General features: G+C 42.6%; 5 protein-coding genes and 2 long non-coding RNA genes across 12 annotated transcripts; 3 read left to right on the top strand and 4 right to left on the bottom strand.

The window, feature by feature from the left end:
* Positions 1–45,656: 45,656 nt before the first annotated feature.
* On the bottom strand, positions 45,657–47,605 carry LOC118369286 (potassium voltage-gated channel subfamily S member 3-like). Its single transcript, XM_035753743.2, has one exon. The coding sequence runs from the start codon at positions 47,597–47,599 to the stop codon at positions 46,097–46,099; it is 1,503 nt and encodes a 500-aa protein (XP_035609636.1). The 5' UTR covers positions 47,600–47,605; the 3' UTR covers positions 45,657–46,096.
* Positions 47,606–49,424: 1,819 nt separating this feature from the next.
* Positions 49,425–61,055, bottom strand: LOC127915983 (uncharacterized). Its single transcript, XR_008093192.1, has 2 exons — positions 60,880–61,055; positions 49,425–50,101 (listed from the first exon to the last, which is right to left on the bottom strand). It is a non-coding gene; the product is annotated as an uncharacterized LOC127915983 (long non-coding RNA).
* Positions 55,100–56,254, top strand: LOC118368005 (uncharacterized). The gene is made up of 3 exons (XR_004822244.2): positions 55,100–55,238; positions 55,404–55,510; positions 55,796–56,254. It is a non-coding gene; the product is annotated as an uncharacterized LOC118368005 (long non-coding RNA).
* A 21,019-nt stretch (positions 61,056–82,074) lies between the features above and the next one.
* On the bottom strand, positions 82,075–96,460 carry LOC118368580 (matrilin-3-like). Its single transcript, XM_035752795.1, has 4 exons — positions 96,342–96,460; positions 91,622–91,774; positions 90,390–90,959; positions 82,075–82,325 (listed from the first exon to the last, which is right to left on the bottom strand). Exons 2-4 carry the CDS (start codon positions 91,713–91,715, stop codon positions 82,075–82,077), a joined length of 915 nt encoding a protein of 304 aa, XP_035608688.1. The 5' UTR covers positions 91,716–91,774; positions 96,342–96,460.
* On the top strand, positions 96,260–106,122 carry rtraf (RNA transcription, translation and transport factor). Of its 2 annotated transcripts, none has more exons than XM_035752797.2 (8): positions 96,260–96,549; positions 97,241–97,365; positions 98,502–98,601; positions 99,104–99,181; positions 99,898–99,986; positions 100,273–100,341; positions 102,291–102,339; positions 105,611–106,122. In XM_035752797.2, the coding sequence occupies exons 1-8, from the start codon at positions 96,489–96,491 to the stop codon at positions 105,763–105,765; spliced, it is 726 nt and encodes a 241-aa protein (XP_035608690.2). In that variant the 5' UTR covers positions 96,260–96,488; the 3' UTR covers positions 105,766–106,122. The 2 variants fall into 2 exon arrangements, with proteins under 2 accessions (XP_035608690.2, XP_052353053.1); XM_052497093.1 differs by having other exon boundaries at positions 98,502–98,602; positions 99,096–99,181.
* Positions 106,018–209,332, bottom strand: nid2a (nidogen 2a (osteonidogen)). Of its 3 annotated transcripts, XM_035752794.1 has the most exons (25): positions 208,974–209,332; positions 206,715–207,017; positions 199,915–200,153; positions 194,862–195,535; positions 182,835–182,984; positions 177,567–177,812; positions 175,600–175,800; positions 171,565–171,792; positions 161,908–162,042; positions 153,187–153,315; positions 150,819–150,947; positions 147,757–147,882; positions 147,293–147,553; positions 137,736–137,975; positions 134,524–134,763; positions 120,939–121,178; positions 120,332–120,568; positions 117,755–117,985; positions 117,304–117,473; positions 116,902–117,031; positions 115,190–115,361; positions 111,051–111,208; positions 108,915–109,038; positions 107,420–107,532; positions 106,018–106,508 (listed from the first exon to the last, which is right to left on the bottom strand). In XM_035752794.1, the coding sequence occupies exons 1-24, from the start codon at positions 209,175–209,177 to the stop codon at positions 107,421–107,423; spliced, it is 5,079 nt and encodes a 1,692-aa protein (XP_035608687.1). In that variant the 5' UTR covers positions 209,178–209,332; the 3' UTR covers positions 106,018–106,508; position 107,420. The 3 variants fall into 3 exon arrangements, with proteins under 3 accessions (XP_035608687.1, XP_052353052.1, XP_052353051.1); XM_052497092.1 differs by lacking the exon at positions 120,939–121,178; XM_052497091.1 differs by lacking the exon at positions 153,187–153,315.
* A 48,793-nt stretch (positions 209,333–258,125) lies between these two features.
* Positions 258,126–282,950, top strand: ptger2a (prostaglandin E receptor 2a (subtype EP2)). Of its 3 annotated transcripts, XM_035752793.2 has the most exons (3): positions 258,128–258,716; positions 259,041–259,228; positions 278,524–282,950. In XM_035752793.2, exons 1-3 carry the CDS (start codon positions 258,413–258,415, stop codon positions 278,704–278,706), a joined length of 675 nt encoding a protein of 224 aa, XP_035608686.1. In that variant the 5' UTR covers positions 258,128–258,412; the 3' UTR covers positions 278,707–282,950. The 3 variants fall into 3 exon arrangements, with proteins under 3 accessions (XP_035608684.1, XP_035608686.1, XP_035608683.1); XM_035752791.2 differs by lacking the exon at positions 278,524–282,950 and adding an exon at positions 260,732–260,996 and having other exon boundaries at positions 258,126–259,228; XM_035752790.2 differs by having other exon boundaries at positions 258,131–259,228.
* The last annotated feature ends 5,408 nt before the right edge of the window (positions 282,951–288,358 follow it).

Here is a 288,358-nt window from a genome sequence, read left to right as displayed (position 1 = left end):
AATTGTTTGTGAGAATGCAACAGGTGTGGTTCCCGTGGGGGAAAGATTCTGTGGGGGAAAGCTTCCTGTGGGGATTGCCATGGAAGCCAAGAAGGCGAGTGAGATTGTGTGTGTATGCACGCTTAAACACACATGCATGTGGGGGTCTGGGAGAGGAAGTGTGTCCATCTGATGAATGGGCATGTGCCTGAACTCAATTTTATACACTAATTGTAGTTTCACCCATTAATTTCTAATGACCGGTCATTTTTGAACGGGAACACCACAGGTGCACAAAAGTAATAAATAAAACACCCAGAATTTTATGACAATCCTCTAAATGTATTTTGTGTGTTCAGATGCCCTGTGTGGAAAAAGTCATGGAACCTTATGAAAATCAGAATAAATGAACTACAATTTTTCAGAGAGAGAACATGTCAATCGGTCCATTTCGACTGGAACACAAGAGGGGTAAACAACAATGAACAAAGTGCCAACAATGCCTAACATTAGGCTCTAACTAGAAAAGCAAACAGCGCTGGGAAACAAATAATAACGTCCGCTAGGGAGCCAGACAGCTAATGTTAGCTAGCTAACAGTACACTTTAGCTTAAGACATATATAGTGCCAACAATGCCACAGTGCTGGGAGCTAACCAACCAGGTCCAAAGTTAGCTAGCTAACATAGGCACTAACTAGAAAAGCAAATGGCTCTCGGAAACAAATAATAAGGGAGCCAGCCAGCTAATGCTAGATAACAGTACACTTTTGCTTGAAATGAAACCACTTTGTCAAAATTATAAAAGTGTAATATCTGAAAATGTAGCTAGCTAACACTAGACTATCTTACCTGTATACATCATCATGTATGATGGACGTGTCTCCCTGTCAGGAATGCCACACCACGGCTGCCCTTAGTTTGAAGATGTAATCCGGACAGGTGTTTCCTCCATCACTCGTGACTCACATCGCGTCTCACAAAGGCAAGGCAGCTGGAACCAAAAATGTCCAGTTTGGACCCCAGACCAAAGGACAAATTTCCACCGGTCTAATGCCCATTGCTTGTGTTCCTTGGCCCAGGCAAGTCTCTTCTTCTTATTGGTGTCCTTTAGTAACGGTTTCTTTGCAGCAATTCAACAATGAAGGCCAGATTCACACAGTCTCCTCTGAACAGTTGATGTTGAGATGTGTCTGTTACTTGAATGCGTGAAGTAGAGGTCGACCGATTAATTAGGGCCGATTTAAAGTTTTCATAACAATCGGAAATCTGTATTTGTGGACCTTTTTTTACACCTTTATTTTATCTTTATTTAACTAGGCAAGTCAGTTAAGAAAACATTCTTAATTTCAATGACGGCCTAGGAATGGTGGGTTAACTGCCTCATACAGGGGCAGAACACGTATTTTCACCTTGTCAGCTCGGGGGATTCAATCTTGCAACCTTACAGTTAACTAGTCCAACGCAATAACGAAAGACCTGCCTCTAGTTTCACTCCACAAGGAGACTGCCTGTTACGCGAATACAGTAAGCTAGCATTAAACTTATCTTATGAAAAAAACAATCAATCAATCATAATCACGAGTTAACTACCCATGGATGATCTGACTGAGCGGTGGTAGGCAGAAGCAGGCACGTAAAGATTAATTCAAACAGCACTTTCGTGCGTTTTGCCAGCAGCTCTTCGTTGTGCGTCAAGCATTTATGACTTCAAGCCTATCAACTCTCGAGAAGAGGCTGGTGTAACCGAAGTGAAATGGCTGGCTAGTTAGCGCGCACTAATAGAGTTTCAAACGTCACTCGCTCGCTTTGAGCCTTGGAATGGTTGTTTCACTTGCTCTGCATGGGTAACGCAGCTTCGAGGGTGGCTGTTGTCGTTGTGTTCCAGGTTCGAGCCCAGGGAGGATTGAGGAGAGGGACGGAAGCTATACTGTTACACTGGCAATACTGAAGTTCCTATAAGAACATCCAATAGTCAGAGGTTAATGAAATACAAATGGTATAGAGAGAAATAGTCATATAATTCCTATAATAACGACAACCTAAAACTTATTACCTGGGAATATTGAAGACTCATGTTAAAAGGAACCACCATCTTTCATATGTTCTCATGTTCTGAGCAAGGAACTTTAACTTAGCTTTTTTTACATGGCAAATATTGCACTTTTACTGTCTTCGCCAACACTGTTTTTGCATTATTTAAACCAAATTGAACATTATTATTATTATTTTTCATTATTTATTTGAGGCTAAATTGATTTTATTTATGTATTATATTAAGTTAAAATGAGTGTTCATTCAGTATTGTTGCAATTGTAATTATTACAAATAAAATAAAATAAATAAAATCGGTATCGGCTTTTATGTTCCTCCAATAATCGGTATCGGTATTGGCGTTGAAAAATCATCATCGGTCGACCTTTAGCGAAAAGCATTTATTTGGGCTGCAATTTCTGAAGCTGGTAACTCTAATGAACTTATCCTCTGCAGCAGAGGTATCTCTGGGTCTTCCTTTTTTGTGGCGGTCCTCATGAGAGCCAATTTCATCATTACATTTTACATTTAAGTCATTTAGCAGACGCTCTTATCCAGAGCGACTTACAAATTGGTGCATTCACCTTATGACATCCAGTAGAACAGTCACTTTACAATAGTGCATCTAAATCTTAAAGGGGGGTGAGAGGGATTACTTATCCTATCCTAGGTATTCCTTAAAGAGGTGGGGTTTCAGGTGTCTCCGGAAGGTGGTGATTGACTCCGCTGTCCTGGCGTCGTGAGGGAGTTTGTTCCACCATTGGGGGGCCAGAGCAGCGAACAGTTTTGACTGGGCTGAGCGGGAACTGTACTTCCTCAGCGGTAGGGAGGCGAGCAGGCCAGATGTGGATGAACGCAGTGCCCTTGTTTGGGTGTAGGGCCTGATCAGAGCCTGGAGGTACTGAGGTGCCATTCCCCTCACAGCTCCGTAGGCAAGCACCATAGTCTTGTAGCGGATGCGAGCTTCAACTGGAAGCCAGTGGAGAGAGCGGAGGAGCGGGGTGATGTGAGAGAACTTGGGAAGGTTGAACACCAGACGGGCATTCTGGATGAGTTGTAGGGGTTTAATGGCACAGGCAGGGAGCCCAGCCAACAGCGAGTTGCAGTAATCCAGACGGGAGATGACAAGTGCCTGGATTAGGACCTGCGCCGCTTCCTGTGTGAGGCAGGGTCGTACTCTGCGGATGTTGTAGAGTATGAACCTACAGGAACGGGCCACCGCCTTGATGTTAGTTGAGAACGACAGGGTGTTGTCCAGGATCACGCCAAGGTTCTTAGCGCTCTGGGAGGAGGACACAATGGAGTTGTCAACCGTGATGGCGAGATCATGGAACGGGCAGTCCTTCCCGGGAGGAAGAGCAGCTCCGTCTTGCCGAGGTTCAGCTTGAGGTGGTGATCCGTCATCCACACTGATATGTCTGCCAGACATGCAGAGATGCGATTCGCCACCTGGTCATCAGAAGGGGGAAAGGAGAAGATTAATTGTGTGTCGTCTGCATAGCAATGATAGGAGAGACCATGTGAGGTTATGACAGAGCCAAGTGACTTGGTGTATAGCGAGAATAGGAGAGGGCCTAGAACAGAGCCCTGGGGGACACCAGTGGTGAGAGCGCGTGGTGAGGAGACAGATTCTCGCCACGCCACCTGGTAGGAGCGACCTGTCAGGTAGGACGCAATCCAAGCGTGGGCCGCGCCGGAGATGCCCAACTCGGAGAGGGTGGAGAGGAGGATCTGATGGTTCACAGTATCGAAGGCAGCCGATAGGTCTAGAAGGATGAGAGCAGAGGAGAGAGAGTTAGCTTTAGCGGTGCGGAGCGCCTCCGTGATACAGAGAAGAGCAGTCTCAGTTGAATGATTAGTCTTGAAACCTGACTGATTTGGATCAAGAAGGTCATTCAGAGAGAGATAGCGGGAGAGCTGGCCAAGGACGGCACGTTCAAGAGTTTTGGAGAGAAAAGAAAGAAGGGATACTGGTCTGTAGTTGTTGACATCGGAGGGATTGAGTGTAGGTTTTTTCAGAAGGGGTGCAACTCTCGCTCTCTTGAAGACGGAAGGGACGTAGCCAGCGGTCAGGGATGAGTTGATGAGCGAGGTGAGGTAAGGGAGAAGGTCTCCGGAAATGGTCTGGAGAAGAGAGGGGGATAGGGTCAAGCGACTGCACTTGAAGAAACTTGCACTTGAAGAAACTTTCAAAGTTCTTTACATTTTCCATATTGACTGACCTTCATGTCTTAAAGTAAGGATGGACTGTCATTTCTCTTTGCTTATTTGAGCTGTTCTTGTCATAATACGGACTTGGTCTTTTACCAAATAGGTCTATCTTCGGTATACCACCCCTACCTTGTCACAACACAACTGATTGGCTCAAAACACTGTGAAGGAAAGAAATTCCACAAATTAACTTTTAATAAGGTACACCTGTTAATTGAAATGCATTCCAGGTGACTACCTCATGAAGCTGTTTGAGAGAATGCCAAACATGTGCAAAGCTGTCATCAAGGCAACTTGTATGCGTGGGCTCCATGGAGGCCTGGAGATGCTAAACTTGTTTATGTCAATAGGCAATTACCGTGAGACTGGCAGCCTTCTGCAAGACAATAACCGTCTGTCAAAATGACATGACCTCCACAGCCCGAGTCACACCTTTTAAATAATTTCCTATTGTGGCTGCACATAGGGACCAATTCAGACTCAGGATAGAGGGGAGCTCAATCCTCAGGGCAGACAAGTACTCTACCACCTGTACAACAAAAAAAGCCAGGCAATGTTTTAGTACATAACTAGTTCATGTTGGTACATGACTTCTGGACAAGAATTGTTTAGAATCTGATGTGGCTAAAGATGATCCACCTATGGATGATTTTTCTGTCCCTGCAAGTCAGCAGGTAAACAAAGCGAAACATGAAAACTAAATTACGTAGCTTGTTCTGTACCAAACTAAGTGGTGGGGCTGCCGTTAGGCTGAAACACAGACTCCAGATGCTGACCTAGAGCATTGAAATTGGACTTAATAAAATTGTTCCCTGAAAGGGGCAATCTGCAGTTCAAACAATAGCAAAGCAACCACCCCACCACTGATTTGGTAACTAGTTGAAGGATAGTGTACCGGCTTTCTTCCTGGGAAGGAGAGTCGGACCAAAACGCAGCGTGGTTAGAGTTCATGTTTTTTTAATAAGAAAACAAACCATGAACAGAATACAAAACAATAAACGTGGCAAAACCGACACAACTGGTGCAGAAAACACAAAGACAGGAAACAACCACCCACAAAACCCAACATAAAACAGGCTACCTAAATATGGTTCCCAATCAGAGACAATGACTAACACCTGCCTCTGATTGAGAACCATATCAGGCCAAACATAGAAATAGACAAACTAGACACACAACATAGAATGCCCACCCAGCTCACGTCCTGACCAACACTAAAACAAGGAAAATACACAAAAAACACACAATTATGGTCAGAAAGTGACAGATAGGGCTGGAGAAATGAAACCACTCTCAAATTAATAAACAGGGCTAAAGATGCAAGGACTGACCATCCATGAGATCAAAATTATAGTTTTAACCATGTTTTGAGGTTATACTGTGTTTATTTACAATTGCATTGTTTACAAACAAAGGAGTAAAACAAGCTTATATTCTGGGTTCCCTTTGAGGTAACCAATTTACATAAGCTCATGAGGCTATATGTCATATTCTTCAAGAATCAATGGGTACATATTGTCACGCCCTGGTCGAAGTAATGTATGTTTGTCTTCATTTATTTGGTCAGGCCAGGGTGTGACATGGGTTATTGTGGTGCGTTTTTGTCATGGGGTTTTTGTGGGGTGTCTAGCATAGTCTATGGCTGCCTGAGGCGGTTCTCAATCAGAGTCAGGTGATTATCGTTGACTCTGATTGGGAACCATATTTAGGCAGCCATATTCTTTGAGTATATATAAGCGATTTAAGCAGTGATATACATTTGAATTTGCTATAAATAAGACTGTCTGGACATTATGTGGTTATTTAGTAAAAGCAATAGCACAATAGTGTTTTAGGAAAGCTGGGTTTTATGCACATGTTTATTTATTGAGTGTCACGTCCTGACCATAGAAAGCCTTTATTTTCTATGGTAGAGTAGGTCAGGGCGTGACTAGGGGTTTAGTCTAGTTTATATTTTCTATGTGGGGTTCAAGTTTATTTTTTCTATGTTGGTGTTTTAGTATGAGTCCCAATTAGCATTTTTCCCACCTGTGTGTTCTGGGGTATTGCACGTAGCATCTCTGTAGTCACGATTCGTTGTTAGTTTATTTGTTTTTGTCTTTGCTAAGTTCCACTTGATTCATTGAAATGATGTGGAAATCAACATACCTTGGTCCGATATCCATTCTAACGAACGTGACATTAACTAGAATGGTCAATTTTCATCTGAAGGAGTGAACGGGACCTACAGCAGTCTTTGAATTAATGGAATCAGAAGCTATTGTAGCCTGATCTAACTGTCTTCTATTCCAAATTTATTTCCTCACTAGAAGACAAGTCTCAGTAAATGTATTGTTCTTTCAGAATTATCCATCTCTAACTCTATTGCGATTGTATCTGAAGAGATGAATAACATTATTTGTGATTATAGAGTCCCAATAGGGAGGATGACCCTTTGCGTCCAAGGGACCATTTTCCATCTTCTTCTGGTTGGATAGTTTAATTTCATTTGTTTGAATGGATTCAGTTTTTCACGGGGTGTGCTTTTATTACAGGAGGAGGAGATGGTTATTGGGAGGACAGCAGGAAATGAAGTAGAGTGAAGACTTATATCAATATGCACAGGACAGAGCAACTCTATCAGATAGATGACAGAGGGACCTTGACTCATTCCCCATCCTATTATAACCACTCTATAGATTTAACTGCCCTGTTAAAAAGCACCCATCACCAGAGTTTTTCTGAAAACAACCCCCAATCTCAATCGTCCAGTAGATACATTCCTTGACAATATACAATTCAATGGTCATAACAGAGTATGAGTTTAAACAGGCCAAATTCATACTTATCAGTCAGTAGTATTTGTGCCAGGTTGTCCTTGAGACGAACTGACTGACTCTCAGTGATCGGTATCTGTTTGCCAATTCAATTGAACAGTGACAACCGTTTTGGTCCTCAATTAAAGAAGCTGTACAGGACTATGCCTCGGAGGGTGCTCTCTTGCCAAAAGGGGTCCCCTGAATGGACCGCAATTATCTTGTTGTACAGAAATGGGCAAAGCACTGTTTTGGTCTCATTTAAGACTTAAGCTCCTGATATTTTATGGGTGATGAGATCTATCCGCCCACAAGACTTGGCGGGCCGCAGAGTCTCCTCTGTGAACAGCTCTTCGGTGTGCACATCACTGACAACCTGAAATGAGCCATCCACTCAAACTGTGGTGAAGAAAGCACAACAGTGCCTCTTCATCATCAGGAGGCAGATGCAGCATTGAAAGCAACCTGTCGGTTTGTATCAGCGCCTGGTATGGCAATTTAACCGTCTGCAACCGCAGGGCTATCCAGAGGGTGGGGCGGTCAGCCCAACGCATCACCGGGACCTCAGTCACCTGATCCACGGCTTGTTCACCCCACTACCATCTAAAAGGCATAAACAGTACAGGTGCATCAAAGCTGGGACAGAGAGACTGAAAAACAGCTTCTACAGTGCCTTCAGAAAGTATTCATACCCCTTGACTTATTCCACATTTTGTTGTGTGAATACTTTCTGAAGACACTGTAGAAGCTGTTTTTCAGTCTCTCTGTCCCAGCTTTGATGCACCTGTACTGTTTATGCCTTTTAGATGGTAGTGGGGTGAACAAGCCGTGGATCAGGTGACTGAGGTCCCGGTGATGCGTTGGGCTGACCGCCCCTCTCCAGGCCATCAGACTGTTAAATAGTCACCCAAGCCGGCCACTTCCATACTCTGCCCTGAACTAGCTCATTTATTACTAGCCGGCTACCTCAAAGTACTCTACCCTGCACCTTAGAGCAGATGTCGCCAACAGATATGGCAGCTGTGCTTCTAGCTCCTAAGCAACTTTGCAGTGTTTGTTTTTTTGTGTGTTATTTCTTACAATATTAACCCAGACTTTTTTGTGTTATTACATACTGCCGTCAAAATAAAGTTGCACACCCATTAAATTGCTGGGAGTTTATATATGGAGTGTGCGACTTTATTTTGATAGTTTATTCGCCGTTAGTCAGCACCTCCACACAAACACATTTTTCTGGGTGTGCCCCTGCTCATGTTTTTTTATTACATACAGATGGAAATAACTTTTGGATATCAGAGCGGCGTAAACTCACCAGCATTTACGACCAGGAATACAACTTTCCCGTATTGGATCGATCTTTCGTAAACCCCTGAGGACAATTGAACTTATTCCAGAGGCTCCGCCAAAACACCGCCAGTGGAGAAGAGGTATTCAGAGTGGACTTCTAGTCCGACTCAGGAGGCGTGCACACCATCCACCGCTTCCGAGTATATTACTCACTAATGTTCAGTCTCTGGATAATAAAGTAGATGAGCTCAGGGCGAGAATCTACTTCCAGAGAGACATCAGGGTCTGTAACATACTCTGTTTCAAGGAAACAAGGCTCTCACGGGATACAATGTCCCCATCCATACAGCTAGCTGGGTTCTCAGTACATTGCGCAGACCGGAATAAAGCACTCTCAGGCAAGAAGAAATGTGGGGTGTAATAAAGAACTCTCCGGTAAGAAGAAAGGCTTGTTTCATGATTAACATACAGAAACTCAAGTCCTTTTGTTCATCCAACCTAGAAAACCTAGAAATGCTGACCGTATTACCTCCGAAGAGAATTCTCTTCAGTTATAGTCACAGCCGTGTGTATTCCCCCTCATGCTGATACAACAACGGCCCTCAAAAAAAACTACACTGGACTTTATGCAAACTGGAAACTACATATCCTGAGGCCGCATTTATTGTACAGTGGTTCTTCCTTTAAACATTTTGCACTTATGCCGCGACCCTTAGTGGTAGATGGTTGCATTCTGTCATTGCACCACACTTTCACAAGGGGGGCTTAGAACGCTGATCTATCGGTAATCTAAACTGTGGCACGGATTTGACAATCTTTTCGTAGATTTATGGAGGTGTTTCCAATCTGAGAGTCTCTTCTCTGGCACTAGAGTCCTGCATCAGGCAACAACAAAAACAAATGTTGATGGTCCTGGAGTTAAGAGAGAACTTGGGTAAATACAATGGGAAAATTACACTTGACATGTGAACTGACGATTTTTGAAAAATAGGAACGTGGGCTTTTGGTTTCTCTCCCTCTAAAAACAGAAATGAATCATTCTAAATAATAAACTGGCTTTATTTATCACAGTGTGAAAGTGAAATATTTGCAAAAATATTCATCCCCATTGGCGTTTTTCCTATTTTTTTGCATTACAACCTGTAATTTAAACAGATTATTATTTAGATTTTATGTGCTGGACATTCACAAATAGTCCAAATTGGTGAAGTGAAACTTGTTTAAAATATATATATATATATTCTAAATGGAAAAGTGGTGCGTGCATATGTATTCACCCCCTTTGCTATGAAGCCTCTAAATAAGATCTGGTGCAACCAATTGCCTTCAGAAGTCACATAATTATTTAAATAAAGTCCACCTGTGCGCAAGCTAAGTGTCACATGATCTGTCACATGATCTCAGTACATATACACCTGTTCTGAAAAGCCCCAGAGTCTGCAAAACCACTAAGCAGGGGGCACCACCAATCAAGCGGCACCATGAAGACCAAGGAGATCTCCAAACAGGTCAGGGACAAAGTTGTGGAGAAGTACAGATCAGGGTTGGGTTATACAGAAATATCCGAAACGTTGAACATCCCACGGTGTCACGGCATCCGCGGAAGTCGTCCCTTCTCCTTGTTTGGGTGGTGTTCGGCGATCGACGTCACTGGCTTTCTAGTTACCATCGATCCATGTTTCAGTTTAGTTTTGTCTGTATTACACACCTGGTCTCAATTACATATCACATTCCTTACTTAACCCTCTGGCATACATTCCTGTTCTGTCTGTGATTGTTTATGTCGTTAGTGCTTGTGTTATGTGCTAGTGTTTTTTGTATGTTCCTATTTGGAATTTTGCTTGATATTTTGAGTAAACTTCATTATGTTACTCAATACCTGTGTCAAAGGGACGTCAGGAGGCAAAGGCGAGTGCCGACCGCCACCGCAGTGAGGCCCCGGTGTATGCACCGGTCTGGCTCTCGACCCAAAACCTGCCCCTTCACCTGCCCTGCCGGAAGCTGGGTCCGTGGTTTGTGGGGCCATTTAAATTCCTGAAGTGACTGAACGAGGTTTGTTATAGGTTACAACTCCCCCCTGATTATCACATTGTGGCGGGTCCAGTCCACCAGTCCAGTAGTCTGAGGTGCGGGAGGTTCCTCCGCCCCCTCTAGACATTGAGGGGGTCCCGGTGTATACCGCACGAGCCATCATGGACTCAAGGCGTCGGGCTAGGGGCCTTCAGTACCTAGTGGAGTGGGAGGGGTACGGCCCGGAGGAGAGGTACCGGTAGAGGACATCCTAGATCCTTCATTGCTACAGGTGTTTCACCGGATCGCCCTGCGTCCTGTCCTCCGGGTCGTCCCCGAGGCCGGTGTCGGCGCGCTGCTGGAACCGCGCGTCAAGGGGGGTTACTGTCACGACTTCCGCCGAAGTCGGCCCTTCTCCTTGTTTAGGTGGTGTTCGGCGGTCGACGTCACCGGCTTTCTAGTCACCATCGATCCATGTTTCAGTTTAGATTAGATTAGTTTTACCTGTATTACACAAACACCTGGTTTCAATTACATATCACGTTCCTTGTTTAACCCTCTGGCATACATTCCTGTTCTGTCCGTGATTGTTTATGTCGTTAGTGGTTGTGTTATGTGCTAGTGTTTTTTGTATGTTCCTATTGGGAATTTTGCTTGATTTTGAGTAAACTCCGTTATGTTACTCAATACCTGTGTCCTCGCTACAACTCTGCACCCAATCGTTGACATACAGAGCACCATTAAATCCATTATACAAAAATGTAAAGAATATGGCACCACAACAAACCTGTGGGAGACTCCCCAAACAGATGGAAGAAGTTACTTTGACCAGATGAGAATACAATTGAGCTTTTTGGCCATTAAGATAAACACTATGTCTGGCACAATTCCAACACCTCTAATCTCCCCGAGAACACCATCCAAGAACACCATGTTTTTGGTCAGAATTGGGAAACTGGTCAGATTTGAAGGAATGGTGGATGGCGCTAATTACAGAGAAATTCTTGAGGGAAACCTGTTTCAGTCTTCCAGAAATTTGAGACTGGGACTGAGGTTCCCCTTCCAGCAGGACAATGATCCTAAGCATACTGCTAAAGCAACACTTGAGTGGTTGAGGGGAAACATTTAAATGTCTTCGAATGGCCTAGTCAAAGCCCAGACCTCAATCCAATTGAGAATCTGTGGTATGACATAAAGATTGCTGTACACCAGCGGAACCCATCCAACTTGAAGGAGGTGGAGCAGTTTTGCCTTGAAGAATGGGCAAAAATCCAAGTGGCTAGATGTGCCAAGCTTATAGAGAGACATGTTCTAATTGCTGCAAAAGGTGGCTCTTCAAAACATTGAATAGTTATGCATGCTCAAGTTCTGTTTTTTTGTCTTATTTCTTGTTTGTTTCACACAAAAAAATAGATTGCATCTTCAAAGTGGTAGACATGTTGTGTAAATTAAAATGATGCTACAGGCCCCCAAAAAATGTCTTAATTCCTAGTTGTAAGGCAAAAAGCTAGGAAAAATGCCAAGGGGGATGAATACTTTCGCACACCACTGTAAATCCTTCTTTGCTGATGTGAAGAAGATATCATCATTTTTTTAACAAGCCATAGAAAGTTGGTTGCAATTTCAGTTTAATCCACCAGAAAAGATAATACAACAAATATTGTGGTTAAACTCAAATATACTACGTTATCATTTGGAACCTTTATCAAGTGGAAGGGGGGTAAGGAACTTGTCTGTCGGCCCTGCATTAAAGACCAAAATTTGTTAAAGAAAATTGTGATAAATAAAAATATATACCAGTTTCATTTAAGGACCAAAAAATGTACAGCTGTACCATATATATTGCAAAATAGTTGGGGAGAGATTTTACTCTTTGTCTAAAAAAATGACATTGCAACCAAAGAGAACAGAAGAAATTCATATTGTTTACATCAAGCCAGCTTCTTTCTATGGTGCTACCTGTTCCAGGGTTAGGACTGTAACCATCAGAGGACTTTAAAATGATTGTGAACTCTGCAAACAACATTTCCACTCCGAGAATGGTAAATGACTGTATACATTAATTCCATACATTGAAATACAAAAAGCCTTCCACCCGTGATGGGCTATTAGTAGGACAATAGATTCTTGCCAAGTATGAGGGTAGGAAAGGAGGGTAGGGGGAGCATTGTAATTATACAAAAGCTCCTTAGATATTCTCTGTAAGGTTTTACACTTCTAAATCAATATCACAGACCAGAGTTTCCATAACAAAAAATGCCCCTTAGTTATTCATTTAGAATCCTCCAATCCTCTAAATTTAACTAGATCTACAGGGACATTTTATAGAATTCAATAATATATTTGTACCACTGTAGATGCTGTGTTTTCATATACAGTAGTGATGGACAGCTGGAGGCATTTTGTTTTTCTCAAGCGTAGCAGGCTGTGAAATATGCAAACAATGTTTCTATGATGGGCTATTAGCAGGACAATAGACTCTTTAACCTTTACAAAAGGATAGTCTAATAGCTTCGGCTAATGTAGGTGTGAAAAATAATCCCCCCAATTTGCAATGTATTAAGTACTCTAAAGTTTTACATTTCTAACTCCAAACCTCATGCAACGGCAAATTGTCGGCTCAAGCATATACTGTATAGTATTCGTTCATCAACATCTTTATGCTTTCGTTAATTAAATAATAATAAAAATACTACTTCAAAATGCAGATTTCAACTATCAGCAGGACAATAGGGAATAAATGTCATTGAATGACAGAGCATGGGGACTGGTCTTTATTATTCAATCAGATTTTTATGTGGAAATGTAAGCATTATTTTGCTCTTCACTCAGTCACTTAGTAGCCTAGGCCTACTCCCGAACAGTCACAGTGCCATATTTTCCTAACTGAAATCCTTAATTAAATCAATTTAGCTGTGATTGTAAAATTAATCAAGGCTCCCTTTGTTATTTAGTTTTATAACTAAAATGCTTGACTGTATTTAAAGACATGGATGACTTGTATGCTGTGTGATGACATGCACAAATTAATGAGCGATTGACTGATGTACTGTATATTTAAGTAGACCTTTATGCCAATAAGTAAGTTATGCTAAAACAGCTACAGTAACATGCATTTTTGTTTTCTTGGAATTGAAAAAACATAATATTCATCAAATTGAGATACATTTCTAAAAATCAAAATCAATCCCAAATAGTTTTATTCAAGGCTCCCTTTGACTCTTTAGGCCTACAGCTCCATGGCATTTCAATAACTTAGCTTCTCAAAGATACCCTCTGTTGGGCAAACTAGCACAAACTACCATTAATGGCAAAAATGGCTGACACTTAAATAACTTTGCAGCAGCCCACAAGCTGTGCTGCAGTACGAGGCAAATTTTAAAGGAAGAACCACTGTAGCTGGGGATTTTAACAAAGACACTTTTAGGAAAACACTACCGAAGTTCTACCAACACATTGACCGTAGTACTCACGCTGGAAAAACATTTGACCACTGCTACTCAACTTTTCAAAATGCCTACAAGGCCTTCCCCAGCCCTACCTTTCGGAAAATCTGATCCCGACTCCATTTTGCTCCTCCCTACCTATAGGCAGAAACTTTAAAAGCAAGTACCCATGCTAAGGTCTATTCAACACTGATCTGACCAATCGGAATCAATGCTTCAAGACTGTATTGATCACGCTGACTGGGATATGTTCCGGGTAGCCTCTGAGAATAATATTGATGAATACACGGATACAGTGACTAAGTTCATCAGAAAGTGTATAGGAGGTGTTGTACACACTGTGACTATTAAAACCTACTCAACCAGAAACTGTGGATAGATGGCAGCATTCGTGCAAAGCGTGAAAGCGTGAACTGAAAGCGTGAAACACTGCATTTTAACCATGGCAAACTGACTGGGATTATGGCATAAAACAGTGTAGTTATTCCATCCATAAGGCAATCAAACAGTCAACACATCAGTACAGAGACAGTGGATCACAATTCAACGGCTCAGATACGAGACGTATGTATCATGGAATACAAACGGAAAACCAGCCATGTCGCGGACACGGACGGCTTGCTTCCAGACAAGCTTCTTAGCCCGCTTTGAGGATAAAACAGTGCCACCGACGCGGCCTGCTACTACCAAGGACTGTGGGCTTTCCTTCTCTGTGGCCGACGTGAGTAAGACATTTAAGCGTGTTAACCCTCAAGGCTGCCGGCCTAGACGGCATCCCTAGCTGCGTCCTCAGAGCATGCGCTGACCAGCTGGCTGGAGTGTTTTACGTACATATTCATATTCCCTATCCCTGTCTGCTGTCCCCACTTGCTTCAAGATGTCCACCATTGTTCCTGTACCCAAGAAAGCAAAGGTAACTGAACTAAATTACTATCTCCCCGTAGCCCTCATTTCTGTCATCATGAAGTGCTTTGAGAGGCTAGTTAAGGATCATATTACCTGACACCCTAGACCCACTTAAATTTGCACTGCACACTGCCCTATCCAATTCGGACAAGAGGAATACCTATGTAAGAATGCTGGGGTTTTTTCGGCCTTCAACACCATAGTACCATCCAAGCTCATCATCCAAGCGTATCCTTAACCTCTGGGCCCTGGATCTGAACCCAGGCCTGTGCAACTGGGTCCAGGATGACAGGACAGGCCACCCCCTAGGTGGTGAAAGTAGGAAACAACACCTCCACTTCGCTGATCCTCAACACAGAGGCCCGACAAGGGTGCGTGCTCAGCACCCTCCTGCACTCCCTATTCACCCATGCCTGCGTGACACCTGCGCACAACACTGCGCACACCTCCAACTGAATCATCAAGTACGCAGACGACACAACAGCAGTAGGTCCGATTACCAACAATGACGAGAAGTCCTACAGGGAGGAGGTGAGGACCGTGGGAGAGTGGTGCCAGGAAAATAGCCTGTCACTTGAGGTCAACAAAACAAAGGTGAAGAAGGCGCAACAGCGCCTCTTATTTTATCTTGGCCCCCAAAACCCTCAAACTTTTACAGATGCACCCTGTCGGGCTGTATCACCGCCTGGTATGGCAACTGCACCACCCGCAATGCAGGGCTCTCCAGAGGGTGGTGCAGTCTGCCCGATGCATCACTGGGGGCAAACTACCTGCCCTCCAGGACACCAACAGCACTCGATGTCACAGGAAGGCCAAAAAGATCATCAAGGACATCAACCATCCGAGCCACAGCCTGTTCACCCTGCTATCATCCAGAAGGTGAGGTCAGTACAGGTGTATCAAAGCTGGGACCGAGAGACTGAAAAACAGCTTCTATCTCGAGGCCATCAGACTATTAAATAGCCATCAATAGCCGTCTTCCACCCGATAACTCAACCCTGCTGCTGGCCACGTTAATAATGTTAGACTAATCACTTTAATAATGTTTCAATAATGTTTACATAATGCTTTACTTGTCTCATATGAGTAAAGCGGCAAGTAGCCTAGTGGTTAGAGCGTCCAACGCTAGTAACCGAAAGGTTGCAAGATAGAATCCCCTAGCTGACAAGGTGAAAATGTGTCTTTGAACAAGGCAGTTAACCCACTGTTCCTAGGCTGTCATTGAAATAATAATTTGTTCTTAACTGACTTACCTAAAAGAAAATATATATAAACTGTATTTTAGTCACGGCCATTCCAACATTGCTCAATGTAATATTTATATATTTCTTATTCTTTTAATTCTAGATTTGTGTGTATTGTTAGATACTACGGCACTGTTGGCGCTAGGAACACAAGCATTTCGCTACACCCGCAATAACATCTGCTCAATATCTGTATGTGACCAATAAAATGTGATTTGATTTAATTTGATACATACTGCTGCACTATGTACATAGTCATCGAACATTGGTCACTTTAATAGTGTTTACATATTGTTTTACCCACTTTATATGTATATACTGTATTGTAGTCGAGGCTCATCCCTTATAACTACTGCTGTATATTCATATTCATCATTATATACATATACATTTATAATCTGACATTGCTAGTTCTGATATTTCTTTATTTACATTTTTGTAATTTGTGTGTTTTATTTAGTATTGTAAGGTATACTGCACACTGAGCTAGAATGTTCTTGGATTTTGAGGTCAGTGGACTTAGTAACCAGGTCATAATTAAGTGCCCGAAAAAGCCGGTGTTTGGAGGTTATATTAGCACTGGGTGTTGTTAAGCCCGAGACGAAGTTGAGTTCTCATCCCTTGCTTGCTAGCTAGCCAACTACGGCTAACACACATCAAACAGTGCAGCCAAAATAACATCAAAGAAGCTGCATTTGCATTTGTTTAAGCTGTTTTCTAGTGACATTTATTTGGATACATCCATAACAATGATGCGTGATTTCGCCTGGCATAGAAAATGTGCTCTCTCATCATTACACTTTTCAGAGGATCTAGCCAACCAACTTGCACAACTAACACAAACACTTCAAACTGAAGCTGGAAATACAACAAACTAGCTGCATTCTTTTTCGTTTTACCTATTTTTCTATTGACATTTTTTTGTATATATCCATAAAAATGATGCCGATTCATGATTTTGACTGGCTGAGAAAAGCGGTCTGTCTCATCCTGACACATTAATCCTCAATGAGACAGTGGCGATCAAATTTCAATATTGCTTGTTTACAACTGAGATCAAGTTTATAAATTGCCTGGTTGGGCTGATGAGACAGTGGATTGCGCAGTGAGATGGAACAGTGAATAGGCATTTTAATATCATTGCCTTAGCCGGTGGGAACTTGTGCAATAGACACCGTCTGGAGTGCGGTTTTAACCAAACAGCATCCAGGATTAGATCCGCCCGTTGTATAATGCACTTCATTCTCTCATCTGTGAACCTATTAGTCTCAGGTTTGTTTTATCATATACATGCCAGAGGAAGTTTTCAATCAATAAGGAATATCATATTTGCAGTAGCCACCCATCTATCACATTTAGTGTCCATTTGTCAAGTGATAGGTCTTGATTTTACATAACATATTACATACTATATTCATAGTCACCCTTATGTCAAGGAGCATGACATTAAGTTATTGGAATATTCATAAAGCTGTTATGACATGGGATGACAAATATTTTGTGAAGACCTTATTATGAATCAAACTTTAGAGCATAACACGGTGCCTGACCAGTACGACGCCCGCCACGGTAAGCGCGGGGAGTTGGCTCAGGTCTCCAACCTGACTCTGCCACACTCCCCGTGTGCCACCCCCCCAAAAAATAAAATTGTGGGGGGCTGCCTCTCGGGCTTCCTTGCCAGCCGTGTTCCCTCATAACGCTGCCTCTCAGCTTTAGCTGCTTCCAGTTCCTCCCGTGGACGGCGATACTCCCCAGCCTGCCTCCAGGGTCCTTTGTCGTCCAGGATTTCCTCCCATGTCCAGGAGTCCATTACACGCTTCTCCTCCTTACCACGCTGCTTGGTCCGTTGGTGGTGGGAAGTTCTGTCACGGCTGTGGAAGGATGCACAGCGTGGTGAGCATACATTTTCCTTTTTATTTGAAAAAAGACACAGAACAAAACAATACACACTACAAAACAACCCGTGAAGCTAAAGGCTATGTGCCCTAAACAAAGACAACTTCCCACAAAGAAAGGAGGGAAAACGGGCTACCAATCAGAGACAACGATAGACAGCTGTCCCTGATTGAGAACCATACCCGGCATAAACATAGAAATACAAAAATCATAGATAACAAAACATAGAATGCCCACCCCAAATCACACCCTGACCAAAGCAAATAGAGACATAAAAATGTTCTCTAAGGTCAGGGCGTGACAATGCTGCGTGACAAAAAAGGGATAATCAGAAAAGGCCTTATATTATTAGCACCCCTGTAGCCTGTCATCCTTTTCTGATGTTTAAAAACCTAGTCATGTCCATGACTCCCTGATCTTTCACTGGGATTTCAGAGTGGGTCATAGCGGGCCCACAGAGCTCGTAAAACTCATCTCAATTGCAAACTATCTCTAACTGAGCTTTGCTCCATTAGTCAGCTCTCATGCTATATTAATCATTACTGCCTCCCTGGCATTTGTTCACTTTGACTGTGGCTGAAGGATAACTCCAACTACGATTCAGAAAAAAAATCAACATAGTTTGCCTTCCTACATCAGCAAAAGCGATTCCCATTTTCCTTTTGTAGTCAGATTAATAGAATTCTTTGGAGAGGACAAAATGATTTGCACTGAAAAGGGACAAATTAAGAGAGAAAATTAGCTTGCTTTCAAATAAATCCAAGATAGTATATTCAAATGTCAATCCAAACAAATGCATACTTGTCATTTCACAGCAGCGAAAGGGTCTGTGCCTCGTAACCACATTTAGCTGTTACTATAGAATCCTTGCTATTATCAAAGTAATGTGCTAACGCAATCATGATTTTGAATTTGGGGGAATTCAAATAACTTAATTCTCATTGCCAAGCCACATTTGGAGTCTAACCAAGACAACAAACTCATAAAAATCAACACTACGCCAACACTAGAATTACTATATCATAACAACACTATTGTCATGATTCACAAGTTAACTCAATTGGTTAGCGTATATCAAATGGGTGTCAGGTTGAGAATACTGGAACGTCCTTTGGAACAGACCAGTGCAGTCAATGGTTCTGTCAATGTCCTCCATTGTTAAAAACATGGCAGCCTCTGCGTCAGGAGTCATAAATTATCCAGTTAGTGTTCTTGCAGGCGTTGGGGGTTGCATGGGATCTTTCATCCTTTTTATATGTAGTAAAATGTTAGACTGGTCCACTCACAGAGAAAAGCCTTGTTATGGAATACCATCCATGACTATGGTTACCTCTTCGACCTCTTGGACAATAAGGTGACTTCTAAAATAGGAGTGTCTTATTGTTGAAAGTGGTTAAAGGGTAGGTAGCATAAATGTAACAACATGCAACATATGGATTTGTGTTAGAATACACATTAAAAGTCCCATTTTCTATTTTTCAAATAATTACATAAAACTGATCAGAATACCGAAGTCATGCCAACATTTACGGGATGTGACGTAATAGGACCCGGCAAGCCAGCCTATTCCCTGTAATGTAAACTCAGAAACAGAAACAACAGAAATAACTTCAAATATAACTTTAATTAAACCTGTCACGACTTCTGCCGCTTGTTCGGGCGGTGCTCGGCGTTCGACGTCACCGGTCTTCTAGCCATCATTGATCCTTTTTTCATTTTTCATTGGTTTTGTCTTGTCTTCCCACACACCTGTTTTCAATCCCATTCATTACCTGTTGTGTATTTAACCTTCTGTTTTCCCTCATGTCTTTGTCAGAGATTGTTTATTGTCAGTGTAGTATAGGTGCGCGTCGGGTCTTCGTACCCATATTTTGTTTATGTTCTTTTCCAGTTTAGTGTTATGGAGCATGTTACTAGGACATTATTAAAAGACTCAATTTTACACTCCGTTTGACTCTCCTGCGCCTGACTTCCCTGCCACCTATACACATATGCCTGACAAAACCAAAGTGTTGGCACTCATGACTACTGGTTTCAATTACATTTCTTGCCAACTTACAAGCAAATACTTTATGAATTTATTGTTACAGATCAGCAAGGTTGCTGGCCAACGTGACTGCTAACGTTATCCCTACCTGTCTGCTAACTTCACGTTAGTACTGCATGAGTCAGTCAGTTGCTATCAACACCTAGCTTACAGCTATATTAAAGTATAACAACGTTTTGGAAATGCATAAGGCCATCTAACCAGTTATCAAATAACCAGTATATGCAGTTATCTTAGCCAGAAAGCCAGCCAGCTAAAGTTATTTTAGCCTGATAGCTAGCCTAACCAGCTAACTAGCCAACCACTACAGTCAACATAGCTTAGTAGTAAGCCAGAGAACAAGCACAGGCAGGAACCCACAGAACACAACAACAAAAAAGCAAGCAGATATAACGTACATGGAGCAGAGACATACCGATAGTTACCAAAGTCAAAGAAGTGCCAAGGAGAGGGAGTGTCAGCTGATCCAATAGCGATATAGTTAGGTAAATCCACATTGAATGTACACCGTTTATCTCCATCACAGCTGACACTCACGATGATGACGAAGTCATACCTCAGTAGGTCAGTAGGAAATAGAGGTTGCAGACTTCACATTCATGCTAGGCACAGCAACTGATTTCAGTCAGAGTCTCATTCCAAATGCTGCCTTCCACTGATTATACTAAGCCATCAAATCCTCCAGGGTGACATGCGCACAGTTCCCATACTCCAAATCCGCTCACTTCAACTGGACAAACTGGTCCCACTTCAAAGCTAGTTTCTCTTTTTTGGGCCACAAATGAGTCAATGCCCTTCCTTGTGGATATTACTCCACTATGTGGGTATTACTGCACAAGCTACGAATGACGGAAAACTACTGCAACACTCGCTCACTCGACTACCAATACCAAATGCACAGAAGATGAGGAGATTAAGTTTTTCGCATTAATTTATATGGTTTCTTTGTGGATGTACATAGTAGCTCACCAGTGCCAACACGTGGTTTGGAATGCAATAACATGCTAGCATGGCTAGTAGCTAACGTTAGCCACCTGGAACTAGCTAGGTAGCACTGGTTTTCCATATTATGTTGATAAATAGTGCATTGTGGGTAGTTCCAAAGATATCCGGAAATAAGTTAATAAATATGTAAAAATGCTCAAACACAACTATGTTTGTAGTTACAGGTAACCAGATCGTGTCTACAACTAAATTACTAAGTCTGTGACCACACTGTGTTACTTTGGTGAGTAAAAACTCATGCTTCCTACACTTTAAATAGTATATCTATTCAATCTATTCACATCAAAACCACTACTGCATTAAAATGAGGAAAGGTGGATTGGATCCAAAACAATATATTGATATCTCATGTGTAATTCGAACATGCAGCACATAGCTCATTGAAGACAAATTATTTGAATGTGCTTGCACCTGCCTAAACTACAAATATTATTCTGTGAAAAACTACGATTTTAATTCAGCTGGACAATGCACATTTTAATTTATTTTTTACAACATTTAGCCAGGAATGACAAAAGGATTCTTTGTAAACATTATTAGCCGACTTAGCAGTGTACGCTGCAGCATTTCATTTCAGCTCCCCAGCAGTCAGCAGTCTCTCTCCCTAACAGTGTAGATTAGAGGAATCAATAGCATGGCTGATTGGATATGTATTCACCACGGTGGGGAATAGAAAGGATTCCATGGCAGCATTTTAAATGGCACCCTTCGTAGTGCACTACTGTTAGCACAGTTGTGAAGAAGGCGCGGCAGTGCCTCTTTTCTCTCAGGAGTCTGAAACGATTTGTCAGGGCCCCTCAGATCCTTAGGAACTTTTACAGCTGCTCCATTGAGAGCATCCTGATTGGTTGTATCACCGTCTTTTATGGCAATGGCACCGCCCTCAACCGGAAGGCCCTACAAAGGGTGGCGTGGACGGTGCAACACATCACTGGAAGTGAGCTCCCAGCCATCCAGAATGTACAAGCCAGGCGGTGTCTGAGAGAGGCTCGAAAAATTGTCAAAGACTCCAGCCACCTGAGAGAGATATGAGATATGGACTGTTTTCCATGCTCCCGTTTGGCTCAGTCCAACAGACTCCTAAACAGCTTCTATCCCCTGGCCATAAGACTGTTAAATTGCTAACAACTACTGCTCCCCTACGCTGCTGCTAAATTGATTATTGATTAGATGTATTACTACCACCACGCTGCTGTTTGTGTTTGCATTTGTAGTTGTAATGGATCCCCCAGCAGCTACTCTTTTTTTAAATATTTTTTTTATTTATTTTACCTTTATTTAACCAGGCAAGTCAGTTAAGAACACATTCTTATTTTCAATGACGGCCTGGGAACAGTGGGTTAACTGCCTGTTCAGGGGCAGAACGACAGATTTGTACCTTGTCAGCTCGGGGGTTTGAACTCGCAACCTTCCGGTTACTAGTCCAACGCTCTAACCACTAGGCCACGCTGACACCCACCGGGATCCAGCAAAAATTAAGGCAGTAATATACATTAAAATATATATCTTTTTTTACATTAAAATACGTTTTACTATACATTAAGTCTGTGCCCTCCGGCCACTAATCTACTACACACACAATCCAGGTATATGTGTGTGTATAGTTTACCATTAGTACCTATCTATTTTATCTTGCTACTGGTCACTTTTACTCCTGTTCACATGTAAATATTTGTATCTATATATTTATCTTGCTACTGGTCAATATTACTCCTGTTTACCTGTATATCTGCCTATCACGCTTACATGCTGACCACACCGCTCGCGTCGCAAAATACATTTACACGTACATGTTATTCAAACATTGCACCCACATTGCTCGCATGCGTCAATTAGCGTCTGCATAGCCAGGCGCTAAAATATAACTTAATTGTAAATGTGGTATTGGCACTATAGCATCCTCTTTTATTTCTTGTTTTCTTTTTTTATATATTTTTTATTATTAGTAATATTATTTTTGACATTGATTACAACACCGTTGGGTAGAGCTTGCAAGTTAAGTATTTCACTATACTTGTGCTGTTGACCAGAGTCCTATAGGCCCTGGCGTGCACTATATAGAGAATAGGGTGTAATTTGTGAAGCAACCTACAGGTAGTTGACTGAGACTGCCACCTGGTACATTAGAAAGAAAGGAAAGACACTACAATGTTTCCATGACAAGGGAGCCAATGCCGTCAAGCCAACTTCAATGTTTCCCTGAATGGATGTTTCAGATAACTTCCACTCCTGAAGAGAGTAGTGGGAAAGATCATTTCTTCCTTTGCTATTGAGACCAACATGATAGTATAAACCCTTAATGACTTTATTGCAGTCCAAGTAGAATAAATAATTTGAATTGACAATCTGGAAAACAATGCCTAAAGCATATATTGTAATCAGCCAAAGTATTCCGGCAATAATGTATATTGATTACTCAATATGAGGTAGTTTAATAACGTGACTTAAGTTCTCTGCAAGAGCTACATTTAAAATGTAAAATCAGATACATCTGTCTATGTGACATGATTGTATGCAAGACTGCTCATTTGCAACATGTCATGTCACATACTTTATCTTAATTAATATGTCAATTCCTAGACATAGATTAATTAAACTTTTGCACAGCTGCCAAAGTTGCACTTCTCCAAGTAGAAGTATACAGAAAACTTTAAAGTCTATTTGGACAGTCCCCTATGGATGATCCATAGATGCTCAAACAATCAACTGCAAGAAGAAAAAAATTTACTCAAAGGTCACGTTCCAATATCCATACTAGCACACCACTTAGAATGCATGCCCAATACATTCCTTCAATACTATAAGTAATGTATACGCTAGTTGGTAAATCTGTCCTGGAGAAAGTGAGATATTTCCTCAGTCAGAGGTTGTCGGATAAATGTTCCCATTTTAATATCAAATAGCAAGCCTCTTAATCAGCTTCTCAATGTGTCAGCATATGATAGTGGTGGCCCTTGAGGAACGCTGACAGGGCAGCCACTTGGCAGGAGGGGGACTGAACCATGGCAATGGCCTTAGTGGAGAGCCATCAGCCCAGGTGGACGAGGATTATTTATCGCCCACACCTTGGGTCCTGTTTGGGAAGGGCAGAGAGGTTGGACAGAGAGGTTGTCAAAAATGTATCGCTCACCATACCTAGTGACATTTATAATAAAACACATTATTATTTTGTCTAAGAGATGATGGGTTTAAACAATTTGATGTAAAGTGCATTCAGAAAGTATTCACACCCCTTGACTTCTTCCACATGTTGTTGTGTTACATCCTGAATTTTAAATAGATTAAATTGAGATATTTTTATTATTATTACTGGCCTAAACACAATGACCCATAAAGTCAAATTGGAATTGTGATTTTAGAAATTTTTAGAAATTATTTTTTAAATGAAAAGCTGAAATGTTTTGTGTCAATGTATTAAACCCTTTTGCTGTTACAATTATCTGTACGGTCCCTTGGTCGAGTGGTTCATTTCAAACAAAGATTCAACCACAAACCCCAGTGAGGTTTTCAAATGCCTCACAAAAAAGGATAGCTATTGGTAGATGGGTAAAAGTGTAAAAAGCAGACATTTAATATCCCTTTCAGCATGGTGAAGTTATTAATTACACTTTCGATAGTGTATCAATACACCCAGTCACTACAAAAATACAGCCATCCGTCCTAATTCAGTTGCCTGAGAGGAAGGAAAATGTGATAGGAGAAAACTGAGGATGGATCATCAACAGTTACTCCACAATACTAACCTAATTGACAGAGTGAAAAGAAGGAAGACTGTACATAATAAAAAATAGTCCATTACATGTAACCTGTTCGTAGTAAGGCAGTAAAGTAAAACTGAAAAAGATGTGGCAAAGCAATTCAATATTTGTCCTGAATACAAAGTGTTCTGTTTGGGGCAAATCCGATAGAACACATTACTGAGTACCAATCTCCATATTTTCGAGCGTAATGGTGGCTGACTTGTTATCATGTTATTCTTGTAATCATTAAGGACTGGGGAGATTTTCATGACAAAAAAATAACCTGAATGGAGCTAAGCACTGGCTAAATCATAGAGGAAAACCCGTCTGCTTTCCACCAGACACTGGTGGTGTCAGAGTCGTGTGTATAGGTGGCAGGGAAGTCAGGCGCAGGAGAATCAAATGGAGTCTTTTAATGAATGTCCACGTAACATGCTCCATAACACTAATAATAATAGAATATTAACAAACATGGGTACGAGGACCCGTCGCGCACCTATACAGTAAACACAACACTGACAATAAACAATCTCTGACAAAGACATGAGGGGAAACAGAGGGTTAAATACACCACAGGTAATGAATGGGATTGAAAACAGGTGTATGGGAAGACAAGACAAAACCAATGGAAAATGAAAAATGGATCAATGATGGCTAGAAGACCGGTGATTTCGACCGCCGAGCACCGCCCGAACAAGGAAAGGCAACGACTTCGGTAGAAGTTGGATGAATTCACCTTTCAGCAGGACAATAGCCTAAAACACAAAGCAAAATCTACACTGGAGTTGCTTACCAAGAAGACAGTGTATTTTACTGGGTGACCGAGTTACAGTTTTGACTTAAATCTACAAAACATCTATGGCAAGACCTGAAAATGGTTGTCTAGCAATGATCAACAACAATTTCATAGAGTTTCAAGAATTTTGAAAAGAATAATGAGCAAAATGTTGCACAATCCACTTAGACTCACAGCTGTAATCGCTGCAAAAGGTGCTTCTACAGTGGTATTGACTCAAGGGTGTGCATACTTACAGTAACAGTCAAAAGTTTGGACATGCCTACTCATTCAAGGGTTTTATTTTTACTATTTTCTACATTGTAGAATAATAGTAAAGACATTGAAACTATGAAATAACACATATGGAATCATGTAGTAACCAAAAAAGTGTTAAACAAATCAAAATATATTCTTCAAAGTAGCCACGCTTTCCCCCGATGACAGCTTTGCACACTCTTGGCATTCTACGAAGGGTTCATGACTCTGTTCAGGACAGTCTTTGACCCCCCACCAGAGGGAGATGAGCGACTAGCAGGGTGCCCAGACCACTGCTGAGTATGCCCTCACCTTCCGGACCGTGGCAGCCTCCAGTGGACGGTCAAAGTGGACTCTGGTGCCGTGGGGAATTTCATCGACCAGGCCCTTGTCTCCTCCCTCAACATCACTGCGTATCCACTCTCCTCTCCTTGTTCGGTCCAAGCCCTGGATAAACGACCATTGGCACTATTACACATTTCACAGCACCAGCACCTCACCGTAGGACCTTAGCACCAGGAAAGCCTTCCCTTCCTCCTCACCTGTGCACAAAGTCATCCTCGGCCTCCCGTGGTCTCAACTCCATAACCCCACCATCTCCTGTTCTAAGATGAGAATCACCGCCTGTGAACCAGGAAGTCGGGGGACCTGCTATCCCACACCCTATGGTTCCACGTTGGTGGAGGGTCCTGTGAGTATCCTTCAGCCAGTCAATCAGTCCTCCCGTATCGTTGGCCCTGTGTTGTGGGATGTAGATGTGGACATGCGCCAAGCTCTGTAAAAGGAACTCGCTCCTGCCACCTGCCCTCCAGGGTGCATCTACGCTGGACACCAAGGTATTCACCATCCAATCCCTTTCTGATAAATACTGGTGACCAACTTTGGCATAGGACGTTGCCCACTGTCAACTCATGTTCAGATCAATACATGTACATGCTCAATACAAAACTCCCCAGCACGCTTCAGCAGGGAAACTACTTCCCCTTTGAGTGCCTTAAGCGGCTTTGGTCACATCTGCCCATAGGCTTTGTAGTGGATCTCCACCTTTCTGATGGCTTTACCACTTTTCTGGTTGACAGATTCTCTGAATCCTGACATTTTATCCCTCTCTCTGGTCTACTTACCGTTCTCCAGGTTGATGAGGCACAGTTCCAGCAGGACTTCTGGCACTATGGCCTTCCGGTGTGCATTGTTTCCGGCCATGGCCCCTAATTGACGTGACGTGTGTGTGTAGAAAGCCTTCATGGAGAAGCTGGGGGTCACGGTCAGCCTCACTTCCGGTTACCAGCCTCAGTCTAACGGGCAGTTGGAGAGGATGAACCAGGAGCTGGGGAGATTCATGATTGCTTTCTTGGGCAGAATACGCCCAGAATTCATTGAGATACTCCAGGCTGACTCCCTACCAGTGTGTTCTGGGTTTATCAGCCAGCCCTGGTGCCGTAGACTCCGAGCCAGATCCGAAAGCTCCTGCAGTCGACGAGTGGTTCAGGGACGCAGAGGAGGTATGGCACAATGCCCATGTGGACTCCAACGCGCCGTCCGTCATCAGAAGGAGCAGGCGGATCGCCACCGCAGTGACGCTCCCGTGTTCCATCCTGGTGATAGCGTCTTGCTCTCTACCAGGAACCTCCCGCTCCACCTTCCCTGTAAGAAGCTGAGTCCCCGGTTTGTGGGGCTGTTTAAGGTCCTCCAGAGGGTTAACGAGGTAACTTTAGAGGCCCAATCAATGGCATTGAGGTGTATATAGTAAATTTTGTCTGTTGGTAGTCTACAGAGAGGCCAGTGTCAGTAGGCTTCTGTCAAGGGGAAATGTTACTGTCTCATCAATTACGCTGTAATGACCTCAGGACTGCACTGAAATCTCAGAATATTTTATCACCATTTCAGTATTCTTATCTTCCCATCAGACAATGCAATTTGCAAGATCTGAGTGCGCCATACACACATGTCAGCACAGTAAGGACAATTAGGTGAATAAAGTCAAAAGGACAGCAGATAACTGATCATGCAAAAAATATATTTGCAACATCTTGGTTTTCTGATGTAGTGCATCTCTTTCCAAATGATTGTTGATATCAATGATGAAAGGGTCAATGCACAGAAAGGCACGTGACAATGTATCTAATTTCAATACCCAGCCCTTCTGTCAGTTAGTTTGCGCTGCTTCAGATCAGAAGTGAATAATAATCCACTCAAATATAGTCTGGTCGGGTTTTTAATTATGGCGTCTCCACATGCTCCTTCTTGGGATAGGAGAAATGCACTTCTACCCACTAAATAAAGGTTTAATAAAGGCATCACGCTCAGATACACACACTTGGATTTTAGAATTACTTTGCTCATCGCAGTTTGCCCTGGAAGATTGGAGACGATTCAGCAATAGTTATCTCGCCTGATCTCAATATAGGACAAACACTATCAGAAGCAATTACAGTTTTCATTGCGCTGATGGCTCATTTCAAACAGTGGCGGATAACTAACAGAAACTGAGGCAGTCCTCCGAATATGTAGCAGACGTAATATGACCTATCCCAAATATTATCCAAGGGCACATCATTTTAATAAATCATAATTTAGATTTAAAGCCGTAAGAGAAATTAGGTGATATTATACAACTTTTTATGGCTGCAGGGGCAGTATTGAGTAGCTTGGATGAAAAGGTGCCCATTGTAAACGGCCACCTCCTCAATCTCAGTTGCTAAAATATGCATAGTATTATTAGTATTGGATAGAAAACACTCTGTGAAGTTTCTAAAACTGTTTGAATTATGTCTGTGAGTAAAACAGAACTGCAGGCAAAACCTGAGAAATTCCACTTCCTGTTTGTATTTTTTCTGGGTGTGGCAGATTTTCAACCAAGGTCTCATTGAAATTACAGGGAGATATGGATGAGTTTTCACTTCCTACGCCTTCCACTAGATGTCAACAGTCAATATAACTTTGTCTGATGATTGGGGGTCGAATGAGACAGGAAATAGTCACCACTGCCACGAGTTGACCATGCTTTCACCATGCGCGTTCACAGGGGAAGGACCTGCCATCATCTGAAGTCATTCTAATTCTCCTGTTGGAATGTTATTCAAGATATATGTAAACAACATTCTAAAGATTGATTCAGTACATCGTTTGACATGTTTCTACTGACTGTTACAGAACTTTTGGACATTTCGTCACGTTATAGTGGACGCACCTTGTGACTTTGGAATTGTCTACCAAACGCGCTAACCAAAGTAGCTATTTGGTTTTATCAGACCAGAGAATCTTGTTTCTCATGGTCAGATTCCTTTAGGTAACTTTTGGCAAACTCCAAGCAGGCTGTCATGTGCCTTTAGTTAGGAGTGGCTTCAGTCTGGCCACTCTACCATAAAATTATTGGTGAAGTGCTGCAGAGATGTTTGTCCTTCTGGAAGGTTCTCCCATCTCCACAGAGGAACTCTGGATCTCTGTCAGAGTGACCATCGGGTTCTTGGTCACCTTTTCCCCCTATTGCTCAGTTTGGCCGGGCAAGTCTTGGCCATTCATAACTTATTGCATTTAAGAATGATGGAATCCACTGTGTTGTTGGGGACCTTCAATGATGAAGAAATATTTTGGTACCCTTCCCCAGAACTGTGCCTCGACACAATCCTGTCTCGGAGCTCTTACGGACAATTTGTTCAACCTGATTGCTAGGTTTATGCTCTGACATGCACTGTCAACTGTTTGACCTTATATAGACAGGTGTGTGCCTTTCCAAATCATATCCATTCAATTGAATTTACCACAGGTGGACTCCAATCAAGTTGTAGAAATGTCTCAAGGATGATCAATGGAAACAGGATATACCTGAGCTCAATTGTGAGTCTCATAGCAAAGGGTCTGAATACTTATGTAAATAAGGTCATTCCATTTTTTTATATATACATTTGAAAAAGAAAACAATATTTGCTTTGTCATTATGAGGTATTGTGTGTAGATTGATGAGGGCAAAAAATATTAAATTAATTTTAGAATAAGACTGTAAGGTAACAAAATGTGGAAAACGAATGCACTGTATATAAAGTCCGATCAGGTTACAATATTAAATTGTACCTCTATGGTTGTACCGTGCTTAACATGGCCCAGGTGGTGGGTTATAAATCAGCTGTTCCTGGATCAGTTAGTGAGAGTATCAGCAAATACCCCTGCTTTCATTCACTCCCCAATCATACTAATTTCCTAAAGAATATGACAAGGGGAATACCAATCAGCCTTGCTGGTTTGCCAAAATTTGATTGGATTAGACCACCTCCTGATCTCCAAACCTTATAATGAAAGTGTGTGTCTACTGTTCACAAGAGGCTCTCGTGGGAGCAGCAGTAATTTAATTTAGCTATAATGTGACATTTTCTATAAAACAAATGACCCAATAAGCTAGATTGGAGTGGACCTTGCATCACCAGCTACAAACTATTTTCAATTATTGATTAGAGGTTTGCAATGGTTTGTAAAAGAGAGGAATTTCTCTGTCAAATCCTAATTTTGTGCATGTTTATTATTAATATGGATGTGGTTGATGCTACTCAATCTCCTGCACAATTCTTATTTAAAACTAAGAGATACAATATCATCTCCACTGTCGGTAGTGATAAAATGATACTGCCATTTTTTTTTTGGTCTAGTACCAAAATCAATCAATACATGTTTTACAAATGTAACTAGATTCCACTTTCTATGACAATTATTTTATCACCTGTTGAAGTCCGAATCCATCAAAGTACAATTATCCAGTTGCAAATAGGATGTTATGATTACTCGCTACAAGGAAGTGTTAAGCAAAGTGGTCTTGAGCTGGGCTTTTTAATAAATGGCTAAATACTGTATTAATGGCACATTATCTAATTCTTTATATGCACAATATACAGTACATACACTATGAATACAAAAGTATATGGACACACCTTCAAATGTGTGGATTCGGCTATTTCAGCCACAATCGTTATTGACAGGTGTATAAAATTGAGCACACAGCCATGCAATCTCCATAGACAAACATTGGCACATAGAATGGCCATACTGAAGAGATCAGTTACTTTCAACGTGGCAACGTCATAGGATTCCACCTTTCCAACAAGTCAGTTCCTCAAATTTCTGCACTGCTAGAGCTGCCTAGGTCAACTGTAAGTGCTGTTATTGTTAAGTGGAAACGTCTAGGAACAACAACGGGTCATCCGCAAAATGGTAGGCCACACAAGCTCACAGAACAAGACTGCCAAGTGCTGAAGCATGTAGCGTGTAAAAATAGTCTGTTCTTGGTTGTAACACTCACCACCGAGTTCTAAAGTGCCTCTGGAAGCAACATCAGCACAATAACTATTCGTCATGATCTTCATGAAATGTGTTTCCATGGCCGAGCACAATGCCAAGTTTCGGCTGGAATGGTGTAAAGCCTGCCGACATTTGACTCTGGAACAATGAAAACGCATACTCTGGAGTGATGAATCACGCTTCAACCATCTGGCAGTCCAACGATGAGCTAACTGTAAAGTTTGGTGGATGAGTAACCAATGCCCAGAGTGTGCAAAGCTGTCATCAAGGCAAAGGGTAGCTACTTTGAATAATCTGAAATGTAAAATATATTTTTGGGTTACTACGTGATAGCATATGTGTATATTCTACAATGTAGAAAGTAGTAAAAACAAAGAAAAAGCCTTGAATGAGTAGGTGTGTCAAAACCTTTAACTGGTACTGTATATCCATGCTGCACACATGTGAGGTATGAGATCCATGTTCCACACAATTTATGTATTAAAAATAATTTGGTCCTGTCGAATTCTCAACCAGACATGCAATCTTTGAAAGCCAAGCTATAATTCATGACACTATTCAATTAGAAAAAAGTTCTCTCTTTGAGTACAGTTATAAGGATCCCTGAAATTGACCAGCCCTCATTTCTTGAATAATGGATAACCTTACATTTCAAATATTGATTCTAGGAGGGCACTGGCACTTTTGATGACAATGCTTTTAGGGCAATGTGGCATGATGCCCAGCTAAACCTCAGCCTCAATTCCCTCTCTGTCCAGACAAAATCCTCTGCACTTTGAAACATAAGGCCCTATTCTTGGCTGGCGTTAACTTCTTATGGCTGGGGGCAGTATTGAGTAGCTTGGATGAATAAGGTGCCCAGAGTAAACTGCCTGTTACTCAGTCACCAGAAGCTAAGAAATGCATATTATTAGTATATTTGGATAGAAAACACTCTGAAGTTTCTAAAACTGTTTGAATGATGTCTGTGATGTCATATGGCTGGCAAAAACCTGATAAAAAAACAGGAAATCTGAAGTTTGTAGGTTATCATTTCATTGCCTATCGAAGATACAGTGGAATATTGCTCAAATTGCACTTCCTAAGGCTTCCACTAGATGTCAAGAGTTGTAGAAGCTTGTTTTATGCTTCTACTGTGAAGTGGAGGCGAATGAGAGGGGAATGAGTCAGAGGTCTGTCAGAGAGCCACGAGCTGGCCACGCTCGTTCACCTTAGAGTTAGCTTGAGTTCCATTGCAATTCTACAGACAAAGGAATTCTCCGGTTGGAAAGTTATTGAAGATGTATGTTCAAAACATCCTAAAGATTGATTCAATACATCGTTTGACATGTTTCTACGGACTGTAATGGAACTTTTTGACTTTGTCTGCTCCTAGTGATCACACGTCATGAATTTGGAGTACTGTACTAAATGCGTGAACAAAAAGGAGGTATTTGGACATAAATGATTGACATTATCGAACAAATCAAACATTTATTGTGGAACTGGGATTCCTGGAAGTGCATTCTGATGAAGATCGTCAAAGGTAACTGAATATTTATAATGCTATTCATGACTTCTGTTGACCACACAACATGGCGGATATCTATTTGGGTTGTTTTGGTCTCTGAGCGCCGTACTCAGATTATAGCATGTTGTGCTTTCTCTGTAAAGTTATTTTGAAATCTGACAGATCAGTTGCATTAAGGAGAAGTGTATGTATAATTCTGTGCATAATAGTTGTATCTTTTATCAATGTTTATTATGAGTTTTTCTGTAAATTGATGTGGCTCTCTGCAAAATCACCAGATGTTTTGGAACTACTGAACGCCAATGTGAACTTTATCGAACAAAACATACATATATTGCGTAACATGATGTCCTATGAGTTTCATCTGATGAAGATCAAAGGTTAGTGATTAATTTATCTCTATTTCTGCTTTTGTGGTTCGTCTCTTTCGCTGGAAAAATGTCTGTGTTTTCTGTGACTTGGCTCTGACCTAACATAATCTGCAACAATTAGTCCACATATAAAATGGTAAACTGAATTATTTTCTCATCATCTCTGCTCCTTCCTCAGGCTTTTTTATTACTTCTTTGGACTTTATATGGCGGTTGGCAACCAACTTTACAGTGCATTACTACAACTGACTGGAGTGTGGACGTCAGGTAATCTTTCAATCACCCACGTGGGTATGGTCCTCAACACCAATGAAGAGATGGCACATGGTTATATGCTCCTGAAAACCAATGAGGAGATGGGAGAGGACGTACTTGAGCGTCACAAATAGAACCTATTTCTATTTTAGTGCCTGGCCACACATGCTCATTGTTGCACACAATGAATGAAAAACATTTGTGTACATTTATTTTGAAACACGAACAGTGTGGTCAGCATATTACAGTACATGCTGACCACACCGTCCGTGTAAATTTACACGTTATTCAATAATTTCATCCACATTGCTCGCGAGCGTCTGCGTAGCAAGGCGCTAAAACAGAACTTTGACGCAATGGAAGTCCCGCCTCTCCCATCTCCTCATTGGTTTTTAGGTGCATATACCCACGTGGGTGACTGAAAGCTGAACTGAGGTCCACACTCCAATCCAGTTGGTGGTGGTGATGTACCTTAATAAAGTTGCTTGCCAACCTCCATATGAAGTCCACAGAAGAAGAAGACTAAGACTGAGGAGGAGGAGAGATTACTTGAAACTAATTAGGTTTCCCCTTTGATCTGTGGATTCTTTTTCGAAGAAGAGAACACACGATTTTGTGTGATTCAGAATGGGTCAAAATTCTACAAAGATACAGAAAAAGGACCTTGTTCATTTCAGGTAAAACAACCCAATGTATCACACACAACCTGATCTCTTTCACCTGTCCTTGTGATTGTCTCAACCCCCCTCCAGGTGTCGCCCATCTTCCCCATTATCCCCTGTGTTCTATGTTTGTCTGTTGCCAGTTCGTCTTGCTTGTGAAGTCAACCAGCGTTTTGTCTCAGCTCCTGCTTTTCCCCAGTGTCTCTTTCTTGCCCTCCTGGTTTTGACCCTCGTCTGTCTCGTCTCTGAGCCCACCTACCTGACCACTCTGCCTGCCCCTGACCCTGCCTGCCGTCCTGTACCTTTGCCACACCTCTGGATGACCAACCTCTGCCTGACCTGAACCTGAGCTTGCCTGCCGTCCTGTACCTTTGCCCCAATATTCTGGATTACCCCTGCCTGCCATGACCTGTCGTTCGCCTGCCTCTGTTGCTGTAATAAACATTGTTACTTCGACACAGTCTGCATCTGGGTCTTACCTTCTAACCTGATAGTACGAACTGGCGTGAAGAGCCAGCTGTTTGTTAAGGCAGAGAAGTGCAAGTTCCTTCTCTCCATCATCCCCTTTCTGGGGTACATCATCTCCGCTGGGAGTATCCAGATGGATTCCGAGAAGGTGAGAGCGATGGTGGATTTGCCCCAGCCTTACTCCAGGGTGCAGCTGCAACTTTTCCTGGGGTTCCCCCCTGTCAGCACTCACCTCTCCCAAGGTTCCGTTCACGTAGTCTCCTTCTGCTGACCGGGCGTTCTGGGACCTCAAACACTACTTCACCACTGCTCCCATCCTGGTTCATCCTGACCCTTCCCATCAGTTTGTGGTGGAGGCCGAAGCGTCTGATATAGAAGTGGGGGCGGTCCTGTCCCAACATTCTGCCTTGGACCTGAAGCTACATCCTTGCGCCTTCTTCTCCCATTGCCTCAACGTCATGGAAAAAAACTACGATGTGGGAAATCGTGAGCTTCTCGAAGTGAAGATGGTGTTGGAGGAATGGAGGTACTGGCTGGAAGGGGCGGAACACCCATTCATCGTATGGACCAACCACAAAAATCTGGAGAATCGCCCCACAGCCAAACGCCTCAACTCCAGGCAAGCTAGATGGGCCCTGCTGTTCCACTTCTTCGTCTCATATCAGCCGGGATCCAAAAATGTCAAGCCAGATGCACTGTCTCGCCGTTATAGTCCCGCGGCTATTACCCCGGAGCACGACACCATCCGAGATCCTCAGTTCTCTCCTCGGTTCTTGAAGGCGTTCTGCACCCTCATTGGGTTGTCGGCCAGCCTGTCCTCCGGATTCCACCCACAGTCCAAAGGCTAGTCGGAGCGAGCCAACCAGGATCTGGAGACTACTCTGCGCTGTCACGGGCCTCCTTTTGAGTGTTCCCTGGGGTATTCGCCCCTGCTCTTCCCTGAGCAGGAAGAGGAGGTCGGCATACCTTCTGCACAGATGTTTGTCCACCGCTGTTGTCGTACCTAGAGGAGAGCCCGGACGGCCCTCCTCAAAAACACCTCCAGGTATCGACGACAAGCGGATCGCCACCGGACCCCTGCTGCCTGGTATCATCTCGGGCAGAAGGTATGGCTGTCCACCCAGAGTCTGCCCCTTCAGGTGGAATCCCATTTATCTGGCCCGTTTCCCCATCTCCAAAATCATTAGCCCCTCTGCTGTTCGTCTTCTGTTGCCCCGGACCCTTCGTATACATCCTACCTTTCATGTACCTCTCTGGGATAGGGGTTCCGCTAGTGGGACAACTCCCGGTGAAACTGCAGGGCGCACAATTCAAATACGTAATCATAAAAATGATGAATATTAAACATTTAGGTACATAGTGTCTTATAACGGTTGAAAGGTTAAAATCTTGTTAATCTAACTGCACTGTCCGATTTACAGTAGGCTTTATAGCGAAAGCATGCCATGCGATTGTTTGAGGATGGCGCCCCACATCAAAATATTTTTCCACGGGCACAGGTTTCATAAATTCACAAATAGCGATTTAATATTCACTTTTTGAAAATCTTCCTCTGATTTGTCATCCAAAGGGTCCCAGCTATAACATGTAGTGTTGTTTTGTTAGATAGAATCCTTCTTTGTAGCCCAAAAAGTCAGTTTAGTTGGCGCCATCGATTTGAGTAATCCTCTCGTACAACATGCCAAGAAAGGAATCTGAAAATCTACCCCTAAACTTTGTTTCAACAAGTCAAAATACGTTTATATTTCATCCGCAGAGACCCTGAAATGTAATCAAACTATAACATTTCATACAGAAAGAAGTAGGAAAACGATTTTAGCAGGTGCGTGTTGTTTTCATGGCGCGCACACACACATTTTCAAGCAGGTCTCTTTATACTAAAACAAATTCTTACTCCTTTTGGAAGAAACAAGCCTAAAACCTTGAACAAAGACTCCTGACACCCTGTGGAAGCCATAGGAATTGCATACTGGGAGTTAGATTTAATTATTTCCCTATACTTTCCATTGTAAGAGCATGGGCTCTCAATTTATTTTTATTCCGGTTGGTTTTTCTTTGTATTTTCTCCTACCATATCTATTGTGTTATAGTTTCCTACATTATTTTAACATTTCTAAAAAATTCAAAGTCTTTTCTTTCCAATGGTACCAATTATACACATATATCCTGGCTTCTGAGCCTGACAGTCAGGCGGAAATTGAGAAAAAATTACCCTACTCTGAAGAAGTTTTAAACCTGTCACGCCCTGGCCTTAGTATTCTGTGTTTTCGTTAGTATTTTGGTGAGGCCAGGGTGTGACATGGGGATTTATGTGGTTTGTTTTGTCTGGGGTTGTTTTTATGGGATTGTGGTTAGAGTAGTACTCTAGGTAGGTCTATGGTTGCCTAGAGTGGTTCTCAATCAGAGGCAGGTGTTTATCGTTGTCTCTGATTGGGAACCATATTTAGGCAGCCATATTCCTTAGGTCTCTTGTGGGTGATTGTTCCTGTCTTTGTTTGTGGCACAAGATAGGACTGTTTCGGTTTTTTCATGTTTCTTGTTTTGTAGATTGTTATCTTCTCATCTTTATTAAAGATGTACAAAACTAACCACACTGCATCTTGGTCCACTTCTCTTTCAGAAGAAGAAAACCGTTACAAAACCCATGTCTCACAGCCCTTTGTCTCCTGTCCATTTAATTTGGTTAAAAACTAAACATAAGAAAGATTCACCTTCAAATAATTTAAAATGTAATTGGTTGGATACACATATTTAGCAGATGTAGGGGAGTACACAGAAAACAGCCCTATTAGGTAAAAAAGACCAAGTCCATATTATGGCAAGAACAGCTCAAACAAGCAAAGAGAAATGACAGTCAGCCACAAAAAAAGGAAGACCCAGAGTTACCTCTGCTGCAGAGGATAAGTTCATTAGAGTTACCAGCCTCAGAAATCGCAGCCCAAATAAATGCTTCACAGCGTTCAAGTAACAGACACATCTCAACATCAACTGTTCAGATGAGACTGCGTGAATCAGGCCTTCATGGTCAAATTGCTGCAAAGAAATCACTACTAAAAGGACACCAATAAGATTTAACCGTCGTGTCTTTGTGAGACGCAGAGTAGGTGAACGGATTATCTCCACGTGTGTGGTTCCCACTGAGAAGCATGGAGGAGGTGGTGTGATGGTGCTTTGTTTGTGACACTGTCTGTGATTTATTTAGAATTCAAGGTACACTTAACCAGCATGGCTACCACCGCATTCTGCAGCGATACGCCATCCCATCTGGTTTGTGCTTAGTGGGACTATCATTTGTTTTTCAACAGGATAATGACCCAAAACACACCTCCACGCTGTGTAAGGACTATTTGACCAAGAAGAAGCGTGATAGAGTGAGGCATCAGATGACCTGGTCTCCACAATCACCCGACCTGAGATGGTTGGGATGAGTTGGACCGCAGAGTGAAGGAAAAGCAGCCAACAAGTGCTTAGCATGTGGGAACTCCTTCAAGACTGTTGGAAAAGCATTCCAGGTAAAGCTGGTTGAGAGAATGCCAAGAGTGTGCAAAGCTGTCGTCAAGGTGGCTACTTTGAAGAATCTCAAATATAAAGTGTATTTGGATTTGTTTAACACTTTTTTGGTTACTACATTATTCCATATGTGTTATTTCATAATGTTGATGTCTTCACTATTCTGCAATGTAGAAAAAATAGTAAAAATAAGGAAAAACCCTGGAATTAGTAGGTGTGTCCATACTTTTGACTGGTACTGTAAATTGACATGAAAATCTATTGCAAAACTTAAATGCCTGTCTAGCGATTATCAATAACCATCTTGACAGAGCTTGAAGAATTCTAAAAATATCTGTGAATACTTACAGTACCAGTCAAAAAAAACTTTTGCAAATGTATAATTTATTTAAGAATTCAATAAGAAAGCAGCCAACAGTTTACACAGACACAGTTTGTGCCATTTAATTGTTCAGCAGATTTACTATTTTCTTCTAGTATTATCCCCCGAGCTGTTGTCAATTCTATACCATTTCTCTCACCTTAGCATGTAACAACAGTGGACAACATGCTCTTTGTATAAAACTCAAAAACCATGTAATAATGTACATTTAATTTAGTTACATATCCAATATTTGTCAGTGTGTATAGACTTGAACCATGCCGTTACACGTGTAGACTGCCAGCCTGTTTGTATAATCGTATAGTTATTTAAGCACAAAACAATTACTTCCCAAACTTTCTTTCACTAGACATTATTTATTTTATTCTATAGCAACATTTCTCTCCACGGTGCTATTTTTGACAAATCTTTGAATCCTCATTCCAGTGATTTTGTATTTTGTGTGTATTCATCTGAAGTTTTTGTAACTGATGACAACAGAACTAGGGAGATGGATGGCTGATGGTAGCCTCCTGTCACAATGCAATTTCATGCCCATATAAAACATTTATTGGCATTTCTTATGTAGAGTTGCCAAATAATTCTGTAATGCTGGCTCTTTGTCTATTAATTGACAAATGGTATGATCAGATCAGATGCAGGGTGGTGATGTGATGCCCATGTAAATAAAGATGGATGCCAGACTGATGGCGATCCCTCAATGGTGCTGGATGGAAGAGAAGCAGCAGATTTTTGGACCGGGACCCATTCTTTCATATATTGTAATTTTGTTACTTCATTGAATTGATTAGATAACATTTTTTGTCTTTTGTACATTACTCGAAAATGGTATGTACCGCTTATACTCAATTTCAATCAATATTTATAGACTTGAATGACAGTTAGGCTTTTGCCATTTGAAAGAACTCTTCCATTGACACAAGTATTGGTAATTTAAAACTCATTCAGGCCTTTTTTATAGGGCCCTTTCATCACAGAGTTACAATTCAAGGGCAATGGGGGGCTGGCAAAAGTCTCCAAATTTTGTCACATAATCAGTCATTCAAAGGCATTCACATCATCCCACATATTTTTGGTTCGATCCAGTAACGTGTAATGTCAGATGCAGCAATGAGAAGATGCTCTTCACATTGCTTTTTGTTGCGATTAGAGAAAATAGAGATAGAGATCTACCTCAGAGTATGCCCCCTGGCTATGATCCCCCCCCATAGTAAACAAGCTAACTTTACATTTATGGTGTGAATTCCATGTCATATGAAATCCGAATCATATTCTCAGCTCATTTTATGGCCCATTTTCCCTCACAAGCTTTGTTGGCAGATAACATTATCCATCAAGGGATAAGTCAGAGGTGTCTGGATAGTTCTCAAGACCTTGAAGGTGTGAAATTGTTGAAGAAATATCTGTGGCTGTTGTCACTTGACACCTGAAAATGGACCTAAGAGTAACAGTAAAAACACAGACAAGAAAATAAGGAAATTTGTGCAGCTGTGCACCACAGGCACATGCACAGATAGGGCTGTACCTGTGCAGAGCACATGCCCTTTTGCCCCACCAGTCTCCAAAGTAGCCTTTTTTTCATTTTGAGCACCTGCCCCCTAAAGGGTCTGTGTATGGCCCTGGTACACCTGCATGTGTAATCGGTCAGGTAGCATTTGATTCAGTCTTCAATTTGATGATTTTAGTTCGTAATAGAGAAAATAACAGATGCCACCAATGTCATTGGATATACTGTATTTGCTGCTATGGGTCTTAGCGCACACACTTTGGAAACTCCTTCATGCCTCTGGATTGATCCTGTGATCCATCCTTTCAGGTGTCTAATCTATTGCAATAGTGGGATATCTCAAGCATGCTGCTTGTAAAAATCGGAGAAAGAGCTGCAATATGATAAAAAGGCATGTCAGCGAGTGGGATGGCAATAAATCAGTACAATTTATTGTTCATGTTAGACATTTGCCTACAAAAATGTTTTTCTCCAATTTTTTTAACCATGAACAAGAGAAAAGCAGATGCCATGTGATTTTTATTTATATGTAAATGGCTGTTTCAATTCAAAGTTATTTTAACTATACCACAATGGAGAGCATGTTGATGTAGCATGTGTTTTCTTCCAGCTGTGTCCACTCTTTAGCCCTGATTTACTAAACATGTGCACCTGTTATTTTGTGTAAGGGAGTACAGTGAATTGATTTTGATGCCAAATGTATCTACACTTGATTTATTTTTGCTATCTTTAGCATTCCATGCAAATGTCTTTGAGAGGCCGTTTTGTCAACTTGGCATCTGTCGTTTAGTCAAAGTCTGTTTCTCACGCTCGTCTCCACCAGAGGCAAATCGAAAGGACGTGTCAAATGCTGTGGGGCCTCAAATTCCCAAACATTAACAGTGGATACAAAATCAATATCTCTCTAGCTAGAGGGAATGCCTCAGAGGCAGAATTGTCTCTGTGGAGATTTCATTTGGCCTCCTATTAAGATGCTTTTAGAATCTGTCATTTAGTAGTGGATGACACACACATGATGCTTCTTTCAGCTGTATTTCTGGTTCCACTGTTTACTAAGTGGCCTAGGTATTTGCAAAAACATATATTTGCAGGGTAGTTATATTAGGCAGATAGTTACATACAGTGATTTTTTGTTATTTGTTGTTTTGGCTCTGCACTCCAACACCGTTTAGAAATTACAGCACTTTTTGTACAAAGTCACCCCATTTCAGGGGACCAAAAGTGTTGGAACCTTCATTCAGAAAGTTTTCATACCCCTTGACCTTTTCCAAATGTTGGTATGCTACAGCCTTAATATAAACTGGATTAAATAAACAATTTTCCTCATCAATCCTTCTGTGGCTCAGTTGGTAGAGCATGGCGCTTGTAACGCCAGGGTAGTGGGTTCGATTCCCGGGACCACCCATACGTAGAATGTATGCACACATGACTGTAAGTCGCTTTGGATAAAAGCGTCAGCTAAATGGCATATATTATTATTATTATATTATCTACATACAATACCCCATAGTGAAAACAGATTTTTTTTGTTGCAAATTTAGTAAAAATAAAAAACAGAAATGTATTACTTATTTACATAAGTATTCAGATCCTTTGCTATGAGCTGAGGTGCATCCTGGTCCCATTGATCATCCTTGAGATGTTTCTACAATTTGATTGGAGTACACCTCTGGTAAATTCAATTGATTTGACATGATTTGGAAAGGCACCCACCTGTCTACATAAGGTCTCACAGTTGACAGTGTATGTCAGAGCAAAAACCAAGCCATGAGGCTGAAGGAATTATCCGTAGAGCTCTGAGACAGGATTGTGTCAAGGCACAGATCTGGGGAAGGGTGCCAAAGAATATCTGCAGCCTTGAAGGTCCCCAAGAACACAGTGGCCTCCATCATTTATATAAAGGGAAGAAGTTTGGAACCACCAAGACTCTTCCTACAGCTGGCCGCCCTGCCAAACTGAGCAAATGGGAGTGAAGGGCCTTGGTCAGTGTGGTGAACAAGAACCCGATGGTCACTCTGACAGAGCTCCAGAGTTCCTCTGTTTAGATGGGAGAATCTTTCAGAAGGACAACCATCTCTGTAACACTCCACCAATCAGGCCTTTATGGTAGAGTGGCCAGACAGAAGTCACTCCTCAGTAAAAGGCACATGACAAACAGATTAGAGCTTGCCAAAAGGCACCTAAAGGACTTTGACCATGAGAAACAAGATTCAAGATTTAACTATTTGGCCTGAATGCCAAGCGTCACATCTGGAGGAGATCTGGCACCATCCCTACGGTGAAGCATGGTGGTGACAGTATCACGCTCTGGGGATGTCTTTCAACGGCAGGGACTGGGAGACTAGTCAAGATCGAGGGAAAGATGAACGGAGCAAAGTACAGAGAAGTCCTGAGCGCTTTGGAGCAGGTTCTCAGACTGGGGCGAGGGTTCACCTTCCAACAGGACAACGAACATAATAACACAGCCAAGACAACACTGGGGTGGATTCGGGACACATCTCTGAATATCCTTGAGTGGCCCAGCCAGAGGCAAGACATGAACCCGATCGAACATCTCTGGAGAGACCTGAATTTAACTGTGCAGGGACGCTCCCCATCTAACCTGAGTAGATTGATGAGAAAAAAATCAACTATTTAATGCATTTTAGAATAAGGCTGTAACGTAACAACATCTGGAAACAGTTAAGGGTTCTGAATACTTTCCAAATGCACTGTATGTGTATAAAGTCATCAAAAGTTTAGTATTTGGTCCCATGTTCCTAGCACGCAATGAATCATGAATCATGATGAGTGAGAAAAGTTACAGATGTACAAATGTCATACCCTTAAGGCATGCTAACCACTCACCATTACAATAACAAGGTGTTAGCATTTTTGGGGGGATATGATATTTGTTGGTCTTTAAATTTCTCAATCATCATTATTCATGAGTTGAAAGGTTGTGTAATTTCAAAACGGTTTGTCAGATATGAATGAAAATACCCTCAAATTAAAGCTGGCAGTTTGCACTTTAACCCCAGTCATTGTATAATTTAAAATCCAAAGTTATGGAGTAAAGAACTAAAACAAAAAAAATGTGTTACTGTCCCAATACTTTTGGAGCTCGCTGTATTACTTCCATGTGTTACACCTACAGCTAACTGCCAAAATAAAGGAAACACATGAGTAAATAATGGGTACAAAGAATGAAAAGCAGTTGCTTCCACACAGGTATGGTTCCTGAGTTAATTAAGCAATTAACATCCCATCATGCTTAGTGTCATGTATAAAAATGCCCAGTTGACCAATATATTGGCTACCATGGCTAGGAAGAAGAGATCTCGGTGACTTTGAAAGAGGGGACTCAAAGAAGAATAGGGGGTTTAAAGTGTGTGTTTGTCTCAGTCACCAGATCTCAACCCAATTGAACCCTAATGGGAGATTCTGGAGCAGTGCCTGAGACAGTGTTTTCCACCACCATCAATTAAACACCATATTATGGAAGAATGGTGTCTTATCCCTCCAGTAGAGTTCCAGACACTTTACACTGAAAAATGCTGGGTTAAAAACAACCCAGTGCCGGGTAAATAGTGGACAGAACACACACTGGGTTATTTTGACACGGCCAGTTGGGTCACTTAGTTGGGTTATTGAGATATGATCCACTGGGTCAGATCAGAAGACTGGTATTTGGTATTTTATTAGGATCCCCATTAGCTGTTGCAAAAGCAGCAACTCCTCTTCCTGGGGTCCACACAAAACATGAAACAGAATGACAATGAAACATATAATACAGAATGACATAATACAGAACGGCTCAAGGACAGGACAGAACTACATACATTTTAAACTGGAAGCGTGGCTTAGTAGGGGCGTGGGGGGCGACCCATGAGAGTAAATATAATTTTGGTTCATCTGTTCTGTTCTCCGGACCACCCCCAAGCCATTCTCACGTACTTTGTGACCTCTCAGATTTTTGGGGTGCATGATGCCCCTTTACTTAGGTGGTATGAGTCAGCTGTGGGCCAATAGTGACCACTGGTGGGTTTTTCTTTCAAGACATGTTGTTAGTCATTTATTGACATTTTTTCATTAGAGCCTGACATTTGTGCAATTGTTGATGTCATTAAATGTAACATTTACAATGCCTGAATGAGTGTAAAATATTATTCTGGGTTAGAAACAAAATCATTAGCCTGTATTAGGTAAGGGGGTATATGCAGTTCATGCTGTATTTTCAACTACACAAAATCTATTCAAAAGTGTACCGCATATAGTCAAAGTAAAGCTGTCATGAGGACAGTTATACATTTTATTGCTCTAATTATAATAATGTGGAAGGCAATAACGGTTGGTTGACACTCAATTATCAGGTCTACAATAAAAGGTCACGTAATTAATATCTCATAAAGGGTAATGACACACTGCAGTGCTAAGTAAACATTTGTTTAAATATCAGTATCGGGCTTGCTTAACAATCCCTATCAACTGCAGCTTGCTGCCAAAAAAGTCAGTTTCATTTCAATAGCTTAGCTTGTGGTAAATTCAGTCTATACTTCAAATGGTCTGCATGGCGGTGGATAATATATATATTTTTTAAACATGCTAAGAAAAAACATACACATTTTATGTGAGCCTATCACACAGTCACATCTTTGTTGCATTCATGAAATAGTTCCGGAATTTCATTTTAAGGCAAATAAAGTGAGAGTATAATGTAGGTAATACAGCCAAGGTACACTGATAGCCAGAGCTTTCGGACATTGACATTGTTGTATTTGTATATTTTTTGGAGCAGACCTGAAGACAAATGTCTGTCTCTGCAGATTAACTAATAATCTGCTATTCTAGGTGATATAAAAGCAATGTCAAAAGACATATAGACTTGGATGTACCTATGCCAAACCAAACTCAATTACAGTATTTTTTTTAAAATGGTTCTGCCACGTTTTAGAGTAATAGCAGAAAAAGAAACAATTGACTGACGACACTTGTAAATTACATTTATATTTGCAAAGGGTAGGTAGTTAGTTACCTGCTGCGACAGGTGCGATTTGAATTCAGTGGAGACACTTTGATCAATGATCACCTCCAAAATGAGAACAAATCAATTGGATTACCTGGGGTATTTGGGAAAGCACTTTTGGCCGGGGCATTACAATATAATTCTTGGATCGCAGCCCCAATGTTTGGCCTTTCCCTCTCAGATCGATCTGATGTACACGTCTTAATCTGAGCGAGACATCCCTCTGAGTGCATTCAGATGGAAGAGATGAGAAAGTCGGATTAAAAAAGAGAGATTGAGAGAGAGAGAGAGAGAGAGAGAGACAGGCAAAGCATATTTTGTGCACCTTTGAACAATGTCAAATGAATGAAATTCTGGTCAAGTAAAAATGTGTTCAGGACGATAAGCTTCACACAGGGCATAAAACAGTAATGTGTAACTAATATTCAATATATCTGTATGTTTGTGCTGTATGTGTGTCTGTCATATTTGCTAATAAGTGCCTTTCCTGGCATGACCAACTGATATGGGAAATATTTTATGACCTAAAATAGGTAAACAACTCATGGTCATGTGGCAGGTATTGCATAATTGACTGACAGCTGAAGCAGAGATTGATGCAATGAATTTTTAAAGACAAGCCACAGCTTGTCGGCAGGTAGACAAGTAGCCTAGTGGTTAGAGCGTTGGGTCAGTAACCGCAAGGTTGCTCGATCGAATCCCTGAACTGATAAGGTGAAAATCTGTTGCTCTGCCCCTGAACAAGGCAGTTAACCCACTGTTCCTAGGCTATTATTGTAAATAAGAATTTGTTCTTAACTGACTTGCCGAGTTAAGTAAAATGTCAAAGGTCATACATTATTACTGCAATAGACACCCTATACTGACTTCATCCTTAAAGCACACGTGCAGTTGTCTCTTTCAATTATTAGTATAGAAGAGAAGGAGAAATGCAGTAGCATGCCATTGAGTAGATGCTTGCCAGACATTGCTAAATGTAATGTTGTTTCAAACCATGGCTATTTCATTCCATATGATTGCCATGTAAAAATAAAAAGTATTGATTCAAAATAAATCTTGACAGATACGGCTGAAAATAGGTCCTCAAGTCACTAATGCAAAACAGGCCAAGTCTTAGGCCTAATGGATCGTAGTCTCTAAGGACAAGAACGTGGAGAGATACAGCACACTTATTTTCACCCTGGGAACCGGAGAGTGCTTTTGGCCATGTACAGCTATTTCAAAAGCCTCAGGTGAAAGCAGGGTGGTACTATTTCTCCTCCTCGCTCTCAACTGTGGCCACACTCCAAGAAAGTCAGCATCCACTGTTCCAGTCCCTTATATGGATCCCACAAGGTAAAGGAAACCGTGGGAGACCAAAGAACACCTGGAGAAGATCTGTAATGTAAAGATTGAAGAACTGAACTACCCATGGAACTTGAGAAACTGGCCCAAAAGTTAAGAAGATCATTTGTGGATGACCTATGCTCCTCAAGGAGTAAAAGGGTTTAAGTCTAGTAAGTTGAGCTCTCAAGTGCCCCTCAGGATACAAGTCGTCTCTCCATCCTGGATACTCGAGATGTCTGTGTCCTTAACACTGCCGATGCTGCTCCTGACAGAGATACTGGCGATGAATGAGTTCATCTTTTGGGTGTACAGGTCCCCGACATTAAAGTAAGGTATACTGGGGTCGGGGATCTCAATATCGTTATTATTGCATTGGTCCGCCTCATTATTGGTCTGATCAGCATCCATGGCCTTTTGCCTTTGGTAGTACATGGAGAACTTGTTGAAGATAATGGTGACAGGCAGGGCCACCACCAGCAGCCCACAGATGATGCACAGGGTTGCCACTAGCTTCCCTAACACCGTCACTGGGCAGGTGTCGCCGTAGCCCACCGTCGTCATGCTAATAGTGGCCCACCACCAGCCCACAGGGATGGTCGTTATGTCCGACTCCTCTGACTCCTTCTCCACAAAGTAGATGAGGGTGGAGAAGATGGAAATGCCCACATAGAGAAAAAGCATCAGGAGGCCCACCTCATGGTAGCTATGCCTTAGCGTGGCACCCAACGAGCGCAGCCCCGCTGAGTGGCGGGCCAGCTTGAGGATGCGGAACATGCGCATCAGCCGCAGGATCTGCACTACCTTCCCCACGTTTTCCAGCTCCTCGTTCTCCTCGTCCACCATCTCAAAGGCCAACGTGGCGTAGAAAGGCACGATGGACACAAAGTCGATGATGTTGAGCGCGTTACTCAGGAATTTCCGGGGGCACGGTGCCACGGAAAGCCGCACCAGGAACTCTACAGAGAAGCTGACAACGCACACAGCCTCGAAGATAGCCAGCACTGGGTCTTCAATCTCCTTGTCGTTGAGGTCCACCTGGTGGAACTCGGGAATGCTGTGGATGCACATGGCCACGATGGAGGTCAGCACCATGGCCAGTGAAGCCACAGCGATCACCTTGGCCAAACGTGAGTAGCCTGGGTTCTCCAGGCGCAGCCAGATGTTCTTGCGGACCTCTGAGCACCAGGTAGCCTCAAACTTCTCCAAGTCCTGGTCTATAGTTGAGAGATCCTCCATGGATGAGTCAATGCTCCTGAACTGCTGATGTTGCTCATCGCTCCTCTGGTCCCAGTCCTTATCCTCTGCAAACTCCCTCTGCTCTTGAAACTTGTTGCTGCAGCAGGAGTCCAGGTGGAGCTCCTTGATGCCCCAGTACTCAATCTCCTGGCTGAACGAGAAGACACACAGCTCCTCCATCAGGTGGATCTTGCCCGTGTGGTAGAAGTTAAGGACATAGCGGAAGAAATGCGGGTTGCGGTCAAAATAGTACTCCTTGTCGGTGGGGCTGAAGTCATCGCAAAGCTCCAGGATGGCCTCCTCGGAGACGCAGCCCAACAGGCACCCCAGGCGGGTCCTGGGGAAACGCTGCAGGATGCTGCGCTCCACGTGCTGCTTAAAGCCGCCCACGTTAAGGTTGAGGAAGCTTTCGTCTGTGCCACGCCTGTGAAGGATCTGGCCATACAGCATGGTGGATCTGTGGCATGGGTGGAGCCTTATGAGAAGGGGGAGGCGTTCACTACTCAATGCTTGCACAGGTCATTTCCAGACTGAAGATCCATCACCTACACAAGAAAACAATATACCAACATCAGTGACTTGCACAAACCACAGCATTGGTATACTATATCTGTTTCAAACTGAGAGAAAAAATGATTTGCACACAACTTGCAAACTCTGGCCTGAGTTTGAGACATTGGGTAAATGAATATTTCTTCCACAATATATTTTGGTTCTAAAAAGCTTTGAGCTTTCAGCAAACAAATAGTATATAATTTATTTATCACAAATAAATGTATCTTATAAAACATACCTTATCATAGTGCTTTGGCCTACATTACAGTGCTTTATATGAACAGTGATACCTTGATATTGTTCCACAGTATTGGGCTCATTGAGACTCAAGTTGAGATATTATGTATCGAGACTTCAATTATCGATGGCCATGCTACTACAATCCCTGTGCTTTATAAACCCATCCAATCCAACATAAAAATAAACATTATTTGATAAGTTATTGGTTTATTCATTTAGTACTTTTATTTAACCTAGATAACATTATTAAAAGTACTTCAGAACGTTCCTACATCAATGTAACAATGGATAATAAAATATATTTAGAAGAGTTGTGCCAAGCCAAAGAGCTGAAACTGAAGTTAATGCGACACAATACAAAACCACAATAGAAACCACAGCACAGTTCCCTATTTAAGAAGGTTAGACTCCCCACAAACAACAAAACTTCAACAACAAAATGACATACCTGTCTTTCGGGGATCCCCTTTATATTAAAGAACATTATTCCAGAGGCAAACAAATTTTTCTGAAAGGCTCGTCAACTCGCGCTCCTCCCACGTCCCATCACACTGATTCGGTCCGGATGCTACGGGCATTTTGAAGAGGAGCAGAGTGATCAATCGCCAAGGGAAGATCAATGCGTCACTCAGTGGTCCATTTACCAGTAGCGTGCGCGCTCACACCTCTCACTCCCCAAGCTGCGCACTATTCACTTCGTGCGCGAGGCGTCCACAGAGAGAGACGCACGCGGAAAATAAGCTGAGTAGACGGGAAAGTTTCTTCAAGGGAAATCGAAATGAGATCTCACATTTCAAGGCTATTCAGTGTAAATTAAGCTTGAAACACGCAACGTGCAAGAAATGCTGAATTGACAACTCCAAAAGCAAGATGAACAAAGCGTTTTGCATGATGGCTTACCAGTCTCAGCTAACATTGTTATTAGTTGACATTGACAAATGTTGAATGTTTGGACCTACTTAAATTAGACTACTACTTCACCACAAAAGCATGACCAATATCATAGTATAGGACAGTATTATGCTGTATAATATTACAATTGAATGATATACATAGGTGTAAAGTACTTAAGTATAAATACTTTATAGAACTACTTAAGTAGTTATTTTTTAGGTATCTACTTTACTTTACTATTTGTGACGGACCTGCTCAAGTTGGTCTTATGTAGCAAAATTTGAAATAGTGTTTCTTACATTAGATCAAATTAGTGACTCAGCACTACAAAATGGTTTGTCATACACTGCATTTGAGGAACAATGAGCAAGTAATTCTGCTTTGAAAGTTAATAAACTTGTCAACTCACTTTTGAGAAAATTGCCTTTGAATGTTTTGGTACCTACTGAAGAGCTCTCCTTTATCTACACCCATTCAGCATTGTTCACACTCTTGTAAGCCAGCCCCACCCATCTCTTTAAGGATACACATGTGAGGTCATGTGCTAAACAGTGAGTAGTGTGGTAAAATAAGGAAAAATTCCAGGTAAACAGAAATATTTTATAAATATTAGATGACACTTACCCAGACACACTTGTCTAAATTGATGGGTCATGTGAAAGAAATGCTATAACCCCCAGCCACATCTTGCAAAGTGCATGGGTCTCTACAGAAGGTGTAAACAGTACAGCCAAATGGTTACTTGCATAGTAGCAATATCATAAATAGATAGGGTCAACATAAATAAAATAATATACAGTATGTACAAGAACAATATCAGTATCAATGATAGATGAGGTAGTTATATATATATACATACAATCAGGGGTAAAATGGCTGAGCAGCAGGATAAAAAAATAAATAGTAGCAGCAACGTATGCTGTGTGTATTAGGTGATAATTATTTGAATAGAGGCACTGCAGATAGTGCTGATGACTGGTCTGTCCGAACCACGCATGAACAAGGGAATCTATATTCGGAGAGCCTGTTTCTGTCCTGCCCTTGATTTTGGTGCAGGGCATGTGATGTCCAGATCCTCTTCGTTGCAAATCTCCCTGATCTTCTCAGAAACATACATTTGTCTAGCTGTGTTCAGTCCAGGTGGTGCTTGTACAGGCAGACCATCTATGGGAGGAAGGATGTCAGCGTTGCGCAGCAGCTGAAACCTGGTCCCGACAGTCCGAACGCTCCTTGGCTACAACACCAGGCTACAGAGCATCAAAGCTGTAAAACAGGAAATAACACATCAAAATGAAGACATTACAACCTTGCATAACTTCAATTCACCTCCTAAGTTTAGATAAGAAGAATGACCTCATACAATGTAATGAAATTGATTTTCTCCTCGTATGACTGGTGGAGGAGTGTCAGGCGTGTTCTACTGATGCTGAAAGACAAATTCCAGATACAAATATTTTGGCATTATTTTACGATAGCTGTAATCACCGTCAGACACACCTGGCTAACTTGATGGATCATGTAATCATCTGGCGATGATTGGAGTATTTTGGAGCAAAGAACTGGTTGAGAGAATGCCAAGAGTGTGCAAAGCTGTCATCAAGGCAAAGGGTGGATACTTTTGAGAATATAAAATATATTTGGATTTGTTTAACACTTTTTTGATTACTCTATGATTCCATATGTGTTATTTCATGGTGTTGATGTCTTCACTATTATTCTACAATGTAGAAAATACAAAAACATTAAGAAAAACCCTTGAATGCGTAGGGGTGTCCAGACTTTTGACTGATAAAGTAGCACTGTGGAACAGGCCTATGTGCGTGCGCGCTCGCACCTCTCACTCCCCAAGCTGTGCACTAACCAAAATAATAAACAATCGCCATTGTTTCTTCCAGAATATAACTTAAAAATGTCTCATGAGCTTAGTTCAACTGTCAACATGCAACATTTCAGCATTTCAACATGTTTCCGATCAGTACTGTGTATGGTTAAAACTATCATTTTTATCTCATGGATGGTCAGCCCTTGCATCCATAGTTCTGTCATATATAAATTTGAGAGTGATTACATTTTTCTAACCCTCCATCCCTCTGCTGTGTTTACCAAAACAAGTGGCGGGAAGGGTGATGATTGTTTTCTGAAACGCAGACTGCCCCTTTAATAATATCATCTGCTGGTCCATGACCGGGATGACTGTGGTCCTTGATAAGACAAAGGGCTAGAGTGGATAAATGTCCTTGAGAAGCCAGCTACCATAAATAATCCTCTATCTCCATCTACAGGTTTAACAAGGGACATGCAATGGTATCTACCTTATACAGTTTTTTTTATGTTACCTTTATTTTACTAGGCAAGTCAGTTAAGAACAAATTCTTATTTTCAATGACAGCCTAGGAACAGTGTTCAGGGGCAGAACGACAGATTTGTACATTGTCAGCTCAGGGATTTGAACTTGCAACCTTTCGGTTACTAGTCCAACGAGCATCCAACACTCTAACCACTAGGCTACCCTGCCGCCCCAAGTTAATATAAGAATGGTATCCACAAGTAAAGGGTTGTTTCTACTAATGCATTATTACTGTAGACTTTTCCCATCCTCTCAACTGTAATAATAACACCCAATAATAATAATAATAATAATAATAATAATAATAATATAAAACTACAGCTATACCACACAATAACAACAATGTTTATAAGGAGAGAGTGTGTCCTTTATCTCAGCATGCAACTGTTTAAGCACTAAGACTGAGCATGCGGTGAATGGCTTCTCATTCAAAGTCCATTGAAATCTCAGTAGGTCAACTTAACATATTTGTTTAAATGTATGTTTTTCACTCATAAAAGTACTATTCTCTGTGTCAAAATGTTCAGTTTAAATGACTTGATATTGCATATATGTTTGTGCCTCATGGGGCAATAATGTTTGATTGTAGCTTTTTGTGTGGTCTCGGTTCTGTGGAATTTTATATATTTGTTCATACTGTTACCCATGTAAGTAATAAATCAAATTTGCCCACTCAATAATGTATTTCAGTCATTCAGATTTGATGCATTTCATGTTTTCCTCATTCACAATTTGGAGCCTTTTTAAGTTTGTAAAAATATCATCCCTGCAATTTAGCTATGGATCAACCAGGTGGAGAAAGAATAAGCTTATCTCTCACCATAAATACTCAAATGACTGAGATCTGCTTTTTTGGGACCTTGAAGAAAATGGACTCAACAATACAATTACAATACAATTATTTGACATCTACTTCATTGAATCCACACTTCAAATATATGTGTTCTTTATAGTAACTCCCAAAGCTGATATGTCATTTATTGTTCTGTGTGATACCAATAGGTGGCAGAATTTTTTTTACACAAGCCAAGGATCCCACTCCTGTTGCCAGCCTGACCTTAAATCATCCTGATTTTGAACTTGGCTGTATTCATAAGACAGACTGAAACAGGGTCTACTTGGACTTGTCCAATATGAAACAATTATTTTTCTGTTGCATTCTTGTTGCAGACATTAATTAACATGGCTCAAATAGAGTTAAAGATATTTTTGCAAACTAGGACCAGCTCATGCAGGGAGATTATGAAATTCCTTTAACATGGTTTAGATCAGTTATTAATTTCATCACAACAACATCCCTGATCAGCATTACTGCTCAACCGGAAGTTAAATGCGGACACATCACACAAATATTCTCGTCTTTAAATATTTAATATTAAGAGAAAATACTGCTTAATAAGAGCTAAGAACATATAATATGTACTCTGTCAACAAACAAAGTTCAAACCTTAGCGATACAGTGCTTTCAGAAAGTATTCACACCCGCTAACTTTTTCCAAATGTTGTTGTGTTACAGCTTGAATTTAAAATGGATTACATTTAGATGTTTTGACACTGGCCTAAACAAAACTGTCAAATTGTCAAAATGGAAATATGTTTTTCGAAAGTTTTACCAATTAATACAAAATGAAAAGCTGAAATGTCTTGAGTCAGTAGTTTTCAATTCCTTTGTTATGGCAAGCTTAAATAAGTTCAGGAATAAAAATGTGCTTAACAAGTCACATAATAAGTTGCAAGGTCTCCCTCCCTCTGTGTGTGATAATCGTGTTTAACATGATTTTTGTATTGACTACCTCTCTACCCCACACATAATAGTTATCTGTATCTGTATCTCAGTCAAGCAGTGAATTTCAAACACAGATTCAACCACAAATACCAGGGAGGATTTCCAATGGCTCGCAAAGAAGGGCATCTATTGGAAGATGGCAACAAACAAAAAAACGCAGACATTGAATATACCTTTCAGCATGCTGAAGTTATTAATTACACTTTGGATGTTATATCAATACGCTCAGTCACTACAAAGATATAGGCGTCCTTCCTAATTCAGTTGTGTCACGCCTGCTCCCGCTCTTCCCCCCTGGCGCTTGAGGGTGCCAGGCTGCCCTGCATTACGCACTCCTGCCACCATCATTTACGCACACCTGCCTTCCCTAGTCACGCGCTTCAGCGATATTGGACTCACCTGGACTCACTCAATCACCTGTTTATTACCTCCCCTATATTTGTCAGTTCCCCAGCTCTCTTCCCCGCTGCTGAATTGTTTGTCATATGTCTGCGTTACCCGTGTGCTGACGCTGTTCCTGTCTTGTCTGTCTGTTCTCAAATAAATGTCTGACTCCCCGTACCTGCTTGTCCTGCCCGGCGTCGGTCTTTAGTTGCCAGAGAAAGGAAACTGCTCAGGGATTTCAGCATGAGGCCATTGGTGTCTTTAAAACAGTTATAGAGTTTAATGGCTGTGATATGATACAACTGAGGATGGATCAACAACATTGTTGTTACTCCACAATATTACCCTAATTGACAGAAAATATTTCAAATCCTGCATCCTGTTTGCAACAAGGCACTAAAGAAATACTGCAAACATGTGGCAAAGCAATTAACTATTTGTCCTGAATATAGTGTTATGTTTGGGGCAAATCCAATACAACATATTAATGAGTACCACTCTTCATATTTTCAAGCAGAGTGATGGCTGCATCATGTTATGGGTATGCTTGTAATCATTGATCAATTCATCTTTCAGCACAACAACTTAACCTTTTCATTTGTGAGTTCCAAATATCTCTAACGGTCGCCCCAGCATGAGTTTTTTATGCACGCAACATGACAGTTCATCCACGCTGACCTCAAACTAAGGCATTTCTATCAAAACAAGTGCCTTATTACGTTATAATAGTTTATGTATGTCGTGTTATGTCGTTTCTACTGTAAGTCACTATGTATGGAGCTTAATATATTTATGCGTATTCCTTATAACTGCAGGCACGCTAGGTAAAGTTACTATTTTCATAACCTTTATGGTGTTATACTCAATCGTGCTTATGTAGCTAGCTACATTCTTCTATTAGCTCTGTAAAACAATGCTAATTGCGTCAGAGAAGTATTCATTTGTTTTGTCATTTGAAGCTACCCTGGCCTTATGACCATGGTTTGTTTTCATTTGGCCTGTTTAGCATAGCTCTGTTCTGCCCTGCCCCTTTGTGGAGCTCAACAGTTACTGTTTCTTGCTGTTTTATATAACTCATTTGTGATTTTGTCAATGCAATTTATCATTTTATTGGAAGTGTTACTATGTCACTTTGTAACATTGTTTAATCGCTACAGTATATCCTGATATTGTATTCTAATGACTAATAATTCCTATTTATTCTGTACTTTCAGAAACCAAACACACAAACAGCATTTGCCAATATCATAACTGGAGCTGGACATCTTTGGAGCTGAAGATCGAGGCCAGATTTTGTGTGCTAGCGTACTCTCCTTTACAGTTGTACTGGATGAAAACACAGCAAGAAAACACATAGGCCTATATGTAATAGTTGTCTATTTTATTTCAATCACGGTGGTGGTTGAACAAAAAAAACGTGTTTACTTGAGGGAAAAAAACTGCAAGAATATACTGGCAACTTATGAATATGCATAAACCTTATCTCATATTCCTGCAGTGATTGAACAACAACTGCATTTCCACCCCCCATCATGGCAGATCATCGGTCATGTCAGTCAGTCAATAACTGATGCAGATGTGCTCAAAGCTTGAACATCTGGTACTCCCCAAAGCATGGTGAAACACAGTGGTGTGTCTCAAGCTTAACACGTACTTTGTCAACCTCCTCTGCTTCCTTCTCCTGGTGCCAGACAGGCAGACTTTGCAGTGCCTCTATGTGTGACTACCTTGCGTAGCAGTTTGAGGGACTTCACAGGGAAAATGCTATGCAGTGAGGCATAAGGGATTGTCTGCAGCAGGACGGCCCCCAGTGGATTGGCGCCGAGGGATGTGGTGCTCCTCCAGCAGCTCTCTCATTAGGTATTAGGTTCACTGTACTTTTGGTAGGTAATTACTTTACCTATGGGGGAGTGGGGAGGATGAAGCAGTGGGAGAGATATTGTCACTATAATTGTATAATGAAACTGTATGTGTTTTGACCATGCTGGCTCCTCATCTCGGCAAGGGACATAACAAAGAACTTGACCCCAAACCTGTGCCTTTTGTAGGGAATATATTGATGGAACGCCAGCCTACCCTTCTATATCACCAGGGACTCATAAATGCATAGCTCCTGGTATGGCACAAGAACCGACCAAATGCTGATGTCAGGCTGGTAAGTACATTTCTTAATTTTGTGTAACGGGTCATTTAGTTTGGCAGTAGCATTGTTGACGAAATGCAGTCATCGCAGCAGAACTAAGGAGCGGTCTTGGGAAAAGAGGGCGGCAAAGAAAGGAGTTGCAAACATAGGATCTGTACTCCAGTATTCTCTTAGGGAGTTCTTCTTTACTATTCCCATGAGAAGGACTGTCACCAGGAAGATATACATTTCACTAATTGTGGTTGTCACCCATTTAGTGAGTTTCCCCCTCACTCCTGGCTCTTTCTTTTCCTTTAGCTCCAAGGCAAACCGATTAGTCATCTCTACTATGTCTCCCACCAGCTCCTCTGTCAGAAACAGCTTCAAGCACTCTGCCTCAGAGGGAAATGGCAAGGGGATTTGCATTCCAGACTGGGACTCAAAGCAAACAGCAGGGCCAGAAGGGGTGAAATTGCTGGCGGCCTTCCAGCTACCACAGACCTGCTGTACTTCATCCACTGTCGGTCTGCATCCATCACCACCAGCATCTTCAAAGAGACCTGGAACTCCGTCAGTGGACAAGGGGTCCTCAGGTTCAGGGTTCTCAATGGCTACAATGTTGGGGGCAGCTCCTCACTGTCACTGTGAAAATCTGATTCCTGACTTTCATACTCAGACTCATTGTCAGAATTTATTAAAATCTCCAGAATTTCTGCATTTGTGAGTTGTCTCCTTTTGAGAGATATTGCTAATGCTACAGCTCAGCTCACTAGCTACATACATAAACAACAACACTGAATTGCTCAGAGTGAGAGTGAGAGGTTACGTGATTGACTGCCAGCACATGCCACTTGTATCAATAAATCACTATCTGAAAATGTTTAGTGTGGTAATTATTTATCTTATTTATTATTGGTCTGTCAGACCAAAGATGTTATAACAAAATGGAGTGAGGGAGGGTTCACTCATTTTCGAGTAAACTTCCAGAAGAGAATGATGGGATGTGAACGATGGTAGACGACACACCCCCTTCAACATGCATACTATAAACAGACCAAACTCATCTTGTCTCCTCTTATTATCTTTGGTTGATGTGAAAAAATAAAACATGTCAGCACGCACGAACTACCCATCGTCGGATTACTTTAGATTTCTATAAAGTGTTTTACTCAATTATTTTGATGAATGGTGAGCTCACCCATAATGTGATTATTATAAAGAGTAATTGCTATTAGCTAATTGATATTGTAGTTTCTGTCAGCTGAGAGTTATAAAAATATTGTGCTTGTGTTATGTCGATCTCTCCTCAGTTAGCGGTAGGACAAATATAGCCTACATTTTCCGGTTTGGATGACTGTGTTATGCTGTAGCTACTTTTGTGAATGTCGAAACATTGCATCCAAAAATAAACTGGTCACATTCCGGACTTATTCCGGACTTGGCCAGATCAAATGCTGACTGTTGTGTCAATCGCAACTGGACCTTCTAAATAAGCGTTCTAATCCCACCGTAGAATGATCACACCCGTTTTATGGTATGTGAGAAAAGGTTAAAACACAATGCCAAATCTACAATGGATTTCTTTATCAAGAAGACAGTGAATAATTCTGATGTTCATATTTCCAGTTTTGATTGAAATCTACTTGAAAATCTATGGCAATACCTGAAAATGGCTGTCTAGCAATGATCAACAACAAAATTTGACAGAGCTTGAAGAATTTTGAAAACAATTATGGGCAAATGTTGCACAATCCAGGTGTGGAAAGCTATTAGAGACTTAACCAGGAAGAGTCACAGCTGTAATTGCTGCCAAATATGCTTTTACAAAGTATTGACTTAGTGTTGTGAATACTTATGTAAGTTAGACATTTCTGTATTTCATTTTCAATAAATGTGCAAAAAATCCTAAAAATGGGGAGTCATGTGGGACCGCTGAAAGATATGGCAGCACGAGAGCTCCTAATACCTGCATGTAAATACTGGAATTCAACAGCATACACTTTCATTTTTGTCTTAATATATTGACTTGAAGTACAGTTTAAAATAAAGATAATTTTCAGTTTGAAACATTACACTAAAGTGGCGTTATTGGAATGCAGACATACTCAAAAAACTTCTTCAAGCCTAACACGTGGTATTCCCAGAAGTCCACATTGACTAGCAAACAGACAGCAAGTCCTCCTGAATCCCCCCACCAAGATATGGATAAAAATGTAAACCAAGAGGGAAAAAAACAGTAAATCTGAAGGATCAAATGGGAAAGATGAACACGATTTTGTTGGATGTTGCATCTGATGTGTCCACGATAAAAATAACAACTATCGAGCTAAAGGTAAAAATTGATACGATATACAAGAGAGGATGGATGGGGCAGAGGGATGGATTTTGACAGTGGAGGAAGCCATCTCCCTTCTGTAGAAGGATAATGAGAATCACGAGAAAAAGCTAGACATTGTGGAATCGTGTTGAAAAATTTGAGAACAGAATTAGGAGAAATATGGTGAGATTATTGAATCTGAAATAGGGGAGTGAGGCTGGCGGTGGACTAATCTCATGTATGCAGAAAATCATCGCAGAAGGATTTGGATTTGACAACAGGCATGAATTCGAAATTGACCGAACCCATCACAGCTTAACAATGCCTGATGAGAATGGGCCCCCGAGAACGTTTCTCATCTGCATTCTACGATCTACAGCCCAGGACAAGGTACTTAAAGTGGCGAAAGAAAAGGGTGGCGTTCAGTGGGAAGGCCGCCGGCTGTCTTTTTTTCCCAGACCTGTCCAAGGAACTGGCAATGAAGAGGAAGAAGCTTGCAAGGTGAAGAAACAACTACACGAGAAGAACGTCAGGCACACACTGGCATTCCCAGCGACCCTGCTCTTTACTTGGAAGGGAAAGAAAATTATTTAAGGACAACGTGGAGGCAGAGAGATTCTTGCTAGAGCAAGGTGTTTAACCTAGATAAAGAAGGAGAGACAGAAGGTAAAATACAAGTTGAATTGGCCTGGGAGTCTTTAGGTGCCTTTTGGCAAACTCCAAGTGGGCTGTCATGAGCCTTTTTACTGATGAGTGGCTTCCGCCTAGCCACTCGTGTGTAGATTAATGAGGGGAAAAAATATTTATTTTAATCCATTTTAGAATAAGACTAATGTAACAAAATGTGGAAAGCATTGTGGAGTCTAAATACTTTCCAAATGCACTGTATCCATCTAATAGGGCTTTCTTTAATGTTGGTGTACCACAGGGCAGCACACTAGGCCCTCTACTCTTTTCTATATTTACCAATGACCTGCGACTGGCATGAAACAAACACTGTATGTCCATGTATGCTGATGATTCAACCATATACGTGTCAACAACCACAGCTAATGAAGGCACTGAAATCTTTCATAAGGAATTGCAGTCAGTTTTGGAATGGGTGGCCAACAATAAACTGGTACTCAACATCTCTAAAACTAAGAGCATTGTATGTGGTACAAATCATTCCCTACGCTCTGTACCTCAGTTGAATCTGGTAATGAATGGTGTGGCTGTTGAACAAGTTGAGGAGACCAAATTAATTGGTATTACCTTAGATTGTACAGTGTCATGGTCAAGACAAATAGATTCAATGGTTGAAAAGATGGGGAGAGGTCTGTCCATAATTAAGAGATGCTCTGCGTTTTTGACACCACACTCAAAAAAGCAAGTCCTGAAGGCTGAAGTGTTGTCTTATCTTAATTATTGTCCTGAAATGTGGTCAAGTGCTGCAAAGAAAGACCTAGTTAAGCTGCAGCTGGCCCAGAACAGAGCGGCACATCTTGCTCTTCATTGTAATTAGAGGACTAATATAAATACTATGCATGCCAGTCTCTCTTGGCTAAGAGATGAGGGAAGGCTGACTGCTTCATTCTTTTTATAAGAAATATTAATGTGTGGAAAACTCCCAATTGTTTGCATAGTCATCTTACACACATCTCTGACACACACACTTACCCCACCAGACATGCCACTAGTGGTATTTCCACAGTTGACAAATCCAAAACAAATTCAAGAAAGCGTACAGTACTATACGGAGCCATTATTGCATCGAATTTCCATCTCATATTGCTCAAACGAACATCAAACCTGGTTTAATAAAAATTATGAAGTAACACCTCAAGGCACAACGCCTCTCCCTATTTGACCTAGAAATGTGTACGTACATATTGAAATGAAGGCTATGTGTGCTGTTTTAAATGTATGTAGTTCTGTCCTTCAGCTGTTATTGTCTATTAATGTTCTGTATTATGCCATGTTTCATGCTTTGTGTGGACCCCAGGAAGAGTAACTGCTGCTATCGCAACAGCTAATGGGGATCCTAATAAAGTAAAATACAAATATTGCTATCAGGTTGTAAGTCCCAGCTGGTCTGCCTGGTATATTGTTTGCTGCCTCCACCCATTCGGGATGCACTGTTTCAGTCTCAATATTTTGAACAAAAACGGACGGCTCTAAGGCTGGGAATATCAATACAATCAAACTAGCAAAGGCACTGATCACAAGCTAGTCATAACGTGGCTAATAGGCACAAGTCGGGGCGGCAGGGTATCCTGGTGGTTAGAGCGTTGGACTAGTAACCAAAAGGTAGTTCATATCCCCGAGCTGACATTTAGAAGTAGCCTAGGCTGGCTACACTACATTTTGAGTGCACCATTCAGCAATGCTGCATTCAACCACACCGGTGATCCATGCAGTGCAAAAAAAATGAAAACAACCAACCTATAGCTATGTTTGTGTTATTAAATACTTTTTGATTAGGGACGCAGTATATTATGCACATGTGCAAAGGCTGGACAAATACTATTTCTCTTCTTTTATTTTAATATGTTAAAATGCTATATACAGCTTCCTATGTACATACGTGGACATTATAATATGGCCCATGCTCTGATTGAATTTAACACCCCTGGGCTACCGGATCTATTTATGTAGTTAGCTAATTATTTAAGCAAGCTAAAAACACAGAGCCTAACGTTGGATGTCACGTCATTGCAGGAGTATGTGACTGACCAACTTTTCCCCCTCATATAGTTTTTCAGTGGCTACAGCTAGAGATGCAGGTGTCATTTGTTTAGCTAGCAAGAAATGTGAATTGCTTTGCTCGCTAATTGTCAATCAAATCGATCAAATGAGCAGGCAGGCAAGTTCCCATTCAGTTGTCAAAATGTTGGATGGGACAAGCACGCATTGGAAGGCAAGCTGCAGAAGGACGAGCAGGCTAATATTATCCATCGTTCATTGTTTTTGATGCCTAACTAGCTGAAAAAGTTTTAGATGGTTTACCTAATATTCCCTCGTTAGATTTCAACTCATCTCGTTCTGGCTAGCATTAGTTGTTGCTCTTGGTGATGTGCATAGGCAACCGAGGGAGCGTGCCTACCTTTTCATGGTTGTTTGATCAATAAGAATGTGAAGTTCCCAAATGTAAAAGGATTCCTGTGGTATTTACATATTTGCAGAAATCCATTCAGGTGTATTTTGTGGCTTTTGGTGAATGTTCCAATGATCTAAAGTCGCGCAGTTGCTACTGTCTGTAGACCTATAGTCCAGTTTCAAGTGAATGATGGCAGGCCCGTGTGGAAAATGGCTTATTTGCATATAGGCCTACTTAGCTCTGATTGGCTATGGTGCACAGGTCTGAGTAGATTCCGGTTAACATATACCCAATATCATTCTTACATTTAATCCAAAGAAACTCAACATTGTAAAATCAAATGTATAAACCGCAGTCTTTATAACAACTAAAAACGTCCCAAGAAATTGCCTACCTAAAAATGTTTCATTTAATATTCATCTCCTTTCAAAAAAGGTTTATGTTAATAGTTTTAAAACTAAGCCAATCTAACCAAAGTACAAGCATGTGAAACCCATTCATGCGGAGCTGATTATTTACCCCAGATTATTGTTCTACCTTGTAAATAGGGTTTTTGTTGGCAAAGTAAATGTAGGAGTCCCCAGCCAGTCCGACCCTCTTCGCAAGCTACCGCTGTCATCTGACTGCGAGGTACCTTCAGAGTTTGCAGATGCTATGCAAAAGGGAGTAAACATAGCTTTGGTCAAATGCCATGTACCCTAACGACAATACTGTGTACTTTGTACAGGCTGAATCCTAATTCGATATCTACACTCTGTGGCCAGTTTAGTAGGTATGCCCCCTTTGCCTGCAGAACAGCCTGAATTCTTCAGGGCATGGAAACATTGCTCAATTGTGTCAGGTAAACACCATTACACCACCGACACCAGGCATGATGGGGCCATGGACACATGCTACTTACGCCAAATCCTGACTCTGCCGTCAGCATGACGCAACAGGAACTGGGATTCATCAGACCAGGCAATGTTTTTCCACTCCTCAATTGTCCAGTGTTGGTGATCGTGTGCCCACTGGAGCCGCTTCTTTTTGTTTTTAGCTGTGGTTGTCTGCTGCAATAGCCCATTTGTGTCAAGGACCGACGAGTTGTGCATTCCAAGATGACGTTCTGTACACCACTATTGTACTGCTTTGCTAATTGCCTGTTTGTGGCCCACCTGTTAGCTTGCACGATTCTTGCCATTCTCCTTCAACCCTTTCACATTGACAAGGAACATCTGAAAGCCATGCTGTGAGAGGCTTAAGTCTTGACCTTAGAATCGCCGGGCTCTCTCTCCTCTCCGAAATGGGGTGTAGAACTGTACCACGTTGACTTCATTTACCCATGACCCTCGGGTAGCCTCCCACTGCAAGCACGCTGCCATACTGGTTCTATTGCATACTGGCCATGTTCATCAGCATGTCCATGAACACTGGGCTTGGAGAGGGATAGGAGAAAGGGTGGCAAGGAAGGGATATTGGTCGTGGAGCAACGACCTTCATAAAGATTATCGTCATCATTGTCATTATCACTATATTACTCCAAACTTAAAAACATAAAAAATATTGCTCATACAGTTTAGACCTCTGGCATAATTTGACAATAAGTGATTACAGCAGACATTTGAAAGTCAAGGATTAAGCCATCTCAACGAGCCTTCCCTTTCTTCCACCCCATTCCCCCCCTTGCCCATTCACTCACATTCATCCTTGTCATAGTGCATGACCTAACACCGTCCGTTTTTGAAGGAGATGGCCAAGTAAGGGCAGTTTGGCTCCATGTAGCCCTCTGACCTTGCATACAGTGGATCCCTGCTATACTGATGGCTCCAATCATGTTACACAGACAGCTGACTGTCATCTTTATCTGCAACATAACTGACTTTCTCTAAGTCTCCTATCGCTAAGAGGTATCCACTCTTCAGAAGTGGGAATGTATTAAACACTCAGATCTTGCACATTTACTAACTGTACAAAAAAAGACCATTGATCATTATTTTGGGGGTGTTGCTATCTTCTACATTTATGAAAGGCTACCAGACTTACAATGAAGTTTCACTGATTGGCGTAGATATAGATTTCCCCATTGGCCATCCCAAAAAGGAGGATCTTGCTATCTGGCGACCAGGCCACGTGAACAAGCTGAATTTCCTTGAGCTCTTTCCCCCAGATTTGGTTACCTAAAAAGACAGAACACAGCCATTATAAAATACAATGCGCCATATTAGTCATCATCAGAATAATAAGAATAAATTGCTTTTGTAGAGCACATTTAATTTACAGACATAAATTATGACGCTCTTCACATTGAGGTCAACCATTAATTGAAAAAGCTTTAATACAAGGGCTAAAAACATTAGGCAAGGTGATTTTCTAGTGACCATTATACTATATAATGGGTGTAAGAAATCAATAGCAATACAATGACAACTTGTTCTGACTTTGCTCAAACTGAAATAAACCGATGGACCCAATGCATGAATTAGATGCTAAGGTCATGCTCCATTAAAAGCACTTATTAGCCCAAGACTAGGCTTAATATCTGTCTGGGAAACCGGCCCATAATGTTCAGAATAATATGTTAAAGCAATACAAATCTTTGTAAATCAATGTAAATAGTCCGGTGGCCATATGATTAATTGTTCAGCATTCTTATGTCTTGGGGGTAGAAGCTGTTAAGAAGCCTTTTGGTCCTAGACTTGATGCTATGGTACCGCTTGCCGTGCATTAGCAGAGAAAACAGTCTATGAGTTGTAGCTGGAGTCTCTGACAATTTTATGGGCTTTCCTCTGACACCACCTATTATATAGGTTCTGAATGGCAGAAAGCTTGGCCACGGTGATGTACTAGGCCATATGCACTACCCTATGTCGCACCTTATGGTCAGATGCTGAGCAGTTACCATACCAGGCGGTGATGCAACCGGTCAGGATGCTCTCCATGGTGCAGCTGTAGAACATTTTGAGGATCTAGGGACCCATGCCAAATCTTTTCATTCTCCTGAGGGGGAAACGTTTTGTCGTGCCCTCTTCACAACTGTCTTGGTGTGTCTGGACCATGAAAGTTCATTGGTGATGTTGACACCAAGGAACTTGAAGCTATCGACCCGCTCCACTACAGCCCCGTCGATGTTAATGGGGGCCTGTTCGGGCCACCTTTTCCTGTAGTCCACGATCAGCTCCTTTGTCTTGCTCACATTGAGGGAGAGGTTGTTGTCCTGGCACCACACTGCCTGTAGCCTGACCTCCTCCCTATAGGCTGTCTCAGCAAACGAAATGATGGTGTTTGGCCACGCAGTCGTGGGAAAACTGGGAGTACAGGAGGGGACTAATTACACACCCCCGAGGGACCTCAGTGTTGAGGATCAGCTTGACAGACGTGGTGTTGCCTACCCTTACCACCTGGGGGTGGCCTGTAAGGAAGTCCAGGATCCAGTTGCAGAGGGAGGTGTTTAGTCTCAGGGTCCTTAGCATGGTGATGAGCTCAGTGGGCACTATGGTGTTGAATGCTGATCTGTAGTCAATGAACAGCATTCTCACATAGGTGTTCCCTTTGTCCAGGTGGGAAATTGCAGTGTGGAGTGCGATTGCGTCATCTGTGGATCTGTTGGGACGGTATGTGAATTGGAGTGGGGCTAGGGTATGCGGGGGGGTGTTGTTGATGTGAGCCATGACCAGCCTTTCAATGCACTTCATGGCTACCCACGTGAGTTCTACGGGGCGGTAGTCATTTAGGCAGATTACCTTCGCTTCCTTGGGCACAGGGACTATGGTGGTCTGCTTGAAACATGTAGGTATTGCAGACTCGGTCAGGGAGAGATTGAAAATGTCAGTGAAGACGCTTGCCAGTTGGTCAGCGCATGCTTTGAGTACACGTCCTGGTAATCCATCTGTGAATGTTGACCTGTTTAAAGGTCTTGCTCATATCGGCAACCAAGAGTGTTATCACACAGTGATCCAGAACAGCTGTTGCTCTCGTGCATGCTTCAGTGTTGTTTGCCTCAAAGTGATCATAAAAGGCATTTAGCTCGTCTGGAAGGCTCATGTCACTGGGCAGCTCGCGTCTGGGTTTACCTTTATAGTCCGTAATAGTTTTCAAGCCCTGCCACATATGACGAGCATCAGAGCTGGTGTATTAGAATTCATTCTTAATCCTGTATTGACGTGTTGCTTGTTTGATGGTTCGTCTGAGGGCATAGCAGGATTTCTTATTAGCTCATTGAAAGAGGCAGCTCTAGCCTTTAGCTCGATGCGGATGTTGCCTGTAATTCATGGCTTCTGGTTGGGATATGTACGTACGGTCAATGTGGGGATGACATCGTCAATGCACTTATTTGTGAAGGTAACTGAGGTGGTAAATTCCTCAATGCCATTGGATGAATCCCGGAACATATTCCAGTCTGGGCTAGCACAACAGTCCTGTAGCGGAGCATCCGCATCATCTGACCACTTCCGTATTGAGCGTGTCACTGGTACTTCCTGCTTTAGTTTTTGCTTGTAAGCAGGAATCAGAAGGATAGAATTATGGTCAGTTTTGCCAAATGGACGGTGGGGGAGAGCTTTGTATTAATCTCTGTGTGAGTAAAGGAGTTTTTTGTGGAGTTTTTCCCCTCTGGTTGCACATGTGACATGCTGATTAAAAAAATTGTGAAACGGATATAAGTTTGCCTGCATTAAAGTCCCCAGCCACTAGGAGAGCCGCATCTGGATGAGCATTTTCTTGTTTGCTTATGGCCTTGTAGAGTTGGTTGAGTGCGGTCTTAGTGCTAGCATCGGTCTGTGCTGGTAAATAGACGGCTTCGAATAATATAGATGAGAACTCTCTTTGTAGATAGTGTGGTCTTCAGCTTCACATAAGGGGCGGCAGGTATCATGGGGCGGCAGGTAGCCTAGTGGTTAGAGTGTTGGGCCAGTAACTGAAAGGTTGCTAGATCGAATATCTGCGCTGACAAGGTAACAATCTGTTGTTCTACCCCTGAACAAGGCAGTTAACCCACTGATCCTGGTATCAGCACAAACATGGTATAAACAGTGTTGGGCACAGACAACAGCACAGGCTTTGAATGAAGAGATTGAGATGAAACTGTCCAGTTTGAGTGTTTTTTGCAGCTCGTTCCAGTCACTAGCTGCTGCGCACTGAATACAGAGCGACCCAGGGATGTGTGTGCTTTGGGGACCTTTAACAGAATGTGACTGGCAGAATGGGTGTTGTATGAGGAAGAGGGTTGCAATAGGTCTCTCAGATAGGGGGGATTGAGGCCAAAGAGGGTTTTATGAATAAGCATCAACCTGTGGATCTTGCAGAGATGGCCAGTTTACAGAGGAGTATAGAGTGCAGTGATGTGTCCTGTAAGGAGCATTGGTGGCAAATCTGATTGCCGAATAATAAAGAACATCTAGCCACTTGAAAGAGTACTCTTACCTGCCGATCTATAAATCACGATTGCGTAATCTAGCACAGGTAAAATGGTCATCTGAATCAAGGTTAGTTTGGCAGCTGTGGTGAAAGAGGAGAGATTACGATAGAAGAAACCAAGTCTAGATTTAACCTTAGCCTCAACTTGGATATGTGCTGAGAGACGGAGAGTGTACCGTCTAGCCATACTCTCAAGTACACTCTCTGACTCTCAGCACATATCCAAGTTGAGGCTAAGGTTAAATCTAGACTTGGTTTCCTCTATCGTAATCTCTTGTGTGAGGTGACTACCTCAAGATCTAAACCCTCAGAGGTGATAATCACACCGGTGGGGAGAGGGGCATTATTTTTACCGAAGCACATTACCTTTGTTTTGGAGGTGTTCAGAACAAGGTTAAAGGGCAGAGAAAGCTTGTTGGACACTAAGAGATTCATTGCTGTGATGGGAATAGGGAAATTGCAGTGACCATCCATATTAACATATAATCACAGTAATCTACTTTTATGCACTCTGGGCATGCTTTGTTGATACCTAATTTGCTAACCACCATCAGGTCCTAATTGCCTGGTACTCAAGCCTAGATAATGAGAGGGCTGGACATGCTGAGAGAAGTTTGGATTGGTCTGCCATATAGCGCGCTTCTGTCTATTTGAGCTGGTCAGTATGTGTAGGTAATCCTGTCTAACACTGCTTTTTTTTAAATATATGGCATAGTAAAACTGCATATGGGTTGCTCTCCACTTGCTGGAGGACCGAGTTTTGAAATCAGTGGAATTCGATTATGATAGCTAAGGAAACACCTGTCTCTGGATTACAGTACATCTTCAAACTAAGGGCAACTATGACATCCGTGACAGGAGATGCGTCTAGCTAGTTACATTTTCCGATATTACACGTTTCTAATTTTGACAGAAAGTGGTTTCATTTCAAGGTAAAGAATTTCAAGCTAACGTTAGCCGGATGGCTCGCTAGCTAACGTTATTTGTATGATTTTTTTATTTGTATCTCAGAGCCATTTGCTTGGGTAGTTATAGGCTAAGGTTAGCTAGGTAACATTGAACCTGATTGGTTAGATAACTTCAGACTCATATCGGGCAGTAACATCATGCGTTGGGATTAAGGTTCATTGTTTAGCTAGCTAGCTATCGGTCTTAACAAAAGCTCCACTGTGCAAGTCACCATTTCGGGGGCGTTCATAAATTCAGTCTGGCCATCTACTCCGATTTCAGAGCACAGAATAACTGACGAATTTACGAACAATCGACACCCGTTGAATATGGCAGGTGTCAGTAAACGTCTGCAAAAAAAGTGTAATTAAATTGCTGCCAGCAGCACAGTTATAGTCACCAGTGCTCTGGATAACATGAAGACAGCCTAACTAGCTCTACTAGAGCGAGTAAAATGGCCAGAGTTTGGGTGGGGGCTACAGCTTAAGAGTGTGTGAATAATGCTGAATGGGTCTAGGCAAAGGAGAGCTCTCCAGTAAGCACCAAAACATTCAAAGACCATTTTTTCAAAAGTGAGGTTCAAAAGCAGAATTACTTTTCCATTGTTCCTCAAATGCAACGTATGATATACCATTTTGTAGCTCTGTGTCTTTCTTTTATCCAATGTGAAAAACACAATTTCTAATTTTGCTACATAAGACTGAATCAAGGCGGTAGTTACTACTCTGACATAAATGCAAATACAATCAAAAATCAAATCAAACATAGAACAGTAGGCCCATGGTACTTTTAAAACTCCCCTCACTGTGATGATCAATTTGAAGAAAGAAGTTCAACAGCAAATTGAAACAGTTAAAATAAAGTGGGTGTTGTGGAAAGCCTAACACAACGAACTGGACAGCACTTCCAAAGCTGATATTTTATTAAAAACATCAAATGCATATTAGAGCCCAGCCCGAAAAAAAAACGTAATAATTTTTTGGATTGTGCTGTTATACAATGCATAGCCTACTGCATTTTACACATGGAAAAATAAAACTCATTTAAGATATTTTGAGTACATAATTGGTCTAGCTAGACTAAACTTGGGTTACCTTGTGCTACACATGCATGAGAGGGAACGTGTAGCCCTAGGAGATGCGGTGTAATGATTGTGCAGGGCGGCTTACAGTTAGCATACAAATAGTGAATTTGCATTTGATTATGAATAGCCTATTAATAGGGTATTTTTTATATTTCCATAATCAATTGGGTGACACAACCTTTAGCCATACAGAATATCTCACCACCATGTGTTTCTATCTCCTCCTCTTTCTCATTTATTCCTTTCTCGAGAGCACAGAGGGGCTGTCAACAGTTTAGAGAAATATGTTTCATTACGAAAACATGTTACTATCGATATTTCCAAACAAATGTCATTTTCTTTCCGAAATTAATTAATGGGAAGCTGCAGGAACAAGGTTTGAGAACTCATGGCATAGAGTTTGGGCAGAGACAGCATGTTCCTCAAACATTTGTTGACGTGTGGAGTAAAATAAGTGCTCTTACATTTGTTTTTCAGCTTCTCATATTAAGCACATGCTCCGCTATAAACCTGAATTAGCCTACAAAACGGACTGGTGGGAAAGTGCACGGCCTCCATTCGCTATTCGAAAGCATACATTTCTTCCCCCTGCTCCTGCCCATTTGATAATGTGCCATTCTGAATATAAGGTACTGTTCGGGGTGGCAGGTAGCCTAGTGGTGAGAGCGTTGGGCCAATAACCGAAAGGGTACTAAGATCAAATCCCTGAGCTGACAAGGTAAACTCTTTAACTCCATCTGCTCTAAAATTCGATTAATTTCGGCCAGTGAACCACCCTTACTTACATCATTCAAGAAGATCGAAAAGCATATTCCCATGAAACTGAATTGGATCAAATGGTTGGCATGCATGCAGCATGGATGTTTCACCTGTAAAACGTGAAGAATTATCATTCCCGGTTGACAATTTATATAAAATAGGCCTAATTTGGTGTTTTAGTATTTTTTTTAAATATAACCTTTTCCTTTAGTCACAGGCAATCATGCCATTTTGATTATGCATTCATTGTATGTATATTCTAAAATTATTTTAACCAATAGGCTTCGTGTCGGTGCCAACCTTCATCCAGAAATGATGACATAATAATAATAAAATAATTGTCCTCCGGTAGGCTACCTAAAAAAAGTTTTATAGCACTGGTTATAATAAATGTATAGCAATTGTCATGTGTGGTCAACTGATAATTCCGCCACCGTTTTGATTGGGACAACATCATTGTGCTGCTTTGAGACAAGCACGGGAAATCATCTTGATAAATCAATCAGTCTCATTTTTGTTTTCACTGAATCTCTGTTTGGATATTTGGTTACAATTAGGATGGGAAATGTTAGCTAAATTGAGGTGAGTGCTCATGATCATTAGTCTAACAATTGAAAGCAATGCAGATCTTCTCTACACACACACACTAGGCCTATAGCGTCCCTGATGTTTTCCGAAACTTTCCGAAACTTTTCTGATGCATTTTAGTCTCTTTTCCTACTGATGCGAATACACATTTGTACACTTTCCCCATAGGCTATTCAAGTCATTTGACATATTTGATCTATTGTTTAAAAAGGCTATCAGGCCTACAGCATTTCAATAACAATATAGCTGAAACCACTATTGGCTTCATTGACTTACTGAATTTATTCTCATAACTGTAGGCTAGGCTACTTGATGATAGATTATTTTAAATATTATTGTAAGAATAGGCCTACCTACACAATACCCTCATATGGGGTTACTGACCATAATATGGCTTTGTGGAGAGGTGAGGAAGGGGTGTTGCAGATAAATTGAAAAATAAATGCTAAATTATATAATTATCTCTATAAATAAATGAAACCATTGAAAATACTACACCAGCATAATTTTGCCACAGAGGATTAATAGCTTGTTTAATAAAAATTGCTGTACATTGTAGTTTTGTCACATTATGAGCACATAGACCTAATCTACAGTCTGGAATCCTGCAATTGGGCAGCCTGCGCAGCAAATATAAAACAGCTGACTGTTGAGGTGTGGCTGTCAAAGAACAGCAGGCAGCAGCTAGAAGGTATTTCGCAATATTTCAAAATAAATACAAAATACAAAAATATTTGTGCCACTAGAAAGTTGGACTATAATTTCCTTACCTAAAATCTGTGTATCCACTCTTTTCTTTGGCCTATGCTATTGGTTGCATTTAAGACATGTGGCATTAAAAAATATTATTGTAATGTCTCCAGTCATGTAAAATGATGTACCATTTCAGAATTTTTGATTTTAGAAAATAATTTTTTTCTTTCTCGGACCCACAAACCCCTCAGCCCCTGTTCTTCAAGACTGAGCACTGAATGTTAGGAAACGCTGGTGATGGCCCTGCGGTACAGGCTGGCGGCGGGGGTGTAATGGTGTGGGGAATTATTTCCGGGCACAATTTAGGCCCCTTGACACCAATTGAGCAACGTTTACATGCCCTGAAAAATCCCATGAGTAATTCAGGCTGTTCTGCATAGGGGGGTCTGACCCGGTACTGGATGGGTGTACCTAATTAACTGTGTATATAGCCTACAGTAAGTTCAATAACCCTGTCAACTTCACAAGCTGCTTGAATTATACAATAGCTCTAAAGTAGCCTATTATAGAGAAGACTGAGCAAGTTGGTTCCTGACACCATACCACCGTAGGTCTACTTTCTGATTAACACAGGTGGATTAATACTGCTGGCAGAATATGCTAAGCTCATTATGGGTTTAAATGGTTTTTAACACACAATTAGGTACTGTAGCTGTTTCAGAAACATTGAATCTGAATCACATGGGCTTGTAAACATTGCATAACACAGCTAAGCAAATCTGGATCTTATAGAGGTAACTTGTGCTGGAAAACCGGCTCATCTTTGTCTCCAGCTTCAGGACTTTGAGAAGACCCTCATCTCTTCCACAGGCTATGAAGTCTTTCTTCCAAGACATACACTTCAACCATGTGTTGTTTGGGATGGCAATCTGTGAGAGAAAGAGGGTTGTGCATTTAGCTAGAAAAATAACTTTGTGGTACTGGTGTAGGCTGAGAAAGGACACTGATTGTATCACTCGTGCCAACGGAACCTCTGAAAAATAAGACTGCTACCCAAGATGGGAACAACTTATTTCATGACCAGTTTAGGATGTCTCAACTAGCAAGCTATCTGTAAATGGCTGGCTCACACATGGTAGAGACTGTGTGCATGGTGGTCATGTGTAATGAATTTCCTCCTCTTCTTCCGAAGAGGAGAGGCGAAACGGATCAGAGGACCAATACGCGGCGTGGTAATTGTCCATGGTTCTTTTTAATGCGTTAAGGTACACATGAACAACTGACTACAAAAAACAAGAAATGTGAAAACTCAAAACAGTCCTATCTGGTGCAAAGACAGTGACAGGAACAATCACCCACAAACACACAGTGAAACCCAGGCTACCTAAGTATGATTCTCAATCAGAGACAACCAATGACACCTGCCTCTGATTGAGAACCATACTAGGCCGAAACATAGAAATTCCCAAAACCTAGAAAAACAAACATAGACTGCCCACCCAACTCACGCCCTGACCATACTAACTAAATACAAAACACAGGAAATAAAGGTCAGAACGTGACAGTACCCCCCCCCCCCCAAAGGTGCGGACTCCGGCCGCAAAACCTTGACCTATAGGGGAGGGTCTGGGTGGGCGTCTGTCCGCGGTGGCAGTTCTGGCGCGGGACGCGGACCCCACTTTACCATTGTCTTAGTCCGCCTTATTGTCCGCCTCCGTGGCTTTCTCACCATGGCAACCCCTCTCAATGACCCCACTGGACAGAGGGGCTCGGGACAGAGGGACAGGGGCTCTGGCGCCTCTGGGCTGAGGGGCTCTGTCGCCTCTGGGCTGAGGGGCTCTGTCGCCTCTGGGCTGAGGGGCTCTGTCGCCTCTGGGCTGAGGGGCTCTGTCGCCTCTGGGCTGAGGGGCTCTGTCGCCTCTGGGCTGAGGGGCTCTGTCGCCTCTGGGCTGAGGGGCTCCGTCAGCGGCGCCGGACAGGCGGGACGCTCCGGCAGCGGCGCCGGACAGGCGGGAGGCTCCGGCAGCGGCGCCGGACAGGCGGGACGCTCCGGCAGCGGCGCCGGACAGGCGGGACGCTCCGGCGCCGGACAGGCGGGGACGCTCCGGCGCCGGACAGGCGGGACGCTCCGGCGCCGGACAGGCGGGACGCTCCGGCGCCGGACAGGCGGGACGCTCCGGCAGCGGCTCCGGACAGGCGGGACGCTCCGGCAGCGGCGCCGGACAGCCGGGACGCTCCGGCAGCGGCGCCGGACAGGCGGGACGCTCCGGCAGCGGCGCCGGACAGGCAGGAGCACCTGCAGGGAGGAGACAGAGAGACAGCTTGGTGTGTGGGGCTGCCACAGGAACCACCAGGCTGGAGAGACCTTCAGGAGGCTTGGTGTTAGGAGGATCCTGAAAGACCGGGCTGTGGGGGAGCACTGGAGCTCTGGTGCGCAACCTTGGCACCACTTCCCCAGGCTGGACAACTACTCTAGCCCGGACCCTCCAGAGTGCAGGCACAGGTTGAACCGGGCTGTGGGTAAGCACGGGAGATCTAGTGCTTACTACACGCACCTCTCCCCTAGGCTCCACTCCCACAGTTGCCCGGCACGAGCGGAGCGCAGGCAGAGGACGCACTGCACCCTCCCAGCGCCCCCCGGAGACACAGCACGCAGAGCCGGCGCAGGATAACCTGGACCAAGACTGCGTACCGGCGACCAGACCCGCTGAGCAGGCACCATACGCCCTGGCTCAATGCCCACACTCGCATGGCACTTTCAGGGGGCTGCCCTATAGCGCACCGGGCTATGGACACGCACTGGCGACACCGTGCGCTTAACCGCATAACACGGTGCCTGACCAGTAATGCGCTGCTTATCATAAGCACGAGGAGTGAGCTCAGGTCTGCTACCTGGCTTAGTACCACACCTCGTGTGCCCCCCCCAAAAAAAAATTTGGGGCTGCCTCTCGTACCTGTCGCACTGTCGTGCTGGCTTCGCCAACCTCATTCTCCTGTAACCTTCCTTGCATTGCTCCATCGAATCCCAGGCGGGCTCCGGCACTCTCCCTGGGTCGACCGCCCACCTATCGATCTCCTCCCAAGTTGTGTAGTCCAGATTCTGCTCTGATGCTGGCCGCTGTTGTTGCTGCTGCTGCTGCTGTCGTCGCTGTCCTTTACCACGCCGCTTGGTCCGTGTTGGGTGGGTGATTCTGTAATGAATTTCCTCCCTTTCTTCCGAAGAGGAGAGGCGAAACGGATCAGAGGACCAATACGCGGCGTGGTAATTGTCCATGGTTCTTTTTAATGCGTTAAGGTACACATGAACAACTGACTACAAAAAAAACAAGAAATGTGAAAACTCAAAACAGTCCTATCTGGTGCAAAGACAGTGACAGGAACAATCACCCACAAACACACAGTGAAACCCAGGCTACCTAAGTATGATTCTCAATCAGAGACAACCAATGACACCTGCCTCTGATTGAGAACCATACTAGGCCGAAACATAGAAATTCCCAAAACCTAGAAAAACAAACATAGACTGCCCACCCAACTCACGCCCTGACCATACTAACTAAATACAAAACACAGGAAATAAAGGTCAGAACGTGACATCATGAAAACAATAATTACAGCCCATGCAACACCAAAGATTGGCAATGTCATATGACAATACATGTTGTTGCTCTCTGATTGGCAACAAAAAAATGCAAAGCTGTTTCACGCGTATCGTCACAAATATCTGATAGCTTAATGTCACGGAAATGGATAGATAAACATTGTTGCTGGCAATTCTAATTTACAATGGGTGGGTCTAATCCTGAATGCTGATTGGTTAAAACTGTACTCCAGCTGGTGTCTATTCCACAAGTTACCACCAGCTAAATCTATGACTTCAAAATGCCTATTTACTCTGTTCCATCTGATTGCGCATTCCACTGTCTCATCAGCCCAGCCAGGCAATTTATAAACTTGATCTCCACTATAAAAAGCATCTAGACATTATCTCAAATTTATTTTAGACTAACATTTCATTTTCAACAGTGGCGATTTGTATAAACCTTGCTCTCTGCAACATTGTTGCAAAATTCAAATTCTCCAGTTGTCACATAGTAATGAACGAGTCGGGATGAGACAGACAAGTAGGCAGCTTTTCTCAGCTAGTCGAAATCATGAATCAGCACAATTTTTATGGATGTATACAAAGAAATATCAATAGAAAACAGGTCAAAAGAAACAAAGTGCAGCTAGTTTGCAGTCTTTCCAGCTTCAGTTTAAATTGATTGTGTTAGCTGTGTTGTTGGCTAGCTCCTCAGAACAACAGTGTCCTGACGAGAGAACACATTTTCTCTGCCAGGTGAAATCATTAGGTCATTGTTATAGATGTATCCAAACAGTTTAAACAAATGCAAATGCAGTTACTTTGTTGTTTTTCTGGCTCTGCTGTTTGACGTGACTGTAAGTTAGCCGTAGTTGGCTAGCTAGCAAGCAAAGGATAAGCCAGTATGGGAATAGAATATTTATAATGAACGACAGGGTTGCGTCCATAGATACAGAACAAAAATATTTAACGATTTGGTAGCATCTCTGGCAACCCAACCGATAGAATGAACGACCAGCCAGCTTGGTAGCAACCCTAGATTTGTGTCAGGACTATATCTTGTGGAAGGATGAAATAGTATGAATAAATTAATGAAAATATGTAAATCATTATTTGAATATGTTGGTAACCCGTTGTATAAAAGTGATAAACTACCTAGCAGCTCGCTTGTTTATTGAAGTTAGCTTGAGATTCAGACTTTGCTGTCAAACAGTTTCCTTACTAGATACTGAATATAGCTAACACCACACAAGATACATTCATTGGTAGATATTAATTTATTTAATCTGAAAAGTATGATTTTCTCCATGAACTCGTTTAACAAGCTAGCTTTTTTTTGCATCACTTCCACTTTATCCCTGGTAACCACACACTAGAAAGTGCACCATCGAGGCTTCAGCTCTCAACATTGTGGTAACTGTAGTCCATAATGATTTCTGTGTTGTGTTGTAATCCTTGTTGGTTGCACTCCCTTCTGCTTCTCTTTAGAAACTTGGGAAGAGTGAGCAAATACATGTTTCTCTCTTTATTCCAAGATTATTATCTCAAAAGAGAGAATATCCCATTAATTTATGTAAACACTTCTGAAATGGGAAATGCCATTAGAATATCTATCTATCTATCTATCTATCTATCTATCTATCTATCTATCTATCTATCTATCTATCTATCTATCTATCTATCTATCTATCTATCTATCATGAGTATTAGAATATCTATGGCTCAGTCTGGGAAATGTAGCATGCTTGTCCACATTGGCAACATTATGCCATGTTTTTATCCTACAGTTATAGTCTGTTAACATTCCATTTCAAGTTCACAATCTTTTTTCAGCCTCTCCATTCTGAATACAAATTGTTTGGTAGCTGATAGACAGCCAGCAAAGGTATATTTCTTATGTTTGTTATATTGTGCTTGACTTATTTATATCCATGTAACACTTAAGTCTTTAAGACATTTTGAAATGTTTACTGTGCAAAACAAATTACAGTCAGAAACAATGTCAAAATATGTATTTAATGGATACATTTGTCGTGTCTTTGGCATCATTAAACTGAAGATTAATCTTTATGCGATAAAACTGATTCATCATGTAACTGTAATCAACTAGGAATTCGGGGCACCAAGGAAGATATTTAGATTACAAAGTTATATTTTTCCTAATATATTTTCAATTCTGATTAATGAATTCTTCTTTACCTCATGTGAGTCTCATTCCAAACGTCGTAAATTGTTGGTTATCTGTGCGAACCCAGTCTTCACTATGAGTCATCCATACATCAATTGTCTTAAATCATTTATTTATTAACTAACTAAACAATCACAGAAGTGCACACACAAACAGACAAAGTAAATATGGTTACAAGAAATGCTAGGGGAATGTGCCCTAGTGGGCTAAACTGGCATGGCGGCTTGTTATACAAAAGGGAAGTGGGGGTCGGCTGAGATAAGACAACACACAGTTGATAATTATAACAATTGAATTGTCTCTGTTGAAAAGTTTGTTTCTGTTGGAGAGTTTTTTCTGCCCTCTCTGTCGTGGTTAGAATGGGTAGTTCAGAGTGACATTCATTCATGGCATTATGGATAGATGTTTCAGCGGTTGTCGGTCTTCGCGTTCAATGATACCGAATTCCTAGCTGCAGACTAGTAATTAATATCAAAGACTTGTTCTTATTCTGTCTATCGATAGTCTAAGAGTTTAACCACGTGGTATGGTTAAAAGATTCAGCAGTCTGGTCTCAAAACTTGGCCCTCTCGTTATCGAGGTAAGCTGGTCTGCAACCTTTGTCCTCTCATAATTGAGAGCAACATGGTCTGTTGAGAAATTCTCAAAGTGGGGGTTTTATTCGGGAGAAGCAGAAAAGGGCCTGTCCCAGGATGCCCAACCATAACTGTGCTCATGGGCGGTCCTCTGATTTAGTTAAACTCCAAAGGGAATTGGAGTTTCCTTCATTAAACAGTCCACAATCACATTACACAATTTCTCAAACAGTATCATTCTCATGCATCTTATACAACAATTAGATGTAAGCCTCATATCTGAGGCTATTATATAAACAGCGTTATGGTAATGTGGCCGTATTGTCTCACATGAGTTTCACAAAATTGTACCAAACGGACCTGTTCGTAGCTGGTTTCTTCACCGATCTTTTATACCTTCTCCAGAACATAAATGTTGTTCGGACCTCAAGTTCTGTGAGGTGGAAGAAATTCCTTTGTTCTCTATGAAAATTCACTCTGTCTCTATACTGTGGCCATGAGGAGATAATTTACAACCTCTCTCTGACCACAGCAGCCTGGGTGTAGGAGACAGGGAGAGGGGGATGGAGCTTGCTGTACCCAAAGAGGGCAGCGTCATGACACATTTGTACAAACATCCAAAATATAACCCATTTGGAAAGTATTCAGACCCCTTGACTTTTTCCACATTTTGTTACATTACAGCCTTATTCTAAGATTTTGCTAAATTATAAAAAGTACTTTGTTGAAGCACCTTTGGCAGCGATTACAGCCTCGAGTCTTCTTAGGTATGACGCTACACCTGTATTTGGGGAGTTTCTCCCATTCTTCTATCCAGATTCTCGTCAGGTTGGATGGGGAGTGTTGCTGCGTAGCTATTTTCAGGTCTTGAGCACTCTGGAGCAGGTTTACATCAAGGATCTCTCTGTACTTTGCACCATTCATCTTTGCCTCAATCCCGACTAGTCTCCCAGTCCCTGCCTCTGAAAACATCCCCACAGCATGATGCTGACACCACCGTGCTTCCCAATAGCGATGGTTCCAGGTTTCCTCCAGACGTAATGCTTGGCATTCAGGCCAAAGTGTTCAATCTTGGTTTTATCAGACCAGAGAATCTTGTTTCTCATGGTCAGAGAGTCTTTACGTGCCTTTTGGCAAACTCCACGCGGGCTGTCATATGCCTTTTACTGATGAGTGGCTTCCGTCTGGCCACTCTACCATAAAAGCTTGGTTGGTGGTATGCTGCAGAGATGGTTGTGCTCCTGGAATGTTCTCCCATCGGGTCGGGTGCTTGGTCACCTACCTGACCAAGGCCCTTCTCCCCTGATTGCTCAGTTTGGCCGGGCGGCCAGGTCTATAAAGAGTCTTGATGGTTCCAAACTTCTTCCATTGAAAAATGATGGAGGCCACTGTGTTCTTGGGGACCTTCAATGCTGCAGACCCCACATAGCCTGGTTCCTCTCTAGGTTTCCTCCTAGGTTTTGGCCTTTCTAGGGAGTTTTTCCTAGCCACCGTGCTTCTACACCTGCATTGCTTGCTGTTTGGGGTTTTAGGCTGGGTTTCTGTACAGCACTTTGAGATATGAGCTGATGTACGAAGGGCTATATAAATAAATTTGATTTGCAGACATTTTTTGGTACCCTTCCACAGATCTGTGCCTCGACACAATCCTGTCTTGGAGCTCTAAGGGCAATTCCTTCAACTTCATGACTTGGTTTTTGCTTTGACATGCATTGTCAAATGTGGGACCTTATATACACAGGTGTGTGCCTTTCCAAATCATGTCCAATCATTTGAATTTACCACAAGTGGACTCCAATCAAGTTGTAGAAGCAGGATGCACCTGAGCTCAATTTCGAGTCTCATAGGAAAGGGTCTGAATACTTATGTAAATAAGCTATTTCTGTTTTTTATTTTTATTACGTTTGCAAAAACTTCTAAAAATCTGTTTTCACTTCATCATTTTGGGGTATGGGGTAGATTACTGAGGATTTTTTTTGTTTCATCCATTTCAGAATAAGGCTTTAACGTTACAAAATGTGGAAAATGTCAAGGGGTCTGAATACTTTCCGAAGGCACTGTATTTTGATATACACACACAAACTACACAAAAATGCACACTTCCTTTTACCTCATCAACACAAACCATAAGCCACATGAATATGACAAACTCATTTTCTTATTTAAATACAAGTTAAGGAATACTCAATAATTATGCATTAACATAAATTACATTTAATGTGTCTTTCATTTATCTTGCAAATGCCACAATAAGGAAACAAATCACTTGTCAGTGATATAGCCTATTGCTTCCTCTACACTTTCATTATAAGTGGAAGATAAAATACATATGGAATATTGTTAACTGGATAGATGCTACCATGGGGAGCAAATTATTGTGCAAAGAAATCTACTTCGGTCTTTGTTCTTAGCCTAAATGGGATGAAATGGGGGTTATCTGTTGTGAGAAAATGGAACACCAAGTCATTCAATGGTAAACAAAATGTCTTATATGTACAACACATCTACTGTATGACTGTATGACTTCCTTCAATCTATACCTCCAAAATGTACTGTTGTTAATAATGAAAGTTGCTAAAAACAGGAAAACTGTACAGAAATTTTAGATTGAGGTTAACTGGGTGAGCTCTGAATGGTCTCTTTGCAGCATCGTCTTTAGAATCAACACATTCGTCCAAACTGGGTCACTTTCCTCGATAGATCATCTAGTGGACATAACAGTCAAGGAAACATTTGTCTTCTTCAATACATATACACTATATACATATCAGCAATCTTAAACTGTCATAGTGCTTTGTCTCGGGAATCGGAAAAGGTAACATTTTAAAGTAGAGCAATATATGAAAACATTACTGGTGTAGCACACACCCCTGTAGCCCCCGTAAGGGCCCTATACTTTTAGAGGCCTCCTTATGAGGAGGTTGGGGTCCCCCCAGGTAGCATATGAACACATCATAAAACATGATTTTCTTTTATTACGTGGAATTATCTCTCAGCCATGGCAAAATGTGTAGAATAGCAGGAAAATAGCTCAGGGAGTCTTGAAAGTCAGTTTATTGTATTTATAAATATACATTTTACATTTACAGGAATTTTATAAGTGAAAAAAAAGAAGTTTTTGGAATAACTAATAATTAATTTCCATGTCGGCTCTATGTCTGGAAATGCCCTCGTCCGGATCTTAAGGATCCCAATATTACATTTACATTTAAGTCATTTAGCAGACGCTCTTATCCAGAGCGACTTACAAATTGGTGCATTCACCTTATGACATCCAGTGGAACAGCCACTTTACAATAGTGCATCTAAATCTTTTAAGGGGGGATTACTTTATCCTATCCTAGGTATTCCTTAAAGAGGTATCAAACTCAAACAAAAATGTGTTTAAAATTCAAAAAACTTCCAAAAATAAATATTAACTGAAAATTATCGTATGTTGTTCCTTGCATTAAATAATATTTCTCTCAAAACATTGCATCTAGAGATTTGGTTAACTGCATCAGATTTTTAAATCAGGAATGAGCAGGGTCAGTTATACCATAAGGACCCTTTATTCGTGTCCTCACTACATGTAGTGAAACAAGACAACTCATAATCTGTAAAGTTCTCCACTTTTGATAGATTTAAACAAACAATATTGGAATCACCACAGTCACAACCATAAATGGTCAACTCCATCTGCCTGATAGATTCAAATAGAATATTCATTTTGTTTCAAATATGTCATTTTTAATGAGGTTTTAGAGTCATAAAGCAACTGAGGAAACACTAAATTGCTACTGTGTATACCACTTGAATGATTTTTGTCAAATCTGTAAAATATCAACTCGGTCAGATTTTTGTCTAACATCAACTCTGTCAGAGTCCTGAAAGATCTGATAGAGTGGTTGTTTTTAATAGGGGATTTTCCAGTTAATCATTTTTCATATTTTACAAATGCCTGTTTTGAGTCTCAACGTCAACAGTGAAGAGGCGACTCCGGGATGCTGGCCTTCTAGGCAGAGTTCCTCTGTCCAGTGTCTGTGTTCTTTTGCCCATCTAAATATTACATTTTTATTGGCCAGTCTGCCTAGAAGGCCAGCATCCCAGAGTCACCTCTTCACTGTTGACATTGAGACTGGTGTTTTGCAGGTACTAATTAATGAAGCTGCCAGTTGAGGACCTGTGAGGCGTCTGTTTCTCAAACTAGACACTCTAATGTACTTGTCCTCTTGCTCAGTTGTGCACCGGGGCCTCCCACTCCTCCTTCTATTCTGGTTAGAGCGAGTGTGCTCTAACTATGTTCTGTGAAGGGAGTAGTACACAGCGTTGTACGAGATCTTCAGTTTCTTGGCATACCGGAGGCGATTCCGGGATGCTGGCCTTCTCGGCAGAGTTGCAAAGAAAAAGCTATATCTCTGACTGGCCAATCAAAATAAAAAGATTAGGATGGGCAAAAGAACACAGACACTGGACAGAGGATGATTGGTGTTATGGACAGACAAATCTTAGTTTGATGTGTTCGGATCACAAAGAAGAACATTCATGAGACGCAGAAAAAATGAAAAGATGCTGGAGGAGTGCTTGACGCCATCTTTCAAGCATAGTGGAGGCAATGTGATGGTCTGGGGTGCTTTGGTGGTGGTAAATTGAGAGATTTGTACAGGGTAAAAGGGATCTTGAAAAAGGAAGGCTGTCACTCCATTTTGCAACGCCATGCCATACCCCATGGACGGCGCTTAATTGGAGACAAACAGGACAATGACCCAAAGCACAGCTCCAAACTATGCAATAATTATAATTAATAATTATTATTATTATTTAGGGAAGAAGCAGTCAGCTGGTATTCTGTCTATAATGGAGTGGCCAGCACTGTCACCGGATCTCAACTCTATTGAGCTGTTGTGGGTGCAGCTTGACCGTATGGTACGTACAGAAGTGCCCAACAAGCACTCCAACTTGTGGGAGGTGCTTCAGGAAGCATGGGGTGAAATCCCTTCAGATTACCTCAACAAATTGACAACTGGAATGCCAAAGGTCTGCAATGCTGCAAATGGAGGATTCTTTGATGAAAGCAAAGTTTGAAGGGCACAATTATTATTTCAATTAAAAATTATTGTTTATAACCTTGTCAACATCTTGACTATTCATTTTGCAACTCATTTCAGTTATGTTTTTATGGAAAACAAGGACATTTCTAAGTGACTGCAAACTGTTTAACAGATGTGTATATACTTAAATTATGTTGTTAATATTGAGACAAATATTGAGATTTTCCCATCTTTCAAGAATCCCTGAGCTCGAAAACAGCAACATTTTCTCTCAGCCTCATGGAAAATGTGTACAATATCATGAGATTAGCTATAAAACTGCACATTTTTCTCTCTTTCCCATGGAAGAAAAATAAATCCACTCAGAACTGTGCTACACCACTGGCAGACATACTGTATGTACAACATTGCAGCTGGTTGTAGTGGCTTTGAGGTCTTGTAAAATTGCTACATAAATAAATACCACCCATTATAAAACAATGGTGAGGTAAAAGGATATATTTGCTGGTCAGCTCCTGTATGGTGAACTGCATCTTCATCTGGAAGGCAATCTGAGCCTCACACATGCATGCGTTTTCACTCAGCTTATTCCCACTCATCTCATTCGCATCCTCTGAAAGAGACATCAGTGGCAGAAGTGAATCATGAATCAATTGTACATTTCTATATAGATATGTACATTAAGTAACTCCAGTTCCCATTTTAAACAAGTTATAGCTAACAAGTTGATAGGCTACTCAGTATTACACAGTAAAGTGTAATAACGTGACACTGCATCCACACCTAGGAATCTATTAAAACCCTTTTCCATATTGGTTACAAGGAAACAAATTGTGGAGTTACAAATTGCTACCAAATATTATAATTGCCTTTTACTACGTGGATTTGGAGCAACTTAATGAAAAGTGTGACAACTAGTTGACTTAATGTAAAGTCAATACTACAAATACAGACATTGCATACAGTCAAGTGGTGTCAAGTGCTTTTTGAGGGGAAGTCAGTGGTAAATCAATTGGGTTTTGCAAAAGGTTAACAATCACTTTAAGGCTTTAACCAAGGCGGTGGGCCAGCCATTCATTCAAGCACTTGTTCATCATAACACAAACCCATTGTCACATATACTCCCTCTCCAGCCTCTAGGTCATCACGTTGCTGATTATCCCGCACACCTGCCACCATCGTCTCGCACACCTGTGCCTCATGACACTCACCTGGACTCCATCACCTCCTTGATTATCTTCCCTATATCTGTCACAACCCTTGGTTCTTTCCTTAGGTGTTATTGACTCTGTTTTCATGTCAGTGCGTTGTTTGTGTTTCATGGTCAATGTTTCTTTTATTTATTAAAACACTCCCTGAACTTTCTACACCCATCATTTAATAGTTCATATACTTCGATTTTCAAGGTCTCCCGAAGATTTGAAGCAAACCATAGGTGAAGGCATGGAATTTGAGATAACCAGGCATCGGTTCAACAAACGCATGAGGCCAAAAACAAGTCAGATGGCCGAGCTCCTTTGTGTCCTTTTTCTGTGTCTAAATCCTGTTCCGCTAGCAGCTAGCTCATGCTGTACCTCCCTATGCTCATCCATTTCCTTCTTCCTTACTTTGGCACAACTTGCCCTTTAAGGTGTGAGCTATGGAGTCGATGGTGCTAAAGTTGGCCAAGTGAAAGTAATGCTGGCTGTGGGGCACAGAGGCTATCTCCTGGAGCTCTATGTCCTCTGTTTTAACCTCACCGACTGTGTATATCTCCACACCTGTGGAAAGATAGGAAGACCGGACAAGGGTCACTTAGACAAACCCAAAACTGAGGTAGGGTAGATGCAGGGTTGGGGAGTAATGGATTACATGTAATGGATTACAAAAACAGGTAACTGTAATCCATTACGTTACCAGCAAAAAATATTGTAATCAGACAACAGATACTTTTGAAAAACGAGATGATTACTTCAAGGGTTACTTTTAAATTCTGAAAGGATGTTTGCGAAAAAATGATACGACTGCTGTCGACATCCAAAGATTACCCAACTTGAATAAACGCTTGGAGGTAAGGATGACAGTAGTGGTGTAGTCTATGGCGATAAGGATATCACTTATCATTGATATGTACATAGTGCATCGATGTGATTCACACTTCTGCTCTCTCATTTTGCTATTTTGCCTTACGGATTGTGATTGTTGTGGATGGCTGTTCACAAATATAAAATGTGTATTTGAACCCAATAATGGTTGAATTCAAGAAGTTTAAGCTGTCTATCAATCATTGTTTTTGAAACCAGTGGACACCCAATGAAAAATGCGTAGTGTGTATCCAAACCTGTGGGAAATAAGTGTGGCTTTTATTGCTCAATCTAATTCAGGCTGATAAAAAAAAAATCCATAGGCCTAATGGACACATGCTCAAATTTGCACACTTTTGATAGACTTAAATTGGCAATCTGTAGTTGTTACATCAATTTTTGGATGTATAAATTATATATATGGTTTTCATGGAGTGTGTCGGTTGATTTATACGTTATATTCTTCAAGAATCAATGGATATATATATATATATATATATATATATAGAAGAATATAACTTGTAAATGCCTTATGAGCTTTGTTCAACTTCAACCCAAAATATAAGTTAGTTTTTCTCCAATATTTGTAAACATTGTAAATATAAACAAACACTGTATAGCTTCATAACATGGTCAAAACAATAATTGTGATATCATGGATGGTCAGTCCTTGCATCCATAGCTCTGTCTATTAATCTGAGAGCGGGTTACATTTCTCCAGGCCCATCCCTCAGCTTTTTACCAAAACATAGGCGGGGCGACAGTTTTGTTATTGTTTCCATTTGTGGATTTGCCCTTTTAAACAGCTGTATATGATCAAGATATCAAAGAACACCAACAAAAAAAGAAAACAATAGGCCTACAGCAAATGCAGCACATGGCATTAATATTTCACATGTAAAAGCACTTTTCAGTAGTGCTCAAAGCATGCCATTCCATGAGCCCAATCAGTCGTCCATGACAACAAAATCACAAACAACAGAGTAGGGCTGTCTAATAAGTCCTTAGTTTTGAGGTCATGCTCACGTAAATAATAATAAAGCATAGAGTAGGAGTGAGCACTTGTTGGCTGCTTTTCCTTCACTCTGTGTCAGCCCAACCATCTGAAATTGGTTGAGGTCGGAGGATTGTGGAGGCCAGGTCATCTGATGCAGCACTCCGTCACTCTCCTTCTTGGTAAAATAGCCCTTACACAGCCTGAAGGTGTGTTGGGTCATTGTCCTGTTGAAAAAAAATGATAGTCCCACTAAGAGCAAACCAGACGGGATGGAGTATGGCTGCAGAATGCTGTGGTAGCCATGATGGTTAAGTGTGCCTTGAATTCTAAATAAATCACAGACAGTGTCACCATCAAAGCACCCCCACACCATAACACCTCCTCCTCCATGCTTTACAGTGGGAAATACACATGCGGAGATCATCCGCTCACCAACATCGCATCTCACAAAGACACGGCGGTTGGAACTAAAAATCTCAAATTTGGACTCCAGACTATTTTTCCACCGGGACATACTTCCACCAGTCAAATGTCCTTTGCCCATGTTTCTTGGCCAAATCATGTCTATTCTCATTATTGGTGTCCTTTAGTAGTGTTTTCTTAACAGCAATTCGACCATGAATTCCTGATTCACACAATCTCTGTATTAACTCTGTGAAGCATGTATTTGGGCTGCAATTTCTGAGGATGGTAACTCGAATGATCTTATCCTCTGCAGCAGAGGTTACTCTGGGACTTTCATTCCTGTGGCGGTACTCATGAGAGACAGTTTCATCATAACACTTATTTTTTTTGCGACTGCACTTGAAGAAACTTTCAAAGTTCTTGACATTTTACATATATTGGCTGACCTTCATGTAATGATGGACTGTCGTTTCTCTTTGCTTATTTGAGCTGTTCTCGCCATAATATGGACTTGGTCTGTTACCAAATAGGGCTGTCTTCTGTATACCCCCATAACTTGTCACAACACAACTGATTGGCTAAAACTCACGAAGGAAAGCAATTCTACAAAACTTTTAAGGCACACCTGTTAATTGAATTGCATTCCAGATGACTACCTCATGAAGCTGAATGAGAGAATGCCAAGAGTGTGCAAAGCTGTCATCAAGGTAAAGGGTGGCTTTTTGAAGAATCTCAAATTGAAAATATATTTTGATTTGGTTACTACAGGATTCCATATATGCTATTTCATAGTTTTTATGTCTTCACTATTATTCTACAATGTAGAAAATAGTACAAAATAAAGAAAAACCCTTGAATGAGTAAGTGTTCTAAAACATTTGACCGGTAGTGTATGGCCAGCTATGTAAACTTTAACATTGATTTATCCTGCAATATATGTTGTTCAATTGGTAACATACATTTCTTTATTCTTCAAATGCCTCTTAAGGGGAAAGTAACTGAATGTAATCAGATTACGTTACTGAGTTTGGGTCATCTAAAAGTTACGTTACTGATTACAATTTTGGACAGGTGACTGACTACTAACTGTAACGGATTGTGGACTACAGGAAAAAGAGAACCGAGCACTTCCACATTCTCATTGACGGGGCTGCAGTAGAGCAGCTTGAGAGATTCAAGTTCCTTGGCGTCCACATCACCAACAAACTAACATGGTCCAAGCACACCAAGACAGTCGTGAAGAGGGCACAACAAAACCTATTCCCCCTCTCAGGAGACTGAAAAGTTTTGGCATGGGTCTTCAGATCCTCAAAAGGTTCTACAGCTACACCATCGAGAGCATTCTGACTGGTTGCAAGACTGCCTGGTATGGCAACTGCTCGGCCTCCGACCGCAAGGCACTACAGAGGGTAGTGCCAACGGCCCAGTACATCACTGGGGCCAAGCTTCCTGCCATACAGGACCTATATACCAGGCGGTGTCAGAGGGTGTCAGAGGAAGGCCCTAAAAATGGTCATAGACTCCAGCCACCCTAGTCATATGCTGTTCTCTCTACTACCACACGGCAACCGGTACCAGAGCACAAAGTCAAGGTCCAAGAGACTTCTAAACAGCTTCTACCTCCAAGCCATGACTCCTGAACATCTAATCAAATGGCTACCCAGACTATTTGCACTGCTCCCCCCTCTTTTACACTGCTGCTACTCTCTGTTGTCATCATCTATACATAGTGACTTTAATAACTCCACCTACATATTACCTCAACTAACCGGTGCCCCCGGAACATTGACTCGGTACCGGGAACCCCACTGTATATAATCTCGCTATTGTTATTTTACTGCTGCTCTTTAATGACTTTTTCCTTTAATGGATTTTTCTTATCCATATTTTTCTAACTGTATTGTTGGTTAGGGCTCGTACTGTGGCTTGCGATAGTATTCACCACCTTGGCATTTTTCAGATTTTCTTGCCTTACAACCTGGAATTAAAATGGATTTTTGGGGGGTTGAGATTTACACAACATGACTACCACTTTGAAGACGCAAAATATTCTTTATTGTGAAACAAACAAGAAATAAGACAAATAAACAAAACTTGAGCGTGCATAATTATTCACCCCAACAAAGTCAATACTTTTTAGAGCCGCCTTTTGCAGCAATTACAGCTGAAAGTCTCTTGGGGTACCGTCCCAGTCTCAAATCTCTGGAAGACTGAAACAGGTTTCTCTCAAGAATTTCCCTGTATTTAGCGTCATCCATCATTCCTTCTGACCAGTTTCCCAGTCCCTGCCAAAGAAAAACATCCTCACAGCATAATGCTGCCACCACCATGCTTCACTGTGGGGATGGTGTTCTCTGGGTGATGAGAGGTGTTGGGTTTGCGCCAGACATAGCGTTGTTCCTTGATGGCCAAAAAGCTACATTTTAGTCTCATCTGACCAGAGTACCTTCTTCCATATGTTTGGTTTTCACCAAAAAGCATGTCGGAGACTCCCCAAACGTGTTTGCTTTTTTTTCTTCAAGCAATGGCTTTTATCTGGCCACTCTTCCATAAAGCACAGCTCTGTGGAGTGTACGGCTTAAAGTGGTTCTATGGACAGATACTCCAATCTCAGCTGTGGAGCTTTTGAGCTCCTTCAGGGTTATCTTTGGTCTCTTCGTTGCCTTTCTGATTAATTCCCTCCTTGCCTGGTCCGTGAGTTTTGGTGGGCGGCCCTCTCTTGGCAGGTTTGTTGTTGTGCCATATTCTTTCCATTTTTAACAATGGATTTAACGGTGCTGCATGGGATGTTCAAAGTTTCTGATATTTTTTTTAATAACCCAACCCTGATCTGTACTTCTCCACAACATTGTCCCTGACCTGGTTGGAGAGCTCCTTGGTCTTCATGGTGCTGCTTGCTTGGTGGTGGCCCTTGATTAGTGGTGTTGCAGACTGGGGCCTTTCAGAACAGGTGTATATATACTGAGATCATGTGACAGATCATGTGACACTTAGATTGCACACAGGTGGACTTTATTATGTGACTTCTGAAGGTAATTGGTTGCACCAGATGTTATTTAAGGGCTTCATCGCAAAGGGGGTGAATACATATGCATGCACCACTTTACAGTTTCCTTTCTTTTTTTTAAAATTTAGAAGTAGTTTTTAACTTCACCAATTTGGACTATTTTGTGTATGTCCATTACATGAAATCCAAATAAAAATAAATTTAAATTACAGGTTGTAATGCAACAAAATAGGAAACACGCCAAGGGGGATTAATACAAGGCACTGTAAGTAAGCATTTTACCGTAAGGTGCATGTGACTAATACAATTTGATTTGATTTGATTGCATTTAGAAAGTAACCTACGTCTAAGGATTACAGAGCTATGGAATGAGGAAACATGCATTCATATAAAACACTTGAGTGGGGGGGGGACAACTGGCTTTACATTTGGAGGGGAAGATATTTGGAGTCATTTTAGAGTTTTACAACTTCTGAAATGTTACACTCAAAATGGTGTTAGGATCTCCTGAGCGGTCTAAGGCAGTGCAGTGCAGTGCTTGAGGCGTAACTACAGATCCGAGTTTGATCCCGGATCTGTAGGTTTCGAGTTGTGGTTGTTCTTGACACATATGTGGTTGCAGTCATGTCCCAAAGCACAGGCATTCACACCTGTAAACAAACATCCTCACAGCTGATTGGCTTAGTCTGACAACATCATCATCGTGAACAGGAATAATCCGTTTTGGACTCATGTAAATTACCAATTACTTTCTAATTGGTCAGTTGAGGGTTATCATACGGAATCTAATCAAAGACTGCTGTTACACATTAAATGTTGACATAATTATTATTCTATGATTTGCGTACCTAACACATGAATCAATGTTTTTTGGGTACAGGTGCACAACACCAGTTCTCATCTGCTGGTTTGCATTCTTGATTTTTAACCAACAACTAGTTTCGACCTGAGAAACCAGATATGTGTACTTCCTGGGTGATCAATAACAATAGTTGATCAAGTAGGTGTCAAGGAAGACACACAAATCAGCTGGACTTTGGTCCTTAAGGGATTGTACACCCATGTTATAGGAGGACACAACATGACTTAGCCTGTCGATCTCCAAAAGTCCTTCAAGTTGGAGGAGTTGAAAGCATGAAGGTTAGTCAATACGGAACATTTCAAGAATTTTGAAAGTTTCTTCTAGTGCAGTCGCAAAAACCATCAAGCACTATGATGAAACTGGTTCTCATGAGGACTGCCACAGGAAAGGAAGACCCAGAGTTAGTTAGAGTTCATTAGAGTTACCAGCCTCAGAAATTGCAGCCCAAATAAATGCTTCACAGAGTTCAAGTAACAGACACATCTCAACATCGACTGTTCAGAGGAGACTGCGTGAATCAGCTTTCATGGTCAAATTGCTGAAAAGAAATCCCTACTAAAGGACACCAATAAAAAGAAGATACTTGCTTGGGCCAATAAATCTGTCCTTTGGTCTGATGAGTCCAAATTGGAGATTTTTGGTTCCAAACACAGTGTCTTTGTGAGACACAGAGTAGGTGAACCGATGATCTATTCATGTGTGGTTCCCACCGTGAAGCATGGAGGAGGATGGTTTTTGTGACTGCACTTGAAGAAACTTTCAAAGTTCTTGAAATGTTCCATATTGACTGATCGTCATGTCTTAAAATAATGGACTGTCATTTCTCTTGCCTTATTTGAGCTGTTCTTACCATAATATGGACTTGGTCTTTTACCAAATAGGGCTATCTTCTGTATACCACCCCTACCATGTCATAACACAACTGATTGGCTTAAACGCATTAAGAAAGAAATTCCACAACTGAACTTTTAACAAGGCACACCTGATAATTGAAATGCATTCTGTGTGACTACCTCATGAAGCTTGTTGAGAGAATGCCAAGAATGTGCAAAGCTGTCCTACAAAATACATATATTTAGATTTGTTTTCCACTTTTTTTGGTTACTACATGATTCCATATGTGTTACTTCATAATTTTGATGTCTTCACTATAGAAAATAGTAAAAAAAACTCTGGAATGAGTAGGTATGGCCAAACTTTTGACTGGTACTGTATGTATAGTGTAATTGTTGTTTATTGATGTTTTCATGCAGGGTTCATCTGCAAAAGAAACCATGGTCTCAGCATGACTCCCTGCTTAAATACAGATGAAAAATAAATAAAAAATTGCCTCACTCTCTTACCACACAGGGTTTCCCTGAACTTGGACGTGAGCTTCTCAATGACGCCGTAGGTCTCCACGTAGAACACGTGTTCATCCAGGGGCAGACTGGCCATGAGACGCAGGGACTTCATGTCCGCCCTGTCCACCCCCACTGCGTAGATCTCGATGCCTGCCACCCTCGCTGCCGCGGCCACCTCCTCCACCGTGTCCTGGGGACGTCCATCGGTTACGATGATGGCCACCTTGGCAATGTTCTTGTTAGCTAGCCGGGAGCCTGACTCCTCAGTGAAGGTCTCCTCCATGGCCGTCTTGATAGCCAGGCCAGTCATTGTACCAGCAGCTAGAGATTTGATGCGGGCCAGCGCTGCCTTCAGGCCTGCCTTGTCGAAGTGCGTCTTGAGAAGGAACTCGATCTTCACTGTGCTAGCGTAGTTCACGACGGCCACCCGCGTGGCATCCGAGCCAACATCGAGGGTGTCGACCATGTCAGCCAGGAAGATTTTGACCTTCTCAAATTCTGTGGGGCGCACACTACGTGAACTGTCGATAATGAACACCAGGTCGAGGGGCCGGCTTTTGCAGTGGGTTCCTGCGGAGGGAAAATTGTGACATTGGTTTTTACCACCCAGTGTGGAATGGTTCTCTCTACACACTTTCATATCTACTGTATATCAAACACATTCAGGCTTCACATTCAGGTCTGGAGTTACTGAGGGTTTTAGCAAGTCAGCTTGATATGTTTTACTGGTGAGTTTACTAGGTGCTACTATTTCAAATAGATTGCATGGGAGCGTTAGTTTTAAGCGGGCAACCATTTATGCTTCAGCACACATGGCAATAATACTACAAACAGCAGTAAAAATAACAGTTTTAAGAAGTCTGAAGAAAAAGTGGATGAAAGCTTAGTGAGAAAGCTTAGTGAGAGAAGATTCTGAACATTTCCGAAGAAAGTAAACATGGACACCAAACCAATTTCAATGTAATATAGTAAACCAAATAGAAGGTTCATGTTTACTTCTCCCAGGATTCACCTGCAGAGGAGGAAAAAACTACCGGATAGTGACTTATATGACAGCATCTGCTCAATCCCAGGACAAAGAGATTGTAAAAGGAAGAAAATAAAGGAAGAAAACCACATAAAAACACCAACAGAAGAGGGGGGTTCCGATTCAAATTTATACCCAGAAACCAATCAGTCCATGAGGGATTCAATCAAAAGGAGGTTTTTGTTTTTTGCCTAAAGTATTCTACCTGTGTCAGCACTGATGATGGGAGTGGTGGTGCCGCTTGGGGTACTGACCGGCTGTTCAAGTGGAGGGGGTGGTGCTGTGGGCCGGAGGTACATGACTGGCCATTTCCCGGGTGGCTGGTGATAGCTATTAAACCTGTAATTATTGTCATGTACTTTGGGCCACCATGATGGAGGAAGAGGGAGAAGTAGTAGAGCAATGGTTATTTTGTTTGCCTCAAGTGCAATAAGAGGCCTATGACTTACATGGGGATGGTGTGAAGTACATTAGCCTGCTGTTATTAGCTTTAAGCATCAGCGAGAGTCTGTCTGCTAGCAATTGAGACTATTATCCATCAGCATTTGTTTATGCTTATTGCAGCTACTAAGCTACCAACATACAGTCGGTTGTTTCTCAATTTCACACAACGTAAAGTGTTCTGAACTCCTGGAAAAGTGCTTCATAAATCCATTATTGTATGGAAATAAGTCATAACGTTTAATATAGCCTAGCCCAAAGGTTTGAGTACACATTGACACCAGTCCTTCCTTTGGTGTGCTATTTGGTTAACATTTTCCAGCTAACGAATTTCAAAATGTATGCAATTGTATGGCAAGATAAGAAAGTTTATTTACAGTAAAAAATGAATATCTGCCTTTATTCTGTAATAACCGAGGATTGGCCAATACCCGCTTAAATTTCAGAACTTTTATAATACGCCAATGCCAAATTATCTCAAATGTAAAGTCATGAAGAGCAATAAAACTTAAAGGAAAATAAATGTGCGTACTATTACAAAATAGCCTACATTGTACGAAAATGAACCAACCTCCCAAATCAATCGTTTTTTGATTCTTAGACAACTGAGCTGGTTGCTGAACATTTCCAATTTGTTGCTGTCCTTGTGGAGCACTCTGAAACGGTTGTTGCTGTTGAATGCTCCGCTGAAATGTTTGCGGTGGCATGATAGGGCTGTCTGCGTGATGCTGCCGAGGATGGTATCCTCCATGAAGTCGGTATGTTCCTTGGACCTCCATAGCGAGCAACGACATGCAACAGACGAGTCCTCCGATTAACATCCTGTGGCAGTTGGTTCTCTTAGGTAAGCTACTTCTCAAGAAGCAATTCAGAATACTAAACCATGAATACAAACATTTGCTCTCTGGGGGCATATTTAGCCATCACCAGGCTAAATGCGTGGGAGAAGGTCGTCCAATCCAGAGGTGAGAAGAAAGCATTACACACGTTTTGGGTTGGTTTGTGCGACCCGAACAGTGGCTATGTGATGTCGTTCTGGAGGAGAAAAGGGACGTAATTTTGTTTTAATTGTTCACGCAAAGTGCGACCTCTAGCGTTACATAAAAGCACATGCAAGCTTATTGGTGTGATCAGTTTTATTCTCAATTCAATCTAATACACATCTAACACAACTACAATTGATGAGGCCTATATCATTAATATTTATATCATTAATATTTGCTTAGTTTAGATTACTAGTTTGTTGGAGTTTCAGTATACAGGTTCATAAAAGAGTTGTCATTAGAAACTCAATTACTTTGTTACAAAAAAGCATCCAATGTTAATGTTAATGCTAATAGATACCATTTTTTTTGCATATTGTTTTATGCAAAGTTCCATGCTTCCAATCTCTATTACTGGTGACCGATTTTCTGTTTGTAGTGTTTTCAGATTATGTTTCTGCTGGCATTCTTGTCATTGATAATTGATCCCTCAGGTCAAAGGTGAAGCCCACAAAGATCTGGAGAAGGCTGGCCAGGATCCAGGAGATGCAGAGAGTGAAGGCCATGCCAAAGAGAGGGAGACTGACCTGGCAGGTGGTCTACGTTGGCTGCCCCAAGAAAAACGGATACAGCAAAAGCAGGCCAGCAGGGGAAGCATTTCCAGGAAGCAGAAGTAGCCTCTGGCCACGGGCAAACAAAATGGCCACCAGAAGGGTGATGACAATCCCCAAGACTTTAAATGAGATAAGAACAATGGTGAAACCGTCAGTCCACCCCAGGTGGTCTGTGATTTTTACTCTCTGGATTCACTCAACCGGTTTGCACTTTTGGGACAATTCATTTGGTTCCATTGTGACAGACAAGCTCAATCATTGCAGTATTTGAGCCGATGCAGGTCTGATCTGTGTTCATAAAGGTGTCTGTCAGATGCATCATAAGGCATGGCAATACAATGTGGAACAACTGGTTCCTACAGTGATGAGGTGTATCAGTGAAACACTTTGTACCTTGACTCTCCCTTCAGTGGGTAGAACAAGGAAGGAGGTTTGGCAAAGCCTATTGTCCTGTTTCAGCATGTATTTGCATATTTCCCATAGGGAATGCCTACTCTCTGAAGTTAACTTGGATGATTATCCTTCTAAACGACATAAATTAAGTTGCTGCCGTGTGTGTGTGTGTGTGTGTGGCTGGATCCAGCCCGTGACTTATTTCTATCTGACATGCCTATCAAATATGATACAATATTGTGTAAAACATTGAATTGGTAGATGCATGGACATTTTTACTTTATGTCCCCTTTCCCCCCTATTTTAGACATGCGGCGTGACATGCAGAACGTCAGGCTCACCCCAGCAGAAGCAGTGCTTGATCAACGCCACCCTCAGCAAGGAGATGTGCTGGAAGTGATGTACTCTCTCTTACACTCTGGGGTAAGACATCATTTAACCATCTCAGATATAAATTCCCACTGTGATAAAATGACATTTGAATTGTCTTGTACTACTGAATGAAACTGTGAGGAGATGCACTCAGACCAGCCTTTGTGATCAAACTTATGTAAACTACATTACTTTAGTTGGCTGCTTTGAGCAAATTTGGACTCTTCAGATCAAAGGACAACTTTCACCAGTCTAATGTCTATTGTTCGTGTTTCTTGGCCCAAGCAAGTCTCTTCTTATTATTGGTGTCCTTTAGTAGTGGTTTCTTTGCAGCAATTCGACCATGAAGGTTTGATTCGCGCAGTCTCCTCTGAACAGTTGATGTTGAGAAGTGTCTGTTACATGAACTTTGAAGCATTTATTTGGGCAGCAATTTCTGAGGCTAGTAACTCTAATGAACTTATCCTCTGCAGCAGAGGTAACTCTGGGTCTTCCTTTCCTGTGGCAGTCCTCATGAGAGCCAGTTTAATCATAGCGCTTGATGGTTTTTGCGACTGAACTTGAAGAAACTTTCAAAGTTCTTGACATTTTCCATATTGACTGACAGTTGTGTCTTAAAGTAATGATGGACTGTCGTTTCTCTTTGCTTATTTGAGCTTTTACCAAGTAGGGCTGTCTTCTGTATACCCCCATACCTTGTCACAACACAACTTATTGGCTGAAACGCAAAGAAGGAAAGAAATTCCACAAATTAACTCTTAAGAAGGCACACCTGTTAATTGAAATGCATTCCAGGTGATTACCTCATGAAGCTAGTTGAGAGAATGACACGAGTGTGCAAAGCTGTCATCAAGGCAAAGGGTGGCTAATTTGAAGAATCTCAAATTTACAATTTGATTTTTAAACACTTTTTTTGGTTCCTATATGATTCCATATGTGTTATTTCATAGTTTTTATGTCTTTAATATTATTGTACAATGTAGAAAAAAAGTTACAAATAAAGAAAACCCTTGAATGAGTAGGTGTTCTAAAACTTTTGACCGGTAGCATATTTCTGGACAATTTGCTTCCCTGAAAACAGGTACTGATAGGAGGAGCAATATGAGCCTGTCAGAGGTCATCACTCAAGATCAGGATAGTGATGGAGGCTTTGGTGGTCCACACAACCAAGAAGCAGGTGTCCCTTCCAGTGATATGGAGCTGACCTTGGACCTGGTGCCAGTAAGGATGGTCTTCAAGGAGGCGGTAAGACCCTCCCTACTTGATATAGAAATCCTTCGACTTCACTGCCTCTTCAATGGTAAGGTCCCTTGCACCATAGGTATACTTGACCTCCACCACAACTGTTTTTTATTTCACCTTTATTTAACCAGGTAGTTGTTCTTATAAAAGTGTTGCAATTGTGGTGGGAACCACGAAGCCACATCTTTCGAATGCCCAAAGTCAGCGCTATCCAGAGCATATCATATGCAGCAGCTGTTAATAAAAGGGTTGAGGGTTTGAATGGTGCACTTGAAGAGTCCATAGTGGTGGATAGATATTCACTGCAGGCTGCAGGGGTTGCCTTTCACCAGCTGGATCCTGACATTTTAAAGGTTAAGAAGGTGACCTTTATAGCTGTGGTGATAAATTACACTGCCAAGGTGGAGAGAAACTTTCTCTCAGGAAGATAGAAATCATTGTGGAAGTGGCAGAGCGGTTCCTGGGGCTGAAAGATTTCTCTGCGAAGGAGTTATATGGAATATTATCACAAGCCGTAGCACCCTCTCAGGCCCTAGAACCTGAGAAGGCACATATGGAGAATTGAAAGAAGAAAGAAGTGGGAGTTTAATTTTGTTTTGTCAATGTAATATTTTTTTAAATTTAGGTGTTAGTTTCCCTATCATGTATGGGGGCTCCCAAGTGGCGCAGCGGTCCAAGGCACTGCATCTCAGTGTCACTACAGACCCTGGTTCAATTCCATGCTTTATCACAACAGCCTGATTGGGAGTCCCATTGGGCAGCGCACAATCTAGCGTCGTCGTGGTGAAGGGTTTGGGCGGGGTAGGCCGTTATTTGTAAATAAGAATTTGTTCTTAATTGACTTGCCAGGTTAAATAAAATGTATGGATTTTCTTTTTACCTTATTTTGGTTTCAACCCGTCCAGTTGGTGGCGGCAATGCACCTTGTTGGGTTGTAAGTCCGCCATAAAACCCACAGAAGAACTCTGTGCGTCTCTGCTAGGAGTTCCACTGTTTGTGACCTATAAAGGTAGAACCACTTGACAAAATGTTTCGAAGAAAACTGACAGCGTTGGATTACCATAACCCCGCTGGATTTGACTGCAACGGTAGCTATAACAAAACCACGATAAACAAGCTATCTGCAAGTGAATGACGTGCAATTTCAGAGCCACCCATGGCCATGCTCAGAATACGTAGCATCTAGCTAGCTAACGTTAGTTGTTACCGTACCGTCTTTTGATGTTACTCTAGTCTAAAACATTTCGATACAGCCATGTCTGTAATATGTATGCATGTTTTGTTTATCTAAGCTGTGTTTAATAATATAACATTATTAACCTGTGAGTCTTGTTAGGTGGTCCAGGTTTTGTGCATTTGCAAAGCTAACTAGCTTTTTGGGAGCTAGCTAAGCCAGATAGTTGGCTAACTAGCATAGCTCGTTTACTAACAGCAGTGCCAGCGAGGCAGTGGAGATGGAGAACGCAACTAGGTAATGTTAGATAATTAGCTAACTTTAGCTAGGCTATTGGTGGCATCTGAAAGTGATACTCTCTATATTCCTTGTTGGTATATTACAAGTGAATTGTCATAGACATTTTACAGAATTTTCTTATGCGAATTTCTGCCGGTTCAAAAATAAATGTGAGTGCTTTATCTTTGTCCTATTACATAACGCATATTATTCCCACTGGCTCCCCAGTTATAACACAGCCTATAATTTAACACAGGAAATCTATTATTACCACTATTTGTGCATCTAGTTATTGTGTTACTGTCTTCATGTTCTGCTTTGCACAGACGAGACAGAGTTCAGGAATTTCATTGTGTGGCTGGAAGACCAGAAAATCAGACACTACAAAATTGAAGACCGGGGCAACCTGAGAAATATCCCCAGCTCGGAATGGCCCAAGTCCTTTGAGCAGGTGAGCAGCAAGACTTGCTGCAGGGTCAGTCAAAGGTCTGTTCATATTACATCTGAGAAATTACAACCTGGATTGTGTTCAGTAGGGCGCACTGTAACACAGTTGCGATGGAAAACGAAAATCTTGTTTTTTTAAATTATTGTTCACGTAGCATCTCCATGTTTCATAATGGTCTCCTTACTGAACTGGGTCTTTTTCCACTTTATCAGCGTATCTAGGAGGATCTGTTCTCAACCTCTTCCCTAACTGTTTACATCACAGGCAAAACAATAGAGCCAGTCCAAGGCCAAATGGTGTCAAGTGTTGCAGATGGAAATCCCATGAATAGAGTAGACATGAATGTTTGTTCTACATGACATATTTCTATCTGAACATTCCAAAACGTCCTGCTGAACACGCCCCAGGATTAGTCTGTAGACCTAATCATCCTAGAATGCTGAAAGCAATCCGATTTACCGGCCTAATCACTGGTCTCCATAGCTGTGACGCTCTCTTTTTCATTGGAGAACCTCCATTGGGGTTGTGAAGTTACCACCCTGTTTTCTGTCCAGGAAGCACCCTCTCCATGATTCCTCTTGCTACCAACTGCCATTTTTAAGAAAGTGGCGAGGGGAGAACTGGATGAGTGAAGACTCTTGAGACATAGCACATGTCAGCGCTTACATCAGAAACCTTTGTCTCCAGGCTTGAATAGTTCCCCAGTGTGATGAGTCTGGACAGTAAGGTTCCTCTAGGTAAGGCATGCTGCTCAAGGAGATACTACCATTTTTTTTTTTCATGAAATGTGAATGGCGGCATTTGAAAACAATTGGTCAGCCATGTCTCACCTGCGGTGTATTCAATAGGAACCAAATGCAAGCAAACAGGGAGGGACCTACGTGCATTTGTCCAATAAATGCTTTTTTTAGTTTTACGGTGAGCGCTGATGAATACACAAGCTCTGAATTAAAGAGCTACCTGGTGCGAGCTAGTAACGACACCACTCCGATGGAGTAAACAATTTTGAAGAAGATTGTATCACGGTTATGGTCTCAGGAATCTTGTATTCAAAGTACCCTGGGTCATATTCTGTAAGGCACACTGTGACAAGTTTTCTCCCTTCTGAACATGAGCTTGATTTTCTGTTTTCTACGTAGTATCTTCAAGATGTAAACTGCCCATTCAGTGTCCAAGAGAGACAGGAGTCGGTGGACTGGTTGCTGGGTCTAGCAGTTCGGTTTGAGTATGGAGACAATGGTACTGTACCATCCATTTACTCCTTATATCTCTTGATTTATTGAAGGGACTAGCGTTATTTTCCTAGGTGTGATTCGGTACTTTGAATGTCGGCCACTAGATGGTAGCATTGTATTAACAGTGGCAACTTTAACTTTGACTGCTCCACCACAAGGGGTCATTTATTTGACCTTTATTTTACTAGGCAAGTCAGTTAAGAACAAATTCTTATTTACAATGAAGGCAGTGGGTTAACAGATTTGTACCTTGTCAGCTCGGGGATTCGATCTTGCAACCTTTTGGTTACTAGTCCAATGCTGCCTAGTGGTTAGAGGGATAATCTAATTGTGGTTCCACCCTCTGTTGCCATACACTGTTAGTGTCCAGGAGTGTTAAATGACTGAGTTTACACACTATTAAAGCAAGTATTTTGTTGTAAAAGCAGTTAAGTAGTATGTAATAAGTGGGGGGCATGGACTAAGTGGTCACTTTCTGGATGTTGTGTGTCCCACTGGCTCCCCAGTTGAGAAGTACAAGAACTGTCCGCCAGCCACGGCCACCAAGGCGGAGAAACCCTCGGATCCACTCATCCATCTGGACAGTGAGCTTAACCACTCTTTCATCTATTCCTCTAAATGCCTATCCTCCTCTCTCCCCTTATCCCTCTACTCATCTCTCTCATCCTCTCTTCACTCCTCTTCCTCTGTCCCTCATGTTTTGTGATAAAATCATCATTGCACACAGCAACCTCTCACTGCTATGGGAATGTAGAGGCTGACAGTGGTGACTAGAAACATTGGATACCTCAGGCTCATGTGGTGCCTTTCACTAGCTACTCTTCTAGCGTAGGCCCCTTTGCTTTATGCTCATTATTACCTACCTGGTCTGCTTAGGCTCAACTTCCCTTGAAGATGGTTTATTCCCAGTGATTACATATGGTTATCTTTTGTTTGATTACCATGCAAAACAAGATGAGAATCAAACCAACAGGGACAGTTGTGACTCCAGCTGACATTATGAATGTCAACAGGACCATACTGTATTGAAAATAAGTGTTTAAAGTTTTATTGTCACTTGCACAAATACAGTGACTAACTATTTCACAACAATACAGTAATCAATATCTGTAGTACTATAAAGTAAAGTAGAACACAAACGCACAAGGAATAGAAATGAGAAGAACACAAGAAAGTAAGCTACTGAATGTACAGGGTCCGTGCGAATACCATATTCACAATGTGCAGGAATACTGGAGTGGTAGGGGTAGATATGTATAGTGTTAAGGTGACTGGGTGTGTTCCCTTCTTGCTCCGCAAGGCAACAACCCAGATTTTAAGGCTGGCGTGATGGGCCTGGCTAACATGCTGAAGATCCAGCGTCACGACGACTACCTGGTCATGCTGAAGGTGAGAACCAGCAGTCATCAATCACCATGTCTATGAAGTGGGACAAATGTAGTAAGGCCCTTTTCACACTACTGAGCCAAGCTGTGCCTAGCAGTAGTGCGATGGCCTAGTTACGCACCCACCATAGTTACTGGAACCTTGCTGGACAGGACAATGTAAAATGAAAATATCAGAGCCAGTTCGGATTGGCGCTATACTGTGTTACTCAGTTCTTATGACCATGTTGTAAATAATGACCCTGTGCAGATTTGGTAGCAATGGTGTGGTTATTCTACTTGTCCAACAGGCTATAAGGATCCTCATCCAAGAGAGGCTAACCCCAGAGGCTATAGCCAAGGCCAGGCAGTCTAAAGAGGTGAGATACTGAGGCAGATCCGCCCTCTCGCCTACACATTTAGGCCTCTTCAAAATGACAAAGGTTTTAAAACGTGATCTGAAAGAATGCCTACAATATTTCAGAACTGGGTCCAAACAGGATGGGTTTTGTATTTTTGGGACCATTTGCACAAGGCAAGCACACTCAAGTGTACAAAACATCTGAGTACTGGTTAGGATCAGTTTAGCCTTTTTTAAATCGCAATGAATAAAATTATATTGACAGGGGTGGGGGCACTCCTACTCTGAGACACTTGACACAGTGGCTTGTGAAAGTATTCACACCCCTTGGCATTTTTCCAATTTTGTTGCCTTACAACCTGAATTTTTTTTTTGTGTGTATCATTTGATTTACATAACATGCCTACCACTTTGAAGATGCAAAATAAAAAATTGTGAAACAAACAAAAAAGACAAACTGAAATTGAGCATGCAAAACTATTCACCCCCCCAAAGTCAATACTTTGTAGAGCCATCTTTTGCAGCAATTAAAGCTGCAAGTCTCTTGGGGTATGTCTCTATAATCTTGTCACTTCTCGCCACTGGGATTCTTTGCCGATTCTTCAAGGCAAAACTGCTCCGGCTCCTTCACGTTGGATGGGTTCCGCTGGTGTACAGCAATCTTTCAGTCATACCACAGATTCTCAATTGGATTGAGGTCTGGGCTTTGACTAGGCCATTCCAAGACATTTAAATGTTTCCCCTTAAACCACTCAAGTGTTGCTTTAGCAGTATGCTTAGGATCATTGTCCTGCTGGAAGGTGAACCTCCATCCCAGTCTCAAATCTGGAAGACTGAAACAGGTTTTTTTTCAAGAATTTCCCTGTATTTAGTGCCATCCATCATACCTTCAATTCTGACTACTTTTCCAGTCCCTGCCGATGGGGGGAAAAACATTGAACATGAAGTTCTCGGGTGATGAGGTGTTGGGTTTCCTTGATGACCAAAAAGAGTACCTTCCATATGTTTGGGGAGTCTCCCACATGCCCTTTGGTGAACACCAAATGTGTTTGCTTGTTTTTTTTGTTTAAGCAATGGCTTTTTTCTGGCCACGCTTCCGTAAAGCCCAGCACTGTGGAGTGTACAGTTTAATGTGGTCCTGTGGACAGATACTCCAATCTCCGCTGTGGAGCTTTGTAACTCCTTTAGGGTTATCTTTGGTCTCTTTGTTGCCTCTCTGATTTAATGCCCTCCTTGCCCGGTCTGTGAGTTTTGGTGGGTGGCCCTCTCTTGGCAGGTTTGTGGTGCCATATTCTTTCCATTTATTTTTTTCAATAATGGATTTAATGGTGCTCTGTGGAATGTTCAAAGTTTCAGATTTGTTTTATAACCCAACCCTGATCTGTACTTCTCCACAACTTTGTCCCTGACCTATTTGGAGAGCTCCTTGGTCTTCATGGTGCCGCTTGTTTAGTGGCGTTGCAGACTCTGGGGCCTTTCAGAACAGGTGTGTGTATGTATATGAGATTAGTCATGTGATATTTAGATTACACACAGGTGGACTTTATTTAACTATGTGACTTCTGAAGGTATTTGGTTGCACCAGATCTTATTTAGGGGCTTCATAGCAAAGGGGGTGAAAACATATGCACCCACCACTTTTCAGTTTTATTTTATTTTTTAGAATTCTCTTTTAAACATGTTTTTTTCATTTCACTTCACCAATTTTTGACTTTTTTGTGTATGTCCATTATATGAAATCCAAATAAAAATCTATTTAGGTTGTAATGCAACAAAATAGGAATAACGCCAAGGGGGATGAATACTTTTGCAAGGCACTGTACATAGATCCTCAGTGTGATGGTTAAGGCCTGTGTGCAGTGGTCTGGAAGTCATCTCCGAGGCTACGCTATTTTAAGAGGACGGCTGTATATTGGCACTTCCTGTGTCCCTAATTGCTGTGATGTCTCTTCCTGTTTTTGCCTCAAGGGTCTCCCCGTGGCCTTGGACAAACACATCCTCGGCTTTGATACTGGAGGTGAGTGCTCGCAGTCGAGTATTTTAAGTAATGCACATGGACACATTTCAAACGGCAGTGTATTATCCTCAAAGGGACTAGTCCCTAAATTACATTTTGAAGTACTTCTGTAACTGCAAATGCTTACGCTGTCAATTCCCTGTTGTGCCCAAGACGATTAAGTCTCTACACATTTTTATTTGACAATTTATAAAACGAAATACAAACATGAGGATACAATGCATTTAAGTAAAAAACGTATTTCCATTGTGGTCCTCTTCAAACATGTTACACAATCACAGCCAAAAGCTGAATTGCAGTAAATATGGCCCAAATAATTAAATACTGCAAAGACTAAAACATAACACATTTGAATAGTCCTCCAGATAAGTGGTTGCTCTCCTTGAGAATAGCTTGCAGAACTAGCCAGCCAGCTTTCTTCACTGTCCAAACCACGTTGGTTGCGACCACTTGGGAGTAGCCTGGCTCCGTCTTGCAAATCTTTCCACTGCTTAGCCACCCTCGCTGAGTTGAATCGCATCCCGTACCTCCTCAGTCTGAGTAATCTCCAGTGGTGTTCTCCAGGCTGAATTGTCTCCCAGTCCCAATGTAGCAGGCTTCCATTACAGCGACACGATTCAACACAGTCTGTCCAAGCTGTCCGACACCTCAAGAGGACATCCCCGGCATGAGCTCCCCAAATCAAAACTGCATTGACAAAGCTTGCTGTAAAGCAAGCTAGCAGTGCAATCAATCTAATAATCGATTTATCATTGAAAATACGATTTCAGATCACGAGATTTGTGTGATCGCTATCTTCCTAAAACAACATAATAAAATTAACAATACATTTGCAGGAGCTAACAGCCCAGCTAGGCTGCCCCCTAGGGCACAATGGCAAACCCGTTCTGTCCTATTGATATGATTGACAGAATAGGAATGGAATTTATCTTGACTACTGTTGATGTAGGATTGCTAGGGCCATCACATAGTCGAGATCTGATCCAGATCTGTTGGAGATGCATCCGGGCAAAGAAAACGACATGGAATGTGTCAGTGGAGACGAGTGACATTTTCCTGTGAACCACTGTTTGAAGTGGCCTGTCATGTCAACATAAGCAAGCTGTGTCAGTGCAGGAGTTGTACGTACTTGCAGAGAGGTGTGTACAATACCGTTCAAAAGGTCTGGATCACTTAGAAATGTCCTTGTTTTTGAAAGTAATGCTCTTTTATTTTTTGGGGGTTCTATCAAATTGATCAGAAATACAGTATAGACATTGTTAATGTTGTAAATAACTTGTTGCTGGAAATGGCTGATTTTTCAGGACCCCATCTTTCAAAGATAATTCGTAAAAATCCAAATGTCTAAATTGTAAAGGGTTTAAACACTGTTTCCTATGCTTGTTCAATGAACCATAAACAATTAATGAACATGCACCTGTGGAACGATCGTTCAGACACTAACAGTTTACAGATGGTGGTCAGTTATGAAAACTTAGGACACTGAAGAGGCCTTTCTACTGACTCTGAAAAACACCAAAAGAAAGATGCCCAGGGTCCCTGCTCATCTGTGTGAATGTGCCATTCGTCATGCTGCAAGGAGGCACGAGGACAGCAGATGTGGCCAGGGCAATAAATAAATTGCAATGTCCGTACTGAGACGCCTAAGACAGAGCTACAGGGGGACAGGACAGCTGATCGTCCTCGCATAACACCTGCACAGGATCGGTACATCGAACATCACACCTGCGCAACAACTGCCCGAGTTACACCAGGAACGCACAATCCCTCCATCAGTGCTGAGAGAGGCTGGACTAAGGGCTTGTAGGCCTGTTGTAAGGCAGGTCCTCACCAGACATCACCGGCAACAACGTTGTCTACAGGCACAAACCAACCGTTGCTGGACCAGACAGGACTGGCAAAAAGTGCTCTTCACTGACGAGTCGTGGTGGTCAGATTTGCATTTGTCAAAGGAATGAGCATTACACAGAGGCCTGTACTCTGGAGCGGGTTCGATTTTTGGAGGTGGAGGTTCTGTCATGGTCTGGGGCGGTGTGTCACTGCATCATCGAACTGTGCCTGCAATGACAAGTTATCTCAACGCTGTGCATTACAGGGAAGACATCCTCCTCCCTCGTGGTACCCTTTCCTGTAGGCTCATCCTGGCATGACCCTCCAGCATGACAATGCCACCAGCTATACTGCTCGTTCTGTGTGTGATTTCATGCAAGACCGGAATGTCAGTGTTCTGCCAGGGCCAGTGAAGAGCCCGGATCTCAATCCCATTGGGCACGTCTGGGACCTGTTGGGTTAGAGGGTGAGGGCTAGGGCAAGACACCACCCCCCCCACAGAAATGTATGTGAACTTGCAGGTGCCTTGGTGGAAGAGTGGGGTAACATCTCACAGCAAGAACTGACAAATCTGGTGCAGTCCATGAGGAGATGCACTGCAGTACTTAATGCAGCTGGTGGCCACATCAGATACTGACTACTTTTGATTTTGACCCCCCTTTGTTCAGGGACACATTCCATTTCTGTTAGTCACATCTCTGTGGAACTTGCTCAGTGTGTCTGTTGAATTTTATGTTCATACAAATATTGACACACAAATGCAGTTGAGTGAGGATGTTTCTTGGTTTTGCTGAGTTTATATTTCCTGAATGGATTATCTACATAGGCGTACAGAGGCCCATTATCAGCAACCATCAGTCCTTGTGTTCCAATGGCACGTTGTTAGCTAATCCAAGTTTATCATTTTAAAAGGCTAATTGATCATGACAGAACCCTTTTCCAATTACGTTAGCACCGCTGAAAACTGGTGACTAAAGAAATAAAACTCTTTCTTTAGACTAGTTGAGTATCTGGAGCATCAGCATTTGTGGGTTTGATTACAGGCTCAAAATGGCCAGAAACAACTTTTTAGCTAACACAACCTGCCATTGGGAAACAGGAGTGATGGTTGCTGATAAATGTAGATATTCCATTTTTTAAATCAGCTTTTTCCAGCTACGATAGTGATTCACAACATGAACCTACACTGTATTTCTGATCAATTTGATGGACAAAAAAAAAAATGCTTTTCTAAGTGACCCCAAGCTTTTGAACAACGGTAGTGTATGTATGGAAGTTTTTTTTTCTTTTCGGGTCACTACAAATGGCTTTTTTTTTTACACAGCATTTAGAACCTAGGGAATACAAAAGCATGATTGCATGCATCCTTGATCATTGACTGAGCATAATCTCATGTCCTGGAACACTGCCTCCAAACGGTGTGCTGCTCCTTTCTCTGCAGACGCTACCCTGAACGAGGCGGCTCAGATCCTGCGTCTGCTCCACATTGAGGAGCTGCGAGACCTGCAGACCCGGATCAACGAGGCTATCGTAGCTGTCCAGGCCATCATCGCAGACCCCAAGACAGACCACCGCCTGGGCAAGGTCGGCAGATGACCTGGCCTGCCTGAACCCTTGACCTCTACCCTATAACTCCCAACACACGCAGTCTGTACCAGTCACACAAACTATACATGTTCCCAGGACCCTGTTCTTATTCTATTTTCGCCTCCCCCTTTTTGATAAGGAGCTGGGACGACTGGAATTAAATTGTCTTGTTTTGGAGGGGGGGAGCCTTTTTTTTTTTTTTTTTTATGAAAATGAATGATTTTTTGATTTTTTTTTAATAAGAAATGGTAAGTTCTCAGATTCTTTGCTGAAATGACCCATTTCTGTTTAAGTCCTGAATCACATTTTATTGTTATAAATATCACATCTTATAAAAAAGGATTAAAAAAAATATGGTAAAACAGATATTTGAGAAGACAATTCTTATTAGTTCACAGAATACTCATACTGCATTGCTGTGTGTTCATTCAATACACATTGACAGTTATAACAGGACTTGTGGCTCAAAGATCTTATTTTAAAGCTATTTTCTTTGGCTTTCTTTAAAAAGTCACATACAAAAATACAGTAGAAAGTAAGAAATGAGGTATAAAACAAATGTACAAAACTTTTTTTGCGGGGAGGGGGGGGTTGTCGCAGTTGGTGTTTTGTAAATTTGCTGTGGTTGGTGGAATACTTGCTCCATCGTGAGTCTTCTTTCGCCGTCTCTTTAGCAGTGTACGACGGAAGGGTTCTCACGGGCAAGCCTGCCAAATAGCACCATAAACACGATTGTCTCTATCATTGTCTCCCTGCAACAGATGACAACCACATTAGGGCCACAGGAAGGATAGCAGACATCCTTGATGGCTACACCACACAGCTAAAAAAAAAAAAAGTCAGTCACAGAACAAACATTACTTTCCATTTTTTTATTTTTTATCTCCACATTGTCATTTTTAAAAAATCTCCATAAATACCCCTCTTTGTACATTTCAAGAGTGCTCCCAACAAACGCAAAACTGTCATCTCATAGGGATCTTGCCGCTAGATTTCTATGGCTTTGATGTCTAAGCGAGGACCGGTCAAATTTCGTCACCTAGGTCTGAAGTACAGTGATTTGGCAGCAGGTGCCTTCTACCCACCCCCCGAGGAACTTCTGAGTTGACAGGTTCTGTTTCAAGGCTATTTGTAATGCTTCTGTTATTTGGCTTTTTGCAGGTGTCCGCTCTGATACTGTCACATAACTAAGCTTGTGAGAAATCAGGGAGCCTTAACACTGGGGACCATACTTCATCTGCAGAGTTGCAAAAAAGATAAGCATTTCAGGCTACACAGACAGCTTTTATCTTACCTGACACCCAAAAAGGCATAAGCCATACAGTACAATTCAAGTGGAACAGTTCATCTGATTTATTTCCACCAGATGTGTAAAACCACTGACAACAGTGAATGCTATTGCTGTTGTTCCATATTGTTTTGCAGGGACTGCACAGATTATCAGATTTTAATTTAGAGGAAAGTGTCTTGTTACCAATTCATATGATATAGCAATCTTCTGAGATGCACAAGCACGACTGCAAAACAGACAACCTGGAACATCACCAATAACATGAGTCAAGATTTGTGTGTGAGCCCACATAATTATGTTTCTGTAGCATGAGGCAGCTTGATGTAAAAGTTGACCACATGGACTGGACGCTTTAAAGATGTACACTGTTACCTTATAGACAGTGGGTGGTAGCTATGGTGACGCCGTACAGGTGAGACCTCTGGTCAGGTAGGTACTCGTCTGTGAACTGGCTGCTGTCCCGACTCAGAGCAATGACTCCGTCCCTACAAACACCACAGAAAAACATGCATATTCAAGTTTGAACAAAGTGCCCTAATGAAGAGCTGTGATGGAGGGCTAGATTCCATCCGTGGTACTGAAGTTCGCCATTAAAGTATGATTGAAATTTAAAGGCAATGTTTCAACATTTTGCGGGACTGCATTCACGGTAAATGCTTGTCGGCTCAATTTGAAATTACTTGTACATTTCAATCACGCAATTTGTAACACTGAAGCAATACAAATTGAATTGAGCCCTAACTGTTTCTCCCTGGCTTTAACATTTACATTACATTTAAGTAATTTAGCCGACGCTCTTATCCAGAGCGACTTACAAATTGGTGCATTCACCTTATGACATCCAGTGGAACAGCCACTTTACAATAGTGCATCTAAATCTTTTAAGGGGGGTGAGAAGGATTACTTTATCCTATCCTAGGTATTCCTTAAAGAGGTGGGGTTTCAGGTGTCTCCGGAAGGTGGTGATTGACTCCGCTGTCCTGGCGTCGTGGGGAGTTTGTTCCACCATTGGGGGGCCAGAGCAGCGAACAGTTTTGACTGGGCTGAGCGGGAACTGTACTTCCTCAGTGGTAGGGAGGCGAGCAGGCCAGAGGTGGATGAACGCAGTGCCCTTGTTTGGGTGTAGGGCCTGATCAGAGCCTGGAGGTACTGAGGTGCCGTTCCCCTCACAGCTCCGTAGGCAAGCACCATGGTCATGTAGCGGATGCGAGCTTCAACTTTAACATCAATACCCTCTTCTGTTCAAGACAACAGCTAATGATGAACATTACTAGATACTTTAATTCATTGCGCTTGCTTGGACCTTATTGGTCTTTTGTGTTTTGGTACACAATTTTTTAAATGTAAATTGTATTCGCAATTCAGCTGGTTGCTGCCAGTTGTGCAATGTGTTGTTGAAGATTGGTAAAAAAAAAAACTCATACCATTACACTGAACCTAAAAATAAAACTACTTTAAACATTACTTACAAGGTTTGCATGCAACCATTGCACCCATCGACCATCAAACTGTTCTGCCTTATTATTATTCGACCATGCTGGTCATTTATGAACATTTTAACATCTTGGTCATGTTCTGTTATAATCTCTACCCGGCACAGCCAGAAGAGGACTGGCCACCCCACATAGCCCGGTTCCTCTCTAGGTTTCTTCCTAGGTTTTGGCCTTTCTAGGGAGTTTTTCCTAGCCACCGTGCTTTTACACCTGCATTGTTTGCTGTTTGGGGTTTTAGGCTGGGTTTCTGTACAGCACTTTGAGATATCAGCTGATGTACGAAGGGCTATATAAATAAATTTGATTTGATCAAGCACAGCTTAAGTATTTGACATAACTACGACTATTTAAACCCAGATATGTTCCTCTCTTACCTCCTCCAGTCTGTGAAATAGAAGTGGTTGGCATAGAACACCATACTGAAAGGGTAGTTCAGGTTGCTGTGGATCACCCTTCTACCCGTCCCATCGGACGCAATGCACTCCAGACGCTTGGTCCCTGTGAGAGGGAAAGAGGGGAGGACACAGAGAAAAGATAAGAGATTGGGGATGGTAAGGGAGAGATTTTATAGGTTTCATCAGGTTGATAACAGTATAATCCCCTTTCATAGTATACAGTCTGTATGCATCTGAACTGTGTATCACCTCTGACTCTGCTCCAAAACAGCTTGGCCCCATCCCCACTAACATGCAAACTCGAGACATGTCCATTATTCAATCGCCCCCCATATTTTGTGACAATGCAGAGGGCTCTGTATAGCTCCGCATTGCCAAGATTGCTTGAGGGTAGGTGGGCGTTGGACCGTGGGAGGTCCTGTATAAACACAACTCACTTCCTTGAGAACAGCTCTGTTCTGCTCCGCGAAGCGCAAGAAGTATGAATGCCCTGACTTCCGCAGAGGCCTCATAGCAGTAAATGCTGTACAGCAAATAGAGCCATATTGACCATAAATCGGCTTTCACATGCTGACCAAACTGGCTCCAGCCGTGCGTCTGCTGATTTTGTCTATCCCCACCAGACGAGTTCATGACAAGCAGGTTAAAATACCAAAATCAACTGTAACAACTATCAGTGGTGTATTGCTATCTGGTTTAAACGTCACAAAAGTTTTGAATAGGCTGTATTGCAGCAATTAGGCAACCAAGAAAGGCTAGTGCGTCCCCAACAAATGACAGCAATAGGCTAATGATATTTATTTTACAACTGGTTTACTTATAATCCATTTTAAACTGAGCACACAATTAAAATGACAGATCAAACTTAATTTAGCCAACAAAAATGTCTCAATACAATGAAACAAAACACGCTGCATATATTCATAAATATGCATTTGGGTACACCAGAAGTACATTAATTTCCAATGGAACACTGCATGGCAGCAATGCATTGTGTGGTGCATACGTTTGATTTATAGAGCGTATGCGTCAAACTGTATGCATAGACAGGTTGAACAGAAATGGTAGCAGAAGGTGAATGTTGAACTTTTGATGAACACATATCCAGATGATGCTGCATAATATTTTGCGCAAATTGAGCTGTGGGTGTGATCGACGCGTAAGGCAGCAAGAAAGGAGTGAGAGAATGGTGTTAAAGCTTTAAATCGGGACATGTAATTTAGCCAGCTTGCTGTTGCTAGCTAATTTGTCCTGGGAGATAAACATTGGGTTGTTATTTTACATGTGGTCCTGTTTTTTTTGGGGGGGGTTATCTTTGTAGAATTTGGACCCATTTTGAGTAATACAAAATCTTGTGTTCTCTACTCTGACAATTAATCCACAGATAAAAATGGAAAACAGTTATTTGATTAATCTCTCCTCCATAAAGTATGGGCTGTATTTCAGAATATCACTGTTTTTTGTAGAATATTACAGCTGTTATTCCATGTGTTCTACATGTGAGCACTTGAGGCAGCATAGGCTACTAAGCACAGACTAATAACATAATACAACTTATTAGTGTTTTGTATGTTTTAAAGATATATAGGAAATGTTTTTGTTATTAGCAACAATACCATCTCAGTAGTCTATTACACTTCTTATTAAGCATTGTGAAATAATTTCTAATGACTTTATAAAATTATTACAAATGTTTTTATTGCACGACCAAATCATGGGCTGGTGCCACCAGGTTAAAATGTCTGGAGCCCTGCCCTCCCGAGTGGTGCAGTGGTCTAAGGCACTGCATCTCTGTGCAAGAGGCGTCACTAGAGTCCCTGGTTCAAATCCAGGCTGTATCACATCCGGCTCTGATTGGGAGTCCCATAGGGCGGTGCACAATTGGCCCAGTGTTGTCCGGGGTAGGCCGTCATTCTAAATAAGCATTTGTTCTTAACTGACTTGCCTAGTTAAAAAAATCTAAAATAAATAAGAATCATGATCCAAGATCAGTTTAGCATTTGTTTCCCCCTCTTTATGAGAGTGAGGATTTGGGAAAGTAAGCTGGTTCTAGTTATATGCCTTAGGTGTGGTTCTATATGCGCCAAGCTCCTAGAGGAGGCACGGGACTCTTACCTGCATCCGCCCAGCACACTTGTCTCGTGGCTGTGTCAAAGGTCAAGGCGTTGGGCAGGCCAATCCCGTCCTTCACCAGCACCTTCCTGCTGTGGCCATCCACTGAGGATCTCTCGATTTTCGGGGCCTCCCTGTTCCAGTCGGTCCAGTACAGGGTCCTAGAGAGACAACACACAGTTAGAAAGGGCAATTATGGTGGTGTGGATGGTGGCTCATTTGGTTCATAAATGGTGTGTGCAAGGGTAACTGGTGGGATCGAACCCAGGTCACCCGCTCTCCAACCCAAGTCTTAACTTCCTCTAGATCTGAGGGGGCATTTGGGGTTACAAGTCTCACGGGAGGGAGTGATTCCAAATTCCAATTCCGCTACACATCAAGGTTGTGGGTTCAATTCCAGCACACACTGAATATGAAACCAGATAGGTATATACAGTGCCTTCAGAAAGTATTCACACCCTTTGACGTTTTCCACATTTTGCTGTATTACAGCCTGAATTTTTTATTGATTAAGTTGAGATTTTGTGTTATTGGACTACACACAATACCCCATAATGTCAAAGTGGAATTATGTTGTTAGAAATGTTTACAAATGAATAATAATAAGCGGAAATGTTATGAGTCAAAAAGTATTCAACCCCTTTGTTATGGCAAGCCTACATAAGTTCAGGAGTAAAAATGTGCTTAAGTCACTTAAGTTATCTTGGCAAAGGAGAAATGCTCACTAACAAAAATGTGCAAAAATTGTGCACAATATTTGAGAGAAATAAGCTTTTTCTGTGTATGGAAAAATGTGTGGATATTTTATTTTGGCTCATGAAACATGGGACCAACATGTGGCGTTTATATTTTTTGTTCAGTATAAATAATAAAAGAAGATAGAACGCTTGAGTTACTCCAGAGCGAACATAAGTCATTGTATTTGGGAAAAGGCCAGGTCTTTGGACGTAATTTTGCTTCACATGATTGGGCTTCATGATTATCCATGTGCTTTTTGATTCCTGAGGCTGGACAGACATGTGCACCCACTCACAGCCAATCCCTCTACCAGATATAAACCCAAATGTAATGTATGGCAAACATCTGCAAACACACACGCAAACACACGCATACATTTTGCCGACACAAACACACAAGCCTATATCCTAAATACACATACACAAAATCCATTTCTCACTCACACACAGTACACACACACTCGTGCACTTGTAGCTGTGCTGATTGCTGATCATGTGGGCCGAGCAGAGCGGGCCAGGAGTTCCTCCAGATGTGGAGTGGGGCTTAGATAGACAGACAGGCTCAGAATGTGTGGTTCCTTAGAGGGAGGGGGGGGGAGAGAGAGAGGGAAGGAGAGAGTGGTTGCTTTGGCAATTAGTAAGCAAAAGTAAGCCTTGTACGAGCCAGAAAGGCTCTTGCCTTATGGACCAATCTCCTGTTTTCCTCCTGTCAGTTTTGCAATACAACTATGTACAGTACCAAAAGTATGTGGATACCTGCTCTCCAAACATCTCATTCCAAAATATTTGGAGTTGGTCCCCCATTTGCTCCACTCTTCTGAAAAGGCTTTCCACTAAATGTTGGAACATTGCTGCGGGGACTTGCTTCCATTCAGCCAAAAGAGTATTAGTGAGGTCGGGCACTGATGTTGGGCAATTAGGCCTGGCTCAAAGTTGGCATTCCAATTCATCCCAAAGGTGTTCTATGGGGCTGAGGTCAGGGCTCTCTGCAGGCCAGTCAAGTTCTTCCACGCCGATCTCGATAAACCATTTCTTATGGACCTCACTTTGTGCACGGTGGCATTGTCATGCTGAAATAGGAAAGGGCCTTCCCCAAACTGTTGCCACAAAACTGGAACCACAGAATCGTCTAGAATGTCATTGTATGCTGTAACGTTAAGATTTCCCTTCACTGGAACTAACTCCAATGGCGGCGAGTTTTACACCACTCCAGCCGACACTTGGCATTGCGTATGGTGATCTTAGGCTTGTGTACGGCTGCTCGGCCATGTAAACCCCATTTCATAAAGCTCCTGGCGAACAGTTATTATGCTAACGTTGCTTCCAAAGACAGCCTGGAACTCGGTAGTGAACGTTGCAACCGAGGACAGACGATTTTTACGTGCTACGCGCTTTAGCATTCGGCTGTCCCGCTCTGTGAGCTTGTGTGGGCTACCACTTCGCGGCTGAGCCATTATTACTCCTAGACATTTACTCTTCACAATAATAGTACTTATAGTTGACTGTGGCAGCTCTATCAGGGCAGAAATTTGACGAACTGACTTGTTGGAAAGGTGGCATCCTAGGACGGAGTCACTGAGCCACTGAGCTCTTCAGTAAGGCCATTCTAGTGCCAATATTTGTCTATGGAGATTGTTGGCTGTGTGCTCAATTTTATACACCTGTAAACAACAGGCGTGATTGAAATAGTCTAATCCACTAAGGGGTGTCCACATATATACTATATACTTCTGTATATATAGTGTATACTTTCGTCATGCTAATAAAGCATTTAGAATTGAATTGCAATAGAGAAAGAAAGAGATTGGGAAAGACAGGGCCAGTTTAGATATCTTGATTTTTCTCTTCAGTTCCTATCTCAAATAATTTATCTACCTCCCTCTCTATTTCCCTGTTTCTGTCTCTGCTTCAATCTGTCTCTTTCATCAACTTTCATCAGTTGTCTCCATCCGCTGTCAACCTGGTAGGTGGTAGGTCCCCAATGGCACCCTATACACTGAGTGTACAAAACATTAAGGATACCTGTTCTTTCCATGACAAATTGACTAGGTGAATCCAGGTGAAAGCTATGATCCCTTATTGATGTCACTTGTTAAATCCACTTCAAATCAGTGTAGATGAAGGGGGATACAGGTTAAGGAAGGATATTTACGCCTCGAGACAATTCAGACATGGGTTGTGTATGTGTGCCATTCAGAATGTGAATGGCCAAGACACAAGATTGAAGTGCCTTTGAACAGGGTATGAGAATAGGTGCGAGGCTCACCGGTTTGTGTCAAGAACCGCAACCCTGCTGGGTTTTCCAGGGGGTATACATGGAGTATACCTAATATGTGGAGCCCTATGGAACCTGGTCAAAAGTAGTACACTATATGGGAAATAGGGTGCCATTTGGGACGCAAGTCCCGGCCTTCCTCTGCTGCACCCCCAGTGACTGTTGATGTGCAGAGAGTGTATTGTTAGTAAGCACATCACAGGAAGACAGCCGGGCCACAGGAAATTAAGCCTAATTAACGTGGCTATTAATTAAAGGAGAAGGGAAATGCCCCGACTCAAATGAAACACACACATGCTGATGCAAAAGCATACACATTAGTGCAAAGACAAACACACACACACACACACACTCAGATGTCAACAACAAAAAACACACACTTAAGTAAAGACATACCCTCACTTAAAGGCGCACACACGCACACAATCTGGATCTGACAGGGTAGGGTAGCCTGCTCCTAAGGGACCACCTGAAGTACATTTCTTGCCTCAGAATGATGAGGTCAGAGTGAGATTACTCAAAAAAAACTGTGACCCTTGACCTTAGGGTCTCCCGAGGCCGTCCTTGTCTCACTAACGTGAGTCAGTGTCCCAAATTGCTCCCTATTCCCTACATAGTGCACTACTTTTCACAAGGACCCTATGACCCTAAACAACAGTAGTGCAATATATAGAGAATAGGGTGCCATTTGGGATGCAAATTTAGATTAGTGTGGGAGTTAGAAAACATCCACCTCCAGTTCTGCTTTGATCTCTTTCAGTCACCCTAGCTCGTCAAACACCTTTCCACGGAACAGTTTAAGACTTTCGGGAAAGTCTCCTTTTGGTCAGAGATGTTATGATGTTGTGAAAGCAGTGGCGCAGTAACTTAACTCAGAACATAAGACAGCCATGGCTGATAGTCCAACCGGTACATTTACTGTATGTTCTCAAAAAGTTATGTTTTATTCTAGAGTAAAAAAGTGAGAATAGTAGACGTGCTGACTTGACTAATATACTGTAAAACCTAAACTATTGGGAGCGCACATCAATGTGCAAGTATGCTTTCTTTATTACATGATGTATTTTTGTGTTCATGTACACACCACTGTGAGAGATTTTGACATGACCCACTTTAAACCTCAACCTTACCCAGTGGATGAGTCCACTATGATAGCACGGGGGTTGACCATGTCAGTGTCGAAGAGAGTCTGTCTCCCGCTGCCGTCCAGGTTAGCACGCTCGATCTTGTCCGGCGTGCTATCCACCCAGAACATGGCTCTGCGCACCACGTCCACCGCCAAGCCCTCTGGACTGGTTAGACCTACGGACAATGGACAGTCATAAAGGTTATTCAGTGGAACATACTGTAGTAAATACCTGAAATGTAAATGTAGTTGTCAGTTATCTTTGAAGGTGACTGCGGTAACTCTGGTTGCAGAGTGCGTGTTATTTGTGCTGGCTGTGTGATATGCCCTTGTTGTCTGTGTTACCAGTGGGTGTGAGTCAGTGTTTCCATTAGTCGGTAATAGTCGGCTTTTGGGCGTATAAAAAAATAAAAAAAAGCTGATAAATAAAATTGGCAACGGCCAATTGTCAGAGAGAAGATAGAAAAACATTGCTTTTTAGCCTATTCATAGATGGAAATACCAGTTGATGTACATGCATGCTTATCGGCCTATGTAATTAAATTGCTGCATGTGTATATTCGTTATGTACTACCTTATCACAAGCGCACAGCATACAGAGCCTTTTAGCAAAACATTTCAGACGGCGCTTTTATTGCCTGTTTCATTGTCCGTTCAAGCCTACTGCCTTGTGTGCATTGCTGCGCTAATAATGTTACAAAATAGTTTATCAACATTTTAAGCTAAATGTTCTGATCTGTTGCATCAGATTCATAGCTTTAAAAAATAATTATTATGTAGCCTAGGCCTACTGGTTGTATGAATTTGGGATCCTATCGCCCCACAAATGCCCCAGAGTCTGTTTTGGCTATTTCTTTCTCGACAAGCTGACCAATAGAATAGGTAAATTTAGGGGATAGTAGATTGACATAGGCTCATAGGCAGTGTGTTTTTAAGGCTAGGGGAAGCTAAGCTTTCCCTAAGTAAATTGAATTCAATTGCCAAAATGATATAGCCTAATTAGCCTACTCCTGTCTAAACAGAAATAAATCAAATAATTCAAAATAGGCTACTAAAAGCATGATTTTGGCCACAAAGCATCATTAGCCTTAAAAAAATAAGTTTGGGATTGTTTTAAATCGCATTACCTTCAGTCGGAAGGAAAGGCAGCGTGCACAATTTAGACAGTGAGCGAGCGCAGCAAATACCTAATAGATTATTGTTGAGTTGCGACTGTCAGTGAAAAGTAGAGATGCCCAGCAAGGCATAAAGCAATATTTCAAAATTAAATTGCAGAAAAACATAGCCATTTGCTTTCCAAACTATTGCTGTAAAGACAATGAAAAGATGAATCTGTCTTTTAGTTATCAAAATTCTCACCTTAATTGAGCAAACAACAGTAGGCCTATAGCATCTTATTGGCACATATTCTATTTGTGTCTCCCCTTCTCATAGGAAGGGCAGACGCTTTTATTGATCTCTCTCATTTTTCATGTTAAAAAAGATTCTGCTAATGTCTCCAGTCATACAAAGTAGAATTGCATGAAATGTGTTTTTCTCGTGCAACAAAAGAAGAAACATCAGATACAGCCTATAGCCCAGGCCTCTACGCTATACGCAGCCACGCATTGAACAGTATTTTTTACCAACAGTGATTGAGTTATATTATTAGCCTAAATAATCATGTAAAATGTTCGGTGCCACATTTTCATAATGGCAACCCTGGTGTAAGTGTACCTGTGTTGATGAGAGTCTCAGGCTCGGCCCCAGGCTCCAGTCTGGCTCTGTTGATGGTCCTGCCTGCCAGGTCGGTCCAGTACACCTTCTTCTCCCTGCAGTCATAGTCGATGCCCACCACAATGGAGCCCTGTGGAGAGACGCATACATTTTACACTCACACTTAGTCTACCAGTTCAACACAGGTTGTACCTTAGCCACGATCAGAACACGTGACACAAAACTATATGGATCTACAAATACAGTGGTGAGTGCCGTGAACTTCACACAATGCCTAGAAAGAACACTAAGAAATTGTGAATGGTTGACATACAATGAGATATTCCTAGCTGTTCAATAGTACAAACTCTACATTAAGCTCTTGTAAGGACTAGCATGGAGTAGCCTAGTATTCTTCCTTACATGCAGAGCCAATAGTGTAGAGGAGCGCTCCGAGTCCATGAGTGTGCCATTGAGAGGCAGTGCCCCAATCTGCTGTCCCTGGGCATACAGGAGGGAGGTGCCTGAGGGGGGCGGGGTCACATCAGGGCGAGGCAGAGGGTGCATGGTGGGAGGGGCTACAGTGGGGACACCTGTAGGGGGTGGGTGAGAAGAAGGAAGAAAGTCTGGATAAAACACGGACAGATATACTGTATTAGACGTTGTTAATGAACCTACCTGTGTAGATAACTAATTAACTAAATGATACCTCACATTATCATAATTCAAATGTTCCTCCCAAACCTCAAGTTAACGTCAACAAATGTTTATAAAGTTTAAGATACATGTCACAGATTAGCTTTCAACATTTAATCCTACAGTACAAACTTGAAAATGTGAAAAGATGACCAGCAGCGTCAGTAACGTCACTCACAGGCAGGCTTGACCACGTCGTGCGAGCGCGTCCCAGCCACCTCGCGGCCGTCCCGGTCCACACACCAACAGTAGCTGCTGTCGCCGTAGCACTGGATGGGGTTGAACTGCCCCTGGGGGTCGCACTGGGGCAGGTAGTGGTGGGGCCCGGGCAAGCCCCCGTAGTGGTCCACCAGGCTGGCCCGCCAACGCTCGCACACCGTCTCTGGCCGCTGGGTGGGGGGCACAACCACTGAGGGAGCGAGGGGGGCAGAGGGAGATGGCACATGGGTCATATACATACAGGGCTAGGAGAAACTCAGGTATTTTTTTCCTGAATTAATTATATTTATTTGACTAATCCCAAATAGATGATTTATAGATGTTCAGTAAATGTTCAACTAACTAACTACTACAAACCCTAACCTTAACCCTTAACCTAAACTTAAACCTAACTCTTACCCTGATCTTAACCCTTTCCCTAATCTTAAACCTAACTGTAACCCTGGCAAGCAGTTGCATATCAACAGAGTTGCAGTTGATAGTTTGCTGATAGTGTGAGCATCTATGGATCATCTTTAGGGGACTAGCCAAATAAAGTGTCACTGAAAGTAATTAGTTTTGTCGTCCTGCACCAAGGGTCCCGTGTGGCTCAGTTGGGAGAGCAAGGCGCTTGCAACCCCATGGTTGTGGATTCGATTCCCACGGGGGACCAGTACAAAAAAAGCCTGAAAATGTATGAACTCACTACTACTCAATGACTAAAATGTCAATCACCACATCAGGATACCAATTGATCATTGAATTATGACCAAAGCTTCAAAGTATGTGGATGGTTCGTACACTCTTCTTTCACAGGGTCCTTTCTATGACTAAGTAAGCTGTCAACACTTGCAGTGAATCTGACTGCATGCACAGTCAACAGTTCCAAAATCTAAATAAACACCCTGACAACAAAAAGCAAACTAATAAGAAAAACAGACTAAGGTTTGACACAATGTGAGCTCTAAAGACTATGGGCTCGGTTCAATCAGATCCGCTTTAGCCAAGCGTTTTATTTTTGACAGTGTGAAGGTGGGACATCTCGATTAAGATTATAGAAATCTTCATTATTTTCTTTAATGATTTTTCAATTTGAGCATAATTATTTCTATATATTCTACACTTTCTCGTTCTGAACTTCTAATGCCTGTGGCTTAGTGACAATGATCGCAAGAGCAGCTGCTCACCAACGCAGTTCCACCTCCGACACGCCAAATCATCTGCTATGTGGGTGTCTGCTATCACCAGTTAATGCTTGATCTTATTAAATCTTAGACTAACTTACCTAGCTCACTTTGTGAAAAGTCAGTCTGAAGACGAGACAATATTATAAACAACTCTGGTCAGGAATGTGTAAATAGCCAGAGTTAAGTGTCGTGCTTCATAAGTAATGCATACATTTACATTGTGAAACGCTATTATGACTCAGGTAGAAATCCCCCATTGCCTTTTTAAGGGCCGTCCAAATGCTGTGGACTCTGTGACTCTTTAGTTGTATTTCGGGTAGTAGATAAGCGTTCCAGCTGATAGTGATGAGAAGTGAGCTGACCTCGCAAGCGTTTAGAGGTCTGGGACAGGAGAAGGTGATCTATGACCCTGGAGGGGGCCGTGTAAGGGCAAGAAATCAAATCAATCCTCCTGGTCACGTTCCTGTCTCTCCTCTACTACATGTACACACATACTCACAAACACAGACACAAACACTCAGTCTCGTTCACATATGCATGCACGTGCATGTACACATACACACTCCAGCGTGGTATGTCCGACCCCTTACACACTCATCAGTCTCTTTCACACACATGCACACCTGTACACATGCACGCACGCACACACACTCACCCCCTCCCCTGTCACCTACCCACTTGTATACATTCTTATAGATTTCCAAGTGTTTATTTTATCAAATCCACCTTGATAACATGCTTTCAGGTGCACTTAAAACATACCACTTTAGGTTAAACGGCTAAGTACATTTTTTTGTTATCTCTGAAACTGTTAAAAAACATGACCGAATGTTCAATTCTTTCCAGCTCAAGACTCCGACACGGACACAAAAAATGTGTCTTTTTGTGACGTGGGAGAGAAGAGCACACATTGGGCACAGTGTAGAAGAAGCAGTGGTTTGGCAGGAAAACCATGGGCGAACCACATCACTGACCTACCTCCTCCCCCTAACAATATAGACCTGACAGCATGACTTGGCACCATTTACTCGATTCAAATGAAAGTGATTACTCATACGCAATGAGGAGCTGAGCTGGGGCTTTACAGGGCGTAACACATTATTGGTGCCTAAACTTTTAACGATTCCATTTTGTTTAGCTGTATTAGATAGCAACAGTGCCTGCTGCCTGGCTTTAATTCTAAACCTTAAGAAAATCTCTTATGTGTGTGTCTAAGCTGGCCACATGAGGCAGATTGCATTGCAGCATGAACCTCTAGGTGGGTGTGTGTGTGGTCTTGCAATTGGTAGTGTTTATGCATGTGTATTAGTGTATACAGGTGTGTTCTGTGTACGTCAAATGTATGCACAACACATGTGAACTCATCTCACCTGGTTCATCACAGTTAGGTTGCGAAGTACCGGGTGGTTTCCTGGTCCCTGCCCTCTCCTGCCCCCTGCTGTCCACACACCAGCAGTGTCCTGTAGCACCGTGGCACTGCAGGGCTCTGTATTGACCCTGCTCATCACACTGAGGTACAAAGGCCCTGTCAACATTCCCCTCAGCACTGGTTGTCTGCAGACTGTCTCTCTGGTGTTCACAATGAGTCTTGGGCCTCTCAGGGTGATCTGTAGAGGCAGGTACGGGGTTATTAGGCACATGCGATCTTAATGACGTCGTTGTCTGGTGGATATTGTTTTTCTGGTTGACACAATGTCATATAACTAGATTACAACCAACTAGACGCTTATGTCCAGGTAAAGATGGCTATTTCATGACAACATCAAGACATCTCTTGGTTGTTAATACCAGATTACAACCAGTATACAACCTGACCATGACATCATAAAAGTCATCATAAGGACTTTATTGTAACCAGTTTTTCCCACTGGTTATAGTTAGTTATTCTGAACAAACAAGTACCCTTTACAGACGATATTACAGAGACAACATGGATGTTACTGTTATTATCCGTAATGTGTTTAACATTAAACTCACCTGGTTCATCACAGTTAGGCTGGTCAGTGCCGGGTCCTTTCCTGGTCCCTGCCCTCTCCTGCCCCCTGCTGTCCACACACCAGCAGTGTCCTGTAGAACCGTGGCACTGCAGGGCTCTGTATTGACCCTGCTCATCGCACTCAGGCACAAAGACCCCCGGGATAGGGTACCCCTCAGGACTGGTCGTCTGGACACTGTCTTGATGCTGCTCACAGTGAGTCTTGGGCCTCTCAGGACGATCTGTAGAGACAGGTAAGGGGTTAAACCAGGTCACAGTTTAAACTATTGTTTTTATGTATTTAGGCTTTTTTAGTTGTTTTTTTTAATAAATTTGTATCTCCACATGCAATTCGTAACAAAAGTAATGCTAGAATAACCTATTTTTTTCCCGACTGGTCATGGCAAATAACTGTCAGTCTCACGTTAATTGCCCGTTAATTAACATAAACACATTTAACATCTCCTGGTTTCTAAAAAGTCGAATTCATCAATTATTTATTTTAGACAGGTCTAAAGAAGCATGATATGAAGAAAATGTAGTCTATTTCAGAAGAAAAGAATACCATACTCTGAGTTATGTTAGGTCCTGATGTAGCTATGCCAAATGGCTGTGGGCTACACTAGTTAATTTAGCAGACAAGATTTACTTGGCATTATTTTATATTATTTTATAGTATGAAGAATACAATCAAACAAAGCTGAATAAAATATAAATATGTTCTCCAAACGATTTGTGTGATTGCGCACATTCTGTTTTGAGCGGTTAACAAAGAAATGCTTAATTTAGAGTTATAAACGTAACTTTAGTTGTTCTACAAACATTGGGCTATAGGTTTTGATATTTAAAACATTGTAACATGCTGACCACACCGATGGCGTCGCGTGCGCAAGCGTTGCAAAATAAATGTACACATACATGTTATTCAATCACTGCACCCACTCTGCTCGCGTGCGTAAACGACCGTCTGCGTAGTCAGGCGCTAAAATAGGACTTGGTTCTATTTGTGATGCTTGACGCACTGCAAGTCCCACCTCTCCCATCTCCTCGTTGGTTTTTAGGAGCATTTACCCACGTGGGTGATTGAAAGATGATCTGAGGTCCACAATCCAGCCCAGTTGGTGGTGGTAATGCACTTTAAAGTTGGTTGCGAACCGCCATATAAAGTCCAAAGAAGAAGAAGCCTACCGTAGGAGAGATTACTAGAAACAAACTCGGTTTACCCTTTTATCTGTGGATTAATTGTCAGAGTAGAGGAACTTGTGCATTTCAGGTAAAATAACAACCCAATGTTTATATCCTAGGACAAATTAGCTAGCAACTGCAAGTTATCTGGCTAAATTGCCATAAATGTTTGATGCTTTTCGACCTGTCCCCAAATTAATAAAGTTGGTTCAGAGTTTGTTTTTATACTTCAACCTGTGAGTCTTGATCACGTCTGGTGTGGGTGGACAAAATCAACAAGCGTGCGATGGCGCACGTGGACGAGTGGTCTGGTCAGCATGTAAGGCAGCATAATGAAACTCTAATGATGATTTGAAAAAAGTTGCTTGAAAGGCATGAGCTCAGCTTTGTTTTTTGGGAAGGCTGTACTCCAAAAGTCTCTCAATCACAATTTGACAAGCACTTGAAAATGCCTTGAATTTAATGGCGCCATCCATGCCTTCTGAATATAGACACATCGGGGACGCAACTGCCCGCGTTCTTATCCAATTCCGAGGTGCATATTGAAGATATTGGAAGAACTGTCCCCATTTACTATTCATCAGCCAACTCAAGATGAGTAGGCCTGACAAACAGAAAAAGCACTAGCCTATGTCAATCGACTATCCCCCGTATTACAAAAGTTGGCCTATTCTGTGCGAGAAATAAATATTCCAAACATAGTCTGGGAAAGTTATGGGGTGCAATAAATCCCAAATTAATACAACCATTAAAAAAGGTTTTCACGCAATGTGGCTGACGCAACAGATCAGAAAGTTTAGCCTAAAATGTTGAAAAACTATGAGGCTATTTCTTCACATTATAAGCGCAGCAATGCACACATGACATAGCAACGATTAAAACATTCCCAAACCAGAAACCGTGGATTGATGGCAACATTCGTGTGAAACTGAAAGCGCGAACCACTGCTTTTAATCAGGGAAACATGACCGAATACAAACAGTGTAGCTATTCCCTCCGCAAGGTAATCAAACAAGCTAAGCATCAGTATAGAGACAAAGTAGAATCTCAATTCAACGGCTCAGACACAAGAGGTATGTGGCAGGGTCTACAGTCAATCACGGATTACAAAAAGAAAACCAGCCCCGTCACGGACCGGGATGGCTTAGTGCCACTGACACGGCCTGCAACCAAAACATGCAGCCTCTCCTTCACTGCAGCCGAGGTGAGTAAAACATTTAAACGTGTTAACCCTCGCAAGGCTGCAGGCCCAGACGGCATCCCCAGCCGCGCCCTCAGAGCATGCGCAGACCAGCTGGCTGGTGTGTTTACGGACATATTCAATCAATCCCTATCCCAGTCTGCTGTTCCCACATGCTTCAAGAGGGCCACCATTGTTCCTGTTCCCAAGAAAGCTAAGGTAACTGAGCTAAACGACTACCGCCCCGTAGCACTCACTTCCGTCATCATGAAGTGCTTTGAGAGACTAGTCAAGGACCACCTCCACCCTACCTGACACCCTAGACCCACACCAATTTGCTTACCGCCCAAATAGGTCCACAGACGATGCAATCCCAACCACACTGCACACTGCCTTAACCCATCTGGACAAGAGGAATACCTATGTGAGAATGTTGTTCATCGGCTACAGCTCGGCATTTAACACCATAGTACCCTCCAAGCTCGGGTCTCGACCCCGCCCTGTGCAACTGGGTACTGGACTTCCTGACGGGCCGCCCCCAGGTGGTGAGGGTAGGCAACAACATCTCCACCCCGCTGATTCTCAACACTGGGGCCCCACAAGGGTGCGTTCTGAGCCCTCTCCTGTACTCCCTGTTCACCCACGACTGAGTGGCCACGCACGCCTCCAACTCAATCATCAAGTTTGCGGACGACACAACAGTGGTAGGATTGATTACCAACAACGACAAGACGGCCTACAGGGAGGACTGCAACTCGCTGTTGGCTGGGCTCCCTGCCTGTGCCATTAAACCCCTACAACTCATCCAGAACGCCGCAGCCCGTCTGGTGTTCAACCTTCCCAAGTTCTCTCACGTCACCCCGCTCCTCCGCTCTCTCCACTGGCTTCCAGTTGAAGCTCGCATCCGCTACAAGACCATGGTGCTTGCCTACGGAGCTGTGAGGGGAACGGCACCTCAGTACCTCCAGGCTCTGATCAGGCCCTACACCCAAACAAGGGCACTGCGTTCATCCACCTCTGGCCTCCTCGCCTCCCTACCACTGAGGAAGTACAGTTCCCGCTCAGCCCAGTCAAAACTGTTCGCTGCTCTGGCCACCAAATGGTGGAACAAACTCACCACCTTCCGGGGACACCTGAAACCCCACCTCTTTAAGGAATACCTAGGATAGGATAAAGTAATCCTTCTCACCCCCCCCCCTTAAAAGATTTAGATGCACTATTGTAAAGTGGCTGTTCCACTGGATGTCATAAGGTGAATGCACCAATTTGTAAGTCGCTCTGGATAAGAGCGTCTGCTAAATGACTTAAATGTAAATGTAAATGAGGAGGTGAGGGCCCTCGGAGGGTGGTGTCAGGAAAATAACCTAACGATCAACGTCAACAAAACTAAGGAGATGATTGTGGACTTCAGGAAACAGCAGAGGGAACACGCCCTATCCACATCGATGGAACAGTAGTGGAGAGGGTAGTAAGTATTAAGTTCCTCGGCATACACATCACAGACAAACTGAATTGGTCCACCCACACAGACAGCATCGTGAAGAAGGCCCAGCAGCGCCTATTCAACCTCAGGAGGCTGAAAAAATTTGGCTTGTCACCAAAAGCACTCACAAACTTCTACAGATGCACAATCGAGAGCATTCTGTCGGGCTGTATCACCGCCTGGTACGGCAACTGCTCCGCCCACAACCATAAGTCTCTCCAGAGGGTAGTGAGGTCTGCACAACGCATCACCGGGGGCAAACTACCTGCCCTCCAGGACACCTACACCACCCAATGTTACAGGAAGGCCATAAAGATCATCAAGGACAACAACCACCCGAGCCACTGCCTGTTCACCCCGCTATCATCCAGAAGGCGAGGTGAGTACAGGTGCATCAAAGCTGGGACCGAGAGACTGAAAAACAGCTTTTATCTCAAGGCCATCAGACTGTTAAACAGCCACCACTAACATTGAGTGGCTGCTGCCAACACACTGACTCAACTCCAACCACTTTAATAATGGGAATTGATGGGAAATTACGTAAAATATATCACTAGCCACTTTAAACAATGCTATCTTATATAATGTTTACATACCCTACATTATTCATCTCATATGTATACGTATATACTGTACTCTATATCATCTACTGCATCTTTATGTAATACATGTATCACTAGCCACTTTAACTATGGCACTTTGTTTACATACTCATCTCATATGTATATACTGTACTCGATACCACCCCTACACTTGTGTGTATAAGACAGTAGTTTTGGAATTGTTAGTTAGATTACTTGTTGGTTATTACTGCATTGTCGGAACTAGAAGCACAAGCATTTCGCCACACTCGCATTAACATCTGCTAACCATGTGTATGTGACAAATAAAATTAGATTTGATTTGATGAAAGTAGGCTATAATCAAATACATGTAATGCTTTTATTATAAAGGTGCATTTTTATGGTGAAAATTATTGTAAGGTTCTGCTTTTCTTTTCTTAGTCAACCATGTGGTCTTTTTCTTTGTGATCTTGAACGTAGCCCTGTTTCTTTGTGTTCTGGAACGTAGCCCTGTCTTTCATTTTTGTTCATTGATTTCACCTGTGTTCATTTCTCACCTGGTCTCATCAGCTCCCTATTTAGTTCAGTTCTTTCTGTTTGTATGGTTGTGAGGTATTTTTTGTTTTTGACTGCCTACCAGTTTGACCATTGTCTGTGACCATGATTCCTGACTTCTGTAAAGGTTTAATAAACATCTGCCACACTCTGCTCATGAATCTTCACCTTTTTCTCCCTGAGTATTCATTACAATTATCTTCCCAAAACTTGAAACTCATGCGCTGCTTATGTATGCCAGTTATGCTATAAACCCCTTGTAAAGCGGATTAATGTGCTTACATTTTAATTAAGAAGTTATTTGGCCACTTTAGTTGTGATACAAACCTTAAAAAAACATATAGGCCTATCTGTCCTCGTGCTCCGATAGGATCAAGAGAGACGCTCAAGTGTTTTAGTACTATATCTCTTGACACAATGATGAAACTAATCATGGCCTCTAAACCTTCAAGCTGCATACTGGACCCTATTCCAACTAAACTACTGAAAGAGCTGCTTCCTGTGCTTGGCCCTACAATATTGAACATAATAAACGGCTCTCTATCCACCGGATGAGTACCAAACTCACTAAAAGTGGCAGTAATAAAGCCTCTCTTGAAAAAGCCAAACCTTGACCCAGAAAATATAAAAAACTATCGGCCAATATCGAATCTTGCATTCCTCTCAAAAATTTTAGAAAAAGCTGTTGCGCAGCAACTCACTGCCTTCCTGAAAACAAACAATGTATATGAAATGCTTCAGTCTGGTTTTAGACCCCATCATAGCACTGAGACTGCACTTGTGAAGGTGGTAAATGACATTTTAATGGCATCGGTCCTCGTGCTCCGAGACCTTAGTGCTGCTTTTGATACCATCGATCACCACATTCTTTTGGAGAGATTGGAAACCCAAATTGGTCTACACAGACAAGTTCTGGCCTGGTTTAGATCTTATCTGTCAGAAAGATCTCAGTTTGTCTCTGTGAATGGTTTGTCCTCTGACAAATCAACTGTAAATTTCGGTGTTCCTCAAGGTTCCGTTTTAGGACCACTATTGTTTTCACTATATATTTTACCTCTTGGGGATGTCATTCGAAAACATAATGTTAACTTTCACTGCTTTGCGGATGACACGCAGCTGTACATTTCAATGAAACATGGTGAAGCCCCAAAATTGCCCTCGCTAGAAGCATGTGTTTCAGACATAAGGAAGTGGATGGCTGCAAACTTTCTACTTTTAAATTTGGACAAAACAGAGATGCTTGTTCTAGGTCCCAAGAAACAAAGAGATCTTCTGTTGAATCTGACAATTAATCTTAATGGTTGTACAGTCGTCTCAAATAAAACTGTGAAGGACCTCGGCGTTACTCTGGACCCTGATCTCTCTTTTGAAGAACATATCAAGACCATTTCAAGGACAGCTTTTTTCCATCTACGTAACATTGCAAAAATCTGAAACTTTCTGTCCAAAGATGATGCAGAAAAATGTATCCATGCTTTTGTCACTTCTAGGTTAGACTACTGCAATGCTCTACTTTCCAGCTACCCAGATAAAGCACTAAATAAACTTCAGTTAGTGCTAAATACGGTTGCTAGAATCCTGACTAGACAGGAAGCCAGTGTCTCCCTACACTGGCTTCCTGTCAAAGCAAGGGCTGATTTCAAGGTTTTACTGATAACCTACAAAGCATTACATGGGCTTGCTCCTACCTACCTCTCTGATTTGGTCCTGCCGTACATACCTACACGTACGCTACGGTCACAAGACGCAGGCCTCCTAATTGTCCCTAGAATTTCTAAGCAAACAGCTGGAGGCAGGGCTTTCTCCTATAGAGCTCCATTTTTATGGAACGGTCTGCCTACCAATGTCAGAGATGCAAACTCGGTCTCAACCTTTAAGTCTTTACTGAAGATTCATCTCTTCAGTGGGTCATATGAATGAGTGTAGTCTGGCCCAGGAGTGGGAAGGTGAACGGAAAGACTCTGGAGCAACGAACCGCCCTTGCTGTCTCTGCCTGGCCGGTTCCCCTCTTTCCACTGGGATTCTCTGCCTCTAACCCTATTACAGGGGCTGAGTCACTGGCTTTACTGGGGCTCTCTCATGCCATCCCTGGAAGGGGTGCGTCACCTGAGTGGGTTGATTCACTGATGTGGTCATCCTGTCTAGGTTGGCGCCCCCCCTTGTGTTGTGCCATGGCGGAGATCTTTGTGGGCTATACTCAGCCTTATCTCAGGATGGTACGGTGGTGGTTGAAGATATCCCTCTAGTGGTGTGGGGGCCATGCCCCAGGACCATGCCCCAGGACTACCTGACATGATGACTCTTTGCTGTCCCCAGTCCACCTGGCCGTGCTGCTGCTCCAGTTTAAACTGTTCTGGCTTATTGTTATTCGACCATGCTGGTCATTTATGAACATTTGAACATCTTGACCATGTTCTGTTATAATCTCCACCCGGCACAGCCAGAAGTGGACTGGCCACCCCACATGTGCTCTCTGTAATTCTCTCTTTCTTTCTCTCTCTCGGAGGACCTGAGCCCTAGGACCATGCCTCAGGACTACCTGACATGATGACTCCTTGCTGTCTCCAGTCCACCTGGCCGTGCTGCTGCTCCAGTTTCAACTGTTCTGCCTTGTTATTATTCGACCATGCTGGTCATTTATGAACATTTGAACATCTTGGCCATGTTCTGTTATAATCTCCACACAGCCAGAAGAGGACTGGCCACCACACATAGCCTGGTTCCTCTCTAGGTTTCTTCCTAGGTTTTGGCCTTTCTCGGGAGTTTTTCCTAGCCACCGTGCTTCTACACCTACATTGCTTGCTGTTTGGGCTTTTAGGCTGGGTTTCTGTACAGCACTTTGATATATCAGCTGATGTACGAAGGGCTATATAAATTGATTTGATTTGATTTGGATAGGCTACATGAGGTGTATGACTATGATTCAACATAAAAAAGGCAGTTACTTATGCTGGGCATCATTCACAATTGATAATATAGGCTAATAGTGTCACCAATCACACTATTCTTGATTTAATCTAGTCTTTACATATACTAAATAATATGTGTGAAATTTAGAATGGACCATTATCATGCACCTGTCTCAAAACCGGGAAGTGGAAAAAAATAGATCTATGCATTTAAATAGCGAATGGAGGATGCTTTTCCTGTAGTTCATTTTCATGCCAGCCAGGTAGGCTAGACTCCTGTTTTAAAGATAAACAATATGCTTAATATTAGGAAAGTTGAGAAGTACATATAAAGAAAAGTCCTCTCGCTGTCAACTGTGTTTATTTTCAGCAAACTCAACATGTGTAAATACTATTTGTATGAACACAATATTCAAAAACTGAGAAAAACTGAACAGGTTCCACAGACATGTGACTAACAGAAATGGAATAATGTGTCCCTGAACAAAGGGGGGGGTCAAAATCAAAAGTAACAGTCAGTATCTGGTGTGGCCACCAGCTGCATTAAGTACTGCAGTGCATCTCCTCCTCATGGACTGCACCAGATTTGCCAGTTATTGCTGTGAGATGTTACCCCACTCTTCCACCAAGGCACCTGCAAGTTCCCGGACATCTGGGGGAAATGGCCCTAGCCCTCATCCTTTGACCCAACAGGTCCCATTCGTACTCAATGGGATTGAGATCCGGGCTCTCTGTCATGCTGGAGGGTCATGTCAGGATGAGCCTGCAGGAAGGGTATCACATGAGGGAGGAGGATGTCTTCCCTGTAACGTACAGCGTTGAGATTGCCTGCAATGACAACAAGCTCAGTCCGATGATGCTGTGACACATCGCCCCAAACCATGACGGACCCTCTACCTCCAAATCGATCCCGCTCCAGAGTACAGGCCTCGGTGTAACGTCCATTCCTTTGAAGATAAACGCAAATCCGACCATCACCCCTGATGAGACAAAACCGTGACTCGTCAGTGAAGAGCACTTTTTGCCTGTCCTGTCTGGTCCAGCGACAGTGGGTTTGTGCCCATAGGAGACGTTGTTGCCGGTGTTGTCTGGTGAGGACCTGCCTTACAACAGGCCTACAGGCCCTCAGTCCAGCCTCTCTCAGCCTATTGCGGACAGTCTGAGCACTGATGGAGGGATTGTGCGTTCCTGGTGTAACTCGGGCAGTCGTTGTTGCCATCCTGTACCTGTCCCGCAGATGTGATGTTCGGATGTTCTGATCCGGTGCAGGTGTTGTTACACCTGGTCTGCCACTGCAAGGACGATCTGCTGTCCGTCCTGTCTCCCTGTAGCACTGTCTTAGCCATCTCATAGTACAGACATTGCAATTTATTGCCCTGGCCACATCTGCAGTACATATGCCTCATTGCAGCATGCCTAAGGCACGTTCACGCAGATGAGCAGGGACCTTGGGCATCTTTCTTTGGTGTTTTTCAGTAGAAAGGCCTCTTTAGTGTCCTAAGTTTTCATAACTGTGACCTTAATTGCCTACTTTCTGTAAGCTGTTAGTGTCTTAACGACTGTTCCACAGGTGCATGTTCATTAATTGTTTATGGATCGTTGAACAAGCATGGGAAACAGTGTTTAAACCCTTTACAATGAAGATCTGTGAAGGTATTTGCATTTTTACCAATTATCTTTGAAAGACAGGGTCCTGAAAAAGGGACGTTTTTTTTGTTGCTAAGGTTAGTAGGCCTAGTCCAGTGGTCACCAACCTTTTCTGAGTCAAGATCACTTTCTGAGTCAAAATGCACATCGAGATCTATCGGTGATTTTTTTATTAACATGACTTTAAAAAATGTAAGTATATTATGCAACAATAACCAATTAAAAACAGTACTGTAGCAATGAGGTTTCTGCAGTAAGCTATAGGCACAATACATTATCGCCACATACTGGCTTTGCTTGAATTTACCTGCCAATTCATTGTTGTTCAGGACATTTTTTAAATTATATTTCAAAATTTGAGGTAGGCTATATGATCACACCGGTAATAGATCCATTGTTGTAGATCCATTGATGCACAGCTGAGTGAGCATACTTTTAAATAATTCGCTTTTTATTTTACTGGGCTGATGGTGCCTGCTACTGATGGTCAGTCTCAGCAGAGGGAGAGAGCAGCAGACAGAGGGTCTGTGTCAGGATTTGGCCAGGGTTGTTCCGGTTTTGACATCCTCATCTTTTCGAGCTCTCTTCAAGAACACACTAAGCATGTCAGACAAGTACTCAAATGCCTCCTAGACAGCCATCTGTACGTTAAGCCGGAAAAATGTGAATTCCATTCACCCAGAGTACAATTCCTGGGATTTGTAGTGGAACCCGGTCGAGTCCAAATGGACCCCAGGAAGGTAGGGGCGGTAGCGGATTGGCCCACCCCCAAATCCGTTAAGGAAGTTCAGCGTTTCCTGGGCTTCACTAACTTTTACCGCAAGTTCATCAAGAACTTCAGCTTGGTGGCAGCCCCTCTCTCAGCGTTAACCAAGGGTGGCAATGCAAGGTTTTTGTGGGGAAGAGAAGCTGAGACGGCCTTCCAAGGACTCAAGCAGCGCGTCCTCTCTGCTCCCATCCTGATACTACCGACTACGGATGAACCGTTTGTGGTGGAGGTAGACGCCTCAGAGGTTGGTGTTGGAGCTGTCCTGTCTCAGAGGGGTGAAGACAAGAAGCTTCATCCGTGCGCTTTCTTCTCACACCGGCTTACCCCGGCTGAGAGGAACTACGATGTGGGCGATCGTGAACTCCTAGCGGTTAAGATGGCATTGAAGGAATGGAGACACTGGCTCGAGGGGGCTTCTCACCCGTTTCAAGTGCTTACGGACCACAAAAATCTGGAGTATATCCAGCAGGCGAAGCGGTTGAACTCTAGACAAGCTAGATGGTCTCTTTTCTTCAATCGATTCCAGTTTATCCTCACCTATCGGCCCGGGTCGAAGAATCTCAAACCGGATGCCCTGTCCTGAGTCTACGCTCCTGCCATTCGAGATGACACGGACATGCCTGTCCTTCCTGCTGCTAAGATCGTGGCTCCGATCTCGTGGCAAGTTGAGGATACCGTGAGACGAGCTCAAGCTATTGAACCGGACCCGAAAGGAGGTCCTGCCAATCGGTTGTTTGTCCCCAAGGCAGTGAGGACTCAGGTCCTTCTGGGGGCACTCCTCTCGCCTCACCTGTCACCCGGGCGTAGGTCGCACCTTGGAGTTCATCCAGCGTAAGTTCTGGTGGCCTACCATAAGAGAAGACATTGCCACTTTCGTCAATGCCTGCCCCGTGTGCTGCCAGGGCAAATCTTCTCACCTCCGCCCGCAAGGACTCCTTCACCCTTTACCTGTTCCCCACAGACCCTGGTCCCATATCTCGTTGGACTTCATTACTGGCCTTCCTCCATCCCATGGCAATACTACTATCCTAGTCATTATCGACAGGTTTTCAAAGGCGGCCAGGTTCGTCCCTCTGACTAAATTACCTTCTGCCAAGGAAACGGCTGAGTTGGTAATTAATCATGTGTTCCGAGTCTTCAGCATTCCTCAAGATATGGTTTCTGACAGAGGTCCCCAGTTCGCCTCTAGGTTTTGGAAGGCCTTCTGCCAACTCATGGGTGCTTCTGCCAGTCTATCTTCAGGGTACCATCCGGAGTCCAACGGCCAAACTGAGAGGATGAATCAAGAGCTGGAAACCACCCTCCGATGTATGACTCGTAACAACCAGGAGGCAGAAGTCAGAGTGCCTTCAGCCTTGAAGTTCGTCAGACGCTGTCGGCTTATTGTGGAGGAAGACCCGTCTTAATCTTATGCGTTCCTCACAGAGGTACCAACAACAAGCCAACAGACGTCGCCGTCCCGGGCCTACCCTGCGCCCCGGCCAGAGAGTCTGGCTCTCCACAAGAGACTTACCACTACGGGTGGAGTCTCGCAAGCTGTCCCAAAAATACATCGGTCCCTTTAAGGTTGCCAGGAGAGTTAACCCAGTTTCTTATCGCCTACACTTACCCAGATCCCTTAAGATTAATCCCACATTTCACATTTCCTTATTAAAACCTGTTTTTTTCTCCCCTTGTCCCGGCAGACAGACCTCCCCCTCCGCCTCGTGTCATTGGAGGCCAGCCGGCTTATACCGTCCATCGGATACTGGATTCCGCCGGGTGCAGCGGTCCTGGCAGTATCTGGTGGACTGGGAAGGCTACGGTCCCGAGGAGCGCTCCTGGGTTCCTGCCAAAGACATACTGGACCCTGACCTCATTCGTCAGTTCAGGGCCCTCCACCCTGAGAGAGCTGGTAGGAACGTCAGGAGCCGTTCCTAGGGGGGATTCTGTCAGGATTTGGCCAGGGTTGTTCCGGTTTTTGGTCACTAGATGCCCCCATTGTGCCTTTTGACCTTTTGTTTTCCCTTGATCCCCATTATTATTTGCACCTGTGCCTCGTTTCCCCTGATTGTATTTAAACCCTTTGTTTTCCTCTGTTCTTTGCTCTGTGTTTGTATGTTAGCACCCAGCCCTAGTACTCTGAGAACTCTTGTTGATCCCGGTGGACTCTTGTGGAATTCTGTTTTTTTGTTCTTGTTTGTTTGTTTTTTGAGTATCTTTTGAGGCTTTTTGTGCTTACCTTCCACCTTGTGGATTTACCTTTTTTGTCTTGGAGGATTACCTTTGTTCTTGTAGGATTCCTTTTGAGGTTGTGGAGTTACATGTTTTCCTGAAGAACTTCACTTTTTACTTAATTAAATACACCGTCTCAAGTACTGCTGTGTCTGCCTCATCTTCTGGGTTCTGCCGACTATTCGTGGCTCAGTTGGTTAAGTGACTGTTTCTCACTCCGGAGACCCGGGTTCGTAACCGGGTCCTGACAGTCTGTCTCTCAACATCCCTCAGCTCTCCCTTTCCTCCACTGACCAAAAAGGGACACAGTCTTCCAGCTGATGGCGAAAACTCGAGTCGCACCGCATTATTTCTGCCTCATGCACAAATTCATGTTGTTACTCCTATGAACAAAGAAAGTGAAATATTCCTTGATATTAAAAAATACCCAAGCCGTTAATAATAACAACAACACACTTACCTTCTCATTCATTACTGTCGCACTGCTTGTTGTAGCGTTGAGTGGAAATAGGAAGAATGCGCATTTAATGGCTTATAAAAGTTTTGAATACAAAGTAGTGACCGTGCTGAGTAAGAACTTAAACATGAACTCACTCATAAAAACAGCAGCTCTTTGCTGTATTCGTTGATAGTCTCTCTCTCGTCATGGTTTTAAACGTTTTGAAATCTCACAGTATCAATTTTGCCATAGCTTTCTTTTATGCCTGCTACGTTAATGCAGACTCGGTCATCTGAGCAATCTGATTGGCCAGCAATGGACTAGTGCACTTGATTTCCTCTCCAGGCTCACCGGGAAGGCAGTATTTGTACCTTCAGACACATTAAATGGCAACAGCTGAATTAGCTGCACCTACCACCGACAGCCGAGACTAATTTAAAAAAAATAGGAACACAAGGCTTTGTCGTTGGGTTTTTTACAGAAATGTTTGGCGATCGACGAGAAATGCCCATTCGGTCTTCTCCCTGAATTTGCTGCATTGGTGTCAGTGTGGGATGCTACTCCTGTAAAGCCATCAAATGTGTGTCTGTGTGAAAGATGCATAAAAATGAGTGGAGGGGGTCATTAAAGTTACAACTCCTACCTGGTTCATCACAGTTAGGCTGGCGAGTGCCAGGTCCTTTCCTGGTCCCTGCCCTCTCCTGCCCCCTGCTGTCCACACACCAGCAATGTCCTGTAGAACCGTGGCACTGCAGGGCTCTGTATTGACCCTGCTCATCGCACTCAGGCACAAAGACCCCCGGGATAGGGTACCCCTCAGGACTGATCGTCTGGACACTGTCTTTATGCTGCTCACAGTGAGTCTTGGCCCTCTCAGGAAGATCTGTAGAGACAGGTAAGGGGTTAAACTAGGGAACTGATCAACCCAATCATACATTGCTATTCGCCCAAGCCTCCCCAGCTTCCCCTTCACCTAAATCCAGACAGCAGATGTTGCGAAAGAGCTGCAAAACCTGGACCCGTACAAATCAGCTGGGCTAGACAATCTGGACCCTCTCTTTCCAAAACAATCCGCCGCCATTGTTGCAACCCCTATTACCAGCCTGTTCAACCTCTTTCGTATCGTCCGAGATCCCTAAAGATCGGAAAGCTGCCACGGTCATCCCCCTCTTTAAAGGGGGTGACACCCTAGACCCAAACTGTTACAGACCTATATCCATCCTGCCCTGCCTATCTAAAGTCTTCGAAAGCCAAGTTAGTAAACAGATCACTGACCATTTTGAATTCCACCGTACCTTCTCCACTGTGCAATCAAGCTTCAGAGCCGGTCACGGGTGCACCTCAGCCACGCTCAAGGTACTAAACGATATCATAACCGTCATCGATAAAAGACAGTACTGTGCAGCCGTCTTCATCGACATGGCCAAGGCTTTCGACTCTGTCAATCACCGTATTCTTATCGGCAGACTCAATAGCCTTGGTTTTTCTAATGACTGCCTCGCCTGGTTCACCAATTACTTTGCAGACAGAGTTCAGTGTGTCAAATCGGAGGGCATGTTGTCCGGACCTCTGGCAGTCTATGGGGGTGCCACAGGGTTCAATTCTTGGGCCGACTCTTTTCTCTGTATATATCAATGATTTCACACTTGCTGCGGGCGATTCCCTGATCCACCTCTACGCAGATGACACCATTCTGTATACTTCTGGCCCTTCCTTGGACACTGTGCTAACTAAACTCCTTCCGTGGCCTCCAACTACTCTTAAACGCTAGTAAAACCAAATGCATGCTTTTCAACTGTTTGCTGCCCGCACCCGCCCACCCGACTAACATCAACATCTTGGACGGCTCCAACCTAGAATATGTGGACAACTATAAATACCTAGGTGTCTGGCTAGACTGTAAACTCTCCTTCCAGACTCATATTAAACATCCCCAATCAAAAATCTAATCGGCTTTCTATTTCGCAACAAAGCCTCCTTCACTCACGCCGCCAAACTTACCCAAGTAAAACTGACTATCCTACCGATCCTCGACTTCGGCGATGTCATCTACAAAATAACTTCCAACACTCTACTCAGCAAACTGGATGCAGTCTATCACACTGCCATCCGTTTTGTTACCAAATCACCTTATATCACCCACCACTATGACCTGTATGCTCTAGTCAGCTGGCACTCGCTACATATTTGTCGCCAGACCCACTGGACCCAGGTCATCTATACGTCTATGCTAGGTAAAGCTCCGCCTTATCTCAGTTCACAATAACAACACCCACCCGTAGCACACGTTCCAGCAGGTATATCTCATTGATCATCCCCAAAGCCAACACCTCTTTTGGCCGCCTTTCATTCCAGTTCTCTGCTGCCAGTGACTGGAACGAATTGCAAAAATCACTGAAGTTGGAGACTTTTATTTCCCTCACCAACTTTAAACATCAACTGTCTGAGCAGCTAACCGATCTCTGCAGCTGTACATAGTCCATCTGTAAATAGCCCACCCAATCTACCTCATCCCCATACTGTTTTTATTTTATTTACATTTCTGCTCTTTTGCACACCAGTATCTCTACTTGCACATCATCATATGCTCATGTATCACTCCCGTGTTAATCTGCAAAATTTTAACTATTCGCTCCTATGGCCTACCTCCTCATGCCTTTTGCACACACTGTATATAGACTTTTTTCTACTGTGTCATTGATTTGTTTATTGTGTTATTGACTTGTTTACTGTTTACTCCATATGTAACTCTGTGTTGTTGTCTGTGTCACACTGCTTTGCTTTATCTTGGCCAGGTCGCAGTTGCAAATGAGAACTTGTTCTCAGCTAGCCTACCTGGTGAAATAAAAGTGAAGTAAAAAAATAAAATAAAAATAGGTTGTGGTGGTAATTCCGGTACAAAATACTAACTTGGTAAAACTAAATGTAAAAGAATGATCACATATGTCAAAGCAATAGATTATACCTTTCATTCTGGTAGTAAATGTCTATGCTCAGGCCTTGAGTCAAGGTGTTTGCTTTATTATCGTTTATTACATGTGGTAGCATGATAGGTATTGTCTTTGGTAGCTAGCCCAAAAGCTAGCCCAGTTGCGTTAACTGGAGCTCGCCAACAAGTTAACTGGCTAGGTAAAATTTAAATGGGGATAGGGAGAACTTTTTACGTCGCCCAAATGGCAACTTAATTAGCTAGCTACTAAAAGATCGATAACTTGTGTTCAGCGACCAGTTAAAATCCAGAATTCCTTACCATGCTTGCTTGCTTGCTTCAGTTAGCTTGTCAGCTAGCTACCGCTAGTAAATTTAGTAACATTCGTCTATGGGAAGGCTAGTGGAGATAGGGATTTGCAGTTTTTTGGCTTATGATTTTCCAGAAATCTACACACTATGCACCACAGTTAATTATAACAAAGCAAACGGGCTCAAGGAATATATTGAGCTTGAACATATGCCATTGGAAATGAAAGGTATACAGTACAGTCCAAAAAAATCTGTTTTTACATATTTTGGTATTTTTTTTAAACATTTTACAATATGTGCATCTCCACATGCAATTCGTAACAAAAGTAATGCTGCAACAACCGATTTTGCGAGCGGCCATGGGATTGGTCAAAATCTAGTATAGTGTATGGTCGATAGTACAACACCTAGCGACCTTGTCAACAGGCTTGGGACACTTAGTGTAATAACTTAGGTATTGGACTGACATGAGTTTGAGTCCCAGTCAGACTTCTCCCTGAATTTGCTGTATTGGTGTCAGTGTGGGATGCTACTCCTGTAAGACCATCAAAAGTTTGTCTGTGTGCAAGACACATAAAAATCAGCAGAGCGGGTCATTAAAGTTAAAACTCTTACCTGGTTCATCACAGTTAGGCTGGCCAGTACCGGGTGGTTTCCTGGTCCCTGTCCTCTCCTGCCCCCTGTTGTCCACACACCAGCAGTGTCCTGTAGAACCGTGACACTGCAGTGCTCTGTACTGACCCTGCTCATCACACTGGGGTAAAAAACCCTCCACGATGGAGTACCCCTCAGGACTGGTTGTCTGGACACTGTCTCTGTGGTGTTCACATTGAGTCTTAGGCCTCTCAGTGTGATCTGTAGAGACAGGTAAAGGGTGCTCAGACACACATGCACATACAGAGACACAATTCTCTTAGTTGTTGTGCCAACTTAAATACTTATAGTAGGTTGAATTTAAAATGTTTATGTGGCACTGATTCAACTCAATGAGATGTCAAACCAACTCTATTTTTTAAAGTTATGATAACAAATTAACTTTCCCAGTGTGCTCTACTTTAAAAAAAAATGTTTTTAATATCTGTGTTTATTCATGTACACTGAGTGATTGATTGATTAATCTTATGCTACACAAATATCAAATACATACATTTTTCTAAAGTAATCCAATCATTTAGTTTGAACTTTTGCATCTGCAGCGGTCTATAGCCCGGCAGTGCTTGAGGCGTCACTACAGATCCGGGTTCAATCCCGGGTTGTGTCGCAGTCAGCAGCAACCGGAAGACCCATGAGGCAACGCACAATTGGCGGCCCAGCGTCGTCCGGGTTAGGGGAGAGTTTGGCCGGCCATGTCGCATCGCGCTCTAGCGATTCCTGTGGAAGGCCGGGCGCATGCACGCTGACACGGTCGTTTCCTCCGACACATTAGTGCGCCTGGCTTCTGGGTTAAGAGAGCAGTGTGTCAAGAAGCAGTGTGGCTTTCAGAGGATGCATGGCTCTTGACCTTTGCCTCTCCCAAGTCCGTACGGGAGTTGCAGCGATGGGAAAAGAATGTAACTACCAAATGGAAATCACAAAATTGTGGAGAAAAAGGGGTAAAATAAAAAAATAAAAAATAAAAATGACAATTCACTTTGCAAGCCTGCATAATGCATAATAATGCATAATGTAGGCAATTTTCCAAGGTTTTACAGAATTCCCGGATGGAAAAGTCCTGGAAATCCTTCAAACGGAATTTGTTTTTAAATCTGGGAAAATTAACAGAATTTTGCAACCATTACTTGCAGACCTGATGTGGCCTGTAAATGATGAGTTTCAGGCCACTGTATTAGGGTAAAGCTAGGCCTCATAATAAGGCCTTATGAGATAGCTAATGCACAGTTGTCGGAAGTTTACATACACTTAGGTTGGAGTCATTAAAACTCGTTTTTCAACCACTCCACAAATGTCTTGTTAACAAACTATAGTTTTGGCAAGTCGGTTAGGACATCGACTTTGTGCATGACACATGTAATTTTTTTAACAATTGTTTACAGACATATTATTTCACTTATAATTCACTGTATGACAATTCCAGAGGGTCAGAAGTTTACATACACTAAGTTGACTGTGCCTTTAAACAGCTTGGAAAATTCCAGAAAATGATGTCATGGCTTTAGAAGCTTCTGGTAGGCTAATTGACATAATTTGAGTCAATTGGAGGTGAACCTGTGGATGTATTTCAAGGCCTACCTTCAAACCCAGTGCCTCTTTGCTTGACATCATGGGAAAATCAAACGAAATCAGACAAGACCTCAGAAAAAAAATGGTAGACCTCTTCCAAGTCTGGTTCATTCTTGGGAGCAATTTCAAAATACCTGAAGGTATCACGTTCATCTGTACAAGCAATAGTACGCAAGTATACACACCATGGGACAACGCAGCCGTCCTACCGCTCAGGAAGGAGACGCGTTCTGTCTCCTAGAGATGAACGTACTTTGGTGCGAAAAGTGCAAATCAAACCCAGAACAACAGCAAAGGATCTTGGAAAGATGCTGGAGGAAACAGGTACAAAAGTATCTATAGCCACTGTAAAACTAGTCCTATGTCGACATAACCTGAAAGGCCGCTCAGCAAGGAAGAAGCCACTGCTCCAAAACTGCCATAAAAAAGCCAGACTACGTTTTGCAACTGCACATGGGGACAAAGATTGTACTTTTTGGAGAAATGTCTTCTGGTCTAATGAAACAAAAATAGAAATGTTTGGCAATATTGACCACCGTTTTGTTTGGAGGAAAAAGGGGGTGTCAGCATCATGTTGTGGGGGTGCTTTGCTGCAGGAGGGACTGGTGCACTTCACAAAATAGATGGCATCATGTGTAGGACAATTTGGTGGATATATTGAAGCAACATCTCAAGACATCAGTTAAAGTTAAAGCTTGGCCGCAAATGGGACCCCAAGAATACTTCCAAAGCTGTGGCAAAATGGCTTAAGGACAACAAAGTCAAGGTATTGGAGTGGCCATCACAAAGCCCTGACCTCAATCCTATAGACATTTGTGGGCAGAACTGAAAAAGTGTGTGCGAGAAAGGAGGCCTTACAAACCAGACTCAGTTACACCAGCTCTGTCAGGAAGAATGGGCCAAAATTCACCCAATTTATTCTGGGAAACTTGTGGAAGGCTACACGAAACGTTTGACCCAAGTAAAACAATTTAAAGGCAATGCTACCAAACACTAATTGAGTGTATGTAAACTTCTGACCCACTGAGAATGTGATGAAATAAATAAAAGCTTAAATAAACAATTCTCTCTACTATTATTCTGACATTTCATATACTTAAAATGAAGTGGTGATCCTAACTGTTCTAAGACAGGGAATTTTTACTGGGATTGAATGTCAGGAATTGTGAAAAAAACTGAGTTTAAATGTAATTGGCTAAGGTGTACGTAAACTTCCGACTTTAATTATAATGATAACGAGTTTAATTATAATGATAACATTCGCCTAGGAACTCACTTGGTGGAGGCCAAAGGACTGAAAATTAATGAGTTTAACAACCATGTCTCTGTCTCTAACAAATACAGTTATTGAGTGGTAACTTTCCAATTCACTCTAAAAGGCAAGGCACACTGGGAAATTATATTGCAGGCATGCTTTAGTGGGGGCATTAATCAACATTTTCAAGTTGATACAACTTAAATGTGGACGACCTACAGGGTCACAGTAACTATCGGTTCGAGTAATAACTACAAAATCACTTCATGTAACTGTACTCCGATATATTTAGTGCAACAGTTTTTTTAAATGGAGTAATGACAGCACATTGGGGTTTGCAGTGAGGGAATAGGGGAGAGAGGGCTGGGGATACTACTGTCTTGGGCCGATCAACTACGTAAACATGTCTCAACCGCTCTCTGCTCTCTCTGAGCTCTAGGCTAAAGCCAATACAGAGGAAGACAGCACGCTTCTGAACTTTTGCTATTTGAGTGTAGTTAACTAACAGCTGTGTGTTTACTGATTATATTTGAGTTAAGGCTAATTGATCCAATTAAGGTCATCAGTTTTCCAAATTCTTTTGTAAACTTAGTTACATTTGATTAATGGTAAATTATCGTTTTTAAGTAAGGTGGATTTTTACTAAACTCAAGCCTTTCAAGTACTGCAACTTATACTTATTAAGTGACTGACTTAAAAAAAGATTGTCGTGTTCACTTCACCATATATATTTAATTTAACTAGTGTTTTTTATGTACAGAGAAATCATAAAGTCAGCTACTTAAGTTTCAGCTATTTAAGTTTCCTAAATTATTTTCGTTGAGGCAATCAGTTTTCTAAAAAATTTGAGAAGCCAGAAGTTATCCAGTGTGGAAATCGGCCCGATATTGCTGTTTTCTTTGAGCATTGCTGTGTCTAATTAGTTGAAATCACCAATGAGCCATCGGAAAGTGTAGATATAACATGGATTCCAGTAGGCAAAACCATCTGCCAAGAGAGAAAATCCTCGACCTTTTGAAAAACCTGTTTCTAGGGGGTGTCAACACTTAACTGGTGTTTCGTTGAGGCCTCTCACTCTCCCTGACAGCTTTGTGGATGAAAACACTTCCACACTTCCCTCTCAGGGTCAAACAAAAAAAAGTTTTATTTTTATTTTCCCCAAGTCCTTCAAAAGCTATGTTGAATCTGTCGTGGCATCTGGAAGTTTGTACCACTAGTATAGTATGTTTAATGAGGCAATTACTGCTTCTCTCAGAAAAATAAGCACTTACAGACAATGTGGACACATCGTATATGAGGTTCAAGAGAGAGGGAGATCGTCGCTGGATGGTTTTAATATGTAGGATTATAATAGAAAGTGTCTAGATTAATATGTCAACAGGTTTCGCCATAGAGTAAATGTGACTAGTTTCAGGAAACTAGGCGTACATCGCGCGTCACTACTTCACAGGAGCGGCATTTGAATGTAAACGTTTTTTAAAATCAAAATGCGTTTTTTTGGCAGATATGCCTTCTGGAACATGTGAACTTTCATGTGCCTTAATAACAAACGTGTATGCCATCTGTAAATATGAATACAATTGTTAAATTACGAGCCTAGTTGGTTTAGCCACGGAAAAAGACAGAAACCTACCCTCTAGCCATGATTGGCTGAGATAATTTGATCATCCAAATTTGATCATATGCCTCCCTACACTGGCTTCCTGTTAAGGCAAGGGCTGATTTCAAGGTTTTACTGCTAACCTACAAAGCATTACATGGGCTTGCTCCTACCTATCTTTCCGATTTGGTCTTGTCGTACATACCTACACGTACGCTACGGTCACAAGACGCAGGCCTCCTAATTGTCCCTAGAATTTCTACGCAAACAGCTGGAGGCAGGGCTTTCTCCTATAGAGCTCCATTTTTATGGAATGGTCTGCCTACCCATGTGAGAGACGCAGACTCAATCTCAACCTTTACTAAAGACTCATCTCTTCAGTGTGAATGGAAAGGCTCTGGAGCAACGAACCGCCCTTGCTGTCTCTGCCTGGCCGGTTCCCCTCTCTCCACTAAGATTCTCTGCCTCTAACCCTGTTACAGGGGCTGAGTCACTGGCTTACCGGTGCTCTTCCATGCCGTCCCTAGGAGGGGTGCATCACTTGAGTGGGTTGAGTCACTGACATGATCTTCCTGTCTGGGTTGGCGCCCCCCTTGGGTTGTCCCGTGGCGGAGATCTTTGTGGGCTATACTCGGCCTTGTCTCAGGACGGTAAGTTGGTGGTTGAAGATATCCCTCTAGTGGTGTGGGGGCTGTGCTTTGGCAAAGTGGGTGGGGTTATATCCTGCCTGTTTGGCCCTGTCCGGGGGTATCATCGGTTGGGGCCACAGTGTCTCCTGACCCCTCCTGTCTAGCCTCCAGTATTTATGCTGCAGTAGTTTGTGTCGGGGGCTAGAGTCTGTTATATCTGGAGTACTTCTCCTGTCTTATCCGGTGTCCTGTGTGAATTTAAGTATGCTCTCTCGAATTCTCTTTCTTTCTCTCTCTCGGAGGACCTGAGCCCTAGGACCATGCCTCGGGACTACCTGACATGATGACGCCGTGCTGCTGCTTCAGTTTCAACTGTTCTGGAACCCTGACCTGTTCACAGGATGTGCTACCTGTCTCTCTAGAGACAGCAGGAGCGGTAGAGATACTCTCAATGATCGGCTATGAAAAGCCAACTGACATTTACTCCTGAGGTGCTGACTTGTTGCACCCTCTACAACAACTGTGATTATTATTATTTGACCATTCTGGTCATTTATGAACATTTGAACATCTTGGCCATGTTCTGTTATCTCCACCTGGCACAGCCAGAAGAGGACTGGCCACCCCTCATAGCCTGGTTCCTCTCTAGGTTTTTTCCTCGGTTTTGGCCTTTCTAGGGAGTTTTTACCAGCCACTGTGCTTCTACACCTGCATTGCTTGCTGTTTGGGGTTTTAGGCTGGGTTTCTGTACAGCACTTTGAGATATCAGCTGATGTAAGAAGGGCTATATAAATAGATTTGATGGGCTGGACATGCCGAGAGATGAGTTTGGATTGGTCTGCCATGTTATGTCTATAACATGAGCTGGTCAGGATGTGTAAGTAATCCTTTCTAATGCAGCTTTAAAACATATATATATATATCACGTAGTAGAATTGCAAAAGTGTTTGTCTCCACTTTCTGGAGGACCGAGTTTTGAAATCAGTCGAATGCCCGGTGGAATGAGTGTATGATAGCTGACGAAATGGAGAGAATTATGGCATTTGATTGCACATATGCAGAGGGAGTCAAAGAGAACACACAGAAGTCTGTTTTATAAAACACATGTCTCTGGATTACATCTTCAAACTAAGGCCAACCATGGCATACGTGACAGAAGGAGAAGCGTCCATCTACGGATAAGATAGCTAGCTACATTTTCAGATATTATACATTTCATTTAGTCAGAAAGTCGTTTTCATTTCAAGTTAAAGTGTACTGTTAGCTAGCTTGCTAATGTTACATGTATGATCTGTGTAGTAATATTATTCGGATCTCAGAGCCATTTGCATTGCTAGTTATAGCCTAAGGTTAGCTAGCTAGCGAACATTGAACCTGGTTGGTTAACTACCTGCAGATTCATGCAGGGTAGTAACATTATGATTTGGGATTATGGTTCATAGTTTAGCTAGCTACATGTCTAAACAAAAGACTTCACTATGCAAGTAACCATTTTACTACACCTTCTGTGTATGTGTTTACCAGAGATGGTATTGTGAAGAATAAAATGACCTGCACCAAAGTGAAATTAGGATAAAACATTCGGCCAACGAGACAATGTCCAAGTTCTAATATTCTCCGGTAGAATGCCCTGCTTCTATTTTGTCACACTCACAACGGTAAACTATTTTCTATAATTGGCTCGCCATTACCTTGTAAATAAGGATCATGTTGTGAGTTTATTTTCCTGTAATAATGAATACAAATTTGCTAAAGGGGCGGGAGGGTAGCCTAGTGGTTAGAACGTTGGACTAGTAACCGGAAGGTTGCAAGTTCAAATCCCCGAGCTGACAAGGTACAAATCTGTCGTTCTGCCCCTGAACAGGCAGTTAACCCACTGTTCCTAGGCTGTCATTGAAAATAAGAATTTGTTCTTAACTGACTTGCCTAGTTAAATAAAGGTAAAATATTTTTATTTTTTTAAAGTGAAGATGTCAGCTATATGCTATGGTTATTATTTGAACTGGCAAGCCAGCTAACTTAGCATTAGCTAACAAGCTAGAAATGAACCAAAACATTGTTTAGAAAGTTGCTTTTAGTTTCCTGGTTTGCTAGACTGACATATACTAAATACATTTTTGAACGGATTAGTTTATTGGTGTTAAAATACACTAGCTATTTTGGACCACCAAGCTGCTGATATCATGCCGACTGTAGTTTTTGTGTTTATACTTTTTCATAACGTCAATGACATGTTTGATGTTAGATGATAATAGAATATTCATGATGTCACTGGGCCAACTGTCGATAGATGTAATATAAACCAGCCTTTCGTCTTTAAATCTTTGGTACATGGCCTCACATGTCAATCCTTAAAGAGATGGGTGGGGCTAAGGCTTAACTTCTTCGAGATAGGGGGCGCTCTTTTAATTTTTGGATAAAAAACGTTCCCGTTTTAAACAAGATATTTTGTCACGAAAACATGCTCGACTATGCATGTAATTGACAGCTTTGGAAAGAAAAAACTCTGACGTTTCCAGAACTGATATTATCTGTGAGTGCCCCAGAACTAATGCTACAGGCGAAACCAAGATGAAGTTTCATACAGGAAATGCCCCAGATTCTGAAGGCGCTGTGTTCCAATGTCTCCTTATATGGCTGTGAATGCGCCAGGAATGAGCCTGCCCTTTGTGTCGTTTCTTCAAGGTGTCTGCAGCATTGTGACGTATTTGTAGGCATATCATTGTAAGATTGACCATAAGAGACTACATTTACCAGGTGTCCGCCCGGTGTCCTATGTCGAAATTATTGCGTAATCTTTAGGTCCATGCGCCGTTCCATTTCTTCAGAAGAGAAAGTCAACTGCCACGATGGATTTATCGTCGATAGATATGTGAAAAACATGATAGATATGTGAAAAACATTTTCTTACCCAAACGTGATGAAGAAAACGGAGCGATTTGTCAACACAAATAATCTTTTTGTAAAAACTGAACATTTGCTATTTAACTGAGAGTCTCCTCATTGAAAACATCTGAAGTTCTTCAAAGGTAAATGATTTTATTTTAATGTTTTTCTGGTTTTTGTGAAAATGTTGCTTGCTGAATGTCAGGCATAATCCTATGCTAGGCTATCAATACTGTTACACAAATGCTTGTTTTGCTATGGTTGAGAAGCATATTTTTGAAAATCTGAGATGACAGTGTTGTTAACAAAAGGCTAAGCTTGAGAGCAAATAGATTTATTTCATTTCATTTGCGATTTTCATGAATAGTTAACGTTGCGTTAGGCTAATGAGCTTGCAGATAGATTTACACAATCCTGGATACAGTTTTTTTTCGTAGCTAAACGTGACGCAGAAAACGGAGCGATTTGTCCTAAACAAATAATATTTTTGTAAAAACTGAACATTTGCTATCTAACTGAGTCTCCACATTGAAAACATCTGAAGTTCTTCAAAGGTAAATGATTTTATTTGAATGTTTTTCTGTTTTTTGTGAAAATGTTGCATGCTGAATGCTAACGCTAAATGCTACGCTAAATGCTACGCTAGCTATCAATACTGTTACACAAATGCTTGTTTTGCTATGGTTGATAAGCATATTTTGAAAATCTGAGATGACAGTGTTGTTAACAAAAATCTAAGCTTGAGAGCTAGCATATTGATTTCATTTAATTTGCGATTTTCATGAATAGTTAACGTTGCGTTATGGTAATGAGCTTGAGGCTGTATTCACGATCACGGATCCGGGATGGCTCGTCGCAACAGGTTAAGAAGGTGTGAACAATGCTGAATGAGTGTAGACAAATAAGAGCTCTCCAGTAGGTTTACAAAAACATTCAAGGGTAATTTTCTCAAAAGTGAGACAGCAAGTTTATCAACTTTCAAAGCATGTTTACTTTTCCATTGTTCCTCAACTGTAGTGTATGATATAGCATTTTCTAATTCTGAGTCTCTACTTTTAACCAATGTAAAAAACACAATTTCAAATGTTGCTACATATACCTGAATTGAGACGGTCAGTCAGAAATATCGACAGTCAAAAGATGGGGGTCAGAAGAGTTTAGGTTTACCAAAAGACAAACTTGATGGGACAACGTAACAGTTTAACACAACAAACTGACAATAGATCATACTGGGGACGTAAGATCCAGATGAACATTGCTAAGAGCCTTTTTACACACAGCAAATCTGACATTGAAGTAAGGCAGATCTTACTTCACATATTTCCTTAGTGTAAAAAGACCATACACTTATTCTCGTCTCTACACACCACAGTGTTCCGCGCTTGATCATATCGCCTTTTTCCTCAGAGAAAATATGTGAGGTTTTACACAAGAGAGAGGCTATTATCACTATTTTCAACTTTGTGTGAAATAGAAACATTTGCTCCATTGAAAACATTATATATTTTTTAAGTGCTGTCTCTTTGAAAAGTGTGTTCAGTATGTGTGTGCATGTGATATGCTGTGTCTGAGCAGGTCTCACCTGGTCTGTCGCAGTTGGTGGGGGGAGTTCTGGGCAAAGTCCTGGTCCCTGCTCTCTCCTGCCCCCTACTGTCCACACACCAGCAGTGTCCTGTGGAGCCGTGGCACTGCAGGGCTCTGTACTGACCCTGCTCATCACACTGGGGAACAAAGGCCCCCGGAGCAAGGCCTCCAGAAACAGGCCGAGGCCCTCGGGGAGACAGCCCACCCTGCAGGCTGTCTCTGTGCTGCTCACACTGTGTCTTAGGGCGCTCCGGATGCCCTGAGAACCAAGACACATGGCAAACAAGACCTGAGACAAGATTCAGTACAACTAGCCTAAGTCCCATATCTATGGTGACTCAAAGCTTGTTGGAAGACAGTGCCACTAACTACTAGTCCTAGTGCACATTTTAAGATTTTGAGACAGTGTGGCACATAAGCTAATCTAGTTTGCTTTGAAGTCTAAGTTTAAATGAGAATCACCATTGCTAGGGACACACTGGAAGCCGTCTCCTTGGAAATCATATTGACACTGGCACTGGAAGGAGCCCAGAGTGTTGGAGCAGGTGGCCTGGGGATGGCAGGGCTGAGAGCGGCACTCATCCAAGTCTGTGGCACAACAAGCATACTGTAGATTCAATCACCAAACATGAGAAATGAGGCCAAGTGGACAATATCAGAGAACTGGGCTCTGGTGGGAGGGGTCTTTCACCCACTATAGAGCCTTAACTTGAATGTCCCCTCTAGTGATTCTAGTTCTATGGCCAACATCAGGAGAGGAGAAAGGGAGGAAGGGGTCAAATAAAAGGTGGTGTTAAGCGGCCTGGAGGCAAATTACCTAACTTAGTAGCCACACGAGCCAGGCTTATAAACTGGTACATAACTACACATTTACTTTACATTTACATTTAAGTCATTTAGCAGACGCTCTTATCCAGAGCGACTTACAAATTGGTGCATACACCTTAAGACATCCAGTGGAACAGCCACTTTACAATAGTGCATCTAAATCTTTTTAGGGGGGGGGGGGTGAGAACTTTACTTGCCTTACTTTTCCTCCTCTACTGCTACAATAATGATAACTAAACTGAATTAACATTGAACCAATAGTAGTAATAATACATGGGACTCCCTTTTAATTTTGTGAGTAACCTGTGGCGCTTTGGCTGCCTCTTGTTTGCTAACTACCGTTGATCATTGTGATTTTTTGGCTTAATAGGATTTCTTGCTAATAGTTTGACCTTTTGTTGGCTGCTGAGTCTTGGTTGCCAAGTGTTAACATTTCTTTTTACTAACTGCCAGTTTTAAAGCCCTGTTTTCCCTACGGATGCACCGCGGCCTGGATATTGTGTGTCAGAGGGCCTACAGACATAGGGTCTTGTGCAGAAAATACATACACATCATGGATAAAGATATTGACATGATGTGCTTCACAGAAACCACACACAACCACCAGATTATTATTTGACCCTGCTTGGAATCTATGAACATTTGAAGATCTAGAAGAACAATCTATTCTTACTGGCCATGTACTATACACACTGCTCTCGGCCAGCTTTCTAATAATTGATTGGATTTACACTTACCGTTCAAAAGTTTGGGCTCACTTAGAAATGTCCTTGTTTTTGAAAGAAAAGCACATTTCTTTTTGTCCATTCAAATAACATCACATTGATAAGAAATACAGTGTAGACATGGTTAATGTTGTAAATGACTATTGTAGCCGGAAACGGCAGATTGTTAATGGAATATCTACATAGGCGTACAGAGGCCCATTATTAGCAACCAAGTTTATCATTTAAAAAGGCTAATTGATCAATAGAAAACCACAGCTGAAAACGGCTGTTCTGATTAAAGAAGCAATAAAAAAAAAACGGGCCTTCTTTGGACTAGTTGAGTATCGAGAGCAGTGGTTCTCAACCCTGGTCCTGGGGACCCAAAGGGGGTGCACATTTTTGTTTTTGCCCTCGCACTACACACCTGATTCAAATAAACAACTCCTTTTCAGGCTTTGGTGATTTGAATCAGTTGTGTAGTGCTAGGGAAAAAACACAAATGTGCACCCCTTTGGGTCACGAGGACCAGGGTTGAGAACCACTGATCAAGAGCATCAGCATTTGTGGGTTCGATTACAGGCTCAAAATGGCCCGAAACAAAGACCTTTTTTTCTGAAACTCATCAGTCTGTTCTTGTTCTGAGAAATTAAGGCTATTCCATACAAGAAATTGCCAAGAAACTGAAGATCTCATACAACGCTGTATACTACTCCCTTCACAGAACAGCGCAAACTGGCTCAACCAGAATAGAAAGAGGAGTGGGACGCCCCAATGCACAACTGAGCAAGAGGACAAGTACATTAGAGTGTTTAGTTTGAGAAACACCAGTCTCAACATCAACAGTGAAGAGGCGACTCCGGGGTGCTAGCCTTCTAGGCAGAGTTGCAAGGAAAAAGCCATATCTCAGACTGGCCAATAAAAAGAAAAGATTCAGACGGGCAAAAGAACACAGACACTGGACAGAGGAACCTAGAAGGCCAGAATCCCGGAGTCGCCTCTTCACTGTTGAAGTTGAGACTGGTGTTTGGCAGGTACTATTTATTGATGCTGCCAGTTGAGGACTTGTGAAGTGTCTGTTTCTCAAACAAGACACTAATGCACTTGTCCTCTTGCTCAGTTGTGCACCGGGGCCTCCCACTCCTCTTTATATTCTGATTGGAGCCATTTCCACCTCCGGAACATCTCCTGACTCCGACCACTTCACGGACCCAGTAGCGAAGCCCCTCATACTACATGCCTTTGTCACATAATATCTGGACCACTGCAATGGAATCCTATTCAAGTTGTCCAGCAAAGCCTTGGAGGCTCCAGTACATCCAGAACTCCACTGCCAGGGTCCTCACACACACAAACCCAGAACTCCACCCCCACTCGGCATCACCTTCATTGGCTCCCGGTCAACTTCCGCATCACATTCAAGATCCTACTCCTCACCTGCAAGGCCCTCCATGGCCTTGCCCCCTCATACCTCTCCGACCTCCTCCACACAAACATCCTCTCCAGCTGTCTCCGCTCCTCCGACTCTGGACTACTCACCATCCCAAAAATAAGACTGTACACCACAGGGGACTGGGCATTTAGCGGAGCTTCCCCTAAACTCTGGAACTATCTCCCCCAGCCACCACACAATTCTGACTTTATCGCCACTTTCAAAAACAGACTTAACTCGGCTCTAGCAAAGCTAGAGTGTCTTTTCAATTTGAACTTGTTCAATTTCTAATTATGTTTTTTCTCTCTTTAAATCCAATATATTATTATTATTTAAATGAATCAATGCTGTTGATTTCCTAGTCAACTGTAGGTGATAGTGTGGTTACAATGAATAATTTCCTCAGTAAAAATGAAGACAAGGACAAGATAGAGATCTTATCCGGGGAATGTACTGTGCAAGCATAATATTTAAGGGGTTGCAGGCAGCAATGGTGAATTGAAAGCAATACCCAGATAGTCTGCAGTTCAGTATAAGTTACAATAGTATAGATCAATCACCTATACAGGAACGTCCGTCAATGCCAAACTCGTAGCCACTCTGGCATTGGCAGCGATGGCTCCCTGGCATGTTGACACAATGGGCGTTGGCACCGCACAGGCCAATGCCCTCAACGCACTCATCCACATCTGAGGGAGAAGAGGGAGAGAACAGAACTGTTATGCCTCAGTTATAGTATCATCAGACCATTAGTTTGAGTAGATTCTCTGTCTGTTTCCACTGCTGAGACCAGACTTGGGTTCAGTGGTGTCATTAGGCCTGGGCTTCCGGGGCTTCAGCCCCAGATTTTTTTGATCAAACTCCAAACCTTTATTATTTTTTTATTTTTTACATTTCAGATTAATATGAGTTTCCATAACCACACATCACTTGTCCTGTGCAGTATTAAAAACATTATTTTACTGACACATTTTTATGACCAAAAGAAACAATACAATATGCTGCACTAGGCAGTACCAGGTACTGCAAGAAGCCCCTGGAGTGACGTTGTCACGGTTTTCATATGGTGAAGGAGAGTCGGACCAAACTGCAGCGTGTCGATTGCGATCCATGTTTATTTAAACAAACGTAAACACGAACACTACAAAACAATAAACGAAACGAAAACAGCCTATACTTGTGTCAACATACATCAAACAAGGACATCAAGACACTCAGGACAATCACCCACAATACAACTAAAGAATATGGCTGCCTAAATATGGTTCCCAATCAGAGACAACGATAAACACCTGCCTCTGATTGAGAACTACTTCAGACAGCCATAGACTAACCTAGAACACCCCACTAAGCTACAATCCCACTATCTACACACCACATACAAAAACCCATGTCACACCCTGGCCTGACCAAATACATGAAGAAAAACACAAAATACTACGACCAGGGCGTGACAGAGTGCTGTGATTGGTCGAGATTTCACAACACAATGGATCCCTCACATCCCTTGACCCCTCTTCCACCCTACAACACCAGTTAGTTTGCTCTGCTGGCAGCAGCCAAATGACTTAACAGTGCTTAATCAAGCTAAACCACCAGGCTATGTGTAACTACAAAGACTTTGCCATCCTCTGTAATGTGCCTTTCCCCCTAACCAAGTTGCGGCAAAAACGGACCATTACACACAGGAACATAAAGTCTCTCAGAAACAGGCTTCAAACACACAACAGCCCTCATCCTTCAATCCTCTGCAGAGGAGCTCGTGTCTCACTGTGACACACTCCTCTCCCCCAGCCTTATAATAATTTATTGGATTTATACAGCGCTTTTCTACCAACTGAGGTACTCAAAGCACTTTACATAGTAGGGGGAAAATCATCTCATCCGCCACCAATGTGGAACGCCCACCTAGATGATGCACAGCGACCATTTTTGTGCCGGAACACTCACCACACATCAGCTATCAGGTGGAGAGGTGAGGAGTTATATATGCCAACTTGGAATGAGGGGGATGATTTGGTGGCCATGATGAAATGGGGCCAGGTTGGGAATTTTGCTATGACACCGGGGTTAACAACTCTGCTTATACGATAAGTGCAATGGGATTTTTAATAAACACAGCGAGCTACATTCTTCCCCTGGGCCAGATCTTCTGCCGCCATGGTCTCAACTTCCACTGCTATGCGGATGACACCCAGATTTACATCCACACCAAACCCACTTCTCATCTCCAGGATATAAAAAACTGGATGACATCTAATCTACTCAAACTCAACAGCAATACAACTGAGGTCATGCTGGAGCCTCCCAAGGCCCTCATCAAAAAAGTGGGTGTCATCCTGGACCCCACTCTCTCCTTCGAGCCTTACATCAAATGCATCACCAATTCCTCCCTTTTCCACCTCTGTATCATCTCCCGACTCCGACCATCCCTCACGGACCCAGTAGCGGAGCCCCTCATACATGCCTTTGTCACATCATGTCTGGACTACTACAATGGAGTCCTATTCAAGGTGTTCAGCAAAGCCTTGAATAGGCTCCAGTACATCCAGAACTCCACTGCCAGGGTCTTCACACACACCAAACCCTGGGAATGCATCACCCCCACTCTGCACCAATTTCATTAGCTTCCTGTCAAATTCCACATCACCTACAAGATCCTACAAGGCCCTCCATGACCTTGCCACCTCATACCTCTCCGACCTCCTCCACACACACACATCCCCTCCCGCTGTCTCCGCTCCTCTGACTCTGGACTACTTACCATCCCAAAAATAAGACTGCACCACGGGGGACCGAGCATTCAGCGCTGCTTTCCCTAAACACTGGAACTCCCCGGCCTCCCGCAATTCTGACTTCATCACCACTTTCAAAAATAGACTTAATCACCACCTGTTTGGCAGGTTTCCAATAGTCCATATCAATTACCTATACAGGTACGCCCATCAAAGCCAAACTTGTAGCCGCTCTGGCATTGGCAGCGATGGCTCCCTGGCAGGTTGACACACTGGGCGTGGGCACCGCACAGGCTGAGACCCTCAACGCACTCATCCACATCTGAGGGAGAAGAGAGAAAAAACAGAACTCATATGTCACAGTTATAGTATCATCAGACCATCAGTTTGAGTAGATTCTCTGTCCGTTTCCACTGCTGCCTGGGCTTCCGAGGCATCAGCCCCGGATGTTTTTGATCAAGCCCCAAACCTTTATTTAATTTTGTACATTTCAGTCTGATATGAGTTTCCATAACCACACATCACTTGCCCTATGCAGTATAAAAACATGTTTATACTCAGCTGCTTGGAGCAACATTTTTATGACAAAAAGAACCAATACAATATTCTGCGCTAGGCAGTACCAGGTACTGCAAGAAGCCCATGGAAAGACGCAGTGCCTGCTGTGATTGGTCGAGATATCACAACACAGTGGACCGCTCATGTCCCTTGAACCCTCCCCACCTTTACAGCGCCGGTGAGATGTCAAGTTGTCATCCGAAAGAGTTCAGGTTGAGCAGCTTGAGGTATCAGTGAATGAGGTGGAGAGAAAGTCATAGTGCAGTAGCAGCAGCTGAAGAGTTAGCCAGAGGTTTGCGCAGGGTTGGTGGTAGCTAACTAGCTAGTCTCCCTCAGCATAAAGATTGGCTAATGCTAACAAGCTAGAGTTAGCACTCGGGATCCTTAAGCTATTGGGTGTCAGAGTTATTTAATAGTATATTTAGTGAATGGGCAAGCTAGGGATGTTAAGTCATGATATTAGAAAAAGTGTTTATTTACAGCGAGTGTATTTAATGGGTTTCGCTTCTTTAGCTAGCTTGGCTGGCTAGCCACTTCGCTAGCTAGCTGAGATTGAATATACGAGAGATTGTTTTTCCGACTGAAGCACATATCTTCAGACAGTGACACAGTGCCCACCTGTGGACTGAAGCTGAACTTTACTACAGCATTATATTTAACCCCGTTTAAAATGAGCAATGTTGACGTGGTAAAACAAACTAAATTAAATGAATCATAGAGGTCTTATAATATAATATAAGTCTTATAACGCCATTCTACAGGTAAGCATGCTTGGCTCATGTCTGTTATTTCGATATAAGCTATGTAACTATTTGCAACAAAAACAACTGTTTTTATATTGTTGAAATTATTTAATTGAGCTTTTTTTGTATTACTATTTTTATTCACTTTTCTACTTACTTTTTCTATTGTGATTGCATTGTCAAAAGGTTATCCTGCAAGTAACCATTTCAATGCACTGTGTACTCCATGTACAGTGCCTAGAGAAAGTATTAATTGACTTATTCCACACTTTCTTGTTACAAACTGAATTCAACATTTATGAAATATTTTTTTCTCAGCCATCTAAACACAATACATCATAATTACAAAGCGAAAACATGTTTTTAGAAATGTTTGCAAATGTATTGAAAATTAAATATTTCATTTAATCTCACCTCTGAATCAATACTTTGTAGAAGCACCTTTGGCAGTGATTTCAGCTGTGAGTCTTATTGGTTACGTCTCCACTGAATTAAAACAATTCTTCAACCTCTGTGAAATTGGTTGTTGATCATTGTTCGACAACCATTTTCAGGTTTAGCCATAGACTTCAAGTCGATTTAAGTCAAAACTAACCCGGCCACTCAGTAACATCCTTTGTCTTCTTTCTTGGTAAGCAACTCCAGCATATCCTTGTGTTTATAGGCTATTGTCCTGCTGAAAGGTGAATTAATCTCCCAGTGTCTGGTGGAAAGCAGACAACCAGGTTTTGCTCTAATGTTTTTCCTGTACTGAGCTCCATTCTGTTGAATTTTTATCCTGAAAAACTCCCGAGTCCTTAACGACTACAAGCATACTCATAACATGATGCAGCCACCACTATGCTTGAAAATATGGAGAATATTACTCAGTAAGGCGTTGTATTGGATTTTCCCCAAACATAACACTTTGTATTCAGGACAAAAATCAATTTCTTTGCCACATTTTTTGCAGAATTACTTTAGTGCCTTGTTGCAAACAGAATGCATGTTTTGTAATATGTGTATTCTGTTCCAGCTTCCTTCTGTTCACTCTGTCAATTAGGTTAGTGTTGTGGAGGAACTATAATGTTGTTGATCCAACCTCAGTTTTATCCAATCACAGCCATTAAACTCTGTAGCTGTTTTAAAATCACCATCGGCGTCATGGTGAAATCCCTGAGCAGTTTATTTCCTTTCCGGCAACTGAGTTAGGAATGACGTCTTTGTGGTGACTGGGTCTATTGATAGACCATTCAGATTGTAATTAATAACTTCACCATGCCCAAAGGGATTTTCAATTTATGCTTTTATTATTTTTACCCATCTACCAATACATATAGGTGCCCTTCTTGCGAGGCTTTGGAAAACCTCCCTGGTCATTGGTTGAATCTGTGTTTGAAATTCACTGCTCACCTGAGGGACCGTACATATAATTGCATGTGTGAGGTACAGAGATGAGGTAGTCATGCATAAATCATGTTAAACACTATCATTGCACACAGAGTGAGGCCACGCAACTTATTATGTGACCTGTTAAGCACATTTTTTCTCCTGAATGTATTTAGTTTTGCCATAATAAAGGGATTGAATACTTATTGACTCAAGACATTTAAGCTTTTCTTTAATTAATTAGAAATAAAATCTAAATGTCATCCATTTTAAATTCAGGTTGTAATACAACAACATTTTGAAAAAGTCAAAGTGTATGTCATGTTGTCTAATAATTGGAGAAAGGGGAAGGAATACATAATAGGAGGTTTAATTTCTTCCACCCAAACAAAAGAGCGAGGTGGAAACCTCTAAATAATACGAGACCTGTAAAACAAATGCACAATAACACGTATCATGGACGCCGATATAATAGCACAGGTACTTCCAGGACCAATGAACATGGTTACAATAACCGACAAGGACAGATATATACACCTACTAATCAGGGGGAATTGGAACCAGGTGTGCATAATGAGACAAGACAATCTGGGGTTGGTGGTAATTAATCAAATTCAGTGACGCCTAGAAGGCCGGTGACGTAGACCTCCGGAGCTGGTGAAAGGAATGAGCAGCAGTACCGGAGGGATCCGTGACAGTGTGTGAATACTGTGTGTTAATACAAATGAACAAACTTGAACTTAGAAGGGAAGTGGGAAGGCAGCCAGAAATAGAGGGGGAAAGATGGCCAGCTTTGTGGTCAGATGGTAGGTGAAGAAAACATTAAAAAATACATAGGCCCTTAAATGATGTGCCCTCAAATGTTATGTAATCTAAAAATCTCACATTAGCTGGTAGAACTGACCAAATTATAACTTATTACAGTATGTAGTTTCTTATCTGTCACGTTTGGAGTTGTTGCGCTGTTATGCGGACACTTTAATTTTTCTTTACAGTTGAGTTGCCCTGGTCGTGTCAGTATACAGTAACTTTTTAAAGAGCAAATGCCCCTAAAAACCAATCTCTCATTTAGAAAATATTGACATCAATATGAGTCAGAAACATTGAATTTACTGTCAAAATTGTCTACAAAGTGTAAATAGGATAATTGTAATGCTTGCGGTAAATCTGGGTTGACTTTGGATAGCCTTTCATAGCCTTAGGGACCATGGGTAAAACCTCAAACTATAAATTGTAGAAATTCATATGCAAATATTGATAGCATTTAATGAGAACTAAAAGGTGTACATTGAGTAATTTATTGACGATCCCTAACTAGCCGCGGAGATAGGTTACCTAAAGTCAAAGTCAGGTCGCACACTAGTTGACTGAAGCTAATTGACTAAATCATTTTGGGCTAACTCTTCCCAGCTGCGAACACCCACATCAAACCACAACCCGAAACCAACTCACATTTGAATTCAGTCATGGCCGCTAGCATTTCTTAATGAACCAAATCTAAAATGAGGCCAAATCCGGAAGTGCAGTCATTTTTTAAAACTAACTAATAACATATTGCACCTCTACCTTTCTATCTTTCAGATGAGCCAAGGAGGAGAGATGAGTAAAGGCCAGTGGAGCACTTAGAACAGCAGCAGCCAGTGGCAAATGGTAGAGAAGAGGATGATTTAGGTGACCCAGACACAAGCCCAAAACAAGTTAAGCTACCCCAGTAGCCCCTTGACCGGTTTGGATTGCAAAACTAAAGATACATGAGTAGAAGAAGAGTAGAGTAGATGATGGAGAGAAACACCGGACAAGACAGAGACCGCAACAGAAGAATAGGTGATTGAGAGAGATACACCAGACAAGACACAGAGACAGCAACAGAAAAATAGGATATGATGAAGAGAGACAACAGAAGAATAGAACAGGCCATAACAGAGGAAGACCCACACTACATGTAAATGTTTTTAACGTTGGTAAAAAGTATTTTGTCTGTAATGTCTTTTTTGTCAGACCCCAGTAAGACTAGCTGTCGCCATCAGCGACCCTAATAAAATCAGAAATCCAAATAGACAAAGGAGACGGCAACAACCAAGAACCTAAGACAATGTTTTATAATGTGCTTACATAGTTTTACCCACTTCGTATGTATATACTGTATTCAGGTGAAGGCTCATCCCATTGCTAATGTACATGACGTTCCTATTCATATAGAGTCCATACTGTCTATACCCACCATTATATACATGGGTGGGCGTGGGAGGGCATAGGCTGACACACTGGGGAGTCAGGCTCAGCCAATCCATATGAGGTTTTCCCCACAAGTGCTTTATTACAGACAGAAATACTCCTATAGAGCTCCATTTTTATGGAATGGTCTGTGTTGCCCAGCAACAGCCGCGATACATCACTGCTCTAGAGGAGATCTGCATGGAGGAATGGGCCAAAATACCAGCAACAGTGTGTGAAAACCTTGTGAAGACTTACAGAAAACATTTGACCTCTGTCATTGCCAACAAAGGGTATATAAGAAAGTATTGAGAGAAACTTTTGTTGTTGACCAAATACTTATTTTCCACCATAATTTGCAAATAAATTCATTAAAAATCCTATAATGTGATTTTCTGGATTTTTTTTCTCATTTTGTCTGTCATAGTTGAAGTGTACCTTTGATGAAAATTACAGGCCTCTCATCTTTTTAAGTGGGAGAACTTGCACAATTGGTGGTTGACTAAATACTTTTTTTGCCCCACTGTATGTGTGTTGTTAGATATCCTGCTAGAAAAATAAGCATTTCACTACACATGCCATAACATCTGAAAAATATGTGTACGCGACCAATACAATTTCATTTGATTTTGACAGCAACAGACAAGACACAGTGAAAGTGACAGAGGAGGACAGGAGGTGTGTTCAGCACACAGTAGACTGTATCACTTCAAGCTCTGCTATATATTCTAATTAGTTCTATTTATTTGCACCAAAAAAATGTAATTTACCGGGGAGGTGAAAAAGCCTGTGAAATTACTATTAAAACAATTGTTTACTTTTACACTTTTTACAACCAGGACAGGATGAGAGAGGAGGGTAGACAAGAAACAGCAACACAGAGTACTAAAAGACAGCAACAGAAGGCAGACAATAGAGACAGCAACAGACGACACACAGAAAGTGATGGGGAGAGGCAGAGGAGGGGTAAGACTATCACTTAAAACTGCTCTATGGATTCTAATTACACATTGTGTGTGTGTGTGTCAGAGTACTGAGGGATTCTTTAATCAGTTTGAACGGGTCAGAGTCTGTGTTTTACGTTGTCGAGTGGTTTTTGGCAATACACTGTATATGTATGTGTTCGAGAGTAGAGAGTGTTCCAGAGTAGAGAGACCACAGGGAGCCTGGATCCCACCCTTGACACTAAACATGTAGCAGGGGGGAAGGTGCAAGTTACCTTGAAAAATATCTAATCGCTCAATGTTCATCTCAAAGTGCACCAAATTCATGCATTTAGCTGTTGAAATTTGCTCAGTTTTTTGGGGGACGGGGGAGAATGCCCCTGGACCTTCCTACTGTTTTTGGGCTAAGCAAGCCCTATATGTCTTCAAATCTTAGAAACTAGCCTTTCTTAAAATAGCCTTTACTTTCTTTCTAAATACTTAAAGTTTGATTGAGTCTGCCTGGATGGGCGGAGTTTGACATTTTCACTTTTGGAACTGTTCCATTGTTTCCATCAGGCCAGGCACACTCAATTCATCAGAGACAGAGTATTTGAACCCAGGTATCTGGTATTATCTGCCTGCCCTAAGAAACACAGCGTAACCCAGTCCTATAAAGCTCCACTCCACAGGGGAGCCGGGATCCCACCGTTGACACTAAACATTAATTAGTCTGACATTTGTTTAAGAGCCATTACTGGTGTCCTGGTGAATGTAAAGAAGGCTCTGTGCATGGCGCCTTGAGACATGGGATATAAACTATGCACTGCAATCACGGCTGTTTGTGATGACAGCGGGAGGCTGGTGGGTGAAGGCTCCGCGCCACACCTCGTGAGAATGGGGCTTTTGGAGCCTTAAGGGCAGCTGGGAGTCGATGAGGGTGGTCGTAGCGAACGCAGCGAGGGAGCTGGTTTTGATCATCCGGCTAATGACATTGGAGGCTGGACCCCCTGTTACCTGCCCTGGAGGGGAGGGAGAGGGGCATTCTAACAGGTGACGAAATTACACACTGTCAGATCCCCCTCACTCAACCAACATGAGAGGTGCCCTTCGGCAGCCAGGAAATCAGCTCCAGATTCCTCTGCAGTAGAGTGGAGTAGTGGGAATGTGTGAAGGTGAAGGTGAGGTGTGTGCATGCGTGCATACATGCGTGTCAAGAGACAAACCAGTGGGAGTGGGGGGGAGTTACCAAGATTGTTATAGAAACATGCACTTTCTTGCTGTCTAACTCAATTAATTTCAAATAAACTCCTCTCCACTCCTGTCTCCTTCCTCTCCCCTCCCTTTCCCTCTTCTCTTCTCTCCCTCTTCCACTGCTCTCCTCCCTACCTCCACTCCCTGCAGATGCAGCCTTGGACTGGGGGGGCTTTGGAGAGAGCAGAGAGGAGAGGCATAAGAAGGGAGTATCCAGGACACTCCACTGAGAGTAAACAGTGTCACAGCCCTGTCTCCTCGCTGGATGGATGACTCAGAAGAGGAGAGAGAGAGAGCGAGACACTTGGTGGGAGAGGGGGATGGAGGGAAATTCCTCTCCACTCCCTAAACAATGCCATCTCAAGTCCCACAGCCCACATTCCCTTCTCTACTGGCCAGAAACATTGTACCCCAATGCCTTATATTGTACATTTCATCTACTCTTATCCAACCCAATGTTGCCACATCTCTTTCCACTGCACAGGACCTCTCATGATAACTCCCTCGTGTCAGCTCCTAGCTAGCCATGCAGCTCCTAGTTAGCCATGAGTTCATCAAAGTCAGTAGCTACAATGTGATTGTCATAGAGCTTTTCGTGTCAATATGGCACCCATGAAAATGTGAAATCTCAAACATAGTCTGCCAAATGTTCAATAGAGGATCCAGATATTTTTTCTAACCTCTTTGGATTACAACAAAATTAAGTGTACTTGTATTACGTATTGGATCACAAAAAAATATATAACTTTTACATTACTGTATAGTTTACCAATAAAATGGTCACAAGTCCTCAACTGGCAGCTTCATTAAATAGTACCCGCAAAACACCAGTCTCAACGTCAACAGTGAAGAGGCGACTCCGGGATGCTGGCCTTCAAGCCAGAGTTGCAAAGAAAAAGCCATATCTCAGACTGGCCAATATAAAGACAAGATAAAGGTGGGCAAAAGAACACAGACACTGGACATAGGAACTCTGCCTAGAAGGCCAGCATCCCGGAGTCGCCTCTTCACTGTTGACGTTGAGACTGGTGTTTTGCGGGTACTATTTCAATAAGCTGCCAGTTGAGGACTTGTAAGGCGTCTGTTTCTTAAACTAGACAATCTAATGTACTTGTCCTCTTGCTCAGTTGTGCACTTGGGCCTCACACTCCTCTTTCTATTCTGGTTAGAGACAGTTTGCGCTGTTCTGTGAAGGGAGTAGTACAAGATCTTCTGTTTCTTGGCTTAATTTCTCAGAACAAGAATAGACTGACGAGTTTCAGAAGAAAGGTCTTTGTTTCTGGCCATTTTGAGCCTGTAATCGAACCAACAAATGCTGATGCTCCAGTAACTCAACTAGACTAAAGAAGGCCAGTTTAATTGCTTCTTTAACCAGGACAAAAGTTTTCAGCTGTGCTAACATAATTGCAAAAGGGTTTTCTAATGCTCAATTAGCCTTTTAAAGTGATACATTTGGATTAACACAACGTGCCATTGGAACACAGGAGTGATGGTTGCTGATAATGGGGCTCTGTACGCCTATGTAGATATTCCATTTTAAAAAATCTGCCGTTCCCAACTACAATAGTCATTTACAACATTAATACTGTATTTCTGATCAATTTGATGTGCTTTTCTTTCATAAACAAGGACATTTTTAAGTAACCCCAAACGTTTAAACGGTAGTATATATGCACATTTGTTTATGGGGGATTGGAAATTATGCAGACAATTACAATGATGGAAGCTACAATCTACCTGCATTATTAAAGCTGATCTACACCACCAAAAAATACAACTATTTTTCAAAAGCTTCGCTCCTTATAACACTTCCATCCCCCAACACCCACCCCATCCACAGTACCCCTCTCTTACCATAACAGTTGCGCCCGTCGCCCCTGTACCCAGTTGCACACTGGCACTGGTACTGCTGGCCCTCTCCGGGCAGACATTGGGCGGTGGTGTCACAGTCATGGGTTCCTGAGTAGCACGGATTCACCTGGACAGTTTCTGGCGATTCCATTGAGGAGAAAAGGAGCACATTTTTAGTTACAAACCAAGTCATTTGGGATTTACGGTACCACCTAAAACTAACATATTTTGAAGCCTTAGTATGGCCTAGATTATGAAAAAATTATCTATAAGCAAATTCATACTCTGTAAAAAAGGCGTTATAAGACGTACTTACTTTGCCACGTGGCCTCTATCGGATGGCAACTTATAATTGATTTGTAAAGCCACCATGAAGCCTTCAAGCCTAAAAGTGTTAGTTTAACGTGAGACCAACTTAAATGTATGTCATTCAAAGTGCCTTCACGTACCATTTGTTTGTGGTCAATACTGCTTGTTAAGAACAGAAAGGCCCGCACACTGAAAATGCTTCTAATTTACCACCTTTAATGACAACGTTTAGATCCAACACGGGTCTTCATCTGGTCAAGCAGACTGAGTGATCCAGTCTTCAAATATATACATATTTCACCCCACATGATCATTACGCACATGACGCATTGTTGGTGTAGATACAATACAATAAACGTAGACAGGGCTCTATATTAAACATTTGTATTCCCAGCACTGGTGCTCCCAATTTAAAGTTAGGTGCACAACATAAAATCCAGGAGCACCAGAAGATATATATATATATTTTTATTGATTGAGATAGCATTTATATAGGCCCAATAGGCTTTAACTACTTTTGATGCACGTGCTCTAGAAACTAATATTTAACCATGTGAAGACATTTGTTTATTATAAAAAGCTAAAATGTTGATACAAAAACCTGTCATTGAAATTACAAAGTCATTTGTGGAATATTAGATTTCTGCATTGTGTAAATGCGCCACCTATTGAGATGCATTACATAGGAAAAGGTACACTGTCTCTTTAAGAGCGCTCAAGTTTGAGTGATGACGTGCAAAAGATCAGACATTCATTCACTGGTATAATAATTGCTCTTCTAAAGAAGCTACCCCTTTTCCTTTCGTTCTGTGCTCCCAAATGTTTAAATATACATGGTTTATGAACACGGCCTAAAAACAAACTTTTTGGTCCGCCAGCCACTGTGGCAGGTAGATCAAAAATCTAACCAGCCACTCAGAATTTTTACCAGAGAATACATGTATTCACCATTGTAATACCAAAAACCACAGAAAAACTATTTTTTTTCCACTATCAAAATCACACTTTTTTAATAGAAAAAATAACAACATTAGATGTCCTTATTCCACAACAATGCTTAAACCACACCAGGAAACCACTTTTGAGGTCTTGGGAAGAAATTACTGACATTTAATCCTAGTAAAAATTCCCTGTTTTAGGTCAGTTAGGCTCACCACTTTATTTTAAGAATATGAAATGTCAGAATAATAGTTGAAATAATTATTTTTCAGCTTTTAATTTCTTTCATCACATTCCCAGTGGGTCAGAAGTTTACATACACTCAATTAGTTTTTGGTAGCATCGGCTTTAAATTGTTTAACTTGGGTCAAATGTTTTGGGTAGCCTTCCACTAGCTTCCCATAATAAGTTGGGTTAATTTTGGCCCATTCCTCCTGACAGAGCTGGTGTAACTGCGTCAGGTTTGTAGGCCTCCTTGCTCGCACACGCTTTTTCAGTTCTGCCCACACTTTTTCTATGTGACTGAGGTCAGGGCTTTGAGATGGCCACTCCAATACCTTGACTTTGTTGTCCTTAAGCCATTTTGCCACAACTTTGGAAGTATGCTTGGGGCCCTTCTCCATTTGGAGACCCATTTGCAGCCAAGCTTTAACTTCCTGACTGATGTCTTGAGATTTTGGTTGCTTCAATATATCTACCAGATTTTCCTCCCTCATTATGCCATCTATTTTGTGAAGTGCACCAGACCCTCCTACAACAAAGCACCCCCACAACATGATGCTGCCACCCCCGTGCTTCACTGTTGGGATGGTGTTCTTCGGCTTGCAGGCCTCCCCCTTTTTCCTCCAAACATAACAATGGTCATTATGGCCAAACAGTTCTATTTTTGTTTCATCAGACCAGAGGACATTTCGCCTAAAAGTCTGATCTTTGTCCCCATGTGCAGTTGCAAACCAGTCTGGCTTGTTTATGATGGTTTTGGAGTAGTGGCTTCTTCCTTGCTGAGCGGCCTTTCAGGTTATGTCGATATAGGAATTGTTTAACTGTGGATATAGATACTTTTGTACCTGTTTCCCCCAGGATCTTCACAAGGTCCTTTGCTGTTGTTCAGGGATTGATTTGCACTTTTCGACCAAAGTACGTTCATCTCTAGGAGACAGAATGCGTCTCCTTCATGAGCGGTATGATGGCTGTGTGGTCCCATGGTGTTTATACTTGTGTATTATTGTTTGTATGCACCATTCTCTGGAAAGGCTAGACAATGTTGTGCCTGAAAAGCCCAGGAGGGTGGCCGTTTCTGAGATACTGGATCTGGTGTGCCTGGCACCGACAATCATCACGTTAAAAAGTTGCATTCTAATGTTCAATCGAACAGTAACTGGATGCCTGTCCGCCTGCTTTATATAGCAAGCCATGTGACTCACTGTCTGTAGGAGCAATCGATTTTCATGGACATGGTGGTGTATCTAATAAACTGACTGGTGAGTGTATATATCATATGTGAAGATTGAAATCCGGAGTTGTGTCTTTAATCTATCCAATGGTGAATGGCAAGTCGACTCGATTCCCTGGAAACCAGACAGAAACAAAAGCATTCCTGGCCTAATTGTACAACCTCATGTACAATTATCCATGTAAGACAAGACACATTCACACACAGCCATGGACCACATGGCAGAGAAACACAGTGAAACACAGTGAGAGAGAAAGACTGAGTGAGAGAGACAGATACAAACACAGAGAAAGAGAGAGAGACAGAGACAAACAAGAGAAAGAGAGAGAGAGACTGAGTGAGAGAGACAAATACTAAGTGAGAGAGACAGAGACAAACACAGAGAGAGACTGAGTGAGAGAGACAGAGAAACACAGAGAGAGAGAGACAGAGACAAACAGAAAGTGAGGGACCGAGATAGAGAGGGAGAAAGAGAGCTGGGTGAGAGAGACAGGGAGAAAGAGCTCGATGAGTGCAGGCCAGGGCCCACCCCCCAAAAAAAGAGAGAGAGAGACAGACAAACACTGAGAGAAAGAGAGAGAGGGACTAAGTGAAAGTTCAGGATAAACCAAAATTACAACACAGTCAAAACAAAACTATATTGCCTATTGGGAAACACAAGCACAAAGCAACATGCAGTGCTATCTGGCCCTAAATCGACAGTACACTGTGGCTAAATATTTGACCATGGTTACTGATCAAAACCTTGACAAAGTACAGGCTCAGTGAGCACAGCCTTGCCATTGAGAAGGGTAGACACAGGAAAACCTGGCTCCCTGTAGAGGAAAGGCTGTGCAACCACTGCACCACAGCAGAACCTGAGACGGAGCTGCATTTTCTGACAAAATGTAAAAATATAAAACAATTAGAGAGTGTCATTTCCCCAAATTTGAAACCCTTATTCAAGGTTTCAAAGACCTCTCTGAATGAGAGTAGGCTACCCGTCCTGTTGGGGGAGGACGCAGAGAGCTGTGGGTTGGCAGCGCACAACATTGCTGCCTGCCATAAGTTGAGGGATAGTGTCTGACAAACCAATCAACCTGCACATGTACTCTACTGTATGCTTATTGTTATGGTTGAATGTATGGTTATTTTGACACTTGGTTATTATTGTTACTGTAGTCCCGTTAACAATTTTGATTCTCATTTTTATTTTATATTGTAAATTTCCAAAATAAGCTTTGGCAATATGTACATTGTTACATCATGCCAATAAAGCAAATTTAATTTAATTGAAAGAGAGAGCTGGATGAGTAACCGGATGAGCGCAGGCCAGGGTTCCCCCCCAAAAAGAGAGATAGACTGAGTGAGAGAGACAGAGACAAACACTGAGAGAAAGAGAGAGAGGGACTGAGAGAGATTAATGAGTAACCGGATGAGTGCAGGCCAGGGTTTCCCCAAAACCACAGATGACTCAGAACACAGAAAAATCGAGTTGGAAATAGGAATGTGTATGGGAAGAATTTTGAAATGTCCAAATCGTATAGCCAAATAACCAGTCTTTACATGACTAAACCCACCGTTATTGGATGTGACTATAAGAAATGTGGAGGGTTGACATGGTATGATGATGCAGTGTATGTCTACTGTGTTATGGTTGGAGTATGATGGTGTAAAGGAGATGATGGTTCGCACGATGAGTTGCCCGAGTTAAGTCTTAAGCTCAGCGGGCTAACGCAATGATATGGTGAGCAAAAGACACGGGAGACCCAGTCAGTCACAATGGTTCCACATCAAACCGATGAGTGGTGAGTGTTCTAGCATAAAATGGCTTCTGAGCAACAGTATGGGGTGATGTGTACAATGTGAAAGCCCAATATAACAATTCCATTTGAAAACAACTTTTACTGTAGCTGCATTGGCTAACTGTGCCGATACTGAAGGCAAAGGATTTTAACACAGCTGGTGCTCCGCCATAGCCGCTCTGGGCGACCTTGAGGGTCAAAGCACTTGACCTGGCTCGCATGACATGCTTAAAATGGCAGTAAAACACAACAAAAGACACCCCTCACTCTCTTCTCATTGTTTACGAGCAGGGGGGTCCCTTACACAAGCTTCCTAAAGACACGCTAGGGGGGTTAACTACACTCGTTCTCTCTGATCATCTGTTTTAAAGAGAGAAGACGGGACCCCATTGTGTTCAAAATAAGAGACTTTCCTGGGAAAGAGTCAAAGGGGCCCCAGTATTTAATACTGCAGGCAAGCTAAAGTCTGCGCCCCTTCGTCGGTGATTGGTCGACAGTAGGGATTCTTCAATAAAGTCTTTGTTGTCATTCGAGAGATGACTCGCTTTCCTATTTTTTCAATGAGAAATACTGCAGCAACCATCGTAGTTAGATGTAACATTGCACGTCTAAGATCTCCTCAGCAAAAACGTTGAAATGAATGACAAACTCATTCGGTTTGGCTAACCCTTACAAAAAAAGATTGCAGTATAAGTGCAGCAACTGCAGTCAACTGTGGTTTTGCGGATGCAGTAATTGCAGAATAACTGCAGTGTACAAAATGACTACAGACCAGGGTTCATTCACGGGCTGTGCCACAACCGGCCGTGGCTGGGAGTCCCATAGGAAGGCGCTCACTTGGCCCAGCGTCGTCCAGGTTAGGGGAGGGTTTGGCCAGGGGGGCTTTACTTGGCTCATCGCGCTCTGGTGACTCCTGTGGTGGGCCAGGTGCCCGCGGGCTGACCCCGGTCGCCAGTTGAAATGTGATTCCTCCGACACACTGGTGCAACTGGCTTCCGGGTTAAGCATGCCGGGTGTTAAGGAGCGCAGTTAGGTGGGTCATGTTTCGGAGGACGCATGACTCCACCTTTGCCTCTCCCAAACACGTTGAGAAGTTGCAGTGATGAGACAAGATGGAAATCGGGGAGAAAAAGGGTCAAGTTCAACAAAAAATCTATATACAAAAAAAGTACTTATTTTGGACACAGTATTTGCAGTGTACTGCAGTTATACTGCACTCTGACTGCAATATTTTTTCGTAAGGGATGCGCCAGCCGAACAGAAGCACACTTGATGCCTTTATTCATCTCTCCTTCTCATTTAACTCTTCTCCTTAGTCCTCTTCACTTGCTCTTCTTCCCTCTTTCCGTGCCCCTCATTCTGCAGCTCTCGCTCTCTCTCCTCAATTCTGAGACTCTTCCTTCATTCCCACCCTCTCTCTTTCCCTCCCTCCTTCCACAGTCACATTAAAGGCCCAGTTGTCACGACTTCCGCCAAAGTTGGTCCCTCTCCTTGTTTGGGCGGCGTTCGGCGGCACCGGCTTTCTAGTCACCACCGATCCATGTTTCATTTTCGTTTAGTTTTGTCTTCATTATACACACCTGGTTTCCATTCCATAATTAATGTTCCTTATTTAACCCTCTGGCTTCCCTTTCCGTTTTGTGCGTGATTGTCATTGTCATGTGGGTTCATTCTTTGTGCTCTGGATTTTGTGTTTTTCCTTGTTCGAACATTGCCTATATTATTGAGTAAATTCAGATTATTACTCATACCTGTGTCCTGCGCCTGACTCCGCCTTATCCATTCACCTAATCGCTGACACCAGTGCAGTCATAAACGTGATTTCCTGTGTTTTATTTATTTATATATATATATACACACGCACGCACACAATGAAGGTTGGAATAATACTGTGAAATTGTGAAAATTATGATAATCCGCTTTAGTGTAAGACCTGTTTGAAAAGACCGGCTGAAATTTCAGCTTGTTTTGGTGGGATGGAGTTTTGACCTGCCTGATGACATCACCAGTCAGTTAATAGGCCAATAAGAAAGAGAGTTCCAAACCTCTCTGCCAATAACAGCTTCCCCACTCATTCCACTCCTGGTTAGTCCTAGCAAAATTCTTGCCTGAAATTTCTTTGTTTCTTTTAGACCATTTTAACTGAAAACAATCAACGTAAGGTACATAAAGGTCTAACACAGCCATTTTTATCTCAATATTAAATCATTTCTGGGTAACAATCAAATATCCTACTGTGATTGTTTTCAATTGTTTGTGTGAGTGCGTGCATTTGTGTGACACTAAAAACAAACTAAATGTAAGAACGGGCAAAGGAATTGGGAGGGGAGGAGGAAGGACAATGGCTGCATTTTACTTCAACAATTTCTGGATGATTTGAAGAGCACCATGGGCCACGGCCAAAAGTAGAGCACTATATAAGGGTATAGGATGCCATTTGGGACTACAGTCCATCACAGCCATGACAGTCAGTTCATCCCAATCCCCAATCATGACTCACTCAGCCAGAGTAATTACATGTATTTTACCCAAGAACTCCCAGACAGCACCAGCTGGCCCCCCCCACCCCAACACTAGACCCCCACACCCAGCTGGTTTGGCCCCCATGTCCCCCAGCCCCCCCCCCCTCTCTCCTTCCCTGTGATCGGAGCTCTCTCCTGGGGCATCGGAAACATGGTATTGCTCCCGGGTCTCTGCCCTGGTTCCCATGACATCACTCCTCAGCTATTCCTCACGAACCCCCCTTCCTGTAAATCTGTCATTGGAAGGGATATTATTTCCCAGAGAGCAGCAGAGATTAACAATACCCCCCCTTCCTCTAGCACTGACATCCCCCTCCGCATGACAGCTCATCGCAATACAGCTTTTCACTGATGGGGTTGAGATAAATACTAGTGTGTATGTGTATGTGTGTGTATGTGTGTGTGTGTGCGTGGTGTAAGTGTGTGCATGTCCGTGCATCTGTGTGCGAGTGCATCTCCCTCTTCCTCCGTCGGCCGCACTGGAGGCCTGTCCTGTCAAAACATTTCAGTGTAAGCGTCTTACAATATTGCTTACGACAAAGAAGACGAACGGCTTTTCAAAAGAGGGCAGCATTACAGCGAAACAAGACTCTTTCACAGACGCAGGTGCTGCCGCAGCAAACCTCCTCCCCTCGGATTTCCTTATATCTTTCATACAAATGGACTGCGTCAGCCTCCAGTGTGTGGGAAGGGAGGATGAGGAATAATAGGATGAGGAGGATGGTGAGGTGAAAGGGGTACAGGTTGTCCTTGAGGAACATATGAGGCCACGGCCTCAGATGGGATCTCAGCGGAGGCGCACGCTAACCTCGCACTCTCTATGAGGGGGGATGGGAGAAAGATGCAAGGAGACATATCCCAGACTCACCCTGTCTCCAAAGAGGGTCCCAGACTTCACCGGTGTGAATGAGTGATGTAAAGGGAGGTGGGGGGGGGTGAACTGTGTGTGTACTCAGTGTGTATGAGTAACCTCATCTCTGGAACTTGAAAGCACTGTAACTGGGTTGACGTCACAACAAGCTCATTCCTGTTACAACCGTGACCAAACCTTGACCCAAACGGGTACCATAAAGACATACATCTTTACTGACTCTAGCCTTACCGCTGCGGAGACCTAGCGTAAGCATGTAGCTATTTTATGGGGGACGAAATCAAGTGAGAAATCAAGTGTGATACACAAGTCTAGATGGGTTTTAGTGCTTGGATTTATCGCACATAGGGGAGTGATTTCCTAACTGATTTGTTTTTTACACTGACAATGAGTCTGGCTCTGTACATGCTGGGCTGTACTAAAGGCATGCAGCCATGTCTGCCAAAGCCATAGTAGTCTGCATCACAAATCTGACCTTACTCCCTACGTAAATGCACCACTTTTGACCAGTAGTGTAAAGTACTTAAAATATTTTTTACTTAAGTCGTTTTTGGTGGTATCTGTACTTTACTATTTATATTTTTGACCACTTTTACGTCACTACATTCCTGAAGAAAATAATGTACCACTTTAAGCCATACATTTTCCCTGACACCCAAAAGTACTCCTTACATTTTGAATGGCTAGCAGGACAGGAAAATGGTGAACTTATCAAAATAACATCCCTGGTCATCCCTATTGCCTCTGATCAGGTGGACTCACTAAACACAAATACTTAATTTGTAAATTATGTCCGAGTGTTGGAGTGAGCCCCTGGCTATCTGTAAATAAAAAAAACTAGAAAATTGTGCTGTCAGGTTTGCTAAATATAAGAAATGTGCATGTACTTTTGATATTTAAGTATATTTAAAACCAAATACTTGTAGACTTTTACTGAAGTAGTATTTTACTGGGTGACTTTCACTTTTACTTGAGTCATTTTCTATTAAGGTATCTTTACTTTTACTACAGTATGACATTTGGGTACTTTTTTTGACCAGAGCCCTATGGGCCCTGGTGGAAAGTAGTGCACTTTATAGGAAATAAAGTGCCATTTGTGACACAAACCTATATATGCTTCACTGAATTATGGATCGTTGTCTAGTTTCTACTGGCTGTCGGAAACCTGAGGCAGGTGGCTTTCCTTTCTTTACAGTATCTGAACAGCAGTGACAGGTGGGCTGAGATCTATCTTGAGCTCATGGGATGTGGGAAATGAAAAAGTGAGATGGAGGGAGTGGGATAAGGAGTGAGAAAGAGAGAGAGCAACTCACGCCGGCACAGATATCCAGTGAGAGGAGAGAAAGAGGGGGATTACTCAGTGTCATCTGTCAACGTGTTAATAAAGGAGCCATCCCAAAAATGAGGGGAAGGAGGGAGGTGCACTAGAGGCTGAGGGGGAGTACTGTACATACTCATCAGTGATTCAACAGCAGATACTGGACTTCTATGGCTATTGTTAGCGAAGACATCACCCAAAAAAATACATGTTCACAGTTGACATACGCCCACACTCAACTGACTCTACTTCATTTAATACTAGTTTAATAACAGGTTTAGAATTACTATTGTATGCCAAAATTACCCGGAAACTTTACCTTTCTAATTGTCATCTTTCACAAACGTCTGCACAACCAAACAAAACACATACCCAGCCCCATACCTTTTCCCATCACACAACCTCACAGACAACACTAACAAGAAAAATGGACACTAACTTCCGAACTTTAAACTTGAACTGACCTCCGACTGGGCTTATCTTGTTGGTGATGGCGTATCTCAAGATGTTCTCGTCCTTGACGTACATGACAAAGACACGCTCCGTGGTCAGCTGCAGCGTCTCAGGCCCCGCTCTGAGCCCGTAGCGGCAGTCGTGGTACGTGATGTTCTGATGCAGTTGAAAGGTGAATGTTTCCGAGCCACGCTCCGCCGACACCACTGTGAACTCCCGCACCGACGTGGACCTCACCACTGAGAGTGGGGAGAGGAGAAGAGACTACATTACCCACTATGCACCAGTAGAAGCCTGTAGAAAGACTACATTACCTACGATGTAAGAGTTTAAATAGTCTATTGACAGAGTACATTATCAACAATATATCATATTTAAATTGTCTGTTGTTGACGTATCCGTTCTGTAATAAAGCTTCTAAGTCATTTATAGAGTCATGGCATATGAAACAATTTAGCATTGGTGTTACTGGGTGTCATGAATGCTCTTTACATTTTTTTTTTTACAACCACCATTTGTCATAGTTTTATAACTGATCAGACACATTCTACAAACACCACAGTCCAAATAGTATATATTTTCTTTCAAATACTTGAGCAGCACTCGATTGAACTTGCCTGGCGCAATGGAACCAATGGAATAGTCCCAAAAGTGCAATGCCCACCCGTCAGGCACTCTAGGCAGGCTCAATCAAACGCACAAAGTATTCTAAAGAAAACAAGCACCATTTTGACTCAGGTCTGTGCGGATCTCCCACTGGTCACAGACATCAGTTCAACATCTTTTTTATTATTAATATTTGGTTGAATTGGCAACTAATGTGAATTCAAAATGACCATGTCATTGGATTTAGGTACAAAGTTGGGTGACAAACTTAGACAAACTCATCACGTAGAATTGTTTTTGTTGAAATGACGTGGAAATAATGTTGATGCAACCTGTTTTTTCCCAGTACGCTGTTTCTAGAATGCTTATGATCTGTTACAGTTGAAGTCGGAAGTTTACATACACTTAGGTTGGAGTCATTAAAACTCGTTTTTCAACCACTCCACAAATGTCATGTTAACAAACTATAGTTTTGGCAAGTCGGTTAGGACATCTTCTTTGTGCATGACACAAGTAATTTTTTCAACAATTGTTTACAGACAGAGTATTTCACTTATAATTCACTGTATCACAATTCCAGTGGGTCAGAAGTTTACATACACTAAGTTGGCTGTGCCTTTAAAAACAGCTTGGAAAATTCCCTAAAATGACTTCATGGCTTTAGAAGCTTCTGATAGGCTAATTGACATAATTTGAGTCAATTGGAGGTGTACCTGTGGACGCATTACCTGGATGCTCCCAACCTTGGGAGCAATTTCCAAACAACTGACGGTACCACGTTAATCTGTACAAACAATAGTACACAAGTATAAACACCATGGGACCACGCAGCCGTCATACCGCTCAGGAAGGAGACGCGTTCTGTCTCCTAGAGATGAATGTACAGCAAAGGACCTTGTGAAGATGCTGGAGGAAACAGGTACAGAAGAATCTTTATCCACAGTAAAAACGAGTCCTATATCGATAACCTGAAAGGCCGTGAGGCAAGGAAGAAGCCACTGCTCCAAAACCATACTTTTTTGAGAAATGTCGTCTGGTCTAATGAAACAAAAATAGGAATGTTTGGCCATAATGACCATCGTTATGTTTGGAGGGAAAAGGGTGAGGCTTGCAAGCTGAAGAACACCATCCCAAAAGTGAACCACGGGGGTGGCAGCATCATGTTGTTTGGGTGCTTTAGTGCACTTCACAAAATAGATGGCATCATGAGGAGGACAATTTGGTGGATATATTGAAGCAACATCTCAGAGCATCAGTCAGGAAGTTAAAGCTTGGTCGCAAATGGGTCTTCCAAATGGACAATGACCCCAAGCATACTTCCAAAGTTGTGGCAAACTGTCTTAAGGACAACAAAGTCAAGGTGTTGGGAGTGGCCATCACAGTACAGGTGCATCAAAGCTGGGACCGAGAGACTGAAAAACAGCTTCTATCTCAAAGCTATCAGACTGTTAAACAGCCACCACTAACATTGAGTGGCTGCTGCCAACACACTGTCATTGACACTGACCCAACTCCAGCCACTTTAATAATGGGAATTGATGGGAAATGATGTAAATATATCACTAGCCACTTTAAACAATGCTACCTTATATAATGTTACTTACCCTACATTATTCATCTCATATGCATACGTATATACTGTACTCTATATCATCTACTGCATCCTTATGTAATACATGTATCACTAGCCACTTTAACTATGCCACTTGTTTACTTTGTCTACATACTCATCTCATATGTATATACTGTACTCGATACCATCTACTGTATGCTGCTCTGTACCATCACTCATTCATATATCCTTATGTACATATTCCTTATCCCCTTACACTGTGTATAAGACAGTAGTTTTGGAATTGTTAGTTAGATTACTTGTTGGTTATCACTGCATTGTCGGAACTAGAAGCACAAGCATTTCGTTACACTCGCATTAACATCTGCTAACCATGTGTATGTGACAAATAAAATTTGATTTGATTTGATTTGACCTCAATCCTATAGAAAAGTTGTGGGCAGAACTGAAAAAGCATGTGAGAGCAAGGAGGCCTACAAACCTGACTGTCAGAAGGAATGGGCCAAAATTCACCCAACTTATTGTGGGAAGCTTGTGGAAGGCTACCCGAAATGTTTTACCACCCACGTTAAACAATTTAAAGGCAATACTACCAAATACTAATTGAGTGTATGTAAACTTCTGACCCACTGGGAATGTGATGAAAGAAATAAACGCTGAAATAAATCACTCTCTAATATTATTCTGACATTTCATATTCTTAAAATAAAGTGGTGATCCTAATTGACCTAAGACAGGGATTTTTTACTAGGATTAAATGTCAGGAATTGTGAAAAACTGAGTTTAAATGTATTTGGCTAAGGTTTATGTAAACTTCAGACTTCAACTATATGTACTACGGTTTGGTCTGGAGCAGTGCACCTTGAAATAACATTTTTACCAAGACCAGAAAACCCCCTTCTTTTTGATGACCCTAACTAACGACCCTGGTCTATAATCAGCCCTGGCAGGATGAGCGGCTCTGCTAATTGAACACTTCCTCATCCAGTGGGCCTTTCAGATGAAACACAGTTTACGTTCTGGGGAGCACGTAAAAAAATCTGTCCCCGGCTTCCTCTAAAAGGAAGTGGAGGCAGTGAAGTCTCAGAGGTTGGTTCTTTTTATAGTCCCAACCGTCCACTAGCAACTAGCCCCCCTTCGATCCTTATCTCCAAGTAAGGAGAGATAGCTGAGACACTCAGGAAGGGGAGAGAGAGGCTAGTGGCGCCTTTGTTGCATCATGACATTAGATCAGATGGGGACCAGTTAAATGGTAGTGTAGGTAATGGAAAAATTATTTAGTTCGGCTTATCAAGTTAGGATTCATTTGCGAGGAGATATGAGACACATCTGCTTTCCCACTTTCTAAGTACTACCAACAACTTTTTCTTTTGAAATAGAGTCAGTGGAGTACAGGAAGAGAGGAAGTCATGACTCGGGCAAGGGAGAACCTCCTGAAACTACCACCTAATACTCAATCTAATACTCAAAGGTTTTCCTGATCAGGTTCCATAGTCGGTAAAACCACTGGGCTCCAGTTATGGCTATGCTCCAATGTCTATACTAGCTTATCACTTATAATGTATATATGCCCAAAAGGTGAACTTCATTCTAGGTGGTATGCTAGTATGCTAGTGTGGATACTGTAACCAGAGACATGGAAGGCCCAGAACGCCTGTGAGGTAAGGTGGGGTGGAGGTGGACAACTAAAATTTCAATTTGGTTAATTCCGGAAGCAAACTGAAATTCCAATACCAATTGAAATTTTCCACACAGAAAAGCAATGATAATTCAAATTTGAGTTAATTCCTGAATTGAAAGAATGTAAATGTAATATACACTTCCCAACCCTGGTGGGCAGTGATTGGCTACTTATCGGCTAGCACACCTGAAGGGTAGTACTGATAGGTCTCCTTGTAGGGCTCCATCTGCACGGTGGCGCCGGGGGCAATGAAGGGCACGTCGCCGTGGAGACGGGTGTCAACACTGAGGTGGTTCTCGCTGTCCAATCCTTGGGCCGTCTGGACGATGCTCAGCCGCTGGTTGCCGGGGTAAAAGGTAACCTCGGCGTGGCGTGTGAACTCAGCACCTGTGGGACAGGACGTGACATCATAAGGAAGTGATATCGCTATATAAGCGACAGGAAGAGATGTCATAATGAATACATGGCAATGAGATTTAACCTTGGGTGGTTTGCACCTGATATTTTCTTATTACAACTATAACACCTGAGTAAGGTCTTTGCTATTCGGCCTTCACTGAGATAATGATTTATACATGTTTTAACTTAGGTGAACTTAGCACATGTGAGAATAATATCCATTATATTTGGCTTTCGTGAAAACTCTCACACAAGCCTGCTTGCTCTTCGCGAAGATCCTACACATCTTCCACAAGCCTCTTCTTCTGTGATATAATGACGATCCGCAAACAAACATTAAAGGTGCATGTGCTCAAGTGTGTGGTCAATCACGGTTTACAACATTAGCTCCACATTTCTAAATCCTCCTACCTATAACTCAGTATTTCTGAGAAAATAAAAAAGATCCCTACTAACTTCTAATAGACCCTCCCCATCCCCAAAACACTGTCCAACCTCAATGACCCTACACTTCAAGCTTTCCCTCTCATCAACAAAGTTACAACAATATAACAACACATGCTCCACCATTTCATTGACTATACACTCCAGACACAAACCATTCACATGCTGCCAACCAGATGTACAATATCCTAGACGCAATTGAGCAAACTCCACCTCTTCCTTCCTAATCTGACCTTTGAATCTTGGTCCATCTAAATTTCTTAAGAGGGCATATAAATGCCAGCCCTTGGGCTCCGAGTCCCATCTCTTCTGCCACACATCTATCAAAAAGGATCTGATCTTACATTTGGCCTCACCTCTAACTCGTTTTAAAGCTCTTTTGGCTATCTGGTCTACAATTTAATTCCCTTCCACACCCAAATGGGCTGGGACCCAGCAGAATCTCACTACTACACCCAGTCTCTCAATTCTCCATAATAACATGAATGCCTCCAATAGTAGGTCAATCTTATTATATTTGCCAGATGATAAACTATTCAATACAGACAGGGAATCTGAGCATACTATAATTCTGACAGGTTGAATCCACAAGCCTCTTAGCTTGTGAGTCTAAACACACATCAACGGAACACCTGACTCAAATTAGCCTGAGAGGGGTGGATTAGGCATATCCCCCCTCTGGAGACAACACAGCTGTACGACTTTAAACTGACTTTACACAAACACACAGAGCGACCTGAAGTCTGCCAGCATGGGGGCAGCCTCATTCACACACTCAGACACACAAACGAAGCACGCACGAACACACACTCACCACAGACACACACAAACAAAGCATGCACGCACACACGCACACACCACAGACACACACACACATACCTAACTATGCAAATGCATGCAGTGGTGACATCATGGAGAACAGTTTTTATGTAGAGATTAAAATATGTGGGTGGGTGGTAGCCTAGTGGATAGAGCGTTGGACTTGTAACAGAAAGATTGCAAGATCGAATCCCCGAGCTGACAAGGTAAAAATCTGTCATTTTGCACCTGAACAAGGCAGTTAACCCACTGTTCCTAGGCCGTCATTGAAAATAAGAATTTGTTCTTGTAACAGTGCCACACTAATTCTGAGGGAGACTGTTGAGTGCGGTACTAGGACTCTGATGAGAATTGGGACCCTCCTATATTGCCCAGTAGGCAAAATTGGTTGCAATGATGTCATGTTCAGGTTGAATACTGTTTGTAAAAGGATGTTTTGTTAACGTGGTGACAATATCACTAAGCGTCAGTAACATCATGACTCAGCTCACCTGTGATCTTGAAGCCAGCCTGGCTGTTGGGCAGCTCCAGGGCAAAAAGCCAGCCAAAGAGCTCTCCGATGGGCGCCACAGGCATTAGTGCCCATCCCACGGGTTCGGGCACCTCGCTGATGGCGGTGTATGCCCGCCCGTCACTCACTACGATGTAGGCATGCAGGTCCACGCTGTTAAGGTCCACAGGGGTGGAACCTACTATCACTGTCCCGCTCACCTTGCCATTGACGCGATGGGGAGCACCTGAGAGAATAGAAGGGGGGAAAGAAAGACATGGTAACAAATATATACTACAAATAATGAATCAATGTATTGGGCATGCATCATAAAAGCAGATTTATGCTTAATCCGGTCAAAACTGAGAATGCAGTCTCCGCAATTCATGCTGCTTGCATTTTTGGGAACGGATACCAGAAACTTTCCCCACACATCGCCTGTCAACCAATCAGTGTCTGTGTATCCAACACAAAACATGTAGAGAACACCAATACCACAAACAGCACACATCTGCACCAAATACAACTCCATAGACATACAAAGTGACAAAACAGACGGCAATGGAATTTTTAAAATAATTCCTGTATTTTTAGCTTAAAAACAGGTCTTTGAAGTGTATGACTTAAGGAACAAACACACAGCTACTGAGGAAGCAGGAAGGGATATGAGTGTATTTTGGGCACATAGACTGGGCGTATAGGTACCAGCATTGGCATCAATTCCATTTCACTTCCATCAATTCTGTCACGAATCCCTCCAGAACTTTCATTACGCACACCAGGCCCCTATTCCCATTGATTAGTAATTGTAAAAGTGTGCCCTGTCGATTATTGTTACAATGTCCGTTCGTTCGTGTGAGTACCTGTGCTGTGTGTTTTGGCTTTCATGCCATTGTGGAATGCGCAGATGATTACCGGTCTCATCCCATGTGTTAATCATTGTGGGCTTGTGCTATTTATTCGAGGTACTCCTCGCTCTTTTGTTTGGGTTTCAACCCTGTCTGTTGTATACGTGTTTGTTTGGTCTTCATCCCTGTGCCTTTACACGGCATGCCGTAATTTGGATATAATAAAAAATATATTATATATATATCTCCCGATCCCTTTATACCGACGTGACAAATTCAAATAATTGAAATTACAATTCAAGAATTGAAAAGTGACATTTATTCTTACCTATTTTGGTAATTGACTGAATTGATATGGAATTACTGTAGTAATTATCTCACTGTGAAAATATGGCTCAGGTCCCCACTTTGTTGACAGTCCCAATTTGTTATGTTCCTCTATTTACTACAAAGCACCCTGTGTGCACCTGCATTGCTTGCTGTTTGGGGTTTTAGGCTGGGTTTCTGTACAGCACTTTGAGATATCAGCTGATGTACGAAGGGCTATATAAATACAATTTGATTTGATTTGATTTGTGTGTGTTTGTGTTCCTGTTCCATCAAAGCACCCACAAGAACGTAGACTGAATACACCATCCCGCATACATGTCTGTCAGTGTCTCCCACTGTCTCTCAAATCCCAAAGGCTTCACAAGTACCACGTTTGACAAGTCTTGACACTCCAACCCTGGAATATACACAAGTTTGCCTTGACACTTCTACCTAGAACAATGTGTTCACATTTTGTTGTGAAACTTCAGTCTCTAACAAAACACCTCATTCCCGAGGATGAACCAACCCAGTGGAAAGTCAGTCAGGGTGACATCATCCCCTCCAACTCTTTCAAGTAGTCGACTGACTGTATTTGTCAAAGCATTGACTGGCTGCCAAAACATCCGGTTATAAAGCTAACATTTAAATACCACCCCCATTACTTTACATGCCCTTCGACACACACACACAAACCCAAACCCCTGGGTTAATAACAAGCAGCCAGACTAATAAAGGGAGCCGGTTGAGAGTGCAGAGGGTGTGTGTGTGTGTGTGTGTGTGTGTGTGTGTGTGTGTGTGTGTGTGTGTGTGTGTGTGTGTGTGTGTGTGTGTGTGTGTGTGTGTGTGTGTGTGAGAGCGTTTATACTGCTCTCCAAATAGGAATGTCTGTCAAGCCACTTCCAGGTAATTAGCCAGCTAGCGAGGGGCTAGAGGAGCTCGGCATGACCCAGTGACCAATAGGAGGATTGTTTGAGGAGCCCACCACTGCATCAGAGGTGTTGATCTGGCAGGAAATGGTTGCAGGGCCTAGAAACAAGATGATGCTGTCATGTGAGAGAGAGAGCCAGGGGGGTTTGGAGAGGGGGAGGTGGAGACCAGGTTTTTATGGGTCTGTGAGAGTTTGGGTGAGAATTGGTGTGTGTGTATTTAGGAGACGGAGAGTTGTAGTGTGTGAGTTTCTTTTCCCTCTATGCAGCAAAAAGTACATACATATCCCGCACACTAACGTTCAAAAGTTTGGGGTCACTGAAATATCCTTGTTTTTGAAAGAAAATCACATTTTTAGTCCATTAAAATAACATCAAATTTATTAGAAATACAGTGTAGACATTGTTAATGACTATTGTAGCTGGAAACGGCAGATCTTTTATGGAATATCTACATAGGCGTACAGAGGCCCATTATCAGCAACCATCACTCCTGTGTTCCAATGGCAAGTTGTGTTAGCTAATCTAAGTTTATCATTTTAAAAGGAAAATTGATCATTAGAAAACACTTTTGCAGATATGTTAGCACAGCTGACAACTGTTGTCATGGAAGCAATAAGCAGGCTTTCTTTAGACTAGTTTAGTATCTGGTGCATCAGCATTTGCATTTGCATCAGCATTTGTGGGTTCGATTACAGGCTCAAAATGGCAAGAAACAAATAACTTTCTTCTGAAACTTGTCAGTCTATTCTTGTTCTGATAAATGAAGGCTATTCCATGCGAGAAATTGCCAAGAAACTGAAGATCTCGTACAACGCTGTGTACTATTCCCTTCAAAGAACAGCGCAAACTGGCTCTAACCAGAATAGAAAGAGGAGTGGGAGGCCGCGGTGCACACTTGAGCAAGAGGACATGTACATTAGAGTGTCTAGTTTGAGAAACAGACAAGTCCTCAACGGGCAGCTTCATTAAATAGTACCCACAAAACACCAGTCTCAACATCAACAGTGAAGAGGCGACTCCGGGATGCTGTCCTTCTAGGCAGAGTTGCAAAGAAAAAGCCATATCTCAGACTGGCCAATAAAAATAAAAGATTAAGATGGGCAAAAGAACACAGACACTGGACTGAGGAACTCTGGGCTATACTCGGCCTTGTCTCAGGGTAGTAGGTTGAAGATCTAGTGGTGTGGGGGCTGTGCTTTGGCAAAGTGGGTGTACAGGGTCTCAAAAGTGAAATAAACAATAAACATGAACAGTAAACATTCCACTCACAGAATTTCCAAAATAATAAAGACATTATACATGTCATATTATGTATATATACAGTGTTGTAACAATGTACAAATGGTTAAAGTACAAAAGGGAAAATAAATAAGCATAAATATGGGTTGTATTTACAATGGTGTTTGTTCTTCACTGGTCGACCGTTTCTTGTGGCAACAGGTCACAAATCTTGCTGCTGTGATGGCATACTGTGGTGGCACACTATGGTATTTCACCCAGTAGATATGGGAGTTTATCAAAATCGGGTTTGTTTTCGAATTCTTTGTGGATCTGTGTAATCTGAGTGAAATATGTGTCTCTAATATGGTCATACATTGGGCAGGAGGTTAGGAAGTGCAGCTCAGTTTCCACCTCATTTTGTGGGCAGTGTGCACATAGCCTGTCTTCTCTTGAGAGCCAGGTCTGCCTACGGCAATGCTATGCTCACTGAGTCTGTACATAGTCAAAGCTTTCCTTAGGTTTGGGTCAGTCACAGTGGTCAGGTATTCTGCCACTGTGTACTCTGTTGAGGGCCAAATAGCATTCTAGTTTGCTCTGTTTTAGCATTCTAGTGTGCTCTCTCTCGACCTGAGCCCTAGGACCACGCCTCAGGACCAGCTGGCCTGATGACTCCTTGCTGTCCCCTGGTCAGGCTGCTGCTCCAGTTTCAACTGTTCTGCCTGAAGCTATGGAACCCTGATCTGTTCACTGGACGTGCTACCTTGTCCCGGACCTGCTGTTTTGGACCCTCTCTCTACCGCACCTGCTGTCTCTAACTATGAATGATTGGCTATAAAAAGCCAACTGACATTTACTCCTGAGGTGCTGACCTGTTGCACCCTCTACAACCACTGTGATTATTATTAGCTGACGCTGCAGGTCATCTATGAACGTTTGAACATCTTGCAGGGTTCTGTTATAATCTCCAACTGGCACAGCCAGAAGAGGACTGACCAACCCTCAGAGCCTGGTCCCTCTCTAGGTTTCTTCCTAGGTTCTGGCCTTTCTAGGGATTTTTTCCTAGCCACCGTGCTTCTACATCGGCATTGTTTGCTGTTTGGGGTTAGTCTGGGTTTCTGTACAGCACTTTGTGACATCGGCTGATGTAAAAAGGGCTTTATAAATACATTTGATTGATTGACGTTGAGACTGGTGTTTTGCGGGCACTATTTAATTAAGCTGCTAGTTGAGGACTTGGGAGGCATCTGTTTCTCAAACTAGACACTAATGTACTTGTCCTCTTGCTCAGTTGTGCACCGGAGCCTCCCACTCCTCTTTCTATTCTGATTTAGAGCCAGGTTGCGCTGTTCTATGAAGGGAGTAGTTTCAAAAGAAAGGTCTTTGTTTCTGGCCATTTTGAGCCTGTAATTAAACCCACAAATGCTGATGCTCCAGATACTCAACTAGTCTAAAGAAGGCCAGTTTTATTGCTTATTTAATCAGAACAGGTTTCAGCTGTGCAAACATAACTGCAAAAGGGCTGGTTGCTGATAATGGGCCTCTGTACTCCTAAATAGATATTCCATTAAAAATCACCCGTTTCCAGCTACAATAGTCATTTACAACATTAACAATGTCTACACTGTATTTTTAAAAATCAATTTGATGTTATTTTAAAATGGACCAAAAATGTGCTTTTCTTTCAAAAACAAGGATATTTCTAAGTGACCCCAAACTTTTGAGCAGTAGTGTACCTTTCCACTAAGGCAATGTGAACTGTGGAAACAGAAATACAGGTACGGAAAGCCAAATTACCATTTTCTCACCAATAACAGAAAATATTCTTCACAGATGTTGTATGGCTGACAAAACCACACAAATTCAAATCCATAAATATAATTGTGTGACATTTTGCGATATTATGACCCTGCCGGTGATCCTCGGAGCCTGTGTCACTATACCGTCATCCCCAGGACTCACCGTCAGGGAGACAGTGACGACCATTGCCGTAGAAACCGGAGCGACAGTGGCAGCAGAAGCCGGAAGAGTAGTCGGTGCAGTCAGCGTTCTGAGAACACTGCTGTTGGAAGCGAGCACACGTCTCCTTGGTCTCTGTGCTGTACTGGATCACTGCAGGAGAGAGAGAGAGAGAGAGAGAGAGAGAGAGAGAGAGAGAGAGAGAAGAGAGAAGAGAGAAGAGAGGAGAGAGGAGAGAGGAGAGAGGAGAGAGGAGAGAGAGAGAGAGAGAGAGAGAGAGAGAGAGAGAGAGAGAGAGAGAGAGAGAGAGAGAGAGAGAGAGAGAGAGAGAGAGAGAGAGAGAGAGAGAGAGATTATTTCCTAATATGTTCCTCATATAGATTTGGCAATGTAAGATAAGATGTTTTCATATTACTGGATGCCAATAGAGCTCATTGAATTCAATTGAAAGAAAAATATGGGGAGTGAGAGAGGGAAGGGAGGACGAAAGAAAGAAAGAGGGGAGGACGAGAAGAGAAAACAGTCAGAACTTGAATCTGTCAAAATAAACTGACTCTGTTGGATGTGGTTGGGGGAACCCTAGGGAGGGTCAGAGCATGTGCACCACTGCCAGTGGTATAAGTGCTATGTTTTTTAGGTGTTGGAAAATGTCATGACGTCATCATTTCTCAATGTTCGTACCGACAGATGTACCCTATTAAATATTTTGTACAATAGGCCTATACATGAAATGCATCCTCCAATTGCAACATCTAGCTATTACCACATATTATCTCAAGAAAATGTTACATATTTAATAACCTCAAACACTAAGTTAGGCATACCCAATTTCAAAATAGTCAATCGCAAATGATAATTCTTCATGTTTTACCGATGAAATATTCACCTTTATGCCAATCATTTGATCTCCATCAGTTTCATGGGAATATGCATTTAGATCTTTTTGAATGACTGTTTCGTGAGTGAATTAACTTATTGGTGACAGGGGGGCAGTATTGAGTAGCTTGGATGAATAAGGTGCCCAGAGTAAACTGCCTGCTACTCTGTCCCAGATGCTAATATATGCATATTATTAGTAGTATTGGATAGGAAACACTCTGATGTTTCTAAAACCGTTTGAATGATGTCTGTGAGTATAACAGAACTCATATGGCAGGCAAAAACCTGAGACAAATCCAACCAGGAAGTGGGAAATCTGAGGTTTGTCGTTTCATTTAAGTGATTGCCTATCCAATATGCTGTGTCTATGGGGCCAGATTGCACTTCCCAAGGATTCCAGCAGATGTCAACAGTCTTTAGAAAGTTGTTTGAGGCTTCTATTGTGGAAAGCTTCGAATAAGAGCAGTTTCAACAAGTGGACTAGGCTCTGGCCAATCAGTTGTTTACTGCGCGGTCACGTGGGCGAGCCGTGCCTTCTTTTTCCTCTGTAATGAATACGCTATTGTCCGGTTGGATTATTATTGAAGATTTATTATAAAAAGACCCTAAGGGTTGATTGTAAACATCGGTTGACATGTTTCTACAAACTGTAATGGAACTCTTTTGACCTTTTGTCTGGACTTTGCACTCGCGCATTGTGCCTTTGGAATAGTGAACTAAACGCGCGAACAATAAAGTGGTATTTGGACATAAATATGGACGTAATCGAACAAAAAGAACATTTCCTGTGGAAGTGGGAGTCCCGGGAGTGCATTCCGACGAAGATCAGCAAAGGTAAGTGAAGATTTATATTTATGACTTTTGTTGACTCCACAACTTGACGGGTAACTGTATGGCTTTGTTTTTGTGGCTGAACGCTGTTCTCAGATTATTAAATATTGTGCTTTTGCCGTAAAGACTTTTTGAAATCTGACACAGCGGTTGCATTAAGAACAAGTTTGTCTTTAATTCTATGTAAAACATGTATCTTTCATCAAAGTTTATGATGAGTATTTCTGTTATTTGATGTGGCTCTCTGCAATTTATCCGGATGTTTTGGAGGCATTTATGAACATGGCGCCAATGTGAACTGAGGTTTTTGGATAGAAATATGAACTTGATCGAACAAAACATACATGTATTGTGTAACATTGAGTCCTGGGAGTGTCATCTGATGAAGATCGTCAAAGGTTAGTGATTAATTTGATCTATATTTCTGCTTTTTGTGACACCTCTCTTGGTTGGAAAATGGCTGAATGCTTTCTGTGACTAGTTGCTGACCTAACATAATGATATGTTCTGCTTTCGCCGAAAAGCCTTTTTGAAATCGGACACTGTGGTTGGCTTGACTAGAAGTGTATCTTTAAAATGGTGTAAAATACTTGTATGGTTGAGGAATTTTAAGTATGAGATTTCTGTTGTTTTGAATTTGGCGCCCTGCACTTTCACTGGCTGCTGGTGAGGTGGGACGCTAGCGTCCCAAATTATCCCAGAGAGGTTAAAGCAGAAGGTGTTAACAAACTATAAGCCTTTCTTGCAGGCCTACGTTGATTCAACAAAGCATATCCGGCCTAGTGGCGGGCACTGTTGAGTTTTGGCAGCATGAGGAACATGTTTCGACTATTCAGCTTCAGATAACAAATGACTGAGGAGGTGTTTTGGTGTAACATGCTATAGGCCTAATATGCTAGAGCATGCTATTATATTCGTTTTTTGTGTTTTTTTTAATACCTATGAATCATTATGTGATCTTGCGAGACACGAATCATGGTGCTGAAAGGACCTTAACCAAGTGGTCAACATATCGTTCTGGGTTTCACTACGCAAGAGGAGGTCCATGGAGTTTTACAAACATCAAGGCAGACAGGCGGTGAATTTGGATCCTAGATCTCGTTGGTGAGATCCGGTTCATGCGGTGGATCAGTTTGTCTGCATACGCAATAGAGGTGGTACGTTTCTGTAAGCTAAGCACAAGGACAGTAGGGCGAGTTCAAGTGCATCGTACAAGAGCCCCAAGTCCATAACAAAACTGTTTTGAGGACAGACATTTTAGTTTTCTGTCTGTGGAAGTTACGTCGGATTTGGCCTGCTCAAAGTGGTCTTGCCTCAGCACACGCCTACAGTCATTCATCATTCACACCACTGCCAGAGAGAGAGAAGACAGAGAAGAAAACACAAGTTGCCTACCTATAGGCTCTCATAGCCTACATATGTATTTAGTCATTCTATGGTTTTCATGGAATTTTAGGGGTCATTTTTCCAGAAATATTTTTACCGGCTCCATGTATTCTCAAATTGAAAAAAGGGAGGTAGCGCTGCTCCCCCGCTCTATGGCAGCACTACATACCCGACCATAGCAGTTCTGAGAACCTTTCCGAGAAAACAACAGCTCAGTAAACCTAAAACCCTATTAGCTTATCCTCTCGCCGTAAAGTAGGTTCAGTAGAAGTCAGAGCACACCCTCCTGACACGCAGAGAGAGAGATACTTTTACTATAGCTCTTTTGACAATATTTCATTTGATGATTCAATGCATCACTACGAACTCCGAGTAACTTTTCATTTTCTTTCTTGGAATGTTTTTCCAGGTTTTTACAATATAAGCTGCTGGGAGCCCAACTAAAACGCCAGACTCATACAGTAAATCTTTGTGGAGAAACTCAAACTTCAAGTCATTCGTCATCCAGAATTACAATAAACTAGCTTGCCAAACCCTTCTGCTCTGGCCCACTAAAACTTCCTCATCAATTATTTAAACATGGAGGGTTTAGCGCTAGAGCAGCTTGCCAGATAAGAGGCTAATGCTCTACACCTGCTTGTCTGCTTTAGCAAAACAACCCTTATCAAGCTAGCGAGGAGAGAGAAAGACTCTGGTTTTCTGGATACTGCATTTCCTCAACCGAGTGGGGACTCTCCCTTTGCTCGGAGGAGCCTGTATGCCGGGCTTGTTTGCTACATGTCTGTGGCTAAGGTACACATACACACATGCACACACACTCATACAGATGAACACTTGTACACACGCACACAACACTCACTCATAAACACTGCTGCCCCATCTCGCAGAGGAAGACTGGGAACCTCAAATAGAGGACGCTAACAAAGTTTTTCAATGCTGCAAGAGCTGTGTTTATTTTGCTTAATTCTGGGACAATGTGGACCGCCAAGACTTTCATTGTAGGACATGTTCACTTGCTGAGGACTACAGGGGTGAAGTGGCTACTTTTAGCAAACGGGTAGTGAACCTACACAAACTACTGGGGAATCCACGCCCGCCAACTTTTTCTTTCTTCTCCACCCCAGTAGCTGGACGCCGCTCTGGCCTGGTGGAAGTGTTGCCGCCGTGTCGGCTCCCCACAGCCGACAGGCTGGTTCTCTGCAGGGATCCCTCACAGAAGGGGTCTCCCCTTCCCTGGAGAATGGAGTTGGTGGGATGCTCCTGGATGAGTTGGTGGATGTTTATCGGCAGTTCTATGGTTCCCGGGGGGAAAACTCTCTGCTATCCTGGAGTACAGGATCTCACAAGGTTGCTTCCGACCATTCTATGACAGCTGCCAGGAGCTGATGCCGTCTAAATCCATGTGGGGTCAAACGGCATTAGGAGGGCTAGCTCGGAACTTCTGAAAATGTATTTAAAATTCCTGATTCTAGCACTGATTTATTCCCAAAAGCGGCCAATTATTTCAGGTCCGGTACCATTGTTGAGCCACAGGTGTGAAAGATTCAGCAGGCTACTGGCATTACACACTTGGCTAAAGGATTACTGTAGCTCTGTTGGAATCACTTTTATAGATAACTTTGACCCTGTCCACGCATTTAAAGGCTGTGTTGAGACAATGACTTATCAATGCGCCAAGCCCAGCTCAGTTAATCCCTACCATTGTGTTGCTGAGTTGTCATTATGCTGCAGCAAATGTATGTTATCCCAGGGGCGTTGGCAGACACAATGTGAGTAACCTAATGTACTGTATGTCCCTCTAACTATCCGGAATTTCTCTATTGATCCTACAGCTATTTTATGCAGTAATCATGTGCCTATTCTTCCAGAGATACTGTTCGCACTGAGACGGTGTACCCTAGTAGGAAGTCCACCGTGTAATATGTGCATGTATACTTCTGCTAAGCTTCCCAGTAAAGCAATAAAAAACAATCAAGCATCCAAGAAAAGTGCTAAAAATATCCCACGTGCATATGTAGCATAAGAAACAAGGTTCATGAAATCAATAACTTGCTAGTATCAGATCTCTGAAACTCACTTAGATAATACAGTGATAGCAATACGGTGGTTATAACATTTACAGAAAATACAGAAATGCCAAAGGTGGAGGTATTGCTGTTTATATTCAGAACCACATTCCTGTAAAGCTCAGAGAGGATCTCATGTTAAATACTGTTGAAGTAATATGGCTAAAGGTTCATCTGCTTCACCAAAAGCTCCTTCTTTTGGGAAGCTGCTGTCAACCACCAAGTGCTAACAGTATCTGGATAATATGTGTGAAATGCTTGATAATGTATGTTATATCAACAGAGAGGTATATTTTCCGGGTGATTTAAATATTGACTGGCTTTCATCAATCTGCCCACTCAAGAAAAATCTTCACTGTACCAGTACATGCAACTTGGTTCAGGTTATCAGTCAACCTACCAGGGTAATTACAAACAGCACAGGAATGAAATATGTATTGGTCACATCTTTTACAGACAACAGCACAAAGGGCAAGAAGGTAGAGACAACAATACACCACACAAAACAGCCACAACTTTCAGTAAGAGTGTCCATGATTGAGTCTTTGAATGAAGAGATGGAGATAAAACTGACCCGTTTGAGTGTTTGTTGCAGCTCGTTCCAGTCACTTGAACAAATCGGAGCGATTTCTCCTACGCAAATAATCTTTTTGGAAAAAATGAACATTTGCTATCTAACTGAGTCTCCTCATTGAAAACATCCGAAGTTCTTCAAAGGTAAATGATTTTATTTGAATTATTTTCTTGTTTTTGTGAAAATGTTGCCTGCTGAATGTTAGGCTTAATGCTATGCTAGCTATCAATACTCTTACACAAATGCGTGTGTAGCTATGGTTGAAAAGCATATTTTGAACATCTGAGATGACAGTGTTGTTAACAAAAGGCTAAGCTTGTGAGTGAATATATTTCTTTCATTTCAGTTAACGTTGTGTTATGGTAATGAGCTTGAGGCTATGATTACGCTCCCGGATACGGGATTGGTCAACGCTAGAGGTTAAGTGTCCATATAGCTGTATCATAATAATGTGCACTGTTAAGCATACTGTAGCTGCAACTTTGTAAACCTCCAATTGTCCTAATATTCCATCCACTAAAACTTCCCCCCATATCTAGGTCTGTTGTCACTAAGACCATCAGACCATCTCCCTGACTCATGACGCACATTTGTGTCCTAAGGCAAACCCTTGACCGCCAATTGGCGTTGACCAGAGGGAAATATGGGTAGTCCCATGATAACATAATTATCTATGAGGATGCCTAAGAGAACTAACCAAATAAAATGGAAAACAGTCAGGGAAAAAATGTGTAACAATAATAACAGCACGATCTTATACATGCTAATATTTGAAAGCCCTAGCAAGGCTCTAACAGGCTGACCACACTGCTCGCGTCGCTTGCGCAAGCGTTGCAAAAATAAATGTAGAAATCTAAGTTATTCAATGATTGCACGCACACTGCTCGTGGGCGCCAACAAGCGTCTGTGTTGCCAAGGACTAAAATAGAAATCAGTTCTATTTCTGACGCAGATCGCACTGCAAGTCCTGCCTCTCCCATCTCCTCATTGGTTTATAGAAGCAGGTACCCACGTGCCATCTCCTCATTGGTTATACCCACGTGGGTGACTGAAAGACGAACAAGGTCTGTGGCAGTAATGGACCTAATTTATCAAATATGCCAAGCGCAATATAAAGTCAAGAGAAGAAAAATAAGAAGGAAAAAGGAACATAGATTCTAACGGCCGCTAATGACTGCAAGTAAAAATTCTGCTTAGGCATCACATTATATCCTATTGTATCATGCTATGGCTGTGCCAGAGCCAACCCCAAGCCAACCCCGGGCACTCTCTTAAAGGAAAGCATACTCAAGTTCTACTCACAATCGATTCCGACACAGCCACGGCTTTCTCTCGCTTCCATATGCAATTGTTGTATTAGTTTAACCGTCAACTTGAATCACTTTATCCCAGTGTTAACCAGCCCACATACACCAGAGACAACAACCCTGTTGACAATACCTAATCTATCTATTTGCCGGTGTGTATCGGAAGAATAATCATCCTTTACATTTTTATATTGAGATGTATTTTTTAAATGTAAAAGGTCATAACAATTATTTTAGAATCATATAGGCCTACTCCAATAGAGAACCTAGGCAGGTTTTTTTAAATTATATAATCCTTTATCCTAGCCCTATAATACATCTATACATATTTATTACAATTTAAAAGCAAATCATTTTGATTCACAACGGCGAACAAGGGCCGCACTATATAACAGCTTTTAAGTTATAATATACCCGACCTCTACAATTAGGACATATGATGACATATGATGACCTGGCATCCTTTCACTCCCTCCTCTCTACATTTTCCTCCTCTGTCTCTGCTGCTAAAGCCATTTTCTACCACTCTAAATTCCAAGCATCTGCCTCTAACCCTAGGAAGCTCTTTGCCACCTTCTCCTCACTCCTGAATCCTCCTCCCCCTCCCCCCCCTCCTCCCTCTCTGCAGATGACTTCGTCAACCATTTTGAAAAGAAGGTCGACGACATCCGATCCTCGTTTGCTAAGTCAAACGGCACCGCTGGTTCTGCTCACACTGCCCTACCCTGTGCTCTGACCTCTTTCTCCCCTCTCTCTCCAGATGAAATCTCGCGTCTTGTGACGGCCGGCCGCCCAACAACCTGCCCGCTTGACCCTATCCCCTCCTCTCTTCTCCAGACCATTTCCGGAGACCTTCTCCCTTACCTCACCTCGCTCATCAACTCATCCCTGACCGCTGGCTACGTCCCTTCCGTCCTCAAGAGAGCGAGAGTTGCACCCCTTCTGAAAAAACCTACACTCAATCCCTCCGATGTCAACAACTATAGACCAGTATCCCTTCTTTCTTTTCTCTCCAAAACTCTTGAACGTGCCGTCCTTGGCCAGCTCTCCCGCTATCTCTCTCTGAATGACCTTCTTGATCCAAATCAGTCAGGTTTCAAGACTAGTCATTCAACTGAGACTGCTCTTCTCTGTATCACGGAGGCGCTCCGCACCGCTAAAGCTAACTCTCTCTCCTCTGCTCTCATCCTTCTAGACCTATCGGCTGCCTTCGATACTGTGAACCATCAGATCCTCCTCTCCACCCTCTCCGAGTTGAGCATCTCCGGCGCGGCCCACGCTTGGATTGCGTCCTACCTGACAGGTCGCTCCTACCAGGTGGCGTGGCGAGAATCTGTCTCCTCACCACGCGCTCTCACCACTGGTGTCCCCCAGGGCTCTGTTCTAGGCCCTCTCCTATTCTCGCTATACACCAAGTCACTTGGCTCTGTCATAACCTCACATGGTCTCTCCTATCATTGCTATGCAGACAACACACAATTAATCTTCTCCCTTCCCCCTTCTGATGACCAGGTGGCGAATCGCATCTCTGCATGTCTGGCAGACATATCAGTGTGGATGACGGATCACCACCTCAAGCTGAACCTCGGCAAGACGGAGCTGCTCTTCCTCCCGGGGAAGGACTGCCCGTTCCATGATCTCGCCATCACGGTTGACAACTCCATTGTGTCCTCCTCCCAGAGCGCTAAGAACCTTGGCGTGATCCTGGACAACACCCTGTCGTTCTCAACTAACATCAAGGCGGTGGCCCGCTCCTGTAGGTTCATGCTCTACAACATCCGCAGAGTACGACCCTGCCTCACACAGGAAGCGGCGCAGGTCCTAATCCAGGCACTTGTCATCTCCCGTCTGGACGACTGCAACTCGCTGTTGGCTGGGCTCCCTGCCTGTGCCATTAAACCCCTACAACTCATCCAGAACGCCGCAGCCCGTCTGGTGTTCAACCTTCCCAAGTTCTCTCACGTCACCCCGCTCCTCCGCTCTCTCCACTGGCTTCCAGTTGAAGCTCGCATCTGCTACAAGACCATGGTGCTTGCCTACGGAGCTGTGAGGGGAACGGCACCTCAGTACCTCCAGGCTCTGATCAGGCCCTACACCCAAACAAGGGCACTGCGTTCATCCACCTCTGGCCTGCTCGCCTCCCTACCACTGAGGAAGTGCAGTTCCCGCTCAGCCCAGTCAAAACTGTTCGCTGCTCTGGCCCCCCAATGGTGGAACAAACTCCCTCACGACGCCAGGACAGCGGAGTCAATCACCACCTTCCGGAGACACCTGAAACCCCACCTCTTTAAGGAATACCTAGGATAGGATAAGTAATCCTTCTCACCCCCCCTTTAAGATTTAGATGCACTATTGTAAAGTGACTATTCTACTGGATGTCATAAGGTGAATGCACCAATTTGTAAGTCGCTCTGGATAAGAGCGTCTGCTAAATGACTTGAATGTAAATGTAAAATGTAATGATATTTAGCATGCACGAGAGCACCAGCTTTTCTGGATGACTGTGTGATAAGGCTCTCGGTAGCCGATGTGAGCAAGACCTTTAAACAGGTCAACGTTCAATAAGCCGCAGGGCCAGATGGATTACCAGGACGTGTACTCAAAGCATGCGCGGACCAACTGGCAAGTGTCTTTACATGTCATCCCAAAATTGTGTTTGACCAGATAAAATGCTACTGCTGGAAAAATGCATGTGTTATGGCTTTACACCCCCTGCTATATTGTGGATAAAGAGTTACCTGTCTAACAGAACACAGAGGGTGTTCTTTAACCTGTTATTCCTACCCCCTACTTTTTCGAACATTCTGTTAAAAATTGTGCAACATTTCAGCGCCCTGCTACTCATACCAGGAATATAGTATATGCATATGATTAGTATGTGTGGATAGAAAACACTCAGACGTTTATAAAACTGGTTAAATCATGGCTGCGACTATAACAAAACGTGCGTTTCATCGAAAAGTGCAGGAGAATCTGATCACTGAAAATGGGAAAATATATCCATGCGCCACTTCAACCAATTGTTAAACATGAACCACATTAAATGGGGCCGAGGTTGCAATACTACCTACAGCTTCCACACGATGTCAACAGTCTTGTCATTTGCCTACGATTTGTTACTTGGTCAAACAGACACAAGGCAGCGCAGTTCTTCCGGTCTCCGACCGGATATTTTGGTTGAGATTTACCCGGACATTATTTCCAGATGTACAGCTATAGAATATACATCGCCTCGTGATCAATTTGATCGCTTATTAACGTTTACTAATACCTAAAGTTGCATTACAAAAGTATTTCGAAGTGTTTTGTGAAAGTTTATCGTCAACTTTTTTAATTTAAAAAAATGACGTTACGTTATATAAAACACTATTTTTTCCGCTGATCACACAGTCTTCATAGATCGATATCTAGGCTATATATGGACCGATTTAATTGACAAAAAGACCCAATATTGATGTTTATGGGACATCTAGGAGTGCCAACAAAGAAGATGGTCAAAGGTAATGAATGTTTTATATTTTATTTGTGCGTTTTGTGTAGCGCCGACTATGCTAATTATTTTGTTTACGTCCCCTGCGGGTCTTTTGGGGTGTTACATGCTATCAGATAATAGCTTCTCATGCTTTCGCCGAAAAGCATTTTAAAAATCTGACTTGTTGCCTGGATTCACAACGAGTGTAGCTTTAATTCAATACCCTGCATGTGTATTTTAATGAACGTTTGAGTTTTAACGAGTGCTATTAGCATTTAGCATAGCGCATTTGCATTTCCAGATGTCTAGATGGGACGCCTGCGTGTCTGGTAGGAGCAAGAGGTTAATGGAAGCCTCTCCAGATAGAATCAGGAATTCCCCAGGGCATCTGTCTCGGCCCCTTACTTTTTTCAATCTTTATTAATGACATGCTACTGGCTTTGGCTAAAGCCAGAGTGTCTTTGTATGCAGATGACTCAACACTATACATGTCAGCTACTACAGCAAGTGAAATCACTGCAACTCTTAATAAAGAGCTGCAGTTAATTTCAGAATGGGTGGCAAGGAATAAGTTAGTCCTAAATATTTCAAAAACTGAAAGCATTATATTTGGGACAAATCAATCACTAAATCCTAAACTAAACTGCTTGAAGAAACTCTGGATTGTATAAGCTGTCATTATCAAAACATGTTGATACAACAGTAGCTAAGATGTGGAGAAGTCTGTCCATAATAAAGCTTTGCTTTGCCTTCTTAACAACACTATCAACAAGGCAGGCCTTAGCTTTGTCATACCTGGACTATTGTTTTGTCTAGTGGTCACATGCCACAAAAAGGGACCTCGGAAAATTACAACTTGCTCAGAACAAGGCAGCGCGGCTAGCACGGAGAGCTAATATTGTAAATCTCTCATGGCTCAAAGTGGGGGAGAGATTGACTTCACTGTTGTTTTTGTAAGATGTGTTGACATGCTGAATGCACCGAGGAGTCTATTTAAACTACTAACACACAGCTCGGACACACATGCATACCCACAAGACATGCCACCAGAGGTCTCTTCACAATCCCCAAGGCAGCAACTACTCTTCCTGGGTTCCAAACACATTAAGCTAATGGGGATCCCTAATAAATACAAATACTGACCCTTGGATGGTGTCAGAGTGAGGAAAGGCTGTTTCAATTATAAACAGAAGTGACCAGCTTACAGGTCAAGAGTGTATCAGAGATATAAAACAATGAAACCAAGTCATTATGGTGAATGAGAACAGGTCCTATCCAGCCTTGAGTGCGAAGCTGGTTTACAGATGGACAGAGTGAAAGGCGGACAAAAAAACAAAAAAGACAAAAGGTGATACACATGAGTATACAAGAGGAGGTCATGAGTTGCATCAGGTATGTTACAAGTACTGGGTTGGACTAAAAGCCTGCAAATCCACTGTGGGTTCTCAGGACCCCACAGTGAAGAACACTGACCGAACTAGCTAGCTTAAGAGAGAACTTCAGACTTGAACCCACCTCCTGTGTCAAAGTCCACGTCCTCCTCCTCCACCACGCTAACAAAATGTCCGCCATGGGGGGCAAGTGGGGGATCGCTCTCCATATGAGGGCTGCTCTCTTCCCTGTTGTTGGGGAACACCTCCAGGACCGTGTGCTCCGGTCGAGGGACCACCTGGGGTGCTTGTGACTGGGGCTGGAGCTGCTGCTGTTGTTTCACGTCCTCCAGAGGGGGCTGGTGGGGCTGGTTCCTGGGCTCAGGCTCCCGGGCTGGGTAGTTGGCCGGGTACTCCCCTGGACCCGACGGACCGGATGCTGGAGGTGGCTTGCCATGGTTGTCATGTTCACGATACTGGGGGTCAGAGGTTAAAGGAAGGTCACCTCCATAGAGCTGCAGGCGGGCTTGACCCGGGAGGGCGCCATGGTCCAAGTGTGAGGGCTGGAGGAACTCTGGGATAGTGGGGGACAGGAAGTCAGGGTCGGCGATGGGTGGGTAGTCCTCGTTGGGTTCTTCTTCGAAGGTTTCGGGGTACTCTACCTCTGAGTACCCTGCAGTGGTGCTGTCATCGCCCTCCTGGCCTCTAGGAGGTGGCGTGGCGAGAGCACCACCCACAGCGGCGGGCACAACATTCTCGAAGGAGTAGCGGTTGCCGATGTGGAAGAGCCATACACCAGGTACGCCAGTATTGCCAACCCTGAGGAAAGGAAGAAAAGGAGAAGAAGCATCTTTATGCATTTCAGGAGAAGGAAACTGCATGTACTATCTGTCTTGCTACGAAGTCCTTACATAAGGTCTCTGTAAAATGTGTCAAAACAGTTGGAACACTTAAAAACCTTAAATAACAGATCCCAGCTTTATAACCTCAGATAAGCTATTCGATATATAGTTGAAGTCAGAAGTTTACATACACCTTACCCAAATTTAAACTCAGTTTTTCACAATTCCTGACATTTAATCCTAGTAAAAATTCCCTGTCTTAGGTCAGTTAGGATCACCACTTTATTTTAAGAATGTGAAATGTCACAATAATAGTAGAGGGAATGATTTATTTCAGCTTTTATTTATTTCACCACATTCATAGTGGATCAGAAGTTTACATACACTCAATTAGTATTTTGTAGCGTTGCCAATAAATTGTTTAACTTGGGTCAAACGTTTCAGGTAGCCTTCCACCAGCTTCTCACAATAAGTTGGGTGAATTTTGGCCCATTCCTCCTGACAGAGCTGGTGTAACTGAGTCAGGTTTGTAGGCCTCCTTGCTCACACACGCTTTTTCAGTTCTGCCAACAAATGTTCTATGCGATTGAGGTCATGGCTTTGTGATGGCCACTCCAATACCTTGACTTTGTTGTCCTTAAGCCATTTTGCCACAACTTTGGAAGTATGCTTGGGGTCATTATCCATTTAGAAGACCCATTTGCAACCAAGCTGACTGATGACTGATGTCTTGAGATGTTGCTTCAATATATCCACATCATTTCCCTCCCTCATAATGCCATCTATTTTGTGAAGTGCACCAGTCCCTCCTGCAGCAAAGCACCCCCACAACATGATGCTGCCACCACCGTGCTTCACGGTTGGGATGGTATTCTTCGGCTTACATACAAGCCTCCCCCTTTTTCCTCCAAACATAACGATGGTCATTATGGCGAAACAGTTCTATTTTTGTTTCATCAGACCAGAGGACATTTCTCCAAGAAGTACAATTTTTGTCCCCATGTGCAGTTGCAAACCGTAGTCTGGCTTTTTTATGGCGGTTTTGGAGCAGTGGCTTCTTCCTTGCTGAGCAGCCTTTCAGGTTATGTCAATATAGGACTCGTTTTACAGTGGATATAGATACATTTGTACCTGTTTCCTCCAGCATCTTCAAAGGTTCTTTATGTCACGCACTGACCATAGAGAGCCTTTGTTTCTCTATGGTGTAGTAGGTCAGGGCGTGACTGGGGGGTATTCTAGTTTATTATTTCTATGTGGGGTTCTAGTTTATTATTTCTATGTTGGTGATTTGTATGATTCCCAATTAGAGGCTGCTGGTAAACGTTGTCTCTAATTGGGGATCATATTTAAGTACTGTAATTTCTGGACTATTAAGAGCACCTGAATATAAACCTCACACACTGGATTTAAAAAAAAAATGTATTTTGTACATAAATAAGCTGCACATGTCTATAAGCTGCAGGTGCCTACCGGTATATTGAAACAAAATAACTTTACACAGCTTGTAACAAAAATAAATAGGCTTTAACGAAACACGGCTTGTAACAAAAATTTTAAAAAATAGCAGTAAACAGTAGCCTACCAAGAAAGTCATTGGTCACTATCTTCCTCCTCCTGTGCACTGAAACCACTGAAGTCATCTCCTTCGGTGTCGGAGTTGAATAGCCTCAGAATTGCTTCATCCGATGTTGGATCGTTTTCATTGTCGCTCTCGTCACTTTTATCCGGGGGCAAATTCCCCGCTGAGCTCATGCTGCCCTCTTCAACACGCAGCAGTCCAGCCTTTCGAAACCGGTTGATGATAGTGGATTTTTTGACAATGCTCCACGCTGTCAGGACCCATTGGCAGACTTGACCATAAGTTGCTCTTCGCATGCGGCCCGTTTTAGTGAAGGATTTCTCCCCACTTGTCATCCAAGCCTCCCACTGAACACGGAGCGCCACCTTAAATGCGATTTACACTGATGTCGAGTGGCTGCAAATACTTTGTTGTGCCCCCAGGAATCACAGCTGGAATTGAGTTTGTCCTCTTGATGGCTTCTTTCACAGAATCTGTTATGTGGGCCCTCATGCTGTCCAACACGAGCAATGCCTTGTTCTTGTGAAAGAATCCTCTCGGTCGCTTGCCGTAACACTCCGTATGCCATTCATGCATTAGGCCTTCCGTCATCCATCCTTTCTTGTTGACTTTCACAACAATGCATTTCTCCGTGTCCTTGCCATGATGAGGGTGACAAAATGACTACCGTAATCAAAATGATGGGAAGTTTGAGCGTGCTCGACTTACGTCACATTATGTGACAGTGCTCAGTTTTTTGGCGGCATGATTCTTGTGAAAGCGGGAAAAATCCATAAATTAGCCGCATCATTGCATAAGCCGTGAGGTTCAAAGCGTGGGAAAAAAAGTAGCGGCTTGTAGTCCGGAAATGACGGTAGTTATTGCTCCCACCTGTGTTTGTGGGATATTAATTTTTGTTTTGTGCACCACGTAGTCACGTTTCGTTGTTTCTTTGTTGTGCGGTTGTGCGGTTCACTTACTTAAATAAAAAAGATGTGAAACCCAGATCACGCTGCACGTTGGGCCGAGTATGCTTCCAAGACAATTGTGACAGAATATCCCACCACAACAGGACCAAGCAGCGTGCTCAGGAGGATAAGGTATCCTAGACTTGGGAGGAGATATTGGATGGGAAGGGATCCTGGACTTGGGAGGAAATCCTGGCAGGACAGGATCGCCTTCTTTGGCGGCAGACACAAGGAGAGAAGGGAGGACGGCGACGGCGCCAGGGTTCATGGCCACATGGAGAGCCGAAGAAACAGCGCATTTTTTGGGGGGGGGAACAAGGGGTAACCGAGGAGTGAACCAGAGCCAGTCTGGGAGAAGTGGGAGAAACTGGACAAGAGTGAACGGAGAGAGTCAGAGACCGTTAGTGAGTGGATGGAGATATTGGAGGAGAAAGAACGGAGAGAGTTGTGGAGTTGGTGGAAGATGCACAACATTTGCCCTAAGGAGCGTGTTAGCAGTTTAATGCCACCTGAGTCAGCTCCCCGTACTCGTCATGAGGAGCGTGCTATTAGTCTGGTGAAATCTGTGCCGGCTCCACGCACCTGGTCTCCAGTACACATCCACAGCCCAGTAAGTCATGTGCCAGCTCTCCACACTTGCTTTGAGGAGCTTGAGCATGTAATTTGTCCGGTGCCATGTGTGCCGGCTTTACGCACCAGGTCTCCAATGCGCCTCCACAGCCCAGTACGTCCTGTGCCAGCTCCCCGCACTCACCTTACGAAGTGTGTCATCGTTCAGGTACAATTGATGCCGGCTATACGCACCAGGTCTCCAGTACGCCTCCACAGCCCAATACGTCCTGTGCCAGCTCCACGCACCGCGTCTCCCCAGTCCGGTACATCCTGTACCAGCTCCTCGCACCCACCCTGAAGTGCGTGTCACCAGTCCGGTGCCACCTGTTCCGGCTCTACGCACCAGGCCTACAGTGCGTATTCCCAGTCCAGAGCTTCCGGCGACGGTCCATAGTTCGGAACCTCCTGCGACGGTCCACAGTCCGGAACCTCCTGCGATGGTTACAGTCCGGAACCTCCTGTGACGGTCCACAGTCCGGAACCTCGGCTCGAGTATGCTTCCAACGACAATCATGACACTTTACTGTTGTTCTGGGATTTATTTGCACTTTTAGCACCAAAGTACGTTCATCTCTAGGAGACAGAACGCGTCTCCTTCCTGAGAGGTATGACGGCTGCGTGGTCCCATGGTGTTTATACTTGCGTACTATTGTTTGTACAGATGAACGTGGTACCTTCAGGCATTTGGAAATTGCTCCCAAGGACTTGTAACCGAGACTTTTGGAGGGCCGCAATTTTTTTTCTGAGGTCTTGGTTGATTTCTTTTGATTTTCCCATGATGTCAAGCAAAGAGGCACTGAGTTTGAAGGTAGGCCTTGAAATGCACAGGTACACCTCCAATTGACTCAAATTATGTTAATTAGCCTATCAAAAGCTGCTAAAGCCATGACGTCATTTTCTGGAGTTTTCCAAGCTTTTTAAAGGCACAGTCAACTTAGTGTATGTAAACTTCTGACCCACTGTAATTGTGACACAGTGAATTATAAGTGAAATAATACGTATGTAAACAATTGTTGGAAAAATTACTTGTGTCATGCACAAAGTAGATGTTCTAACCGACTTGCCAAAACTATAGTTTGTTTACAAGAAATTTGTGGAGTGGTTGAAAAATGAGTTTTAATGACTACAACCTAAGTGTATGTAAACTTCCGACTTCAACTGTAACTAACTCTATGTTTGGGACTTATGCCATAAGGAGTAGTGATGTCATGTACTTACTGGTAGAGGTTCTTTAGACTCTGCTCATTGCTGGTGACGCTGTAGTAGGGTCCCTCCATCCGAGAAAATATGAAGGACACTTCTCCCCTGCTAAAGCCAACTCTAGCCGGCAGCTCAATCTCCACATTGTAAGACTCTTTAGGGCGCGTCCCAAAGAAATGCAGTCCGTCCTCGGGGTAGAGGAAAAGGGCATAGGAGTCATTCTCATCGTAGGCCACCACCGCCTGGAATGTGTTCAACTACAGAGGAGATAAGAGGGTGGAGTAAGTGCACTGTTCGCACAAAGCCCTTTTAGTTTGCAATCTTGCATGTTACCTTTACAGTTTCATTGGAAATGTTTTGCATGGCATTTACTGTTCATGGAATTTGAAGACACTTTTATTTCAAGTGACTAGCTAACAGCAGTGTTTTTCCTAAGTACATGGAGTAGCCAGCCAGAGTTCTCCGAGCTCGGGGTGTCCAGGGTGCCATGCCCCCCTTTTTGCTGAACGAGATCTATTTTGGTGGCCTCTGGCACATTCTAATGCCTTGATTCCATCTGAAATACAAAGCTAAATTATTTAATAGTTTAACAACTTTACCTCCCAGATTGATAAAATGAGTTGTGGTATTGAGTAGAAAGATGTGACTTTACAATTTGAAATGAATTCAGTGTATGTTTAATTGTTTTTAAGAGAACATTTAAGGGATACAAAATGACATATTGGTTTCCTTACCCTGTAAGCAGTCAAGGTATGACAGCAATCCTGGCTTTAGTTTAGTTTCCCTGGCACTGTTTCACATGATATGATTGCTTTCTTTTAGCTTTCTTTTATTAGGCATTTTCTCAGCTATCTGCAACTGTCACTGATCTGTTTCACCTGTACTTGTGCTTGTCACCAACCCCCTCCAGGTGCCATCCATTTCCCCCATTATCCCCTGGGTACTTATACCTGTGTTCTCCGTCTGTCTGTTGCCAGTTCGTCTTGTTTGTTCAAGTCAACCAGCATTTTGGCTCAGCTCCTGCTTTTCTCCCCATCTCTCTTTTTCTCATCTTCTTGGTTTTGACCCTTGCCTGTCCTGACTCTGAGCCCGCCTGCCGTCCTGTGCCTTTGCCCCACTACTCTGGATTATTGACCCTTGCCTACCTTGACCTGTCATTTGCCTGCCCCTGTTGTTGCAATAAACATTGTTAATTCAACAAAGTCTGCACTTTGGTCTTACCTGAAACCTGATAGGAACATATATGATGAAGCATGTGTTTCTGCTACACAGAAACTACTACTCCATTGTCTACACTTTCATTAAATAAGTAAGTCTATATCAATATCTTTAACAAATAGCATATAATTATCTTGGGCTTTTATAATAATTCAATATTTATTTTATCATATTTTGGACCAGAAAAAAGCTCTCTCCACTACCAATTGTTCCTGCAGTGAGGATTCACCATCTTCATCGAATGTTTTCAAAATGTAACTGCAGATAATGGCCAAAAAGAAATGGTAGACTACCATAATACAAATTAGGGAGCCACTTGAATGGCTCTCTTACTGATGTGATTCTATGTACAAGAGGACAGTTTTCGTTAGCATGATGCTAACGGTACACAAAGTGGCCGGTGCTTATGGAAAACATTGGAACAGAATAAAAATGTGTATTTTGGACTCCCATTGACATCAATGTATGATTCACACAAAAGTTGACATTTTGTGTATCAGTCTCAAGTAAGAATTTAACCGTGTAAGCAACAAACTGTGGTAGCATTATCTGTGCAATAACAGAAGTGTTTAGAGTCCAGAATCAAAAAGACACACTTCTTAAAGAGCCAACTGAAAGTGAACAACAGAGCTTCAATCAAACTCTGTTACAGCTCTTTCCAAGTACAGTATAGTACAGTGCACTGGATTCCATTTCTTATCCTTTGCCTATTAGTGCCCAGAGGACAGACAGTCATCTTCTAACATTTTAACACTCACTCCCCATGTTTAAACTTCACACCACTCTCCCCCCTACCCCCCACTCCAAAATGTTGACCGAATATCATTCCTGTCCTCCAACTTTTACAGGAGCGTCACCGTTTTTACAAGCCGGGGTTTCTCACCAAATGTGCCCCCCGGAAACATTTCCCCCCATGCCCTTTATGGAGTTTTTTTAAAGGCTGTCCTCTTCCCCCTCCAAGCTGGTTTTCACACCCTTTTTAAAGAGGTCCAGTACACCACTAAAAGTCTTAAAAGACCATAATTAAATGTGTAGCGGGCTTGTGAGGGGAACCGCTCTTGATGTCTTGTCTCGTGCAATTTGTTATTATTACAAGCAGTGTGGTTTTCTGGGCCGTTTAATTAAATGTGTGGGAAGTGTGGGAACACAAAAACTTCAAGAGAGCAGCTGAGTGGGGGTTACGTCTTAAACCGTTGAAGAGGAGAAGACGACTTCTCGATGGCCACACACAGTTTACAGACCTAGACTGATATAGTTTGGGAATGAGAGCAAATGGTGATAGAGGCCCATATCTCACCCAGCATGGTATTTTCAACTTTGAGGACAGAGATATCCCCCAACCTCTCTTATCTCTCCCTAGACCTGTATGAAATCCCCCCCCCTCAGCTCTAGTAATTCAAGAAGCTATCCCAGAGCAGAGCTATCACCTTCATCACCACTGTCACAGTAAATACAACCCCCTCCTCCACCCTCATTCCCCCATTCCAGACCCCAGAGACAATCGTGCATCTGGTTCAGAGAGAGAGGGAGCGAGAATAGAGAAAGGGAGAGAGAATAGAGAGAGATGCGTGAGAGAAAGACAGAGAAAGACAGAGAAATAGTGAGAAAAGCGAGAGACAGAAAGACAAGAGACAGACAAGAGAGAAAGACCCTCAGGCTTACTAATTCCACAGCCCCCCAACCTACCCCAACCTACCCCCGCCACAGAAAAGTTCCCTAATTACAAGACCACACTGCCTCGGAGCAGCTTTAGATAACAAGCCCATATACAAGATTGTTTAAAGATGTTATTGTAAATTACTCTTCCCACGTGTGGCTATAGGACGAGGACAAGCTTAGATGGGGGGGGCAAGCATACATTTGGGGGAAGGGGGTGTTGGAATTGATGTGGAGGTAGGGGACTGGTAATGGAGACACTGTGCCGAGCCTGATGAGATGATAGCACCCAGACCCTCTCATTGTTGAGATTTGCTCCAAATCCTCAAGGTTTAGAGCAGACTTCCACCACTGCATGTTTGCTCAAGGGCTAACACTTCAACAGACCTCCAACAATCTCTACCCCCCCCCACACACACACACACCCGCCACCAACCCCAACCCCAGCAGGGGAGGTAGGGAGGTGGGGAGATGGACATCTGGAGCTGGGGGTGGTTGCAGAGGCTTGGATGAGCTGGAGAGGTGGTAGGCTGGAGAGCTGTGTTGTTCCAAGAGATAAAGCCATTCCAATCCCAAAGGAAAACACAGAGGGATCATCCAGAGGTTTTTCCTTTCCCCTTGAAATGTTGCTTCCCCTCCGCCGAAACGAAGTGAAACACACTGGCTGGCACACTCTCTTCTTCCCCTCCACGTTCGGTCAAGCGGAAACATAGTAAATAACCAAAAGCCAGAGGAAGAGCGTGTGCTTTTACTGTAGAGTTCAACTCCTACACACACATGCGCACGGAAAAAACGCATGCACAAACACACAGAAAAACACACACACAAACTTAATTAATACTGTCTATCGAAGATGTTCAAGGAGTGTATTCCTGGTCATGTCACAGCAACACTTGAACTGGAGACTACCACAAGGATCTGTTGGGTGAGTCAGTGATGACTAGAGGCCAGTCTGGGATCGGAGCACACAAACACACAGAGACACAGACACACCAGACGTCTCCCAGACCCTCTTGAGGTGGGTGTGTGTGAGAGAGGAATGGCAAAAATGCCACAAGACAGATGCCGTTGTTTGTTTGTTGCCAGGTTTTGAGGCAGCGTCCGCAGCTGCAGACAAGCAGGCTGCCAACCAGTCCATTAGGCATTTTCAATGATATGGGAACTCACACACAGACGGACAGATGGACAGACACACAGGGACGGACAGACAAGAACACACACACATGCACACAGGGTTGCCAGACAGGTCTGCTAATTTTACAGCCCGCTTTCATGTTCTCTTAGACCAATGTAATAAAATGTGGGGATAGGTTGTGGTTTAGGGGGACAAAATCTGGTTTTGGCACCAATACCCCCTGAACATGATCCAACAGAAACAGAACAGTAAGGCCTCTAATCAACAAGCTGTACGGTTTTGATTCAGATTGTTTGGTTTATCTGGTGTCTGGGGGAAAGAGAGGGTGGAACTCATGTTCCCTTGCACTTAGAGACTTCAACAAGAAGGGAGGTGTTTCCAAGGAGGACTCTTGTTAAGGGCAAGAGCAGAGGCGTCCCCAGAACTAATAAATAACAAAAGACAATATTTCCAGTGTGCCTTCACAGCTGTCTGTTCTCTCTCACTGAGAGAGAGAAGGCGTGGGCCCTGGTCCAACAGAAAAGCCTATTCATTCACGCGCATTAGAATCACTAGGCGACACTGAATATTATGGCTGTTCAGTTCAAGTCAGTGGGACTTTCCTCATTACACACATGTGCACGCAAGCATGTACGCACATACACTTCTGAAATCTGAAGTCAATTCATATCAACCTGAGGGACCCCCCCCCACTCATAGCGAACAACCAGTCACTCTTAATACCCCAGGTTTGTTTGTAGCCTACCTGTGGGTAGTGACTGAACACACTCAGCTTTTCATGGTGGGATGGAACAAAAGCTGTTTGGCATTGCTGTACTGCCCCGGCTGGAAAAGGGACCCTTTAAAAACGTCATTATCTGAGCCCCGGCTGAAAGATGGAATCTGGAGAAACGTACACGTTCTAAGAGTCCATCAAATAGCAGCTGAAGGGAAAATCTTGGTATTTTTCATGAAAGGTATTGCATTATTGGTGTACTGTGTCTAAGACAACACTTTCACAAACATTACCCTCATGCTTAGCGAACATATTAGTTAATCCAATTGACACTTTGCTAAACCCCGCCCCCCTTCTAACCGCTGGCAAAATCCCCTCACAATGGTTTCATACTGTGTTTTTAATACACAATGAAATTAAACACAAACAACCCTTTGCTAATCATGAAGTGGTGGACTGTCATTACAATTGCTTCACGGGAACCTGGTAAAATTATGTTTGTAGTGTGGATAGCCACTGAATGGCTCTGAATCAGCATGCAGTCAAAGCTATAACCACTTTTGGAGCTAACTAGTGCTCTCAAACCATAACCTGATGTTGACAGCAGATGGGAGTTGTATTCAAAACTGCTAACTTTGCTAGCAAATATACATTTTGAGAAAACAAGTTATATTAATTGGTTAGCTAGCTAGCGTAAGCAATGTTTGGTGGTCAATGAGACAAGCTAGCTAACCAGCGAGGTAGCAAACAATGTAACAAAAGTATAATTTTAGATTAAAAAAATACTCCATCAAGACACTGCATTTCAGGAATCACAGTAGCAAGTACTACTGGTGCACTGTTCAATTATTTAGTTATTTTTTAAAGAAAAGTTTCAGTTTTGCTATAGCCCTCTGGTCTTTAATGCAATTTAAACATGAGCTTGTGAGCTTTTCCGAGGCGTCGGACCCTACAGCAGTTGCTATCCATTGGAGCGATGCAATTGGTGGCCCAAAATCCCAGGGCAGGGGTTAGCGAAGATTCAATTATAAATGGGATAGGGGAAATCTAGGTTTGTATTCTGTGAATATGTCTATCCAGGACCTTATAGATTCTAGAACAAGCAAACCTAAGAGCTATCAGTGTGATGCACAAGCCACTATAGCCTGTCTGTGCGATTTGAAACCAATACATTAAATATATTAATTTATGAAGTAAAGCCCAAGCATTATGATAATGACTGTTAGCACTAGCAGTGGCAGTCTCACACTGCTCCCCTATTAGAAAGCACAAGCCTCTCCATTGAGCAGGGGGCAAGAGTATGGTTTCTCTGGTTTCTCCCCATAGACTTATATCAAGTGTTTTTATAGTGAAAGGTAACACTCCACAGAGGCTCTACAGAGAATAAGACTCCGAAACATCTGATCAGATTCTAGGATCTTGGCACAGTCAGAGTAGAGTAGATGTTATCTGATTAAACCAAGCTGCTTTCTACATTTTTGTCCTCATAATCTCTGCAATATCTCTTTAGTAGCTAGCCAGAAATATGCACTCTTAATGATAAATTACATGCCTAATGGAGGGTTTGAGAGACTTTCACATAACATGTTTTTCTGTGAGTAATACATGACGATACCATAGAAATATAATTACTTGAACATTGACTTGAATGGGAATATCCATTCTAGTAGTTCTATTTCTATGGGTAATACACATACTATGATGACTTGATCCCTAATAGACTGTGAGGGTGGGAGAGAGATGCCCAGTCGCCCTTGGGGGTAGGAGTGGGACGAAGGGTAGAGGGATCGAGGGGCGACGAGTTGAAGTGGGCGGCTGATGACCTGGATTGATGACCTCTGGCCAGTGACCAAAGGTCAAGAGGCAGTTTAGGGATGAGGGAGACCCAAATCCCTAGGGGGAGGGAGGGGGGAGGTAGTCATGTATACTTAGTAACTCCCTACAGGCTACAGACTCAGCTACAGAGAGATAGACGGGCCGATAGAAAGACAGACAAACAAAATGATAGACAGACAGACCAAAGGACTAACCAACAGACAGCCAGACGGCCAGTCAGGTGCACAGACAGACAGCTAGTCATACAGGCAGACTCACTCTATCGGATGGCCCGGTGGCACGCGTCACCTCCTCATAGGCGGCAACGTTCTCCCAGGTGGCGATGACGGCATGCGTGGGTGTGAAGTGGCCACCGGGGAAGCCCCGGTGCACCTCCTGTGCCACCCGGTTGAGAAGGGTGGGCGACTCGGTGACTCGGTAGTAGATGGCACCAGTCCCCTTGCTGGTGTCGATGTCTGCCAGGAAGGGGGCGATGACGGGGAAGTCGGTGGGGAAGCCATCGTCCACGTACTGCTTCTCCATAGGCAGGTCCTGGGCTGAGATGATGCCATTGGTTGCCACCTGGAGAAGAAAGAATGGGGAAAGAGTGCAGTGTGGGAAATAGGAATGAGTGCTGAATAGCAAATCGACCCCTAATTTAACCTGGGAGGTCACATTGAGATTGACATCTATTTTTAACAAGTGAACCCTGGCCCCTCGGCACTCCTGTAGATCTGAAACTATTTCATGAATGGATACAATAGAGCAAAAACTGTAATCCAGCCTATCATAGGGCGAGCTGGAGTAATTAGATAGTTTATCCAATCCTTCCCAGCTAGAGGATGCCTTAGGGATTTGGAGTTAGGGATGAGGGGCAATTTGGAATTCAATATTTATTGCTCCAAAGGCCAAAGGGAAGACCTCTCAAGAAGTGTGTTAGACTCAGTGATAGTACAGCTGTTGTAAGGGTTACCAGATCCTACAAAGGACTTTTTTTCACCTTGGTGTCAAAAACATACACTTTAGCTCAGCGATTCTCAACTGGTGGGTGTCAGTAAAAATAAATAAATAATGATACTAATGTTTCTTTAAAATAAAAAAATACTCCAGTCTGAACTTAAACCTGTAACAAATTGTGTAGAAATTATAATGAATTTACATTTTTTTATCTTTTAATCTGAACATTTTTTCTTTAATCACAGTGTTTTCAATATAGGGCAATTTGCAGCACTATTTTTTGTTGATTTGGTGGTCTCGCAGTGAGTTTATTAACATTCTTCATCAAGAGTATGGGCAAAAATGATGTCATATAATAGCTACAATTACTATTAATATAGCATTAAAAAGTAGTTTTCCTGATTTTATTTCGTCGATTCTTTTTCGCGATGCGAATATTGGGTCGCGGCTGAGACAACCTGGTTCCCGTGACAAAACCAGTTGAAAACCACTGCTAACTGATAATTGTTTTCAAAACTGACAAATATATATATATTTGAGTCGAGTTGTCTGTCTGGCGAATTGTGCCTTGATATTTCTATGCTCTGAGAAAAGTTACCATGTGTAAAATACATTTCCTCAGATAGTTTATAGAGTTGAAAACAAGATTATTCTGACATGCAGCACTAAATATTGCTTTATTGTACTACATTTAATGTAACATTTTAGTTTTACAACTCTTTCGCTGACCCCGAATGGATTCTAACAAGTGATCTATTGATATGAGTAAATGGGTGATTTTCCCATGGGAGTTAAACTCTGACAACCTTGAAGGGGTAACTTAAAGGAAGGATCCACCCATTTTGAATGTCGTATCGTCTTTGTGCATCTCTTGAGTGATGTTTGATCGATTCCTGGGATCATTTCAGTTGTTCATGTGTATATCTGAGATATTCGCCATTTAAGTAGGCGCAGTATGACGCATTATGCAAAACGTGTCAGACCGGCTAAATGTCTGCCTGCTTAAACGGCGAATATCCCAGATACACATAAAAACATGAAATGACCATGGGAATCGATAGAATATCACTCAGAGACGCACAAATACGATATACCATTCAAATGGTTGAATCTTTACTTTAATGAACTCATGTAACAGATGCAAAGAAAGCAAGTGTTTCATGATTGGTACATAGAACCAAAATACTCAATTGAATGATTAATAATAATTATTCAAATGTCCTTATATATCGGCATATTTTCCTAGTCCATCATGTCCAAAATCGACGCATTGACAATGAAAAAGTCGTATTTAGAAACAGTAGGCTATGCTACGAGTAATGAGATGTTATTAATTTAATAATTTCCTTACCCTGAATTTGCCTAGTTAAACTCCATGTTCACATGCAATGTACCTCGACAGAACACCGTTTGACACGTTTTAAAATATTACTAAACGTGTTATTTCTTAAGTGACCGTACTAGGAAATTTCTCTTTACATAATTAATTATCGTGCTCATATATGTGCAATGACCAAGAACCCCAAATGTACCCCGAATGCTTAGTGTTCAAGGCAAATATTAGTCATAGTTCATACTCACGTAGAGCTCATTGAACTGCGACTCATAGAAATAGAGGGGTCTCTTCAACGCGAGTACTTTGGACGTCTCGTCGTCCCCCTCCTGTAGAGTCAAATCGCCGCTCAGTGTCCCATAAGGAAATATATCTTTCCTCTGAATGGATGTTACAAGATGAACAGTCCACGACAACTGAAGTAGGAATATCATTAATTTTCCCATCGCCATTATAAATGTTTTAAAAGCTATGCATTGATCTAACAGAGGTTGATAGTAATTCAGCGGGCGGCTCTTGCATCTAGATAAGAAGAAGCGGACGCGGCGACAGAGCGTTCTATAGGAATTTCAACCCACATAAACTTCTACGTCTGTCCCAAGCTTTCCCGAAGTTAAGCGGGAGGGATTTAAAAGTTTAGGGACTGTTGATTGGTTCCACTTGTCTTGACTGGCAAGATCCTGGACACCATCTGGTTTCCATTGGGAAAAGAAAAATAGCATTTTTAAATCCACACGACCTTTTCGCAACTATTATCCACAACAATGAATGGGAACATTAGATACATCATTGACAGGATTGTCATTGTTGAACTTAGTTATAACAATGTAATTCATATAATTATTTCACACGGCTTATAATTATAAACATTTTATATATCAGTTCTCGTGGGTTCATGTCTATTTTTTTGTTCAGTGCTAGCCCATTGATGAGAGAGAGAGATATCATTGTATATTATCTACCTTGCTTGCTTTGACAATGTTAACATATGTTTCCCATACCAATAACGCCCCTTGAATTGAGAGAAAGAGAGAGAGACCAGGGCCTCGTTTTGCAGTTGCGATGTAATTTAAGCATTCCCAATGGGCACACACTGATTGAATCAACGTTATTTCCACATAATTTTTACGAAATTACGTTGAATTTACGTCTGTCTCTAGTGGGTCACGATGATCATACCAGATGCATCTTTATTTACTAGCCAACTTAAAGGACAATTCCGCCACTTTTCAACCTCATATTCATCATCTCCAGCACCAAACCAGTGTCTACATATGTGAAAACAGCGCATTTCTATGAGCTGTGGTTAAATAGAAAGGTCATTCTCTGTGATTATGTTTACATGCACACTAATAATTCATTATGTTTACATGCACACTAATAATTCAATATTTAACTGATTATGGCAGTAGGCCAAGTATGGAAACAGTCATGTAAACACTTTACTCTGCTTACCTTAATCAACGTAAATAAAAATAAATCGAAGGAAGCATAAACTGATTAAAACCACTGTTTTTCTGACCAATCTTTTGATGTATTATTATGAACTGGCAATGACTGACCCAGCAGATTCGGATCAGCTCCGCAACGTTATCTCAGTTGGAGCGAACCAATCAGGACTTGGAGACGGCTCTTCCTTGCCTCGTCTCTGCCAACCCAACCACCTGCAACTCATGTGGGTGGAATACGCCCGTAAGACCCTTTCCTGCTCGGCCACTGGTCTCTCGCCCTTCAAGTATTCCTTGGGATATCAGCCCCTGCTCTCCCCTGCGCAAGAGGAAAAAGTCAGCAACTTTACCCCCGTTTCATCGGCCCTTTCCCCATTTCTAAAATCCTTAGCCCCTCTGCTATTTGTCTTCTGTTGCCCCGCACCCTCACCATACATCTGACTTTTCAATTGTCTAAGATTAAACCTCTGTCTCACAGCCCTTTGTAATCCTGTTTTCCCTAGCCTTCCCAGTTCAGACCTTTCTGCTTGTCCTGACCCTGATCCTGCCTGCGGTCCTGTACTTGCCTGTCCTCAGCCAGAGAGTTTGATTCTGTTTGTGGAAATGGATGATGATGATGAGACAAATAATAATATAAAATAATAAATAATATATGCCATTTAGCAGACGCTTTTATCTAAAGCGACTTACAGTCATGTGTGCATACATTCTACGTATGGGTGGTCCCGGGGATCGAACCCACTACCCTGGCGTTACAAGCGCCATGCTCTACCAACTGAGCTACAGAAGGACCACAAGGCAAAGGTTGGCTACTTTGACCAGACATACCGACCAGACATACCAGACAGTCAGATAAGTACTAATAATGAAGGGGCAAGTCACAAATATAATGCACTTTTATCATACTATTCAGACATTACCTGCTTAAGGTGGGAGCATGTATTTACTCCAGCTTGGCATTCCTATGCTGTTATCCTCAACTTCCAAGTCCACCACAGGGACCTTGCTCCCTCTGTCAATCGAGGTATTAACCTGAGTGATTACAATGTCAGTTAGCCCACACTTCCATCTCAAAATCAAAACCTCTCCCTGTGTTGATATTTGTCCTTACCTGTGTGTAGGAGATACTCCATGAGTCGCCCCTGGAGAAATTCCTTCCCTCTGCCCTCGGAGAGTAAGAACTCTGTCAGGGAATGAAATATGTCAAATTGTATGCTGATGATAATGTGTTTGTAATAGTTTGTTTGTGTCCTCACATCTTTGTGGTAAGTTGTGCTGTTGTTTTTGTCCACAGAATTTCAGAGAAAGGTTCTCTTCCTCCTGACTGAAATCAGGGCAAAGATGAAGAACTGTGAGCGACGAGTCGCAAGTGCTGGAAAACCTCTCATCCAGACTTCAAAGCTGAATTGTAGCTCTAAAGATGATTTTTTTCCCAACGGGGATTCATTAACATGCATTAAGAAAGAGGTCTAAACAGTAACATCCCTTCACTGATAACTTTCTCTCTGTCCAGACTCCCTCCCACTGCCACTGTCTACTTCATTTGTAGACAGAAACAACACAATAACAACACAACCACCACACCCGATACACAGCAAAACATGCCCACACCTGTCCTTGAACATATCAAATATAAATTGCCTTCAGAAAGTATTCACAGCCCTTGAATTTTTTTTCGACATTTTGGTATGTCACAGCCTTAATTTAAATATATATATATTTTTTTAAATGTCACTGGCCTCCATTAAATACCCCATAATGTCCAAATGGAATTATGTTTTTCTAAATGTTTTGAAAGTAATATTGGTAAGCCTAAATAAGCTTAGGAGCAGAAATAGTGCAATAATAATGCTTAACATGATTTTTTAATGTCCACCTCATCACTGTACCGCACACATACAATTATCTGTAAGGAATTTCAAACACAGATTCAACCACAAAGACCAAATCAAATCAAATGTATTTGTCACATACACATGGTTAGCAGATGTTAATGCGAGTGTAGCGAAATGCTTGTGCTTCTAGGTCCGACAATGCAGTGAGGTTTTCCAATGACTCGCAAAGAAGGCCACCTATTGGTAGATAGGTATAAACATTTTAAAAAAGCAGACATTGAATTTCTCTTTGAGCAAAGTGAAGTTATTAATTACACTTTGGATGGTGTACCAATACACCAAGTCACTACAAAAATACAGGTATCCTTTCTAACTCAGTTGCCGGAGAGGAAGGTAAGCTTTCAGGGGTTTCACCATGAGGCCAATAATGACTTTAAAACAGTTACAGAGTTTATTGGCTGTGATAGGAGAAAACATGAGGATGGATCAACAACATTGTAGTTTCTCCACAATACTAACCTAAATTGAAAGAGTGAAAAGAAGGAAACCTGTACAGAATACAAATACTCCAAAACATGCATCCTGTTTGCAATAAGGCACTAAAGTAAAACCGCAACAGATGAGGTAAAGAAATTAACTTCCTACAAAGCATTATGTTTGAGTACCACTCTTTATATTTTCAAGCACGGTGGTAGCTGCATGATGTTATGGGTGTGCTTGTCATCAGCAAGGACTAGGGTTTTTTTTTATATATAAAGGGAAACGGAATAGAGCTAAGCAAAGGCAGTGGCCTAGTTACAGTTTTAATTTAAATCAGCTTGAAAATCTATGGCAAGACTTGAAAATTCTTGAAAAATAACGTGCAAATATTGTACAATTGTCACGCCCTGACCGTAGAGAGCTTTTTATGTCTCTAATTTGGGGTTGGTCAGGGTGTGATTTGGGTGGGCATTCTATGTTCTTTTTCTATTTTGTATTTCTTTGTTTTGGCCGGGTATGGTTCTCAATCAGGGACAGCTGTCTATTGTTGTCTCTGATTGAGAACCATACTTAGGTAGCTTTTTTTTCGGTTTTCAATTATTCTCTTGTTATTTTTGTATTTAGGGTTCAGTTCAACAAATAATATAAACACTTACCATGCTGCACCTTGGTCCTCACCTTCTTCATACGACTACCGTTACAACAATCCAGGTGTGCAAAGCTTTTAGATACTTACCCAGAAAGACTCACAGCTGTTATCACTGCCAAAGGTGATTCTAACGTGGGTGAATACCTAGAGAAATATCTAATTTACATATTTCATTGTCAATACATTTGCAAAAATGTATAAAAGCATGTTTTCACTTTGTCATTGTAGGGTATTATACAGTTGAAGTCGGAAGTTTACATACACCTGAGCCAAATACATTTAAACTCAGTTTTTCTTTACAATTCCTGACATTTAATCCAAGTAAAAATTCCTTGTCATAGGTCAGGTAGGATCACCATTTTATTTTAAGAATGTGAAATGTCAGAATAATAGTAGAGTGATTTATTTCAGCTTTTATTTCTTTCATCACATTCCCAGTGGGTCAGAAGTTTACATACATTCAATTAGTATTTGGTAGCATTGCCTTTAAATTGTTTAACTTGGGTCAAACGTTTCGGGTAGCCTTCCACAAGCTTCCCACAATACATTGGGTGAATTTTGGCCCATTCCTCCTGACAGAGCTGGTGTAACTGAGTCAGGTTTTCTATAGGATTGAGGTCAGGGCTTTGTGATGGCCACTCCAATATTGTTGTCCTTAAGCCATTTTGCCACAACTTTGAAAGTATGCTTTGGGTCATGTCGGTTGTCCGGACCTCTGGCAGTCTCTATGGGGGTGCCACAGGGTTCAATTTTCGGGCCGACTCGGGATGACTCAGGCCGACTCTCTTCTCTGTATACATCAATGATGTCGCTCTTGCTGCTGGTGATTCTCTAATCCACCTCTACGCAGACGACACCATTCTATATACTTCTGGCCCTTCTTTGGACACTGTGTTAACGAGTGTCAATGCCCTACAACTCTCCTTCCGTGACCTCCAACTGCTCTTAAAAGCAAATAAAACTAAATGCATGATATTCAACCGATCATTGCCCGCACCTGCCCGCCCATCCAGCATCACTCCTCTGGACGGCTCTGACTTAGAATACGTGGATAACTACAAATACCTGGCTAGACTGTAAACTCTCCTTCCAGACTCACATCAAGCACCTCCAAACAAAAATAAAATCTGGAATCGGCTTCCTGTTTCGCAACAAAGCTTCCTTCACTCATTATGCCAAACACCGTCGTAAAATTGACATTCCTACCAATCCTTGACTTCGGCAATGTCATCTATAAAATAGCCTCCAACATGCTACTCAGCAAACTGGATGTAGTCTATCACAGTGCCATCTGTTTTGTCACCAAAGCCCCAAATACTACCCACCACTGCGACCTGTACGCTCTAGTTGGCTGGCCCTCGCTTCATACTCGTCGCCAAACCCACTAGCTACAGGTTATCTTCAAGTCTCGGCTAGGTAAAGCCCCGCCCTATCTCAGCTCGCTGGTCACCATAGCAGCACCCACTCTTAGCACATGCTCCAGCAGGTATATCTCACTGGTCACCCCCAAAGCCAATTCCTCCTCTGGTCGCCTTTCCTTCCAGTTCTCTGCTGCCACTGACTGAAACGAACTGCAAAAATCACTGAAGCTGGAGATTCCCATCTCCCTCACTAGCTTTAAGAACCAGCTGTCAGAGCAGCTCACAGATCACTGCACCTGTTCATAGCCCATCTGTATACAGCCCATCTATCTACCCCATCCCATACTGTATTTATTTATTTAGCTCCTTTTGCACCACAGTATCTCTACTTGCACATCCATCTTTTGCACATCTACCATTCCAGTGTTTAATTGCCATATTGTAATTACTTCGCCACCATGACCTATTTATTGCCTTAAATTCCTCATTTGACCTTATTTGCACTCACTGTATATAGACTTTTTTTCCTACTGTATAATTGACTGTATGTTTTGTTCATTCCATGTGTAACTCTGTGTTGCTGCATGTGTCGAACTGCTCTGCTTTATCTTGGCCAGGTCGCAGTTGCAAATGAGAACTTGTTCTCAACTAGCTTACCTGGTTAAATAAAGTTGTTTTTTTAAATGTCTATTTGCAAGACCCATTTGTGACCAAGCTTTAACTTCCTGCCTGATGTCTTGAGATGTTGCTTCAATATATCCACATAATTTTGCTACCTCATGATGCCATCTATTTTGTGAAGTGCACCAGACCCTCCTGCAGCAAAGCACCCCCACAACATGATACTGCCACTCCCGTGCTTCACGGTTGGGATGGTGTTCTTCGGCTTGCAAGACTTCCCCCTTTTTCCTCCAAACATAACAATAGTCATTATGGCCAAACAGTTCGATTGTTGTTTCATCAGACCAGAGGACATTTAAAATCAAATCAAATCAAAGTTTAGTGGTCACATGAGCCGAATATAACAGGTAGACCTTACAGTGAAATGCTTACTTATAGGCTCTAACCAATAGTGCAAAAAAGGTATTAGGTGAACAATAGGTAAGTAAATAAATAAAATCAACAGTAAAAAGACAGTGAAAAACAGTAGCAAGGCTATAAAAGTAGCAAGGCTACATACAGACACCGGTTAGTCAGGCTGATTGAGGGAGTATGTATATGTAGATATGGTTAAAGTGACTATGCATATATGATGAACAGAGGGTAGCAGTAGCGTAAAGAGAGGTAGGCAAGTGGTGGGTGGCAGGACACAATGCAGATAGCCCGGTTAGCCAATGTACGGGAGCTCTGGTTGGTCGGGCCAATTGAGGTAGTATGTACATGGATGTATAACTAAAGTGACTATGTATATGATAAACAGAGAGTAGTAGCAGCAGCATAAAATAAGGGTTGGGGGGGGGTGGCACACAGTGCAACTTGTCCGGTTAGCCTTTTGATTACCTGATTAGGAGTCTTATGGATAGGGGGTAAAAAAAACTGTTGAGAATACTTTTTTTTCCTAGACTTGGCACTCCGGTACCGCTTGCCATGCGGTAGTAGAGAGAGTCTATAACTGGGGTGGCTGGGGTCTTTAACAATTTTTAGGGCCTTCCTCTGACACCGCCTGGTGTAGAGGTCCTTGATGGCAGGCAGCTTAGCCCCAGTGATGTACTGGGCCAAATCGCACTACCCTCTGTAGTGCCTTGCGGTCGGAGGCCGAGCAAATTCCGTACCAGGCAGTGATGCTACCAGGCAGTGATGCAACAAGTCAGGATGCTCTCGATGTTGCAGCTGTAGAACCTTTTGAGGATCTCCTGACCCATGACAAATCTTTTTAGTTTCCTGAGGGGGAATAGGCTTTGTCTTGCCCTCTTCACAACTGTCTTGGTGTGCTTGGACCATGCTAGTTTGTTGGTGATGTGGACACCAAGGAACTTGAAGCTCTCAACCTGCTCCACTACAGCCCCGTCGATGAGAATGGGGGCGTCCTCAGTCCTCCTTTTCCTGTAGTCCACAATCATCTCCTTAGTCTTGGTCACATTGTTGAATATGTTGTTATTCTGGCACCACCCGGCCAGGTCTCTGACCTTCTCCCTATAGGCTGTCTCGTTGTTGTCTGTGATCAGGCCTACCACTGTTGTGTCATCTGCAAACTTAATGATGGTGTTGGAGTCGTACCTAGAACACTGAGCTGTAGTCAATGAATAGCATTCTCACGTAAGTGCTCCTTTTGTCCAGGTGGGAAAGGGCGGTGTGGAGTACAATAGACATTGCATCCTCTGTGGATATGTTTGGGCGGTATGCAAATTGGAGTGGGTCTTGGATTTCTGGGATAATGGTGTTGACGTGAGCCATTACCAGCCTTTCAAAGCACTTCATAGCTACAGTAGTGAGTGCTACGGGTCTGTAGTCATTTAGGCAGGTTGCCTTTGTGTTCTTGGGTACAGGGACTATGGTGGTCTCCTTGAAACATGTTGGTATTACAGACTCAAACAGGGACATGTTGAAAATGTCAGTGAAGACACCTGCTAGTTGGTCAGCACATGCCCGGAGCACTCGTCCTGGTAATCCGTCTGGTCCCGCAGCCTTGTGTATTTTGAGCTGTTTAAAGGTCTTACTCACGTCGGCTACGGAGAGCGTGATCACACAGCCGTCCGGAACATCTGATGCTCTCATGCATGACTCAGTGTTGCTTGCCTCGAAGCCAGCATAGACGTGATTTACTTTGTCTGGAAGGCTCGTGTCTCTGGGCAGCTTGCGGTTGTGCTTCCCTTTGTAGTCTGTAATAGTTTGCAAGCCCTGCCACATAGGAGAAGCGTCGGAGCCGGTGTAGTCAATCTTAGCCCTGTATTGACGCTTTGCCTGTTTGGTGGTTCATCGCAGGGCATAGCAGGAGTCCGCACCTTGAAAGCGGCAGCTCTACCCTTTAGCTCAGTTCGAATGTTGCCTGTAATCCATGGCTTCTGGTTGGGGTATGTACGTACAGTCACTGTGGGGATGACGTCCTCATGCACTTATCGATAAATCCAGCGACTGATGTGGTGTACTCCTCAATGCCATCGGAAGAATCCCGGAAAAGTTCCAGTCTGTGAAAGCAAAGCAGTCCTGTAGTTTAGCATCTGCTTCATCTGACCACTTTTTTTATAGACCGAGTCACTGGTGCTTCCTGCTTTAACTTTAGCTTGTAAGCAGGAATCAGGAGGATAGAGTTGTGGTCGGATTTACCAAATGGAGGGCGAGGGAGAGCTTTGTATGCATCTCTGTTTGTGGAGTACAGGTGATCTAGAATTTGTTCCACTCTGGTTGCACATTTAACATGATAGGAATTTATTAGAATTTATTTAAGTTTCCCTGCATTAATGTCTCCGGGTGAGTGGTTTCTTGTTTGCTTATCAGCATCTGTCTGTGATGGTAAATAAACAGCCACGAAAACTCTCTAGGCAAGTAGTGTGGCCTGCAATTTATCCCAATATACTCTACTTCAGGCGAGCATAATCTCGAGACTTCCTTACATTTCGTCCGTTTGTTTACAAATATGCAGTCTTACCGGAGTGTGCTGTTCTATCTTGCCGGTGCAGCGTATATCCCGCTAGCTGAATATCTATGTCGTCATTCAGCCACGACTCTGTGAAACATAGGTTATTACAGTTTTTGATGTACCATTGGTAGGATATTCATGATCGTACCTCGTCTAGTTTAATGTCCAATTATTGCACTTTGGCGAGTAATATTGATGGTAATGGCAGCTTTCCCTCTCGCCTTCTGCGGGTCCTCACGAGGCATCCCGCTCTGTGTCCTCTGTACCTGCATTTCCTCCTCTTGCAAATAACAGGGATGTTGACCCTGTCGGATGTTTGGAGAATGTCCTGTGCGTCTTGCTTGTTTCTCTGAAAAGTACAATCTTTGTCTCCATGTGCAGTTGCAAACCGTAGTCTGGCTTTTTTATGACGGTTTTGGAGCAGTGGTTTCTTCCTTGCTGAGCGGTCTTTCAGGTTATGTCGATATAGGACTCGTTTTACTGTGAATATTGATACTTTTGTACCTGTTTCCTCCAGCATCTTCGCAAGGTCCTCTGCTGTTGTTCTGGGATAGATTGCACTTTTCGCACCAAAGTACGTTCATCTCTAGGAGACAGAATGCGTCTCCTTCTTGAGCGGTATAACAGCTGCATGGTCCCATGGTGATTATACTTGTGTACTATTGTTTGTACAGATGAACGTGGTACGTTCCCAAGGATGAACCAGACTTGTGGAAATCTACAATCTACAATTTATTTTCTGAGATCTTGGCTGATTTTTTAAATATTTTCCCATGAAAATAAGAGGCACTGAGTTTGAAGGTAGGCCTTGAAGTACATCCACAGGTACATCTCCAATTGACTCAAATTATGTCAATTAGCCTATCAGAAGCTTCTAAAGCCATGACATCATTTTCTGGAATTTTCCAAGCTGTTTAAAGGCACAGTCAACTTAGTGTGTGTAAACTTCCGACTTCAACTGTATGTAGACGGCTAAGAAAAACGTCTATTTAATCAATTTTGAATTCAGTCTGTAACACAACCTCAAGGGGTATGAATACTTTCTGAAGGCACTGTACATATCAAATTCAAACACAATTACGTCCGTTGGGAAATGTCACAGTCCTCAAGATGATCATGATATTTTTTATACATTTTATACAGAATCTAATGTAATGTAACTACATATTTCAGCCCTCCAGTTAATTATTGGCGGTGTTATGAATTTCCCCCCTGGGTGAGGATCAAAGAGACCCCCCCCCCCCTTTGGGCCGGTTGTATGACTTAATGACTGGTCGTAAAGTTCTCTCTCTTGCCTTGCAGTATTGAGAATGGAATGTCTGAGTGTTACAATAGAGAGAGACTTTGCAGTACTTTAACATTAAAAGATTGCACATCGAAACAATATTTCTAACATAAATAATGTGGGAGATGGTTGGTGGGGCTCGAAACAATAATCATGTCAAATCAGTTGACGTTTTCTGATGTCATTCAGGATGGAATAACAAGTTAACGGTAACTCTTCAAATGTATATGTCCCAGTTATCAGATTTACATCTAAATGTTGTAAAACATATATGATTAAATATGAAATTATTTGTGAAAATATAGCAACATTTTAGCCTTTTAAATGAGATAATAGTTTTCACAAAGTTTTACCCTATTCAGTAACCACACCCACGTGAGCATAGACATTATGCCAACAGGATGGAATACTCTTTTTACATTAGACCAAGCAGGCGGATGGTGTTGAGCTGGACCTCACGAATGGTTAGACTCTACCAGACCAGTTATTGTGTAGCAGTGGCTACACGTTGAAATGGTTTAAAATTACCAGACCAGAAAATGGTAAGACCCAAAATTTCAAGTGAAGAAGAAAAAGACTACATCAGAACATTCAGTCTGCAGCTGTTTAAGTACTTTAGTCTAGTAAACTCTACCAAAGGCCACCGCGTGTGTACCTCTGTTGTATCCAGTCTAACGAACACTCAGAGACAAAGAAGCCTACTACAACTGAGGACATGGTAACCTCTGGTGGACAACCAGAGACTTACACATCCAGAGACTTTCTGTCAAAATATTTGTCACGGACGGATCGAGTGGTTTCAACAGAGAGACAAAGACATCTAAGACAAAGACATCTAAGCGTAAATATATGTTGCATTTCTAAATCCGAATGAGCGGTTGTTAGGGTGCTAAATATCCAAATATTTATGTGAGCATATTATACAACTGTATGTACGATAGTTAAATTCCTTTGTCTCTCCTTCTCCCACTCTTTCTTTCCCCACCCCTTTCATTGTGTAACAAGCCGTCATATCGGGTTAGTCCACTAGGGACTTTTCATTACATTATTTTAGTAATCAATTCAACCTATATTGTGTGTGTTTATGTATTTCTGTGTGAATATTTAGTTAGTTAGTAAATAAATAATTAAGATAATTTGTGTATCGCTGAATCATCATTTAGACTAGGGTTCGTGCAGATTTATGAAGTCAACGACGTTCAGAAAATAAGACTGATATGATTTAATAATAATTAATAATTGACTGTTATTGATGTAAGAGATATTTATATCTTTAGAGTTTAAGTCAGGAGATAGTAACTCGTTAAAGAACATTTCCCGTGGTACCCCAAGATTCTTAAAGAGTTAATTGTTACATGAATTATTACGTGATTAAATTAATCATGTAAACAGTCATCACATTTAATGGTAGTCACGTCATGACTGGGGTGAGTATGATGCTTTCCAATTGACAGCAATAAAACATTTCATGCAGCAATTAGATGTGGTGCGTAATTGGCGGCAGAGAAGTCAGGCGCAGGAGAGCAGAACTGGGTAATAACCGTAGATTTATTAAGCAAAACCAACGGCATCCAGAACAACAAGATAAACCCGTTGTGCGTTCACGGGGAACGTGCACAAGCACTACAATAAACAATCCCACATGGGGGGAACAGAGGGTTAAATACACAACAAGTAAATGAGGGAATTGAAACCAGGTGTGTGGAAACACAAGACAAAACAAATGGAAAAATGAAAAGTGGATTGACGCCGACCGGCGCCCGAACAAGGAGAGGGCCCGACTTCGGTGGAAGTCGTGACATTAGACATAAATTACAAAGCTTTCTTTAATAATTGTCACCAATTTTTACATTTTCCAACAAACGTAATTGTGGAGATGGATGGATATAAATTCCTAGACACAATGATATGATAGCAAGTTTGTCCCTTCCTTAATTAAGACTTTATCATACTGATTTGTCATTGGTAAGTATTTTGTTTTCCAGGCAGGAGTGCTGATATAAAGATCAGGACAGCATTTGGTGGGATACCCAGGGATAATTTTGCATTTCCCCTAGTAATGGATTAAGACGCTCTAGTCCCCCTGGGGGGAGTAGGAGAGGTGAATGGAGGGGTGAGGAAAGGTTGAATGAATGAATCAAAAAAGAGTTTAGAGTCTAAAAGTGATGCGCTTACTAAAATAACGGTATCTCTTGATTGTTAATAGATATTTCTTTTCTGATATCAGATTTAAATTGAGAAGTAGACAAAGATTTCATAATACAATTTTTTACTGAAATTGCAGTTGATGCGGTTACTTAAATCAAATCAAATCAAATCAATTTTATTTATATAGCCCTTCGTACATCAGCTGATATCTCAAAGTGCTGTACAGAAACCCAGCCTAAAACCCCAAACAATGCAGGTGTAAAAGCACGGTGGCTAGGAAAAACTCCCTAGAAAGGCCAAAACCTAGGAAGAAACCTAGAGAGGAACCGGGCTATGTGGGGTGGCCAGTCCTCTTCTGGCTGTGCCGGGTAGAGATTATAACAGAACATGACCAAGATGTTCATAAATGACCAGCATGGTCGAATAATAATAAGGCAGAACAGTTGAAACTGTAGCAGCAGCACAGTCAGGTGGACTGGGGACAGCAAGGAGCCATCATGTCAGGTAGTCCTGGGGCACGGTCCTAGGGCTCAGGTCCTCCGAGAGAGAGAAAGAAAGAGAGAATTAGAGAGAGCATATGTGGGGTGGCCAGTCCTCTTCTGGCTGTGCCGGGTGGAGATTATAACAGAACGTGGTCAAGATGTTCAAATGTTCATAAATGACCAGCATGGTTGAATAATAGTAAGGCAGAACAGTTGAAACTGGAGCAGCAGCATGGCCAGGTGGACTGGGGACAGCAAGGAGTCATCATGTCAGGTAGTCCTGGGACATGGTCCTAGGGCCCAGGCCAATTGAAACTGGAGCAGCAGCATGGCCAGGTGGACTGGGGACAGCAAGGAGTCATCATGTCAGGTAGTCCTGGGGCATCGTCCGAGGGCTCAGGTCCTCCGAGAGAGAGAAAGAAAGAGAGAAGGAGAGAATTAGAGAACGCACACTTAGATTCACACAGGACACCGAATAGGACAGGAGAAGTACTCCAGATATAACAAACTGACCCTAGCCCCCCGACACATAAACTACTGCAGCATAAATACTGGAGGCTGAGACAGGAGGGGTCAGGAAAGAACTGATGTTTGATTGGAAGTATATCATTTTGTTTCGATTTCCGATTTAAAAAGCAAAGAGGTAGAGGAAGATTTCATACACTAACTTTTTGTCTAACTTTTTGGAAAAGTGGTCAAAGTAGCTGATTTGGGTATGTCAAAAGTTTACAGTGCATAAAATGTTTGAAGTCATGATTTTACAGGAGTTTAAAAAAAACAGTTTTTAAACAATGGGAGGTGTAAAATAAGGAAAACGTCCTGTTAAAGTGGCTGAAGTTTAATGAAAGTTTAATAGTTTAAAAAGAATAAACGCTATAAAATATGTATGCAAGCAACTTAAAAAACTCGTTAGGGATAGGCGGGACGCAAATGTCTCAACTGGCCAATTGCCAGGGAAAATGCAGAGCGCCAGATTCAAATAAGGTACTATAACATTAAAACTTTCATTAAATCACACGTAAAATATTCAATTAAAGCTACACTCGTTGTGAATCCAGCCAACATGTCAGATTTTTAAAATGCTTTTCGGCGAAAGCATAAAAGCTATTATCTGATAGCCTGCACCATCTGCACCAGCAGTAAACAAAGGAGTTAGCACATTTCAACCCTGCAGGCGCTACACAAAACACTGAAATAAAATATAAAACATGCATTACCTTTGACGAGCTTCTTTTGTTGGCACTCCAATATGTCCCATAAACATCACAATTGGTCCTTTTGTTCGATTAATTCCGTCCATATATACAATGGGGCAAAAAGGTATTTAGTCAGCCACCAATTGTGCAAGTTCTCCCACTTAAAAAGATGAGAGAAGCCTGTAATTTTCATCATAGGTACACTTCAACTATGACAGACAAAATGAGAAGAAAAAAAAATCCAGAAAATCACATTGTAGGATTTTTAATGAATTTATTTGCAAATTATGGTGGAGAATAAGTATTTGGTCACCTACAAACAAGCAGGATTTCTGGCTCTCACAGACCTGTAACTTGTTCTTTAAGAGGCTCCTCTGTCCTCCACTCGTTACCTGTATTAATGGCACCTGTTTGAACGTGTTATCAGTATAAAAGACACCTGTCCAAACAGTCACCCTCCAAACTCCACTATGGCCAAGACCTAAGAGCTGTCAAAGGACACCAGAAACTAAATTGTAGACCTGCACCAGGCTGGGAAGACTGAATCTGCAATAGGTAAGCAGCTTGGTTTGAAGAAATCAACTGTGGGAGCAATTATTAGGAAATGGAAGACATACAAGACCACTGATAATCTCCCTCGATCTGGGGCTCCACGCAAGATCTCACCCCGTGGGGTCAAAATGATCACAAGAACGGTGAGCAAAAATCCCAGAACCACACTGGGGGACCTAGTGAATGACCTGCAGAGAGCTGGGATCAAAGTAACAAAGCCTACCATCAGTAACACACTACACCGCCAGGGACTAGGTATTTTTAAATGTTAATAATCGATCAAATTATAGACAGGGCAATCTGTGTTCAATACAGCTCCACTTTTCACATCTTGCGCAACTCACAAAAGTGTACCAAGTTCCTAGTTGGCCTACTTCATTGCACAAAGGAATAACCTCAACCAAATTCCAATGACTGGTGGAAGCGGTAGGAACTGAAAACAGGTTCCTAAGAAATATCCATTGGCAATAACAAGTCAGGGAACAGAGAGAGGCAAAAGAAAAATAAATCGGAACAGTTAGTCCTCGGGGTTTTGCCTGCTACATAAATTCTGTTATACTCACAGACGTGATTCAAACAGTTTTCGAAACTTCAGAGTGTTTTCTATCAAAATCTATGAATAATATGCATATCTTATATTCTTGGCATGAGTAGCAGGAAGTTGAAATTGGGCACGCTATTTATCCAAAAGTGAAAATTCTGCCCCCTAGCCCCAAGAGGGTTTAATCCAGATCAGTCTACACATTTTCGGATGCAATGCTATTCTCTGTTAGCATATGATAGCACCCCCCAATCCTGGACCAAGGGACCCAGAGTTGGTCAATCAAGGGCTTGATAATGAGTTGGTAAGTTGAGTCGAGAGCGCCAGCATCAGGGCAAGAATAAAGATACGTACCCGCCCAGGACCAGACCGGGAGAAGCTGGTCCACACAATGCCTGGAGAAAACACCAAGGCAACAGTGACCGCATTGCATTGATTAACAAAATAGAAAAATACTTTATAAAAAAATGTATTGTTGATAATACCAATGGTAGATACACAAAAGAGAAAAATAATAACAAAAATAAAACCGGTATGACAATAACAATGGGTGCATCATTGTCTCAATTGCGATCCAGGTAATTTGGTTCTGCTATTAGATGAAGCACAGTAATAACACAGTAATTTGTTGTATAAATAAACATAATTCGACATTGTATTCACAAACTTTGCTGTGCTTTTCAATGGTTGAATGCACAGTGATAGATATTTGTCTCAGGGCACAGGGCGAGACCCCGATGCAGACGGTTCGAGTCTCTGATACAGTGCCTTGCGAAAGTATTCGGCCCCCTTGAACTTTGCGACCTTTTGCCACATTTCAGGCTTCAAACATAAAGATATAAAACTGTATTTTTTTGTGAAAAATCAACAACAAGTGGGACATGAAGTGGAATGACATTTATTGGATATTTCAAACTTTTTGAACAAATCAAAAACTGAAAAATTGGGCGTGCAAAATTATTCAGCCCCTTAAGTTAATACTTTGTAGCCCCACCTTTTGCTGTGATTACAGCTGTAAGTCGCTTGGGGTATGTCTCTATCAGTTTTGCACATCGAGAGACTGAAATTCTTTCCCATTCCTCCTTGCAAAACAGCTCGAGCTCAGTGAGGTTGGATGGAGAGCATTTGTGAACAGCAGTTTTCAGTTCTTTCCATTCTAACACCTGGATATGTTTATTTTTTAACCATTCCATTGTAGATTTTGCTTTATGTTTTGGATCATTGTCTTGTTGGAAGACAAATCTCCGTCCCAGTCTCAGGTCTTTTGCAGACTCCATCAGGTTTTCTTCCAGAATGGTCCTGTATTTGGCTCCATCCATCTTCCCATCAATTTTAACCATCTTCCCTGTCCCTGCTGAAGAAAAGCAGGCCCAGACCATGATGCTGCCACCACCATGTTTGACAGTGGGGATGTTGTGTTCAGGGTGATGAGCTGTGTTGCTTTTACGCCAAACATAACGTTTTGCATTGTTGCCAAAAAGTTCAATTTTGGTTTCATCTGACCAGAGCACCTTCTTCCACATGTTTGGTGTGTCTCCCAGGTGGCTTGTGGCAAACTTTAAACAACACTTTTTATGGATAACTTTAAGAAATAGCTTTCTTCTTGCCACTCTTCCATAAAGGCCAGATTTGTGCAATATACGACTGATTGTTGTCCTATGGACAGAGTCTCCCACCTCAGCTGTAGATCTCTGCAGTTCATCCAGAGTGATCATGGGCCTCTTGGCTGCATCTCTGATCAGTCTTCTCCTTGTATGAGCTGAAAGTTTAGAGGGACGGCCAGGTCTTGGTAGATTTGCAGTGGTCTGATACTCCTTCCATTTCAATATTATCGCTTGCACAGTGCTCCTTGGGATGTTTAAAGCTTGGGAAATCTTTTTGTATCCAAATCCGACTTTAAACTTCTTCACAACAGTATCTCGGACCTGCCTGGTGTGTTCCTTGTTCTTCATGATGCTCTGCGCTTTTAACGGACCTCTGAGACTATCACAGTGCAGGTGCATTTATACGGAGACTTGATTACACACAGGTGGATTGTATTTATTAGTCATTTAGGTCAACATTGGATCATTCAGAGATCCTCACTGAACTTCTGGAGAGAGTTTGCTGCACTGAAAGTAAAGGGGCTGAATAATTTTGCACTCCCAATTTTTCAGTTTTTGATTTGTTAAAAAAGTTTGAAATATCCAATAAATGTCGTTCCACTTCATGATTGTGTCCCATTTGTTGTTGATTCTTCACAAAATAATACAGTTTTATATCTTTATGTTTGAAGCCTGAAATGTGGCAAAAGGTTGCAACGTTCAAGGGGGCCGAATACTTTCGCAATTATAATCCAAGATGCAGGCAAGAGAATGCTCGTGGACAGGCAAAAGACCATAACAAGGTTAGAGTCCAGGATGTATAGAATGGCAGGCAGGCTCGAGGTCAGGGTAGGCAGTATGGTCAGGCAGGCGGGTTCAGAGTCAAGGCAGGCAAAAACAGAGAAAAGGAAAAAACATGAGCACGGAATAACACGCTGGTTGACTTGGCAAAACAAGACGAACTGGCAACAGACAAGCAGTGAACACAGGAATAATTACCCAGGGACCAATGAGAAAAACAGGTGACACCTGGAGGTGGGTGGAGACAATCACAAAGACAGGTAAAACAGATCAGAGTGTGACAATTTGGGTGAAAACTAAACTAAAAATCTTGTTTTACCATTGGAATTTGGTGCTTTTAGATGGTTGAAAGCATAGTGAAAACACACTGGTAATGCAACTAACTTATTGCTGTCTTTTGAGTGGGTGAAAATAGGTTGTAATTTCTTTGATCGGCGCCTCAACCAAATATTACCCAATTACCCATTTTGATGACGTGGGGGAAGAGTGAGAGCTCATGTCTGGCATACACACACATTCTCCAGTTTACCCATGATTTGACACCTGCCATCTTCACATGTGTGTTCACGTCGCAGTTTCTCTTCATGCTTGAGTGGACAACACCCTGTCGTTCTCAACTAACATCAAGGCGGTGGCCCGTTCCTGTAGGTTCATGCTCTACAACATCCGCAGAGTACGACCCTGCCTCACACAGGAAGCGGCGCAGGTCCTAATCCAGGCACTTGTCATCTCCCGTCTGGATTACTGCAACTCGCTGTTGGCTGGGCTCCCTGCCTGTGCCATTAAACCCCTACAACTCATCCAGAACGCCGCAGCCCGTCTGGTGTTCAACCTTCCCAAGTTCTCTCACGTCACCCCGCTCCTCCGCTCTCTCCACTGGCTTCCAGTTGAAGCTCGCATCCGCTACAAGACCATGGTGCTTGCCTACGGAGCTGTGAGGGGAACGGCACCTCAGTACCTCCAGGCTCTGATCAGGCCCTACACCCAAACAAGGGCACTGCGTTCATCCACCTCTGGCCTGCTCGCCTCCCTACCACTGAGGAAGTACAGTTCCCGCTCAGCCCAGTCAAAACTGTTCGCTGCTCTGGCCCCCCAATGATGGTGGAACAAACTCCCTCACGACGCCAGGACAGCGGAGCCAATCACCACCTTCCGGAGACACCTGAAACCCCACCTCTTTAAGGAATACCTAGGATAGGATAAAGTAATCCTTCTCACCCCCCCTTAAAAGATTTAGATGCACTATTGTAAAGTGGCTGTTCCACTGGATGTCATAAGGTGAATGCACCAATTTGTAAGTCGCTCTGGATAAGATCGTCTGCTAAATGACTTAAATGTAAATGTAATGTAAATGAGTGTGCATGTGTGGGTGTCACCACTCACGGCCGCCTATAGCCTTTTGGGGGCCCTAAGCGAGATTTTGAAGGGGGGCCCCCACCTTGTGACAAAACATTTTAGTTGTCCCCCTGTTAATGGTGGATACATTTTTTTGTTTGTTTTAAAGTACATTTCATGCAATTCTACACATTTTTCCATTGGGTGTAGCGAAATGTTGCAGGTTTTAAAGCACGTTTTCTACAATTCTATACATTTTTATTGATTTATGCCATGTTATTATGATATCTGAGAAAGAATGACTAACAAAATCAATGGGAGCCTCCTCGATGTCAGGGCCCCTGGGCATGTGCCCGGTCGGTATTCAGCCATGATTCCTACAAGTTTAGAAAGCTGGCTAGACTAACTACCAAAAAAAATCCCCACAAAAATTGTATTCATGAATATAGACAATTTTGACTTTGCAGTTGGCCCATCTAGCGGAAAACGCTCAGTTCTGCCTCAAGGACAAGACTCATCCCAATTAACGTCAATCTGTGGTTATGATACTGTGATCATACGGTTTACGGGAATACATTACCTTACCTTCTTGGGTGATGACGAGTCCTGTAAGAGAATATATTAGAGTCTGCCAGCCAGTTAAAAATGTAAACCATACTACTGTACTTTTTAAAAAAATGAGTGATGGTAAGAGCAATTTAAAATAAAATGTGTTTGTTGATGCCCTTTTCTCACGTTTGATGCAGAGATGAGAGAATATGTCTTACCTCTGTGGTCCCTCCCAGTTGTACCTGTTTTTTCTTTGGGCGTATTGTAGGCTACCTAATTTTAAATGTAAGAGATTGTAATTAACTAAAAACCTGCCTACATTATGAATAATTTAGCAAATTGCATGCATCAACTAACATATTAGTCTACACCAGGCCCACGTCTAGAGACTACACCAGTGGTTTTCAACAGTGGAACTCTCAGGTGTGCAGCGAAACTTTTCCTAATCTTGATTATTTTTTGGAACACTCACTTATAAACATGCACATTACATTTTTACTTGGGAGCACGAGTGCCACTCAGATAATACGTTGAATGGCACATGGTTACATCTGTATCGTTGTTTCAAGTCCGGTGCTCTCAGGCTGTTGGTTGTTGTATTTAAGCAATAAGGCCCAAGGGGGTGTGGTATATGGCCAATATACCATGGCTAAAGGCTGTTCTTAAGCACAACGCATCGCGGAGTGGCTGGATACAGCCCTTAGCCGTGGTACATTGACCATCAACCACAAACCCACGAGGTGCATTTTTGCTATTATAAACTGGTCACCAACGCAATTAGAACAGTAAAAATAAATGTTTTGTCATACTCATGGTATATGGTCTGATGTACCACGGCTGTAAGCCAATCAGCATTCGGGGCTCGAACCACCAATTTTATAATATCATAATATAATATCATTATTGAGGGGCAAGTATTACGAGCAAAGTAATGTATAAGTCTGAAAGGCTTTGTATCCTTGGTTGAAGCATGCCTTTGTTTTGTTGGTTGTACCTTTACATTGCAGAAAACCACTCGTCTCTTGCCCAAACCATTCAAAACAAAATACCTATTTACTGGAGCTAAATAATATATGTTACTAGTAGGGATTCACAGGATGCTCTTAAAGGGGTACACAAATGAATCATTAGGAGTAAGGAACTATGAAAAAAGTTCAAATAAAGCCTATAAAATCTAGAAAACAAACGTTTGTCAAAATAGATGATTTGCAATGTGTTTCAGATGAGATGGAGGTTATTACCAATAAATAAATGAATAGGGAAATTTCAGGTGTGCAGCAGATTTTTTTTATTTTTTTTATCCCATCAAGGTATGCCACGGTTTTAAAACGTTTAAGAACCACTGGACTACTACTCCCCCACTCGCTACTCCATGTGGTTGTTGTCATCCAATCAAGATGATCCGATCACCATCTGATCGAGATTTGTTGTGTCTGTACATGGTAATAAAATGTGTCTCTTATCTGCCCAGATTCGCTGGTCCCTCCTTGTATTCAAATGAATGCAACCTGCCTTGGACCTCCCGTTATGACACAAGATGTATAAATCGACAGAAAACAGCACACTTTTATAGTCAATAGTTTTTTTAAACTTTCATCAATACAGCCTACTTTTGTTATCCAAAAATGTAAGACTAGGCGTAATAAGCCAATTTCCTGATAACCTCGACCTGAGTGTCCACAGTCATACAAAGGAATATTCTGAGAATCTCAACCATCCGTAAAAAAAATAAGATGTGTGTACTCAATACAATTGTTTCAATCCCTTTTATTCAATCCCTTTGTTACGGCAAGACTAAATATCTCCAGGAGAAAAATGTGCTTAATAAGTAGCACTGACTCACTCTGTGTGAAATAATTCTGTTTAACATGATTTTGTAATGACTACTTCATCACTGTACCCCACACATACAATAATCTGTAAGGTCCCTAAGTCGAGCAGTGAATTTCAAACACAGATTCAATCACAAAGACTAGGGAGTTTTTCCAATGCCTACATGGGTAAACATTTTTAAAAAGCAGACAGTGAATATCCATTTGAGCACAGTGAAGTTCTTAATTACACTTTGGATGGTATTTCGATGCACTCAGTCACTACAATTATACAGGCGTCCTTCCTAACTCAGTTGCCGAAGAGGAAGAAAACAACTCAGGGATTTCGCCATGAGGTCAATGATGACTTTAAAGGTCTAAGCCATTGGAGGGGTAAGGGGTTCTACTAAGCAAACATACTGAATTGTTTTAAGATGGTCAAACCATGGAAAATGTTGCTATTTGACTTTGAATTTTAGGAGCCCTTTATGTATTTATTTTATATATTTACAAATTATTTGATAAAATATTGAATTTGGCCTTTGCTAATATAGCCCATTGAAATGTGCTGAATAATACATTCATAAATGGCATAACAGACAGGCAAAAAAATAAAGAATAAGGTTTTGAAATTTCTGTCCTACATCTTGGAGATATAAGAAATATATATATATATTTTTATCCCTTATTTCTGTTGGAACAAAAAATACCTCCATACTTCTATCATTTTGTATGTGTTACCGTCAGACAAGTCCCGTGAGAAGAACGATTTTTGGGATGTCTCATGGTCTAACAAACACAGCTGTAGCTCGGCCACCTTGGAGATGCGGAGGGGCAACATAGGCAGATGCGGTGGTTCTCGCTCAGACTGGTCTGACTCCTCTCACGGAGGCTGGGGTGGGGCAAGTGCCTCCCGAGACACGTGCTCACCACCGCTGCAGACAAGGGCTACTACAAGTTCTGTGTGCTCCTCATCAACAGGTAATTACTGCTACAGTCTACTTACAGTATGAGAGTGAGAATGTCATTGCAGTCAGAATATCATTCCTCTCCAGTCTCATTGCCCAGACCTGCGACTACTCACTGAGTGAGTTATTAAAATGTTACAACCAGCAGTGTGTAGTTAGACAGTTGATCTAGCTAAAGTCCAAATTATTCACTTCGCTCTCTTTTAGTCCCGTCGATCTCAGAGCTGTGGCCAACCCTCATCTCCCAGGCCTAGTACTGCGACTCCTCTCTGAGTGAATATGTGTGCTGTTGTGGATGGGCTCCCTACTCCCTACCCTGTGATTTGTTATATGAATTGCTTTGATCTGAGACCGTAGTTGATATTTGTTTTATTGTGTGTGTATGTGTATAAGGGGACACTGCTGTTGTGTATGTGTGGTACAGGCCTCTGCTCCCTACTCTCTACCTTGTATTTTGTTGTATGAATTGTAATAATATCTTTCCTGTTTTCTCAAAAAATTAAATATGATTCTGAGCAATTAGTAAATGTCTACTTATTAATTGTTTAAAGTTGTTATTTACAGCTGTTTGTAGTTTGATATAGTATAATGCAACTGAATTGAAAAATATCAGGGGGATGGCTAGGTAATATTAATTTGCATCGGGCCACATCTGGGGGGATTCTGGGAAGACACCGGCAGTGTCGGCTTACTTCTGGCAGACGTGATGGGCCGATTCTGGGCAGTCATTCAATATGACATTGAATCGAGCCTGGCACCCGGATTCGGGTCGATTAAATCAGTTCTGGGCTGAGATTGGGCTGAGTCCTTATTGCTAGCTGGGGTGTAATTTACTGTAGATGAAACAGTCACATTAGGCTCTAGGGAACAAATAAATATTGGATGCAGATATGGTGGTACAAGTTAACTCATGTCTGACTACAACATTGTACGAACTAGCAGCAACAAACCCAAGCCAACCCAAGGCTATAGCAAAACATGTCACAGTTGGTTAGATTGTGTAACGGCTTCACCGGCCTGAACCGGCCTGAATCTGGAACAAGTCAATCTACATCTGTAAAGCATAGAATTACCTTGCAAATTAGATTATGTTATTTCTCAAGCTATGTACACTACCAGAAAGAGGAGGAAGGGAAGCGCTACTAAGGTACACAACAGTAAATGTTGGTAGACAGAAGGTGCTCAATGGTAAAAGGGGTGAATTGGTCATCAAAAATAAAGGAGGACCAAGGCACTCGTCATATAATTAATTATAATGCCTTTATTTGTATGGCATGTTCAATAGAAACAAGGTTTTAAAAATCCAACGAGTTTCGGCTGCATGGCCTTCGTCAGGCAGTACAAAGAGATAATACAATGTCCTCTTTCGAACAGCTTTTCGAACAGCTTTTACAAAATTGATTGGACACACCTAGTAAGCAATAATATACACATTAAAAAGTGAAATACTGTAGCTATGTTATCATAAAAATACAACTCCAAGCTAGAAGTATCAGAAGTAGTAGTTCTAGAAGTAGTTCTATCCATAAATATGACTGGGAGAAGTGTCAAGAATAAGAAAGCAATATATTCCATAGTACACTAGAACACAGCAAAACATGAACAACAACAGTCTAAACATAGCTGAGGGCAATAGAGCAAAATGTCCACTAGATGACAGCAAATGGACCTATCACAACCCTACAGGAAGGGTGAGAAATCCATATCTTAATTTCAACCAGGGTATTTAGTGGCCTGTAGTTTGTAAATCCAAAAACTTTCCCTTTGGTTTAACTGTTTAAGACGGTCCCCTTTTCTAATAGAGGCCGGAATATGATCAATACCCATAGCTTGTAGGGAGGCAGGGTTGCCATGGTGTAAGGACTTGTAGTGCCTTGCCATGGGGTAGTCTTCATTGCCTACCCGTATGGCGTACTTGTGTTCCACTAAGCGGTCTTAAGGCGGTCTTTGTCCGTCCAATGTAGAACACCTTGCACTGTGGACATTCCAATCTATAGATGACATGAGTGGTTTTGCAGTTAATGAAATGCTTGACATAATACTCAATTTTGGAAGCTGTGTCAACAAAATACTTTTTCTGTGCAATATTTCTGCATTGGTTACATTTAAAAGAGCCCTTGGGTTTGTGGTCAAGCCAAGTTTTTTGAGAGTCACCCGGAAGATAACTGTGGACTAATTTGTCATTTAGGGTAGGACATCTCTTTAAGCTTATGACTGATGGCTCAGGAAATACTTGGCGTAGTAGTGTATCACTTTGGATGATTCTTTTAATGTTCTCTGCTGCAGTGCTATATTTTGTAACAAAATACACGCTCTCTGATGTATCACGAGGCACTCCCCTACGCAACAAGTTCTCTCTGTCAAGTAATCCAGCCCTTATACCTGCATCTTTCAGGACCTGAACGCTGTAGCCTCAATTCAAGAAGCGATTCTCCAATTCAGCAGATTTGACACTAGTCTGTTTCCTGATCGCAAATTCTGCGGACTCTTTGGAATTGGCCATATGGAATATTCTCTTTTAGCCTTTTGGGGTGAAAGCTCTCTGCCCACATAATGGTATTCCCATCTGTAGGCTTCCTAAAGATTGATGTGTGCAAACAACCGTTGTCAATTTTACTAATGTCGAGGTCCAAAAAAATCTATGTCATCCATATTCCATAGTGTTAGTTTGATGTTAGGGTTAATGCTGTTAAAGTATTGGTGGAAGGAAATAAGTTCATCTTCTGAGCCGGACCAAAACAGGCAAACATCATCAATATAGCGTCCCCACCATATAATCCGATCAAAGAAATGGTTATTAGATGGATCCAAAATGAAGTCATTTTCCCATTTACCCAAGTACAAAACAACATAGGAAGGGCTGTAGCTCCCATGGCCCACCCTTTGACCTGATTAAAAATACGGTCCTGAAAGATAAAGATGTTATGATTAAGAGTCCATTCAGTCAGTGAGACAGTGAATTCTGTTAGGAGGCATCTCAGTTTCAGGTCGGGTACTCAAGAAATGGTGCATAGCTGCCAAACCTTGTTCACGTTCAATGGTGGTGTATAGAGACTCCACATCCATGGTGACTAAAAAGGAAGCTGTACCTATATTATTCAATTCCTTAATGTTGTTCAACACATCTGTGGATCTTGAAGATAGGCTGGGAGTGACGTCAGAAAAGGTTTAATAAAGTAATCAATCTACTTTCATTGCCACTAATGACTGGCCTGCCTGGGAGATTTTCAAGATTTTTGTGGACTTTTGGAAGAAGCCATACGCGGACTGCCATTGAAAATAAATGTGAACTCATTGTCTGAAATGTAGCCATTCTCCTTAGCTTCTGTGAGGATTCCTTTCAATTCAGTTTTTAGGTCCTCTGTAGGGTTGAAGGTAAGAGATTGATAGAATTCATCATTGTCTAATTGACGGTAGGCTTCTGTCACATATTTGTCTTTACTCCACATTACTGTAGCGCCACCTTTGTCTGCTTTTTTAACCACAATCCGTTCATTTTTGGACATTGAATCAACTGCATCCCGCTCTGTCTTAGAAAGGTTACATTGTGTTTGGTTGGAGTCAATTTTACCCTTAAACAGATTCTCCACATCAAAATTCACCTTCTTGGCAAATGTATTTAGTGTGGCATTCTGGACGATGAGACAAAAGGTGGACTTGGGCTTAAAAGGTGTTTTTGAGGGAACAGAAACTGTCTGACCTGAGACACTGGCGTCTGTAGTTGGAGAGATGTTTTGCTTGTATGTTTTGCTTCAGATGTAGATTCCTGTAGAAACGAAATAGGTCAATCTTTTTATTAAATTCAGTTGAGTATATGGGGGGCAAAGGACAATCCTTTAGACAATACACTTACGCAATCATCAAAAAGGGGTTCTCAAGAAATGTTGATCACAGCCTTGTTCTGGTCCTGCTCCGTGTGGATGGATAGTCTTGATTTCTTCCTCCCCGTCCGTGTTGGCCTCTTCCGCGTCCTCTCCCTCTCTTGTTGTGGTACCTGCGTGACTCCTATTCCTGACCTAAAAATTATTGGGAGGAACTGGCCTCTGAGTGTCTAGAGAGATCCCGTTCAAACTTTTGGGGTCACTTGGAAATGTCCTTGTTTTTGAAAGAAAAGCAAAAAAATGTGTCCATTAAAATAACATAAAATTGATCAGAAATACAGTGTAGACATTGTTAATGTTGTAAGTTACTATTGTAACTAGATACAGCAGACGTTTTATGGAATATCTGCTTAGGCGTACAAAGGCCCATTATCAACAACCATCACTCCTGTGTTCCAATGGCATTTTGTGTTAGCTAATCCAAGATTTTAATTTATAAAGGCTAACTGATCATTAGAAAAACATTTTGCAATTCTGTTAGCACAGCTGAAAACTGTTGTGGTGATTAAAGAATAAACAATACTGGCTTTCTTTAGACTAGTTGAGTATCGCATTTGTGGGTTCGATTACAGGCTCAAAATGACCAGAAACAAATAACTTTCTTCTGAAACTCGTTCTTGTTCTGAGAAATGAAGGCTATTCCATGCGAGAAATTGCTAAGAAACTGAAGATCTCGTACAACGCTGTGAACTATTCCCCTCACAGAACAGTGCAAACTGGCTCTAAACAGAATAAAAAGAGGAGTGAGAGGCCCCGGTGGAACTGAGCAGGAGGACAAGTACATTAGAGTGTCTAGTTTGAGAAACAGATGCCTCAAGTCCTCAACTGGCAGCTTCATTAAATAGTACCCGCAAAACACCAGTCTCAATTTCAACAGTGAGAGAGGAGACTCCTGCGACTTCATGATGACAGAAGTGAGTGCTACAGGGTGATAGTCATTTAGTTCAGTTACCTTTGCCATCTTGGGTACAGGAACAATGGTGGCCATTTGAAGCATGTGGGGACAGCAGACTGGGATAGGGAGCGATTGAATATGTCCGTAAACACACCAGCCAGCTGGTCTGCGCATGCTCTGAGGACGCGGCTAGGGATGCCGTCTGGGCCGGCAATCTTGCAAGGGTTAACATGTTTAAATGTCTTACTCATGTCGGCCACGGAGAAGGAGAGGGAGGGCCCGCAGTCTTTGGTAGCGGGCCGCGTCGGGGGCACTGTACTATCTTCAAAGTGGACAAAGAAGGTGTTTAGTTTGTCTGGAATCAAGAAGTCGGTGTCCATGACGTAGCTGGTTTTCTTTTTGTAGTCCGTGATTGCCTGTAGACCCTGACACACATGTCTCGTATCTGAGCTGTTGAATTGCGACTCCACATTGTCCCTATACCGACATTTTGCTTGTTTGATTGTCTTGTGGAGGGAATAACTGCACTATTTGTATTCGGCCATATTTCCAGTCATCTTTTCATGGTTAAATGTGGTGGTTCACGCTTTCAGTTTAGCGCGAATGCCGCCACCTAATGCCGCCACCTTCTGGTTAGGCTAGGTTTTAGTAGTCACAGTGGGTACAACATCTCCAATGCACTTCCTTGTAAACTCACTCAAAGAATCAGCGTATAAATTAATATTATTCTCTGAGGCTTTCCGGAACATTTCCCAGTCTGCATGATCAAAACAATCTTGAAGTGTGGATTCCGATTGGTCAGACCAGCGTTAATTTATGTATGCTTCATCAACAAAGACAGGTAATGTGTGTTACAGTATGTGAAACGTTGTATAAAAAAATACCCAGCTTGATATACTAGTAGGCTAATTCCCCATCCAAGCAGATACAACTAGTAAAGTACTTTTGGTTGTGAAGTGCATTAGCAAAGAAATTGTAATTTCTTTAGATTAAAATGCAAAATAAAAAATGTAATACCACATTTACATAAGTATTCAGACCCTTTACTCAGTAATTTGTTGAAGCACCTTTTGCAGCGATTACAGCCTTGAGTATTCTTGGGTATAATGCTACAAGATTGGCACACCTGTATTTGGGGAGTTTCTTCCATTCTTCTCTGCAGATCCTTTCAAGCTCTGTCAGGTTGGATGTGGACCGTTGCTGCACTTACTTTGCTCTGTTCATCTTTCCCTCAATGTTGATGAGTCACCCAATCCATGCTGCTGAAAAACATCCCCACAGCATGTGCTTTTTACTGAGGAGTGGATTCCGTCTGGCATCTCTACCATAAGGTCCTGATCAGTGGAGTGCTGCAGAGATGGTTGTCCTTCTGAAGGTTCTCCCATCTCCACAGAGGATCTCTGGCGCTCTGTCAGAATGACCATTGGGTTCTTGGTCACCTCCCTGACCAAGGCCCTTCTCCCCCAATTGCTCAGTTTGGACTGGCGACCAGCTCTAGGAAGAGCCTTGGTGGTTCCAAACTTCTTCCATTTAAGAATGATGGAGGCCACCGTGTTCTTGGGGACTTTCAATGCTGCACACATTTTTTGGTACCCTTCCCCAGATTTGTGCCTCTATACAATCCTGTCTCGGAGCTCTACGGACAATTCCTTCAATCTCATGGCTTGGTTTTTGCTCTGAAATGTACTTTCAACTGTGGGACCTTATGTAGACAGGTGTGTGCCTTTTCAAATCATGTTCAATCAGTTGCATTTACCACAGGTGGACTCCAATCAAGTTGTAGAAACAGCTCAAGCATGATCAATGGAAAGAGGATGCACCTGAGATACATAGCAAAGGGTCTGAATACTTACATAAATAAGTTATTTCTGTTTTTTACTTTTAATACATTTGCTAACATTTCTAGACCTGTTTTCGCTTTGTCATTATGGGGTATTGTGTGTAGATTGAGGATTTGTTTTTATTTCATTAATTTTAGAATTAGGCTGTAACTTAACAAAATGTGGAAAAAGTGAAGCGTCTGAATACTTTTCGAATGCGCTGTACATTGACATTTTAGTCATTTAGCAGACGCTATCTAGAGTGACTTACAGGAGCAATTAGGGGTAAGTGTCATGATCATGGACACATCAACAGATTTTTCACTTTGTCGGCTTGGGTTACTGGCCCAATGCCCTTATCTGCATCATGCAGACATGCCCTCGCTGTGAACATTCCTATAAATGGAACATGTTGGCAAGTATCTGGCCAGCAACCTTCACCTGTCAGCGGCAACGGCTTTCGCAGGCACATCATTTCTACAAATACAGAAGGAAACCCACTTCATTACTTTGATACATAGATAACTGAAGTGAAATAGAACAGTGAACATAGTGATCAAGTTGGTTCCACCAGTCTAATCATAACCACCATTGATAATGTAATCAGTGGTGTGTGTGAGTGAGTGAGTGAGTGAGTGAGTGAGTGAGTGAGTGGTGGGAGTGAGTGAGTGAGTGAGTGAGTGAGTGAGTGAGTGAGTGAGTGAGTGAGTGAGTGAGTGAGAGAGAGAGAGAGAGAGAGACCGACCAGTATCTTTGATGAGGACCCAAGAGCTGATCAATTTTTCATTTTACTTTTATTTAACTAGGCAAGTCAGTTAAGAACACATTCTTATTTTCAATGACGTCCTAGGAACAGTGGGTTGACTTCCTGTTCAGGGGCAGAACGACACCTTGTCAGCTTGGGGATTCGATCTATACTGCTATGGGGCTCTGGCAAAGACCTCACCTCCAGCCTCACCTCTTGCCAGCTCACCAACGGTTTGTCGATGGGGAGAACAGAATTAGGTTGGTGACTTCTTCAAACTTCAACATAGTATCTATTTGTGTGTCAGATATCACCTATTCAGACTGCCATTGGTAATCGAACAGTGGCTATGTGTACACAGTGCCTTCAGAAAGTATTCATACTCCTCGATTTACTCCACATTTGTTGTTTTACAGCCTGAATTTTTAAAAATGAAATAGATTTGTATTAAAAATGAAATACAGACAAATAAATCTCATTTACATAAGTATTCACACCCCAGAGTCAATACTTTATGGAAGCAACTTTGGCAGTGATTACAGCTGTGAGACTTTCTGGGTAAGTCTCTAAGAGCTTTCCACACCTGGATTATGCAACCTTTGCCCATGGTTATTTTCAAAATTCTTTCAACTCTATCAAATTGGTTGTTGATCATTGCTAAACAAACATTTTCAGGTCTTGCTGTAGATTTAAGTCAAAACTGTAAATCGGCCACTCAGGAACATTCACTGACTTCTTGGTAAGCAACTCCAGTGTAGATTTGGCCATGTGTTTTAGGTTATTGTCCTTGTACAAAACCACTCCCACTTTTAACCTACCTGGAGGGGAGCCATCCCCTCATTGGTCGCCACACACCTCCATCAAAGCTAGTTAGGAACAATCATGTCCATCTGAAAGAGTAATGAATTCTGCTTCCCTCCAGGCCTGAGGGCACACACTTTCTAGTAGGCTAAATTGAAGCCTCCAGCCCCTGGTCTACCCATACCAGCCTCCAGCCCCTGGTCCAGCCATTCCACCCTCCAGCACAGACCCCTGCTCAGCCCTACCAGCCCCTGTTCCAGCCATGCCAGCGCTTAGCTCAGCAACCAGCTCATCCCCATCAGTCTTGGTCCGGCCATGCCAGCCCCCTGCACAGCCCTACCAGCCCCTGGCCCAGCCATACCAGGTTCCAGCTCAGGCCCTAGCTCAGCAACCAGCTCATCCCCATCAGCCTCGTCCCGGCCATGCCATGCCATGCCCTGGCCCAGTCCTACCAGGCCCCAGCTCAGCAACCACCTCATCCCCATTAGACTTGGCCATGTCATGCCAGGCTCCAGTTCAGCTCTACCAGCCCCTGGCCCAGTCATAACAGGCCTCAGCTCAGCCCTACCAGCCCCTGTTACAGCCATAACAGGCCCCAGGTCAGCCCTACCAGTCGCCGACCCTACAACACCCCAGCTCAGCTTCTACTCCAGCCCTACCAGGTCCCACCTCTGCTACCAGCTCAGCCCTACCATTCCCCGGCTCAGCTACCAGCCCAACTTTACCTAGAGAAAAGCTCAGTGGCTCCAGCTCAGCAATGAGTTCAGCCTTACCAGGCCCAAGTCCAGCAACCAGCTCAGCCTTACCAGGCTCCCTATGCCTACCCTGAGCAGCCAGGCAGCTACCCCCATCTCCAGTTAAGTTGGGATGGATACCAGACACCTAGTCACAAATCCAAAGTGCCACCCTTCCAGAGTGTTTCCCCTCCAGTGGCCAATGCCAAGACCCCTCCCTCCCACCAATGGACCAAACCCCCAGAACGCTTCCCCTTCAGTGGTCAGTGCGCTACCACCCCAGAGCACTCCCCCTAAAATAGGGGTGTCAAACTCAATCCAATATGTTTTACCTTCCATTTAAGACCTAGACAACCAGGTGAGCGCAGTTCCTTACTAATTAATGACCTTAATTCATCAATCAAGTACAAGGGTGGGGAAAACAGGCAGACACTCGGCGCTCCGTGGAATGAGTTCAACACATCTGCCCTACCAGTATGTCATGCTCCCTGAACGAGTGGCATTCCATGGGGTGGCCAAATTGAGCCATGCCACCACCTACACCCCACTATCAGGCGACCATTGCCTCCTCTATCCGCTAAGACACACCACCATCTGCAGCCCACATTCACCACAGAATATTAAAATGTGTATGCACATTTTTGAAAGGCGGCTGTACAAAACCCCTCCTTACTCCCTTCCTACCTGGAAGGGAGCCCTCCCCTCATTGGTTGCCACACACCTCCATCAAAGCTCATTAAGAACAATCATGTCATTTACATTACATTACATTTAAGTCATTTAGCAGACGCTCTTATCCAGAGCGACTTACAAATTGGTTCATTCACCTTATGACATCCAGTGGAACAGCCACTTTACAATGGTGCATCTAAATCTTTTAAGGGGGGAGAAGGATTACTTTATCCTATCCTAGGTATTCCTTAAAGAGGTGGGGTTTCAGGTGTCTCCGGAAGGTGGCGGGGCTACCCCTTTAAACCAAACCAGCACGGACAACTGACGTGTTATTGACTGTGTATTGGATGAGGATGGGGTGTGGCGACCAAGGTATTTTTCCTTTGTTCAGCTTTATTAATTTATTTAATTCTTCAAAGCGCCACACTGGTGAATGTCACAAGACACTGTGGGTCATCAGGGTCTGTTTTGAATTCCAACCATTTTTAATGTGACCCTCTTCCACTGCTCCTCCTCAAGGGTGAGCTCCCTCACTCGTTGAATAAAGGCCTGTGAAAAGTGCAAACACAAGAGATAGAGTGAGGAGGAGAAAGATACAGACTAAGAACTGGGCATAACAGTGGGTTAAAGAATCTGGGATACTACAGTGGTTGAGGTGGATGGTGCTCAGTGGTGACCTGTCATTCAGGGCAGAACCCAATTTTTTGCCCCCAAAAATAAAATAAAAATGTATTAAATGTTTTAAATGAAAAATACATACGTGTCACCTATCAGTTTGCAAATTATGTAAAATATATATATATTTTAATTAACAAAGCCGAATACAAACATGGTCTCTTTTTTGTTTTCTTGAGTAAGGCATCTCCAAAATGCAGGTTGTGGGACAAGCCAGCAGAAAATAGGAGCATTGCACCTGATTTGCTCAGTGTTCTGTCACTCATGAGGACAGGTCAAGTCTATAAAATGATGTCAAATCACGTTATATGTACAGTAGCTTTGATGACTGTAAGTCGCTTTGGATAAAAGCGTCTGCTAAATGGCATATATATATATATATATATTGATTGGACTGATCATGTCAACATCTTACTTTTAAAATCTTAGCTAGCAGTCATCATCATGAATCAAGTCGACAATCTACTAGCAAATCATTTTTAATCCTTGTCATATGAAGAGAAATAATGAAGAGAATGTATAGATGAACGTCTCAGTGCTCATTGGCCATTGGACATACCCATTACAAAACAAGTTGGAAATCGCTAATTCAACAATGAGTGGTTTGGAAGGAATCAGTGGCTAACTGCAAGCATTGCAAAGCAACCACTAGCCACTAGCCTCCAATTCAGTGGAGTGGCTGTGTGTTTTTTTCCTGAGTTTCCACCATAAATCCAGAGAATGCCAGACTTTGATGACAAAAAAAAAAAAAAAAAAAAGGACCGCTGCGCCACCTTCCTGTTTAAGTGAGCAAGTGAGCCCAAAAATGTATTGTATGCTGCTGCATAAATGATGTATTATGCCAGGGAGATATGTATACTGTAGCTAAGAAAGTAATACTAAGTGTATGTTGTGTAGTAAGCCGGTAGTTGCCCATGAGCCTCACCCTAATAATTTGGTATATTTTCACCTCTTAATTTCACCTACTGTTCTAACTTGGTGGTGTGAATGTAGCCTATGTTTAAGAGAAATGTAATCATCAAATATTGTAAGAGCTTTCATTGTCTGCTTATATGCCCTCTTTATTTATCCTACGGTTCTGACTTGGTGTGCAGGGAGTACGCTGTAAGAACGGCCCATGTTCTAAATTCTGTTGCTGTCCATTTCAAAAGTGCTGAACAAATAGTTATATTGACTATGTCTGTCGTCGCTCGCTCATTAATTTCTTAATCTAAATTACGGATTGCCTCTTATCGGCTCTTATGCCATAGTTTGTATATCTCAATTGTCAGTAGAAAACATATTTGTGTAAGCAAGTCAGCCATATCAGCTATGTTTTTTTAAAGGCAGTAAATGATGCTGAATGAACTGTTTAGCTGCCATACAAGGCTCCGCTGATAGCCAGGTGAAGCAGTGGTACTACGTGTTGGGACTCTAACAGTTTGTGGTCACCGTTTGTCACCGTTATAGTGCAATTCATGTAATGTATTGTTTAGTGTTGTGTTACGTAGTGACTTAGCTGGCAAGCATCCCACATTAGTATTTTTTACCCCACCAAGATTTATATGCTAAAATCGCCACTGATAGTGCTCATTTGTCAAGTGTCCAGTGCAGAATACCCGTATTGGGTGTAGTTTCCCTAAAGATCCATAGGAGGGCAGAAGAGAAAAGGATAATAATTACATAACAGCACACCTCATGGTATTTGGTTTGAGGAGGGAATGCTGTCCTTACTGCAAATCTAATCTCTGGACATAATGTTATTTCTCTAGTATGTGTGTGTGTATGTATGTGTGTGCATGTATGCGTAGCTAAGGAGATATGGACAGCTGGGAAGTATAGATCATAAAAGTTGTGAGAGAAATAACATAGTGACTGCTCTCTGTATTTTTAAGTTAAAACAAGAGTTTGTTTAAAATATCATAATTCCTTAAAGTGGAACGCAAGCCATGATTAAATGTGGCAGTCTGTGATTGGTACATACATTTTTGGAATGAATGATCTGTTCAAAATCCGCCTTATTTTAAAGATAATTTTCGATTTTAGCTGACAAATGCAGTATTTACCATGAATGCAGTGTCCACGAACAAAGCTTCAAAACAGGGTTAAAACGATCATTTTGATCTCATGGATGGTCAACCGTTGCATCCACATCTTCTAGAAAACTAGTCAGTTTCACAACTGAATCCATTCAATGTTTTGAACCCAACCGCTAGCCTACAATGGTACATTTTTCTCAATATAAAATAATTTCTAGGTCACAATTAAGTACCTTAGTCAATCAATCAAATGTATTTATAAAGCCTTTTTACATCAGCCGATGTCAAAAAGTGCTGTACAGAAACCCAGCCTAAAACCCCAAAATGCAAGCAATGCAGTTGTAGAAGCACTGTGGCTAGGAAACTCCCTAGAAAGGCCAGAACCTAAGAAGAAACCTAGAGAGGAACCAGGCTCTGAGGGGTGGCCAGTCCTCTTCTGCTGTGGAGAGTATAAAAGAACATGGCCAAGATGTTCAAACGTTCATAGATGACCAGCAGGGTCAGATAATAATAATCACAGTGTTTGTAGAGGGTGCTACAGGTCAGCACCTCAGGAGTAAATGTCAATTGGCTTTTCATAGCCGATCATTCAGATTTAGAGACAGCAGGTGCGGTAGAGAGATCGTCCAAAACAGCAGGTCCGGGACAAGGTAGCACGTCTAGTGAACAGGTCAGGGTTCCATAGCCGCAGGCAGAACAGTTGAAACTGTTTTTTTCATAGCTGTCACATAACACCACAGACCGATGCTGGCACTAAAACTGCACTCAAAGAGCTGTACACCGCCATAAGCAAACAGGAAAATGCTAATCCAGAGGTGGCACTCCTAGTGGACGGGGACTGTAAATGCAGGGAAACTTTAATCAGTTTTACCTAATTTCTATCAGCATGTTAAATGTGGAACCAGAGGGGAAAAAATTTCAAGACCACCTTTCCTCCACACACGGAGATGCGTACAAAGCTCTCCCTTGCCCTCCATTTGGCAAATCTGACCATAATTCTATCCTCCTGATTCCTGCTTACAAGCAAAAATTAAAGCAAGAAGCACCAGTGACTCTGTCAATTAAAAAGTTGTCAGATGAAGCAGATGCTAAACTACAGGACTGTTTTGCTAGCACAGACTGAAATATGTTTCGGGATTGTTCCGATGGCATTGAGGAGTATACCACATCAGTCACTGGCTTTATAAATAAGTGCATCGAGGACGTCATCCCCACAGTGACTGTACGTACATACCCCAACCAGAAGCCATGGATTACAGGCAACATTCGCACTAAGCTGAAGGATAGAGCTGTGGCTTTCAAGGAGAGGGACTCTAACTCGGAAGCTTCTAAGAAATCCTGCTATGTCCTCCGATGAACCATCAAACAGGCAAAGCTTCAATACAGGACTAAGATCTAATTGTACTACACCGGCTCCGACGCTCGACGGATGTGGCAGGGCCTGCAAACTATTACAGACTACAAAGGGAAGCACAGCCGAGAGCTGCCCAGTGACACGAGCCTACCAGATGAGCTAAATCACTTCTATGGTCGCTTCGAGGCAAGTAACACTGAAACATGCAAGAGAGCATCAGCTATTCCGTACGACTGTGTGATCACACACTCCGCAGCCGATGTGAGTACGACCTTTAAACAGGTCAACATTCACTAGGTCGCAGGGCCAGACGGAATACCAGGACGTGTACTCCGAGCATTTGCTGACCAACTGGCAAGTGTCTTCACTGACATGTTAAACCTCTCCCTGTCTGAGTCTGTAATACCAACATGTTTCAACCAGACCACCATAGTCCCTGTGCCAAAGAACACTAAGGTATCTGCCTAAATGACAACCGAACCGTAGCACTCACAACTGTAGCCATGAAATGCTTTGAAAGGCTGGTCATGGCTCACATCAACACCATTATCCGAGAAACCCTAGAGCCAGTCTAATTTTCATACCGCACCAACAGATCAACAGATAATGCAATCTCTATAGCACTCCACGCTGTCCTTTCACACCTGGACAAAAGAAACCTATGTGAGAATGCTATTCATTGATTACAGTTCAGCGTTCAACACCCTAGTGCCCTCAAAGATCATCACTAAGCTAAGGACCCTGGGTCTAAACACCTCCCTCTGCAACTGGATCCTGGACTTCCTGATGGGCCGCCCCTAGGTGGTAAGGGTAGGTAACAACACATCCGCCACGCTGATCCTCAACACGGGGGCCCCTCAGGTGTGTGTGCTTAGTCTCCTCATGTACTCCCTGTTCACTCATGACTGCACGGCCAAGCACGACTCCAACATCATTATTAAGTTTGCTGATGACACAACAGTAGTAGGCCTGATCACCGACAGCGATGAGACAGCCTATAGGGAGGAGGTCAGAGACCTGAATGTGTGGTGCAAGGACAACAACCTCTCCCTCATCTGGATCAAGTCAAAGGAGATGATTGTGGACTACAGGAAAAGGAGGACCGAGCACGCCCCCTTTCTCATCGGCAGGGCTGTAGTGGAGCAGGTTGAGAGCCAACAAACTAACATGGTCCAAGCACACCAAGACAGTCGTGAAGAGGGCAAGACAAAACCTTTTCCCTCTCAGAAGACTGAAAATATTTGGCATGGGTCCTCAGATCCTCAAAACCTTTCACAGCTGCACCATCAAGAGCATCCTGACGGGTTGCATCACTGCCTGGTATATGGCAACTGCCCGGCCTCTGACCTTAAGGCATGACAGAGGGTAGTCCGTATGACCCAGTACAACACCGGGGCCAAGCTGCCTGCCATCCAGACCTCTATACCGGGCAGTGTCAGAAGATGGCCCTAAAAATTGTCAATGACTCCAGCCACCCTAGTCATAGAATGTTCTCTCTGCTACCGCACGTCAAGCGGTACCAGAGCACCAAGTTAAGGTCCAAGAGGCTCCTAAATAGCTTCTACCCCCAAGCCATAAGGCTCCTGAACAACTATTCAAATGCATTGTCGTCGTCCCCCTACCGTGCTGTGAACCTAAGCACACGAAACATAGTTGAAGTCGGAGGTTTACATACACTTAGGTTGGAGTCATTAAAAGTCATTAATACATCAAATACTCCACAAATGTCTTGTTAACAAACTATAGTTTTGTCAAGTTGGTTAGGACATCTACTTTGTGCATGACACAAGTAATTTTTCCAACAAGTGTTTACAGACCGATTATTTCACTTATAATTCATTGTGTCACAATTACAGTGGGTCAGAAGTTTACATACACTAAGTTGACTTTAAACAGCTTTGAAAATTCTAGAAATGATTTATGGCTTTAGAAGCTTCTGATAGGCTAATTGACATTATTTGAGTCAATTGAAGGTGTACCTGTGGATGTATTTCAAGGACTACCTTCAAACTCAGTGCCTCTTTGCTCGACATCATGGGAAAATCAAAAGAAATCAGCCAAGACCTCAGAAAAAAAATTGGAGACCTCCACAAGTCTGGTCCATCCTTGGGAGCAATTTCTTTAAACGCCTGAAGGTACCACGTTCATCTGTACAAACAACAGTACACAAGTATAAACACCATGGGACCCCGCAGCAGTCATACTGCTCAGGAAGGAGACACGTTCTGTCTCCTCGAGATGAACGTACTTTGGTGTGAAAAGTGCAAATCAATCCCTGAACAACAGCAAAGGACCTTGTGAAGATGCTGGAGGGAACAGGTAAAAAAGTATATATATCCACTATAAAACGAGTCCTATATCGACATAACCTGAAAGGCCGCTCAGCAAGGAAGAAGCCACTGCTCCAAAACCACTGCTCTAAAACATGGGGACAAAGATTGTACTTTTTGGAGAAATGTCCTCTGGTCTGATGAAACAAAAATAGAACTGTTTGGCCATAATGACCATCATTATGTTTGGAGGAAAAAGGGGAGGCTTGCAAGCCAAAGAACACCATCCCAACTGTGAAGCACGGGGGTGTCAGCATCATGTTGTGGGGGTGCTTTGCTGCAGGAGGGACTGGTGTACTTCACTAAATAGATGGCATCATGAGGATGGGAAATTATGTGGATATATTGATGCAACATCTCAAGACATCCGTCAGGAAGTTAAAGCTTGGTCACAAATGGGTCTTCCAAATGGACAATGACCCCAAGCATACATCCATGTTGTGGCAAAATGGCTTAAGGACAACATACTCAAGGTTTTGGAGTGGCCATCATAAAGCCCTGACCTCAATCCTATAAAAAAATTGTGGGCAGAACTGAAAAAGCGTATGCGAGCAAGGAGGCCTACAAACCTGACTCAGTTACACCAGCTCTGTCAGGAGGAATGGGCCAAAATTCACCCAACTTATTGTAGGAAGCTTGTGGAAGGCTACCCGAAATGTTTGACCCAAGTTAAACAATTTAAAGTCAATGCTACCAAATACTAATTGAGTGTATTAAACTTCTAACCCACTGGGAATGTGATGAATGAAATAAAAGCTGAAATAAATAATTCTCTCTACTATTATTCTGACATTTCCCATTCTTAAAATAAAGTGGTGATCCTAACTGACCTAATGTCAGGAATTGTGAAAAACTGAGTTTAAATGTATTTGGCTAAGGTGTATGTAAACTTCCGACTTCAACTGTACATATTACCTCAATTACCTCGACACCGGTGCCCCCTGTACATAGCCCCGATATATTTATGTACTGCTGCTCTTTATTATTATTATTTTTTAACCTTTATTTAACGAGGGTGACCTGACAAGAAGGCAAAACAGGGAAATTGCAGCATGTCGATAAAACATTACAGAACAATACAGAATAACCACAAAAGAAACTGTGTTCTTATCTCACACTTTTTTATAGTTTTTTTCTCAAAACTGCATTGTTGGTTAATTACATGCTTGTAAGTAAGCATTTCACTGTAAGATCTACTCCTGTTGTATTCGACGCATGTGACAAATACAATTTGATTTGATTTGGATATCTCGAGGCTACCCACACGTACACTACATGACCAAAAGTATGTGGACTCCTGCTCGTCGAACATCTCATTCCAAAATCAGGGGCATTAATATGGAGTTGGTCCCCCCTATGCTGCTTTAACAGCTCTTCTGGGAAGTCTTTCCACTAGATGTTGGAACATTGATGCAGGGACTTGCTTCCATTCAGCCACAAGAGCATTTGTGAGGTCGGCACTGATTAGGCCTGGCTCACAGAGGTGTTCGTTGGGGTTGAGGTCAGGGCTCTGTGTAGGCCAGTCAAGTTCTTCCACACCAATCTCGACAAACCATTTTATTTTTATTTATTTTATTTTATTTTATTACCCCTTTTTCTCCCCAATTTTGTGGTATCCCATTGGTAGTTACAGTCTTGTCTCATCGCTGAAACTCCCATACGAACTCGGGAGAGGCGAATATCGAGAGCCGTGCGTCCTCCGAAACACAACCCAACCAAGCCGCACTGCTTCTTGACACAAGGCCCACTTAACCCGGAAGCCAGCCGCACCAATGTGTCGGAGAAAACACCGTACACCTGGCGACAGTGTCAGGTTGCGCAGCGCCCAGCCCGACAAGGACATCCCTGCTAGCCAAACCCTCTTTTGCATCAGACATTTGTAGTCCTGACTTGGAAACAGGAGGCAGTTTTCAATGGTTTTAGCAGAGCTGAGGGTCTCCCTACCCCCAGCAGCCAAATCGAACGCTACGCATCTTATTGTGAAGTTTTATTGATAACAACTTATAGGTGCAACCAATGAATAGGTGCAGGCAGTGGGTTCTGAATACCAGTAACAAAAATGTATTTAAAAAACTAAATATTTGTGGAAATTATATCATCACACAAAAGTGCACTTTGTAGACTGGAAGGGCAAATGGGCATGTGCTCTGCACAGGTAGAATCTTATCTGTGCATGTCCCTGATGTCATGGCCATACTTCGACCAATTATATTACACTTTAAGCCTTTTACTTAATCTAATTGAATCCCCCTTATTGGCAATAGAATAGCTTATACTCAACAAATATCTTATCTAAATAAATGGTGAAATGCATTGAATCAGACCTGGTTTTCCTGTCTTAATGACTCTAACATATAATTTGATGACTAATCAATGTAATGAACACGAGGGGAGACAGAGAGCTGGTTTCAAGCACAGGGCGCAGCAGGTGTTTATTGCAAAGGACCACAGGGACAGGCAGAAGGTCAAATATAGGGGTCCAAAAGGGTGACAGTAGAGACAGGGAAAAGGCTAGTAACGTAGTCCGGGAGATCAGGCAATAGGTAAATAACAGGAAATCCGATAGGCTAAAGTATATGCAGGGAATAGGCAAAAACTAACATTCATGGGAACACCAGCATTCCAAAAAACATGTGTCACAAATCAAACAATACCTCACAGTGATGGGCTGCAAAGAACTGAACTAAATAGTGTGTGATAATGACATACAGGTGTGTGAACAGGTGATTAGAATTCAGGGGATTAGGATCTGGAGAGTGAGCTGCATTCAGGGGAGCTACGTGTTTGAGGATGTGAGTTGGAAGCAGACGTTAAAATCTACATTACCATGACATTCATCTCAATCAAGACCGTTATATTTATACCACAGCTTATTTGTGTCATGATCACTATACAACAAAAGTTGTTTTGTCGAGATCACAAGATAATCAAAATAATAAATAAGATGCACGATATCCACCTCATCAAGGAGCTCGTTGACTGTGTTGATTGCAATGCACTCGATGGGGGCATTTTATTTTATTTAAAAAATATATATTTCACCTTTATTTAACCAGGTAGGCTAGTTGAGAACGAGTTCTCATTTGCAACTGCGACCTGGCCAAGATAAAGCATAGCAGTGTGAACAGACAACACAGAGTTACACATGGAGTAAACAATTAACAAGTCAGTAACACGGGAAAAAAAAGAGTCTATTATACATTGTGTGCAAAAGGCATGAGGGGGTAGGCGAATAATTACAATTTTGCAGATTAACACTGGAGTGATAAAAGATCACATGGTCATGTACAGGTAGAGATATTGGTGTGCAAAAGAGCAGAAAAGTAAATAAATGTAAACAGTATGGGGATGAGGTAGGTAAAATTGGGTGGGCTATTTACCGATAGATTATGTACAGCTGCAGCGATTGGTTAGCTGCTCAGATAGCAGATGTTTGAAGTTGGTGAGGGAGATAAAAGTCTCCAACTTCAGCGATTTTTGCAATTCGTTCCAGTCACAGGCAGCAGAGAACTGGAACGAAAGCCCTGACAGCCTATAAACCAGCATCCTAATTTATCGCTCTCTGGGGCTGCTATTGAATCTGATCTACCTTCCAGGAAGAGAGTGCACCCACTCTTGATCATATAAATAATGCACTGACTGCTAATCTGCCCGCAAGCAGCTTTACCTATGAAACAGCCTACAAGGCAAAATCCTGATTTATCACCCTCTGGGGCTGTTTTTGAATCTGATCAAGCTCTGAGGCTGGTCCAACTCAAGGTGTCATGGGAAAAAAAATTCACCAACCTCAGAATTGATTTAAATTATGTTTACGACCACAACTGTAATGGCGCCATAGGAGATGGTCTCCGTTTTACGGGCTCGTGACCAATTGTGCAATTATTATTACGATATTGTCTCATTACTGCAACTCCCCAACAGGCTCGGGAGAGTCAAAGGTCGAGTCAAATCAAATCAAATGTTATTTGTCACATACACATGGTTAGCAGATGTTAGTGCGAGTGTAGCGAAATGCTTGTGCTTCTAGTTCTGACAATGCAGTAATAACCAACAAGTAATCTAGCTAACAATTCCAAAACTACTACCTTATAGACACAAGTGTAAGGGGATAAAGAATATGTACATAAAGATATATGAATGAGTGATGGTACAGAGCGGCATAGGCAAGATACAGTAGATGGTATTGAGTGCAGTATATACATATGAAATGAGTATGTAAACAAAGTGGCATAGTTAAAGTGGATAGTGATACATGTATTACATAAGGATGCAGTAGATGATATAGAGTACAGTATATACGTATACATATGAGATGAATAATGTAGGGTATGTAAACATTATATTAGGTAGCATTGTTTAAAGTGGCTAGTGATATATTTTACATCATTTCCCATCAATTCCCATTATTAAAGTGGCTGGAGTCGAGTCAGTGTCAGTGTCAGTGTGTTGGCAGCAGCCACTCAATGTTAGTGGTGGCTGTTTAACAGTCTGATGGCCTTGAAATAGAAGCTGTTTTTCAGTCTCTCGGTCCCAGCCTTGATGCACCTGTACTGACCTCGCCTTCTGGATGATAGCGGGGTGAACAGGCAGTGGCTCGGGTGGTTGCTGTCCTTGATGATCTTTATGGCCTTCCTGTGACATCGGGTGGTGTAGGTGTCCTGTGGAGGGCAGGTAGTTTGCACCCGGTGATGCGTTGTGCAGACCTCACTACCCTCTGGAGAGCCTTGCGGTTGTGGGCGGAGCAGTTGCCGTACCAGGCGGTGACACAGCCCGACAGGATGCTCTCGATTGTGCATCTGTAGAAGTTTGTGAGTGCTTTTGGTGACAAGCCGAATTTCTTCAGCCTCCTGAGGTTGAAGAGGCGCTGCTGGGCCTTCTTCACAATGCTGTCTGTGTGGGTGGACCAACTCAGTTTGTCTGTGATGTGTACGCCGAGGAACTTAAAACTTACTACCCTCTCCACTACTGTTCCATCGATGTGGATAGGGGGGTGTTCCCTCTGCTGTTTCCTGAAGTCCACAATCATCTCCTTAGTTTTGTTGACGTTGAGTGTGAGTTTATTTTCCTGAAACCACACTCCGAGGGCCCTCACCTCCTCCCTGTAGGCCGTCTCGTCGTTGTTGGTAATCAAGCCTACCACTGTTGTGTCGTCCGCAAACTAGAAGATTGAGTTGGAGGCGTGCGTGGCCACGCAGTCGTGGGTGAACAGGGAGTACAGGAGAGGGCTCAGAACCCACCCTTGTGGGGCCCCAATGTTGAGGATCAGCGGGGTGGAGATGTTGTTGCCTACCCTCACCACCTGGGGGCGGCCCGTTAGGAAGTCCAGTACCCAGTTGCACAGGGCGGGGTCGAGACCCAGGGTCTCGAGCTTGATGACGAGCTTGGAGGGCACTATGGTGTTAAATGCTGAGCTGTAGTTGATGAACAGCATTCTCACATAGGTATTCCTCTTGTCCAGATGGGTTAGGGCAGTGTGCAGTGTGGTTGAGATTGCATCGTCTGTGGACCTATTTGGGCGGTAAGCAAATTGGAATGGGTCTAGGGTGTCAGGTAGGGTGGAGGTGATATGGTCCTTGACTAGTCTCTCAAAGCACTTCATGATGACGGAAGTGAGTGCTACGGGGCGGTAGTCGTTTAGCTCAGTTACCTTAGCTTTCTTGGGAACAGGAACAATGGTGGCCCTCTTGAAGCATGTGGGAACAACAGACTGGGATAGGGATTGATTGAATATGTCCGTAAACACACCAGCCAGCTGGTCTGCGCATGCTCTGAGGGCGTGGCTGGGGATGCCGTCTGGGCCTGCAGCCTTGCGAGGGTTGACACGTTTAAATGTTTTCCTCACGTCGGCTGCAGTGAAGGAGAGTCCGCATGTTTTAGTTGCGGGCAGTGTCAGTGGCGCTGTATTGTCCTCAAAGCGGGCAAAAAAGTTATTTAGTCTGCCTGGGAGCAAGACATCCTGGTCCGTGACGGGGCTGGTTTTCTTTTTGTAATCCGTGATTGACTGTAGACCCTGCCACATACCTCTTGTGTCTGAGCCGTTGAATTGAGATTCTACTTTGTCTCTATACTGACGCTTAGCTTGTTTGATTGCCTTGCGGAGGGAATAGTTACACTGTTTGTATTCGGTCATGTTTCCAGTCACCTTGCCCTGATTAAAAGCAGTGGTTCGCGCTTTCAGTTTCATGCGAATGCTGCCATCAATCCACGGTTTCTGGTTTGGGAATGTTTTAATCGTTGCTATGGGAACGACATCTTCAACGCACGTTCTAATGAACTCGCACAACGAATCAGCGTATTCGTCAATGTTGTCGTCTGACGCAATACAGAACATATCCCAGTCCACGTGATGGAAGCAGTCTTGGAGTGTGGAGTCAGATTGGTCGGACCAGCGTTGAACAGACCTTTAGCGCGGGAGTCATGCGTCCTCCGAAACATGAACCGCCAAACCGTGCTTCTTAACACCCACTTGCTTAAAGCCAACTGCACCAGTAAAGCCCCCCAATTGTGCGGCGCCCTATGGGTCTCCTGGCAATTGTGCTATTTTGTGTGGGGGGGTTTTTGCACTGTTTTTAACTTTTTTGGCACAAAATGTTTCCACCATTTTCTATGACTAAAAAGAGCTTCTGGATGTCAGAACAGCGATTACTCACCTCGGACTGGACAAAGATTTTTTCTTTAATGAGTCGGATGTGAAGGATATACTGCTCTTCCCGGACCAGGCCCAAATCCCTGTCATTTCTATTAGTCGTGGTTGAACAAGGACATGGATAATATACATTTTGCTGGTTTTCCATGCATCGGCAAGACAGAACAGCAGCCTCTTTTAAGATCAGGTGGGGTGGTGTGTGCCCCTTTGTCAACAGCTGGTGTGCAATCTCTAATATGAAGGAAGTCTCGAGTTAGAGTACCTCTTGATAAGTAATGTGGTCTACATCTTTTCATCTATATTCTTTGTAGCTGTCTGTTTACCACCACAAACCGATGCTGGCACGAACACCGCACTCAACAAGCTGTATAAGGCCGTAAGCAAACAAGAAAATGGTCATCCCGGAAGCGGCGCTCCTAGTTGCCTGGGACTTTTAATGCAGGAAAACTGAAATCAGTTTTACCTCATTTCTACCAGCATGTCACATGTGCAACTAGAGGGGAAAAAACTCTACATAACCTAAACTCCACACACAGAAATGTGTATAAAGCTCTCCCTCGCCCTACATTTGGCAAATTTGACCATAATCCTCCTGATTCCTGCTTGTCAAGCAAAAACTCAAACAGGAAGTACCAGTGATGCGCTCAATACGGAAGTGGTCCGATGATGCGGATGCTAAGCTACAGGACTGTTTCCCTAGCACAGACGGGAATATGTTACGGGATTCATTCGATGGCAATGAGGAGTATACCACGTCAGTCTCCTGCTTCATTAATAAGTGCATCAACGACTTTGTCCCAACACTGACTGTACGTACATATCATTCATGCAATCAATCAAATGTATTTATAAAGCCCTTCTTAATTCAGCTGATGTCACAAAGTGATGTACAGAAACCCAGCCTAAAACCCCAAACAGCAAGCACTGCAGGTGTAGAGGCACAGTGGCTAGGAAAAACTCACTAGAAAGGCCAGAACATAGGAGCACCTTAATGGTGGTGGGATAGCGCTGCTTATCATTTGAAAAAACACATTTCATTCACTGCATGGCAGGAGCCCCAATGGACTCTCAGAGTGGGCTGACGACATGAGACCAAAGAGTGTCATGCCGGAATGTGCATCCACCGTGTGAACCAGTAGGTTGTCTAGGTAGGCCAAAACCTATATTACCTGACTGCGCAAAGGTTTATTTCCGCCTCCAAGCATTTGCTTGGAAGGCGAAACGCAGGAGCTTCCTGTGACGCGGACGCACCGGAACGTGGAAGTATGCATCCTTTAGGTCTATGCTTATACAGCTTTGTTGCGGACACAGTCCAGCAGACGCTTTGTCGTAAGCATTCGAAAGGACCGTTTGACTATGCTCTCGTTGAGAAGCGTAAATCCAATATTGGCTTCATTCCCATCTTTTTTTGCCACTAGGAAGTAGGGCGAATATAGCCTGCTGTTTTGTTGCTCTTGGGGAACTACTGTGACCGCCTCCTTCGCCAAAAGTTCCGTAATCTTTTTCACAAGAGCGGCTACTTTCTCTGGCATCTCCACCATGCCCAAAAACAGGGGAGGAGTTGGATGGCAAAACCCTTGTCCAGCGTCCGGCTTAACCAGGGGGAGAGGGTGCAGCTTTGCTGCCACTCACAATAACGCTCTGAGAGCAGGAAAGTGCGAAGCTGTGGTGCAGACAGTATGAAGGACCTGTATTCCTCTATGGCCCAAGCCGCTGTCCCCCAACATTGAAGTGGTGCGACAGCCCAAGGTGGGCCCCCCTCAAAAGGGAGAGGAAAACATTCTGCGAGAAACGGGGGCGACGACGCGTTGGTTATTCTCGTTTAACCTCGTGGTTTCAGCCCTTCGTGGACGTAGCACTGGTCTGAGCTGCACTGACTGAGGTGCCAGCCTGAGTCAGAGCGCCGTCCCCAAACAGCGATTGCGTTAACAATCTGCTATGTACAACCTGAACCACATTACTCCTAGGATACTGTGGTGTGAGGTTTTTATAAGGTGTAGCTCGGGGGCTCATGTTCACTCTGCCACCTTATTTTTAACCTTACTCAAACCGGTCTATGCGTGTGCTCAGCTACACACGCAAGGTGGGCTGTGCTACACTCAGAGTGGTGAGAGTGAGAGAGAGAAAGGGAACCTGAACGGTCTCTGGTTTGTCATGGAAAAGAGGTTGTCTTGAGACAAAGTCAATTGGAATCCATTCTTTATTAGACAGACAACATGTTGGCTCAACCATGGAAATCAGAGCGCAGAGAGGCCGTTGCGTAGGAGGGGGCTGCTGAAAACTCAGAGCTCGTCTCTTCTTCGCCCAAGGATGTGAAATTCCCTCGCTCTCCCTGGGTAGGGAGGTCATTTCAGCCACGGTCGGTGGGGTGGGTTTTTCCAGAGAAAAACCCAGACACTTCCCAACATCCTCTTCTTCTCTTGAGATGCCGTTGTCATATGACGCCTCAGAACATGTGGCGAACACAGACATGGCATCCTCTAGAGTGAGATCTACCCTACCTCTGCTTCCTCTCCTTTAAAGAAAGGAGGGCGCAGCTAGGGCATTCCGGGGGATCTGCGAGGCCGCCCCTACCGTGCTATGAACCTAGGCACAAGAAACATAAAGTTGCAGTCGGAAGTTTACATACACTTAGGTTGGAGTCATTAAAACTTCAAATACTCCACAAATGTCTTGATAAGAAACTATAGTTTTGGCAAGTCAGTTAGGACATCTACTTTGTGCATGACACAAGTAATTTTTCCAACAATTATTTACAGACAGATTATTTCACTTATAATTCACTGTATAACAATTACAGTGGGTCAGAAGTTTACATACACTAAATTGACTGTGCCTTCAAACAGCTTGGAAAATTCCAGAAAATTATGTCATTGCATTAGAAGCTTCTGATAGGCCAATTGACATCATTTGAGTCAATTGGAGTTGTACCTGTGGATGTATTTCAAGCCCTACCTTCAAACTCAGTGCCTCTTTGCTTGATGGAAAAATCTAAAGAAATCAGCCAAGACCTCAGAATTTTGTTGTTGTAGACGTCTACAAGCCTGGTTCATCCTAGGGAGAAATTTCCAAACGCCTGAAGGTACCACGTTCATCTGTAAAAACAATAGTACGCAAGTATAAACACCATGGGACCACACAGCATTCACTCCGCTCAGGAAGGAGACACGTTCTGTCTCCTAGAGATTAATGTACTTTGGTGCGAAAAGTGCAAATCAATCCCTGAACAACAGCAAAGGACCTTGTGAAGATGCTGGAGGAAACAGGAACAAAAGTATCTTTATAGAAGAGGATGTTGGGAAGTGTCTGGGTTTTCTCTGGAAAAACCCCGGGACCACCCATACGTAGAATGTATGCACACATGACTGTAAGTCGCTTTGGATAAAAGCGTCTGCTAAATGGCATTTAAAAAAAAAAATTTTTTTTTATTTTTTTTTATCCACAGTAAAACGAGTCCTATATCGACATAACCTGAAAGGCCGCTCAGCAAGGAAGAAGCCACTGCTCCAAAACACCCATAAAAAAGCCAAATTTGCAACTGCACATGGAGACAAAATATCATACTAATTGGAGAAGAATCCTCTGGTCAGATGAAACAAAAATAGAACTGTTTGGCCATCATGACCATCGTTATGTTTGGAGGAAAAAGGGGGAGGCTTGCAAGCCGAAGAACACCATCTCAACTGTGAAGCACGGGGGTGGCAGCATCATGTTGTGAGGGTACTTTGCTGCAGGAGGGACTGGTGCACTTCACAACATAGATGGCATCATGAATGAATGTGATGAAAGAAATAAAAGCTGAAATAAATAATTCTCTCTATTATTCTGGCATTTCACATTCTTAAAATAAAGTGGTGATCCTAACTGACCTGAGACAAGTCATTTTTACTCGGATTTAATGTCAGGAATTGTGAAAAACTGAGTTTAAATGTATTTGGCTAAGGTTTATGTAAACTTCAGACTTCAACTGTAAGTCGTCCGTAGCCGCCATAGTGGGGCAGCGATACTGAGCTCTTAAAATAGCTTTTGGGTGTGGAAAATGCGTGATCATTGAAGGACTAAGTCGAGACCAGGATGCCGGGTTATTCCTGAGACTTCTCGCTTCTCTGGTTCCTCAGACCAGTCCTGTTGCTGAAGATAATGGGAGGCTATTGGCTGCAGGTGTGTGCATAATTTTCTCTCAGGCTATTTGCTGCCTAGGCAGCTGGGTAAACCACTAGGAGGAGAGCTCCCATATGGGGCGGAGCTCCACGATATAGAAACCTTTAGCTCACTATACTTCACTGATGAGTTGTAATTCGTGTGAAGAAAAGGTGGATAGAAGACGCTTGTGGCGCCATCACAATAGGTGCCCTCCTCTCTCAACCTGTCTTATCACAAGCTCCCAGACACCGCAGCCTTTTAAAGTGCTGAAACTAAAGCACTTAAATCTAATTCTGCGGAACAGCTAATCGTTTTGGAATATCACCCAGATAGAGCAGGACTGAAGTATTTGACGGAGGCAAAACTCTTCCTATGGCAAATGACACAGAGAATGACCCATGCCACAGCAATCTGCACATTGACAAGGGGAACCCGCGCATCAGCGCGATCATGTTCTCCGCCGGAGTGATAGGGAACTTGGCCGCTTTGATCCTTTTGGAGATCCGCCGCAGGAAGTACCAGAGCCGGCAGCGACTGTCGCTCTTTCACGTTCTGGTCACCACGCTGGTCGTCACGGACCTGATGGGAACCTGTCTGGTCAGCCCTTTCGTTCTGGCTGCCTATTCCTTAAACACCACCATTATTGCTATGTTTAACACTGAACCTCCTGCAATGTGTGAGTATTTTGGATTCTGTATGACTTTTTTCAGCTTGGCCACTTTATTTCTCCTCTTCGCCATGGCGCTCGAGCGATGCCTCTCAATTGGCTACCCCTACTTCTACGGGCGGCACATCACTAAACGTTGTGGATACATCACCATTCCTTTCATCTATTTAGTTTGCGCGGTGTTTTGCATCATGCCATTTTTGGGTTTCGGGGACTACGTGCAGTATTGCCCGGGGACGTGGTGCTTCATTGACATGAATCCGTTAATGCCCGAAGACCGTGTTTACCCAGTCCTGTACGCAACTGTTATGCTCATTTTAGTCCTTTCTGTAGCGGCTTGTAACGCCTTTGTCGTTTATCACCTGGTTTTGATGTACCGGAGGCGCAAACTAAACGGGGGATCCGTGACAACTCGGAGTAAGAAGGACCGGAGAGTCCTCTCCATGTCCGAAGAGGTCGAGCATCTCATCGTACTGGTGTTCATGACGGTGATATTCATGATTTGCTCCCTTCCTCTGGTGGTAAGTTTTTAAAACTATTCTAAATGTTGTACTGTTCGCCTCCCAAGTGTCCCTTTGATAGTCTGGCACATATTTTGCGTAATCGAGTCAAGCTATATTTCTCACTTGATAGGTAATAACAATTTACTTGTCTGCAGACAGCTCTGATGCTATATTACTTGTTATAACAGTGGCAGGCTACATGTGAGGTTCATATGGTAGGCTATGTCTCTCTATGAAATCTTTAACGTACTCAAAATGACTGTTATTTAATCATGATCATTATTATGATAATAGTTAGACAAGCTAATAGCCCGCCTCGCCATGCATTATACCTTGGCATATTGTCTACTGAAAGTAAAAGGCAAAGCCAACATCCAAACAGTTTGACATCCAAAAATATTAGGATGCCTGTCTAATACAGTCAGCATGAAAATGTGCATGTATAAACAAAGAGTGACAAAAATGAGTAACACATGTTCTTATTCAGTACCGTTAGGCAATAAAGAGGGCATTGCATTTCAATAAAGACATTCACATATGTCTTATATATCTCAAAGCATTTTGCAACCGAAGATGAAGCATTAAAGGTTAACCACAACTAGAATGTCAAATCGTGCCCATATATTTCTCCTGCTCCTAAAAACCCGCCTGTCATTGACTGAGGTATTGCCTCAATGCCCTGTTCATGGTATATTCTGAGGATCAATGTACATTAACCTAAGATTTTAGATGGGATTTTGTGAATCCATGTGCAATGGTATGTCAGGGGTGGACACTTGTCTCGGTCAGCTGTGATTTGTTGTGATTAGCAGATTGAGTCCTGTAAAGACACAGCAATCCCAGTGTCCCATATATCACCATTCATGGAGTTACATTAGTCCTAATTGCCTCTGGTTCAATAAAGTGGTGATTGAATCCTCCTGGCTCTTGATATATGTCAGATTAGACTAGTGTTCCCTGGGGATAGTGTGCCAGTTATGCTATGATATAAACACATTATGTACTTCAACACTTACTACATGGAGTTTGTGTTAATATTACTATATTTTATGAAAGACACTCAGAAGCGAAAGGAAGTAGACAACAATAGGAAACAGAGTGGTACCTATTTTTAGATCACTGTATGTGTCATGTAGGCAGGAAACCAAATGCCAACCAACCAGTGACATTTCACACAGAAAAATTCACCCCCAAAAACCAAAACTGGTCATTACAAAAGTCAACTTTGGTCATTTAACTCTGACAGGTATAATCATTTAGAGTGCATTGACATTTATGATGTCTCGTTATAAGGCTATAAGGGGGTCATACATAACGAAAAGTCAATGCATTATAACTGTATCATAATGCATTATCTGTCAGGTCAGCTTTCTCACAATTGGAGCTTCATAAGGGTGTAAAGAATTGCTATTTCTTATGCAAGTGACCAGCCTACTGCTAAATACATGGCTACAACTCACAGTAAAGCCTGTGGGGTCCCCTACAGGATAGCTCCCACATTACACACAATCTCCCTTTTAGTCGAACACTGTGTGCCCGAAGAGGATTCTACGATGACGGACAGACAACTGAGCCAATGGCGGAAGACTACAGACTACACCCCAGCTGAACCAATCCAAAGATCCGATCTTCCAGAATCAACCTACTTTCTGTGCCGTATATTAGGGCTGTACTGATTCTTAACGGCCTCTTTTCCTGCTGTTCTGTGCAAGCGAACGGGAGAGCCGTATTTACGTGTACCAGATATCTTCACTCTGAATAAACTGTCGCTTGTCGTACAATTTTACCACCTTGTCTGAATCGATCCTTGACCGGCTCGCCCTTCTACATATCCTATTATCAACAAGGGTCGCATCGCACAGTGGCGGTCCAGGTCCCCAACAGTGGGACCAATTCAGTTTCCCTCTCAACCACCCCCGCTCCGTAAGATCCATTGATAGATTTAAGGTCACCAATAGGTAGATGGCATGAAACATGTGCTTGTTACAGAAGAATGATCTCCTGCTAAATTGACAAGGTGTCTGCCCCGATGGAGAAAAGCAACAACAGCCCTACGCACAAACGCATGGATGTCCCATGACGCCGCCTGTAAATCAATCGTGAAAGCGGAACATCGGCCTTGCTTATCGTGCCAAACACAGGACCCCACATACTGTAAGAGTCTGGTTGTTAACCACATAACTTGTATAGGTTATAAAAATAAAAATAAATATTTTTTATTTCACCTTTATTTAACCAGGTAGGCTAGTTGAGAACAAGTTCTCATTTGCAACTGCGACCTGGCCAAGATAAAGCATAGCAGTGTGAACAGACAACACAGAGTTACACATGGAGTAAACAATTAACAAGTCAATAACACAGTAGAAAAAAAATGGGCAGTCTATATACAATGTGTGCAAAAGGCATGAGGAGGTAGGCGAATAATACAATTTTGCAGATTAACACTGGAGTGATAAATGATTAGATGGTCATGTACAGGTAGAGATATTGGTGTGCAAAAGAGCAGAAAAGTAAATAAATTTAAAAAAACAGTATAAAACAGTATGGGAATGAGGTAGGTGAAAATGGGTGGGCTATTTACCTATAGACTATGTACAGCTGCAGCGATCGGTTAGCTGCTCGGATAGCTGATGTTTGAAGTTGGTGAGGGAGATAAAAGTCTCCAACTTCAGCGATTTTTTTTGCAATTCGTTCCAGTCACAGGCAGCAGAGTACTGGAACGAAAGGTGGCCAAATGAGGTGTTGGCTTTAGGGATGATCAGTGAGATACACCTGCTGGAGCGCGTGCTACGGATGGGTGTTGCCATCGTGACCAGTGAACTGAGATAAGGCGGAGCTTTACCTAGCATGGACTTGTAGATGACCTGGAGCCAGTGGGTCTGGCGACGAATATGTAGTGAGGGCCAGCCGACTAGAGCATACAAGTCGCAGTGGTGGGTGGTATAAGGTGCTTTAGTGACAAAACGGATGGCACTGTGATAGACTGCATCCAGTTTGCTGAGTAGAGTGTTGGAAGCCATTTTGTAGATGACATCGCCAAAGTCGAGGATCGGTAGGATAGTCAGTTTTACTAGGGTAAGCTTGGCAGCGTGAGTGAAGGAGGCTTTGTTGCGGAATAGAAAGCCGACTCTTGATTTGATTTTCGATTGGAGATGTTTGATGTGAGTCTGGAAGGAGAGTTTGCAGTCTAGCCAGACACCTAGGTACTTATAGATGTCCACATATTCAAGGTCGGAACCATCCAGGGTGGTGATGCTAGTCGGGCATGCGGGTGCAGGCAGCGATCGGTTGAAAAGCATGCATTTGGTTTTACTCGCGTTTAAGAGCAGTTGGGGGCCACGGAAGGAGTGCTGTATGGCATTGAAGCTCGTTTGGAGGTTAGATAGCACAGTGTCCAATGACGGGCCGAAAGTATATAGAATGGTGTCGTCTGCGTAGAGGTGGATCAGGGAATCGCCCGCAGCAAGAGCAACATCATTGATATATACAGAGAAAAGAGTCGGCCCGAGAATTGAACCCTGTGGCACCCCCATAGAGACTGCCAGAGGACCGGACAGCATGCCCTCCGATTTGACACACTGAACTCTGTCTGCAAAGTAATTGGTGAACCAGGCAAGGCAGTCATCCGAAAAACCGAGGCTGTTGAGTCTGCCGATAAGAATATGGTGATTGACAGAGTCGAAAGCCTTGGCGAGGTCGATGAAGACGGCTGCACAGTACTGTCTTTTATTGATGGCGGTTATGATATCGTTTAGTACCTTGAGTGTGGCTGAGGTGCACCCGTGACCGGCTCGGAAACCAGATTGCACAGCGGAGAAGGTACGGTGGGATTCGAGATGGTCAGTGACCTGTTTGTTGACTTGGCTTTCGAAGACCTTAGATAGGCAGGGCAGGATGGATATAGGTCTATAACAGTTTGGGTCCAGGGTGTCTCCCCCTTTGAAGAGGGGGATGACTGCGGCAGCTTTCCAATCCTTGGGGATCTCAGACGATATGAAAGAGAGGTTGAACAGGCTGGTAATAGGGGTTGCGACAATGGCGGCAGATAGTTTCAGAAATAGCGGGTCCAGATTGTCAAGCCCAGCTGATACGGGTCCAGGTTTTGCAGCTCTTTCAGAACATCTGCTATCTGGATTTGGGTAAAGGAGAACCTGGAGAGGCTTGGGTGAGGAGCTACGGGGGGGGGGGCGGAGCTGTTGGCCGAGGTTGGAGTAGCCAGGCGGAAGGCATGGCCAGCCGTTGAGAAGTGCTTATTGAAGTTTTCGATAATCATGGATTTATCGGTGGAGACCGTGTTTCCTAGCCTCAGTGCAGTGGGCAGCTGGGAGGAGGTGCTCTTGTTCTCCATGGACTTCACAGTGTCCCAGAACTTTTTGGAGTTGGAGCTACAGGATGCAAACTTCTGCCTGAAGAAGCTGCCCTTAGCTTTCCTGACTGACTGCGTGTATTGGTTCCTGACTTCCCTGAACAGTTGCATATCACGGGGGCTATTCGATGCTATTGCAGTCCGCCACAGGATGTTTTTGTGCTGGTCGAGGGCAGTCAGGTCTGGAGTGAACCAAGGGCTGTATCTGTTCTTGGTTCTGCATTTTTTGAACGGAGCATGCTTATCTAAAATGGTGAGGAAGTTACTTTTAAAGAATGACCATGCATCCTCAACTGACGGGATGAGGTCAATGTCCTTCCAGGATACCCGGGCCAGGTCGATTAGAAAGGCCTGCTCACAGAAGTGTTTTAGGGAGCGTTTGACAGTGATGAGGGGTGGTCGTTTGACTGCGGCTCCGTGGCGGATACAGGCAATGAGGCAGTGATCGCTGAGATCCTGGTTGAAGACAGCGGAGGTATATTTGGAGGGCCAGTTGGTCAGGATGACGTCTATGAGGGTGCCCTTGTTTACAGAGTTAGGGTTGTACCTGGTGGGTTCCTTGATGATTTGAGTTAGATTGAGGGCATCTGGCTTAGATTGTAGGACTGCCGGGGTGTTAAGCATATCCCAGTTTAGGTCACCTAACAGAACAAACTCTGAAGCTAGATGGGGGGCGATCAATTCACAAATGGTGTCCAGGGCACAGCTGGGAGCTGAGGGTGGTCAGTAGCAGGCGGCAACAGTGAGAGACTTGTTTCTGGAGAGAGTAATTTTCAAAATTAGTAGTTCAAACTGTTTGGGTATGGACCTGGAAAGTATGACATTACTTTGCAGGCTATCTCTGCAGTAGACTGCGACTCCACCCCCTTTGGCAGTTCTATCTTGACGGAAGATGTTATAGTTGGGTATGGAAATCTCTGAATTTTTGGTGGCCTTCCTGAGCCAGGATTCAGACACGGCAAGGACATCAGGGTTAGCAGAGTATGCTAAAGCAGTGAGTAAAACAAACTTAGTAAAAGCAGTGAGTAAAACAAACGATCACAGAAGTCAACAAATGAGGGTACCTGGGGACATGCAGGGCCTGGGTTTACCTCCACATCACCCGCGGAACAGAGAAGGAGTAGTATGAGGGTGCGGCTAAAGGCTATCAAAACTGGTCGCCTAGAGCGTTGGGGGCAGAGGATAAGAGGAGCAGGTTTCTGGGCATGGTAGAATATATTCAGGGCATAATGCGCAGACAGGGGTATGGTGGGGTGCGGGTACAGCGGAGGTAAGCCCAGGCACTGGGTGATGATGAGAGAGGTTGTATCTCTGGACATGCTGGTTGTAATGGGTGAGGTCACCGCATGTGTGGGAGGTGGGACAAAGGAGGTAACAGGGGTATGCAGAGTGGATCTAGGGGCTCCATTGTGAACTAAAACAATGATAACTAACCTGAACAACAGTATACAAGGCATATTGACATTTGAGAGAGACGTACAGCGAGGCATACAGTAATCACAGGTGTTGAATTGGGAAAGCTAGCTAAAAACAGTAGGCGAGGCTAATCAGCTAGCACAACAAACAGCAGGTAAAATGGCGTTGACTAGGCAACTGGGCCGACAGATAAACAAACAAGCAGAATGGAGTACCGTGATTAATGGACAGTCCAGCGTGCGTCAGCTATGTAGCCAAGAGATCAGTGTCCAGGGGGCAGCGGTGGATGGGCAGGGAAGCTGGGCTGGCGAGTGTTATCCAGGTTTAAAAAAACTAACAATGACTAAATAGCTTGTAGCTAGTTAGCTGGTTAGCGTCTGGAGGTTCTTGAAATAAAATTAAAAGTAATAGCGATTCCGTATCACAGTGGGTGAGGCAGGTTTCCGGAAGGTATAAACAAATTAAAAATCAAAAGGAGATAGAAAGTAAATGGGTTCAGAGTGTTTGGGATGCGGTGATTCAGATGGTTAGCAGGCCTGTGCTAACAAGCTAACAGTTCGTAGGCCCGGGCTAGACAAGCTAGCCCTTAGCAGGCCGAATTAGCAAGCAGGGAGATAGCGAGGGCTAGAGAGTTAACCTTTGGGGGACGTCGCGATGGGGTGAGTCTGTTTATTCCTCTTCATGCGGTGACATCGACAGACCGGTCGTGGGACCGGGTAATTGTAGCCCACGAGTATGCTACAGGTGCTCTAGTACGCTAGGTGAGCTGGAGACACAGCGATTCAGAAAGCTCGCGGGCCTTGGCCAGCAGATGGATCTTTGGCGATGTCGCAACGAAAAAGCCTGTTGAAACCACCTCGGACGATTATGTCGGCGGACCAGTCGTGATGGATCGGCGGGGCTCCGTGTCGGCAGTAAAGGGTCCAGGCCAATTGGCAAAAGAGGTATTGTTGGACCTCTTCGGCTAGTCGGGAGATGGGCTTAGCTCGAGGCTAGCTCAAGGCTAACTGGTGCTTGCTTTGGGACAGAGACGTTAGCCAGGAGTAGCCACTCGGATTGCAGCTAGCTAGTTGCGATGATCCGGTGTAAAGGTTCAGAGCTTGCGGTAGGAATCCGGAGATGTGGTAGAGAAAAAGCAGTCTGATATGCTCTGGGTTGATGTCGCGCTGGTGTCCTAATTAGCTTTGAAGACCGCTAGCAGTGGCTAACTGAGTACTAGCTAGTAGCTAGTTAGCTGGCTAGCTTCTGATGGGGGTTCCGGTTCTAAAGTAAAGTATAGAAAAAGCAGATCCGTACCACATTGGGTGATGCGGGTTGCAGGAGAGTATATTCAGCTCTAGTTGGAAAGTGAGATTAAAATATGTACGAAATATATACAGAAAAAAAAACGAGAAACTATATTTACACTAGACAGGACGGGACAAGACAAAACACACGTCCGACTGCTACGCCATCTTGGAAGTACATAAATAACATGATTTGTTCAATTTCAAACATTCCATTGTGTTCGAAAACTCTGACTCTTAAAAGGTGATAAATGAGGATCCTATAGTTTTAAGCGTATTTCCCACGTCTTGGTAAATCGTTCTTATCTCTCAGAGGTAGTCTTATAGGCAGTATAGTGCACTAGACTCTATCTAAGGCAATGCAGACACAGTCAGACCCCCCTGTGGGATTCAAGCCTATACTCTAGGTCGGTCTGCTGTTAATGAAACCGCATCCTGCCTCTGTGCCCTCAGTCACAGATGATATGATGAATAATTAAACTTAGTTTCACTGTTGCGATTGGACACCTACTGAGAATACAGCTATCTGCTTGTCTCATCAACATCCACCCAGAGTGCTCACTAACTAAACAACAAGAAACCGCATGAAACAATCCCGCCAGCGTTTTCTCAAGTTCCAGGGTATGTAGGGTTCAGACAGAGCATAATTAGTGGAGAATTTGAAGTAGCTCTCTGAAGTATTTGTGTTTAGTAGATTAAGCCCTGGGGATAAGGTGCTGTTCCCTGACCCCCTGACTCTTGGGAAACAAAATTGCACCTTGGTTGGAGGGAATACCAAAATGACATGTAGGCTATTTCTTCAGTTGTCTTTTGCTCGATTCCTCAAGTCCTATCTCATCGCTTCCTTCTCAAAAATGCATTGGAGGAGAAAGTCAGAAAGGAGGAACCATGTCTTCTCCAATACGTTCTGAGGAGCCATAGAGAAAGGACACAAGGAAAGAATAGTAGAGAATCAACATCTGGAGGTACTTATAAAGCCATTACTATATTTGCCTAATGCTTACTGGAATATGAATGTATTGAGAGCACTAATCAACCCTCTCACACTTAGTAGTGTCAATAACTCATATGGATGAGCTTGGCCCCATTGCACTTTGTGAGTACCTAAGGTCCTGTGCACCGTGCAGACACAGAAGTAAGGCCTGGCTGCGGTGTGTTTTTTACTCTCCTCGAGGTTGTTCACACTGCTAGTTCCACCCACAGGATATTGGAGTAATTATGGTTGTTTCAGGAAATTGGCCCACTTTTACTGGGGTCAGCACTTTGTGTGTCACACTGGGAAAGCCAAATAGTGCACATAGCTTAGCCACATATAGAGCAGGGACTGTGTGTGTTTGTGTGTGTGTGTGTGTGTGCCCGGTCGAGGAATGTGTCTCACTAATACTGAGAGTAATAACCTGTGAGATGGTCACATTTTCCAATCATTATTGTGGAATTACTTGATAGGGATATTGATTGCATTTGTACTTTATTTTACTTTATTTCAGAAAATAGCATCTGTTCTAAGGTATCTAGCGACAGACAGACTGTTGGAAATTTGTACCAGACCAAATCTTGTTTCGCTCCTGCAAATACATCTTCGGCTCTGTGCCATTTAGCATGTGGAATAGATATTTAGATAGTGTCATTGTTGCTCTGGCCTCAGCCTACCCTCACTCTTGTTTGATTAACTTATCAATAAACTCTGTATGTTTTAAAGTTGCACTATGCAGAAATTGCTCCACCATTTCCTGGTTGCTAAAACTCTAATAGTTTGCCTAATTTCAGTTTATGTGGCAAAATAAGCGAGTATAGTGTCGAGAATCTTTGTACCATCTAGTGTATTTTCCATAACCAAAAATATTATTATTTCAGCTGTGTCAGAGTCTAGGTGATGTGGGTAAGGCGGAGTCAGGCGCAGGACACAGAGATGAGTAATAATAGTAACTTTACTCAAAAATAATCTTCCAACAAGGAGAACAAAAATCCAGAATCACATAAACGAGGCAACTGACAACAATAAACACGCACAAAACCATGATGGCTCCAGAGGGTTAAATAGGGAAATAATTCAAATGTAATGGGAACCAGGTGTGTACAATCAAGACAAAACAAATGGAAAAAGAAATGTTGATCGGTGGAGGCTAGAAAGCCGGTGACGTCGACCGCCGAACGCCGCCCGAATAAGGAGAGGCACCAACTTTGGCGGAAGTCGTGACAAGCTGTTTGAAGCTGGTGTACAAAACCGACAGTAAAATACACAAAAACAAAACTTAGAAATAGAAATCTTGCACATAAAACATATCTACCGCTTGTTATACTTTACATTTTTATTCGTTATTATTATTTTGTAGATTGTGGCTTCCATTAATGTAATTGTTTGCATCATTTCCAATCCCCCATATATTTATTTTGTAAATATATAAAATATATTTTTAAATACATTTTCCTTTATTATTTTCCCCTAACCCTACCACACCTCTGCTATTTGGAGTAAAATAATGGACAACAACACTTAGGCTTCTACTTCCAGCTTATATATACATTTTCCAGACACAGAATATTTTACAATAGTTACCTTTTTGTTTGTTTTTAGTCCCATCCTTCAGCTACCCTCAACCCCTTTCATATATCTCTGAAGACCGTCCAGTTTTGATTTCTTTTTGCCATATATTTGTCAACTGTGCTGTGATGCTTCACAAAAGTATTAAACCTTTCTATTCTCATAGATTCTACATATTGTACATTAAAGAATAATTTTGCTGAGAATATTATCATATTATTGATTGATTGACTATGACTTTTTAAATCAGCCAGCAGTGCTATTTAGCTCCAGGTAAATGTTGCAATTCTTCAGCCATTCCTGAACCTACGACCAAAAACAAGCTACATATGGACAGTACCAAAACAAATGATCTAATGATTCTGTCACTTCGCAGCAAAATCTGCAGAGCTGGGATGGTTGTATCCCCCATATATATAATATTCTATTGGTTGCAATAATTTTGTAAATAATTTAAATTGAAAAACTCTTAAGTTTTGAATCCAGCATTGTTTTGTGTATCGGTTGATAAACCGTGGGCCATGGAATTAGTACATCATATTTTTATTTTATTTTTTATAGGAACAGTGGGTTAACTGCCTGTTCAGGGGCAGAACGACAGATTTGTACCTTGTCAGCTCGGGGGTTTGAACTATCTCTGTGGTGTAGCTCTGTGGTGTCGCTGTTAATATTTTTGTCCTTAAATTAAACTGGTATACTTTTTTTTTAAATTATCACAATTTTCTTGAACTAATTTTGGTCTTAAAGTAAGGCCAACAGACAAGTTCCTTATTTTCTCCCTCTTCCACTTGGCTCTTCCATTTTGGCGGCAATGCTGCAATTAGTTGGTTGTAATTTTGAGTAGAGCAGACATTTCCATATATTTTTGTGAGCTGCATGTGTGACTACTCCACCAGTCCTTTTTATGATAACATTTACAAAGATTATAATTTTATTTATTTATTATGACATTGTTTTTTGAATCAATTAGTATATTTGAGTTTAACCATAACATTTCTTGTAATATTTGTTCTGTCTTTTCTGGTGGATTAAACTGAAATTGCAACCAACTTTTATGGCATGTTTTAATAGCGATATTTTGGATTTTAATTTTCAAATAACCGAAAGTGAGAGATTGTAATCTGATTAAAGGGAAAAGGGCCATTCTTGAATATGGGGTGAGACATTTTTACTCATCTGCTAGATAACCAGTTTGGGTTTAAGTATAACTTTTGTATGACTGAAGACTAGTGAGAGGTCTACTGCTTTAATATTTAATCATTTCTGCCCTCTGAATTCATATTTGTTATATAAATAGGCCCGTTTAATTTTGTCTGAAATGCCGTTCCAAATCAAATGGAATATTTTTTGCTTGCTCATATAATTTAAAAAACAAGTCACTAGGTGTAGGCAAGACCATAAGCAAATAGGTACACTGGGAAATTACTAAAGAGTTAATCAGGGTGATTATTTTCATTTCCATGGTAGCAAGATCTTGATGGAAGCTTGGGAGGTGTGAGCATGGCCACTAAAGTGCTATGGATAGTTAAAGCCAGGACTAAGTTATTGGCTAGAAAGTCCAAGCTGCTTGATAAGGACTCCATGAGAGTTCTAGCCACTGCCCTCATTCAATGCCATGTTTACTACACTGGTACATCCTGGTTTGGGGGCTTATCTAAGCTTCTGAAGGGGAGAATTTGGCTGTACTGTTGTAGAGACCCATCCACTTGGCAATATGTGGCTGGGGGTTATAGCATTTCTTTCAAATCAAATCAGTTTATTTGTCACGTGCGCCGAATACAACAGGTGTAGACCTTAAAGTGAAATGCTTACTTACAGGCTCTAACCAATAGTGCAAAAAAGGTATTAGGTGAACAATAGGTAAGTATAGAAAAAAAACATTAAAAAGACAGTGAAAAATATCAGTAGCAAGGCTATATACAGTAGCTAGGCTATAAAAGTAGCGAGGCTACATACAGACACAGGTTAGTCGGGCTGATTGAGGTAGTATGTACACAAGACCTACTTCCAAGAAAACAACATCTTAAATGGAATTGCAATCAGGTTTTAGGTCTGGACACAGCACTTTTTCAGCAACATTGGAGGTTTTAAATGACATCCACTGTGCTCTTGATAAGAAGTTACATTGTGTGTCTGTTTTTATTGATTTGTCAAAGGCTTTTGAAACCGTGGACTATGCTGTGTTAGTGCAAAGGTTAAAATGTTGTGGTTTATAAATTACCTATCAAATCGTACACAATGTGTAATGGCGGATGGTTGTAAATCTGAGTCCATAGAGGTGTGCTCAGGTGTTCCGCAAGGTTCTATTTTGGGCCCACTGTTGTTCATTTTGTATATCAACAACATTGGGGTTCTTATTGAAACAGCGGATGCTAATTTTTATGCAGGTGATACGGTTCTTTATTCAAGTGGTCGTAGTTTATCTTTAGCTTTTGAAAATGCGCAAAGAGCATTTTACATCATTCAACAGAATCTGTATGATTTAAAGCTGATTCTAAATTTGGGTAAAACAAAATGCATGGTATTTTCAAATGCCAGGCATGTTACAAATCATGTCATTGCTACATTGGCTGGACATACTATAGAGCAAGTTAAAGTGTACAAATATTTGGGTTTGTGGGTTGATGATAAGCTGACCTTCACTGTGCAGTTGATAATGAAGCTCCAGCTGAAAACAATATTTTATTACCAGCATAAGGCTTGTTTGTCTTTTGAGGAAGGAGCTGGCACGATGTACATTACTGTCGTTTTTTTATTTTAGTGATGTTATATATATGCAGGCCTCAGCCACTACCCTGAGAGCACTTGATTCAGTGTATCATGCAGCCCTCAGGTTAATTTCAAATCAGAAACGCCTAACACATCATTGTGATCTCTACAGCGCTGTTGACTGGTCGTCATTGACCTTACGTAGGCTTAAACACTGGTATACACTGATTTATAAGGCCATATTGGGTAAAATGCCAGTTTATCTCTGTTCTTTTTTAGTCAGGTCAGTAAATAAATATCAATTTGGTCCCATTCTGATTTGCTTCTAACAGTACCAAAAATTAGAACAGGTCATGGTAGAAATAGTTTTAGTTACTTAGCACCTTGGTCCCAGAATTCTCTCCTGAACATTTTAAAATGTGTTGATCTAGTTTTGTTGGTGGAGTTTAAACACTTGATCTATGTATATGTCATAGAAGAGTGTAATTCTTTTGAGGCCAGCTGTTTTTATTCTAGATGTTTGTGTTTTTAATGTAAAATATTTGTGGTACTGTATGTGTGTTTATAGTTTTGTTTAATGTTGTGTTAGTGTATGTAAGTTGTTTTGTCTGAAACACTGTTCCCTCTGCTGCTATTGGACCAGGTCTCTCTTGGAAAAGAGATATTATCTCAATGAGAAAAAAACTGTATAAATAAAGGTAAAATAAAAAAATAGAAAATAAATGTACAGTCATGGCCAAAAGTGACACAAATATTAATTTTCACAAAGTCTGCTGCCTCCGTTTGTATGATGGCAATTTGCATATACTCCAGAATGTTATGAAGAGTGATCAGATGAATTGCAATTAATTGCAAAGTCCCTCTTTGCCATGCAAATTAACTGAATCCCCCCCAAAAATATTTCCACTGCATTTCAGCCCTGCCACAAAAGGACCAGCTGACATCATGTCAGTGATTCTCTCGTTAACACAGGTGTGAGTGTTGATGAGGACAAGGCTGGAGATCACTCTGTCATGCTGATTGAGTTTCAATAACAGACTGGAAGCTTCAAAAGGAGGGTGGTGCTTGGAATCATTGTTATTTCTCTGTCAACCATGGTTACCTGCAAGGAAACACGTGCCGTCATCATTGCTTTGCACAAAAAGGGCTTCACAGGCAAGGATGTTGCTGTCAGTAAGATTGCACCTAAATCAACCATTTATCGGATCATCAAGAACTTCAAGGAGAGCGGTTCAATTCTTGTGAAGAAGGCTTCAGGGCTCCCAAGAAAGTCCAGCAAGCACCAGGACCGTCTCCTAAAGTTGATTCAGCTGTGGGATCGGGGCACCACCAGTACAGAGCTTGCTCAGGAATGGCAGCAGGCAGGTGTGAGTGCATCTGCACGCACAGTGAGGCGAAGACTTTTGGAGTATGGCCTGGTGTCAAGAAGGGCAGCAAAGAAGCCACTTCTCTCCAGGAGAAACATCAGGAACAGACTGATATTCTGCAAAAGGTACAGGGTTTGGACTGCTGAGGACTGGGGTAAAGTCATTTTCTCTGATGAATCCCCTTTCTGATTGTTTCGGGCGTCCGGGAAAAAGCTTGTCTGAAGAAGACAAGGTGAGCGCTACCATCAGTCCTGTAAAGCTAAAGGCCTCCTGAGACCATTCATGTGTGGGGTTGCTTCTCAGCCAAGGAAGTGGGCTCACTCACAATGTTGCCTAAGAACACAGCCATGAATAAAGAATGATACTAACACATTCTCCAAGAGCAACTTCTCCCAAACATCCAGAAACAGTTTGGTGATGAAGAATGCCTTTTCCAGTATGATGGAGCACCTTGCCATAAGTCAAAAGTAATAACTAAGTGGCTTGGGGAACAAAACTTCAATATTTTGGGTCCATGGCCAGGAAACTCCCCAGACCTTTATCCCATTGAGAATTTGTGGTCAATCCTCAAGAGGCGGGTGGACAAACAAAAACCAACAAATTCTGACAAACTCCAAGCATTGATTATGCAAGAATGGGCTGCCATCAGTCCGGATGTGGCCCAGAAGTTAATTGACAGCATGCCAGGGTGGATTGCAGAGGTCTTGAAAAAGAAGGTTCAACACTGCAAATATTGTCTCTTCGCATAAACTTCATGTAATTGTCAATAAAAGCCTTTGACACTTATGAAATGCTTGTAATTATACTTCAGTATTCCATAGTAACATCTGACAAAAATATCTAAAGACCCTGAAGCAGCAAACTTTGTGAAAATGTATATTTGTGTCATTCTCAAAACTTTTGGCCACAACTGTAGATATGGTTAAAGTGACTATGCATATATGATGAACAGAGAGTAGCAGTAGCGTAAAAGAGGGGTTGGCGGGTGGTGGGTGGCGGGACACAATTCAGATGGCCCGGTTAGCCAATGAGCGGGAGCACTGGTTGGTCCGGGCAATTGAGGTAGTATGTACATGAATGTATATTATTATTATTATTAGAGTTCAAGTGACAATGCATATATGATCAACTGAGAGTAGCAGCAGCGTAAAAAAGGGTTGGGGGGGCACACAGTGCAAATAGTCTGGGTAGCCATTTGATTACCTGTTCAGGAGTCTGATGGCTTGGGGGTAAAAGCTGTCGACCCATCAGTTTAGACAAGTGTGTCTGGGTAAGTGTCATCTAATATTTATAAAATATTTTTTATCTGGACACTTCCTGTTTACATGGAATTTTTCCTTATTGTAGGCTACTACTTTTACCACATTTGGTCTTAATCTTTACTACACCACTCACTGTTTAGTACCTCATGTGAATCCTTAAAAAGATGGGTGGGGCTGGCTTAAGAGGGCGTGAACAATGCTGAATGGGTGTAGATAAAGGAGAGTTCTACAGTAGGTACCAAACATTCAAAGACTATTCTCTCAAAAGTTGGTATTTACAAGTTTGTCAACTTTCAAAGCAGAATTACTTTACCATTGTTCCTCAAATGCAGTGTATGATATACCATTTTGTAGCTCTGAGTCTCTACTTTTATCCAATGTAAAAAAAAAACACAAATTCAAATTTTCCTACATAAGACCGAGCCGGTCCCTCACATTTATGGTTCTGCATCCAGATATCTAACTGCTTACTTTCCCCAAGTTAGGGATGCACACAACCACAGCAGCAGATCAAAGAAATGTTATTGGTCACATACACATGTTTAGCAGATGTTATTGCGTGTTTAGCAGAATGCTTGTCTTTGTAGCTCCAACAGTACAGTAATATATAACAAATCACAGCAATACACACAAACTTAAAAGTAAAATAATGGAATTAAGGAATATATAAATATTAGGATGAGCAATGTCGGAGTGGCATAGACTAAAATACAGTAGAATACAGTACATACATATGAGATGAGTAAAGCAAAAATATGTAAACATTATTAAAGTGACTAGTGTCCCATTATTAAAGTGGCCAGTTATTTCAAGTTTATGTATATAGGGCAGCAGCTGCTCAGGTGCAGGGTTACGTAACCGGGTGGAAGCCACCTAGTGATGGCTATTTAACAGTCGGATGGCCTTGAAATAGAAGCTGTTTTTCAGTCTCTCGGTCCCAGCTTTGATGCACCTGTACTGACCTCGCCTTCTGGATGATAGTGGGGTGAACAGGCAGTGGCTCGGGTGGTTGTTGTCCTTGATGATCTTTTTGGCCCTCATGTGACATCGGGTGCTGTAGGTGTACTGGATGGCAGGTAATTTGCCCCCGGTGATGCGTTGTGGAGAGCCCTGCGGTTGCGGGCAGTGCAGTTGCCATACCAGGCGGTGATACAGCCTGACAGGATGCTCTCAATTGTGCATCTGTAAAAGTTTGTGAATGTTTTAGGTGCCAAGGCAAATCTCTTCAGCCTCCTGAGGTTGAAGAGGCGCTGTTGCGCCTTCTTCACCACGCTGTCTGTGTTGGTGGACCAATTCAGTTTGACCGTGATGTGTACGTCAAGGAACTTAACTTACTACCCTCTCCACTACTGTCCCATCGATGTGGATAGGGGGGTGCTCCCTCTGCTGTTTCCTGAAGTCCACGATCATCTCCTTTGTTTAGTTGACGTTGAGTGTGAAGTTATTTTCCTGACACCACACTCCGAGGGCCCTCACATCTAGCTTCTTCACCTACGGGTTCATCTGAGACCAGCCACCCAGACAGCTGATGAAACTTATTCTTTCTGTCTGTAATAAAGCCCTTTTGCGGGGAAAAATACATTCTGATTGGCTGGGCCTTGCTCCCCAGTGTGTGGACCTGGCTTCCAAATGGATGGTCCTATGAAATCCATAGATTAGGGCCTAATGATTTTACTTAAATTCACTGATTTCCTTATATGAATGGAAACTTAGTAAAATCACAGAAATGCTTGCATGTTGCATTTATATTGTTATTCAGTATTTACAGTATGTTTTCAAAGAAGCATGGATCATCATTATTCTTATACTCTGCTTTCAAGTAGAATGACGAATCTATAACTTACATTACTATGTGAATTCGGTCGAGTCTCCCAAAAAGTTACATATTGGCATTTTAATTTAGGGCACAGTTACAGTAAAGATCCATATTATTATATTATTTGAATGTTCTCCATAGGTAGGATTGCATATTTCCATCTTCTTTGGTCCAATTAATATATACAAATGTGAGGCTATTTTAGGAAAATAAACCATTTTTCAAGTTTAAGGCCGTCTTAAATCATCTAAATACAGTACTCTTGAGTATAGGGTTACATACCGTCAGTACGTGGTCGTGTTGGTACGTTTTCTCACTCACAGTCAATCATTGCTGTGACCCTTGCAACGCCATGGGCCCAGTAGTGTGTTGTAGTGGATCACTTTTTATGAGCAAATGAAGGGTGGTGTTCGAGAGGACACAACCAAGGTTCCCATGCTGCTATCTATCCTCTGAGGTCCTGCCAAAATGTGTTTATATATTTATTTATGTATTACTTTATACAACCTTCCTTTTTTGTTTATTTGAGAGCGTTACTCCATAATTAGCTTCCTCTTCTGAAGCTTTTGTTTCACTAAATCTGACATTGAAGCTGATCTCCTAAAATGAAGTTGGCCCTTGCCAACTTCACCCATTGCCGATCCTGTGTTTGAGGGTTTCAAAACAAACATAGAGGATACAAGGAATGTGGTTTGGCTGGTTAGGTACCAGCAAGGAGTACATTCTGGTCTGCTTTACTTTTGGGACAATGAGATAAACAGGATGTTTGCGAGAGCTTAAAAAATATGCTCTTTTAAGCCTTGCCAGTTATTGTTTGGTTTGGTTTCTCAAATGATTGCCTCTCCTGGTTCACCAACTACTTCTCTGATAGAGTTCAGTGTGTCAAATCGGAGGGCCTGCTGTCCGGACCTCTGGCAGTCTCTATGGGGGTGCCACAGGGTTCAATTCTTGGAAAGACTCTCTTCTCTGTATACATCAATGATGTCGCTCTTGCTGCTGGTGAGTCTCTGATCCACCTCTACGCAGATAACACCATTCTGTATACTGCTGGCCCTTCTTTGGACACTGTGTTAACAACCCTCCAGGCAAGCATCAATGCCATACAACTCTCCTTCAGTGGCCTCCAATTGCTCTTAAATACAAGTAAAACTAAATGCATGCTCTTCAACCGATCGCTGCCTGCACCTGCCCGCCTGTCCAACATCACTACTCTGGACGGCTCTGACTTAGAATAAGTGGACAACTACAAATACCTAGGTGTCTGGTTAGACTGTAAACTCTCCTTCCAGACCCACATCAAACATCTCCAATCCAAAGTTAAATCTAGAATTGGCTTCCTATTTCGCAACAAAGCATCCTTTATCCTTCACCCATGCATACACTTGTAAAACTGACCATCCTACCAATCCTCGACTTCGGCGATGTCATTTACAAAATAGCTTCCAATACCCTACTCAACAAATTGGATGCAGTCTATCACAGTGCCATCTGTTTTGTCACCAAAGCCCCATATACTACCCACCATTGCGACCTGTATGCTCTCGTTGGCTGTACCTCGCTTCATACTCGTCGCCAAACCCACTGGCTCCATGGCATCTACAAGACCCTGCTAGGTAAATTCCCCCCTTATCTCAGCTCACGGGTCACCATAGCATCACCCACGTATAGCACGCGCTCCAGCAGATACATCTCTCTGGTCACCCCCAAAACCAATTCTTTCTTTGGCCGCCTCTCCTTCCAGTTCTCTGCTGCCAATGACTGGAACGAACTACAAAAATCTCTGAAACTGGAAACACTTACCTCCCTCACTAGCTTTAAGCACCAGCTGTCAGAGCAGCTCACAGATTACTGCACCTGTACATAGCCCACCTATAATTTAGCCCAAACAACTACCTCTTTCCCTACAGTATTTATTTTATTTATTTATTTGTTTTGCTCCTTTGCACCCCATTATTTTTATTTCTACTTTGCACATTCTTCCACTGCAAATCTACCATTGCAGTGTTTTACTTGCTATATTGTATTTACTTTGCCACCATGGCCTTTTTTTGCCTTTACCTCCCTTATCTCACTCATTTGCTCACATTGTATATAGACTTGTTTCTACTGTATCATTGACTGTATGTTTGTTTTACTCCATGTGTAACTCTGTGTCGTTGTATGTGTCGAACTGCTTTGCTTTATCTTGGCCAGGTCGCAATTGTAAATGAGAACTTGTTCTGAACTTGCCTACCTGGTTAAATGAAGGTTAAATAAAATAAAAAAATTGATGTTGACAGCAGTGACACTTTATTTTGGGGGTATTTTCATTTTATTCAGAGAGGGATAGGATGAAATGAGTGGGGAACAACAGAGAGGGAGAATGAAGAATAGTAGTGGGGCTGGGATTCGTACCCACGCTGGGGAGGGGTGGAGGAAAACTGTATGTGCTGCAGGTGTTGGTGTTACCCGTTTAGCAAGCCTCAGGCACGGATACCGCACTTAGACATCCCGCGGTAAGACATTAGGACTTGCTATTTAGTGTCTTTTCTTCCTCTCTTGTCTCTTAGATCCGTGTGTACATAAACTCCGTGGGCCAGCGGAAAGAGAGCCACAAGACGGACCTCATCGCCCTCCTCTTTCTCTCCACCAACTCCATCGTGGACCCCTGGGTGTTCATCTTTCTCAGCCCGTCAGTGCTCCGCTTCTTCTGGGGAGCGTTGTGCAAGGTGCCCCTCCTGCGCTCCAGGTAGTCCTTCTTCAAGTCTTCCCTGGGGAAGGACACGCCCGCCCAGCTGGAGCTGTGCCATCCCAGTGCTTCCTCTGAGTTCACCCACCCCCCCATGTCCACGCAGATGGTTTGACCCGCTGATGTATTGGACCTGATTGGGGCCTTGTAATAGCCTCTGAAGGGAGTAGCCACTCAGAATAGAGCTGCTGCCCACATGTCCCGGCCTGCCCAGTGGTCTGGTTCTATGGCGGGGGGAGAGGTGTTGAGGTGTTGAGATACAACAGCTGGACAAGCGGAGCAGCAACCTACACATTCCTGCAAATGTAGGCTGCAGCGTTCTTGTTTTAGAACAAGCTCTGAGAGGCTCAAATTGGAAGACTCCGGAGGCCAGCAGCAGACAGACAGTTGGACTCGAACTCCAAGGAGAGTGGGGTTGCATTACGGGTCATGTTCTTAAAAGCACTACACGTTATATGTTCTTACAGCATGGACTCCCAAACCAGAGACCACTACAAGGACAGCAACATAGGATTCACAACACTGAAGGGACTAAATCAAATAAGGACTGTATTTTATATGAGTTGATCATGTTCCAGAGGCTTGCGTTGTTGGCGCCATGCCCTTTTAGCATACCCCGGGACTGCCAGGGAAGTTTCTTTGTATTGAGATGTTCCTTCCACTATCATATGACATCCTTGTGGTTTGGGGAATTGCGTATCATGAATAGAACATTCAGAGACTTCATCCATGTGATGCAAGCTGGATTCACACACACTATCCCTGCTCCCTGCATCTATGATCTGTTCACCTTTCCTCCCACTGGGTGCTCACCTCGAAAAGCCAAAGGGCAAGAGCTCGAGAATGACATTTATTTTTGACACCTTCTTTTGTCACATGGTTGAGTGGCACTATGAACTTGGTTGGTTATTTGAAGTTGGGTTGCATGCAAAATGTATGTGGTGATGTTATGCTGGAATCGTAAGAAGATAAATGAGGTGCCCTCTGTATTCTTGAGGTTTCTTTGTGATGAAATGACAGCCTGAGTATTTATTATGATGTGTGTTCAGATCTCATTGATGTATTAATGCACTCGAAGCTGACAAGGAGCTTATGATGTTCAGTGTGCAGTTCTAAATCTGTCGTTCCCGTGTGCACGTGTGTGTGTCAGTGTCAAAGAGATGGCACCAAAAATACATGATGTTAACAGGGAATCCTACCATGTACCTATTATACCTATTGTTCATGTATTCGCGTTAATCAGTACTGCGGAAGATCCTGATTGAGACTGACAGACGTGTATTAATGTGCCAGCGCGTGTGTGTGCGCCAGTGCGTGTGTGTACGTTTGTGCATTTGTGTGTATGCGTGTGTTAACACTTCTGTAAATAAGCGCCTGACTCATCCATCCGTCAGCCTTTATCCGCCCAACCCTTTCTGGAACCCCACCTCCTGTCATAGGCCCACGTCAGGGATGGCATCCAGATGTGTGTTTTAACAAAGTTAGACTCTTAACCACCCCTTTAAAAAGTTATTACTCTTCCATAATCAAAACAAACTGAGGGATCTGACGAGCTCCACCAATAGAACTTGCACAAGCAAATCAGATGCTCATGTGGCCTTTGGGAGACAACATTAGATTAACAACATGCAGAGCCTTGAATTGGATCACTAGTCACGAATACTAACGAAATAAACATAATAATGACATCATAATTATATGGAGTTAATTACATTGCAGCTAGCTCCCTGGGAACAGGCATACGATTTTGATTACAAATGTAATTAATTTGGTTTATTCTCTGGATTGATTAATAAAGCCGATTAGTCATGTCATTTGCATGTCCTGGGTCGTGTTCATTAGGCACAGAACAAAAGATAAATGGACCGAAACTGAAGAACTAGCTGAACTTTTCCAATAAGAAAAGCTCAATTTCTGTTTTAGCCAAGGTCTGTTATGGTAAGGCGGCCTAAGGTCCCCTGCCTCGTGGTGGGAGAATGTTGAATGGATTTATATTCTCAAGCTCCTGCAAAGGGGAATGGGAGACCAGAGGCACAAACCTCCTCTTCCAGAGTGCCTTCAGAAAGTACTCACACCCCTTAACTTTTTCTACATTTTGTTGTTACAAAGTGAGAATTATTTGTTTTCAATTGTCCTTTTTGGTCAACGATCTACACAAAATACTTTGCACACCTGGATTGTACAATATTTGCCCATTATTATTATATCTTTTTAATTCAAGCTGTGTCAAATAGTTCGTTGATCATTGCTAGAAAGACATTTTCAAGTCTTGCCATAGATTTTCAAGCTGATTTATGTCAAAACTGTAACTAGGCCACTCAGGAACATTCAATGTTGTCTTGGTCTTGTGTTTTAGGTTATTGTCCTGCTGAAAGGTGAATTAGTCTCCCAGTGTATAAGACTGAATCAGGTTTTCCTCTAGAATTTAGCTTGTGCTGAGCTGTATTCCGTTTATTTGTATCCTAAAAAACTCCCTAGTCCTTTCTCCGTTGACAAGCATACCCATAACATGGTACTCAGTGATGTGTTGGATTTGCCCCAAACATAATGCCCTGTATTCAGGATAAAAAGTAAATTTATTTTTGCATTGTTACTTAAGTGCCTTGTTGCAAACATGACACATGTTTTGGAATATTTGTATTCTGTACAGGCTTAATTCTTTCCACTCTGTAATTTAGGTTAGTATTGTGGAGTAACTACAATGTTGTTGATCCAGCCACATTTTTCTCATATCACAACCATTAAACTCTGTAATTGTTTTTAAAATACCCATCGGCCTCATGGTGAAATCCCTGAGCAGTTTTTTTCCTCTCCGGCAACTGAGTTAGGAAGGATGCTTTGTAGGGACTGGGTGTATTGGTACACCATTCAAAGCCTAATTAATAACTTCACCATGCTCAAAGGGATATTCAGCTTTTTATACACATTGACCAACTAGTGCCCTTCTTTGCAAGGCACTAAAAAACCTCCCTGGTCTTTGTGGTTGAATCTGTGTTTGAAATGCAGTACTCGATTCAGGGACCTTACAGATAATTGATTGTGTGGGGTGCAGAGATGGGGTAGTCATTCAAAAATCATGTTAACCACTATTGAACACATGTAATTTTTGTGATTTATTATGCACATTTTTACTCCTGAGCTTAGGCTTGCCATAACAGAGGAGTTGAATACTTATTGACCCAAGACATTACAGCTTTACATGTTTTTTTATTAATCTACAAAATGTTCTACAAACAAAATTTCACTTAACTTTATGGGGTATCGTGTGTAGATCAGTGACACAAAATCTCAATTTAATCACAAAAAAGGGGGTGTGAATACTTTCTGAAGGCACTGTATGTAATCATTGGCTGAAGCCATGGCAACCCACCACTAGCCCTGCAGCAGATACACAATTCAGAAGTGCTTAACAAATGTGTGTCTTTGTGCTTCCTTTATCAGATAAGATGATTCACCTTGTCCGTTTTAAGAAAATGTGTTATTGATACAGTTGCTGTTCAAAGTCATTTCACATTTCAAAAGGAACCCGTAATATTTTAGAGAGAGCAGCATGCATCAATCTGCTGAACATATCTCTCTTTGCCTGCATCCCAAATAGCACCCTATTCTCGACATACTGCACTTTTATTTATATATATACGGTAGGGTATAGGGTGCCATTTGGGACATAACACACTGGGCACAAACTTCTTTCAATGTAATTTGTCAACATATTGTGATGTGGAAACTACATAGATAGAAAATCATCAAACTGTTGTTTTGAGGGTGAAATTTCAACCACAGGATTATGTTATCATAGTAAACAAATTTGAATTCAGTCACTCATCGGAGAGGGAAAGAAACGTGTTTATCACCAACTGCAATGTGGTGTCTGTCAATGTGGCACGCGTCGCCAAGAGCTGCCATCGTCCCGGACGTGATCATTTGATTCCCCTCGTTCAACCTGTCTGGTGTCATTTGGGTTCGGGTGACTAGTACGTTCTGCACATTTAGAATGTACACGTGGTTGCCTTGACGGAAACCCAATGTGAAATATTCCAGGCCTTGTACCTATTTATGCAGGCTATGATAATTTCAAGAAAGGCAGCTCGAAAACAAAGTCAAAGTATGTCCTTTTTTGCCTTGTTGCTTGCAGCTAGTACGGTTTGTGTCTCAATGGCCGATTTTTGTTTTTTAAATGTGTCAATAAAATTATTGATGTTTTGGTTTTGTAACATGACATAATAAAGCTGGTACCACTACAGATGATTTCTGTGCCATGTTCTTTTCCCCGGCTTTTGTCAGCTACTCTACCATTTCCTGTGAGACTGTTATCACCTAAACCGAGGGCCTAATCACGAGATCCAAAATGTCAGCACTGTTTCGTCCTTCATCAAAAATCCAATTCAATCTCATATTATTAAAGATGTCCTTGTTAATATAATTATCTCTTGGCAGCCCTGGGTTTAATGGGCGCAGAGAGAGGAAGCATTCGCAAAGTTGATATGTGTTTACTGCGTTCCTCGGGACAGGCAAAGGCAGGGCACTGGTAGATCTACAGAAGAGAGTCAGAAAGGGGCAGACAGGAAACAGCTGCTATGTGGCATGTTGATCGATAGGACACACACACACACACACACACACACACACACACACACACACACACACACACACACACACACACACACAGAGTTCAAGTGAGATAGGGGAGACCTCATGGGTGGAGAGTGCTAAATGCCAATCATAAAGGCCAAACATCTCAAAAATGACTCAAGCACTTGAAGAAAGATTAACAATGCATACTCCGAGATAGATGGTACATTAATAAATATACATACCCTTCCGTTCAAAAGTTTGGGGTCACTTAGAAATGTTGTTGTTTTTGAAATAAAAGCTAATTTTTTGTACATTAAAATAACATAAAATTGATGGGAAATACAGTGTAGACATTGTTAATATTGTAAAGGACTATTGTAGCTGGAAAAGTCTGATTTTTAATGGAATAGTCGTATAGAGGCCCATTATCAGCAACCATCACGCCTGTGTTCCAATGGCAAGTTGTGTTAGCTAACCCAAGTTTATTCCTTTAAAAGGATAATTGATCATTAGAAAACCGTTTTGCAATTGTTAGCACAGCTGACACCTGTTCTGATTAAAGAAGCAATAAAACTGTCCTTCTTTAGACAAGTTGAGTATCTGGAGCATCAGCATTTGTTGGTTCGCTTACAGGCTCAAAACGGCTAGAAACAAATAACATTCTTCTGAAACTCGTCAGTCTATTCTTGTTATTCCATACGAGAAATTGACAAGAAACTGAAGATCTCGTACAGCGCTGTATACTACTCCCTTCAAAGAACAGCGCAAACTGGCTCTAACCAGTATAGAAAGAGGAGTGGGAGGCCCCGGTGCACAACTGTGCAAGAGGACAAGTACATTAGTGTGTCTAATTTGAGAGACCGATGCTTCATTAAATAGTACCCGCAATACACCAGTCTCGACATCAACCGTGAAGAGGCGATGATGGGATGCTGCCCATCAAGACAGAGTTGCAAAGAAAAAGCCATAGCCAATAAAAAATTAAGATGGGCAAAAGAAAACAGACACTGGACAGAGGAAGACTGGACGAATCTAAGTTTGAGGTGTTTGGATCACAAAAAATAACATTTGCGAGATGCAGAAAAAAATAAAAAAGATGCTGAAGGAGTGCTTTGGTGGTGGTAAAGTGGGAGATTTGTACAGGGTAAAAGGGGTCTTGAAGAAGGAAGGCTATCACTCCATTTTGCCATGCGATACCTTGTGGACGGAGCTTAATTGGAACCAATTTCCTCCTACAACAGGACAATGACCTAAAGCACAGCTCCAAACTATGCAAGAACAATTTAGGGAATAAGCAGTCAGCTGGTATTCTGACTATAATGGTGTGGCCAGCAGTCAACGGATCTCAACCCTTTGAGCTGTTGTGAGAGCAGCTTGACTGTATGGTACGTCAGAAGTGCCCATCAAGCCAATCCAACTTGTGGGAGGTGCTTCAGGAAGAATGGGGTGAAATCTCTTCCGATTACCTCAACAAACTGACAACTAGAATGCCAAAGGTCTGCAAGGCTGCAAATGGAGGATTCTTTGACAAAAGCAAAGTTTGAAGGACACAATTATTATTTCTAACCTCGTCAACGTCTTGACTATATTTTTCACGACTTCCGCCGAAGTCGGTTCCTCTCCTTGTTCGTGCAGCGTTCGGCGGTCGACGTCACCAGTCTTCTTGCCATCGCCGATCCACCTTTCATTTTCCATTTGTTTTGTCTTGTTTTCCCACACACCTGGTTTACATTCCCTCATTACTTGTCACATATTTAACCCTCTGTTCCACCCATGTCTGTGTGTGAAATTGTTTGTTGTAAAGTGTTTGTGCACTCTGACTGGTTCGCGACGGGTTATTTTGTCCCCATATGTTGTTGTTCTGGGTGCTGTTGGTTTTGCATATTAAACTGCTCCGGTTATTACCCAGTTCTACTCTCCTGCGACTGACTTCCCTGCAGCCTGTCACGCACCTTACAATATTTCCTATTCATTTTGCAACTAATTTCATGTATGTTTTCATGGAAAACAAGGACATTTATAAGTGACCCCAAACACACTGAAATATGGGTATTGGGTAAATAAAGTTATTCTATTGATTTTAATATTCACCACTGGTACATATGTCTACACACAAACACACAGATAAGCCACTGATCTAGCTTTTGATGGTGTTTGTGTGTAGGCGTATGCACCTCTGGTGTGCATGCACACACACACCAATAAGCAACTGATCTGTCCATCTTTGGATACTGTGTGTGCGGCAGTCATGGCTACTTTAGTGATAAACCTCTTGCTGAGCAGAGGACTTGAGTGTTCCCTGGCGCCAGCTCCCTGCCTCGGGTTACAAAAGGGATATTTGGCAGTTTGGCACTGTTCAAGCAGTGGGTTTGTGCATGCATGTGTGCAAGGTGTGTGTGTCAGCATCATGACTTCCCTGGAAATTGCAACCCCTTATACACATCTCACCGTCTCCCAGAGTCAAGGTACTGTATGCACCAGGAATTACTGGAAAGTCTGTACCACAATGCGTCACTATCTTACAGTATATTTCTCATCTAAGAGTAGTTTGATTGAACCCAATGAGTCCCACCGTCGTGATTTAGGACTTCTAACCCCTTTTAAACATTGTGTGTTTGAGCTACATACTTCTGGGCTGTACCATTAGATTTGTATATTTCTTCTGTATCCGTTACCAACCGTTAGTCTCTGTGATTAACGGGGGCTGAGCTATAACCGTGTTCGTGGATCCAGAAGGGGCCAGGGTCTTTTTTACAAAAATGTTTTTAGAGTCCGAATGCTTTGGTCTGCAAACTATTAAACGCTATCTATGAAAAGCTGAGACAAGTTTTGCTCTGATGCTCACAAACTACACAAGTCATTAGAAGGTAAGGGGTTCTTCCACATAGACGATCATAGGAAATAGTGTATATAATGTAATAAGCTCACATAGTGGCTGTCAGAAACTCCAAACAGTTGTCACTCATATTTAAAATATCCAGTAATGCATATTGTTCTCTTTTTTCCAGTTTCAATCACACCAAATTCAATTTTAATATCATAAAAGTACAAACATATAGACCAGTATGTTCACAATATAAAAGAAAACACAAAAATACATCAAATCTGTCAATTAATATTCCTTTCACATACAATACATAGAAACTAGTAATTACCTTTCAGGCTGTTCTGTTACATATAACCGTATAAAGTTATTGTCAAAAGATCTACACAGATAAACTGTTTCATTACAAATAAATCAAACAATGAAAACCCAACGCCTGTTCTCTGATCAAAACGTAATGCTAACTCTGAACAGTGCTATGCCATAGCAATGAAATTCACACTTTCTCTACAAATATTAACTTTTAAATCCCAAACACAGAGTAACCTTTAGGAAGTCAGTGCAACATATATACAGTGCCGTCAGCAAGTTATATCACAACCATTGACTTTTTCCACATTTTGCTCTGTTACAGCCTGAATTTAAAATGTATTTAATTGAGATTTTGTGTCATTGGCATACACACAAAGTGGAATTTTGACATTTTTACAAATTAAATAAAAATGAAAAGCTGAAATGTTTGAGTCAATGACTATTCAATCCCTTTGTTATGGCTAGCCTAAAAAAGTTCAGGAGTAAACATTTTCTTAACAATTAACAATACTGTAATTTGCATGGACTCATTCTGTGTGCAATAATAGTGTTTAACATGATGAATTACCTCATTTCTGTACGCTCCACATATAATTATCTGTAAGGTCCCTCAGTCGAGCAGTGAATTTCAGACAAAGATTCTACGGCACAGACCAGGGAGGTTTTCGTAAAGAAGGGCACCTATTGGTAGATGAGTAAAAAAAGCAGACATTGAACATCCTTTTGAGCATGTTGAAGTTATTAATTACACTTTGGATGGTGTATCAATACACCCAGCCACTACAAAGATACAGGCGTCCTTCCTAACTCAGTTGCCGGAGAGGAAGGAAACCACTCAGTGATTTCACCATGAGGCGAATGGTGACTTTAAAACAGTTTAATGGTTGTGATAGGAGAAAACTGAGGATGGATCAAAAACATTGTAGTTACTCCACAATACTAACCTATATGACAGAATGGAAAGAAGGAAGCCTGTACAGAGTAAAAATATTCTGCATCCTGTTTGCAATAAAGCACTAAAGTAAAACTGCAAAAAAAATGTGGTAAAGAAATTAAATTCATGTCCTGAATACAAGTGTTATGTTTGGGCCAAATCCAACACAACACATCACTGAGTACAACTCTTCATATTTTCAAGCATGGTGTTGGCTGCATCATGTTATGGGTATGCTTTTCATCGGCAAGGACTAAGTAGTTTTTTTAGGATAAAAAGAAACAGAATACAGCTAAGCACAGGCAAAATCCTTGAGGAAAACCTGGTTCAGTCTGCTTTCCAACAGACCCTGGGAGACAAATTCACCTTTCAGCAGGACAATAACCTTAAACACAAGGCCAAATATACACTGGAGTTGCTTACCAAGATGACATTGAATGTTCCTGAGTGGCCTAGTTACAGGTTTGACTTACATCGGCTTGAAAATCTATGGCAAGACTTGAAAATGGCTGTCAAGCAATGATCAACAAACAATTTGACAGAGCTTGAAGAATATTTTTAAGAATATTGTTAAAATATTGTACAATCCAGGTGTGCAAAGCTCTTAGAGACACAGCTGCAATCACTGCCAAAGGTGAATCTAACACTCAGGGGTGTGAGATATTTCTGTATTTAATTTTCAATAAATTTGAAATAAAATCTAAAAACATGTTTTGACTTTGTCATTATGGGGTATTGTGTGTAGATACTGTAACAACAAAATGTGGAATAGTTCAAGGGATATGAATACTTTCTGAAGACACTGTAGATCGAAAATATAACTTAATAGGATGTTATTAGTATGTTATTTAAATCAAAAGGCAAATTTACCGTAGCATATTTGACCATTCACATTCACCAGACATATCAGTAGCCAGTAGCCAGTAGCTTAGCATAACATACCATTAGTTTCCAATGTAGGAAATGCTAACATAGCTTAACTCGGTCAAAAATATATTTATACTCAAATTA

The sequence above is a fragment of the Oncorhynchus keta genome, chromosome 35 (assembly GCF_023373465.1).
Source record: "Oncorhynchus keta strain PuntledgeMale-10-30-2019 chromosome 35, Oket_V2, whole genome shotgun sequence".
Taxonomy (NCBI): Eukaryota; Metazoa; Chordata; class Actinopteri; order Salmoniformes; family Salmonidae; genus Oncorhynchus; species Oncorhynchus keta.
The sequence above is the reverse complement of the archived record's forward strand: the minus strand, read 5'-3'. Positions and strand labels throughout refer to the sequence as shown.

What these genes read in the sequence shown, in the direction of transcription:
- nid2a (XM_035752794.1), bottom strand. Translation starts at nt 209,177, where the DNA reads ATGGCGATGGGAAAATTAATGATATTCCTACTTCAGTTGTCGTGGACT. An exon ending in TGACGGACGTTCCTGTATAG is followed by an intron (nt 147,883 to 150,818) that starts GTGATTGATCTA and finishes GTTGTGCCACAG; the next exon opens with ACTTGGATGAGTGCCGCTCT. An exon ending in AGTGTGCTGGGCGGATGCAG is followed by an intron (nt 109,039 to 111,050) that starts GTAAGAGTCCCG and finishes TCCCTCTCACAG; the next exon opens with GGACCAAGCGTCTGGAGTGC.
- ptger2a (XM_035752790.2), top strand. Translation starts at nt 258,413, where the DNA reads ATGGCAAATGACACAGAGAATGACCCATGCCACAGCAATCTGCACATT. An exon ending in TTTGCTCCCTTCCTCTGGTG is followed by an intron (nt 259,229 to 278,523) that starts GTAAGTTTTTAA and finishes CTTGTCTCTTAG; the next exon opens with ATCCGTGTGTACATAAACTC.
- rtraf (XM_052497093.1), top strand. Translation starts at nt 96,489, where the DNA reads ATGTTTCGAAGAAAACTGACAGCGTTGGATTACCATAACCCCGCTGGA. An exon ending in AGGCCAGGCAGTCTAAAGAG is followed by an intron (nt 100,342 to 102,290) that starts GTGAGATACTGA and finishes TTTTGCCTCAAG; the next exon opens with GGTCTCCCCGTGGCCTTGGA. An exon ending in CCTCGGCTTTGATACTGGAG is followed by an intron (nt 102,340 to 105,610) that starts GTGAGTGCTCGC and finishes CTTTCTCTGCAG; the next exon opens with ACGCTACCCTGAACGAGGCG.
- LOC118368580 (XM_035752795.1), bottom strand. Translation starts at nt 91,715, where the DNA reads ATGTACCTCCGGCCCACAGCACCACCCCCTCCACTTGAACAGCCGGTC. An exon ending in CATCATCAGTGCTGACACAG is followed by an intron (nt 90,960 to 91,621) that starts GTAGAATACTTT and finishes TTCCCTCCGCAG; the next exon opens with GAACCCACTGCAAAAGCCGG. An exon ending in GTTCAGGGAAACCCTGTGTG is followed by an intron (nt 82,326 to 90,389) that starts GTAAGAGAGTGA and finishes TGTCTCTTTCAG; the next exon opens with AGGATGCGAATGAGATGAGT.
- LOC118369286 (XM_035753743.2), bottom strand. Translation starts at nt 47,599, where the DNA reads ATGCTGTATGGCCAGATCCTTCACAGGCGTGGCACAGACGAAAGCTTC.